Source organism: Leucoraja erinacea, chromosome 5, assembly GCF_028641065.1.
Source record: "Leucoraja erinacea ecotype New England chromosome 5, Leri_hhj_1, whole genome shotgun sequence".
Taxonomy (NCBI): domain Eukaryota; kingdom Metazoa; phylum Chordata; class Chondrichthyes; order Rajiformes; family Rajidae; genus Leucoraja; species Leucoraja erinaceus.
In genome coordinates, this window is record NC_073381.1 from 99,367,269 (window position 1) to 99,655,626 (window position 288,358).

At 46.6% G+C, this 288,358-nt stretch overlaps 2 protein-coding genes across 3 annotated transcripts; one reads left to right on the forward strand and one right to left on the reverse strand.

Annotated features, from left to right (window-relative positions):
* Positions 1-7,473: 7,473 nt before the first annotated feature.
* slc4a1ap (solute carrier family 4 member 1 adaptor protein) lies at positions 7,474-195,364 on the reverse strand. The gene is made up of 15 exons (XM_055636349.1): positions 195,269-195,364; positions 164,106-164,776; positions 152,611-152,806; positions 147,568-147,690; positions 134,400-134,460; positions 122,336-122,475; positions 104,602-104,762; positions 103,187-103,259; positions 85,651-85,840; positions 76,374-76,485; positions 57,245-57,461; positions 30,345-30,458; positions 21,945-22,015; positions 11,396-11,468; positions 7,474-9,003 (listed from the first exon to the last, which is right to left on the reverse strand). The coding sequence occupies exons 1-15, from the start codon at positions 195,312-195,314 to the stop codon at positions 8,954-8,956; spliced, it is 2,298 nt and encodes a 765-aa protein (XP_055492324.1). The 5' UTR covers positions 195,315-195,364; the 3' UTR covers positions 7,474-8,953.
* Positions 195,365-196,333: 969 nt separating this feature from the next.
* On the forward strand, positions 196,334-230,571 carry supt7l (SPT7 like, STAGA complex subunit gamma). 2 transcript variants are annotated; one of them, XM_055636358.1, is made up of 6 exons: positions 196,334-196,955; positions 214,486-215,162; positions 221,272-221,596; positions 226,961-227,201; positions 229,515-229,777; positions 229,897-230,571. In XM_055636358.1, the coding sequence occupies exons 2-6, from the start codon at positions 214,750-214,752 to the stop codon at positions 229,900-229,902; spliced, it is 1,248 nt and encodes a 415-aa protein (XP_055492333.1). In that variant the 5' UTR covers positions 196,334-196,955; positions 214,486-214,749; the 3' UTR covers positions 229,903-230,571. The 2 variants fall into 2 exon arrangements, with proteins under 2 accessions (XP_055492333.1, XP_055492332.1); XM_055636357.1 differs by having other exon boundaries at positions 229,515-230,571.
* Positions 230,572-288,358: the final 57,787 nt, after the last annotated feature.

Genomic DNA, 288,358 nt, shown 5'->3' on the forward strand with positions numbered 1-288,358 from the left:
TACAATAGGTTGAACAAAGGTGAAGATACATGGAGCTGTCAGGCAGCAACTCTACCGCTCCTCCACCGTGCCGCCCATATTCTGGTCGCCCCTTTACTGGAAGGATGTGGTGGCGTTGGAGAGGGTGCAGAGGAGGTATACCAGGGTGCTGCCTGGATTAATGGCTATTAGCTACAGGGAGAGGTTGGACAGACTTGGATTGTTTTACCTGCATCGTCGGAGGCTGAGGGGAGACCTGATAGAAGTTTATGGAATTATGGGAGACACAGATAGCGTAGACTTCCGAGGTTCACAAGGACAAAGGAGTGTATCTCTAAACTAAACTAAAACTAGCAAACTGAGCTCATACCACAAATGGACGATTGATAAAGATCACCAGAAGCTGCAGAATTCCACATCGTCCAGAAGACTCAGGGTGCCCAGATGAAAGGAGTTGCTATTTTATGGTCTATGTTTCAGCTTGAGCTGCTCATCACTGAGACAGACTAATGCCTCACAGCGCCAGAGACCCGCGTTCCATCCTGACTACGGGTGCTGTCTGTGTGTGGGGAGTTTGCACGTTCTCCCTGTGACCTATGTGGGTTTCCTCCGGGTGCTCTGGTTTTCTTCGACAACCCAAAGATGTTTGTAGATTCATTGGCCCTCTGTAAATTGCCCCCTAGTGTGTAGGGAGTGGATGAGAAAGTGGGATAATGTGGAACTAGTGTGAACAGGTGATCGATGGTCGGCGTGGACTCGGTGGGCCGAGGGGCCTATTTCCAACCTCTCCTGATAGATAATACCATCTAATGTGGGCAGCATTCTGTTAAGTAGTCATGGGCCACTCTCTCAATTCCACTTCAGCTGGGTGTGGAAACGATGGATGAGGTGAAGAATAATCTGGGCGGCACGGTGGCACAGCGGTAGAGTTGCTGCCTCACAGCGCCAGGGACCTGGGTTCCAACCTGACTATACGCAGTTTGTACGTTCTCCCCGTGACCGCGTGGGTTTTCTCCGAGATCTTTGGTTTCCTCCCACACACCCTCTAAATTTCCCCTAGTGTGTAGGATAGTGTTAGTGTGGGGAAATCGCTGGTCGTCGTGGACTCGGTGGGCTGAAGAACGTTTCCGTGCGGTATCTCTAACCTAATATCTCCATTATGGTAAAATATGTATGCAGTATCATTACCAAACGAGTGTTGGCTGCTGTATACTCTGATAATATTCAATCAGACAGAGGAGAGTGGTGCTGGTCATTTGTCTGATCGCATTTCCATAGAGTTTTCAATGACTAACGAGCTCAGTCAGAAGTAATTAATTGAACCAATCTTCTCTGCCATTGCAGTGTTGTAAAATCATTAGTTCTCCTGGGTATCAATTAAAAAAGCAAACACCATTTGTAACGTTGGAGTGTAAAGATTGCTATGATGGCTGGAGTAACTCAGCGGGTCAGGCAGCATCTTTGGAGAGAAGGAATGGGTGACGTTTCGGGGTCGAGACCCTTCTTCAGACTGAGAGTCGGGGAAAGGGAAACGAGAGACATGGAACAAATGAATGAAGAATGTGCAAAAAAGTAACGGAAACAGGCCATTGTTGGCTGTGGGCTAGCTGAAAACGAGTTACAGACAGAGACTCAACAAGACGACAATGAAACTGGTAGAACGACATGGAGGGGATGGAGAGAGAGGGAAAGCAAGGGTTACTTGAAGTTAGAGAAGTCAATATTCATACCGCTGGGGTGTAAGCTGCCAAAGCGAAATATAAGATGCTGTTCCTCCTATTTGCGTCTGGCCTAACTCTGACGATGGAGGAGGCCCACAGTGGATTGTGTTATGTAGTGCATACATGTGCACACAAATTTATTTTTATATACAGTTCAGTACAAGTATCACAATGTATAAGCACTTACATACGTCTTAGATAAGCATCTCAGATACAGTACAAGTGATGCAGCAGTACACTGAGATGTGTACAGAGTCGCCAGTTTGGGGCCATTTTCCCAGTTGATGTGAGTGCAGGGTTCCTGACCTGACCTGACCATGAAGGCCCATTGTCATGGCGACGTTGCAGGGTCGACCTGGCCAAGCGTGGTCTTGGTGTCCTCCACCGCTGCAGGGTTTTGCAGGTACATCTCAGCAGTTGATTCCTGTTTCCGAAGGGTTCAGGCGATACACAAATGCACCCAAATTACAAATGCACCTCTGCAGTCCTTCCTGCCTCGGCCGTTCCTGTGGCACTCTCAGGCATAAAGCTGCTATTGTAATAGTTGTGGGCTGGCACGGTGGCGCAGTGGTAGAGTTATAGCCTCCCAGCGCCAGAGGCCTGGGTTCCATCCTGACCACGGGTGCTGCCTGTACGGAGTTTGTACGTTTTCCTTGTGACCTGCGTGGGTTTTATCCGGGATCTCTGGTTTCCTCCCACACCCCAAAGACGTACAGGTTTGTAGGTTAATTGTGTTCGGTAAATTGTTCCTATTGGGTACATTAGTGTTAGTGTACAGGCTGATCGCTGGTCACCGTGGACTTGATGGCCAAAGGTTCTGTTTCCATGCTGTATCTCTAAAATCTAAATCTGAAGAACGATGAAAGGCTTGGCTACAGAACCCTATTAGAGTCATAGTGATACAGTGTGGAAACAGGCCCTTCGGCCCAACTTGCCAACATGTCCCAGCTACATTAGCCACACCTGCTTGCGTTTGGTCCATATCCCTCCAAACCTGTCCTATCCATGTACCGGTCTAACTGTTTCTTAAACGTTGGGATAGTCCCAGCCTCAACTATCTCCTCTGTTCCATACACCCTCCACCTCTGTGTGAAAAAGTTACCCCTCGGATTCCTATTCCTATTCCCATCTTTTCCCCTTCACCTTAGACTTATGTCCTCTGGCCCTCAATTCCCCGACTCTGGGCAAGGGACTCTGTGCATCTACCCGATCTATTCCTTTACACCTCACATTTCTCCTATTGACCACCTCTTTGGACTTTTACCATGGACTTTTTTTTAAATTGTGTTTTGCAGGGATATTTGGGTCCAAGTCCCTAACTTCCTATATAGAGTCGTAAAGAAGGTGTGTGGTCTGCTTGCTTTCACAGGTCGGGGCGTTGAGTCAGGATCTGAAGTAGGTCCAGAAACATCACCTATCCATGTTGTCCAGAGATGCTGTCTGACCCGTTGAGTTACTCCAGCACTTTGTGTCTTTCATTGAGTCATGACTGACTTTTTATTTTCACCATCTTGTACAATTTATCTTTCTGCGTGTGTTGTCTGTGATGCTGCTGTAAGCAAGATTTTCATTGTACCTGCACCTCACCGCACTTTACAATAAAGTCGATTTGACTTACACGGAATATAGACAAGCACAGCACAGGACAGGCCCTTCGGCCCGCAATGTCTGTGCCGAACAGCATTGAATCTTAGAACTCCGGACCTTGTTCTTGGAGCTCCAGTTCATTGAGCCACGTGACTATCAGAAAGAAGTTCTACAGATTCACTCTCTCATCCTATTGCCACAGGCAGTGTCCGACATAGAACTTAGATCAGTAAAGCACAAGAACAGGCCATTTGGCCCGCAATTATGCCAAGACCCTCACTTATCTACCCGCACATGATCCACATACCTCCATTCCCTGCATATACACTTGCTTTTCTCAAAGCCTTTTAAACGCCACTATCGTATCTGCCTCCACCACCACCCCAGGCAGCGCGCTCCTGGCACCCAGCACCCTGTGTAAAAAACATGCCCCGCACATCTCCATGAAACTTTTCCCCATCACACCATAATGCAATACCCTCTAATAATTGATATTTTCCATCCTGGGGAAAAGGTTCTGACTGTCTACCCTATCTTCACCTCACGTAATTTTTATATACTTCTATCAGGTCTCCCCGCAACCTCCGGCATTCCAGAGAAAACGATCCACGTCGGCCAAACCTCTCCCTGTATCTGATGCCCACTAATCCAGGCAGCATCCTGGTAAACCTCCTCTGCACCCTCTCCAAAGCCTCCACATCCTTCCTGCAATGGGGCGGTCAGATGGTCGACGGGACCGGCAATCCACCTGAAGGATCGTAGGGGCCAGTCAGTCCAAAGGCTTGTCGGATAGCAGAACCGAGAGGCAGCTGGAGACACTGGGCAAGGAGAGGAGATGGACGTCGGTTACGCGGGAACTGCTCCAGTACAGCGAGCGCGCGGGCTGACCGGACTTTGAACAATGGCGCCACAACATGGCGGCGCCCGCATGTGTAATAAATGCAAAAAGAACTTCACTGTGCGGTTGCACACGCATCAATAAAGCATCATTGAAGCAAGACACCAAATGCGGCCTAACCAAAGTCTTATAAAGCTGCATCATAACTTTGTTACTCTTATACCCGGTTGATAAAAGCAAGGATACTATATGTCTTCTTTACCACTCTCTCTACTTGAGCTGTCGCTTTCAGAGAGTTGTGGACTTAGATCCCACAAACTCTATAAGATGGAGGTATTCTATATTTCTACAACTTATATTGACCTCTTATGTGTTCGTTAGGAATAGAGTTGCCAACTGTCCCGTATTAGCCGGGACATCCCGTATATTGGGCTAAATTGGTTTGTCCCATACGGGACCGCCCTTGTCCCGTATTTGACCGCTACTACTCAGGTCGAGGGGACTGTCGGGTTGGAGCGCCGCGTCCGGCCCCGCCTCACCCGTCCCGACGTAGTGCAGCCCATGGAGTGCAGCAGCAGCGCCTCGCCCGTGGCCCTGTCGGTCAGCAACCCGGCCAGATATCCGACCTTCGGACCTTCGCTTACCGTCGACACCATGACCCCTCCTTCTCATGGCTGATCACCGGTTCTTTGCGCGCGACGGCCTGAGCCAAAACTCCTCAGCTGGCCCGCTGGCTGGGCTTTGTGTGCAGTCCAGCACCCGGGCCAACTCATCATTCACCCAGCCACGGCTGACGAATTGCCGTTGGGAATTTGTCCCTTATTTTGACCTTTTGTCCCTTATTTGGGAGTGAGAAAGTTGGCAACCCATGTTAGGAAGGTGGGGGCATTTACTTGCTTAGTGTCATTACCTATAATTTTTACAGATCCTTTTCCAGAATTGTTTTAAAAAATACACTTTCACTGATTTGTGCCTTTGGAAAGTGGTGAAATCATTGGACAAAGTCAGCATGGATTTACGAAAGGTAAATCATGTCTGACGAATCTTATAGAATTTTTCGAGGATGTAACTAGTAGCGTGGATAGGGGAGAATCAGTGGATGTGGTGTATCTGGACTTCCAGAAGGCTTTCGACAAGGTCCCACATAAGAGATTAGTATACAAACTTAAAGCACACGGCATTGGGGGTTCAGTATTGATGTGGATAGAGAACTGGCTGGCAAACAGGAAGCAAAGAGTGTGAGCAAACGGGTCCTTTTCACAATGGCAGGCAGTGACTAGTGGGGTACCGCAAGGCTCAGTGCTGGGACCCCAGCTATTTACAATATATATTAATGATCTGGATGAGGGAATTGAAGGCAATATCTCCAAGTTTGCGGATGACACGAAGCTGGGGGGCAGTGTTACCAGTGAGGAGGATGGTAGGAGACTGCAAGGTGGTGACTTGCATAGGCTGGGTGAGTGGGCAAATGTTTGGCAGATGCAGTATAATGTGGATAAGTGTGAGGTTATGCATTTTGGTGGCAAAAACAGGAAAGCAGACTATTATCTAAATGGTTGCCGACTAGGAAAAGGGGAGATGCAGCGAGACCTGGGTGTCATGGTACACCAGTCAATGAAAGTAGGCATGCAGGTGCAGCAGGCAGTGAAGAAAGCGAATGGTATGTTAGCTTTCATTGCAAAAGGATTTGAGTATAGGAGCAGAGAGGTTCTACTGCAGTTGTACAGGGTCTTGGTGAGACCACACCTGGAGTATTGCGTACAGTTTTGGTCTCCAAATCTGAGGAAGGACATTCTTGCCATAGAGGGAGTGCAGAGAAGGTTCACCAGACTAATTCCTGGGATGTCAGGACTGTCTTATGAAGAAAGACTGGATAGACTTGGTTTATACTCTCTAGAATTTAGGAGACTGAGAGGGGATCTTATAGAAACTTACAAAATTCTTAAGGGGTTGGACAGGCTAGATACAGGAAGATTGCTCCCGATGTTGGGGAAGTCCAGGACAAGGGGTCACAGCTTAAGGATAAGGGGGAAATCCTTTAAAACTGAGATGAGAAGAACTTTTTTCACACAGAGAGAGGTGAATCTCTGGAACTCTCTGCCACAGAGGGTAGTCGAGGCCAGTTCATTGGCTATATTTAAGAGGGAGTTAGATGTGGCCCTTGTGGCTAAGGGGATCAGAGGGTATGGAGAGAAGGCAGGTACGGGATACTGAGTTGGATGATCAGCCATGATCATATTGAATGGCGGTGCAGGCTCGAAGGGCCGAATGGCCTACTCCTGCCCCTAATTTCTATGTTTCTATGTTTCTATGAAACATTTTAAAACATTGCAGGGAGATAGCACTTTTTGGGAGTTTCTATACATTTGGTCTGAAGTGCTACACGCTGCAACACCACCATCAAGTGGCGACATGTAGCATAGTTGAATAAAAAGGACACAAGGTGCTGGAGTAACTTAGCGGGTCAGGCAGCGTCCCTGGAGAACATGGATAGGTGACGTTTCGTGTTGGGACCCTTCTTCAGCACAGTTTGTTTGCACTCTGTCACTATCGAAGAGAGATCGACAGGAGATGCTGCCTCATAAAGGCAGCCAGCATCATCAGAGACCCACACCACCCTGGCCACACACTCATTTCACCCCTGCCATCGGAAAGAAGGTATAGGAGCCTGAAAACTGTGACGTCCAGGTTCAGGACCAGCCTTTTCTCTGCAACCATCAGGCTATTAAACACTACAAACACCAACTAAACTTTGAACTACAAACTACCTTGGTTGCATGAGGGACTTTCAACTTTTGTTTTGTTTTGCACTAATATTGTTATTTAAAAATGTATTCAGCCTTTTTTGTTTATGATGTTATTTATTGAGCACTGTCTTTACAGAAGTGTAATGCTGCTGCAGGTAAGCATGTCATTGTTCCGTTTCAACACATGTGACAATTAAACACTCTTCTAATTTCCATGCTTCAAAATTAATTCTCTACATCTATCTGTGTACTGCGTTAAAATTCTCCTCAAAGCCCTTTAATGAGGTTTAGTTTAGTTTAGAGGTACAGCATGGAAACAGGCCCAGCGACTCCGCGCTGACCAGCCATCACCCGTTCACACACTAGTTCTATGTTATCCCACTTTCTCACCCACTCCCTACACAACAGGGGCAATTTTACAGAGAGCCAATTCACCTACAAACCTGAAGGTAGACAAAAATGTTGGAGAAACTCAGCAGGTGAGGCAGCATCAATGGAGCGAAGGGAATAGGTGACGTTTCGGGTTTGTTTCCACGCTGTATCTCTAAACTAAACTCAAAATGGTGAGCCAAGGCAACACATCAACATCAAACATGACAAAAAACTTCAAACCAAAGACATTTATTCCCAGAGTAACATAGCATTTGGAGGCTACCACAAAATCGTGGTCTCAGCCTTCGAAAAGTGACTGCACGACATGGCTGCTGTCATATACATGCATAGAAGGACGCTTTTCTGACTATGTCTCAGAAATTCCCCAAGTCCCCCCTATTTTTAGTATTGTGAGAATGGTCTGTGATATACCCCAAGAAATTCCAAGCTGGTGAGAATGTTACTCTAATATTGTACCCACAAGTTTCTATTACAGAAATAAAACACGGACAACTACTGCAGGAAGCAACAGGATGGTTGGAAGAATATGGCGCGCGTGCGAGTTCTAGATGCAAACACACTGTGGGGTCAAGGTTATTTGCTGCAGGTACCTTATCCCAAACTTCCACTGCATCAATGGAGAGCGCAGTGAGAATGCAGAGTCAGGCTCTTTCACCCGTTAGCTTTGTCAGGCCTGCAGTTGCTGCAAAGAAGGACACAAAGTGCTGGAGTAACTCAGTGGGTCAGGCGGCATCTCTGGTGAACATGGATAGGTGGCGTTTTGGGTCAGGACCCTTCTTCAGATCTGCAGAAAAGTCTGGATCAGAAACGTCACCGTTCCTGACCTTTTTGTAGTTTAGTTTAGAGATACAGAGCGGAAACAGGCCCTTCGGCCCATATTGTTCGCGCCGACCAGCGATCACCCCATACGCTAACATTACGCTATACACACACTAGGGACGTTTTACAATCTTCACTGGAGCCAATTAACCTACAAACCTGTACGTCTTTGGAGTGTGGGAGGTAACCGAAGCCCTGGTGAAAATGTACAAAGTCCGTACAGACAGCGCCCGTGGTCAGGATGGAACCCGGGTCTCTGGTGCTGTGAGGCACCAATTCTCCCACTGTGCCACCGTGCCACCCAAAGTTGAGCTACTCCAGAACTTTGCGTCCTTTTGCGCCCTGGTCAGCATCTGCAGTTCTTTGTTTCTCCATTTTATAGCTGCTGTAAATGTTTGCGAGTCTCTGTTTACTGCATGAGCGGGCAGGGAGTAAAATGGAGAGTCACCTTCTGCATCAAGCGTAAGGTTCCTGTTTTACCTCTTGCTGGATGTAAGGGGAGGGGAGGGGGTGTGTGCCTCCATGTTGTATGCAGGGATGATGGCCAGGAGGTCAACAACAGCAGCAGGAAACGCTGCCATGTGCTTGTTCCCCATTGTGTCAGGTCTTGGCTATGAGAGTCTAGGAGGCAATGACGGTGATTTACCCCCTTCTGCCCCCGAAGTGGAAACAGTGGTATTTAATCGGTGGACATTTTGCGTACAGCAGGAGCCCGTGACTGGGTGCAGGAACGCAAGCTGTAGCACTCTTATCTTTGGTATGGTGCTGGGGGAGCCACCTTGCCCCAAGTCCAACCGCGATGATGGTGGCATAGCCGCATCCTCCGCCACATCTACCCTCGCCGAGGCCAATGCGTCTTCCTCAAGCCTTCAGTAGCCGTATTTGTCATTCAGGTGTGTCCTGCCATCACCTGTCTGACCTTTGAGAGGAGAAGGAAATAAAAGTGAACAATCCAACTAAATATCAAATGCAATACAGACCATTATCTTACACAAAACGTTATACCCTTTGTCCTGTATCTGTACACTATGAACGGCTCGATAGTAATCATGTATTGTCTTTCCGCCGACTGGATAGCACACAACACAAAAGCTTTTCACTGTACCTCGGCGCACGTGGCAATAATATAAAGCAAATGAAATATAAAAGGTAGACACAAAATGTTGGAGTAACTCAGCGGGTGAGGCAGCATCTCTGGAGAGAAGGAACAGGAACTTCACCCATCCCTTCTCTCCAGAGATGCTGCCTCACCTGCTGAGTTACTCCAGCATTTTGTATCTACCTTCGATTTAAACCAGCATCTGCAGTTCTTTCTTTCTTATAAAAGGTCTCAGAGGTTATGGGGAGAAGGCAAGAGAATGGGGTTTGGAGGGAGAGATAGATCAGCCATGATTGAATGGCAGAGTAGACTTGATGGGCTGAATGGCCTAATTCTGCTCCTATCACTTTTGGCCTTATGGAAATTATGAGAGGCACAGATAGGATGCACAGTCAGAATCTTTTTCTCAGGATGGAAAAATCAACTAATACAGGGCATAGCTTTAAGGTGAAAGGGGCAAAGTTTAAAGGAGATCAGTGGGGCAAGTTTTTTTTTACACAAAGGGGGGTTGAGTGCCTGGAACGTGTGCTGTCTATGTGGAGTCTGTACGTTGTCCCTGTGAATATGTGGGTTACTTCAGGGTGCCCAAGTTTCCTCCCACATTCCAAAGATGTGCAGGTTTGTAGGTGAATTGGCTTCGGTAAATTAAATCGGTACAGGAAATTAGGGGGAAAAAAATAGTGTAGGAAGGAATTGCAGATGCTGGTTTATACCAAGGATAGACACAAAATGCTGCCCATTTGGTCCATCAAGTCTACTCCACAATTCAATCATGGCTGATCTATCTCTCCCTCTTAACCCCATTCTCCTGCCTGCTCCCCATAACCGCTGACACCCGTACTAATCAAGAATCTGTCAATCTCCGCCTTAAAAATATCCACTGACTTGGCCTCCACAGCCGTCTGTGGCAAAGAATTCCACAGATTCACCACCCACTGATAGGAATATTGCACAATTTTGAGATTTAAAAAATCGAGCCTGTAATTTATCCCATCAGATAAAGCATAAACATAACCTTAATTTGATACCTAATTCACTTTCATATCTTCAGTATTAAAAAAGCTATGGTCATTTTCATACTCAGAAATTATCATCTTGTTCCCTATTGCTTTTCCATTAACTCAACACTAAAGCTGTGATCGAGGACAGTCAATTGACATAAAAGCCCATAACTTTCTTAAAAATTAAGAGAACTGAATGAAATTTTCAGTTATTATAGATTTAACCATTCTGAAACAAATATGATACATCTTACTTGGATGGCCTGAAATTAAAGTATATAATTAGTTAATTACCTAATTAAGTAGCTAAATACAAAATTAACCGTTGTGACGGAAATAGTAATAAACACCCAGACTGCCTTGAAAATTCAAAAATGTGATATTCTCAAGATCAGAACTTTAATATTATTGTAACGTTAAAACAAATAGTAAATACCCAACAAAAAAATCATGTTCATCAGTGTCATCAAATCAATTAATCTAATTCAATTACTAGATCTAAACATCTATCTCTTTCTTAAGAAAAGGCTAAGAATAATTTTTTAAATAACCAAATTTTCCAAATAACAAGAAATCACAATATAACATGATTTTTTACAGCTCTTTGTCATGAATTTCTATGCCAAATGGAAGGAATTGAATGTTTAATTCCCATACATTTTACTCTTTTTCACTGCAGCAGGCAAGGGCCGTTTTACACAGATATTTGTTCAAAATCCAAAAACATCCACTCAAGATAATTAAAATCATTATTTTTTGCACAATCATGTCATAAGAACATCTAAATTATCTATATTTTGTGTTATTGGCTCTCTACGATCAATATTTTCAGACTAAACATCTCACTAAAACTTTACTGTGGAACCTTTCAGATATTTAGTATGGAAATATTGATCGTGGATAGACAATATGGATCGGGAATAGACATGCAGGTTTGTGGGTTAATTGGCTTGGTAAATGTAAAAAAAATTGTCCCTAGTGGGTGTAGGATTGTGTTAGAGTGCGGGGATCGCTGGTCGGCGCAGACCAGGTGGGCTGAAGGGCCTGTTTCCGCGCTGTATCTCTAAACTAAACTAAAGTAAACTAAGTTGTGTCGCCCCTTAATGATGCAGACGTCATTCATGTCAGTTCTATTTCTGAAGAACTATTCTGTCTCGATGTGACTCATGGTAACAAGATTCAAAGTCTCTCTTGCGGCTGAGGAGAGTTACCTGTAGGGGGCATCCACACACAGTAGTCAGGATCGTCGCTAGGGTAATGCTCCGGTAAGAGTTGCTGAGGTGGCTGTGGAAAGAGAAATATTATCAGATCAACAGAAATAATTGGAGTCAAAGATAACTGATCAGCATCTGTTGTATTGCAGCATCTAGCAGAAACCCCCCCCCCCCCCACTTTGCCGGAGCTGGAAATGTGACAGGAAAATAGAAAACGTTACAAATAATGATCCAGAACATCCACCATCCGAAAAGTTAAGGGTGTGTAGGAAGGAACTGCAGATGCTGGTTTACACTGAAGATAGACACAAAAAGCTGGAATAACTCAACAATATCTGGAGAAAAACGTTAACCTGCTTGTCTGAAACTTAGTTGTAAATGCCTGTTCACCAGTTCCTTTCGGAACGGCGGGTACTGATTGGGGATGATCAGCGATGATCAGCCATGATCACATTGAGTGGCAGTGCTGGCTCAAAGAGCCGAATGGCCTACTCCGGCACTTATTGGCTATTGTCTATTTTCACCTCGCGAGGAACCTGTTACGGCGTAAATAGAAAAGGCTTCATTTATTGCTTGTACATTGAAAAATATGGTTCATGCTGGTGGGCCAGTTCAGACATCAATACAGAGCAACAGGTTTGGGGGGGGAGGGGATGGGGGTAGCAGTAACATTTGTAGCCCCCGTTTAGTAGAATTAGACATTAGACATTAGAGATACAGAGTGGAAATGGCCCTTCGGCCCATCGAGTCCGCGCTGACCAGCGATCACCCCAGGCACTGGCACTATCCCACATACTAGGGGCAATTATCTGGAACACATGAGAATAAACTCTCTTGGCTTGACTTGACTCTTGATCCATTGTCCACAGTTGGTCGTGTGTTTTCTGCTGCTGGGCAGGCTATTCTCGAACCCTTTTCTCTCCTCTTCAGATGCTCCTTAAATCATTCTTTTCTGAATCAGCTTTCTACCATCTGTCTAGACGTGGCTCACTGTCAGCTCTGTTCAATAAGGCTCCTTGAGACATTTCACTGATTGAGGTGCCACAAAAAATGCAATAAAAATAGACCAAGTTGGAGAAATAAGTAGCTGGCATTTTAAATCAGCTATTTTCTAGGAGTGTTTCGGATGAAGTCATTGATGTGAATCATTAACTGTTTCCATGACCACAGTTCCTGCCTGATCTGCTATGCGTTTTTCTTTTGTTATCTTGGTTTTTCAGCATCTCCCTTTCCAAAAAACATGCAAGTTGTTATTATAGGCAGACATCATTACGTTAAAGGTCCAGTGCCTTATTTGATCAGTGCCAAGTCATTTTTAAACGTTATCAGCAAACACAGATGATATTCATATGTCATAGGAACAGAATTAGGCCATTCGGCCCATTATGTCTACTCCGCCATTCAATCATGGCTGACCTATCTTTCCCTCTCAACACCATTCTCCTGCCTTCTCCATAAACTCTGACACCCGTACTAATCAAGAATCTGCCAATCTGCACCTTAAATATATCCACTGATTTGGCCTCCACAGCTTTCCCTGGCAATTAATTCCACAGATTCACCACATTCTGACTGAAGAAATTCCTCCGCATGTTCTTTCTAAAGGTACGTCCTTTTAGTTTGAGGCTATGAGTTCTAGACCTAGACTCTCCCACTAGTGGAAACATCCTCTCCACATCCACTCTATCCAGGCCTTTCACTATTCGGTACGTTTCAATGAGGTCTCCTCTCATCATTCTAAACGCCAGCGAGTACAGGCTTAGTGTCGTCAAACGCTCACCATATGTTGACCTGATCATTCCTGAGATCATTCTTGTAAACCTCCTCTGGGCCTTCTCCAAAGCCAGCACATCCTTCCTCAGTTATGGGGCAAAAAACTGCCCACAATAAGGTCTAAAATTTCAGCCAATATTTCCCATATCTGTTATAGCAGGGCTGCCAACTCTCACGCTTTGAGCGTGAGACTCACGCCCTCAAGCAAAGTCTCACGGCCTCACACTCATCAGAAATTTCTCACGCTCAGTGGTGAGAAATTTTGTGATCAACGAAAATGTCAAAACTCGGATAAACTGCATGGTCCGCGGGTGTTGGGAGAGCAGGGGCTGCGGGAGGGATGGGAGCAGAACCAGCGGACGGAACAGATGCGGGGAGCCGGGACGGACGAGTGTTTGCCGGGGACGGCGTGTCGCTCGCTGCAGCTCTGGCCATGGAGCACTCCGGACAGTGCAAGTCCCGGGCGTCGGAGGCGTCGCGAGCTCCGCTGCCGCTGCCGCGAGAGTCTCTGAGCCGAAGGGAAAGACTCTCAAAGGAGAGGGAGGAGAGAGAGAGAGGGGGAAAGAGAAGTCAAGTGGGGGGGAGACAGAGGAGGGGGGGAGACAGAGGGGGAGGGGGGTGAGAGGGGAAGGGGAAGGGGGGGAGAGGAGTGAGAGAGAGGTGGAGAGAGAGAGAGGGGGGGGGAGGAGAGAGTGTGAGAGGGAGAGAGAGAGGTTGGAGGGGCGAGAGTGAGGTGGGGGGGGGGGGGGGGAAGAGAGAAAGGAGGGAGAGGGAAGTAGAGAGAGAGGAAGAGAGAAAGGGTAGGAGAGAATCGGAGAGAGGGGGAAGAGAGAGGGGTGGTAAAAGAGAGAGGGGGAAGAGGGGGAGAGGGGGAAAGAGAGAAATGGGGTAGAGAGATAGGGGGGCAAATAAAAAGAAAGGAAGGTTTTGCGATGTGGCCGTGATTGAATGGCGGAGCAGGTGATGGGCCGAATGGCCAATTTCTGCTCCGATTGTTTATGAACTTATGAGCTTACAAGGTGGCGCCCGCCGCACAAGGTGAAACTCGAGTTTGATGCACTCCCCTCGTTTGTCAGCCTCTCCGCTGCCGCATGTGATGATGAGAATCTGCTGCAGACCCTGTAGCAGCTCAGACAAATGTTCCACCGAAAGCGAACCAATGCCTCCTGGGGCCGCTTCCTCACAGATCAACCTGCAGCTAGCTGCCTGTGCACAACATCACAGCACCACAGCTCATTCCTCTCCAGCCAAGGCAAGGAGGATTGCTTTCTCCCTTCATCTGGCCCTTCGAACCTCCAAAACAAAAATCATCTTCAAACTCGCTTTGGAGAGCTCAATGTCTTATTGACATTCCCCTGATTTATTGAATCCAGCCATCAGGTATAGCCAGGAGTGTGCATGGAATAATCTGCAAGGCGACTGAGCAATCATCAGCCCTTTTGTTTCCTTTCAGTGTGACCCTCTTCAATTGAATAGCGTTTTATTTATGAGCAACATTTTTCATTAGGTCTCAGGTCTAGGGGTTGACTCCTGCTTATCTACCTGGCTTGGTTCCGTTCCAATCTCAGTGCAAATCAATTGAAGCTTGACACCTCACAAGCCAGACTGGTAGACGAACAAGAAATGAGATGTGCGGTTTAAAGGACATTCTTTTTTTAGGGTGGTGGGTACCTGGAACGCGCTGCTGGGTGGTGGAGGCAGATACGATAGTGGCATTTAAGGTGAAGGGGAAAAGATTTAATAGAAATCTGAGGGGTACCTTTTTCACATAAAGGGTGGTGGGTGTATGGAACAAGCTGCCAGAGGAGGTAGTTGAGGCTGGGACTATCCCAATGTTTAAGAAACAGTTAGACAGGTTCATGGATAGGACAGGTTTGGTGGGATATGGACCAAACGCAGGCAGGTGGGACTAGTGTAGCTGGGACATGTTGGCCGGTGTGGGCTGAGAGGCCTGTTTCCACACTGTATCACTCCATGACTCTAAGGGACATACGGATATGCAGGGAATGGAGCGATATGGATTGTGCAGGCAGATAAGGGTTGGGTTGGTCTTAGCATCATGCTCAACACAGACATTGTGGGCCAAAGGGCCTGTTCTTGTGCTGTTCTGTTAATTACAAAGACGTTGCCAGGACTCAAGCACCTGAGCTATTGGGAGAGGTTGAGCAGACTAGGACTTTATTCCTTGGAGCACAGGAGGATGAGGGGCAACCTTACAGAGGTGTACCAAATCATGAGAGGAATAGATCAGGTAAATGCACAAAGTAGGGGAATCGAGTGCCAGAGGACATAAGTTTAAGATGAGACGAGAAAGATTTAATAGGAACCTGAGGGGTAACATCTTTTACACAAAGGGTGGTGGGTATATAACCATATAACAATTACAGCATGGAAACAGGCCATCTCGACCCTTCTAGTCCGTGCCGAACACGTATTCTCCCCTAGTCCCATATACCTGCGCTCAGACCATAACCCTCCATTCCTTTCCCGTCCATATAACTATCCAATTTATTTTTAAATGATAAAAATGAACCTGCCTCCACCACCTTCACTGGAAGGTCATTCCACACAGCCACCACTCTCTGAGTAAAGAAGTTCCCCCTCATGTTACCCCTAAACTTCAGTCCCTTAATTCTCAAGTCATGTCCCCTTGTTTGAATCTTCCCTACTCTCAGTGGGAAAAGCTTATCCACGTCAACTCTGTCTATCCCTCTAATCATTTTAAAGACCTCTATCGTCCCCCCTTAACCTTCTGCGCTCCAAAGAATAAAGCCCTAACTTGTTCAACCTTTCTCTGTAACTTAGTTGCTGAAACCCAGGCAACATACTAGTAAATCTCCTCTGTACTCTCTCTATTTTGTTGACATCCTTCCTATAATTAGGCAACCAAAATTGTACACCATACTCCAGAATTGGCCTCACCAATGCCTTGTACAATTTTAACATTACATCCCAACTTCTATACTCGTACAAGGATTGTAACATAGTTGTATAGTAGTTTATTTAGTATATTTGTTTGTCTTGTATTATGGTGATGGGTGCTGCTTTGTTTTTTACTGTACGGCTTATATTAATTTAATATCTGCAAAAAATATTTTTGATTATTAAAAAAAAAGCTGGCTACCAAGCTGACGAAACTGGGTCTCTGAGCATCCCTCTGCAATTGGATCGTCAACTTCCTCATCCACAGACCACAGTCTGTTCGAATTGGCAGAAATACTTCTTCCTCATTAACATTCAGTATGGGAGCACCTCAAAGCTGCGTGCTCAGCCCTCTGCTCTCCTCACTCTATACCCATGACTGTGTAGCCGGACACAGTGCGAACTCCATCTTCAAGTTCGCCGACGACACCACTGTTGTTGGATGCATTATAGATGGTGATGAGTCAGAGTATAGAAGTGAGATTGACCGGTTGACTAACGACCTGCCTTTAAATATCAGTAAAAAAACAATGAACTGATTGTGGACTTTGGAAGAGGAAGGATGAGGACCCACAATCCTGTTTATATCAACGGGACGATGGTGGAGAGAGTCAAAAACCTAAAATTTCCTGGGCGTGCATATTTCCGAAGACCTTTCCTGGACCCAGCACACTGATGCAATCATAAATAAAGCACATCATCGCTTCTACATCCTGGGATGGTTACAGAGATTCAGTATGTCAAAGATGATTCTTCTGAACTTCTGCAGGCATACAGTAGAGAGCACATTGACTGGTTGCATCGAGGCCTGGTACGGCAACTTGAACACCCGGGAGCAGAAAAGACTACGGAAAGTTGTGACCACTGCCCAGTCTATCAACCGGCTTTGACCTCCCCACCATCGAAGGGATCTATCGCAGTCGCTGCCTCAAAAAGGCAGCCAACATCATCAGAGACCCTCACCATCCTGGCCACACACTCATCTCACCACTGCCATCGGGAAGAAGGTACAGGAGCCTGAAAACTGCAACGACCACGTTCAGGAACAGCTTCTTCCCCACAGCCATCAGGCTATTAAACACTACACCAATTAAGCTCTGAACTACAATAGACTATTATTTTTATTATTATTATTATTATTATTGCACTACTATTGTTTGTTTTTGAGTGTGTGTGTATGCGTGAAGACAAAGTGGGACCCGTTGGGTTCCAGTCACATGGGAGGCCTGGTCCCCCAACGCCACCCTTTCCCCAACGCAATATTCTATCACTCACTCATTACCCCAACGCAACCCATTCCCCCAATGCAATATTCCACCACTCACCCATAGCCCCTAACTGGAAGAAGGTTCTGACTATCTGTCCTATATGCCTCTCATAATTTTATCAATTTCTGTCAAGTATCCCTTCAACCTCTGACGTTCCAGAGAAAGCAATCCAAGTTGGCTCGAAGGGCCGAATGGCCTACTCCTGCACCTATTGTCTATTGTCTATCCAACCTCTCCCTGTAGCTGCAACACTCTAATCCAGGCAGTGTTCTGGTAAACCTCCTCGTGCACCCTCTCCAAAGCCTCCACATCCTTCCTGTAATGGGGCGGCCGGGAATGCACGCAATACTCCAAATGCGGCCGAACCAAAGTCTCTCATTTGTGATTATCTTTCAAATCTTTCCAGATCTGGCACCCTTAACCAATACATCTTTTGACAAGATTTTAGACATACAGCGCGGAAACAGGCCCTTCGACCCTAAGAGTTTGGCCTGACTGGCGATCACCACTACACTACCCTACATTCTAGGCATAATTTACAATTTTAATGAAACCAATTTGGGCAGCACAGTAGTCACAGCGCCAAAGACCCGGGTTTGATTCTGATTGCGGGTGCTGTCTGTATGGAGTTTGCACGTTCCTGTGACCACGTGGGTTTTCTCCGGGAGCTCCGGTTTCCTCCCACACTCCAAAGACGTGCAGGTTTATGGGTTATTCAGCTTTTTTTAAATGTTCTTTAAATTCTCCCTACTGTGCAGGATCGAACTAGTGTCGGGGGTGATTGCCGAACGTCGCGGATTCGGATGCGCCCACTAGCATTATCCTATACACACTGGGGACAATTTACACCGAAGCCAATTAACTTACAACCAGTACGTCATTGCAATGTTGGAAGAAACAGGAGCACCCGCAGAAACCCACGCGGGTCATGGGGAGAACGTATAATAACCGTACAGACAGCACCCGTGCTCAGGGTCAAACTTGGCGCTGTGAGGCAGCAACTCTACCGCTGTGCCATCATGTAGCCCTATCTGGTGGACAGCTGGTGGTAATTTGCCCGATTGTTGCGTTAGGTGGCTTCAAGACAAATTTTGCCCGATGCTATTTCTGTAAAACACCATGGAGTAAGTTGTAATTAGTTTGTAAATGCTGATTGCTGCACAAAATACTAGCAAATCTACTGCTCTTAAACTACCTCTGTGTTCAGACCTTAGAAAAAGGACGGGAGAGGGTTTATCCGCAACAAATTGCCTGTTGGGCTGTCACTTTAAGGGCTCAAACCAGCGGTCATTTACAAAGAAGATAAGTCACCTTCTGTTAAACTGCATCCAGTGCGACTCAGTTCCTTTTTTTTTTAAACTAAAAATAATTTATTCAATTATTTACAATAATATGTGCAATATGAAATAATTCAGAACAAAACCCTCCACCGTAGTACGTCAAACAAATATTCTTCAATACCATGTATAATATTAAACAACTATTCCTCCATCATTGACAAGGATGCATTCAACCCCCCGCGGTGCCCAGTGGTCCCGGAAGTCCCCCAGGGTGCCTGTGGACAGGGCGTAGTCTCTCTCTAACGCCACTTGGACGCGGACGTAACCCCGGAAAAGGGGCAGGCGGCCAGCTCGGGCAGAGCCCTCTTCTGCCTGGCGCCGTGACTCGCGGATGGCCAGCTTGGCCAGGCCCAGGAGCAACCCAGCCAGGACATCTTCAGCCCTACCCCCTCTCCCATGCACAGGGAGGTGTCCAAAGATGAGGATGGTGGGTGTGAATTGCAGCCAGAAGGCAAGGAGCAGTAGTCCCTTTAGGTATTGGAACATCGGACTCAGTTCCTTTGAGGGGAGAAAGCTGGCAAGGAAGTGCAGCCTGAAAAATGACTTCAAATCCACCTGCTTATCCTTTAAATAAGTCGAGCAGATGGGAAGAATATTTAAACAAAGATCCTTCTACTTCAAGAGTATAAACCAAAAGCCTCATGCCACAGAATCTATGTAAGTGCTAAAATCTATACAATATTATCTGGAGTTTTGTTTTCATATGGACTTTAATTACAAAATCCTTGTTCTTTGTACTTGCATCGCTGGATATAGAAAAATGCATCTTTCATATAAAAGTTGCTTGCGTTTCCACTGAACTGTGGACGATCTCAAGGTATTTGGAATTGAATTAATTATCCTGAAGTTGACTTGCAGTGCAACACCACATTGCTGGAGGTAGCAGAAGGCAAAACAGTGACGGCTGAAGGTTGCACAGCTTCCTGTTCATTTGGGCTCACATCTGAATAATTCAGGACTGCCTCCTGACTTTGAACAGGGCCGGAAGGTTTGCCTTCTTATTGTAGCCCTCTGAAGTTAAAAGAAACAGCTCAATTCATGCAGTACCAGTCATAAGAGTAGAATTAGGCCATTTGGCCCATCAAGTCTATTCTGCCATTCAATCATGACTGATCTTTCTCTCCCTCCTCACCTCATTCTCCTGCCTTCTCCCCATAAACTCTGACACCCGTATTAATTTCTTTAGTCAAAGGGTGGTGAATCTGTGGAATTCTCTGCCACAGAAGGCTGTAGAGGCCAAATCAGTGGATATTTTTAAGTCAGAGATAAATAGATCTCTATCTCTGCCTTAAAAATATTCACTGATTTGGGCTCTACAGCCTACTGTGGCAAATAATTACACAGATTCACCACCCATTGACTAAAGAAATGTCTCCTCATCTCCTTCCTGAAAGAACGTCCTTTATTTCTGAGGCCATGACCTCTAGTGCCAGACTCTCCCACTAGTGGAAACATAAATCTCTCTAGGGACTTAGATTAGTCTGAGCCTTGTGTGAACTCGGACAACCCAAAGTGATTTTCAGTTAATGGAATACTTTGGAAGCAGGTTCATGATTGTATTATTAAAAATTCAGCATCCGGTCAATGGGTCTTAAGAACGGTCACAACTAGAAACGTCACCTGTCCATGTTTTCCAGAGATGCTGCCTGACCCGCTGAGTTACTCCAGCACTTTGTGTTCTTAATGGTTGCAGTGAAAAGCTTTGTTTTGCACGCTATCCCAACAGATCAGATATACCATACAAAAATACAATCAAGTCAAATGTAGATAGATGAAAGGGAACATACAAAGTGCTGAATGTGGTTCGAGATACAGGCACCTCCCAACTTAGCCATGGGTTATATTCCATGAACCCTCACGTAAAAGATAGACTTTATGTAAGTTGGAATCACCATCCTCATCCCCCGCCCGAAATAACTCTCCAAGTCTAAAGAAGGGTTTCGACCCGAGACGTCACCATTCCATGTTCTCCAGAAGTGCCGCCTAACCCGCTGAGCACTTTGTGTCGATCACGGGGAGTATTAACTGTCTTTGTGGCGTCTGACTGATTCGGGTGCACTCTGCGGCGCACGGCCTTCTGGGTCAGCACCTCTGCCATTGCTGGCCTGAGTTCTATCTCGCTATTAGGGCACTTTCTGCGGTGCACTGCCTTCTGGGTCAGCACCTCCGCCATTGCTGGCCTGAGTTCCATCTCGCTATTAGGGCACTTTCTGCGGTGCACTGCCTTCTGGGTCACCACCTCCGCCATTGCTGGCCTCAGTTCCATCTCGCTATTAGGGCACATTCTGCGGCGCACGGCCTTCTGGCTAAACACCACCGCCATGTTCCCAATGTAACCTCGAGTGATCATACAAGTGTTGTGAAAATCACAAACGGCCAGAATTGTTCACGCAAGTGCGAGTTTACGTAAGTCGTCTATTGCCTGCGTTGGGGAGTGTCAGTACCTAAGAACAAAAAACTAACGTATAAAGAGAATGCGCTGCCAGAGAATTGGATTCATTTCCAGTGGCATGTATTATTGAGGACGAACTTGCAAAGCCCTGCTCCACACTGAAGTGTATTTTTAGATAAAGCACACAACTTAAAAGTTAATGAGAAAAGAAATGAAACACACAATTAAATGTAAAAACATGAATCGAATCGAAGGATAACCAGATGGAGAAAGAATGCAAAAGAAATGGTCGTCCTGGGCACTTGCAGGGTTTAGATAGAAGTGAAGAGGAAGGTGCACCGTGCATGTAGAAACAAGACACTGAAGATGCTAGTTTGTACCAGAGGACACACAGTGCTTGAATAACTTACCGGGTCAGGCGGCATCTCTGGTGACCATGGGCAGGTGACGTCACCTATATCATGTTCCCCAGAGATGTTGCCTGACCCACAGAGTTACTCCAGCGCTGTGTGTCCTTTTGCATTCATACCCTCCCTGATGGCACAGATTGCATTCAAATGAATATGAAGGCAATGCTTAGACAACATTGAATCATCAAATGATGTCTCTAGCTCCCGCACAGCACAACCAACGCAGCCAACGCATTAAAATTCTAAAGCAGTTATCTAGTCGTTGAACAGCAACTCTGAAAGCGGAAGGGCAAGGAAAATATATATCTAAACTCTGAAGCCCATAAGAAGCAAACAAATGAGGTGAAACGGGCCTTTAATCTTGTGAATAGTAAATGTATCAACTGGCTGGTACCACCCATACCCTGGGAAGAGGCCATAAATATAACTATAATTACTTACTTTCTTCGGACCATATATTTTCTTCTTCGTAGATTTTCTTTGACTTTCCACATCCTTGGACTGTGTAATCACTGCAAAGTAACAAAAAATAATGTATTCACGTTCAAGATTCTTTAAAACAAAATTAATCTTTTAGAACATGGAGAAGTACAGCACAGGAATCTGTGGCTCGTAATGTCTGTGTCAAACATGATGTTAAGCTAATCTCATCTGGCTGCATATGATTCAAATCCTTCCATTCCAACTCTCAGATTATACCCAATATCAATGATTTGGCCATGGGTGGCCACAGTGGCACAGCAGTAGAGTTGCTGCCTTACAGCACTTGCATCGCCGGAGACCCTGGTTCGATCCCGACAACGGGTGCCATCTGTACGGAGTTTGTACGTTCTCCCCATGACCCACGTGGGTTTTCTCCGAGATCTTCGGTTTCCTCCCACACCCCAAAGACGTACAGGTATGTAGGCTAATTGGCTTGGTGTATGTCCCTAATGTCCCTAGTGTGTGCAGGTAAATTATCGGTAATGTGTGCAGGATAGTGTTAATGTGCGGGGACCGCTGGTCGGCACGGACTCGGTGGGCCGAAGGGCCTGATTCCACACTGTATCTCTAAACTATAACTAAACTAATAATCAATTATCTTGTTGAAACAATTCCAGTGATCATACATAGAACATAGAACAGTGCAGAGCAAGAATGGGCCCTATCGCCCACAATGTTTGCACCGAACATAATGCCAAGTTAAACTAATCTCATCTTCCTGCACATGATCCACATCCCTCTATTCCCTGCACTGCCATGAGCCTATCGAAAAGTCTCTTAAACGCCACTAATCATATCATGCTTTTTTTTCAGTTATACAGCGTGGAAATAGGCCCGTCCAACTTGCCAACGCCGACCGACATGTCCCATCGACACTAAGCTGCGTTTGGCCCATATCCCTCCAAACCTGTCCTATCCATGTACCTGTCCAAATGTCTCTTAACCGTTATGATAGTACCTGCCTCAACTACCGCCTGTGGCAGCTCGTCCCATATACCCACCACTCTTCATGTAAAGAAGTTATCCCTCAGATTGCTATTAAATCTTCCCCCCCTTCATCTTAAACCCCTGTCTTGTTATTTGTGATTCCCTTACTCTGGGCAAAAGACTGCATTTACCCGATCTATTCCTCCCATGATCGTGTACATCTCTATAAGATCACCTCTCATCCTCCTGTGCTCCAAGGAATAGAGTCCGTTCCTTCAGTAAATGCAAATGAATGCAATAAAGGTGGAGATGATTAATTTGATAAGCTGTATTCTCTTTAAATAGGTTAGCTTACAAAAGGTCTGCCATGCAGAATGCTCGCAGGTTGGTGTGTGGTATGAGTAATCAGATATTAGTGTCTGAAGCAGGTTAACCTCTCCATAAAAGATAAGGTGATGTTAAACACAATAATGCTTGTTGCTAACACAGCACAAGAGCAATTTTAATCCCAACAGTCTCTCATGCTGAAAATTGAGATGACTTCAATTGTACCCATTGCGCAGTCAAAAGCTTTTTACGGAGTCAACCTGAAGCTTGCAAGGCCAGAGAGGAAATTATGTGCATTGTAAATTCAGCATTAGTGGGGAGTAATCTGATGGCAGCAGGCTGTCAGGCCATAGATTACAGCAACCAGGAGATGATTCCTGCAGGTAATTGCCTTTAAATATTTTGACATATTTCCCCTGTATTTCCTTAGAATTATTAATATTACCTCCTCACTCAGTTTTCTTGATGGATGTAGTGCAAAGACACATCTGTGAGAAACGTTGTACCTGTGGCTCACCATTCTCATGCATTTGGCAATAAACTCCACTTGACTTGCTGTTATTGTGTGCATGGAAATGTAGGTGGTGCCAGCTAGTGCTCCAACTTAAGGGCCTGTCCCACTCGGGCGAACTAATCCGCAAGTTCTGGCGAGTTTGCCCTCGCAGCATGGTCGACACGAGGTCTTACGAGGTCTTCGTAACTCTCCTTCATGCTTGAGAGTGGTCTCCGCGTACTCGAGGCCTCAGCCACGTCGTAGCGTTTTTTTCAATATGTTAAAAAATGCCCGCGAGTAAAAAAAAGGTCGCCTTGGAAAAAATCGATACTTTTTTACTCGTAGGTTTCGTCGTAGTAGGTCAGCATGTTAGTCGTAGGTAATCGAGGGTAGTCGAAGGTAGTCGTAGATAGTCTTCATCATAGTCGAAGGGAGGTCGAAGGAGGTTGTCTTCACTCTTCACTAGTCGGTGTCCAATTTTCCCTAAGTTAGTCGTAGCTAGTCATAGCTATTCGAAGCTGGTCTTCAACATAATTAAAGGAGGTCTTCTACATAGTCGATGGAGGTCTTCAACATTACATTTTTTTAACCTCTTCTAAACTCGCTGATTAGGTCGCCCAAGTGGGACAGCCCCTTTAATCTCAGATTCTCTCGTCGCCCCCATTCCAGTGAGAAATGTGGGGAATCCACTGTGGTGGATGTTTATGTTAACTTTTATGTAATTGTGTGTCTTGTTGCTTTATTTAGTACGGCTGTATGGTAATACGAATATCACTGTACCTTAATTGGTACACGTGACAATAAAAGACATTGTCACGTGTACCTGTACAAGTACGCGGACGACTCAACCATCATTGGATTCATCACCACCAACCAAGAAATTGAATACCGTGCACAGGTCAACCAAGCAGTGACCTGGAGTACAGACCATGATCTCTTACTCAATTCATCAAAAACAAAAGAACTCATCATCGACCCAAGACGCCAGCCATCCCCCAAAACTCCTGTGCTCATTAAAGGTGAATCCATCTCCATCACTGACACATTCAAACTCCTTGGAACCCACATCAGCAACAACCTCAAATGGAGGACAAACGCAGACCACATCTATGGAAAAGCCCAGCAAAGACTTTTCCATCTCCGACAGCTCAGGAAGTTGAGAGCAAGGTCTCATCTCATGCTCCGCTTCTATACAGCCATCATCGAAAGCATCCTCACTTCATCCATCACAGTCTGGTTCGGCAGTCTCGACTCACTCTCCCGGAAGAAATTACAGCGCATCATCAACAGAGCATCTAAAATTATTGGCTTACCCCTACCATCCCTTGAATCACTTTACCACAAACGGACATTACACAGAGCCCGCAAGATCATCTCTGACCCTACTCATCCTGCACACTATGCCTTTCAGCTACTGCCCTCTGGGAGGCGCTACAGGACAATTGCCTCAAAAACAAACCGCTTTAAAAACAGTTTCATTCCCACTGCAATTAACATTTTAAACTCTGTACGGTGAGGAATAAGAATAAGCATGGCCCTTATGTATTATGTAATGCGTCTGTCTGTATGTATATCTATGCTATATGTTTAATGTTTGATGAAATGTTGGAACCTGTACCGAGCTGTACTGATAACAAATTCCACCAGCCTGGCTGTGTGGTCATTAAAATACAATACAATACAATGGAACTCTTTATTTAAGTGCACAAAGCAGGGTACTAGACAGCAAAATGAAGAAAGGGAAGGAGGCACTGTGCAGGAAGGAACTGCAGATGCTGGTTTACACCGAAAATGCTGGAGTAACTCAGCGGGACAGGCTGCACCTCTGGAGAGAAGGAATAGGTGGCGTTTCGGGCCGAGACCCTTCTTCAGAAGACACTGAATATCCTTTTCCTCATGGGAATACTGTGCATAATTGATCAAGACCAGCTAGTACATAATAGACAAGAGTCTATTATGATGAGGAATTTCTTTGGCCAATGGATAGTGGACCTGTGGAATCCATTACCACAGACGGCCTTGGAGGGTATCTTTAAAGCGGAGATTGGCAGCTTCTTGATTAGTATGGGTGTCCAAGGTTACGGGAAAAAGGCAGGAGAATGGGGTTGAGAGGGATAAAATGGATCCGCCATGATCAATTGGTGGAGCAGACTCGGTGAACCGAATATCTTATGGTCTATTCAACCCTGGCATCTCATAGCTTAGACTAATCCACCCTAATGGTCACAGGCTAGCAAACCGCTTGGATTTTTCCTTCTTTTTCACTCGGGCAAATGCATATGCTGGGACATTCGACCATTAGCTCCTTCCGGCCTTTACTATCTCATTGGTGGCAGAGATATTTATATCATCATCGGTCACAGATAAGGTACAGGAAGACTGGAGAGGGTTAATGTTTCAGAAGGAACTGCAGATGCTGGTTTATACAGAAGCTAGACACAAAATGTTGAAGTAACTCAGCATCTCGGGAGAAAAGGAAGAGATGACTTTTCGGGTAGAGAAGGGTCTCGACCTGAAACATCAACTATTCCTTCTCTCCAGAGACGCTGCCTATCCCACTGAGTTACTCCAGCTTTTTGTGTCTATCTTCAGTGTAAGCCAGCATCTGCAGCTCCTTCCGAAACATTAGATATGTCTAAACGAACTTTATCAAGGCCCTTGTCAAGTCGCGTGCAGAAGTTTAAATCACATGGAATTCTAGATGAGATAGCCAACTGGATGCAAGTGGTGGTAGAGGAGTCATAGGCAGCGGAGGTTTGTTTATCAGGTTTGAGATTTGTGACCAGCAGTGTGCTCTAAGGTTCAATATTGGCTCCAAGGTTGTTCATCGTCAATAGATTTGGATGAGAATGTTGCTTCAGGTTACAACATAAGATCATGTCACCTAAGGTCACAACATATAATCCTCCAACACTTTCACCACCTCCAACAGGATCCCACTACTGGCCACATCTTCCCATCTCCGCCCCTTTGTGTTTTCCGCAGAGACCGTTCCCTCCGTAACTCCTTGGTCTACTCGTCCCTTCCTACCCTTCCCACCCTTCCTACCCCCTCCCCAGGTACTTTCCCCTGCAATCGCAGGAGGTGCAACACCTGTCCCTTTAACTCCCCTCCCTTGACTCTATCCAACTCCTTCGTTGCTTCAGCAGTATATTTGGGATCATTGTCTTGCTGTAGAATGAATTGTCGGCCAATGAGTTTTGAGGCATTTGTTTGAACTTGAGCAGGTTGGAGGTGTCTATACACTTCAGAATTCATTATTCTACCACCATCAGCAGTTCTATCAGCAATGAAGATAAGTGAGCCAGTTCCTTCAGCAGCCATACATGCCCAGGCCATAACACCCCCACCATTGTGTTTCACAGATGAGGTGGTATGCTTTGGATCTTGGGCAGTTCCTTTTCTCCTCCATACTTTGCTGCCATCACTCTGATATAAGTTAATCTTCATCTCATCTGTCCACAAGACCTTTTTCCAGAACTGTGATTGCTCTCTTAAGTACTTCTTGGCAAACTGTAACCTGGCCATCTTATTTTTGCGGCTAACCAGTGGTTTGCATCTTGCAGTGTAGCCTCTTTATTTCTGTTCATGAAGTCTTCTGCAGACAGTCGTCATTGACAAATCCACACCTGACTCCTGAAGAATGTTTCTGATCTGTCAGACGGGTGTTTGGGGATTTTTCTTTATTGTAGAGAGAATTCTTGTCATCAGCTGTGGAGGTCTTCCTTGGCCTGCCAGTCCCTTTTGCGATTAGTAAGCTCACCAGTGCTCTCTTTCTTCTTAATGATGTTCCAAACAGTTGATTTTGGTAAGCCTAAGGTTTGACTGATGTATCTAACAGTTTTATTCTTGTTTCTCAGTCTCATAATAGCTTCTTTGACTTTCATTGGCACAACTTTGGTCCTCATGTTGATAAACAGCAATAACATTTTCCAAAGGTGATGGAAAGACTGGAGGAAAGACTAGGTGCTGAGAGCTCTCTTATACCTGCATTTAATAGGCAATTAAACACACCTGAACAATTACAAACACCCGTGAAGCCATGTGTCCCAAAACATAATGGTGTCCTGAAATGGGGGGGACTATGTGTAAACACTGCTGCAATTTCTACATGGTGAAACCATAATGTATAAAAATGGCCTTTAATAAAATCTGACAATGTGCACTTTAACCACATGCGATTTTTTCTATTACAAATCTCAAATTGTAGAGTACAGAGGCAAATAAATAAATGATGGGTCTTTGTTCCAAACATTATGGAAGGCACTGTAATTCTTAAACATCACACTGTTACAACTGAGTGTTTTTGGTCGGCAATCAGATTAATCTCGCCATCCCCAACTGAAGTGGTTGTCAAGGGTAATTGCAATGCTCCATCTGTGAACCGCTGTGTTCAGTTTATTTAGTGCAAACCGGTGATCCAATCTGGAAATAACCTTGTTTGCTGAAACAATCCCGAGTCCACTTGGCAGGATAAAGCCTGGCAAGTGATAGGTGGATACGGGGGAGGGGGTGGAGGGGTGGATTGAGAGATGGGTGGGGTAGTGACGGAGAGGTAAAACGAAAGGTGTCAGATAAGGAGAGACGAGGAACGCAATGCAAAGAGAGAGAGAGGGATAAGAATGAAAGGGTAAAGGGCCTGTCCCACGATGCGAGTTCACCCAAGAGCTCTCCCGAGTTTAACAAAAAATCAAACTCGTGGTTACTGAAAACTTAAATTTTCAGTGTTGAAAAAACTTTACAAGTTTCACGAGCTTACCGCGTTTCCCGAGTACCTGCCATTAACGTTACGAGGTGCTACGAGACATCCACGAGCTCCGACATACCCGCTACGTACTTACCAAGAGTTGTTTTTTTTTTTTAGCTCGGGAGAGCTCCTGGGTGAACTTGTACAGTGGGACAGGCCCTTCAAGGAGAAGGCTAAAGATGGGGGATAACAGGCAAGTAAGGAAAGGTAGACACAAAATGCTGGAGCAATTCAACGGGACAGGCAGCATCTCCGGAGAGAAGGAATGGGTTTAAAGAAAGGTCTCGACCCGAAACCTCACCCAATCGTTCTCTCCAGAGATGTTGCCTGTCCCGCTGAGGTACTCCAGTATTTTGTATCTATCTCGGTTTAAACCAGCATCTGCAGTTCCTTCCCACACAGGGAATTGTGGGTCTCGGGGGTGGGAGGTAAGTGCAGGAAGGGGGGGAAAGGAGCAGAGCGACGGGGGGATAGTCCACCAGTCCACTGACCATTTGCCACGCTTTGCCCCGCCCCATCTCTCTTGTACAGCTTTCTCTCCCCCTACTGCTATCAGCCTGGCGAAGGGCCCGGACTAGAATGATCGTTTGCCCATTCACTGCACAAATGTCGCCTGACCCGCTGAATTCCTCCGGCACTTTGTGTTTTTAGTTTAGTTTAGTTTGGTTTAGAGATCCACCATAGAAACAGGCCGTTCATTTCACCGAGTCCACGACGACCATCTCCCTTCTCTCCTCTGAGCACTATTCCAAATGGTCCCTTTAAACTCACCAGGGTCCCTGTTCCCATCCACACTACTTCTATGTTATTCTACTTTCCCTTCTACTCTCCGCATTTCTACGGAGGGCCAATTAACCGACACACCCGCACGTTCACAAGTTATAGGAGTAGAATTAGGCCATTCGTCCCATCGAGTCTACTCCCGCATTCAATCATGGCTGATCTCTGCCTCCTAATCCTATTTTCCAGCTTTCTCCCCATAAACCTGGACACCCGTTCTACTCAGGACTTTGTCCATCTCTGTCGTAAAAATATCCATGTCTGTGGGACGTGGGAGGAATCCAGAGCACCTGGAGGAAATCAACGCGGTCACGGGGAGAACGTGCAAACTCCGCTCACAGACAGCAGCCGAGGTCAGGATCAAACCCGGTTCTCTGGCGTGTGTGAGGCAACGGCTCTGCCAGCTGCGCCATTGCACCTCTAAACAGAGGTGTCCCAAAACCTTCATCAGTCTAAGCTCGACCATTTGGTTAAACATTCATGAATTCACACATTAAATTAAGGCGTTATTTATATAATAGATTTTAAGATCCATTTAAAGTGCCATTAGCTTGATCAGAATGTGTAAGAATTTAAAATAAAATAAAATAATAAATCAAAACTGTATCAACACTGTGCCTCTTTTGCAAGACTGCTGAGCGTTTATTTTTAATCGAAAACTCTAATCTTTACATCGAGACCACGTTGGCTGGGATCTGTATAATCAATGGGGGCAGCAAACAATGACTCAAAGATTTGGAAGACGATGGGGAAAGACAATTATTGAGGTTTGCTCAACGGCACATTGACAATTTGATGGGGTAATATGGGGACGGAGGATTAGATGTACAGTTTTATGTGGTGACATCTCAACAAACTAAACAATTCCAGGCAGGGGATTCTACGAAAGCCTTGCCACTGATAAATCAGGTACGGCATATATTGACATCAAAGTAAATGTGAGGTCTACTTTAATCCACTAAACTATCACTATGCTGAGGTTGGTACAGTGTTCACTCAATCATTTTCTTTTACGCTTTGCCAACTATTGATTATCATTTGAATAGATGCAAAGAAAAGGGGCAATTATTCACGTCAGTCATACCTGGTGATAAATCCTCAGATGGAAGGTCCTTGTAGTCCTCTTGTTTCTTCAGCGATTGAGCTGTACTTCCCTCACCTTTCTCTTCTACTGGACATGGAGGGGTCAAAGCTCCGTCTGTTCAAGGAAGGGACAAAAACATGGATTAGCACACTCAAGATGTTTTCAAAGAGCAGCCTTGTTCCAATTGGTGTTTGCTCACTGAGACCAACCGCTCAGCCGGTTAATCCCGTGGTGGGAAAGTGATTTTAAACAAATTGCAAAATCGATGGCTTGATTACCTGCCGTGAAATTGTACACAATTGTCAGGCAATAACACAGCACTCGGAAGGAACACTGTGGATTAAAACCAGGTGGAATACAGAGGGAGGGAAGGTTTTGTTAAGTAAATGAATGTATAAGTTTATTCGTCAAGTATATTCACACACAAGGAATTTTCCTTGGTGCTCCGCCCGCAAGTAACACATGACATACAGTAACAGTTAGGAATGGCACATAAAACATTAAACATTAATAATAAAACATTATTGATTAAACATGTGATTTAAATAAAATACCAGAGCAAAAGGAGGCTATGAATTTTTGGTCTTTGAGTAGAGCTACTCGTGGGGAAAACTGTTTTTGTCTGGCTGTGTCGGCTTTGAGAGTCGGGAGTCGCCTTCCAGAGGGAAGTGATTCAAAGAGTTTGTGGCCAGGGTGAGAGGGGCCAGAGATGATCTTACCCACTCGCTTCCTGGCCCTTACCGTGTACAGTTCGTTAATGGAGGGAAAGTTGCTGCCAATAACCTTCTCTGCTGATCGGACGATTCGCTGCAGCCTCCAGTTGTCGTACTTGGTGGCTGAGCCAAACAAGAGCATGATGGAGAAAGTGAGGACAGGCTCTACGATGGCCGTATAGAATTGCCTGTGGGCAGAGTGTGCTTCCTTAGCTACCGCAGGAAGTACATCCTCTGTTGGGCCTGTTTGAAAACCTAAGTACTTCCAGTACTTAAGTACTAAGTACTTAAAGTACTTCCACAGGGGGATGGTGCAGTGAAATTTGGGGGGGCCGCCAAGAACTAAGGGGGACCGGGCGTGGACCGGGGGGTGGGAGACGAAGAAAGGATGAGAACTTTTTGTAACTTTGTCAGTGCCTCTGCGGCGACTCATTTGTGTACTATGTATGCAAAAATAAAGCATGTCACTGTACCTAGCTAGATACAAGTGACAACAATGAAACGTCATCATCGGCTCGGGTTAAGTGAGATGCCTAAAGGGCCTGTCCCACTTAGGCCGACTGTCACAGTTGTAGCAGGTCGGCGTAAATCCAGCGACTGGAACCCCCCCACAACAATGTCTACAGTAAGCTACAACAACCTACCACCTAGTCAACGTCAATTTACGGCAAACTACTGCCAACCCACCTACGACAACGTACAACCACACAGGTGACAGCCTCCGACAACCGAAGTCAACCTACGTCCAGCCGCGACAAGCTACGCCAAGCAACGACCCTGTCGGCGACAACTGAAGACAATTCAGTCGCTGGTACCTGTCGCCGGTTGACGTAGATAGTTGCCGATGGAATTCGCTGGTCAGCACTGGCTACAACCTACGTCACCTGGCGACAACCTACGACAGCACCTAGGTTAGGAGAAGTCAAGCTACGCTCATTGGCGTCAACCCACTGTCGGCAAAATTTTTTGAACATGTTGAAAATCCAGCGGCGACCAGAAAGACGTTATGACCCTTTGGGCGACTGAGGAGACGACTCACGACCATACAGGCGACACCCTGGTGACCATGTGGCGATAGTCTAGTCACCTGTGGTCGCCTAAAAGGGACCGGCCCTTGAAGGTTTAGTATCACGCTCACCAGATGATTTTTCTTCCCTCCTTTGAAACTCACCGAGGGACACTATTACCGAGCTCCCTTTAAACCCACTGGGGCCCATGTTTCCATACTCTTTTACAGCTCACCAGGGCTCTAGTTACCACACACTCTCGAAACATACTGTAAATTTGTTCCAATGCTACGTAATATCAAACGAAAAGTAAATCAAAAGTTTGTGCTGGGGTATTAAGAGGATTAACTTCCAAAAGACAGGGCCTGGCCCGATCAGAGGGGAGGCAATGAGTGCCATTTGGCATGGGCCTCATGCCTGTCTGCTTCAATGCGATCTTGATTTGGGTGCCGCTAAAATTAGGAGGGCCTCGGCTTGATCTTGGTTTGGGGGCCTCTAAAATTAAAATTGGCTTGGGCCTCAGTTCATCTATGAGAGGGCCTGGACAGGGCTTGTATGCGTTACCTAAAATGAGAGAATTTGTTAGGCTCTTTCAGCACTGTTTGTTCCGTACGCTGACTCATTGTGGCATTCAGATGATAAGCATTTCATGTCTACATCATTCTTTAAAAATAACTCTTGCTTTCTTTCTTCCATCCTCTTTCTTGCCTTTTTAATTATAGAAGTTGAGAATTGAACTCAACTATCTTTGCACTGACACTGTGCTGAAAGCTTTTTGTCCCTAGGGAGTTTTGGAATGAGTTGGCGCTGAAGCCCATCAAAGAAGGAAGCAAACATGATGCATTTCTGGAGTCGAAAAGAGTAGTCTTAAGAATAAGAAGTAAGCCATTTAGAACAGAGACGAGGAAACACTTTTTCTCACAGAGAGTGGTGAGTCTGTGGAATTCTCTGCCTCAGAGGGCGGTGGAGGCAGGTTCTCTGGATGCTTTCAAGAGAGCTAGATAGGGCTCTTAAAAATAGCGGAGTCAGGGGATATGGGGAGAAGGCAGGAACGGGGTACTGATTGGGGATGATCAGCCATGATCACATTGAATGGCGGTGCTGGCTCGAAGGGCCAAATGGCCTACTCCTGCACCTATTGTCTATTGTCTATTGAAAAGCCAGAGAGCTGATGAGAAGTTTGGGAGGTATGGCTGAGGAGAAAAACTGGGTATTAGGTCCAAGGGATCATTTTTTTGTTGCTTCATGAATCGGAGAAAGCAGGAACTGGTGGTGCTGGCTCGAACGTCTTACTCCAGCACGTTGCGCCTATTTTTGGCATAAACTAGCATCTGCAGTTCTTAGTTTCTATGTTTATATTAACCCTTGATAGGTCAGTAACGTTATTCAGTCCTATGAACGGGAGCTCTCTGATGGACAATGGTAGATGGAGTGAAGTTACTGCAACAACCTACCATCTTGGGACTTGAACGTTTGCTGTTATTATGGAGCTGGGACTTCTCAATAGGGCCAAGTTGGGGAATGACAAACTTTCGGCATATTGTCAGTACAAAGGTAGCCAAGTTCAATTCTGCACGAATGAAAGAGATGTGAAGGAAGGAGGGAGGGAGGGAGACGGTAGAAGTTATTTATAAAGAATCACAAATACATGAAATGCTTTTCATGCATGCTTAATGAATCAACATGAATACACAGCCGTAGAAGGAGGATAACTATTCCTTGCTTGTGCTTTACAGCAGCCTACTTTCACCTATCTTGATCTAAACGCATCCGCAAACTGGACGGACACAGTGGCACAGCGGTAGAGTTGCTGCCTTGCAGCGCCGGAGACCCGGTTTCCATCCCGTCTGCTGGTGCTGTCTGTTTGGAGTTTGTACGTTCTCCCTGTGACCTGCGTGGGTTTTCTCCGAGATCTTTGCTTTCCTCCCACACTCCAAAGACGTACAGGTTTGTAGGTTAATCGGCTTGGTATCAGTGCAAATTGTCCCTATTGTGTGTAGTGTAGTGTGTAGTGTGCGGGGGTCACTGGTCGGCGCAGACTCGATGGGCCGAATGGAGCTTGTTTCCGTGCTAAAACCTTCGAGTCGTTTCTTCCACAAGTGTTTATCCAGGTTCGCATTCATTGTTTCCATTGCCACTGCAGCCACAAGCTCAGCTCGCAAAATAAACTTTGCATACAAGTAAAGATAGCAGGATAGATTTTTTTACTTATCCCCACCATCGAAGGGATCTAACGTAAGGCGGCTGATATCAAATCAGCTACGAATATGAAATATAATATCATGGCGGCACAGTGGGGCAGCGGTAGAGTTGCTGCCTTACAGCGCCAGAGACCCGGGTTCGATCCTGAGTACGGGTGCTGTCTGTACGGAGTTTGTACGGTACATTTACCCCGTGACCTGCGTGGGTTTCCTCCGAGATCTTTGGTTTCCTCCTGCACTCCAAAAACGTGCAGATTTGTCTGTTAATTGCGTTGGTATCATTGTAAATTGTTCCTAGTGTGTAGGATGGTGCTAGTATACGGGGTGATTGCTGGACTCGTGGGCTGAAGGGCCTGTTTCTGCGCAGTATCTCTAAAGATTAGACATTTGAATTAGGAAAGCTAATTAGGTTTAGCAGAAGAGTCTGAAGAAGGGCCTCGACACAAAACCCTGCCCATTCCATCTATCCTGAGATGCTGCCTGGCCCGCTGAGTTACTCCAGCATTTTGAGTCTATCTTCGGTTTAAACCAGCATCTGCAGTTCCTTCCTACACTAGCAGGGTTTGAGAGCAGCTCCAAAGAACCGTGCAAAATTTGGCTCTTGCTGGCACCGATTTCAAATTCCAGACTGATGAATAGTTTTGCCAAGTAAAAAATAAACCTACAACTTTAAGGTTTTCTAACCATTCAGCTGTGGCCTAATGTTGTATCATTCAATATAAACAGTTAGGCTTCAGCGGATTCCTATTACTCTCCAATTGTGTTTCCACTACTGATCAAAGTCATTCCTGAACTTCCAATATCCAAAATATGTTTTATGACTACAGATATGTTTTATGAATCCTTAACCAAATATTAGGGTGGTACGGCGGTAGAATTGCTGCCTTAAGGCCCTGTCCCACTATACGAGTTTACCCAAGAGCTCTCCCGAGTTTAAAAAAAACTCGTGGTAAGTACGTAGCGGGTACGTCGGAGCTCGGGACGTCTCTTAGCGGCTCGTAACGCTAACGGCAGGTACTCGGGAAACGCGGCAAGCTCGTGAAGTTTTTTCAACATGTTGAAAAATGTCCACGAGAGCCCCGAGTACCTATGAGTGGCTATTACCATAATTCTCCGAGTTCGAATCAAGGGAAACTCGGGAGAACTCTCGTACAGTGGGGCAGGCCCTTGACAGCGCCAGGTACCCTGGTTCGTTCCTGACTAAAGGTGCTGCCTGGAAGGAGTTTGTACGTTCTTCCCGTGACCACGTGGGTTTCCTCCGGGGGCTCTGGTTTCTTCCCACACTCCAAAGATGTACAGGTTTGTAGGAAACTGGCCGGTAAAATTATAAATTGTCCTTAGTGTGTGTAGGATAGTGTTATGGGCCTGTTCCACAGGCGATTTTTTTAGGCCACTGCCAGCGACTTGGACAATGGAATTCACCGGCGACAACCTACATCACCTGATGACAACCTATGTTTTTATCACGGCGACAACCTACGCCAGCACCTACGACATAAAAAATTGCAACATGTTGAACATTTTTCGGCAGTCGCCTGTAGTTGCCTAAAGAATCGCCTAAGTGGGACAGGCCCAGAAGTGTGCAGGTGAATGATGGTGGGCTGAAGGTCCTGCTTTGGCACTGTATCTCTAAAATCTCTAATCTAAAATTGTGTCCAAATAATGACAAAAATATGGGCATATGCAGCAAGATGCTTGAAGCAGATACTCTACCACTCTCTTCACAGCCCCAGTTTATCAGTGCAGAAGTTGCTCAAGGCAGTGTCCTTGCTCTGACCATCTTCAACTATGGTATCAATGACTTTCCTTCCATCAGAAGCACAAAGGTTGAGATGTTCACCGATGATCTTGCAATGTGCAATTCCATTCGCAAGACAGATTATTGACCAACATCTACCCCAAACCTACAAACTCCCACAGCTCTCCAGACTACACTTCTTCCCGCCCTGCTTCTTGTAAAGACTCTATCCCCTACTCCCAATTCCTCCATCTATGCCGCATCTGAGCCCAGGTTTTCCATATTAGATCATCGGAGATGTCATCATTTTTAGGAAACGGGGGTTCCCCTCTTCCATTAAAGATGAGGCTCTCCTCGATATCCCACAGCTCCGCTCTTGCTCCCCCTCCCCCCATTTGTAACAAAGACAGAGTCCCCCTTGTCCTCACCTTCCACCCCATCAGCCATCGCATACAGCATATAATCCTCCAACATTTTCGCCACCTCCAATGGATCCCACTACTGGCCACATCTTCCCATCTCCACCCTTTTCTGCTTTCCACAGAGACCGTTCCCTCCGAAACTCCGTGGTCAATTCGTCCCTTCCCATCCAAACCAGCCCCCTCCCCAGGTACTTTCCCCTGCAACCGCAGGAGATGCAACACTTGTCCCTTTACCTCCCCCCTTGACTCCATCCAAGGACCCCGACAGTCTTTTCAGGTGAGGCAGAGGTTCACCTGCACCTCCTCCAACCTCATCGACTGTATCCGCTGTTCCAGTTGTCAACTTCTCTACATCGCCGAGACCAAGCACAGGCTCGGCGATCGTTTCGCTGAACACCTCCACTCAGTCCGCCTTAACTGACCCGATCTCCCGGTTGCTCAGCACTTCAACTCCCCCTCCCATTCTCAATCAGACCTTTCTGTCCTGGGCTTCCTCCATTGTCAGAGTGAGACCCAATGCAAATTGGAGGAACAGCACCTCATATTTCGCTTGGGCAGCTTACACCCCAGCGGTATGAACATTGACTTCTCTAACTTCAAATAGCCCTTGCTTTCCCTCTCTCTCTATCCCGTCCCCCTTTCCTGATCTCCAACTAGTCTCACTGTCTCCGACTACATTCTATCTCTGTCCCGCCCCCTCCCCTGACATCAGTTTGGAGAAGGGTCTCGGCCCGAAACGTCACCCATTCCTCTCCAGAGATGCTGCCTGAGTTACTCTAGCATTTTGTGTCTACCTTCACACTTCTCTACTTGTACGCAGTCAATTTTAGACAATATTCAGGCATAGTTTGGGGTGGCTCAGTGGCACGGCGGTAGAGTTGCTGCCTTACAGCGCTGAAGACCCGAGTTCAATCCTGACTACGGGTACTGTTTGTGCGGAGTTTGTACGTTCTTCCCGTGACCTGCGTGGGTTTTCTCCGTGATCTTTTCCTCCCACACTCCCAAGACGTACAGGTTTGTCGGTTAATTGGCTTGGTGTAAGTGTAAATTGGCCCTCGTGTGTACAGGGTAGTGTAAATGTGCGGGGATCGCTGGTCGGCGCGGACTCGGTGGGCCAAAGGGCCTGTTTCTGCGCTGTGTCTCTACACTAAACATCATTGAGATGTTTCCTTTGTCCTCCCAGAAGGGCATCACGGTGGCGCAGCGGTCGAGACTCTGGTTCAACCCTGACCTCGGGTGCCGTCAGCGTGGAGTTTGCACGTTCTCCCTGTGAGTTTCCTCCGGGTGCTCCGGTTTCCTCCCACATCCCAACAACATGCGGCAGGTTTGTGGGCTGATTGGCCCTCTGTAAATTACCCCTGGTGAGTAAGGAGTGGATGCGGATGTGGGGGTTACATTGAAATGTTGTGAATGGGCGATCGATGGTCTGCGCGGACTCGGTGGGCTGAAGGGCCTGGCTCCATGCTGTTTCGCTGGACACAAACGAAGTGCATGCGAGAGTTTGAGCTGCCACCTTTGCTTCCCTTGTGCATTCATCTCCATTGATGAAACCAAATGTGTAAGGGTCAACCAGCTCACATTTTGTGCACGGAACTGATGACAAATTACTTCTTGTACAGGTAATACTTCTCGTTTAGATATAACTTCTGAGGAGCTGTCACTGTAATGCAGAAACTAATTTGCACAAAACAACAGCTCATAAATGATAAATGAACGAATCAATTTTTTCGGAATTGTTTGGAAGAGGAAATTCTTGCCCAGCAGACCAGGCGAACGAGGTTCTGTTCTGATGAATAGTCACCGACTGGAAACATTAAACCTGTCTTCTCATCATAAATGCTGTCGACCCTTCCGAGTATTTTCGATACTTGCTGTTTTTGTTTAAGATTTCCAACATCGGTAATTTTTACTTTCACTCGTTTTGATTAGCTGAACTGCTTGCTCTTTTGTGAATTCTGCAGCGGTATCATTTCCATTTACCTGATGTCTGGCATGTTTTAAATGCCCAACCTGGAAATTTGCACCTGTGGCAATGCAGCACTCCTTCAGTACCCCACTAAACGCAGGCCAGACCATTACGCAAAGCAACTTCCCTTCCATTATCTCCATCTACATCTCACGTTGCATCTGCAAGGCTACCAGTATAATCAAAGACGGATCGCACCCTGGCCACTCCCTCTTCTCCCCTCCCATCAGGCAAGAGGAATAGAAGTGTGAAAATGCACACCTCCAGATTCAGGGACAATTTCTTCCCAGCTGTTATCAGACTTTACAGATACAGTGTGGAAACAGGCCCTTCGGCCCACCGAGCCCGTGCCGAACAGCAATCACCCCGTACACTAGCACTACCCTGCACATTATGGACAATTTACAATCTTACCGAAGGCCAATTAACTTAAAAACCTGTACATCTTTGGGATGTGAGAGGAAACTGGAGCACCTGGAGAAAACCCACGTGGTCACAATGAGAATGAACAAGCAGCACCCGAGGTGAGAATTGAACACTCTTCCCTGGCTCCGTCAATTCCACTGCTGTGCAACTGCGTAGCCCTAGATATTCTTCAGAGCTGCTGCCTGACCTGCTGAGTTCTCCAGCACTCTATGTGTTTTTTGTCAATCTTCATTGTTAAGGGCCTGTCCGACTGTACGAGGTTATTGCAAGAGCTCTCCCGAGTTTAAAAAAAAATCAAACTCGTGGTAAGCACGTAGAATGTACGTTGCGGGTACGTCGGAGCTCGGGACGTCTCTTAGCGGCTCGTAATGCTAACGGCAGGTACTCAGGAAACGTGGGAAGCTCATGAAGACTCGTGAAGATTTTTCAACATGAGTACCTACGAGCGGCTATTACGGTAATTCTCCGAGTTCGAATCGGGGAAACTCGGGAGAACTCTTGAATTAGCTCGTACAGTGGGACAGCCCCATTAAGATTGGTTTGCCTACCAATGGCAAGACACACCAACGTGGTATTTTTTTCTTTGGTGAGCAGACCAGAGACGATTTACAGCTTGATTTATTGCACGGAATGGCTGCTCCAGGAATAGAAAAGGCCACTTCCCCAGAGTTTAGAGGAATACAACATTTGTAGATGACATGATGGATGCTAAAGACATATTTCCCTTGGCTGAAGGTCGAGAACTAAAGAACATCATCTCTGGATAAGGAGTCAATTATTTTAAGAATGAGTCGAGGAACATTTCTTTACTCATTGTAATTTTCCATTCCAAAGGGTTGTGGATAATTGGTTAAGTACATTCAAGACCAAACGATCTTTATACAGAAAATTAAAAAAAATCTGGGGTTAAGGGTCAACTCAAAACAAATTAACAGGATAAAAAATCTTTAACAGACTTTCCAACTTGAAGGTTAGAATGCATTTTTATTTACATGTTCACACAAGTTGTTGTTCAACTTTCTGCTTTTTAACTATAACACTTTTTATTTTAACATAGAACATAGAAAGGTACTCCGTCTGAAGAAGGGTTCTGACCCAAAGTGTCACTGATTCCTTTTCTCTGGTGTCTGAAGAAGGGTTCCGACCTGAAACGTCACCTAATCCTTTTCTCCAGAGATGCTGCCTGACTGTGTTAAGGGCCTGTCCCACTTGGCAATTGTTTTGGCGACTGCCGGCATCATTGACTGATGTATCAGGTCACCGAAAAATTTGCAGCGTGACACGGCGTGATGACATATTGACGCAAGCTGTTTTTTTAAGCGTCGCAACATTTTTTTTGTCGCCGCTGAATTTTGAAATGTTCGAAATCTTTTGGCGACACTGATATGACGCTGGCGGTCGCCGAAAAAATCGCCAAGTGGGACAGGCCCTTGACTCCAGCACTTTACGTCTACAGCGGTAGAACTGCTGCCTCACAGCGCCAGAGACCCGGGGGTTTGACACTGACTACGGGTGCTGTCTGTAGGGCGTATGTACGATCTCCCCGTAACCGGCGTGGGATTTCTCCGAGATCTTCGGTTTCCTCCCACAATCCATCGAAGGGATCTATCGCAGTCGCTGCCTCAAAAAGGCTGCCAACATCATCAAGGACCCACACCATCCTGTCCACACTCATCTCTCCGCTGCCATCAGGTAGAAGGTACAGGAGCAGCTTCCATCCCCACAGCGATCAAGCTATTAAACTCGCCATCAACTCTGAACTATAAGAGCCTATTGAACTATCTGTTTATTTATGTGTATATATATATATTCTATGCTATATAGACACACTGAACTGTTCTGCATTTATGCCTACAATACTCTGTTGTGCTGCAGCAAGCAAGAATTTCATTGTCCTATCTGGGAAATATGACAATAAACTCTCTTGACTTGACTGTACAGGTTTGTAGGTTAATTGGCTTGGTATAAATGTTTTAAAAAAATGTCCCTAGTGTGTGTAGGTTAGTGTTAGTGTGCCGGGGATCGCTGGTCGGTGAGCCAAAGGGCCTGATTCCGTGCTGTATCTCGAAACTAAACTAAACTAGACTAAACTTTCACCACCACCCCTGGCAGTGCGTTCCAGGCCTCCACCACTCCATAGGAAACGTCTCTACCCTTGTGCTCCATGTTCCTTGCAAAGAATAGCAACATTCCCAAATCCTTGCGGTACCTACTTGGAATTCCTTTGTTTCACCTACAATGGTCCATGCCCCTTTTACATTGCAACTACTCGTGGTCATCCTCCATTGCCACAATGCAGGCACCTTGCGTATATGTGAGGTTATGTGACGTTATCCATTTTCGTGGCAAGAACAGGAAGGCAGATTATGAACTGAATGGTGTCAGATTAGAAAAAGGGGAGGTGCAACAAGACCTGGGTGTGCTTGTACATCAGTCACGGAAAGTAAGCATGCACGTACAGCAGGCAGCGAAGAAAGCTGATGGCATGTTGGCCTTCATTGAGAGATGATACGAATTTAGGAGCAAGGAGGTCCTGGTGCAGTTGTACAGGGCCCTGGTGAGATCACACCTGGAGTATTGTGTGCCATTTTGGTCTCCTAATTTGAGGAAAGACATTAAGGGAGTGCAGCGTAGGTTTGCCACGTTAATTCCCGGGATTGCGGGACTGACGTATGATGAAAGAGTAGGGTTGATGGGGCTTGCATTCACTGGAATTTGGAAGGATGAGAGGGCATCTTACAGAAACATACAAAATTCTTAACGGATTGGACAGGCTAGATGCAGGAAAAATGTTCCTGATGTTGGGGGAGTCCAGAACCAGGGACACAGTTTAAGAATAAGGGGTAAGGCCACTTAGGACTGAGATTAGGAAATACTTTTTCACCCAGAGAGTTGTGAATCTGCCACAGAACGTAGTGGAGGCCAATTCACTGGATGTTTTCAAGAGATAGTTACATTTAGCTCTTAGGGCTAACGGAATCAATGGACATGGGGAGAAAGCAGGAACGGGATACTGATTTTAGATGATCATCCATGATCATATTGATCGGTTCAAAAGGCCGAATGGCCTACTCCTGCACCTATTTTCTACGTTTCTACGCAGGGGTCACATTCTTGAAAAGCAGCACCCAATTCAAAAACGCGGAAACATATAAATGTAATCATTTGACAAGATTAAATTTGAGTACGTTACATCAAAACATACAGTTGACAATTAGGTTTTGGTATTAATTAAACAAGTGTGCTATTATAAAAACAGAACTGTCATCTGTCCACGTTCTCCAGAGATGCTGCCTGGCGCGATGAGCTACTTGTCCAGCACTTTGTGTTTTATTTTGTAAACTGGCATCTGCATTTGATTGCAAATACCCCTTCCAAAGTGATTAACCATTTCACAATTTCCCACGTTACTTATCCGCTTCTTGCTGAATGGTTAACTCCCATGTTTGAGATGGTTTCACACAGCCCCGGCCTAAAGTACTCCTCGCAAATTTGTGGCCTCAATCTAGCAGGATCCCCTTGTGCTGCCTTGAAACTTTTGCCCGTGTGGAGCCTTCAACTTTACAAGGAGGCGATGAGCCATTTCGGATCAATCTTCTGGATCATTCTACTATGATCAGCTCGCATTGAGAATACAAAGGCACAAAGGATTACTTTTCTCTCTGGTAAGTGCTGCTCAAATCTGCCTGCATTTCAAAAACAATTTAATGGCAGCTATTTGGGCTGAGAACAAATATTTTGTTCTCTTATTACAGAGTGTAATACATTTAAACACAATAGACAGGGTTCAGTTCCCATGGAAGCCATTAACCAGGACGCTGCATCAGAAGCAGAGAAAATTACAGATCAGAGGTATTCAGCACACTTGTACCTGCACTGATAGCATGACAAATGTTATTAACCTGCTATATGAACTTTGATTATGCAACTGGATTTTTTCCTTTTTTCTTCCAAGAATGCACAAGTTTAGATTTCCACATTAAAAATCAGACATGGAATTTTCCCAAGCCTGGTCCATAGAACGTAGATAGATACAAAGTGCTGTAGTAACTCAGTAGGTCAAACAGCATCTCTGGAGAAAAGGAATAGGTGACGTTTCGGAACGAGACCCTTCTTCAGACCGTCATTCATAGAATGTAGAACAGTACAGAGTAGGAGGTGGCCCTCCGGCCCACAATGTTTGCACTTTAAACTGATCTCACCTGCCTGTCGATGATCTATGTCCTTTTATTACATGGACTTCCATTAAAAAGCCTCTTTAGTTTAGTTTAGTATATTTAGAGATACAGTCCAGGCCCGTGCCGACCAGTGATCCCCGCACACTAGCATTATCCTATGCACACTAGGGACAATTTACAACTTTTTACCGAAGCCAATTAGCCAAAAACCTGCACGTCTTTGGAGTGTGGGAGGAAACCGGAGCACCTGGAGAAAACCCACGCGGTCACGAGGAGAAGGTACAAACTCCGCACAGACAACACCTGTAGTCAGGGTCGAACCCGGGTCTCTAGCGCTGTAAGGCAGCAGCTCTACCGCTGTGCCACTGTGCCGCCCCGCTGAAATGCCGCCATCGTATCTGCCTCCACCACCACCCCTGGCAATACCTTCCAGGCACCCACCGCTCTCGGTGTTGGCCCTGCACATCTCCATGAAACTTACCCCCTCTCATGTTAGAGCTTTAGTTTAGTTTTAGACATTTCCACCCTGAGAACAAGGTTCTGACTGTCTACCCTATCTATGCTGTCCATGTCAAAGCATTAAAATAAATTAGAAATGTATAACATTAATGTTAAGTTTCACAGTCCATTGACAGACACATACGTTTATTTTGCTGGTATAAGAAACTGCAACATTTGTAAATCTCGACAATTACAACCAATTAATACGCAATCAAAAGAAATGGATGTTAAATACAGTCAGTATGGTAAACGTATAGACATTTGGAAAGAAATAAACTATTAGTTACAACTGAGGCTGATCTGAAGCCTCAGTCAGTAACTAATCTGAACTAGTCTCCTTATCTGAAGACCGACACAAAAAGTTGAAGTAACTCAGTGGGTCAGCCAGCATCTCTGGAGAGAAGGAATAGGTGATGTTTTGGGTCGAGATCCTTCTTCACACTGAGAGTCAGAGGAAAGGGGGACAAGAGATATAGACGGTACTTAGGACAAATGAATGGAAGATATGGAGGAAGCAACAATAGTCAAGGAAATGTGGAGCCCACAATGGTCCATTGTTGGCCGCGGGATGGGCGATGACGAGTTATGGTGGTGGCCCGTCGGTAACGACGATGGCGGGCTGCGCAGTCTCAATTCTGGTGAGTTCTGACATGGCTTGCGAGTCCACTTCGTGAAGCACACACTCGAGGGCAGTGGGGGAAGATGAAGGGCATCGCTGGCGGGTTCTGGGCGCCAGCCTTCCTCCTCTCCCTGGCTTTGTTAAATTGCTCTAGTCGGCCATCCTCGAAGCTGCTGGCTGCTGTTCGCACTGCTGCTGTCGCTGGCGCAGGCTTCCAGTTGCTTGGGTGCATGACCACAATAGTGGAGATGGTCCTTGACGCGATCTTTGTAACGCTTCCTGGGACACCCGCGTTTCCTTTGTCCCTGGGAGAGCACGCGTTAGAAGCCCTGTCGAGGCATGCGGGTTTCATCCATCCTGATGACGTGCCCAGTCCACCGGAGCTGTGCTTTGATGATTCAGACAGTGAATCGGAACAGGACGACAGTAAAACTAGTACGATGACTATGGTGGGGAAACGGACAGAGTGAGAGGGCATCCCCGGAGGCCAGAGACTGGGAGGATGGTGCGCGGTGACAACAACAGACATGACGGGAGAGGAGAGAGGCCGGTTGGAGAGGAGAGAGGCCGGTGGGAGAGGAGAAGGATCCGGGGTCTGGCCATACCGCGTCCTGAAGGCCGCTGCGGGAGGCACCCGCAGGGCACAAAACTGGACGGGCGAGGAGAGTGACCTCAGTCGCTGGTCGACCAGGGGAAGGCGATGGCTGGAGGTCCGCAGCAACCTGGGGCTCATCTGGGGCCCCGCTCATAACAACTGCAGCGGGGACTGGACTTAGAAAATGGTGCCAAACATGGTTCCTAGGAAGGAACTGCAGGTGCTGGTTTACACCGAAGACAGACACAAGTTTGCTGGAGTTACTCAGCTGGACAGGCAGCATCTCTGGAGAGAAGGAATGGGTGACGTTTCCGGTCGAGACACTTCTACAGACTGAGAGTCAAGGTGGAGGGAGACACAGAGATAAGGAAGGGTATGTTGTGAAAACGAGACATCAAAGGGGATGTGGATCAAGGAAAATGGAGAATAAGTCATTGTTAGCTCGGAGAAGGTGACAACCAAACAAACAGATAAAATTTCATCAGGGGGACAGTCAGTGGTCGGAAAACTAAGACGTGGGAGGGATGGAGAGGGAAAGCAAGGGTTACTCGAAGTTAGGGAAGTCAATTCTCATACCGCTAGGGTGCAAGCTGCCCAAGCGAAATATGTACTACTGTATCCGCTGTTCCAGGCGCGCCTAGATATCAGCGAAACTAAGCTCAGGCTCGGCGATATGTTTTGCTGAACACTCCTGCTCAGTCTGCCTAAAACTACCTGATCTCCCAATTGCTAAACACTTTTTTACACAATCATGTCATAAGAACATCTAAATCATCTATATTTGTGTTATCCAAGCCGCTGAGAGTGTTCTTCTGACGCCGAAGTGCCATCAACCCAGCGAGAGAGCCTGAAACATTGGGCTGCCGTAGCAGCGACTGCGGAGGCCTCAAATAGGCCCCGACCACTGGTGAACATAGAGGAAGTGGACTGAACTTTGCTGCCTTCCCTCACAGTGGGAAACGTTGATCCCGCTGTGAGGGGATTTTTTTTAATGTTTAATGTTAAATTCCATAGTGTTATGTTTATCTTATTTGTGTGCTGCAATGGCAACTCAAATTTCACTGCACCAATTGGGGTATGTGACAATAAATATCCTTTGTCCTTTGTCCTTATTGTCTATCCATGATCAATATTTTCATACTAAATATCCACAGTATAGTTACATTTGAAACACTCTTCCATCTTCCTCTAGTCATGGGGGTCGGGGATTGGGAGGGGCCTCACAAGTGGAATAACCTTGGGCCTCTCTTCATCTAAATCCGGCACTGGGTATGGTGATACTCTACTGGACTGTTTGTAGGCAAGGAATTTCACTGGGCAGTTGCACTTCGCACTATTGAACAATTGAGACTAAAGGGCCTGTCCCACTTGGGCGTCACTTGCGTGTCATTTACGCGACATCATTTACGTGTCACGACGCGTGTATTGTGACGCGCACGTGATGTTTGCATGGTGCGCATTACGTGCGGTGGTACGTGATGACGTAGGCAGTGACGCGCGGTCGCGCACGGCGCCCCAGGATTTTGGGATGTACAAAATCTTCGCGAGCCATCTGCGTGACGTGCAAATTATGCCCAAGTGGGACAGGCCCTTAAGGCTTTGATCCAGTGGCAAGAGGAACAGAGACATACCCTGCTGCCATATAAAACCTTGTCACTTATATAAGAGAGGCATATATGGGGTAGCTTTGACATACAGTGATAAAACAAGCCCTTCTGCTCACTGAGTCCACGCCGACCATCGATCACCCGTTCTAACTAGTTCTATGTTGTTCAATTTTTCCACTCTTTACACTCTCGGGGGAATTCACAGAGGGTCAATCAACCTACAAATCCGGATGTCTTTGGGATGTGGGAGGAAAGCGGAGCACCTGGAGGAAACCCATCTTGTCACAGGGAGAAACTCCACAGACAGCACCCGAGGTCAGGATTGAACCCAGGTCTCTGGCGCTGTGAGGCAGCAGCTCTACCTGCTGCGCGACTGTGTTACCCACTGTCAAGAACCTTTATCCCAGGGCGGAAATATCATGAACTTGAGCGCTACGTATTAACGTGAGAGGGGCAAGGTTTAAAGGAGATGTGCCAGCTGAGTTGAACACGCCGGCAAGGTTGGTGGTGAAGGCAGATAAGGTGAAGGCATTGAAAAAGCAACATGGATATGCAGGGAATGGAGGAAGATGGTTCACGTGCAGGCAGATGAGACCCCTTGGACATTCTGGGTCGAAAAGGCTGTTACGGGGCTGCATTTTTCTATGTAGAAACCGGGAACTGCGGACGCTGGTTTTTTCAATGATGGACACCAAGTAAGTCGGCGGGTCAGGCAGCACCTCTGGAGAACATGGAATGGTGACGTTTCCAGTCGGAACCCTTCTTCCGAAGCCTCTATGTTCGAGGACCGTGGCCAAGTAATTGACAAAGTGGGACAAAGTGGGATGTACCGGAAGGCAAAGCCATACTCATCTCTGCTTGTCAACCACAAGCTGATAGCAATCTTAGCCCACTAAGGACATATCGGAAAAGACAGGTACACGGTGTTATTGTCACAGATGAGCTATGATCTCGATGAACGGAGGGGGATAAATATATTACTTTTGCTCCTACATTAGAGTGTGTCACCTCAGCTTTAATGACTTCACTGTCAAGATGCAAATTTATATGTATACTATCTTGCTATGATGGTTTGAGAACTGAGAAATGAAAACCTAATCAATCGAATTGGCAATCAGAACAACACAAAACTCCCTTGCAGTCATCCAGAGATTAGGTTCAGGATATAATTATTCCCCCTATCTTATTTTGTTCACAGTGTTGGTGTGAAATGTCCCTATTAGTTTGAGGCCTGGTTCATCTTCCATTGCTTAATCAAAACTGTCAGCACGTATATTTATCACTGGCAAATTGCTCTTGTCCTTACTGACAGATCTGTAAGTATTTCAGCTATTTTTCATATAACTCAAACTGATCTTTCCAGACACAGCACCAATTTGGAAAAAACAGCAGCAAAAAAATAACATTGATATAACATGCTGGTTTATACCAAAGGTAGACACGAAATGCTGGAGTAAATCAGCCTGTCACGCGGCATCTCGGGAGAAAATGGATAGGTGATGTTTCAGGGTCGGGTCTGAACAAGGATCCCGACCCAAAACGTTACCAATCTAGTTTTCTCCAGAGATGCTGCCTAACCCGCTGAGTTACTCCAGCATTTTGCGCCTATCATTTATATTAAAGCGCCATATCGCAGCCTCTGGACATCTCAGATACAAGCCAATGTGGTTTAGTTTTGGAAAGAACTGCAGATGATGGTTTAAATCGAAGGGAGACACAAAATTAGATTACTATTTAAATGGCGTCAAGTTGGGAAAAGGGGAAGTACAAGGGGATCTGGGCGTCCTTGTACATCAGTCTATGAAAGTAAGCATGCAGGTACAGCAGGCAGTGAAGAAAGTGAATGGCATGTTAGCCTTTATAACAAGAGGAATCGAATATAGGAGCAAAGAGGTCCTTCTGCAGTTGTACAGAGCCCCAGTGAGACCACACCTGGGATATTGTGTGCAGTTTTGGTCCCCTAATTTGAGGAAGGACATTCAAGCTATTGAGGGAGTGCAACATAGGTTTACAAGGTTAATTCCCGGGATGGCGGGACTGTCATATGCTGAGAGAATGGAGCAGCTGGGCATGTACACTCTGGACTTTAGAAGGATGAGAGGGTATATCATTGAAACATATAAGATTGTTAAGGGCTTGGACACGCTGGAGGCAGGAAACATGTTCCTGATGTTGGGGGAGTCCAGAACCAGGAGCCACAGTTTAAGAATAAGGAGTAAGCCATTTAGAACGGAGACGAGGAAACACGTTTTCTCACAGAGAGTGGTTTTGTCTGTGGAGTTCTCTGCCTCAGAGGGCGGTGGAGGCAGGTTCTCTGGATGCTTTCAAGAGAGAGCTAGATAGGGCTCTTAAAAATAGCGGAGTCAGGGGATATGGGGAGAAGGCAGGAACGGGGTACTGATTGGGGATGATCAGCCATGATCACATTGAATGGCGGGACTGGATCGAAGGGCCAAATGGCCTACTCCTGCACCTATTGTCTATTGTCTAAAATGCTGGAGTAACTCAGCAGGACAGGCAGCATCTCCGGAGAGAAGGAATGGGTGATGTTTCGGTTCGATGTCAGGGGAGGGGGCGGGACAGAGATAATTTTAATTTCTAGCACTTCATTTTTTTCCTTCATTTTTTTGAATTACTTTGCTGCAAGTAGTTAAATATCACACAGCACGGACTATCCCTGATTGAATTTTGCTGGCTTTACCTTGCACTGAACGTTATTCTCCTATCACGTAATCATGTATTATCTTTCTGCTGACTGGATAGCACGCTGCAAAAGCTTTTCACTGTACCTCGGTACACGTGACAATAAACTAAACTAAACTTCAGACTGGAGACTTAAGACTTCAAACCGAAGAGGGACCTCGACCTGAAACGTCACCTATTCTTTTTCTCCAGAGATGCTGCCTGTCCCCCTGAGTTACTCCAACATTTTGTGTCTATCTTCAGTGTAAACCATTATCTGTAGTTCCTTTCTGCACGATCCTTTAAAATTTGATGTAAGGCTGACTTTTAGTTATGCTGCCTGCAGAAGCATGTTGGCCAGCATAATGCAATGAATCAGGCTTGGGTACCCTGCTACAGGACAGACTCCTTTACGCTGAACGAGTGCAGAGAAGATTTAGAAGATGTTGCCAGGAATCAAGGGCTTGGGCTACAGGGAGAGATTGGTCAGAAAAGGAGAAAGATCAGGAGACAGTTCTTGCAGAGCCTCAAATATTGAATTGGAACCTAACGGGCAACACTTTCATACAGAGGGTGGTAGACAATAGACAATATACAATAGGTGCAGGATTAGACCATTCGGCCCTTCGAGCCAGCACCCCCATTCAATGTGATCATCGCCAATCAGTACCCCGTTCCTGCCTTCTCCCCATATCCCCTGACTCCACTATCTTTAAGAGCCCTATCCAGCTCTCTCTTGAAAGCATCCAGAAAACCCACTTCCACCGCCCCCTGAGGCAGAGAATTCCACAGACAGGTGGTAGGTACATGGAACAAAATGCCAGAGAAAATAATTGAGGCAGGAACAATAGCAACATTCTCTGTGTAAGAAAAACCCCCTTTAGCACCCTCTAACCTCCTTTAAAACTTCTTCTTCTTACTTTAAACCTATGCCCTCTTGCATTGGATACCCTCACTTACCATGCTAAAAAGATTCTGGATACCCTGCCTTTGCCTCTTAGATTTATACACCTCTAACTGGTCACCCCATCAGATTATTTGCTCCAAGGTTCGGGCGGCATGGTGGCGTAGCGGTAGAGTTGCTGCCTTACACTGCCAGAGACCCGGATTCGATCCTGACTACGGCGACATCTGTACGGAGTTTGTACGTTCTCCCTGTGACCACGTGGGTTTTCTCCGGGCGCTCTGGTTTCCTCCCCCACTCCAAAGACATACAGATTTGTAGATTAATTGGCTTCTGTAAATTGTAAATTGTCCCTAGAGTGTGTAGGATAGTGCTAGTCGGTGCAGACCCGGTGGGCCAATGGGCCTGTCTCTACGCTGTAAATGTAACCAGCAACTTGTCAAGTTCCTAAGAATAAATATTACCATGAACTTTTTCTGGATGATCCATAGCGAAGCAATGGCCATGAAAGCAGACTAACGCCTCTACATCCTTTGAAGGCTTAGGAAGTTCGGCATGTCCCCAACAACTCTAACCAATTTCTACAGGTGCGCATTTTATCGGGATGCATCACAGCTTGGTTTGGGAACAGTTCCATCCATGATTGCAAGAAATTGCAGAGAATTGTTGACGCAGCCCAGACCATCACACTAACCAACCTCCCTTCCATTGACTCTATCTACACTTCCCGTTGCTTTGGCAAGGCCAGCAGCATAACCAAGGACCAGTCTCATCCCCGGTCACTCCCTCTCCTCCCCTCTCCCATCAGGCAAGAGGTGCAGAAGTGTGAAAACGCACACCTCCAGATCCAGGGACAGTTTCTTCCCAGCTGTTATCAGGCAACTGAACCATTCTATCAACAACTAGAGAGCAGTCCTGAATTCCCATCTATTGAAGACCCTCAAACTATCTTTAATGGGACTATCTTGCACTAAAAGTTATGTCCGTTATCCTGTATCTGTACACCGTGGATGCCCTGATCGTAATCATGTATGGTTTTTCCGCTGACTGGTTAGCAGGCAACAAAAAATCGTTTCACTGTTACTCTTGACAATAAACTGAAGTCGAAAGTCATTGAGGCATTTGCTATTCGGTAGAAGGCTTGGATTCGAACCTTTTGCATATTCCATCCCCCCCTCCCCAGCTTGGCTCTCTGATCCCTATTCAACACTGTAAAGCAGCTTCTTACAAAATATTTTCAAGCTGAAAAATAACTAACTTACTGTGATTTTGAGCTGCTCATTATTTTTCCTAGACCGATCTAGACCAGCATTTCCCAATGCAGGATAAAAGTGCACCAGAAATACATCATGACATTTGCTAGCTCGCTGTGCAAGTTTCATTTTAGCTCCTTACGTGAGATTAAACACTTCCACTTTCTTTCTCCCTCTCTCTTTTCCAGTGAATGCACAATTGCTGTCAACTACTGTGCTCCCTGAAGATTAAAGGGCCTGTCCCACCAGCATGCGATTGCATGCGTCAAGCGCGACCAAACATGGTGGCTTAAGGCTTACGGCCTCGCGAGGCCGGTCCCACTTCCAACCGCGGAGCCGTCTGAAGTTGTGCGGGGCTGGTCCCGACATCATACTCATCGATCAGCTGGGCAGGAGGTGGGCCTACTGAATTTGGATGTCGCAAGGCATCGGGTGGTGACGTCATCATGCAACGCCACGCACTAGGCGTATGCCGTCAAGGCACTGTGTACGGTATCAAGACGCTGCGTACGGCGTCAAGACGCTGCATATGGTCTCAATGCGGCTGCGGCCGACAGGCCGTTGTCGTGCGGGATTTTCGGACAGTGGAAATTCGGACAGTAAGAAATTGTGCAGGATATAACGAACAATTTCATACAGCTGGGAACACGTAATGAGAGGGGTTCCAACAAATCATAGTTCTGTAAATCATAGCACTGAATTGGAAGCTAGGCAAGATTTTCTAAGACACTCAGCTCTATAGTGTCAATTCTATCATTGGGGTGTGATAAACGCTATGAGCAGCAGGACAAACCATTGTACAGAACACCTGGCAGGCAAGGTATTTAACAGCAGGCAACACTCGGGTTTTGGCAGGACATGTATAAAATCACCACATACAGCACGGGAAATATAGATGCCCGCAGTACCACCGATCCCATCAAAAACGGTCCAAAACATGGATTTTTCTTTCTGAGATGCTGCATGACTTGTCGAAGTCCTGCACTTCACAACAACACTGTCCTGCTGCAGGATCGCACAATTCAAGTGGACCGACGTGCAATTGTGACTTATCTAGTTCACAACAATCGGAACATTTCACAAGACTAAAACATTTCCCTCAGGTTATTGCCGAAAAGTAAATTCCCTTCCACAGGACACCAAGTGCTGGAGTAACTCCGCAGGTCAGGTAGCATCTCCTGAGAAAATGGATGGATGATATATCGGGTCAGGACCCTTCACTGAAGACATAAAAAGCTGTCATAACTCAGCGGGTCAGGCAGCATCTCTGGAGAACATAGATAGGTGATGTTTCGGGTCACTGAAGAAGGGAAACTACTGAAATGTCACCCATCCATGTTCTCCAGAGATGCTGCCTGACCCGCTGTGCTACTCCAGCACTTTGTGTCCTTTTGTGTCTGAGGTTTCTGGTTTCTACGGCAAATTCTCTTCGCAAAATGCTCGCACGTTCTGCCTGGCGAAGGAGTGGAGGAAGATTTCAGTTGCAAGACATTTCAGAATTTTGTTTGGATGGAAATTAAATGAGGTTATAACTGTTTACGCAGGAAAACAATGGGAAAAATCGGCACGACAATACCCAATGGTAAATGCTGACATAGATGCACGATCAAAAATTGGCCAATAAATAGGTTTTCCTGTAACCGAGTGTGATTATCTTACAATCTATGGACAAACGTTTAAACTAAAGCAAAAGATGCTGGAAATGCTCAACAGACCGTGTCACATCCCAGGAGAGGGAAAAACAAATAATCTTTCAAGTCCCTGACTTTATATCAGAACCTAAGGACCATTAACTTGCAACGCTTACTCTGTTTTTTTGTTTAGAGTCCCAGAGTCATACAGCACAGACATCATTAGGCAGCTGCACAAGTCATTGGAGTGCTGTGTGCATTTCTGGACAGCTAGCTGCGGAAAGGACGTCATTAAAAATTGGAAAAAGGCAGAAGAGATTCACCAGGCCGTTTCCTGGGCTGGAGGGCTTGCACTGTGGGGAGACTTTTTCGTTGGAGTGTAGCAGGCTGAGGCGTAGCCTTTCTGATGCCCACAAGATCACGGGGGACATGGATAAAGTGAACGCTGACAGTCTTTTTCCCCCCCAAGGTTGAGGGTTCTAAAACTAGAGCACACAGGCTTAAGGTCAAAGATTCAAGAGGGACATTGGAGGTAGTGTTTCCACTCAGAGGACAGTCGATATCTGGAATGAACTACCAGAGGAAGCTGTATAATTAAGACTTTTAAAAGACCTTTGGCCAGTTTTTTTAGTTTAGAGATACAGTGCCTTCGACCCAGCTAGTCCGCACCGACCAGCGATCCCCGCACACTAACACTATCCTACACACACTAGGGACAATTTACATTTCTACCAAGCCAATTAACCTACAAACCTGTACATCTTTAGAGTGTGGGAGGAAACCGAAGAAACTTAGAGAAAACCCACGTGGTCGCGGGGAGATCGTACAAACTCCGTGCAGACAGCACCCGCAGTCGGGGTCAAACCTGGGTCTCTGGCGCGGCAAGCGCTGAAAGGCAGCAACTCTACCGCTGATCCACCGTGCAGCCCTGGACAGGCAAAGTTCAGAGGGCGATGGACAAAAAATGCAGGCAAATAGAACTAGCCCAGTGTGTAAACTTGGTCGGGACGGACAAGGTGGACAGAAGGGCCTGTTTCCCTGCTGTGTAGCTCTATGGTGTGTTTATCATTACTGTAAGTATACAGTTCACTCTGTGAGCTTTGTGTGAACAAGGAATTTCATTGCGCCCTGGTGTGTCTGGGAATAAACAAATCCAATCTAATTTAATCCAATCAAGCTGAAAAGATAACTGCTTCCCTCTCCACAGACAGTGCCTCAACTGACATTTCCAACATTTTTTGGTCGTTACACAGTAAAGCAAGTCATTTTGTGCAATCTGAGTCCCGACCCAAAACTTTGCCTGTCCATTTCCCTCCCCAGACACCGTCTGACCCATTGATGTCATCCAGCAGCTCGTTTCTTTGCTCCAGATTCCAGCATCTACTGACTAGGCTGTCTCCTGTCTATTCAGTGATGGTTAATAACGTCATGCCAACCATTATTTCTCCGGCACAGTGCGATCAATGAAAGGATCGGTACATAATGCATTACTACTCTGTCATCACCATTTGTGATTAACACAGGGAATTACCGAATGTGCACCAAAATGACTGGAAGCCTTCAAAATTAGCTGAGGAATAAGGATCTTAATCGTCTCAACCAGTCTATCATGCGGGACCTTATTAAGTGCCTCACTGGACACACAACTTCTAACGCCCTGCCTCCTATCTCCTTTGTCTCCTCCCCACAAAACTCCATCAAATAAATGAGGTGGAGATACACACACACAAACACTCATTCACACACACGTACATGCCCACACACACGTGCACACACACATGCACACACGCACTCACCCACACACACACACAATCACAAGCTCATACTCACACACACACACACACACACACACACACACACACACACACACACACACACACACACACACACACACACACACACACACACACACACACACACACACACACACACACACACACACACTCACTCACACACACACACACACACACACACTCAACACACAGACACACACACACACACATGCCCACTCACTCACACACACATGTATACACTCTCTCAAACACACACCAACACACACATTTATACACACTCACACACACAAACTCACACCCACATAGAGAACACACTCACACAAACATACAAGCAGAAACATTTACACACGAACAGACACACACACTCACTCACACACACTCACACACACTCTCACACACATTCTCTCACACACACGCACACACATATTTATACATTCTCACACATATACACATCACACACACACACACTCACAAACATTCACACACACACTCACACACACAAAGCTACGCTGACTGTCCTGAATCAGTCCTTGCCTTTCCAAATTAAATAAATGATATCCCTTAGGATTTTCTCTAAAAATGTACCTATTGCTGATGCAAGGCTCATTGGCCTGCAGTTACATGGCTAATATCGTCGAGAGATTCAAGTTCCTTGCCATAAATATCACTAATGATCAGATATGGACCAACCACATTGAAGTGTGTAGGAAGGAACTGCAGATGCTGGTTTAAACCGAAGATGGACACAAAATGCTGGAATAACTCAGCAGGACATGCAGCTTTTCTGGATAGAAGGAATGGGTGATGTTTCACACTGACGTTACTCCCTGGTCAACACGTCCCTTCCCACCCAAACCACCCTCTTCCCAGGTACTTTCATCATCAACCGCAGGACCCTTTGCCTGACACCTGACCCTTTACCTCCCCCCTCGACTGCGTCCAAGGACACCAAGAGTATTTTAAGGTGAGGCAGAGGTTTACTTGCACCTCCTCCAACCTCATCTACTGTATCCGCTGTTCCAGGTGTGGACTCCTATATATCGGCGCGACCAAGCGCAGGCTCGGCAATCGTTTCACTGAACACCTCCTCTCAGTTTGCCTAGTCCTACCTGATCTCCCAGTTGCTGGACCCTTTAACTGCCCCTCCCATTCCCACACTAACCTCTTCTGTCCTGGGCCTCCTCCATTGTCAGAGTGAGGCTCAGTGCACAAATTGGAGGAACGGCACCTCATATTTCGCTCTGGCAGCTTACACCCCAGCAGTATGAACAATGACTTCTCTAACTTCAAGTAACACTTGCTTTCTCTCTCTCTCCATCCCTCCCCCTTCCCAGTTCTCTGACCAGTCTGACTGTCTCCGACTACATTTTATGTTTGCTTCATTGTTACCTTCTCCCAACAATGATGCATTTTACAATTTTCATTGATTTCATTCCCTTTGCCCTGTTTTCACACCTTACACTTCCTTATCTCTGTATCTCCCTCTCCCCTGACTCTCAGTCTGAAGAAGGATCTAACCACATTGAAGTGGCAGCCAAGAAGGCACACCAACGCCTCTACATCCTTTGAAGATCGAGGATATTTGGCACGTCTGCACAGACTCTTACAAACTTCTAGATGCATCAAAATGGGAGAGACTTGGACCAGAGGGCACAGCCTTAGAATAATATAATGTTCGCTCAGAATGGAGATGAGGAGGAATGTCTTTAGCCAGAGGGTGGTGAATCTGTGGAATGCATTGCCACAGACAGTTGTGGCGGCCAAGCCATTGGGTATTTTTAAAGTGGAGATTGATAAACTTGATTAGTAAGGGCGTCAGATTATGTGTAGAAGGAATTCACTGGAATTTAGAAAGATGAGAGGGGATCTTATAAAAACGTATAAAATTATAAAAAGGACTGGACAAGCTAGATGCAGGAAAATGTTCCCAATGTTGGGGGAAGTCCAGAACTAGGGGCCACAGTCTAAGAATAAAGGGGATGCCATTTAAAACTGAGATGAGAAAAAAACCTTTTCACTCATCGAGAGTTGTGAACTTGTGGAATTCTCTGCCACAGAGGGCAGTGGAGGCCAATTCACTGGATGAATTTAAAAGAGAGTTAGATAGAGCTCTAGGGCTAGCGGGATCAAGGGGGATGGGGAGAAGGCAGGCACATTTTTTTTGCCATGTTCTTGCATGCGACAAAGATCCAGAGGAGAGATGTAGAAGCACCATCTCTCATTTTCGTTATAATAATTCCCTCTTCTAAAAGCAGAACAACAATGACAAAAGATAAAGAAAAAACACGCAGCTACCAATGACTTGTTTGCCTATCGTCGTTACTTTTTTGCATAACTTTCATTCATTTGTTCTACATCTCTCTACATCACCATCTATATCTCTCGTTTCCCTTTCCCCTGATTCTCAGTCTGAAGAAGGGTCTCGACCCAAAACGTCGCCTATTCCTTTTCTCCAGAGATGCTGCCTGTCCTGCTGAGTTACTCCAGCTTTTCGTGTCTATCTTCGGCTTAAACCAGCATCTGCAGTTCCTTCCTACACAAAACAATGACAAACATTGTCATACTGCCACAAGGTCACATAGCCAGGGTCGTAAGGCATCAGGCAAGATCTCCACTGGCAATCCACATTCTCTCATCTCTGCAAGAAATTGCCTTTACACTCACCATCACTCTGGCTGGGACCTTTTGATGTATCGCTGAAATGAGACGGGTCTGATTTGTGTTCCAACTCTTGTTCTTGAGACCTGCCGCCAGACTTGTTCTTCTTTGAAGCTGCTTCCTCCGCCACATCCTCGTCCTCTTCCTCTTCCTCCTCAAAGGCTTGGCTCTCCTTCATGTTGAATAAACTACTGTGTGGCTCGGGGCGTTTTGGTGGCAATTTCTGAATGGAAAGAAAGAACGAGAGAATCATTTTACTGAGAAGAGTTTTCTATTGGAATAGAGATATCCGATAATAGACCCCTGTATAATGCCAGCAAATGTCCCAGACAATCAATCGTCTCAGACATCCAAATTATAATTGTGGCCTATTTAGTTTAGTTTAGAGATAGTCAAGTCAAGTCAAGAGAGTTTATTGTCATGTGTCCCAGATAGGACAATAAAATTCTTGCATTGCTGTAGCACGACAGGATATATAAATACAGATCAGATCAGTGTGTCCATATACCATAGAATATATATATATATATACGCACATCAGTAAACAGATAAAGTGCAAAGGGTGTTATAGTTCATAATTTGTTTTAAGTTGGCTGGAGTAACATGGATAGATGATGTTACCCATCCACATTCTCCTGAGATGCTGTCTGACCCGCTGAGTTACTCCAGCACTTTGTGTCTTTTAAAAAAACAAAACAGCACCTGCAGTTCCATGTTTCTACTCTATTTTTACATAATTCAATGTCCGTAGTTAGTAACTAACTTTACAACTTTATTATCTTCTGGGAGGATCACTTAATGTAAACGATAAAAATGCTGGCAATGTTTAGGTTTAAGTTTGTTATTGTTATGCGTACCGGGTTACAGTGAAAGACTTTGTTTCTGCATGCTATCCAAACAGATCAGATATATACCATACACCAGCTCGGGGCTGAGACGGCGCTCCGGTGAGGGCGGCCCGGCTCGGGGCTGAGACGGCGCTCCGGTGAGGGCGGCCCGGCTCGGGGCGGAGACGGTGCTCCGGTGGCAGAGGCGGCGTTCCGGCGGCGGCGACCTGAATCCGGGGCTCAGCCGCGGGCCAGTGGACGACATCGTCGGGAGCTCGCAGGTCACAGGCTGGTGCCTGTTTTCCGGAGCTCCCGCGGCAACAACTGCGTCCGCTGGACGAGAGGGCGGCAGCTTCGACCACACCGGGCCGCGGAGCTTGAACCGGCCCGTTCGCGGAGCTCGGTTGAACCGCGGGACTGACTACCATCGCCCGGTGGGGTAACAACATATCGCCTCAGCACAGAGGGAGAATGAGGAGGGAAGAGACAGTAACCCTGTGAACTCACTGTGGTGGATGTTAATTTGTGTTTATTGTGATTTGTTGTTTATTATTATATGTATGGCTGCAGGCAACGACATTTTGTTCAGACCGACAAAGGACAAATAAAGGATCTAATCTAATCTAAATCTAATCTAAATACAATCAAGTCAAACTCAAGTACAACAGGTAGAGCAAAGGGGAAGATACAGAGTGCAGAATATAGTTCTCAGCATTGTTGCGCACCAGTTCCACAGACAAAATGATGTCCGCAATGAGGTAGAGGTGAATCGGACAGTACCCTAGCTTATGGAAGGACTGTTCAGAAGCCTGATAACAGAGGGGAAGAAGCTGTTCCTGAGTCTGGTGGTGCGCGCTTTCAAGCTGCTGTATCTTCTGCCAGACGGGAGCGGGGAGAAAAAGGAATGACTGAGTGTGGGACAAGCCTTTGATTATGTTGGCTGCTTAATACTGCCGAGGTTAAATCCATTCCAAGTAAGTACCATTAAATCTGTCGAGTCTTAATCATGAGCTAACTGATGTAAGGTGTCGTAAACGCCGCTATTAAACAGCGGGACAGAAAGTGCTGGAGTAACTCAGCGGGTCAGGCAATATCTACATCCTGAAGAAGGGTTCCGAATTAAAACGTGAAAACTCCGTGCTCTAGCTTCAAAGATGCTGCTTGATCCGCTGAGTTACTGCAGCGTTTTGTATCCTGTGCAGGATTCCAGCATCTGCAGTTCCTCATTTCTACTATTAACCAGTACTTACTGATCAATACGTGTAGGAAGGAACTGCAGATGCTTGTTTACACTAAAGATAGGCACAAAATGCTGGAGTAACTCAGCGGGTCAGGCAGCATCTCTGTAGAGAAGGAATCGGCGACGTTTTGGGTCGAGACCCTTCTTCAGACTGAGCTTCTCGGTTCCCTCTCCCCTGACTCAGTCTGAAGAAGGGTCTCAACACGAAACATTGCCTATTCCTTTTCTCCAGGGATGTTGCCTGACCCGCTGAGTTACTCCAGCATTTTGTGTCTATCTTAAATTGTTTTAGAGTCCAATTTGGGTTTCATTAGGCTCATGAGGTGTAATGAAATATATGCAGGATTCAAGGATTTGGATCAATGGATGGAGGAAGCACATGGTGAAGAGCACAAATAACAATTTATCCAAACAAACGCAAGTAAAACACAGAAAAACTATCATCTATCGATAAAGAAACAATACAAGATAACAGATCTCAGGCCCCTCTGCGTATTCGAGTCTCCTGTCTGCACTGGCTGGCACCGACACTGACACACACCTCAGTCCAAGCTCATCTCCTCTCTCTCTCTCTCTCTCTGTCTTCTTGGTGAAGCTCTTTTCTATCCCCGAAGATGAAGCTCATGCTCTCATGGTGGAAGCATGTTTTTATATAATAATTGGTATCTCTAAGAACAACAGGTGACTATGTGTCAAACTAACAATCCTCCTTGGTACCATAACGGCGTGAGTTATGTGCCCTATCAGACACCGAGCTAGTCTCGGATGTCTCTGGGAAAGCAAAGCTGATCTCAGTGACGTTGCAGGTGTCCTCATAGGATCATGTGATAGTAGAATTAGGCCATTCGGCCCATCGTCTACACCATTCAATCATGGCTGATCTATCACTCCCCCCTAACCCCATTGTCTTGCCTTCTCCCCATTAACCCCTGACACCGTACTAATAAAGACATCCTCATGATCTACTGGTCCCTTTGAATTAGCCCAAGCATTCTTCAAGCACGTCTACTTGTTTTCCGACGCAGGGTTGGAGATGCAGTGCTGCTAATTTAGCTGCCAACTCCATTTTAGCTCACATAGTCTGTTTAACCCTTACATTAGCTCCATATGCTCATCACCCCTCTTCATTCCAACATGAACTCAAGAGTTGAATTCCAGAGCTTAAGTGACCCATTTTTCTTTACAGAGGCCAATTAACCTACAAACCTGCATGTCTTTAATTCTTAAGGGGTTGGACAGGCTAGATGCAGGAAGATTGTTCCCGATGTTAGGGAAGTCCAGGACAAGGGGTCACAGCTTAAGGATAAGGGGGAAATCCTTTAAAACCGAGATGAGAAGAACTTTTTTCACGCAGAGGGTGGTGAATCTCTGGAACTCTCTGCCACAGAGGGTAGTTGAGGCCAGTTCATTGGCTATATTTAAGAGGGCGTTAGATGTGGCCCTTGTGGCTAAGGGGATCAGGGGGTATGGAGAGAAGGCAGGTACGGGATACTGAGTTGGATGATCAGCCATGATCATATTGAATGGCGGTGCAGGCTCGAAGGGCCGAATGGCCTACTCCTGCACCTAATTTCTATGTTTCTATGTTTAAGGGCCTGTCCCACTTTCACGACCTAACTCACGACCTTTTTTACTCGTGGACGTTTTTCATCATGCTAAAAAAAAACGCCCCGACCTACTTGATGTCACAAGTACCTACGACTAGCATCACTGCCTGCTATGACCTACCTACGACCTTCTACGGCCTTGTGACGACCATGCTGTGAGTATGACTCAAGGGCAAACTCGGCAGAGGTCGTGAATTAGGTCGTGAAAGTGGGACAGGCGCTTTAGGATGTGGGAGGAAACCGGAGCACCCGGGGAACAACCCATGCGGTCACGGAGAGAACGTACAAACTCCGTACAGACAGCACCAGAGGTCAGGGATCGAACCCGGATCACTGGCTCTGTGAGGCAGTGTCTCTACCGCTTACGCCACTGTGCCAATCTACAAGCATTAGCAGATTATTTTCTTTTAAACGTTACGAAACTCTGGTAAAATTACATAGCCCATAAAGCTCCATACAACTAAGGAAGAAAAGTACCACTGCAATTGCTGTGTTCGCCATTGAAAATCTGCAACCATTTTAAATGTATAAAACACTAACACAGTCTAACACACACCAACAAGGGCAGCGCGGTGGCGCAGCATTCGAGTTGCTGCCTTACATCGCCAGAGACCCGGGTTTGATCCTGACTACGGGTGCTTGTCTGTACAGAGTTTGTACGTTCTCCCTGTGACCGGGTGGGTTTTCTCCGGCTGCACTGGATTCCTCCCACTCTCCAAAGATGTACAGTTTTGTAGGTTAGTTTGGCTTCGGTAAAAACAAATGGTAAATTGTCCCTAGTGTGGATAGTGCTAGTGTACGGGGATGGCTAGTCGTTGCAGACTCAGCGGGCTGAAGGGCCTGTTTCCGTGCTGTATCTCTAAACTAAACTAAAAAGTCATTTGTCGCATCTTCTTGCATCAAAGCACAGAAACAAATCCCTTCGGAGCTCAGGATGAAAAACAGTAGTCTAAAACCCAATTAAAGTAGAACACACACATGCCCATCTATATGACAGCAAGTTAGCTGGAGGGGAAATAAACCTTTAATTTTTCTTGATTAGCTTTAATCCAAAGTTTATAAGCGTACCTCCTACTGGTTCAGCATTACTCTGCTGCCTCCCACTGTCATGGCATCTGTGCAGTAAATGCTAATTTGTTTGAAATCACATATAGCTGTACTTAGTCTGTGGAAGGTTATTTTACAAAAGACCTTTCAGAATGAGCAGCAATTTGAGGGCTTTGATGCACCAGTTTCACGTGCATGGAAACCTAGGTTACTGGGACTTAGTTTAGTTTAGAGATACAGCGCGGCAAACAGGCTCTTTGGCCCACTGACTCCACGCCGACCAGCGAGCCCTGTGCACTAGCACTATCCCACACAGTAGGGATCATTTTCAATTTTTACCAAAATTAACCTACAAACCTGTACTTCTTTGTGGAGTGTGGGAGGAAACTGGAGCACCCGGAGAAAACCCGCGCGGTCACAGGGAGAACGTGCAAACAGTATGCGTGGCTGTGAGACAGCAGATCTGCTTCTGCTGCCACCCGAACTGGGATGTTAAAGAAAAGACACAAAGCACTGGAGTAACTAAGCGGGTCAGGTAACTTATCTCGAGAAAATGGGTAGGTGACATTTGGGTCGGGACCCTTCTTCAGACTCGTTGAGACAGGTACGATAACAACATTTCAAAGGCATTTGGACAGGAATTTGTATTGGAAAGGTTTAGAGGGATATGGGCCAAACGTAGGCAGGTGGGACTAGTGATGTTGGCATGGGCAAGTTGGGCCAAAGGGACTATTTCTGTGCTGCTATGTTCTATGACTAAGTGTGGTGGGAGATGCAAGCTGGAAAAGAGGTGGGGCGGGTCAGAGGCTGGCAAGTGATAGGTGGATACAGGTGAGTTGGACAAAGGCCAGAGACGATAAGAGGAGTGCAATGTGAAGCCGGAGGAAAGGAATTGGGTGGAAAGGGAAAAGGGGAGGGGTGGAATCGTGGGAGAATTGGATATGCTTCTGGGTGCAGCAAAGGAAGAGAGGGGGGAGAAAATGGGGTGGATGTTGTAGGATTGTTCCCCTGAATTGAAGAATACAATGTTCATACCATTGGGCTGTAAGCTACCCAAGCGGGATATAATGTGCTGTTCCTCCAGTTTGTGTTTGAGGCCTCACTCTGGCTAACACGGATGTTAGGCAAGTCTGCTAGGTGTGGTTTAAACGACAGTCGCAAAACAAACGGCTGAAGATATAATGGGTAGGAAGGAACTGCAGTTTACACTGAAGATGAATACAAAATGCTGGAGGGACTCACGGGACAGGCAGCATCTCTGGATGGAAGGAATGGGTCACAGAGATATGGAAGGGTAAGATGTGAAAATGAGACATCAAAGGGGATGCAGTTCAAGGAAAATGTAGAATAGATCATTGTTAGCTTGGGGAAGATGATACAGCAATAAAATTTAATCAGGAAGACAGTCAGACTGGTCGGAGAACTTGGATTGGTTAGGGTTCGAGAGAGAGGGAAAGCAAGGGTTCCTCAGACTTGCAAATTCCATTCTGAAACAAAATGGACAAACTTGGGAGGTGCAACATTGTGGACTGGGTGATAATACAGAATGAAAGAACAGCCATGATATCCTTAAAGATCCCTTTCCTTACAGTTTGGGAGGGATCAGATCAAATTCACCTTTGACTATCCATATTTTCACGGGGTCGGAAATTTAAGTAATAATACTGACAAATGTGAGAAAAGCATGTGGGGAAACTTTACCTGTCTTTTGTCTCCCAGATTAAAACTGAAATGTTGTGGGGTTTTCATGACACATCAATGCAAGAAAGCACACCAGCACCTCTATTTCTGTAGAAGGTTTAGGACGTTCGGCTCCATCCAAGACCGCAAGTAATTGCAGTGAATTGTGGACGCAGCCCAGACTGTCACACAAACCAACCTCCCTTCTATTGACTCCATTTATACCTCACTCTGCCTCAGCAAGGCCAGCAGCATCATCAAGGACGAGCTGCACCCTGAAGTGTGAAAACGCACACCTCCAGATTCAGAGACAGTTTCTTCCCAGCTGTTATAAGGCAACGGAATCATCCTACCACAACCAGAGAGCAGTGCTGAACTACTATCTACCTCATTGGTGACCCTCAGACTATCCTTGATCAGACTATTCTCATATTATGTATCTATACACTGTGGACGGCTCGTGTATACAGTCGCTGCCTCAAAAAGGCTTGCAGCATCATTAAGGACCCACACTATCCTGGCCACACACTCATTTCTCCGCTGCCTTCAGGTAGAAAGTACAAGAGCCTGAAATCTGCAACAACCAGGTTCAGGAATAGCTGCTTCCCCACAGCCATCAGACTATTAAACTGAACTCATACAAAATCTGAACTTTAATTAGCCTACTGCACTTTATATGCTTATTTATGTGTGTATATATATCTATATTACTAAAACTCTGTTCTTGACCGGTTTTGGCGATCTATGCTGCGATTTCCGAGAGAACGCCGCCACATACGGCCGTCATTTTTGGCCACCTCGCTCAGAGCCCCCCTCCGCCGAATATGTGCCGAGGATTTTTCCCGTCGATTAAATATGACAGAGTTACAAAATTCTCCACTCTCTCTGCTGCCCCTGCTGGCAGCAGGGGGGAGGGACTATAAAACCAGGAAGTGGTGTGCCTCAATCAGTCTCTGCAAGTGGTGTGCCTCAATCAGAGCTCTGAATGACACTGACAAATTTCTACAGCACTGTGAGTACCCTTAATTTGGTTTGAAAATGAAAATATGGTTAGAGGTAAAAAAGCACTGACTGCAAATGGTTGTTTGGGTTTGGTTTGAAGTAAAAAGGCACTTTCTCCCCCCCCCCCCCCCCCCCCCCCCCCCTCCCTCCCCCCCCCCCCCCCCCCCCCCTCTCCCCCCCCCCTCCCCTCCCTCCTCCCCCCCTCTCTCCCCTCCCTCCCTCCCCCCTCCCCCGCCCCCCTCCCCCCCTCTCCCCCTCCCCCCCCCTCCTCCTCCCTCCTCTCCCCCCTCTCCTCCCCCTCTCCCCCCTCTCCCCCCCCCTCCTCCTCCTCTCCCCCCTCTATCCTCCTCTCCCCCACTCTCTCCTCCCACCCGCCTCCTCCCCCCCCTCCGCCCCCCCCTCTCCTCCTCTCCCCCTCCCCCCCTCCCCTCCCCCTCTCCTCCTCCCCCCTCCCCTCCTCTCCCCCTACTCCAAACCCCCCCTCCCCATCCCCCTCCCCTAAACCCCCCCTCCCCTCCCAGCCCCCCCTCTCCTCCCCCCCTCTCCCTCTCCCCTCCCTCCCCCTCCTCCTCCCTCCCCTCCTCCCCCTCCCTCCCCCCCCTCTCTCCTCCCCCCTCTCCTTCTCCCTCCCTCCCCCCTCGCCTCTCTCCCCTCCCCTCTCCTCCCCCCCTCTCCTCCCCCCCTCTCCTCTCTCCCCCCCTCTCCTCTCCCTCTCTCCTCTCCCTCCCCCCTCTCCTCTGCTCTCCCCCTCCCTCCCTCTCTCCCCCTCCACCCCCCCTCTCCTCTCCCCCTCTTTCTCCCCTCTTTCCCCCTCCTACCATCCATCCCCTCCCCTAAACCCCCCTCCCCTCCACACCCCCTACCTCCTTCCCTCCACCCTCCCTCCCCCCCCTGCCCCCCCCTCTCCTCCCCCCTCCTCCCCCTCCCCCCCCCTTTCCCCTCCCTCCCTCCTCTCTCTCTCTCTCTCTCCCCCTCCTCCCCTCCATTAGCGTGAGTGCGGAGTGGGGGGGGGGGGGGGGATGGGGGGTAGTTAGTGTGTGACGCTGCAAGCCGCCCCCCCCCGCCCCCCACCCCCCCACTTTGGGGGGTCTAGTATACTATATATATAACTTGGTCTAGTATATATATATATATATATTCAATGATATATGGACACACTGATCTGTTCTGTGTTATTTATGCCTGCAATATTCTGTTGTGCTGAAAGCAAAGCAAGAATTTCATTGTCCTATCTGGGACACATGGCAATAAACTCTCTTGAATCTTGATCATAATCATGTATGGTCTTTCTGCTGACTGGATAGCATGTAACAAAAGCTTTTCACGGTACCTCGGTACACGTGACAATAAACTAAACTAAACTTAACCCCCTGCCCACTTAAAAGGGACCCCTCCTGTCACGATCACTCCGAAGACCAAGTTTTGGCAATCACATGTAAAACATACGGCTTAGCTATTGTACCTGCTAGGTTGGACTGTCACAGCAGTTACTAAAATTAAAGTTGGCATTTGGCAACTAATGTTTATGTAAGCGTTTTTGGAGCCTGCACTTAAATTAGAAGCTTCTAAAATCTTTCGAATCTTTTTTTTCTTCGGAACAGTGATGTTTGAGGACAGATTTATTCCAGGGATGTAAAATGAAGAGCGATGTCAATGATAAGCCGTTATAAGTTAAAGGAAGGAATAGAGCTCGGTAAAGATTTTTTCTCACCTAGTTAGTGGTAAAGATTTGTATAAATCATTAGTGAGAGCACGCTAACGACGCAAGTAGATTTTTGACTTTAGACATACAGTGCGGAAACAGGCCCTTCGACCCATCAAGTCCATGCTAATCAGCGATCACCCCGTACACTAACACTATACTACACACTATCCAAAAAATGTACAATTTTCTTACCGAAGCCAATTAACTTACAGTTTTGTAGGTTAACTGGCTGCAGTACAAAAACTGTACATTTTTCGGATAGTGTGAGTGGGATGTGAGAACGTATAAACTCTGTACAGACAGCACCCGTCGTCGGGATCAAACCCGGGCCTCTGGCGTTGTTAGGCAGCAACTCTACCATGTAAGTGTGTGTTAGACTGTGCCAGTGTTTCATACATTAAAATGTTGCTTGCTAATTTGCAATGGTGAGCACTGCAATTGCAGTGGTACTTTTGCAGTGGCCTACAATCACATCAACTAATCACATTACAAAAAATAGAATAAGCATGCAAACTGCTATAGCCTGCACAGCTTAGAAAGAGGGATTAGTTGGTTAGTTATTTATTAGTTGGACACACAAGGAACTACAGATGCTGGAATCTTGCGTAGAACACAAAAGGTACTCAGCGGGTCAGACAGCATCTCTGGAGAAAAGGAATAGGTGACGTTTCGAGTCGAGACCCTTCTTCAAACTCTTTTCTAGCTTCCTCCACCTCTACATCAATCAGTCTGAAGAAGGGTCTCAGCTTAAAACGTGGTCTGACGAAGGGTCTCCACCCAAAATGTCACCTATTCCTTTTCTCCAGAGATGCTGTCTGATCTGCTGAGTTACTCCAGCTTTTTGGTTTAAACCAGCATCTGCAGTTCCTTCCTACACAAGATTCCATGTAGCAGTCTAAAGTAAAGTCTAAACAAAAGTGCTGAGTAACTCAGGGGGTCAGGCAGCATGTCGAGGGAAAGGACTTGCAGCGTTGCAGGTCGGGACACATCTTCAAACTGATTATTGCAGAAAGTGAGGAAGCTAAAAAAAAATATTGCGGGTGTGAAAAGCCTGGCGATTGATTGTCTGAAGAAGGGTCCCAATCTGAAACATCACCTATCCATGTTCTCCAGGGATGCTGCCTGACTCCCAGCGCAAATTGGAGAAACAGCACCTCATATTTCACTTGGGCAGCTTACACCCCGGCGGTATGAATATTGATTTCACTAACTTCAAGTAACCCGAGCTTTCCTTCTCTCCCTCTCCATCCCTCCCCCATCCCAGTTTTCCCACCAGTCTGACAGTCCCCGATTACATTTTCTGCTTTTGTTGTCACCTTCCCCAAGCTAACAATGATCTATTCTACATTTTCCCTGACCTGCATCCCCTTTGATGTCTTGTTTTCACACCCTGCACTTCCTTATCTCTGTGTTTCCCTCTCCTCTGACTCTCAGTCTGAAGAAGGGTCGAGACCAGAAAAGTCACCCATTCCTTCTCTCCAGAGATGCTGCCTGTCCTGCTGAGTTACTCCAGCACTTTGTGTCCACCTTTAAGGAGAGGAGTTAACTAATCCTCCTTGGCAGAAAAGAGGGAATGGTGCCATTTTTCACATATGTCTTTAAACTGAGGCCCCGTCAGTGCTTTTTGGTTTGTTTAATGTGTTTCATAATGTTAATTGAAGAAAGGAACTTCCAACTTTGGTGCCTCGAATAGGGGAGCCATGGTGGCGCAGCGGTAGAGTTGCTGCCTTACAGCACTTGCAGCGCCGGAGACCCGAGTTAGATCCCGACTACTGGTGCTGTCTATACGGAGTTTGTACGTTCTCCCTGTGACCACATGGATTTTCTCTGAGATCTTCGCTTTCCTCCCACACTACAAAGACGTGCAAGTTGTGGGTTAATTGGCTTGGTATAAATGTAAATTGTCCCTAGTGTGTGCAGGATAGTGTTAGTGTGCGGGGATCGCTGGTCGGTGCGGACGTGGTGAGCTGAAGGGCCAGTTTCTGTGCTGCATCTCTAAACTAAACTAAATATATCGGGGGTGGGAGGAGGGGGGGAACCTTCCTTTGCACAAAATGCCTCATTTCCTACATTAAAAGTGACTAGACTTCAAATGTATTCCATTAGCTATAAAGTATTTTATGTAATGTCCTGAGGAGTGAGGGGCTCCATATAATTATGCTCAAGGCTCTTTGAAATTACACCATAGCAACATCCAAGTACTTTATGTTCGTACAGGCTGGGATTTAAAATGTGATTGCCTGAAAATCCAAATTCGTAGCTGTTGCTCTTTTTTTTAAAAAACAGTTGGAGTCTCAATTTATTTATTTTACAATCGCCTAAAAGCATTCATTCACGATCCAAAGGAAAAAAAAATTGAATTTTGGACGGATTTAGAACGATATAAAAATGTAAATTCTTCTTAAGATGTTTCGAACATCCTTTTATTCTTTAGAGCGATAATGTAGAGCCCATTATATTCATGGCGCAAATACACTCAAACAATGAGGTTAGAGGTTCGGTGAATGAACATTCATTTGTTACGCAAATGTTTTGGAAAGAGCTGTCGAGGGCAGAGTGTACTCTGCCTGTGTTTGGTCCAATCCCTCCAAACCTGTCTGATCCATGTACCTATCTAACTGTTTCTTAAATGTTGGGATAGACCCAGCCACAACTACCTCCTCTGGCAGCTTGTTCCATACACCCACCACCCTTTGTGAAAATGTTACCCTTCAGATTCCTATTAATTCTTTTCCCCTTCACCTTAAAATCATGTTCTCTGGTGCTCGATTTTTTTTTTTTCTTCTGAGCTTTTGTTATATTATTTATTATGATTGCATATTCTGGAGTGCTGCAGCAAGTAATAATTTCATTGTTCTATCTGGGACATATAAGAATAAAACACTCTTGACTCTGGGCAAGAGACTCTGTGCATCTACCCGATCTATTCCTCTCATGACCTTATACACCTCCATAAGATCCCCCCTCATCTTCCTGCGCTCCAAGGAATAGAGTCCCAGCCTACTCAACCTCTCCCAATTGCTCAGGCCCTCTAGTCCTGGCAACATCCTTGTAAATCTTCTCTGTGCTCTTACCAGCTTGACAACATCTTCCCTGTAAAGGTGCAAAACCCAAATCGCTGGCGCAACACAGCGGGACTGGCGGCAACTGCGGAGGGAATGGACAGGTGACGTTTCAGATCGGGACCCTTCTTCCGACTGATTGAAGTAGCGGAGATGATGTTGGAAAATAGCAGGGTCGAGGTAAAGTCTGGTGAGTGATAGGTGGATACAGCAGAGTGGTGGGGGGGGGTGAGGTGACTGACAAATGGATGGACTAAGCGATAAGGGCTAGAGGTGAAAAGGAGACAAGGTGCCGGATAAGGAGAGAAGATAAGTGAGATGGTACACACAAAATGCTGGAGTAACTCAGCGGGTCCGGCATCAACTCTGGAGAGAAGGAATGGGTGACGTTTCGGGTTGAGACCCTTCTTCTGAGTTACTCCAGCATTTTGTGTCTACCTTCAATTTAAACCAGCATCTGCAGTTCTTTCTAACACAGATGAGTGAGATGCATGTGTTTTAGACGTGATTTCAACAGAGGTGATTCTCTTTGTGATATGGTGTTCTCAGCAGTTAATTTCTGAATCATAAATCACCCTGACTGTTGAGATTAAAGTTCATCGATCATTAGAGCAGAATTAGGCCATTCGGCCCATCAGGCCTGGTCTGCCATTCAATCATATATAAGCTCTCATGATGATCGTATAAGCTCTCATGATGTCGCACACAAAGTGCTGGATCAGACAGCATCTCGGGGGGGATATTAATAGATGGCGACGGTACACATGACAATAAACTAAACTGATGTCGGGACCCTTCTTCCGACTCTGGGTGGGAACATGGGCTGAAGAGCAAGAGGGCAGCAGGAATCACAGAGGGGGAGCTATGAAGGAAGGTCTCACAGAACCCCCATTGGAGAGAGGAGGTGGAACCTCTTCAAAGTAGGACAGACACAAAATGCTGGAGTGACACAGCGGGTCAGGTAGCATCTCTGGAGAACAAGAATAGGTGACATTTCTGGGCAGAATCCTTCATCAGACTGAAAGTAGAGGTGGGGGAGAGAATAAACTGGAGGCAAGAAATGGCCAGACCGAATCAGGGCCGGCCGTTTCTCGTCTCCAATTTATTTATCTCTCCACCTCTACTTTCCGTCTGAAGAAGGGTTCCGCCCATATTTCTTCTCCAGAGATGCTGCCTGACACGTTGGGTTACACCGCCATTTTGTGTCTATCTTCGGTATAAACCAGCATGTGCTGTTCCTTCCTGCACAATTCTCCAAAGTAGGCGCACGTTGAGGAGTTTTTGCAGCACAGCTGGAATCTTGCACAAAGCACACTGTACAAGTTCGGGAGTTACTCCAGCCCTTTGTGTTTTGTGCAAGATTCCAGTATCCGCAGTTACTTGTGCCTCCTTCATAGTGTCTTTTTAGTTCAGTTTCGAGATACAGCACAGAAACAGGCCCTTCGGCCCACATAGTCCGTGCCGACCAGCGATCCCTGCACACTAATACTATCCTACACACACTAGGGACAATTTACGCTTATACTAAGCCAATTAAGCCACAAACCTGCACGTCTTTGGAGTGTGGGAGGAAACCGAAGACTTCGGAGAAAACCCACGCATGTCACGGAGAATGTACAAACTCTGTACAGACAGCACCCCCAGTCAGGATCGAACCCGGGTCCCTGGTTTGTAAGGCAGTAGCTCTACCGCTGCGCTGCTGTGTCGTTTGGTTCTAGGCTGGACATGAAATGATACCAGGCACTATCACCCTGGTTACCGGAAGGCATGGGCACATCGTGAAAAATAACTCCTCACTCAGAAATTATACTGATGCAGGGATGATTGGTATAGCGAGTGCAATGTCTAGGTGCCCTTCTTAACCGGGCACAGGTTGGCACAGTAAGGGTAGATCATGAGAAGCTCTGCCCCAGCACCACTGTCGTCGACTTTCATGAACACTGGCAGAATCTTTTAAAATGCAGTACATTTCTACAAAGCTAATGTAATGTGAAGAAATGCTTTAGATATTAAGTATTAGCTACAGGGAAACGTTGGACATACTTGGATTATTTTCTCTGGAACGCCAGATACCTGATAGAAGTATATTAAATTATGAGAGGCATAGATCGTAGATAGGGTCGAGCGTCAGAACCCTTTGTGTAAAAAAATAAATGGATGGATGGATGGATGGATGGATAGATGGATAGATGGATGGATGGATGGATAGATGGATAGATGGATAGATGGATGGATAGATGGATGGATGGATAAATATGTGTAAGAAAGAACTGCAGATGCTGATAAAAATCGAAGGTAGACACAAAATGCTGGACTAACTCAGCATCTCTGGAGAGAAGAAATGGGTGACGTTTCAGGTCGAGACCCTTCTTCAGACTGATCTTCAGTCTGAAGAAGGGTCTCAACCTGAAAAGTCGCCCATTCCTTCTCTCCAGAGATGATAGATAGATAGATAGATAGATAGGTAGATAAAAATGTAATTGCCCCTCAGATTTCTATTGAATCTTTGAACGTATGTCATCACCTTGAACCTATGTCATCTGGTTCTTGATTGTCCTACTCTGGGTAAAAGAGTCTGTGCATTTGCCCAATCTAACGCCTCATGATCTTATCTGCCTTCATCCTCCTGCGCTCCAAGGAAAAGATTCCTAGTCTGCTCAACCTCTCCCCGTAGCTCAGGCCCTTGAGTCCTTTTTGTGTGTCAAAACTAGAATATACATTTACTGTGGTCAAGGGGTGAATGGTGAATGTCCTGCGATCATTTCCAATGTGTGTCTTAAGTGGTCTTACTCCAACTTGTATCTTAATGAAGGTATGGTACTGCTCTGACAGGCATTTTAAAAACACATATATATAATCAAGAACCAGAGGACAAAGGTTTAAGGTGAGTAGGGAGTGATTTAATAGAAACCTGAGGGGCAACTCTTTCACTGGTGGGTGTATGAAACGAGCTGCCAGAGGAGGTAGTGTGGCAGACACTATAACAACATTTAAGTGACATTTGGACAGGTACATGGATGGTACAGGTTTAGAGGGATATTAGCCAAACAAGGGCAGGTGGAACCAGTGTACAAGAGGCATCTTGGACGGCATGGGCAAATTGGGCCGAAGGGCTTGTTTCCGTGCTGTATAACTATAAAATCTCACCAGCAAGCAGCCCATAAGTTCAAAGGTTATAGGAGTGGAATTAGGCCATTCGGCCCATCGTCTACTTCGCCATTCAATCATGGCTGATCTATCTCTCCCTCTCAACCACATTCCCTGCCTTCTCCCCATAACTCCTTACACCCATACTAATCAAGAATCTGTCAATCTGCACCTTAAAATCACCCTTTGACTTGCCTTAGCAGCCATCTGTGGCAATGAATTCCACAGATTCACCACACTCTGACTAAATAGATTTCTCCTCATCTCTTTTCTAAAGGTACGCTCTTTTATTCTGAGGCTGTGACCTCTGGTCCTAGACTCTCCCACCAGTGGAAACATCCTCTCCACATCCACTCTAGCCAAGTCTTTCACTATTCGGTACATTTCAATGAGGTCCCTCCTCATCCTTCTAAACTCCAGCGAGTACAGGCCCAGTGCCGCCAAACGCTCATCATAGGTTAACCCACTCATTCCTGGGATCATTCTCATATACCTCCTCTGAACCCTCACCTACGCAAGCACATCCTTCCTCAGATATGGAGCCCAAAACTGTTGACGATACTCCAAACACCGCCTGATGAAACCTCAGCATTACATCCCCGGTTTTTATATTCACAAAACACCCACTTCCTTAAGGGCCTGCCCCACTTAGGCGATTTTATGCGATTGCCGGCGATTACGACAATGGAATTCACCAAAGTCAGCACCAGCGACAACCCACGTCACCTGGCGACAACCTCCGCCATCGTGGCGCCAACCCACGTCACCTGGCGACAACCTCCGCCATCGGAGCGACACCTACGTCACCTGGCGACAACCTACAGCAGCACCTACGTCAGGAGAAGACAAGCTATGACAAGCCTAGTTGCCGGCAATCGCCTAAAAAATCGCCTAAGTGGGACAGGCCCTTTACCCATTTATAGAGAAAACAAAATCACCATTAACATAAACTCTGTCTTCCAATCCCGCAGGGCAGAGGGGTGTGAAGAAGTGGAGATTAAAAAAAGAGTTACAAAAACAAAATATACATATATATTTAAGTATATTCAAGGCTTTGATTTACCTAACTAAGATCAAACATGTGAAATTATTTCGTCTTGCGGGGAATATCTAACTAACCATTCATCTACGGCAAAAAGAGAGACTAATTAGTAGCCAACGCAAGATCCCAACAGCATCTATCAGGCGTACATCGAACATAACATATCTTAGCCTGTGGTTTTGTGTTTTTTTCAGTCTCATAAGTAATTCAAAGCTCTGCAGCTAAAAAAAAATCATTATTGCACCTAAGGTTTACTACCTCTTTTAACCATAAATAATTCAGATGATAGATTTTTGTGTTAAATAATCAAACCTCTTGTCACGCTGCATAAATATCTCATTTTACAACCAGGGTAGCCCATGGGGATTTTTAAATTCTTAAAACATATAGCGATCCAATTTATTTTTGCAAGACACTAGTTTTTAAATCACTCAGGGTGTGGAGAGCGGATGGAGGCGGAGTAGAAGGAACAATTTCCGCAAGCAAGCCAGTGGAGAAGACAATATAGGACTTTGCTGATGGAACTCTACATTCAGTAAACCCTGTTAGTGCTAAAATGAAATGCAAAAAAATAAATCCACTTGCTCTTAGAACCAAAACCTGTTTCACTGGGTTTTAGACAATAGACAATAGACGATAGGTGCAGGAGTAGGCCATTTGGCCCTTCAGCCAGCACCGACATTCAATGTGATCATGGCTGATCATCCCCAATCAGTACCCCGTTCCTGCCTTCTTGCCATATCCCCTGACTCCGCTATCTTTAAGAGCCCTATCTAGCTCTCTCTTGAAAGTATCCAGAGAACCGGCCTCCACCGCCCTCTGAGGCAGAGAATTCCACAGACTAACCACTCTCTGTGAGAAAAAGTGTTTCCTCGTCTCCGTTCTAAATGGCTTGCCCATTATTCTTAAACTGTGGCCCCTGGTTTTGGACTTCCCCAACATCGGGAACATGTTTCCTGCCGCTAGCGTGTCCTAACCCTTAACAATCTTATATATTTCAATAAGATTCCCTCTCATCCTTTTAAACTCCAGAGTGTACAAGACCAGCTGCTCCATTCTCTCAGCATATGACAGTCCCACCATCCTGGGAATTAACTTTGTAAACCTACGCTGCACTCCCTCAATAGCAAGAATGGCCTTCCTTAAATTAGGGGACCAAAACTGCACACAATACTCCAGGTGTGGTCTCACTAGGACCCTGCACAACTGCAGAAGGTAGTTTTGTAGAAACAAGCATTGGTTTACAAAAAGACACGGCATGAAGTGCTGGAGTACCTCAGTGGGGCAAGTCAGGTAGCATTCCTGGAGAACATGGATAGGAGACTGTTTATATAGTTTTTTGTTGGGCTAGGTTGCCTTCTTGTTCGGTAATGGTATTGGGTGGATTTTAGAGATACAACGTGGAAATAAGCCCTTTGGCCCACTGAGTCCATGCCAGCCAGTGAGCACCCTGTACACTAGCATTGTCCTGCAGACTTGGGAAAATTTACAATTTTACCAAAGCCACTTAACCTATAAACCTGTACACCTTTGGAGTGGGGGCAACCGGATCAAATGGAGAAAATCCACTCAGTCACAGGGAGAACATACAAACATGGTACCGACAGCACCCGTAGTCAGGATCAAACCCGGGTCTCTGGTGCTGTGAGGCAGCAACTCTACCACTGCGCCACTGTGGTGCCCCGCAAGAAACAAAGAGAATCGATACAGAATTGTGGTATAGTCTGCCATGATCAAGCTCACAGGGTCCAATTCAATCGACATTCATTTTCACAACGTCGATTGAATTGGCAGATAAGATTAGTTTATCTTCGCATCCTGTCTCAGCACAGACATTGTCGGCTGAAATGGCTGTTCCTGTGCTGTACTGTTCTATGTGCAGGAAGGAACTGCTGGCTTACACCGAAGATAAGACACAAAATGCTGGAGTAACTTAGCGGGACAGGCAGCATCTCTGGAGAACCTGAACTGGTGACGTTTCGATTGGGACCCTTCAATCTGATGAAAGATCCTGCCCTGGAACGTTACCTATCCATGTTCTCCAGGGATGCTGCCTGGCCAGCTGAGTTACTCCAGTTACTTTGTTTATATCTTCTGTACTGCTCTATGTTCTGTCTTGTGGGAAGCATGGCCTGTCCCACTTGCCGATTTTTTCGGTGACTGCCGGCATCATTGACTGACGTATCAGATCACCGAAAAATTTGCTGCGTGACGCGGCGTGATGACATATTGACACGCGTGTTTTTTCAAGTGTCGCAACATTTTTTTGTCGCCGCTGGATTTTGAAATGTTCAAAATCTTTTATCGACATTGATAAAACACGCCGGCAGTCGCCTAAAAAAATCGCCAAGTGGGACAGGCCCTTAAGAGGCTCGACCTGTTGGAATGAGTGGGCTTTTTCTTGGCTTAAGGAACACATTAGCTCCAGGGAGATGCTGAGCCCAGCAAGGCAAGAGAGATGAATTGACAAAGACAGGCTGCACTGAAGCATTATTGGGTTAAGGACTGAATTGCTACAAATGCTCCTTGCACAGTCAGACTCGTTAATTCTTTTAAATTGGCAAGGTCATCAACATTCACTGTCTCAACAGAATTTGAATGAAAATAGATAGAGACAGATGGAACGGATTAACTAGTGAATCTTCCATGGCAGTGCTTTGATTGCCTGCCATTAAAGGAAAGGTTCAGGCAGCATCTTTCCAGCTGGAGAGTTGTGAAGGGCTTTGTTCCTCCACTGAAAGAATGTTCACATTTCACTTTACTTCACTTCACTCACCCCAACTGTGCCAGTCTTCAGCTTGAACTTCTTCCCTCCCTTCATTGCCCCAAACATGGGCACGGTAATTTTCCTCGGCTTGGCCCCCGGGTCTCCAGTTTGTCCAGCAATCCTTTGAAAACAATGTTTTTTTTAATTTAAAAAAAAATCAGACATCTGCAGGGGATGTACAACGGGATTTAGGGGTCCTTGTTCATGAGTCAATGAAAGTAAGCATGCAGGTACAGCAGGCAGTGAAATAACGAATGGCATGTTGTCCGTCATAACAAGAGGAGTTGAGTATAAGAGTAAAGAGGTCCTTCTGCAGTTGTATAGGGCCCTAGTGAGACCACACCTGGAGTATTGTGTGCAGTCTTGGCCCCCAAATTTGAGGAAGGACATTCTTACTATTGAGGGAGTGCAGCGTAGGTTTACAAGGTTAATTCTCGGGATGGCGGGACTGTCATATGCTGAGAGAATGGAGCAGCTGGGCTTGTGTACTCTGGAGTTTAGAAGGATTAGAGGAGATAAGGGGTAAGCCATTTAGAATGGAGACGAGGAAACACTTCTTCACACAGAGAGTTGTGAGTGTGTACTTTCAAGAGAGAGCTAGATAGGGCTCTTGAAGATAGGGGAGTCAGGGGATATGGGGAGAAGGCAGGAACGGGGTACTGATTGTAGATGATCAGCCATGATCACATTGAATGGTGCTGCTGGCTCGAAGGGCCGAATGGCCTACTGCACCTATTGTCTCTGATAAAACACAGACACAGGGTCATACATCACTGTAACAATCAGCCTTACCCGTCCACACTGACCAGATGCCCGATCTCAGCAGAATCAAAGAACTGCGGATACTGGTTTACGCAAAAGAACACAAAGTCTGAAGACGGGTCTCAATCCGAAACGTCACCTAGTCCTTCTCCCCAAAAATGCTGTCTGGCCCGCTGAGTTACTCCAGCTTTTTGTGTCTATCTTCGGTAAACCAGCACCTGCAGTTCCTTCCTACACAAAGTGCTGGCGTTTAGTTTAGTTTTGTTTATTGTCAGGTGTACTGAGGTACAGTGAAATGATTTTTGATTGCGTGCTATCCAGTCGGCGGAAAGACTATACATGATTATAATCAAGCCGTCCACAATGTACATATTCAGGATAAAGGGAATAATGTTTAGAGCAAGATAATGCCCAGTAAAGTTTGATTAAAGATAGTCCGAGTGTCTCCAATGAGGTAGATGGTGGGTCTGGACCACTCTCTAGTCAGTAATCGGATGGTTCAGTTGCCTGATAACAGCTGGGATGAAACTGTCCCTCAGTTGAGTAACCCTGAGTAACTAGCAGGTCAGTTTGAAGAGGAGTCCCGACCGGAAATGCCACCTAACCATGTTCTCCAGAGATGCTGCCTGACCCGCTGAGTATCCTTTTGTGCTCCATTTAAGGTGGTTCGATTTGCCCATGTTTGGCCCATATCCATCTGAACTTCCAGTTCCAGCTCCTGCAAAGCCATTCTCAAACTTTTTTTTTGAATGCTCAACTGACTTCAAATTCAGGTCACCTCTGCTGTCGAACTAATCGAATTGACATGTCAAAAACCTGGCTCATGCCAATTTTTTTTTTTGTAAACATCCCAGGCATTCGAAAGATGATTGAGCAGTGGCATGTTGAAGGAAAGTCTAGGGAGAAGGTTCAAATACCTTTGGAGTTTGTTTATTCTAATTGAAAACCACAATCAGGTTGTACTCCTTAAATTGCAAGGAACTGTTGCTGGATTTTGCTCTCAAAAATTACAGTGACTAGTCTCCGCTGTGGATGAGTAAAAGCTCAGAGAGGATAGGATTATGTGGGATGTTTGTTTAGTTTAGTTTGGAGATACAGCAAGGGTAAAGGCTCTTCGCCCCATTGAGTCCACGCCGACCAGTGTTCCCCATAGACTATCCTACACACTAGGGACAATTTACAATCTTTTAACCGAAGCCAATTAACCTACAAAACTCGACATCTTTGGAGTGTGGGAGGAAACCGGAGCGCCTGGAGGAAACCCACGTGGTCACGGGGGGGACTGTACAAACTCTGTACAGACAGCACCCATGGTTAGGATTGAACCGGGGTCTCTGGCGCTGTAAGGCAGCAATGATATCGTACTGCAGCACGTGAAACAGTCTGTTAATAGCTCGGTTGGACAACAGACCAAAGAACATCCTACGCCAGTGGAACTACACCACATGCCATCACCACCTTCCGAGCCACCCGTATGACTCAGTCACCGCAAACAGCTCCCATCGCGGCGGTGATCAAGAAAGTGCAATAGCGTATTTACATTCTCAGGCATCTGAGAAAATTCATTAAGCTCACGAGGAATCTTTCGAAGATGCGCTATAGTTTTGTGTGTAGGAAGGAACTGCAGATGCTGGTTTACATCGAAGATAGACACAAAATGCTGGAGTAACAGCGGGACAGGCAGCATCTCTGGAGAGAAGGAATGGGTGATGTTTTGGGTCAAGACCCTTCTTCAGATTGAGAGTCAGGGGAGAGGGAGATACAGAGATAAAGAAGTGTAAGGTGTGAAAACGAGACATCAAAGGAGACGAAGTTCAAGGAACATGTAGAATAGATCATTGTTAGCTGACAACGAAGCATAGAGATAACATTTAATCAGGAGGCCAATCAGATTGGTCGGCAAAATAGGAAGCAGGAGGGATGGAGAGAGAGAGGGAAAGCAGGGGCTAATTTAAGTTAGAGAGGACAATATTCATACCGCTGGGGTGTAAGCTGCCCAAGCGAAGTATGAGGTGCCGTTCCTCCAATTTAGTTTAGTTTAGATATACAGTGTGGAAACAGGCCCTTTGGTCCACTGAGTCTGCGTCGACCAGCGATCACCGTGTACACTAACGGTGATAGTTTTTACCAATGGCAATCAACTTACAAACGTGCACGCTTTTGGAGTGTGGGCGGAAACCAGTGCACCCAGGGAAAACCCATGTGGTCACGGGGGAGGGGGAGGGGGGTGTAAAAACTCTGTTCAGATGGCAACCATAGTCAGGATCGAACCTGGGTCTCTGGCGTCATTGTGCGACCCTTTAAAAAGTCTAGAAAGTATTATGATGACAAGGCTGCTGGTCATCCTGGCCATTCTACCTTCTGGGAGAAGATCCAGGAGCTTCAAATCATAGACATCCAGATGATACTGGGTGGCTCCACCAGCAGTGGCTGCCTCGCCAACAGTCTGTCTGTCCTTTCTTCTTTTTGTTATTTTCAGTAGGTGTTAAAAAGTATGTTTTAGTGTTCCATGGTTTGTTTTGTGGGGTGAGGGGGGGGGACATTTTTTTAATCTCTTACCTCGACGGTCCTGCTGAGTTACATCAGCATTTTGTGTCTATCTTCAGAGTAAACCAGCATCTGCAGTTCCTTCCTGCACAGGTTCTTCACACTTGGTATTCCATAAATAAAAATGGACCCAAAATGCTGGAGCAACTCAGCGGGACAGGAAGCATCTCTGGTAAGAAGGGATGGGTGACGTTTCGGGTCGAGACCCTTCTTCAGACTGCAGACTGGAGCGTGTATGTACCACATTTCCTGAAATCAACGATCATCTCTTTGCTTTGGGAGGGGTTATTGGGAGAGGTAGTCTACTGTAACTTTAGACTTTCAGATTCAGATTCAGATTCAATTTTAATTGTCATTGTCAGTGTACAGTACAGAGACAACGAAATGCATTTAGCATCTCCCTGGAAGAGCGCATAGCAAACGATTTGAATAAATAATAAAAGTGGGGGGGGGGGGGGGGGGGGGGGGGGGGGGGGGGGGGGGGGGGGGTGGGGGGGGGGGGGGGGGGGGGGGGGGGGGGGGGGGGTGGTGATTGGCAGTCACCGAGGTATGTTGTTGAGTAGAGTGACAGCCGCCGGAAAGAAGCTGTTCCTCGACCTGCTGGTTCGGCAATGGAGAGACCTGTAGTGCCTCCCGGATGGTAGGGTAAACAGTCCATGGTTGGGGTGAGAGCAGACCTTGGCGATGCTGAGCGCCCTCCGCAGACAGCGCTTGCTTTGGACAGACTCAATGGAGGGGAGCGAGGAACCGGTGATGCGTTGGGCAATTTTCACCACCCTCTGCAATGCCTTCCGGTCGGAGACAGAGCAGTTGCCATACCATACTGTGATGCAGTTGGTAAGGATGCTCTCGATGGTGCAGCGGTAGAAGTTCACCAGGATCTGAGGAGACAGGTGGACCTTTGGAGATACAGCGTGGGTGGAAACAGGCCCTTCAGCCCGAGTCTGCGCCAACCATGTATACTAGCACTATCCTGTACACTCGGGACAATTTACAATTTTAATCAAAGCCAAATAATCTGTAAAGCTTGTCCTTCGGATGTGGGAGGAAACCGGAGTACCCGGAGAAAACCCACGCAGTTACAGGGGGAACATGCAAAACCAGGTCTCTGGTGGTGTAAGGCAGCAACTCCTCCCCTACGCCACTGTGCGGCCTCCTGCTCACTGTTCACTCTCTGAGCTTCATGTGAACAAGGAATTTCATTGCACACTGGTGCATATTACAATAAACTAATCTAATCTAATCTAAAAATAAATGACACAAATGCTGGAGTAACTCAGCGGGTCAGGCAGGCACTCTGGAGAACGTGAATAGGTGACGTTTCAGGTCAGGACCCTTCTTCAGACTGGTCTAATCTAATCTAACCACCTTCAGAATAAGCAGGAGAGAGAAATAAACACAGGTCTTGCGGGCTTTGCTGGTAACTGCGATGGCATGTACTGAGCGGGTGAGTCATGCAATCTGCCTCAGTTCTCACTCAGTTGGTTGCATTACTGTCTGAGCCAGGAGGTCATATGTTCAAGTCCAACTCCAGAGACTTGAGGAGAAAATCTATTCACATTAAAATTGTACACTTGGAGAAAACCATGCAAGTGATACATCGATCACAGACCTTATTTAGTTGTGTGTGCTGTTGGAATATAGTTGCTGCTGTCAATAATGCATTAATATCCTGTCTGGCAGCCCTGAGAGGATGAATATTTTTTGACAGGATTATTAAAAAGTCGGTTCCGATTAATGCAAGGATGTCTAGGTAGCGCTACCAATTGTTTCCCGATGAGATGTCAGCTGTCGTCAGACTTCGGCAGCGGGGGAGGCTAGGAAAACAAATCCCAATGCTTAAAACAAGCCAAAGCCCACTCATACAAAATTGGGTCTCGACCCGAAACATCACCTATCCATGTTCTCCATAGATGCTGCCTGACCCGCTGAGTTACTCCAGCACTGTGTGTGTGTATTTTGTGTATTAACAAGCATCTATAGTTCTTTGTTTCTACATCCAACATTACTTCTTTTTAAGAACTATATAGTATATATTTTACACTCCATCTCATTCCCACCTCAAGTCACCTAATTAATCACAAACTGAAGATTACATCTATACTCGCTTGCACAGCTCATTGCCACTATCTTGCATAAGGTTGGTCACACTTTTAAGCATAGATAATAAAAAGGTTCTATAATTCACATATTTCATCTGGTTTAGGAGTCTAATAGAAGGGCTTAACATTCAAATGGAAGCCAGATGACTGTGATGTGCAGAAGAGGTTTACTAGGATGCTGAAGATGGAAACAAAATGCTGGAGTAACTCAGTGGGACAGGTAGCATCTCTGGAGAGAAGGAATGGGTGACGTTTAGGGTCCACACCCTTTCTTCTCTCCAGAGATGCTGCCTGTCCTGTTGAGTTACTCCAGCATTTTTTGTCCATCTTCGGTTTTAACCAGCATCTGCAGTTCCTTCCTTCACATTTTACTGGGATGCTGCCTGGATTAGAGGGTATTAGATACAAGGATAGTCATAGCGCATGGAAACACGTCCTTCGGCCCAACTTGCTGGGTGGCCAAACATGGATTCTTTTGTCTGCGACGTCGGAGGTTGTGGGGGTGGGGGGGGGGGGAGGCCTGATAAAAGTTTCTGAAAGTGCATGGGAGACACAGATATGTTAGGCAGGGCGGAAATGTAAAAGACCAGAGAAACATAGCTTTAAGGTGAAGGCGGCAACGCTTAAAGGAGATGTATGGGGCAAATTAATTTACTCTTCTGTAAAGGGTGGTGGAGGCAGATACGGTAGTGGAATTTAAGAGGCTTTTGGATAGGTACATGGAAATGCAGGCATATGGATGTTCCTCGTATGTTGCAAAACGTACTTGGAGAATAAAGTGTGATTCTGATTCTGGATCACGTGCAGGCAGATGATATTAGTTTAACTTGGCATCAGATTTGGCACAGACATTGTTGGCCGAAAGACCCATTCTTGTATTATAATGTTCAATGCCCTATGATTAGTTTATAGATACAGCGTGGAAACAGGCCCTTCGGTCCACTGATTCTGTGCCGACCGGCGATCGTCGTACAGTGTGAATGTACAAGCCAAATTAACCTACAAACCTGTTCGTCCTTGGAATGTGGGAGGAAACCAGAACAGCCGGGGGAAACCCACGTGGTCACAGGTAGAATGCGCAAACTCCGTACAGACGGCACCCGTAGTCAGGATTGAACCCGAGCCTCTGGCGCTGAGAGGCAGTGACCCACTGGGTTGCATTCCTTGCAGCTCCACTGACCCGTGGTTTATCCTATTCTTGGTTGTGCTGTTCACAAGTTGCCCTTGGAGAACCCTGGGTGCGTCATTTTTCTCATGCATCCCAAAGGTGTGTGGTTTGATAGACAATAGACAATAGGTGCAGGAGTAGGCCATTCGGCACTTTGAGTCAGCACCGCCATTCAATATGATCATGGCTGATCATCCACATTCAGTACCCCTCCTCCCCATATCCCCAGACTCCGCTATCTTTATGAGCTCTATCTAAATAAAGGGCCTGTCCCACTTTCCCGAGTCCTCTGCCGAGTTGAAAGGACCTTAAAAAAAAAAAATCAAGATTTTTGTGATCTAGGAACTCCTCCTCCCGACTATCTTTTTACTCGTGGACTTTTTTGTCATGCTGGAAAAAAAGTCCCGACTTACCTGATGCCCCGAGTACCTACGGCTGGCATTACAAGTCGCCACGATATATCTACGGACTCCTACGGACTCGCTACAGACATTCTCCGAGTTTAATTCAAGGGGGTTTTTCCTCGTCTCTGTTCTAAATGGCCTACCCCTAATTCTTAAACTGTGGCCGCTGGTTCTGGATTCCCCCAACATTGGGAACATGGTTCCTGCCTCTAGCGTGTCCAATCTCTTAATAATCTTATATGTTTCAATAAGATATCCTCTCATCCTTCTGAATTCCAGAATATACAAGCCCAGCCGCTCCATTCTATCAACATAAGGCAGTCCCGCCATCCCCGGAATTAACCTTGTGAACCTATGCTGCACTCCCTCAATAGCAAGAATGTTCTTCCTCTAATTTGAAGACCAAAACTGCACACTATACTCCAGGTGTGTTCTCACTAGGGCCCTGTACAACTGTAAGATAACCTCTTTGCTCCTATACTCAACTCCTCTTGTTATGAAGGCCAACATGCCATTCGCTTTCTACACTGCCTGCTGTACCTGCATGCTTACTTTCAGCGACTGATGAACTAGGACCCCCAGATCCCGTTGTACTTCCCCTTTTCCCAATTTGACACCATTCAGATAATAATCTGCCTTCCTGTTTTTGCCACCAAAGTGGATAACCTCACATTTATCCACATTAAACTTCATCTACCCATTCACCCATCCTGTCCAGGTCACCCTGCTTCCTCATAGCATCCTCCTCGCAGTTCACACTGCCACCCAGCTTTGTGTCAGGTTAATTAGCCACTGATAGGTTAATTAGCCACTGTGTCTATTCACACAGTGTGCACGTGAGTGGTGAAAATCTGGTTATAAGGTTTTCACTGAATTGATTGAACGAAAACGGGCCCACCAAGTCCACGCCGACCATCCATCACCCGTTCACACTAGTTCTATGTTATCCCACTTTCTCATCCACTCCCTACACACTAGGGGAAATCTACAGAGAGCCGATTAGCCTACAACCCAGCACGTCTTTGGGACGTGGGAGAAAACCCATGTGGGGTCGACACAGTCTGCACCCGAGGTCAGGACTGAACCTGGGTCTCTGGCGCTGTGTGGCAGCGGCCCAACCGGTTCCACCCTGAGAAAAAAGTTTGCCTTCTGATCAAAGGGCATCAGACTTAAAAAAAAGTACTGACTTTCCTTCTCTGCATATGCTGCCTGACCGAAGATAGATCCAAAAAGCTGGAGTAACTCAGCGGGTCAGACAGTATCTCTGGAGAAACGGTATAGGTGACGGTTTAGGTCGAGACCCTTCACCTGTTCCTTTTCTCCAGAGATGCCACCTGTCCCGCTGAGTTACTCCAGCTTTTTGTGTCTATCTTTGGTTTCAACCAGCATCTGCAGTTCTTTCCTACACACTTTGTATGCTGCCTGGCCTGTGCGTTTCCTGCATGGTTTGTTCCTAACTCTGAAGCGCTTCTCTCCTTGTAGAATACAGAGGTGCAGGCGTTGTCAAAGTGCTTGAGAAGATGGTGAAACAAATTCCACACGGACAGCTCCCGATGCCGTGATCAAACACAGGTCTCTGGCGTTGTGAGGCGGGCACGTGGAACAAAAGATGAGCAACACATTGTTCCCATCCAATGTATTCTCATCTTCCTTTTGCCCATACCACATAGCCCATCCCGAGTGGAAGGAGTCGGACAGAGGGCCAGAAAGCAGGTCGGCTGCGGGAAGGAATGTGCTGCCTCGACGGGGGAGTGGACCGCTGAAGGCCCTGCAGCCGGCTGGGGCTCGGCTGGACCGGGCGCCGCTCCAAGAGGCCGAGCCGTGGACCGGACGCGGCCTGCAGAAGTGGAGCAGCAGCGGAGGACACCACGGCCACCCTTGGCCAGGCCAGCCCTACAACGTCACCATGACAACGGGCCTTCATGGTCAGGTCAGGAACCCTGCACTTACAACAACTAGGACTTGAAAATGGCCCCAAACTGGCGACTCTGTACACTCAGTGTACTTGTGCTACACACTTGTACTGTATCTGTGAGTCTGAAGAAGGGTCTCAACCAGAAATGTCCTTTTCTCCAGAGATGCAGTCTGACCTGCTGAGTTACTCCAGCTTTTTGTGTCTATCGTCATCCTTATCTAAGATGTATGCAAGTGCTTATGTATAGTGCTTCTTGTACTAATCTATATACAAAAATGAGGTACAAAAACTGTACCTCAGTACATGTGGCAAATAAACTACCATACCAAAGTAATATATCATACCAAATGATAGCGCTGCCTCAGTTAGCTGAGAGTTATTCACTTACTCTATTTTGAGCTCTGGTAGATCCACAGGTGTAACAATCTTTATTAGTTTCCGCAATCTTTGTTGCTCCTTTTTCAGCTCGAAAGACTCTACGTGGAGCTTTTTACGAGTGACGCTATCCATGGCTGCTCCCATTTTGATATCAGTCATGAAGGCCTCCAATGAATCTTCCCCCAAGGTCTGTGATGAATCTGTGGTAGAAGAGTAAGAACAAACAGATCCATATGATATTAAATTAACTATTTAGTTTTGAGATACAGCGTGGAAAAAGGCCCTTCGGCCGAACGAGTCCGTGCCGACCAAGGATCTCCCATTCACACGCGTTCTCAGTTACACCACCTTCGCATTCTATACACTAGGGCCAATTTTACATAGGGCAATTAACCTACAAACGTGCACATCTTTGGGATGTGGGAGGAAACCAGCCTATCATGAAAAAAACCCATGCGGTCACGGGGAGAATTTGCAAACTCCGTACAGGCAGCACCCAAGGTCAGGATCAAACTCGGATCTTTGGCACAGTGAGGCAGTAACTCTACCACTGCACCACTATGCTGCCCTTACCTGCCAAATTAATAACAACTCAAGAGTGTTTTATTGTCATCTTCCAGACAAGACAATGAAATTCTTACTTGCTGCAGCACAACAGAATATGTAAACATAGTACATAACGGGAGAAAAAACGTTCAGTGTGTCTGTATACACATGCACACATACTCATTAAATAAACAAATATAGTGCAATAATAATAATACTAATGTAGTTCAGAGCTTATTTGTTGTCGTGTTTAATAGCCTGATGGCTGTAGGGAAGAAGCTGTTCCTAAACCTGGACGTTACTGTTTTCAGGCTCCTGTACCTTCTTCCCGATGGCAGGCGTGAAATGAGCATGTGGCCAGGATGGTGTGGGTCTCTGATGATGTTGACTGCCTTTCTGAGGGAGCAATTTCGATAGATCCCTTCGATGGTGAGGAAATCAGAGCCGGTTGATAGACTGGACAGAGGTCACAACCTTTTGCAGTCTATTCCACTCCTGGACGTTCAAGTTGCCGAACCAGGCCAGGATTGTCCATCACCTACTGTCCATCAAATTGGTGTGACCAAATGATATGAACTGTACTGCTTGATATTTTAGGTTTATTTGGAACATAGAACAGCACAGAAGATAGACGCAAAATGCTGGAGTAACTCAGCGGGACAGGCAGCATCTCTGGAGAGAAGGAATGGGTGACGTTTTGGGTCAAGGGCCTTCTTCAGACTAAGAGGCAAGGAAGAGGGAGATACGGAAGGGTAATGTGTGAAAATGAGATATCAAAGGGAACGTAAATCAAGTAGACTGTAGAATAGATCATTTTGAGCTAGGGGAGGGTGACAAGGAACAGCACATAGAACATAGAACAGTACAGGGCGGGAACAGGCACTTCAGCCCACAATGTCTGAGGCGAACAATGTGCCAAGAACTAAAGAAAGGCCTCAACACAAAACATCACCGGTCCATGTTCTCCAGGAATGCTGCCTGACCAGCTGTTACTCCCGTACTTTGTGTCTTCTTCTTTGTAGGCCAGCATCTGCAGTTCCTTGTTTCTGCATGATGCCAAGAATACATATTTTCTGCCTGCTCATAATCCATATCTTTCCATTCCCTGCAAATTCATAAAAGTCTCTAAAATGCCACTATCATTGAGTGATACAGTGTAGAAATAGGCCCTTCGACCCAACTTGCCCACACTGGCCAACATGTCCCAGCTACACTGTTCCCACCTGCCTGTGTTTGGTTAATATCCCTCCAAACCTGTCCTATCCATGTACCTGTCTAACTGTTTATTAAATGTTGGGATAGTCCCAGCCTCAACTACCTCTCCTGGCAGCTTGTTCCAGACACCCATCACTCTTTGTGTAAAAAAGTTATCCCTCAGATTCCTATTAAATCTTTTCCCTTTCACCATAAACCAACGTCCTCTGATCCTTGATTCATCTACTCTGGGCAAGAGACTCTGTGCATGTACCTGAACTATTTCACTCATGGTTTTGTATACCTCTAAAGGATTATCCCTCATCCTCCTGTGCTCAAAGGAATAGAGTCCCAGCCTACTCAACCTCTCCCTGTAGCTCAGACCCTCTAGTCCTGGCAACATCCTTGTAAATCTTCTCCACACACTTTCCAGCTTGACAACATCTTTCCCATAACACGGTGCCCAGAACTGACCACAATACTCTAAATGTGGCCTCACCAACGTCTTATACAACTGCAACAGCTATTTACTTATGTTGTATAAGCAATCTACCGGTATCTTTTCCACCAGAATCTTATACTGTGGCTATAGATTCAAGACAGAAACACTACTTGATCCAATGCAGTTCATGCATCAAAAGAACGCAAACATTGCCATGTCACATGCGCAAATTCTTTGCTGTTACTCCTTCTTTTTCTTCTTCTTCTTTCGTGTCCATCTTCCATGTTTCAAATGTTGACATCTCTGTCATCGTCCGTCCTGAAAAGGACGCGAGCTTCCGGCGACAATCAGTGGGAGCCATCACTTGTTGCAATAGATGATGGCGGTGGCAGAATTAGCCCAGGATACTTCCAGTAAATCCCCAGCCCCCCCCCCCCCCCCCCCGCGAAGTAGACGCTCTTGCTATGGAGTTTCTGTCGTTAGTATTGTTTCGAGGGTGACGGGAGGGAGAGGGGAGAGAGGAGAAAGGAGAGAGGAGATTTGGCATTGAGATTTATCACCAGCTAAAATGAGAGCTTAGATAGCAAACTGCCTGGAGACTCGATCAATAAGAAGATCCACTCCAACCCCAGAGAGTACAACCAAGGGCAAATTTAAATGCTGGAGTTCTTCGCTCTGACAGAGAATACATTCAGAACTTCAGAGCAGAGAGTTAATTTGCATTTCATTGAGATGCACAATGAGGACTTTTTTATTCCGGCAGTTTTGTTTTGTCAGAATGAGTTTCGTGGCCCTTCAGAACCTCAATCAAGTCATGTAAAAATCCAAATAATTAAAGTCTGCTACATACAAACTGGAGACCTTTTCCCACCTTTTTAAATGTCTCTTCATATGCCTCTTATACAGGCCATGCTCCTTCATTACAAGACCAAAACAAAATCAATAGTTTCCTTACAATTATTTAGCTGCCAGTGTTGGAACCAGTATTCAACTGAAAACGTTTCAATTCTAATGGCGAGTTATTACAAGAGTATAACATGGGAGATAATTGATAACAGACAGTACACTTTGCACCCACCCCTCACCCCCAGTTATTCTCTGCTTGCATTATAGTGGCCAGCTTTCATGAGTCGGCCTTGAAAATGTAGTCTGAAAGACTGATTGTAATTTCTCGTCCACTACCTATACATTACAGGCAATTTTACAGCAGCTAATTGACCCACAAACCTGCAGCTTTGGGACGTGGACTGGAGAAAACCCACGCTGTCACAGGGAGGGCATGCAAACTCCACACATAGGCAGCACCCGCAGTTCAGGATCAAACCTGGGTTGTTGTTGCTGTCAGGCAGCGCTAGACCTCTGCCTTAAGGTCATAAGTGATAGGAGTAGAATAAGGCCATTCGGCCCATCAAGCTTACCCCGCCATTCAAACATGGCTGATCTATCTCTCCCTCCTAACCCCATTCTCCTGCCTTCCCTAATTTGAGGGAGGACATTCTTGCTATTGAGGGAGTGCAGCGTAGGTTTACAAGGTTAATTCCCGGGATGGCGGGACTGTCATATGCTGAGAGAATGGAGCAGCTGGGCTTGTACACTCTGGAGTTTAGAAGGATGAGAGGGTATCTCATTGAAATATATAAGATTGTTAAGGGTTTGGACACGCTAGAGGCAGGAAACATGTTCCCGATGTTGGGGGAGTCCAGAACCAGGGGCCACAGTTTAAGAATAAGGAATAAGCCATTTAGAACGGAGACGAGGAAACACTTTTTCTCACAGAGAGTGGTGAGTCTGTGGAATTCTCTGCCTCAGAGGGCGGTGGAGGCTGGTTCTCTGGATACTTTCAAGAGAGAGCTAGATAGGGCTCGTAAGAATAGCAGTCAGGGGAGATGGGGAGAAGGCAGGAACGGGGTACTGATTGGGGGTGATCAGCTATGATCACATTGAATGGCTGTTCTGGCTCGAAGGGCCGAATGGCCTATTCCTGCACCTATTGTCTATTCTCTGACGCCTGTACCACTATTTCTGCCTTAAAAATGTCCATTGACATGGCCTCTACAGCCGTCTGTGGTAATAAATTCCAGATTCAACTCTCTCTGACTAAAGAAATGTCTCTTCATCTCCTTCCTAAAAGAACGTCCTTTAATTCTAAGGCTGTGACCTCTAGTCCTAGACTCTCCCACTAGTGGAAACATCCTCTCCACATCCACTCTATCCCAGCCTTTCACTATTCTGTACGTTTCAATGAGGTCCCCCCTCATTCTTCTAAACTCTAGCGAGTACAGGCCCAGTGCCGACAAACGCTCATCATATGTTAACCCACTCATTCATGGGATAATTCTTGTAAACCTCCTCTGGACCCTCTCCAGGGCCAGCACACCCTTCCTAAGATATGGTGCCCAAGATGGCTCGCAATATTCCAAATGCGGCCTGACCAGCGCCTTATAGGGCCTCAGCATTGCATCCCTATTTTGGTATTCAAGCCCTCTTGAAATAAATATTGGCGCTGCGTTTGCCTTCTTTACCACCGATTCGACGCAGACTATTTGGCAATCCTGCACCAGCTCTCCCAAGTCTTTTTGCACCTTCGATTTCTGGATTCTCTCCCCATTTAGAGGTGCCTTTTAGCAACAGAGACCTGGGATTGATCCTGATTATGGATGCTGTCTGTGCGGAGTTTGCATACTCTCCCTGTGACCGTGTGGGTTTCCTTCGGCTGCTACGGTTTTTTCCCACATTCCAAAGAACTGACTGCTGTAAATTGCCCCTACCTGTGCGCCACAGTGCAGCCCAAGTCTATTTGAGTTTGGGTCTCTTCCTGAATCTCTCCCTCCATATTCTTGGTGATCCCTTTACACGTCAGAGATCGTAGATATTGAGGAAGCAAAACAGTCCTTAGATGATGGTCTGAAGAAGGGTCTCGACCCGAATCGTCACCCATTCCTTCTTACCAGAGATGCTGCCCGTCCTGCTGAGTTATTCCAGCATTTTGTGTCTACCTTTCATCTGAAGAGAGAACCTGAATAAAACATATGACAGGACGAATGTGTAGGAAGGAACCTTTCTGTCCTAGGTTTTCTCCATTGTCAGAGTGAGGCTAATCACAAATTGGAGGAACAGCATCTCATATTTTGCTTGGGCAGCTTACACCCCAGCGGTATGAATATTGATTTCTCTAACCAAGTAACCCCGGCATTCCCTCTCTCTCTATCGCGGTGGTGAGTGGATGGGACTCCAGTGTGAGGAGTGTGTGCATGATGGTGGATGTCGTACAGAGAATATAGAACATAGAACAGTAAAGTGCAGGAGCAGGGCAGCACAGTGGCACAGCAGTAAAGTTGCTGCCTTACAGTGCCAGAGACCTGGGTTTGATATGTCCTCCCGGTGCTCCGGTTTCCTCCCACACTCCAAAGGCATACAGGTTTGTAGGTTAATTAGCTTCTGTAAAATTGTAGATTGTCCCGAGTGTGTAGGATAGTGCCGGTGTATGGGGGTGATTGCTGGTCAGCAGGGGCTCAGTGGGCCAAAGTGCTTTTTTCAACACTAAAGTCTAAAGTAGGACAAAGGACCTTCAATCCACAATATCTGTGCTGAACATGATTCCAATTAAATAATCCTTTCTGCCTGCACATGATCCATATCCTACCATGTGCCTTTGTAAAAGCCTCTTAAATGCCACTATCGTATCTATTTTCACCACCATCCGTAATGAGTTCCAGACACTCCCCTTGTGAAAAAACTTGCCCTGCACGTCATTATTTGCTCACAATTGGATCTGTTTTGCAAGTCCTAAATTGGGTTTTCTAATTGATGTTGCCTATCAATATATCAACAGATCTTCAGATTTGCTTTTACAGCAACTATTAATCTAGCACGGCGGCTAAGGGTTAGAGCAGGGGTGGGGAACCTTTTCATGTTGGAATGCCGCATTGTTAGCTGTAATCTAATAAGGCCACATCCAAGAAACTTCAATTAAATATACTTCAAAATGTACATTATTTTGTTAAAATCCCCCTCATGACTTACTAATGTTTTAATTGTGGCTGTCAGTCGGGAAGGATTATTTTGTTGAATCTTCTTTTACTCTTTGGTATTTTAAATACGTTCATTTTAAGATTAAAATAAAAATAATAAAAAACGAACAAAAACATATTAATAAAAATAAAAGGTAGACAAAAATGCTGGGGAAACCTCAGCAGGGTGAGGCAGCATCTATGGGGCGAAGGAAATAGGCAAAGTTTCGGGTCCAGACCCTCTTCAGGTCTGAAGCTTGTCAGACTCCTCCAGATAAAGCACAGGCATTCTAGCCAGAAGGGAGAAGGGAGAATTTTTCAGACCTGAGGAAGGGTCTCGACCCGACACGTCTCCTATTTCTTTCGCTCCATAGATGCTGCCTCACCCGCTGAGTTTCTCCAGCATTTATGTCTACCTTCGATTTTCCAGCATCTGCAGTTCCTTCTTAAATAAAAATAAAAGGATTTGTTCTACAAAATTTGGATTCATTCGAAAGGCTGCACTTAATGGCCTAGAGAACCGAATGTGGCCTTAAGGCCACAGGCTCCCCACCCCTGGGTTAGAGTTACTGCCTTAGTGCCAAAGACCCGGGTTCCATCCTGACTACGGGTGCTGTTTGTACGGAGTTTGTACGTTCTCCCAGTGACCTGCGTCGTTTCCCCCCGAGATCTTTGGTTTCCACCCACACTCCAAAGATGTACAGGGTTGTAGGTTAATTGGTTTGGTGTAAATGTAAAAAATTGTCCCGAGTGTCGAATAGTGTTAATGTGTGGGGATTGCTGGTCAGTGCGGACATGGTGGGACGAAGGGCCTGTTTCCGTGCCTTATCTCTAAACTAAACTAAAGTATTCTCATGCTATTGATTTGTCCTTTTCTGCTGACTGATTATCACTGGGGCCTCAATACTAGGGATATTGACCTGCGAGAGAACAATACTGTTGAGATTTTAATGGAGGCACTATTTGTTGTATTTCCATTACCTTGATGTACTCCTACCCACTGCAGAAGCTCAGTTCAATGCTTCACTGGTGTGCTATTATCCCACATGCAAAACAGTGAAAACTTTTTTTCCGAGTTGCCAGATTTGGCACCATTTCCAAAGTCCGGTCTCCTCGTTCAGTCTTATGGAGCGGAGTCGGATCCAGGCGAGTCCCAGGATTCTGCAAGGCCTCCAGGCATCATATTAGTCTAGATTATTCAGCGAGCCATCGTCCCTCCCCTTCTGGATCGTTCATGGAACCGACGTCCCTTTCCTCGGGTCTCGGAAGTGTACAGGAAGACAGGGATGCCCACTGCCCAGTTGATGTGCCTCGACGGTGGGGTGGGCCGCTGGAGACCCTGCAGTAGCCTGGGGCTCGGCTGGACCAGGCGCCGCTCCAAGAGGCCGAGCGTGTGGACCGGACACGGCCTGCAGCGGTGGAACAGCGGCGGAGGACATCAAGGCCATGCCTGGCCAAGCCGACCCTGCAACGTCGCCATGACAACGGGCCATCATGGTCAGGTCAGGAAGGGACATGAAAATGGCCCCAAAATGGCAACTGTATACTGTACTGAAGACAGACACAAAATGCTGGAGTGACTCAGCGGGCTTTGGCTAATCTTGGTTCTGGAGTGGCGCTGTTCTTCAGAACCGGGGCGGCAAAGTGGCGCAGCGATAGAGTTGCTGCCTCACAGCGCCAGAGACCCAGGTTCAAACCTGACTACGGGTGCTGTCTGTACGGAGTTTGCGCATTCTCCCCGTGACCACGTGGGTTTTCTCCGGGTGCTCCGGTTTCCTCTCACATTCCAAAGATGTTGCAGGCTTGCCAGTTAATTGGCTTTTGTACATTGTCCCTACTGTGTGGAATAGAATTAGTGTACGAGTGATCGCTGGACAGCGTGGACATGGTGGACCGAAGGGCCTGTTTCCACACTGTATCTCTAAACTAAACTAAACTGATAGGAAGCTGTTTAGCTTGAGGAGACAGTGCTCTACACAGTTTTAGTACTACAGCAATTATTACATTCAGCCATCGTGTCATCTCTGGTTCGTTGAGTAATTGAGTTGATTACAAAAGTACCAAGAAGTGCTTTAGCAGAATGATATTCCATCCCTGCACGAAATGGTATAAAATTAAGACCTTGTTAATGTTTTACTCTGTGGAGAATGCCATTCCATCTTGTTGCACAAATGAATATTGTCAACACTTTTATCTGTGCACTGAGAACGGGTTGATTGCATTCATGTATAGTCCTTTCTTTGACAGGATAGCAGGCAAAGAAAAGCTTTTCACTGTACCTCGGTACACGTGACAATAATAAACTATGCTACATTGGCGACTCGGTGGGGCAGTGAAACTTTAGAATTCATTGCCACAGACGGTTGTGGAGGCCAAGTCAATGGGTAGTTTTTAAAGCAGAGATTGCTAGATTCTTGACTAATAAGGGTGCCAAAGGTTACACGGAGAAGGCAGGAGAATGGGGTTGAGAGGAAGAATAAAACAGCCACGATCGAATGGCGGAGCAGACTCGATGGGCTGAATGTCTTGCGACCTAAATTGGTGCTAATAGAAAAATGAGTCAACATCCAGATTTTGAAAGGTCAAACGGGGCGGCATGGTGGTGCAGCAGTGGAGTTGCTACTTCACAGCGCCAGAGACTTGGGTTCAATCCCGACCACGACTGGAGTTTGTACGTTTTCCCTGTGACCGTGTGGGTTTCCTCCCACACTCCAAAGACGTACAGGTTTGTAGGTTAATTGTCTTTGGTAAAAAAATTGTATAAATTGTCCCTAGTATGTAGGATAGTGCTAATGTATGGGGGGGGGGATCACTGGTCGGTGCGATCTCAATGGGCCTCTTTCCGTGCTGTATCTCTAAACTAAACTAAACTAAATTAAAGAGAGAGGAAGAGAGTGAACCGGTTTGCTCAACTAAATCAGCATTCAGAGTTTAGTCTTCCCCCACCATCATCTAGTATTAAACTTTGAGAATGCCACTGTGGTCCTGCCATCAGTCCGAAAAGCATCCATGCAATACAACTTTTTCAAGCTCATTTGCGTTCACATTGCTGTTGCCTATTTCAATATTGCTAAAAGACAAACAAGCTTTTCTGGAGAAGGGTATCGACCCGAAACGTCACCCATCTCTTCTATCCAGAGATACCACCTGTCCAACTGAGATACTCCAGCATTTTGTGCCTATGCTTTTCGGATGTCCATTCCTCATCAAAGATCTCGATCAAGTTTCTTCTCTGGTATTCCATGTTTGGGCCAAGCGACTGGTAATTTTTCTCCAGATTATTATTTTGCTTGAAATAATGAGATTTATTTTTATTTCCATTTTTAAATATAGGGTAGAACACTTACAATCCTTCTGTCTTATATCTGGGGAGGACTAGATGGCAGAAGTTGGCATCATGGTGGGTGCAGCGTTAGAGCTGCTGCCTCAGAGTGCCAGAGACCCGGGTTCCATCCTGACTATTGGCACTGTCTGTACAGATTTTGTATGTTTTCCCAGTGACCTGTGTGAGTTTTCTCCAGGTGCTAAAGTTTCCGACATCCGCAAAACGTACAAGTTTGAAGGTTGACACAAAATGCTGGAGTAACTCAGCGGGACAGGCAGCATCTCTGGAGAGAAGGAATGGGTGAGGTTTCGGGTCGAGACCCTTCTTCAGACTGATGTCAGGGGAGCGGGCGGGACAGAAATAGAATGTCGTCGGAGACAGTAAGACTGGTGGGAGAAATGGGAAAGGGAGGGGATGGAGAGAGAGAGGGAAAGCAAGGGCTATTTGAAGGTTAATTGGCTCCAGTAAAATTATCCCTGTGTAGGATAGTGCTAGCATATGAAGTGATTGCAGGTCGAAACGGACTCCGTGAGTCGGAGGGCCTGTTTCCGTGCTGTATCTCTAAAGTCTAAGGTAAAAGTAAATACTGCAGATGCTATAAAGGGACGTTGGGCAGAATGTCAAGCAACAATGCATTTCTTCCTGACAATTTCAATGCATCCAATGCTTATTTGCAACAGAAGGTCGATGGCCTGACGTCACCCACCCCAATGGCCTTGGGTGCGCCTTTATCTGCAGTGACTGTCGTGGATGTCAGGTCCGCCTTCCAGTCAATGCGTGGAAAGCAACGGCCATGGATGGAGCCCCTCACGATCTGCTTGCACCCGCTGGCAGGAATTGTTGCCGACATCTTTAACCTCTCATTGGCGTCGCTGGTAGAGACCCCGGTTCTAACCTGACCTCGGGTGCTGTCAGTGTGTGGAGTTTGCACGTTTTCCTTGTGACCGCGTGGGCATTATCCGGGTGCTACGGTTTAATTCCCACATCCCAAAGATGTGTGGGTCTGTAGGTTAATTGGCCCTCTGTACAATTGCTCCTCACGTGTAAAGAGTGGACGAGTGTGGGATAACATTGAACTAATGCGGACGGTTGATGAAATAATGATGGTTGGCGTGGACTCGGTGGGCTGCCAGGCCAGTTTCCACGTTGTGTCTCTAAACACTCCAATCTTGGATTCCCACCTGGTTTAAAAAGACCACTATCAATGCACCAAGAAACACACCATGAACGTGCCTTAATGACTACTGCCTGACATGTACTCATGAAGTGTAGCAAGAGACTGGTGATGGTGCACATCAACTCCCAGAGAGCCTTGGTCTACAGTTTTAGTTTTTAATTTTAGTTTAGAGATACAGCGCGGAAACAGGTCCTTTGACCCACCGAGTCCACACCGACCAGCGATCCCCGCACATTAACACTATCCTACACACACTAGGGACAATTTTACATGTATACCAAGCCGATAAACCTGTGAACCTGTACGTCTTTGGAGTGTGGGAGGAAACCGAAGATCTTGGAGAAAGCCCACGCAGCTCACGGGGAGAACGTACAAACTCTGTACAGACAGCACCCGTAGTCAGGATCGAACCCAGGTCTCTGGCGCTGTAAGGCGCTAGCTGTGCCACCGTGCCGCCCGCAATCCACTTAACGCCTCAATGCGCCCATGTGGTCATCATCCACTTAACCCTACACTCATCGCTGGAACATCTCGAGTACAGGGACACCAACGTCAGACACCTACTTATTGACTAACACTCTGCCTTCAACACCATCATTCCAACTAAACCCATCTATCAGCTAAAGACAGCACACAGTGGTGCAGCTGGTACAGCTGCTCCCTCACAGCGGCAGAGACCAGGATTTGATCCTGACCTCGGGTGTTGTCTGTGTGGAGTTTGCACGTACTTCCTGTAACGGCATGGATTTCATTTGGTCAAGGACATGCAGACTCTTGTAGGTAGATTGGCCTCAGTCAATTGCCCCTGGCGTGATGGGATAGTGAACGAGAAAGAGGGAACCAGGCACCAAACGTATTCTGTGTAAAAGGAAAATTGCCCCCTGCACATCTCCATCCGACTTTCCCTCTCTCACCTTAATTGCCCTGACCCACGGTACGAGTTCATTCCAAGAGCCCTCCCGAGTTTAAAAAAAAAATCAAACTCGTGGTAAGCACGGAGAATGAACGTAGCGGGTGCGTCGGAGCTCGGGGACGTCTCTTAGCGGCTTTTACCGCTAGCGGCAGGTACTCGGGAAGACTCGCTAACGGCAGGTAAGCACGGGAAGGCTCGTGAAGATTTTTGAACATGTTGAAAAATGTCCACGAGAGCCCCGAGTACCGACGAGTGGCCATTACCATAAATCTCCAAGTTCGAATCTGGGCAAACGCAGGAGAGCTCTTGAAATTAACTCGTACCGTGGGACAGGGCTTTAAAGCTGTGCCCTCTAACTTTAAGGTGAGAGGATGTCGTCAGGATTTCCAGAAATGTTTCACTGTGAAAGAATCAGAATTAAAACAGAATCAACTTATATGGAGGTGCCGGCCAATTTGGGCAGAGCAAGCTCCCATTAATGGAAACATCTGACCGGCGATGAGGGCGGAGTGGAGTATTCCCAAGGCATATGAAGAATTCTCTTGTTATCCCGTGAATAATGCCCACAAGATATCATAAATCACAGGCATTGACTTAATATCTTATCTGAAGGACGACACCTCTGTGAATGCAGTATTCTCCGAATACTGCAATGGAAAGCACAAATCTAGGTCTGCGTGCTCGTAATCATACAATCGATAGGAAAAGCACAACCAAGTCTCCAGCTTAGCAAACCTCAAAACGGCCACACAGCTAGCTAATAAGAGGGATGTGCGAAGCTGCAGTTTGGGAAGCCAGGCACGCTCTCGTACAATATGTAAGTGGTTACTAAGAGGCTCACTGTGAGAGTTGGATCGTCATTAGTGCAGAGACAGCAATAATGTTAAGAATTATTCAGCACCAGCTGTTTATGGAGCCCCATCTCAGTGTCAGTAACATATTTCCCTCTTAACCAACTCTACCGAGAATTGATTAACTCATTATTCATTTGCTTACAGAGTTCGGGTCCCTGGCTCTGCACAAAATGGCTGTGTCTTTTACCGATAATGTAATTCCATGAATGCAAACCGTTTGGAGACATTTGAGGGGACTGATAAGAAGCTATCAAAGTAGAATGTTTTTTTTTTAATCATCCTTAGGGAAAATCATCAGCAAGCTAACCAAGTGGAACAAAACCGATAATGTTACACAGAACCGCTTGTTAATGGCTTCAGATTTTTTTTCCTTCCAGTTTCCAGGAGATTGCTTCTTTCTGGAGTATAGTTTCATGGGTGCTGGCTGCTGTTTGGTAGCCAGATTCTAAGCACTCTTCCTGTAAGAGTCCCAACAGTGAATGGCTCCATGCTTTTTATTAAAGCAGTTCTGGGTGTGGTGTTTCGGAGAAAGAAGTGCAGTCTGAAACCGCCACAGGCAATCTTAGTTACACACTTGCTCAACATCCTATTAAGAGGCAAACTCCTGCTGATTTCGCTCCAGCCCATTCAGAATCTATGCTTGTGTTCAGATTTGCGGCTATTATTGTCACGTGCACTGAGGTAGAGTGAAAAACTTTGTTTTGTATGCTATCCAATCACATTAGATAATACAATACATAAATGACAGACAGCAAAAAGCTGGAGTAACTCAGTGGGTCAGGCAACATCTCTGGAGAAAAGGAATACGTGACATTTCGGGGCAAGGCCCTCTTCAGACTCAAGAAGAAGTGCGATGAAGAGTCTCGGCCCGAAATGTCACCAATTCCTTTTCTCCAGAAATGCTGCCTGACTCGCTGAGTTACTCCAGCTTTTTGTGTCTGTTTTTAAGCCTGCATCTGCAGTTCCTTCTTACATACTACACATAAATATATTCACGTCAAACCCATGTATACACAATAGACAATAGACAATAGGTGTAGGAGCAGGCCATTCAGCCCTTCAAGCCAGCATCGTCATTCAATGTGATCATCCCTCAATAGCAAGAATACTTAGCAAGAGAACTAATAGTGATAGTTCTCATCATTGCAAAACACCAATTCCACAGACAAAGTACAATGTCCGCAATGTGGTAGAGGTGAATCGGACAGTACGCTAGTTTAAGGAAGGTCTGTTCAGAGGCCTGATAACAGAGGGGAAGAAACGGTTCCTGAGTCTGGTGGTGTGAGCTTTCAGAAGAATCTTCTGAAATATCAGAAGATATTCCCATCTCACTCTCTCATAATCCACTTCTACAGTGATATCAGAAGTATATTAGACAATAGTGGCTATTGTCTAATATTGTCTGATTGAGGATGGCTGATCATCCCCAATCAGTACCCCATTCCTGCCTTCTCCCCATATTCCCTGACTCCGCTACCTTTAAGAGCCCTATCTAGCTCTCCCTTGAAAGTATCCAGAAATTCTCTGAGGCAGAGAATTCCACAGACTCACAACTCTTTGTGAGAAAAAATGTTTCCTCACCTCTGTTCTAAATGGCTTACCACTTATTCTTCAACAGCGGCCCATGGTTCTTGACTCCCCCAACATCGGGAAAATGTTTCCTGCCTCAAGCGTGTCCAAACCCTTGTATGTTTTAATAAGATTCCCTCTCATCCTTCTAAACTGCAGAGTGTACAAGCCCAGCCGCTCCATTCTCTCAGCATATGACAGTCCCGCCATCCCAGGAATTAACCTTGTAAACCTACGCTGCACTCCCTCAATAGCAATAATGTACTTCCTCAAATTATGGGACCAATACTGCACACAATACTCCAGGTGTGGTCTCACTAGAGCCCTATACAACTGCAGAAGGACCTCTTTGCTCCTATACTCGACTCCTCTGGTTATGAAGGCCAACATGCCATTCACTTTCTTCACTGCCTGTTCTACCCGAATGCTTACTTTCATTGACTGATGAACAAGGACCCCCAGATCCCGTTGTACTTCCCCTTTTCCCAACTTGATGCCATTTAGATTATAATCTGCCTTCCTGTTTTTGCTACCAAAGTGGATAACCTCACATTTATCCACATTAAACTTCATCTGCCATGCATCTGCCCACTCCCCCAACCTGTCCAAGTCACCCTGCATTCTCATAGCATCCTCCTCACAGTTCACACTGCCCCCCAACTTTGTGTCATCTGCAAATTTGCTAACGTTACTTTGTCCAAATCATTGATGTATATTGTAAATAGCTTAGTGGTGCTTCACAACGGCTGGGAAAGCGGATGAAGGCTGCAGCAGGAAAGTGTCTCTGGTCGTCTTGGACTCCATGCCACTGGATCCTGGCCCAGATCTGTCAAGGACCGTGTGGTGGCTGTCTGTGCACCAGTCTCCCCACGTTAAACATAGTCACGCACAGGCGTCCTCCATATAGGGAATAGCACCCTGGAGACACCCATGGTCAGCCATGACCGAAGGGGGCCTAAGAAGAATCCCAGCTCAACCACAGAGGTTCGGCACCACCTCTTGCACTACCATGGACATGTTTTCTAATTGCGTTCCTGCACTGATGTTGTGTTTTTGCAGTGTTTCTCTTTTCAATGTCTAGTATGATTTATCTATAATTTATGGTTTGTGTGTTGTCTGAGTCTGTGTGGCTGTGATGCTGCTGGAATCAAGATTCTACCTATACCTCACCATAATTAGGAAAAATAAGGTTTGGCGCAAAAATAAACAAAAACTGCATTTGCTGGAAATTTGAAAAAGAAATGTGTGACACAGTAGCACAGCGATAGAGTTGCTGCCTCACTGTGCTCGGGTACGATCCTGACTACGGGTGGTGTCTGTACGGTGTTTGTACGTTCTCCCCGTGACCTTTCCCCAGGTGCTCTGGTTTCCTTCCACACACCAAAGACATGCAGGTTTGGAGGCTAACTGGTTTCGGTAAAAATTGTCCCTCGTGTGTCGGATGGATTAGTGTACGGGGATCGCTGGTCGGCACGCCTGTTTCTGCACTGTATCTCTAAACTAAACACTAAATATTGTAAATGCACAACCCGTCTAAGTCATTGCTGGGCTCAAGAAGTTACAATAGACAATAGGTGCAGGAGTAGGCCATTCGGCCCTTCGAGCCAGCACCGCCTAGTTACCAAGGTGCGATCAAGACAACCGGTCATTTCAAGGATTTACGTTTCGAGGATTGTGGATAGTCATAAGTTCTTAAGTCATAGGAGCTGAATCAGGCCATTCGACCCCTCAAATCTACTCCGCCTTTAAATCATGGCTAATCTGTCTTTTCTTCCCTATTCTCCTGCCTTTTCCCCGTAACTTACTTTGACACCCTTACTGATCAAGTACCTGTCAATTTTTTCTTAAACCTACCCAAAGACTTGACCTCCACTACCTGTGGCAATGAATTCCACAGATGCACCTTACTTTCACCATTCATTCACTGCTTTGAAAAAGATCAGAGATCTTGCTTAAGGCTTGAAAGAGATGAAGCGATTGACAAGGGTAAAATTGTTGTGGTTCAAATCCCACTAGGCCTCATAACTGAGAAGAAAAGTCATAAGGTAATAAGTGATAGGAGCAGAATTAGGCCATTCGGCCCATTACGTGTACTCCGCCATTCAATTATGGCTGATTTATCTCTCCTAACCCCATTCTCCTACCTTCTCCCCATGACTCCTGACACCTGTACTAATCAATAATCTATCTATCTCTGCCTTAAAAATATCCACTGACTTGGCCTCCACAGCCGCCTCTGGCAAAGAATTCCACAGATTCGCCAGCCTCTGACTAAAGGCATTCCTCCTCATCTCCTTCCTAAAGGATCGTCCTTTAATTCTGAGGCTATGACCTCTGGTCCTAGACTCTCCCACAAGTGCAAAAATCCTCTCCACATCCATTCTATCCAGGCCTTTCACTATTTGGTAAGTCTGGCGGAACTCTCATTCAGAGGACAATTGGCTACCAAGCAATGTCACAAAAAATCGTGAAGCACAACAAAAAAATATAAATTCTCAATCAGAAAAACTGAAGATGCTGGACATCTATAATAAACTCAGAAAATGCTGGAAACATAGAAATAAAGAACTGCGGATGCAGCATAATACACAAAAGGACACAGAGTGCTGGAGTAATTCAGCAGGTCAGGCAGCATATCTGGAGAACATGGATAGGTGACGCTTTGGGTCTTGACCACCGAACACCTCCGCTCGGTCCGCATTAACCAACCTGACCTCCCTGTGGCTCAGCACTTCAACTCCCCCTCCCATTCCGAATCTGACCTTTTTGTCCTGGGCCTCCTCCATGGCCAGAGTGGGCACCACCAGAAATTGGAGGAGCAGCACCTCATATTCCGCTTGAGCAGTTTGCACTCTACTGGCATGAACATTGACTTCACCAATTTCCGGTAGCCCTTGCTGTCTCCTCCCCTTCTCAGCTCTCCCTTCGCCTTCTGGCTCCTCCTCTTCCTTTCTCCTTTCATCTTTCCCCCCCCCCCCCCCCCCCCCCCCCCCCCCCATCAGTCTGAAGACGGGTTTCGGCCCGAAACGTTGCCTATTTCCTTCGCTACATAGATGCTGCCTCACCCGCTGAGTTAACCAGCACTTTTGTCTACCTTCAATTTTCCAACATCTGCAGTTCCTTCGTAAACAATTTGTGACCATCGTTGGAATAAACCAGCATATTTGTTCAGCGTGGCCTCTGCCCTGTTTCCAAATTGGACGACCTTTATATTGAGGTATCACTATTGTGTTTTGTAAAAATCACAGAAATGCTTGGGTTTTGTGGCAAGCAAATAAAATCCAATATTATTTAATTCACAGCTGCAATTCATTCTCGAGACCATAAACTCCAAAGAAATAAACTTCCTTTCAAATGAACGTTAGATTTTAACTTTTATATTGAAGTTGAAATCCTGGCAGTGAAGCATTTTACTTACAATCTGAACCACCATTCTGCTAAACATCAAGGCAAGCCTGGATAAATAATACTGGGACCTTTTTGTACATTGCTCCTATTCAGAAGGATGATGCTTACCTTTGCCCCCAGATATCTTCAAATTTTCTTCAATGTCACGCAGCTTTCGTTCCAAGTCAGCTAACTTGGCAACCTTGAAAAGTAAAATTGTAACTCTTTTTACACAAAGAACTGGCTTGCTGTAGAACACAAATAGTCAAAACTAAATATCAAAACACGCATGTGGTGCAAACAATGATTTGCATCCTTAAATTTAAAGTCAAGTCTAATCATATTTTAGAATTGCAGTGGGGAAACAGGCCCTTCGGCCCACCGAGTCTGTGCGGGAGTTTGGGTGCGCGATTTCATGCGTACACACAGCCGTCTGGAGCACGTGACGGCATTTGAAGATGGACACAAAATGCTGGAGTAACTCAGTGGGACCGGCAGCATCTCTGGAGAGAAGGAATGGGTGACGTTTCAGGTCGGGACCCTTCTTCAGACCTCTCAACTTCAGAAGTTGGTCCATGAAACGTCACCCATTCCTTCTCTGAAGAGATGCTGTCTGTCCCTCTGTGTTACTCCAGCATTTTGTGTCTATCTTCGGTTTGAACCAGCATCTGCAGTTCCTTCCGACACCACCTGCCCCTCCACCTATCTTCGTATCATCCGCATCCGACTCCCAACAGGTGAAACGGGTGCCAGAGTATTGATGCCAGACCTTACATAGAAACAAGGTGCAGGAGGAGGCCCTTCGGCCCTTCAAGCCAGCACCGCCAATCATTGTGATCATGGCTGATCGTCCCCAATCAATAACCCGTGCCTGCCTTCTCCCCATATCCCTTGACTCCACTAGCCCCTAGAGCTCTATCTAACTCTCTCTTAAATCCATTCAGTGACTTGGCCTCCACTGCCCTCTGTGGCAGGGAATTCCATAAACTCACTACTCTCTGGGTGAAAACGTTTTTTCTCACCTCAGTCTTAAATGACCTCCCCTTTATTCTAAGTGTGGCCCCTGGTTCTGGACTCGCCCAACATTGGGAACATTTTTCCTGCATCTAGCTTGTCCAGTCCTTTTACAATTTTATATGTTTCTATAAGAACCCCCTCATCCTTCTAAACTCCAGTGAATACAAGCCTAGTCTTTTCAATCTATCCTCATATGACAGTCCCGCCATCCCAGGGATCAATCTCATGAACCCACGCTGCACTGCCTCAATCACAAGGATGTCCTTCCTCAAATTAGGAGACCAAAACTGTACCCAATACTCCAGATGTGGTCTCACCAGAGCCCTATACAACTGCAGAAGAACCTCTTTACTCTTATACTGAAATCCTCTTGTTATGAAGGCCAACATTCCATTAGCTTAAGTCAGAAATAATCAGCGGCCCTTTGTTGCTGTCCTGATCGAGCACATCCTTTGGTGCGCTTCTGAATTTCCACCCACATAGTCAGTGGCTGAGCACGTAATTAAGAGAAAGCATTTGAGCTTTACCAGCGAGTCATAGGTGTCCGCTTTCTCCTCAATTTTCCCAGCTTTCTTCATTCTGTTGAATCGTTTCTTTTCGATGGCTCCCGTCCGGTCTAGGAAGGTATCTTCATCGCTGTCATAGAAATCCTCAGCCTCCCAGTTTTTAGACTTGCGCTTCCGGGAAACTGGTCACAAAGAAACAAAGCGTGAGCCTCTTGCTAAAGAGTTTGGGCAGAAAATCTACACGAAACGTACACCTTTTTGTTTTTATTGTCACATGTGCAAAGTGCAAACGCAGTGTGAAATTATTTTCTTTCAAACAGTCCAGTACGGTATTGCCGTAGCTCAGCACATCCCTGATTAGCAAAGTGTATGGAAATGGTTTACTAATCCCTCTCTTCTTACTCTCTGGTCGAGTTGCTGCCTCGCAGGACCAGAGATCTGGGTTGGAGTCTGATTTCACCTGTGAGTCGTTCACCTGTGATTGAATTACACACGTGCTAAACTATTTTTGTTTTTTATTGAAGCCAATTAACATACAAACCTGCATGTTTTAGGAGTGTGGGAGAAAACCGCAGCACCCGGTTAAAACCCGTGCGGTAACCGGGAGAAACATACAAACGCCGTACAGACAGCGCCCGTAGTCAGGATTGAACCGGCATCTCTGGCACTGTAAGGCAGCAACTCTACCGCTGTGCCACCAGTAATAATGGACAGGGAGCATTTGTCAATCCTTTGAACTCGGGTATATTTGTGCACGGAGGATAAATGGAAAGCATCTAACCAGAGAACTTTGAGGTGGCGTTAATGCTAGACCTGGTTTAAAACCTTTATTGATTTGAGGAAACAATGACCAATAGAGAGCAGACTGTGGCTTCCCGTGGCTAGTGCTCAGATATTTCACGGTTAGTGCTTCATTAACCAACCTATCGCAAAAGAATTGTTACATCCGTTATCCACTGAGAGTAGGGAAGATTCAAACAAGGGGACATGACTTGAGAATTAAGGGACAGAAGTTTAGGGGTAACATGAGGGGGAACTTCTTTACTCAGAGAGTGGTGGCTGTGTGGAATGAACTTCCAGTGAAGGTGGTGGAGGCAGGTTCGTTTTTATCATTTAAAAATAAATTGGATAGTTATATGGACGGGAAAGGAATGGAGGGTTATGGTCTGAGTGCAGGTATATGGGACTAGGGGAGATTATGTGTTCGGCACGGACTAGAAGGGTCGAGATGGCCTGTTTCCGTGCTGTAATTGTTATATGGTTATTATATGGTTATATGGGTCGCACGCCTATTTTGAGTCAATAAGCTGTGATAATTATGGTGACTGTTATAGAGTCATACAGTGTGGAAACAGGCCCCTTCAGCCCAACTTTCCCACAACAGCCAACAGGTCCCAGTTACACTAGTCCCACCTGCCAGCTTTTGGTTCATATCCCTCCAAACTAGTCCTATCCATGTACCTGTCACTGTTTCTTAAACGTTGGAATAGTCCCAGCCTCAACTACCTCCTTTGGCAGCTTGTTCCATACACCCACCACCCTTTGTGTGAAAAAGTTACCCCTCAGATTCCTATTAAATTTTTTCCCCTTCACCTTGAACCTATGTCCTCTGGTCCTCGATTCCCCTACTCTGGGCAAGATTCCTCTCATGATTTTGTACATTGTTATTTCTTTGTGAACCAGTAATCGGTTTTCAGGCAACTGAACCATCCCACCAACAACTAGCGAGCGGTCCTGAGCTACTATCTATCACATTGGAGACTATCGGACTATCTTTAATCAGACTTCACATTACAGTACTTTATCTTCCACTAAACTTTATTTATCATGCATCTGTACACTGTGGATGGCTCGATTGTAATCATGTATAGTCTTTCTTCTGACTGGTTAGCACGCAATAAAAAAGCTTAAGGGCCCGTCCCACTTGGCCGTCATTTGCGCCTCATTTACGCGTCATATATAAAATAGGTCGACTCGTCGCTACGCACGATGTCGCGCGTCATCGTGTCAAATCACGCGTCATCGTGCGTCTGGTGCGCGTGACATCATTAGAATACCCTGCGGCGCGCGGCGACGCATGGCTACGCACGGTGATGTAACCATGCGTCACCGCGCAATATACGTGAGACGTCGGGACGCCAGCGTGCGACGCCAATGCGTCAGCGTACGTACGCGATAGGTCACGCAGGTGGCTCGCGAAGATTTCATGCAGCACGAAATCCTGGAGCGCCGCGCAATACTGCGCGCAACTCCACACTCATGCACGCCTCTCCATGTGCCCGTCCCGCACTACCCACACGCTACCCGTGCATCACAATGCGACGACCACATTTTTGGAGGTCGCGTAAATGGCACGCAAATGACGGCCAAGGGGGACAGGCCCTTTACAATGTACCTCAGTACACGTGACAATAAACTAAACTAAATTAAACCAAACATGCTCTATTCCTTGTCCCTTTGGACAGCTGTAACTTTATTACGATCTTGCACTCTTCCCTCCGCTGGAATCTAGGAGTAGTTCTAATTGCTTGGGCATGTTAAAGATTTCTGCTGTAGTAACTAATAAATTCATTCATGACATGTGGGTGTCAGGAACAAGGTCTACATTGATTGCCATGGTGTTAATTGTCTTTGAGAAGATGGTGGTAAACTGTTTTACTGAGCCGTTGCAATTCACATGGTGTTGTTTGGTGGGTTGCTCCGGGAATTTGATCCAGTGATGGTAAAAAGTCCTACATGCACAGAAACAGGCCCTTTGGCCCAACATGCCCCATCCACATTAGTCCCACCTGCCAGTGTTTGGCCGTATCCCTCTAAACCTTTCCTAATGCATATACCGAACCTGCACATTGATTTCAAGAGGGCTAGAATACAAAAACAGGGATGCAATGCTGAGGCTCTATAAGGCGCTGGTCAGGCCACATTTGGATAATTGTGAGCAATTTTGGGCATTTCTGAGGAAGGATGTGCTGGCTCAGGAGAGGATCCAGAGGAGGTTTACAAGAATGATCCCAGGAATGAGTGGGTTAACCTATGAGTGTTTGACGGCACTGGGCCTGCACTCGCTGGAGTTTAGAAGAATGAGGGACTTATTGAAACATACCGAATAGTGAAAGGCATGGATAGAGTGAATGTGGAGAGGATGTTTCCACTAGAGTCTAGGATTAGAGGTCATGGCTTCAGAATTAAAAGGCATTCCTTTAGGAATATGAGGAGGAATTTCTTTAGTCAGAGAGTGGTGAATATGTGGACTTTTTCCCCCTCAGAAGGCTGTGAGATCAAGTCAATGGGTATTTTTAAGGCAGAGATAAATAGATTCTTGATCAGTCAGGGGTTAGGTGGAGAAGACAGAAGAATGGGGTTAGGAGGGAGAGATAGATCAGCCATGATTGAATGGAGAAGTAGACTTGATGGGCCGAATGGGCTAATTCTGCTCCTATCATTTATGACCTACCTGACCTAGAGCAGGTTGAAGGAGCAATGATAAATTTAGAAGACATCACAGTTAAGTTGTTGTGGAGGATGGACTACACTGTAATACCTGCCCCTCCCCCACCCTATACACCCTGCTAGTTCCACTGTTCATAGGGTCAAGGAGTGATACAGTGTGGAAACAGGCCCTTTGTCCCAACTTGCTCACACCGGCCAGCAATGTCCCAGCTACTCTAGCCTCATCTGCCTATGCTTGGTCCATATCCCTCCAAACCCATCCTATATTGTCAGAGGGTGGTGAATCTGTGGAATTCATTACCACAGAGGGCTGTGGAGGACAATTCAGTGGATATTTGTAAGGCAGAGATAGAAAAATTATTGATTAGAACGGGTGTCAAGGGTTATGGGGAGAAAGCAGGTAAAATGGGATTAGGAGACTGAGATCAGCCATGATTGAATGGCGGAGTAGACTCGATGGGCCGAATGGCCTAATTCTACTTCTATAACTTGTGAACTTATGAAACTTGCCCCGCTATCGGAGGTAAATAAAAGTATAAAAGACATATATTTAGGCCGGCAGGGGTTGGCAACCTTGTTCTGCATAGGGCCAGAACCCATGTCTGTGAGCGGATGGCCAGCGGTCGGAAAAAGACCACGCTGTGCCCGCTGCTGAAGCGCCGGGCTAGACTCTGGAAAAGGCTGCACCAATCCTTGGTGTTAGTCTGCGAGGGTGGCGACATGGAAAAAGTCACCGCTCCGTGGAGGAGGCGACCTAAAGCGGTTCCTCCTTACCCACCCACACCACCCTCCACACAAGACACACCAAGAAACACTAAAACAAACATTTGGACATACTAAAAAAAAACCCAAAAAAGTAGAAATGACTAACACGCTGCTGGCAGGGCAGCCGTCTTGCAGCCACCGACCTTTGTTACTAATACATACTAACTAAATTAGTAACTAGAAATAATACATAACTTAGTAATAATACATACTAACTAGTGTGACACGGTGTTGTTTATCACATTAGTTTTCACGTGTTTTTCAATTAGTTTTCTGCAGTTCCCAGATCCCTTGCGTGCCCCAGGACTGGCTGCAGTTCCCAGGTCGCCTGCTCCTGGACTGGCTTTAGCGCCCAAGTCGAGAAAACTAATTAGGGGAAAAAAAATGACCTCTGATTTAGAAGGGCCTAAGGGGAAACCTGTTCATCCAGAGAGTGGTGAGTACATAGAATGCACTGTTAGAGAGAGTGATATATAAGGAGAATCGCTGACAGCATTGTATCTGGACCAGCACTTTAATCACCGTGACACAGAAGGCCACGGGCTAAGAGCTGGAGGACAGAATTATTACAGATGGATTCCCAATAGTGGTGTGGATGCGATGGACCGAATGACCCAGTCCCACGCTGTGTGACTCTGTGATAAGTCAAGATGGCATCAGACCGGAGGGAAATCTGGGGAAAATAGATTTATTTCCAAATAAAAGAAAACATATCTTTTGCCCTTGATCTTCTGATGGACTATCTAAGAATGGTTGCAAGTTACTGTGGTATGCATTGCTAAGGCACCTACACACTGCAGCCTTAATGCACCATTGATGGAGAATGCGACTGTTTTAGATGGAGGACCTGTTTCAATCACCTAGATACTTTGTCCTGATGATCTTTCATTTAGTTTAGACAGATTGACACAACAATTGCTAGAGTAACTTAGCGGGACAGGCAGCATCTCTGGAGAGAAGGAATGGGTGGTGTTTCGCGTCGAGACCCTTCTTCAGACTAGTTTAGTTTGGTTTAGAGGTACAGCGTGGAAGCAGGCCCTTTGGCCCATCGAGTCCGGGCCGTCTGGCAATTCCCGTATTCTAGCACTATCCTACACACAATTTACAATTCTTAACAAAGCCAATTAACCTGGAAACCTATACATTGTTGGAGTGTGGGAGGAAACCCAAGCACCTGGAGAAAGCCCACGCAGTCACAGGGAGAACGTACAAAACTCCGTACAGACAGCACCCGTAGTACTGCTGTGCCACTGGGCTACCCTTGAACTATAGAAACAGACCTGTACAGCACAGGAACAGATTCTTCTGCCCACATGGCCTGCACCCAACATGATGTCAAGATAAACTAATCTCCTCTGCCTGCACTTGATCCACATCCATGTGCCTATCCAAAGGCCTCTGAGAGACCACAAGTTATCTGCCTCCAACACCACCCTGGCAGTGCACTCTTGGCGCCCACTATTCACTGTGGAAAACAACTTACCCTGCACATCCCATAAGGTCATAAGTGATAGGAGCAGAATAAGGTCATTCGGCCCATCATGTCTACCCCGCCACTCAATCATGGCTGATCTATCTCTCCCCCCTAACCCCATTCTCCTGCCTTCTCCCCATATCCCCTGCTACCCGCACTAATCAAGAATCTATCTATCTCTGCATTAAAAATATCCATGAACTTGGCCTCCACAGCCTTCTCCTTCAAACTTTGCCCCTCCCACCTTAAAGCTCTGCCATCTAGTCTTTGGCATTTCCCCCCTGGGATAAAGGTTCTGACTGTCTATGCCTCTCATACTTCTGAACGTGGCTATTGTGAAATTTCACTCATCCAGGATTTGTACTTTTCACAAACCAAACATATTTTACACATAGTAAGGAGGTTTTGGGAAATCAGCAGGCTAGTTTCAGAACACCCAAGCCTTGATGTGGCTCTTGAAGTTTTGTAAGTGATAGGTCAAGTTAACTGTCTGGGCAATGGGACTTGCAGGATGTTGATGGTGGAGGATTTAATGCAATTATAATAGCACTGAATATCAAGAGGCATTAAACTTTTTGTCGTGGAAGATGCCAAATTGTTGCAAATTGGACTTCCCACTTCAAAGCACAACTATGAACTTTCTTCAGATCTTACTACATTCAGGCACACATGGTTACAGAGATCTCATCTTTCTTCGCAAGAGTCTGAATACAATTGCGGTCAAATGTTTTTAAAGTCACACTAAGCCAGTATCTTGGTAGACTTTAGACTTTACTTTAGAGATACAGCGTGGAAACAGGTCCTTCCGCCCACTAAGTCTGCGTCGACCAGCGATCATACCGTACACTAGCACTATCCTACACACTAGGGACAATTTACAATTTTACATAATACAATACAATACAATACAATTTATTTGTCATTTGAACCCCATTGAGGTTCAAACAAAATGTTGTTTCTGCAGTCATACACACAAAAAAGAACCAAGACACAACACAATTTACACAAACATCCATCACAGCGCTTCTCTTCCTCGCTGTGATGGAAGGCAAAGACTTATCTCTCCCCTGCACTTCCCATTCCCCTCCCAATGTCAGAGTCAAAGTCAAAGCCCCCGGTGGGCGATGGTAATTGTCCCGCGGCCATTAACACCGCGCCGGGTGATGCAAGGCCGCGCTCCGGGTCTTGTTGTTGGAGCCCCCGGCGGGCGCTAGCAAAGTCCCGCAGCCAATCCAAGCCACGCGGGGCGGTGATGTAAGGCCCCGCTCCAGGTACTCTTCAACCCCGCAACTTGGGCGGGTGAAGTCGCCTTTGTGGAAGCCCGGAAAAGCGGTCTCCCAGCAGGGACCCGCGGGCTCCCGGTGTCACCGTCCACCAGACCTGCGGTAAGCCTCCGAATCTCCGGGGTCAGGTCGCAGCCGAGCGCCACCACCCTCCACCCGCTCCGAACTCGGCCAGCTCCACGATGGTGAGTAGGTCCGCAGGCTCCACGACTGGAGCCCCAGGTCGTTCCTGCCGGAGGCCGCTCCACGGTGCTAGGTCCCAACGACAACGGAGACCCGACAGAGAAAAGGTCGGGTTCTCCGTGCAGGGGATAGATTTTAAAAAGTTTCCCCCACCCCCCCGCCCCCCACATACATACACAAAAAAAAAAGAATAAAAACTACATTCAAACGAGACAAAAAATAATAAAAAGACAGACGGACTGCAGAGGCCGCTGCGACGCGAGTCGCGCCGCCCAATGGAACAACATAAGCCAATTAACCTACAAACCTGCACATCTTTGGAGGGCGGGAGGAACCCGGGGCACCTGGAGAAAACCCACGTGGTCACAGGGCGAACGTACAACCCCGTGGTCAGGATGGAACCCAGGTCTCTGGCGCTGTGAGGCAGCAACTCTACCACTGTGCCATCCTTTGTCAAAAATGCATCAAACACGGCTCATATTGTTTTCAGGTGTAATCTCAGTGCATAATTACTTTATTTCTGAACATTTTGTGCACAATGCCAACCACATAGATTCCCTCCTCACTTAGCCGTTCACAGATGTGCAAATGGCTTACAAAAAACTGCCCTCTCATTTTCCCTTTGCTTGGGCTCCATTTCATCCTCCTCCAGTTGGTACGAGGAAACGTAAATTAATGTAGGCAGCACCATTTATGAATCATATTAGAGTCATAGAGTGATACAGTGTGGAAACAGCCCCTTCGGCCCAACTCACCCACACCGGCCAACAATGTCCCAGCTACACTAGTCCCACCTGACTGCTCTTGGTCCATATCCCTTCAAACCTGTCCTATCCATGTACCTGTTTAACTGTTTCTTAAACGATGGGATAGTCCCTGCCTCAACTACCTCATCTGGCAGCTTGTTCCACCCTTTGTGTGAAAAAGTCACCCCTCAGATTCCAATTAAATCTTTTCCCATTCACCTTGAACCTATGTCCTCTGGTCCTCGATTCCCCTACTCTGGGCAAGAGACTTTGTGCATCTACCCGATCTATTCCTCTCATGATTTGGTACACTGTTATTTCTTTGTGAACCAGTAAACCGTTTTTGGTCAACTGAATCATCCCACCAACAACTAGCGGGCGGTCCTGAGCTACATATCTATCTTATTATAAACTCTCGGACTATCTTTAATCAGACTTTACGTTACAGGACTTTATCCTGCACTAAACGTTATCTATCATGCATCTGTACGTTGTGGATGGCTCGATTGTAATCGTGTATATTCTTTCTGCTGACTGGTTAGCACACAACAAAAAAGCTTTACACTGAACCCCGGCACACATGACAATAAACTAAACTAAATTTTATCCAAACCTCCAATCCTTGTCCCTTTGGACAGCTCTTATGATCTTATACACCTTTATAAGATCACCCCTTATCCTCCTGCGCTCCATGGAATAGAGACCCAGCCTACTCAACCTCTCCCTACAGCTCATACCCTCTAGTCCTTAAGTCACTATTTAAACCTTCCACCTGTGCTGTAAAAGAAACAGGTCTCTTTGTTCAGTAGAATTATATTACAAAATCCAGGCACATATAATTTGTTCTCATGGATTTTTTTTTCGTGAATATTCATGAGAAGCAGTGTCTGAGTTAACTTTTCTAATCTTTATAAGTGCTCCAGGAAAAGGGAACTTGATACATACTTCACACAAATGGCTTAAACATAATATGTGATTAATAATCCATTTTAATTCAGTTTCAATTCATCCCCTGTGTTACTGAAGTAATGTAGAGGGTTGCTTGTGGAGGAAGGAACTGCAGATGCTGGTTCAAACTGGATAGACACAAAATGCTGGAGTAACTCAGCGGGTCAGGCAGCTTCTCCGCAGAAAAGGAACGCGTGACGTCTCGGGTCGAGACCCTTCTTCAGACCGACAATCACAGGGCAGGGAAACAAGAAATATAGACGGTGATGTAGAGATATATAGAACAAAAGAATGAAAGGTGCAAAAAAGTAACAATGACAAAGGAAACAGGGCATTGTTAGCTATTTGCTAGGTGAGAACAAAAAGCTGGTGTGACTTGAATGGGGGGAGGGACGGAGAGCGAGGGAATGCAGGGGTTACTTGAAGTGAGAGAAATCAATATTCATACCCCTGGGTTGTAAGCTGCCCAAGCGAAATATGAGATGCTGTTCCTCCATTAAAGAAGTTTGCTTTATCTTTTAGAAAATAAACAAAGTATGAAATGCTGCTCCCAACTCTGATCGTCTGGGTCCAACAAGAGTATGATATTATTAATCGGCTGACCAAGACTTTACTTTAGTAAACTTTGCAGTCTTTTCATTTCAAAAATGAATGATCTGCTTCAATGTTCCTAGTGCCGCACCAGGTCCGCGGCAGTCTCCATCTCCCTGGCCCCACATTCATCCCTGGAACATCTCGACTACAAGACGCCCATGTCAGACCTCCATTCATTGACAGAAGCTCTGCTTGCAACACCGTCATTCCAACCAGACTATCTCCAATCTCCTGGACCTTGGACTCAACGCTCACCTCGACAAGTGGAGCCTTGACTTCCTGACCCATAGACCACAATCTGCGAGGATCAGCGATGAAATCATCTCCATAATTCTCCACCCCTCAACGATGCATTCTCAGCCCCGCACTCTACCTGCTTTACACTGACGACTGTGCAGCCAAATTGTGCCCTAACTCAATTTACAAGTTTGCAGATGATACCACCATTGTGGGCTTCATCAATAGCCATTAGGTTATTTTACTTCGGAGTCACGTGAGTGACTACGTGAAGAAGGGCCGTCCGTCTGCGTGCGCGTCATTACGTCTGAAAGCAACACGCGCAACGGACTGGAGAGGCACTGCGTCCTCCCAGCCGTTGGGATAGGCGGCAGGTAAGAAAAGTTGAACCACTTACCCTGTGCTTTCTGTTCGGGCTAAGGAATTATTTGTGTTTCAGAGCCCCAAAAAATGTCGAAGAGACGGTCCGCGGGGAAACCGGCTGCCGAAGACCGCAGCATTCCCGGTAGCGGACGACGGACATTTTCGCCGACATTGCCGCCAGGGCATCAGAACCACCGGCCCGGCAGCAGACTAGACTGTTGCAGGAGGGGAAAGCACCGAGGACGACTCTCCCACATGAGCAGCTTGTGTCCCGGATAAACGGGGACAATATCAGCACGAGTCCCTTCTACAGATCGTGCCAGCAGCACCTCTGGGCCGCATATGTCTTTCCCAAAGTACATAGAAACCAGGACCATTCGGCCCTAGCCTGCACCACTCGGATCATGAGTCATCCAACTCAGGGCCTTCTCTCCATACCCCCTGAAGAGGGATAACCCCTCCCCAATCATCGGGTAAGAGTTCCAGAGGACTCTCTGTGTGAAAAAAGTCTTCCACATGGAAAGGATTTCAGCTGGACCCCTGTCCTGGACTTCCCTAACATCGAAGCTGCTCCACAATGACGTTTCTATAAATCCCCTCCGGAGAGAAAACCAGCAATCCAGTCTTCTCTCATAAGACAGTCCTGACACCCAGGAATCAGTCTGTGACCTTCTACAGTGGCAATAATGTCCGTCCTCAGCAGCCTGTACGCATACTCTGTGGTCAGACACATATGTCCTTACTCCCTTTTGCAATGGCTTTCTTTACTGCCTGGGGCATGCCTACCTCAATGACTGTACATGACGGGGCATCTACCCCCAATCGGATTCAGAGTTTGGAAGCACAAATACATACGGGGGATTACCCGGAACACTCCACAAGGGGCAGATTGGGGAGATTAGTATACTCTACAATCACATGGAAGAAACCCTGAACAGGTACCCCCCACCATCTAACTGTGCTTCCCTCAAGGTTCAAGCGGTGAACCGTAAAAATTGGGGGCAAATAGGTCCAATCATCAGGAACCAGGAACTGAAGTTCGAAAAAGTATTAAACCTGCTGGGGTCTGGAATTACTTTGTTTGCAGGAGGTGTGGAAGGAGGCCTCCTCAGTGACCGGGAACAGGATACCATGGCACTGCTATGTAATGCCTGCTTCGAAATAAACTGCATTCGGAAAGAGGCAATAAAACCAGCAATAAATTCGAAGTTTGCAGCTCTTTGCAAAGCTAGCGACATCCAGCCCGCAAACTACCTGTTTGGGGAAGACCTGTCAAGACAGGTGCGGGACCTGGATGACGAGGCAAAAACCGTGCGCCTCATAACAAGAGGTCAGGCCACACCCAGGGGTCCATCCACGAGATTCCACCCCTACAGCTCTCGGCGTTTTACACCTAGAGAGCCAGGCACTGGAGGAAGATTCACACCTGAGTCAAGGCTTTTTTTAGGGGCAGGCCCCAGCAGGCCGATAGCGAGGATGAGGAGAGAGCAACCACCAGCTCTGCTCCCCAAACTTCGCGGACGAAAACCAGCGCCACGCCGCCAGTAACACAGAGGTAAGTCAAACCAGTTCCTCAGGGAACATACCAGACAAACCTCACTTACAGGTGGGGGGAAGGTTAAAATACTTCTTAAAAGAATGGTGTTGGGTTACTAAGGATCCATTCATACTGCACAGTATAGAAGGATTCAAAATTGAGTTTAATTTGAAATCATCACCACCACCAACACATTCTAATATTCGCACATATGTCTTTTCCCAAAAAGAGACAATGAATATCCAAAAAGAAATTGAAACGTTATCTGACAATAATGTTATTGAGAGGTCATACACAGAACCTCACCAATTTAAACCCAATTTATTTCCAAAAGAGAAAAAAGATGGAGGGATCCGTATTATTTTGGATCTTATGAAACTCAATACATATGTGCAATATAAACACTTTAAAATGGACAATTTGGAACAGCAACTCAGTTGGTTTCCAAAAATGACTATATGGCATGCATCGACCTCAAAGATGCATACTATTCGGTGTCTATTCACAAAGAGTATAGGAGATATTTGAAGTTTACCTGGATGGGTCAATAATGGCAATACAAGGCTCTGCCAAATGTGTTGCCATCAGCCCCTAGTCTGTTTACCAAATTACTGAAACCAATTCTGGGGCTGTTAATCTCAAAATCACATAGTCATGGCATATTTGGATGACATTTTCATCTTTGGAGTCACCAAAGAATTGGCAGAAGCAACAGTCAAGGCAACCAAAACCCTGTTTGAAAAACTTGGGTTCCAAATCCATCCAGTTAAATCAAAATTAACTCCTACCAAGATAATTGATTGCCTAGGATTTACTATCAATACAGTAACCATGTTAGTGATTTTGCCTGAAGGCAAACAACAAGACTTGAGGAAAGCCTGCAATGATCTGATAGAAAAATACAAACCAACTATCAGACAAACAGCAAGTGTAATTAGCAAATTGGTAGCTGCTTTTCCTGCAGTACGCTACGGACCTTTGCATTACCAGCATTTACAGCGGGCAAAGGAACGAGCATTGAAATTGCATGCAGGTCAGTTGGGCAAATCTATGCGGTTACCAGCTGAAGCCATTATTGAACTACAATGGTGGATAGCAAACATAAGACTCAGCTCAAGAAAAATCTTACTTGAGAGCCCATCATTGTTTCTCCAAACCGACGGACGCAAGCGGTTTAGGATGGGGAGCCACAAACACAGTCAGGAGCTGTGGAGGCAGATGGAATGAGCAAGAGTCTACTATACTCCAACTATATGGAATCAATTACCTAGAATTGTTGGGGGCACAATATGGGCTCAAGTCTCTCTGTAACAACATGCAACATGTGCATGTTCAAATTCAGATTGATAACACTACTGCGGTAGCATATATCAATCACATGGGTGGTGTAAAATCTGTATCCTGTGACAGAATATCTAACCTCATTTGGCACTGGTGTATCGAGAGGGATATTTGGGTCACGACAGTATATCTGCCAGGAAGATATAACACAGTGGCAGATGCAAGGTCACGAATGTTTAATGATAATATAGAATGGATGTTGAATCGTACGGTGTTCAATGAAATAACTATACGATTTGGCACTCCAGATTTGGATCTGTTTGCATCTAGATCAAACCATCAATTACCCAGATATGTGTCCTGGGAGCCGGACCCAGGAGCAGAGTCAATGGATGCGTTTCTCTAAACTGGGGAGGAATGTATATTTATGCTTTCCCACCATTCTTACTCATAAACCGATGCTTGACTAAAATCAAGCAAGACAAAGCCACAGGCATTTTTAGTAGTACCAGATTGGCCTACACAAACAAGCCTGGTTCCCGAAAATATTGGGGATCATAGTCCAGCCATTAATGGTTGTACCTAAGAGGAGAGATCTCCTAGTAAACCCAGTTTCAGGGAGCAACCATCCACTTTCTGACCGGATTAATTTGTTGGTTTGCCGATTCTGAGGAGGCCATTTCAAGATATTGGACTATCCGAACGAACTGTGGATGTCATCACAAAGGCATGGAGGGACAGTACCAAAAAACAGTACGCCACTCATATTAAGAAGTGGGAAGCTCTCTGCCATGCAAACGATATAACATACACCACAGTTCGGATAACGGATGTCTTGGATTACCTATCAGCCCTGTACTATGACTATAAATTAAGTTATAGCGCAATCAACAGTGCCAGATGTGCACTATCCTCCTATCTGACACTGGAGGCAGGGCACGGGCCGATAGGAACGCACCCCTTCGTAATAAAATTCATGAAGGGAATTTACAATTTGATATCCCCAAGGCCTAGGTACACAGACACATGGGATGTGAGCATGGTACTGACCTTACTTTGTCAGTAGGGACAGCCAATGGCCTTATCTTTGTCTAAACTAACATTGAAAGTGGTTATGCTGATGGCGCTAATAACAGCCCAAAGAGTCCAGACACTACAAAAACTACGACTGGACCACATGACCAGCAATACGAATAACATAGCATTCGTTGTTAAGGACCTGATCAAACAGAGCAGGCCAGGAATGCCAGGGATGAAGATCCAGTTCCTGGCATATCCAGAGGACCAACGATTGTGTGTGCTAACACATTTACACCACTACCTGAGAGTCACGGAGAACCTCAGAGGCTCAGAACAATCGGTCCTCATCAGCCACAAGAAACCACACTGAAAGGTGTCAACACAAACTATCTCCCCAGATGGTTAAAGGAGATAATGGTGGTAGCGGGAATAAATACTCATACCTTTAAATCTCACTCCACCAGGGCTGCATCTACGCCGGCAGCAAGAACGATGGACGTGCCCCTTGATGACATCCTAGCAGGTGCAGGATGGGTGAACGAAAGAACGTTCCAGCGGTTTTATAACAAACCCATTATCGGACCAGGGGTATTTGCTCGTGCCATCTTAAGTTCTGTTACCTAGTTTTCCCACAGGTTCGGAGGGGAAGCTAATAAAACATTTATTTTTCTTTATTTTAAAGCGTCTTTACTAACTACATTATGTCTGAATGCTTTAATAATACTCTCATCCATGGTCAATCCATTCAGTGTGTGACGCCTGGATTCGTAACCGGCGTAAAATCACAGCTTTGAAATCTTCACGTAGTCACTCACGTGACTCCGAAGTAAAATAGTAAGATTAAACGTGAACTTACCAGTTTGAAGTTTGATCTTGATTTTATGAGGAGTTACGATGAGCGATTACGTGCCCACCGCTTCCACCCTCATATTATCAAGGTCATATGGAAGTTCTAGTTTTTTACAATCTAACTAATCTCGGGTCTTCTTTTTTATCTGTGATTTAACACCGCTGCTTTGAAGATTGACGCGCACGGACGGCCCTTCTTCATGTAATCGCTCATCGTAACTCCTCATAAAATCAAGATCAAACTTCAAACTGGTAAGTTCTCGTTTAACCTTACTATTAAACACCACCAAATAAGCCCTCAACCACATAGACTTGGGGCAACACTTTTATTGTTTGTTACATACACATATATGTATGCATGAATGGATCACTGTTCTAATTAGGAATAGCAGAAGACGGATTTAAGAATATTTCATGTGTATATATATATATATATATCTATATTACTAAAAGTCTGATCTGGACCGCTTTTGGCCCACTGTGCTGCGATTTCCGAGAGAACGCCGCCACCTACGGCCGTCATTTTTGGCCACCTCGATCAGAGCTCACGTCTGTCTTCCTGGACCAGAGTATTTTTCCCATCGATGAAAAATCAGAGAGAAATTAAGGTTTTTTAAAAATTCGCCTTTCTCTCTGCTGCCCCTGCTGGAGGGAGGGAGAGGGACTATAAAACCAGGAAGTGGTGGGCCTCAATCAGTCTCTGCAAGGTGGAGGGCACTCTGAGCTCTGAATGACACTGGACAAATGTCTACACAACTGTCAGTAAGTACCCTTAATGTGGTTTGAAAATGAAAATATGGTTAGTTTGAAGTAAAAAAGCACTGCCTGCAAATGGTTGTTGGGTGGGTTTGGGTTGAAATAAAAAGGCACTCTCTCTCTCTCTCTCCCCTCCTCTCTCTCTCCACATCTCTCTCCCTATCCCTCTCTCTCTCTCTCTCTCCCCCCCGTCTCTCTCTCTTTCCCTCACTCTCCCCCCTTCTCTCTCTCCCCATCCCCCCCTCTCCTCTCCTCTCTCCCCCCTCTCCCCCCCCCCCCCCACACCCCCCCCTCTCCCCCCCCACCCCCTCTCCTCTCCTCTCCCCCCCCTCTCTCCTCTCCCCCCCCTCTCCTCTCCCCCCCTCTCCCCATCCCCTCTCCTCTCCCCCCACCCCCTCTCCTCTCCCCCCACTCCTCTCCCCCCAGACCAGAATCTCTGCCTGTGGGCTTCAGAAGCCGTGGTCTCTGGTAGGAAATGGCCGGTTCGGAGGCTCTGGGCCGCTGAGAGTGTTCTTCCGTTCAAAGGCCTGCAACATCGGGCCTGTAGTGATGACTGCGGAGGCCTCAATAGGCGCAGACCACAAGTGAACAGAGGAAAAGGACTGAACTTTGTTGCCTTCCCTCACAGTGGGAAACGTTGATTCCGCTGTGGGGATGTTTTTTATGTTTTATGTTAAATTCTAAAGTGTTGTGTTTATCTTATTTGTGAGCTGCATTGTAACTCATATTTCACTGCACCAATTGGTGTATGTGACAATAAATGTCCTTTGTCCTTTAGGCTTGATAAATGCATGAATTGGCCAGTACAATACTGGACTTTGTATTAAGAATAAAACAGTCAAGAATGACAGTGAATCTGTACAAATCTTAGTTAACCCACAATGTGTAGTTTTGTTAAGGGGTGCGCATTGAAGGGTTGATTAATCCCCCCTCCCCTTCCCCCTCATCATCACCCGTTCCCTTTCTTTCCCCCTCCCCATCAATAGTCCTAACCAATTCACACCTCTACAATCCTCTACCCTTCACAATTTAGTTTAGTTTAGTTTTTTAGTTTTAGTTTAGAGATACAGCGCGGAAACAGGCCCTTTGGCCCACCGGGTCAGCGCCGACCAGCGATCACCGCACATTAACAACATCCTACACTCACTAGAGACAATTTTTACATTTAGTACTCGAGGCATCAGGTAAGTCGGGACGTTTATTCCAGCCTGATAAAAAATGTCCACGAGTAAAAAAATAGTCAGGAGGAGAAAAATGTCAACATTTAATGCCCCGAGTACCGACAGCTGGCATAACGAGCCGCTACGATATATCTACGGACTCCTACGGACTCGTTACGAACATTCTGCAAGTTTGAATCAAGGTAAAAACTCGGGAGAATTCGTGAATAACTCGAGAAAAATCGTGAATAACTCGGGAAAGAGGGACAGGCCCTTTATACTGTTTTTTTAAAGCTTTTCATGAAAAGAATGCATCTTTTGAGTGGGAGTGGTGACGAGAAGTCCTCACTTCAAGATGCGAGTCGGGGCATGGAATACTTTGCCATAATGATTAATTGAAGCAGAAACCATTGCGTCTTTAAACAGAAAAGTGAATAAATACTTGAAGCAAAGTGTGTGAGAATGAGTTCTGGGACTAGTTTCAAATTGTTCAAGCAAAGAACTGGCACTAATGGCCTCCACACGCACTATAAAGTTCTACATTCCTGAGCATTAGCGGTTGAACTGATTACCTAGTCAATGTAAGGGTGGAGATTGTTCAGTTTAAATCTTTCAGCTATGTTGGCAAGGATGCCTGCCCTAATAACTTATATACAATCCATCTCAATTCTGTTTCAATTCATTTTATGCTTGCCCCTTTGGCAATTCATTCAGTCCTAATTGAATCTGAAACGTTGCCTACTTTGGAGATAAATCAAGCAGTTAAGAAGGCAAACTGATTTAATTTTTGATGCACTTTCAGAATCAATCACTGGATTGACTGATGTGAGTTCCCAGTTACAAAGCTCTCCTCAAAGTTTTCTCTTTGGTTTGGAGGGAAATGGACACCATCGTGGGAGGAGACCTAGAGTGACAAAGTGCTGGAGTAACTCGGCATATCGGGCAGCCTGACTTGCTGAGTTACTCCACCACTTTGAGTGTGTCAAGAATCCAGCATCAGCAGTTCATTTGTCCATTTGTCCGGTTTAAAGGAGTATCCGAACCACCAGTTGCTGGAAAATCAATGGCGGATCTATATTTTCAAACACAATATCTTGGGTGGTACCAACCTGCCTCCATTCGCAGGACGCCTCGGGCGTCCAAGATCTTGCAGGCCTCCAGTGAACACTGAACCATGGCCTCTTTCTTCTTGCCAGTGTGCGTCACCTCTGCAACGAGCTCTTTTCCTAGCGCGTCAATCACTGGTAGCCTAAACAAGAGGGAGCTTTTTAATACAGTACAACATATATCACAGACTCCACCTCCCATCACCCCACTCACCAACAACAACACCACAATCACATCTGTGGAGTCTTTTCAGTTCCTGGGCCGTCATCTCCAGTGACCTTAAGTGGGGTCTACCATCGACTCCACAGTCAAAAATGCACAATAGACGATGTACTTCCTGCGGCAGCTGAGGAAGGACAATCTGCCACAGGCAATGATGGTCCGATTCTATACGGCCATCTTAGAGTCTGTCCTCACCTTGTCCATCATGGTCTGGTTTGGCTCAGCCATCAAGCACGACACCTGGATGCTGCAGCGAATCGTCCGATCAGCTGAAAAGGTTATTTACTGCAACCTTCCCTCCATTGACGAACTGCACATTGCAAGGGCCAGGAAGCGAGAGGGTAAGGTCATCTCTGACCCCTCTCACCCTGGCCAAAAACTCTTTGAATCACTTCCCTCTGGAAGGCGACTCTGGACTGTCAATGCTGCCACAGCCAGACATAAAAACAGCTTTTTTCCACGAGTAGTAGCTCTACTCAATAACCAAGAATCTGTAGCCTCGTTTTGCTCTGTTATTTTGTTTAATTCACATGTTTAATCAATGATGCTTTATTATTAATGTTTAATGTTTCATGTGTCATTCCTAACTGTCACTGTATGTCATGTTGTCACTTGCGGGCAGAGCACCAAGGCAAATTCCTTGTATGTGAATACTTGGCCAATAAACTTATTCATTCATTCTTATTCATTCACATGCATCAATTAAAACAAAATGACAAAAATGAAAATGAGTTGAAAATACACACAGACACACCCTTACAGCGCAGCGGTAGAGTTGCTGCCTCACAGCGCCAGAAGCCCTGGTTCGATCCTGACTATGGGTGCTGTCTGAACAGAGTTTTGTACGTTCTCCCTGTGACTGGGCGGGTTTTCTCCGAAATCTTCGGTTTCCTCCCACACTCCAAAGACGTACAGGGTTTTAGGGTAATTTGTTTGGTAGAAATGTAAATTGTCCCTAGTGTATGTAGCATAGTGTAAGTGTGTGAGAATGGCTGGTCAGTGCAGATTCAGTGGGCCGAAGGGCCTATTTCTCAAAACTAAACAACTTTATTCGTGGCAAATGAAGTTAAAAAATATCCGGAACTGCACCCGTCTCTTCCAGATGTCAATCTAGAAAAAGTTTTATGTGAACTGGCAGTGTGGCACGGCTGTAGATTTGCTGCCTCGCAGCTGCCCCACAGAGACCCGGGTTCGATCCTAACTCCAGTTGCTGTCTGTACGGAGTTCGTATGTCTCCCTGTGTTGGCGTGTTTTCCCCGGGTGCTGCGGTTTCTTCCCACACTCCAATGACGCACAGGTTTGCAGGCTAATTGTCTTCTGTAAATTGTCCTGAGTGTGTAGGACAGAACAAGTGTACGGGGTGATCGTTGGTTGGCGTGGATTCATTATGGGTCGGATGGCTTGTTTCCACGCTGTATCTCTAAGCCAAACTAATACAATTGTGCAGGGTAATATGTCATTCACCTTGTGCTGCCTCTTTTAAAAATGCCATCCAATAATCTTACTCTGCTGCACTTTCCACACAGTGACCAACCTTATTCTCCTCAAAAGTATACATTACATTTTCTCTTCAGCATCCATAGTCCTGGTCAGACAGCGCACTGTTAATATAAAATATTTTCAGTTGCGTTTTTTTTCTACAGGTTGACTTTGCACTTTAGACTTTAGAAATACAACGAGGAAACAGGCTCTTCGGGCCACCGAGTCCGTGCCGACCAGTGATCTACTAGCACTATCCTACACACTAGGAACAATTTTCAATGTTACCACTCTTTAGAGTGTGAGAAGAAGCTGGAGTACCCAGAGAAAACTTCACCACCGGGTGGTGCCCATAATGGTCGCCTCGCCAGCAGTCTGTCTCTGTTTTTATTATTTTAAGTATGTCTTGAATGTTTGTTTTAATGTCTCGGTATGTTTTATGTGAGGGGTGGGGGGGGGATCAGGGGAAACTTTTTCCAGTCACGTACCTTGACGGAGATGCGATTTTTCTCCGTGTCGCATTTCCAGCCCCCCCCCCCTGTGGCCTACAACGTGGAACGGTGCGGCCTTTACTGGAGACCGGCCCGGAGCTTCAAGCTGCGTGTGTGGCGCGGACTTACCATCGCGGAGCCTGGAATCTTACGCCGAGGATCAGTGTTGGAGTTCCGACTGCGGGGCCTGGGGATTTTAACACCGTGAAGCAGCGGTCTCTGTTAAGAAGCTGCCGACTCAGGAGCTTCATTCGAGCGTTCCGATCCGTCCCGATGCCGGAGTTTCCATCATCCCGACGAGAGGGCTTGGACATCGGACCATCGGCAACAGCCCCGTTCAAAGGCCCCGACCACGGGTGAACAAAGGAGGAAGATGACTGAATTTTATTCCCTTCCATCAGTGGAGAATGTGGATTCCGCTGTGGTGGATGTTTATGTTAAACTTTAGTTTAAGTGCTGTGTGTATTTTTGTTTTTTACTTAGTATGGCTGTATGGTAACTCAAATTTCACTGTACCTTAATTGGTACATGTGACAATTAAATTTAATCTTGAATCCTCACGCGGACCAGGTCTCAAGGTTTAAAGGTCAGTTTATCGTCACATGTACCAATTAAGGTACAGTGAAACTTGAGTTACCATACAGCCATACTAAGTGAAAAGCAACAAGACACATTCACATAAAATAAAAGTTAACATAAACATCCACCACAGCGGCTCCCCACGTACCTCACAGTGATAATAAACAATAGACAATAGATAATAGGTGCAGGAGTAGGCCATTCGGCCCTTCGAGCCAGCACCACCATTCAATGTGATCTTGGCTGATCAACCCCAATCAGTACCCCGTTCCTGCCTTCTCCCCATGTCCCCTGACTCCTCTATCTTTAAGAGCCCTATCTAGCTCACTCTTGAAAGCATCCAGAGAACCGGCCTCCACCGCCCTCTGAGGCAGGCAATTCCACAGACTCACCACTCTCTGTGAAAAAAAGTGTTTCCTCGTCTCCGTTCTAAATGTCTTGTTTCCGTTCTAAATGGCACGTGATGGAACGTAATAAAGTCCAATCTTCTTCCTCTTTATTCTCCCGCGGTCTGGGCTGTTGAACCATCCGCAGCCAAGGCCATCAAAGCTCCCACAGCCGGCGATCTGAAGCCCTTGCGCCGGGATGATCGAAAATCCCACGTCGGGACGGTTGAAACTCTCTGCGGCTTGGAGTTCCCAAATCGGACTCTAACCAGGGACCGCGGGCTCCACGATGTTAAAATCCGCAGGCCCGCAGTTGGAGCTCTCCATAATCGATCCCAGGCAAAGGGACCGCAAGCTCCACGATGGTTGAAGCGCCGAGTCGGTCACCATGAAAAGCCGCGCCACTCCACGATGTTAGGCCACAGTGGGGACGGAGATACAATACTGAGAAAAATCGCATCTCCGTCGAGGTAAGAGATTGAAAAAAGCTTTCCCCAACCCCCCTACCCCCACATAAAACAAACCAAGGAACACTAAAACATACTCTTTAACATGTACTTAAAATAACAAAAACAGAGGGAAGGACAGACAGACTGTTGGTGAGGCAGCCACTAGTTGGCGCCACCCGGTGAACATACAAACTCCGTAAAGACAGCACCTGTAGTCAGGATCAAACCCAGGTCTCTGGCACTGTAAGGCAGCAACTCTACCGCTGCACCAGCGTGCCACCCCATTGGCATCATGTTCTGCACAGATATTGTGGGCTGAAGGGCCACAGTCCTGTACTGTACTGTGTTGTTTTCATGGTGATGCAAGAAAATGCAGATGGTGGATAGGTGATATTCCAGGTTGGGTCTGAAGAAGAGATCCCTATCTATATTTTATATTTTACTTCAGCACGGTGTGTACTTTTCTGTACTTTTTTTAAGTTTTGCAAATCATCTTAAATCTGCATCCTACAATTGGTTTAGTTTGGCTCAGAGACACAGTCTGGAAACAGGACCTTCGGCCCACCGGGTCCGCACCGAACACCAATTCCCGCACATTAACACTATCCTACACACACAAGGAGTAAGTTGCACTTATTCCATGCCAATTAACCTACAAACCTGTGCGTCTTTGGAGTGTGGGAGGAAACCAAAGATCCTGGAGGTCACGGGGAGAACGTACAAACTCCGTACAGACAGCACCCGTAGTCGGGATTGAACCAGGGTCTCCGGCATTGCAAGCGCTGTGAGGCAGCAACTCTACCGCTGTGCCATCGTGCTGCCCAACACAGGGAACGATACCAACATTTATTTTCCATCTCTGCCTTCTTATCCAGTTCCAACGCAAGCATCAACGGGTGCCACAGCTGCACAGTTAGTAGAGATGCCGTCATACAGCTCCAGCAACTGTGCAATCCTGACCTCCTGTGCTGCCAGTGCAGAGTTTGCAGTTTCCCTGCGACCACACGGTTTTCCTTTGGGTGCTACATTTTTGGCCCGCAGTGCAAAATGTGTAGATCAGTAGGTTAATTAGTCACATTATATTGTCCATAGTGAGTGAGAGAGTGGTAGAATCTGGGTGAGAATACAAAAAATTGATTTAATGTGGTGGTGGCCCGTCGGTACAGACAATGGCGGGTTGTGCAGTCTCAATTCTGGTGAGTTCTGACATGGCTCACGAGTCCAATTCATGAACACTATTCTAAGTTTGCGGATGACACTAAGCTGGGGGGCAGTGTTAGCTGTGAGGAGGATGCTAGGAGACTGCAAAGTGACTTGGATAGGCTGGGTGAGTGGGCAAATGTTTGGCAGATGCAGTATAATGTGGATAAATGTGAGGTTATCCATTTTGGTGGCAAAAACGGGAAAGCAGACTATTATCTAAATGGTGGCCGATTGGGAAAGGGGGAGATGCAGCGAGACCTGGGTGTCATGGTACACCAGTCATTGAAGGTAGGCATGCAGGTGCAGCAGGCAGTAAAGAAAGCGAATGGTATGTTAGCTTTCATTGCAAAAGGATTTGAGTATAGGAGCAGGGAGGTTCTACTGCAGTTGTACAGGGTCTTGGTGAGACCACACCTGGAGTATTGCGTACAGTTTTGGTCTCCAAATCTGAGGAAGCACATTATTGCCATAGAGGGAGTGCAGAGAAGGTTCACCAGACTGATTCCTGGGATGTCAGGACTGTCTTATGAAGAAAGACTGGATAGACTTGGTCTATACTCTCTAGAATTTAGGAGATTGACAGGGGATCTTATAGAAACTTACAAAATTCTTAAGGGGTTGGACAGGCTAGATGCAGGAAGATTGTTCCCGATGTTGGGGAAGTCCAGGACAAGGGGTCACAACTTAAGGATAAGGGGGAAATCCTTTAAAAACCGAGATGAGAAGAACTTTTTTCACACAGAGAGTGGTGAATCTCTGGAACTCTCTGCCACAGAGGGTAGTTGAGGCCAGTTCATTGGCTATATTTAAGAGGGAGTTAGATGTGGCCCTTGTGGCTAAGGGGATCAGGGGGTATGGAGAGAAGGCAGGTACGGGATACTGAGTTGGATGATCAGCCATGATCATATTGAATGGCGGTGCAGGCTTGAAGGGCCGAATGGCCTACTCCTGCACCTAATTTCTATGTTTCTATGTGAACAGCACACTTGTAGAGAAGCGGGCTGCACAAAAACCTGTGGGTGAGTGAGTTTAAGGTGATGAAGCTGTTTGTTGCTCTGTAACAACCCCACCATCTCGGCTGCAGAAGTCAGAGTCCAGGGGTACGAAAATTCATCACGGCTGGAGACTTCTTGGCTGCAGTGGATGGCCATGTCGTCTTTAGTGCTCTGACGGGCCCTTCGCATTCCACAGCGCGTCGCTGCGTCACCTTTCCAGCCGTTGGTTCTTAAAAATCTCTTCCACCTGGTCTGCCAAAGCAGGCTTTCCATGAAGGATGCGCATGTCCCACAGGTTGCACTGGACTACACAGTACCAGTTGCATGGCTAACTCAGTAGCTCAGAGCTTCCGTGGATTTTGAGGAACCGCAGCGAAGAGAAGCAGGAAAAAGCACTGATTGGCTCTAGCCGGTGTGGGAGGAACGTTAGAAGTGAGTCAGAGGGGGAAACCATTAAAAAGAGTGGCAAAACACAGACATACTTAAATCAGAGCTTCTGTGGATTTTAATGAATTGTTGAATTCCCTGCAACAGAGGGCAGTAGAGGCCAAATCACTGCATGGATTTAACAGAGAGTTAGATAGAGCTCTAGGGGCTAGTGGAATCAAGGGATATGGCGAGAAGGCAGGCACGGGTTATTGATTGGGGACGATCAGCCATGATTGCAATGAATGGCGGTGCTGGCTCGAAGGGCCGAATGGTCTCCTCCTGCACCTATTTTCTATGTTTCTATGTTTCTAAAGTGTAAATGGGTGCTCTGCATGGACTTGGTGGGCTGAAGGGTCTGTTTCAATGCTGTATGTGTATTGTGGTAAAACTTTTCCAACGGTGGCAGTCATTTCAACAGCTGAGGCTCAAGAGCTGCTGTTCAAAGGTTCAACCTCTTTCTTAATGTTGCAATCTATTATATTCCTCTGCGAGCAAAGCCAATTCCACAAGCACTTTTAAACAATCTTCTCAAAATGTTTTACCACCTTTAAAAACTGGGGTACATGTCATCAGGTTTCTCTTTTCATATAACCCATCCAAAATTCGACTCAGTGTTTCATATCCTTCTTCTCACTTTCCCTTCAAATAAATTTAATGTGAATAATACATTTTGCAGCCTGTCTATTTTTACCAACCATTAGACTTTAGATATGCAGCGTGGAAACAGGCCCTTCGGTCCACCGTGTCTGCGCCGACCAGCGATCTCTCCGTACACTAACACTATCCTACACAATCGGGACAATTTACAATTATTACCTAAGCCAATTAACCTACAAACCTGCATGTCTCTGGAGAGTAGGAGGAAACCGGAGCACGTGGTCACAGGGAGAAAGTAGAAACTCCGTACAGACAGCACCCATAGTCAAGATGGAAGCTGGGTCTCTGGCACTGTCAGGCAGAAACTCTACCACTATGCCGCCCTGAACCTTCGCCCTTCTGTATTCTCCTTCTGTCTCCTCCCATTATTTACTATCATTAATTTTTTTTTAAACATTGAAACGTCACCTATCCCTTTTCTCCAGAGTTGCTGTCTGACTGGCTGAGTTACTCCAGCTTTTTGTGTCCAACCTTCAGGTAAAGGCTAGTAGACAGCCACTGCTAATCTTACGACATAAATAGCAACCAAAGGCCATCTCTAACAAGAGTAGAATCACCTCCAGCTCCTCCTGATTTAGCTTTTATTTTATGACATTCAATTTTCGTTCTCGCAAGTTTTTTCACTCCCTAAGGTATTCAAGTCAGACATCGCCCCCGAGAAATAAGCCTTACTATTTCAAACAGAGATCAGGAACCACGGTGCATGTCACTCTATGGCATAGAATGCAATTCTGATTGTGCCAAGAGTTCCAACGGCCGAGAGCATCATTTATCCCAATTTCTAATAAGATCTTGTCGGATGTACGATCTAGCGAGTTTATTAAGGATGTAACAACCCATGAGAGGGAACAGTCTGTCAAGCTTTCATCCTACATATCGTTTTCAACAAAGGAAATTTGTCTCAGATCAGCAACTTGGAAGTAAACTGCAAGCACATAAGGGAATTATTAGGACATGGAGGAAAGGGAGATGGGGTAGGATTGAGAGCAGGCGAAAAGAACAGGTCCCTATTCTAACACATTAAGTAGGTGATGTTGTAGACAGTGAAGATGTGCGAGGAATAGCTAATGGCGTTTTATGCAGGTAAGTGCAAGGTATCTATGAGAATGTCGCCAGGACTCGAGGGCCTTAACTGAGCCGATTTTTTCGACGACTGTCACAGTCCTAGCAGGTTACTGAAAAAGCGGAGAAGACAATGTCTACGACAACCGACCACCTAGTCAACGTCAAGCTATGTCCAGCTACCAGCGACCCATTGGGACATCCACCTACGACAACCAAAGTCAACCTACATCCACACACGACAAGCTACGACAAGCAACGACCCTGTCGGCGAAAACTGGACAATGCAGTCGCCGGTACCTGTCGCCGGTTGACGTAGGTTGTCACCAATGGAATTCACCGAGGTCACCACCTGGCGACAATCAACGCCACCTGGCGTCATCCTGGCAACAACCTACGACAGGATAAGACTGGCAACGTCAAGCCCACTGTCGCCGAAAGGTTTTGAACATTTCAAAATCCAGTGGCGACAAGAAAAAAGTTACGACACTTGAGGAGACAACTCACGACAATACAGGCGTCACCCCGCCTGTGGCGACCACCTATTTTCCAGCTGTCGCCGAAAAAAATCGCCTAAATGGGACAGGCACTTTAATAATTGAGAAAGGTTGGGCAGGCTAGGACTTTATTCCTTGGAGAGCAGGAGGCTGAGGGGTAAACTTATAGAGCTGTATACATTCCGAGGGGAATAGATAGGGTGAATGCACAGAGTATTTTACCCAACATAGAGCAATCAAGGACCAAAGGAGGTTACACAAAAAAGCTGGAGAAACTCAGCGGGTGCAGCAGCATCTATAGAGCGAAGGAAATAGGCAACGTTTCGGGCCGAAACCCTGAAGAAGGGTTTCGGCCCGAAACGTTGCCTATTTCCTTCGCTCCATAGATGCTGCTGCACCCGCTGAGTTTCTCCAGCTTTTTTGTGTAACCTTCGATTCTCCAGCATCTGCAGTTCCCTCTTAAACACAAGGACCAAAGGATATTGGTTCAAGGTGAGAGAAAAATATTTAATAGGAAGCTATGTGGAAACTCAGATGGTGGAGGGTATATGGAATGGGGTGCCAGAGGAGGTACTTGAGGCAGGTACTATAACAACTTTACTTTACCTTACTTTAGAAAAACAGCGTGGAAACAGGCCCTTTGGCCCACTACGTGCGTGCCGACCAGCAATTCACACTAACACGATCCTACATAGTCGGGCAATTTTCAATTTATACCGAAGCAAATTAACCTAGAAACCTGCATGTCGCTGGAGTGTGGGAGGAAAGCGGAGCACGTGGAGAAAACCCACGTGGCCACAGGGAGTAATCTCCGTACCGACAGCACCTATAGTCAGGATCGAACCTAGGTCTCTGGCGCTGTGAGGCAGCAACTCGACCGCTGCGCCACTGTGCCGCCCACATTGGATGGGTGCCACACTTGGACGCGTACATGGACAGGAAAGATTTAGGGTGAAGGCTTGAATAGAGTGGGCGTGGAGGGGATGTTTCCACTAGGGCTAGAGGTCGCAGCCTCAAAATTGAAGGACGTTCTTTTAGGAAACAGATGAGGAGTAATTTATTTAGTCAGAGGGTGGTGAATCTGTGGATTTCTTTGCCACAGAGGGCTGTGGAGACTAAGTCAGTGGATATTTTTAAGGCAGAGATAGATAGATAGTACGGTGTCAGAGGTTATGGGGAGAAGGCAGGAGAATGGGGTTATTAAACATAGAAACATATAAAATAGGTGCAGGAGTAGGCCATTCAGCCCTTCGAGCCTGCACCGCCATTCAATATGATCATGGCTGATCATCCAACTCAATATCCTGTACCTGCCTTCTCTCCATACCCCCTGATCCCTTTAGCCCCAAGGGCCACATCTAACTCCCTCTTAAATATAGCCAATGAACTGGCCTCAACTACCTTCTGTGGCAGATAATTCCAGAGATTCACCACTCTCTGTGCGAAAAATGTTTTCCTCATCTCGGTCCTAAAAGATTTCCCCCTTATCCTTAAACTGTGACCACTTGTTCTGGACTTCCCCAACATCGGGAACAATCTTCCTGCATCTAGCCTGTCCAACCCCTTAAGAAGAGATAGATCAGCATAATTGAATGGCGGAATAGACTTGATGGGCTGAATGGCCTAATTCTGCTCCTATTCCTTATGACCTTATGTGGCTCAAAGGTGACCAAATGGGAGTAGCTTAAATGGGACATCTTGGTTGGCACGAATGAGTTGGGCTGAAGGGCCTGTTTCCATGCTGTCTGGCTGTGACTAATTCTGATCCTGCCTTTTAATGCCATCAGAATATGTGAGATTCCCCATTGAACATTCCTTCGAGGCACATTTTTTGAAAAATGAGTGCTCTGGTATTTTCCAAATGCGATGAAGCTAACTGCCGTTCCAAGTGCTGATCTGACAATTATTAGATCCAGATTCATGTCCAAGCCTCTGACATATAGCTTCAATTACAAACAGAAACCACTTAGCCCAAGTTTTGAATAAAATTAAGCTGTCGACCAAGAGCATTTACTAAATACTCGGTCATTTTTCACTGTGTGCATGTTGAAAACATCTTTAATGGCAGGATTATGTTGCAGCATTAACTTTTGTTCTATTTTTGTTCCTATTCTGGACTCTTTCAAAATTAAAGTTAATAAAGAAATCCCTCGTTCTGAATCCCTAGGCAACAATTTATTGTACTTTGAAAATTACTGATGGAAAGACTTGCTAGGTAGAGACGAAATAGTCATAGTCATACAGTGTGGAAACAGGCCCTTTGGCCCAACTTGCTCATGCTGATCAACAGGTCCCATCTACACCAGTCCCACCTGTCTGCATTTGGCACATATCCCTCTAAACCTATCCTATCAATGAACCTGTCTCAATGTTTCTTAAATTGGCTAGACACATGCACAGTTAAAATCATGTAGGCCTAGTTCATGAAATTTATTGGGATTTGCCATGTCTGGTGGGGAATGGAGTCCGATTAAAACAAAAGAAAAATGCTTTGATGTTCCTCCAAACCGGGTTCTGCAATTGATCTCAGCACCTCTGTGATAAGAGCAAAGATGCTCAAGTTAAGAAAAGTGGAATAGAACTTAAAACCTGTGCTGAACATGATGCCAAGACCAACTCTTATGTTCCTGCACATAATCCATATCTCTCCATATCCAAGTGCCTCTCCAAAAGTCTCCTAAATTGTGAATGAATAAAGGCTTATGAATTTAACGATATTTCATGGAAACAGGCCCCTTGGCCCACCGAGTCCACGCAGAATCATCGCTCACCTGTTCGTGCTAGATCTATGTCATTCCACTTTCTCCTCCACTATGGGAGGCCAATAACCTGCAAAGCCGCACGTCTTTGGGACATGAGAAGAAGCTGGAGCGCCAAGAGGAAGTCCACCTGGTCATAGGGAGGACGAGCAAACTCCACACACACACCGACAGTACCTGAGGTTAGGATTGAACCCGGGTCTCTGGCGCTGTGAGCCAGCAGCTGTACCACCTCCCCCCCCAGGTCTTCTTGTAATTACTACTCATTGTGATTACCGCAGTAAAGTCACGCTTCATTGACTTGCCTATTACTTGGGGCAAGGATGACAAAAACATCACATGATGACAGGTAGACAAAAATGCTGGAGAAGCTCAGCTGGTGAGGCCGCATCTATGGAGCGAAGGAAATAGGCAGCGTTTCGGGTCGAAACTCTTCTTCAGACTGATGTGAGAGTGGGGTGGGGCAGGAAGAAGAAAGGGAGAGGTGGAGCCAGAGGGCTGAGGGAGAGCTGAGAAGGGGACTACCTGAAATTAGAAAAGTCAATGTCCATACTGCTGGGATGCAAACTGCCCAAGCGAAATATGCGGTGCTGCTCCTCCAATTTACGGTGGTCCTCACTCTGGCCATGGAGGAGGCCCAGGACAGAAAGGTCGGATTCGGAATGGGAGGGGGAGATGAAGTGCTGAGCCACCGGGAGATCAGGTTAGTTATTGCGAACCAAGCGGAGGTGTTGGCAGACCAGATTCAAGTACCGAACAGTCCTGAACCAGCGAAGATTATTCTACTAGTTATCGTAAGGAATTTAAACAACCAGGAGTTCAAAGCATTCAATTTTAATGCTGTTAACGGCCAAGTACCTGACTCTGCAGACCCAAGTCCCCGAGCCTTGTTCGTCATACTCGTATTCCAGCTCCTCGCCTGCAAGGAAAGGAAGTTATTGTTGTGGAGTTTGCAATAGCAATTCAGCAATAGAGCTGCATAAGGCACATCACAGAACAGTGGTTAACGCTTTACTTTTATTCTCCGAAATGACTCTCAGGGCACCTCAATGAAGTGCAGCAACCATGTAAATTTTAAACCTGGTTGCTGCAATTCGACACGCCGCCTTATCCCCCAGACCGATTACACCTTCCATTCCCCATCAGGACGGCCTTAGCACCCACCCAATGAGGTGACGGGCAGAGGGGAGGGGGATGGTCGGCAGATGGTAGGACAAAACTCAGATATCTCTGGAGGATGATGGAACAGGGTCTCTGTCTTCCATCCTGTCTGCCTATTGATAGCCCCCTCCTTACCTGTGTCCACCTATCATTTGCCAGGCTTTTTCCTGCCCCTCCTCTCTTACAGTTTTCTTTTCTTTCCCCCCCCACCCCCCCCACCATAACCAGTCTGAAGAGCGGTACCAACCCAAAACGTCACCTATCCATGTTCTCCAGGGATGTTGCCTGAGCGACTGAATTACTTCAGCACTTTGTGCCTCTTTGACAAATGTATACTTGCCTTCATTGATTAGAGCATTGGGTACAAAAATCAGGATGTCAAATTCCTTGTATGTATACATACTTAAATTTAAAAAAAAATGTTTTTAAGATACAGCGCGGATGCAGGCCCTTCGGCCCACCATGTCCGCGCCGACCAGCGATCCCCGCACATTAACACCATCCTACACACACTAGGGACAATTTTCACATTTACACCAAGCCAATTAACTTACAAACCTGTACGACTTTGGAGTGTGGGAGGAAACCGAAGATCTTGGAGAAAACACACGCAGGTCACAGGGAGAACGTACAAACTCTGCACAGACAGCACCCGTAGTCAGGATCGAATCCGGGTCTCCGACGCTGCATTCCGTGTAAGGCAGCAACTCTACCGCTGCGACACCGTGACCGCCCTTACTTGGCTCATAAAATGTATTCAATTCAATTCAATTTAATGCTTCAGCTTTATCGGACTTGGATTAGGCTACATTTGGAGTATCGGCTGTAGTGTTAATCACCCCATTATAGAAAGGGTGTGGAGGCTTTGAACAGGGTGCAGAAGTGGTTCACCACAATTTTCAAGACAGACACAAAGTGCTGGAGTAACTCAGCGGGTCAGGCAGCATCTCTGGGGAAAAAGGATGGTTGACGTTTCGGGTTAGGACCCTTCTTCACACTGCTGTCTGGATTTTATTGTATTACTCATGGAAAGTTGAGCGAACGGGTTATTTTCCCTGGAACATATGAGGTTGAGAGGAAACCTGAAAGAATTATATAAAATGATGAGATTCATGGACAGGGTAGACAGTCAGAACCTTTTCCCTACGGTAAAAACGTCAAAGACTAGAGTACATAGAGGTGAGAGGGGCAAAGTTTAAAGATGTGCAGGGCAAGTTTTGTTTTGAACAGAGACTGATGGATGCCTGGAACGAGCAGTCAGGGGTGGAGGCAGATAGAATAGGCTATTAGATAAGAACATGGGTAATGGAGGGATATGGAGGCGGAGAGGAGTTTAATTTGGCTTTGTGATTGGCACATACTGTGTACAGGAGATACACAAAAATGCTGGAGAAACTCAGCGGGTGCAGCAGCATCTATGGAGCGAAGGAAATAGGCGACGTTTTGGGCCGAAACCCTTCTTCAGACAGGGAGAGACAGAAGAGCCTGTTCCTGTGCTGTACCATCGATGTTACCAATAAATGACCTCAGGCTTTAAACCTCCAATTGTCCAAGGGCAATCAGCCATTTTGATTTTGGGGACAGGGAGAGATTACTAGCAAATTTACTGGGCACTAATTTGTCCCAGATCTAACCATCTAACCAGGACGGCACGTTGGCGCAGCGGTAGAGTTGCTGCCTTACAGCTCCAGAGACCCAGGTTCGATCCTGACTGCGGGTGCTGTCTGTAAGGAGTTTGTACGTTCTTCCCTTGGCCTGTGTGGGTTTTCTCCGAGATCTTCTGTTTTCTCCCACACTCCAAAGATGTCCAGGTTTGCAGGATAATTGGCTCGGCATTAGTGTAAATTGTCCCTAGTGTGTGTGATACAGCACTAGTGTGCCACGATCACTGGTCGGTGCGGACTCTGTATATTTAAACTAAACTAAACCAAACACTGCTGGCAAAGTTTTCACTTATCAGCAATATGTATTCATTTTCCCCTGCAGCTTTACGCATTTTCCTAAACTCAATTTTTCAGCTACGCTTTGTATCAGCTCCACTGACTTCAGCATTCTTGTCTGCATTCCTTTATCTATTCTTTCCTCCGAGCCATGGAATGCTTCCTAGAATAAAGGCACAACATGAATGCAGAGTGTTATCGCATTGGTAAAAGAGGAATTAATAGGGCACTGAGGGAATCGCCTTGCTCAACTTAATAAACCATCCTTAGACCACTGAGGGCCACTTAAAATTTCAAAAGGTAAACAGGCATCAGTTTAATGCTCCCATCAATAAGTCAATCTCTGCTGGAGTACATGTAGGAAGGGACTGAAGATGCTGGTTTAAACCAAAGGTAGACACAAACAGCTGGAGTAACTCAGCGGGACAGGCAGCAGCTCTGGGGGGCAGGGATGGGTGACGTTTTGGGTCGAGACCCAGAGATGCTGCCTGTCCCGCCAGGTGACTCCAGCATTTTGTGCCGACCTGCTGGTGTACCACTGAATTGCATAGCTGAGTCATTCAAACCCACTGCCATCTCATTTAGGATTGGAAATATACCCAAAGGAGACAGCTGGGTAAAAGCAAGAGAGTGGAACTTTTCACAAAATGTTGCAAACGATGACAATCGCTCAAGAAACAGAAGGCACGGAATGCACAATGCTAATGACTAACAGAGTCTGATCAAAAGCAGCTCCAATTGTTCGTGTGTTACACAACGCACCAGAGAGCACGAGTATTTCCAAAACCCAGCAGCCCGCGTCCACCATCCTACAGTAAGAACTCCCCAGGAACCGCGCCTGCCAAGCGGGGCACCCGGGAATAGGGAACTATATCGTGCTTCGGTGATAATAGTGTGTGTCTGTTTTTCAGCTGAATCAAAAATAATAGATAATGTTCTCTCCACGAGCTTCCAAACCCTGCCCGCAATTCCCGGTAGGACTTGTGGAATGAAGACAAGTCCCATCTTCCCGTTCCTGCGTAGCTTATTTTCTGACTCTCGCTGCAGGTGTTAAGGTAGCTGGCAAAACAAGCTGGCGATCTAATGTGCAGAAGGAAGCTGAAGACACACTGGTCAACCTGAGGAGCACCTTCAGCCACAGACTGGTCCCACCAAGATGCAGCACAGATCGCCACAGGACATCCTTCTTCCCTGTGGCTATCAATGGCTATCCCAGGAGAGAAATGGGTTTGCTAACAGTGGAAAGTTCACGATTGGGGACTTGCAAACATTGTTGTGGGGGGGGGAGGGGGGAGGGGAGTCAGCCTTCACCACGACCGAAGGGGGATGAGTTGTATAGTTTGATAGCCACAGGGAAGGAGGATCTCCTGTGGCGTTATGTGTTGCGCCTTGGTGGAACCAGTCTGTTGCAGAAGGTGCTCCTCAGGTTGACCAGTGTGCCATGGAGGGGGTGAGTTGTATTGTCCAGGATGCTCCGCAGTTTGAGGAGCATCCTCCCCTCCATGACCACCTCCAATGACTCTTTGGACACAATATGCTGGAGTAACTCAACGGGTCAGGCAGCATTGCTGGAGAAATAAAAGAAGGACGGGTGATGTTTCGGGTCGAGACCCTTCTGTATCGGGAAAGACCTAGTGAGTGTTGGATTACTTAATCCATTGGTCAGGTTGTACATATTTATAATGCCAACCAGCAGCTACTTGGGGATTTTCAAAATGCCACTGCAGTTTTGGAAAATATTGCTTAAATATCAAAAGGGAGGAGAAATTGTTTTTCTCCACTGAAACACTTCCGCACAGATCGATGGAAACTTCTCTTGAGCATGGCAGTAATTCTTTTAATCAGATAAGCACAGAACTGCCCGCAGGACAGTTTTAAATTAAATCGCAGAGAAATATTTTACACTTAACCCAGACTACTGGGCAATTTGTTTCTTTCCTTATAATCCCTGCTGCAGCTTTGGTTAGATATTACCCTCAGGCGACTGGAGTGTGTTGGGATCAATGCGATCCACAATGGAGAAACTCTCTCCATCGCCATATCTTGCACATGTGTGTCTGCACGTAATATTGGGGAGAATATTGTCCAAAATCATGAGGAATAAACTGGGAAGACGCACAAAGTCTCCTGCCTAGAGTAAGGGAGAATCGAGAACCAGAGGACATGGGTTTAAGGTGTGGGGGGTGAAAGATTTAATAGGAACCTGAGGGGTAACCTTTTTTTTGCACACAGGGTGGTGAGTGTATGGAACGAGCTGTCGGAGGAGGAAGCTGAGGAGGGGTATATCGCAATGTTGAACTATCATTTAGACAGGTAAATGGAGAGGAGAGATTTAGAGGGATTTGGGCCAAACGCAGACAGGTTGGGACAAAGGCTTGTTTCCTCGCTATATGATTCTATTACTCTGTGACTATAGCTGTAGCATTAGTATGTACGGCAACCTTTCCAGAGCTTCAAAATCAAAGAGCTGCCCAACTCTCCAGACACAGGATATCAATCCCAGGTCTATAGTATAGCAGTATATAGTTCTGTGTCCTTCTGGTGAAACATCTGAGACATGCTGTCCCATTTCCTGTCGTAAACTGTTCCTTAGCCACTCTTTGCAATAAGGTAAATTATATGTTAAATTCGAGGAGTTTCCATCTGTGCATTCTCACCTTTCGGCAAGTCAAGCTGCTACCTCATCAGGATCCTTTAAGCCTATTATGTGCGTTATTCATACGTCCTGTGACCGCTGGGGTTTTCACCGGCTGCTCCCACACTCCAACGACGTACAGGTTTGAGGCTTTGGTAACATTGTAAATTGTCCCTACTGTGTAGGATAGTGCTGGTGTATGGGATGATTGCTGGTCTGCATGGACTCGGTGGGCAGAAGGGCCTGTTGCCACGCTGTACCTCTAAAGTTTAAAGTGTTACAAACTAGCTAGACAGCTTTATTAGGTAGAAGGAAATAGACGACTGTTGATAAGGTGGGATGCAAAAAGCATAAACAGGAGCACAGATCTGCGAGTGAAATTGCTTCATGCTGCCCTGTAATTTTATGGGTGTTGGAACAATGTAGGTCAGATCTGTAACTTCAGGACAAGCACCTTGGGGAAAGTGAAGAATTCTTATCTAGTAGTTAGCTTCCCATTTTATCATGGGGAACACAGAATGGGCCTGGAGTTTTAGTTTTAAGGGCCTGTCCCACTTAGGCTATTTTTTAGGCGACTAGGCTGTCACCACATGGTCGCCGGGGTGTCGCCTGTATGGTCGTGAGTCGTCTCCTCAGTCGCCCAAAGAGTCGTAGCTTCTTTCTGGTCGCTGCTGGATTTTCAACATGTTTAAAAATTTTCGGCGACAGTGGGTTTGATGCCAAAGAGCATAGCTTGACTTCTCCTGACGTTGGTGCTGTCGTAGGTTATTGCCAGGTGACGTAGGTTGTCGCCGGTGCTGACTTCCGTGAATTCCATTGGCGACTACCGGCGTCAACCGGCGACAGGTACCGGCGACTGAATTGTCTTCAGTTGTCCCCAGTTGTCGTAGCTTGTCGTAGGTGGATGTAGGTTGACCGGTTGTCGTAGGTTGTCGCCTGAATGGTCTTAGGTTGTCGTAGGTGGACGTTCTAATGGCTCGCCGTAACTTGACGTCCACTTGGTGGTAGGTTGTTGTAGCTTGTCGTAGATATTGTTGTAGGGGGTCCAGTGGCCGTTTTTTCAGCGACCTGCTATGACTATGACAGTTGCTGGAAGTCGCCTAAAAATTTGCCTAAGTGGGACAGGCCCTTGTCTGAAGATACAGCGTGGAAAAGGCCCGCTACATCCACGTCGACCTGTGATTGTCCGTTCACACTAGTTCTATGTTATCCCACTTTCTCAGCCACTCCCCACACAATGAGAGGTAATTTACAGAGGGCCAATTAACCTACAAACCCGCACGTCGTTGGGATGTGTGCAGAAAGGGGAGTACCCGGAGTAAACGCACATGGTCACAGGGAGAACGTGCAAACTCCACACGTCAGGATTGAACCTGGGTCACTGTTGCTGTGAGGCAGCAGCTTTATCCCGAGTGATAGGAGTAAGGGAAAAAGCCAACTGATACTGTAACAAATAAATATTTCGCTCATTGCAATACTAAACCATACACTATTTGACTAAGGTTGGCCAAAGCCATGGTGTGGTCCAAAAGAAGTTCATGTCAGTTTCTGAATCATATACAAAACATCAACTAAACTAAAACTAGGAAAAGCAAACAAGCTACTGGAGGAACTCAGAGGGTTGAGCCGTATTTGTGGAAGGGGAATGGACAGTCGATGTTTCAGGATGGGACTTTTCACCCACACTGAAAGAGTGCGGCCACAGTGGCACAGCGGTAGAGTTGCTGCCTTACTCGGTGACCCGGGTTCAAATCCTGACAACGGGTGCTGTCTGTACGGAGTTTGAACGTTCTCCCCGTGACCCCGTGGGTTTTCTCCGAGATCTTCGCTTTCCTCCCATACTCCAAAGACGGACAGGTTTATAGGTTAATTGGCTTGGTGTATGTGCAAATTGTCCCTAATGTGTGTAGGATTGTGTTAATGTGCGGGGAACGCTGGTTGGTGCGGACTCGGTGGGCCAAAGGGCCTGTTTCCGCGCTGCATCTCTAGAAGGAAAAAAAATAGAGGAGAGATAGCCAGTGTAAAGGGGTGAGGGAGGGTGGGGGCAAGAGCTGGCAAGCTGAAGGTGAGTCCAGGTGAGTAGTTGTTACTTGGCAGATGTAGTCGGGTGGGGGTCGGAAAGATGGAAACGGCGGCAGAGACTAGGAGGTGGAAGGTGGAGGCAAATGGATGCAGATGATGGGATCGGATAGGAAAGGAAGGAGAAGCATGGAACCAAATTAAGGAGGTAGGTGGGCAGATGGGAAGCATTAGCAAGAGGAGACCCAGTGGGCGTGCGAGATTGACACAGTTGAAAGCACCGGTTTATTTCTATGGCTGCGTATTCTTTCTACTTAACCAGTGGGAACATAGTGACAGAAAAGTGAAGGATACACAAGGCCATGACAATTTACACCGTGATTCTGTACCAAAACTATATGTCAGATGCTTAGATTTGGATGCAAGTGCTTCTTCCCCTCAGGCTTCCGAACGTTTCTTCCATAAACCAGGGTACTGTCCGATTCACCTCTACCCCATTGTGGACATTGGACTTTGTGTCTGGAACTGGTGCGATATAATGCTGAGGACTATATTCTGCACTCTCTACCAAGTTCACAAGTTATAGGAGAATTAGGCCGTTCGGCCCATCAAGTCTAATCCGCCATTCAATCATTGCTGATCTCTGCCTCCCAATCCCATTCTCCTGCCTTCTCCCCATAACCCTTGATTCCCTTTCTAATCAAGAATTTGTCTATCTATGCTTTAAATAATATCCACTGACTTGGTCTCCACAGCCCTCTGTGGCAATGAAATTCCACAGATTAACTACCCTCTGACTAAAGAAGTTCCTCCTCACCCCTCCTCACCTCCTTTTTAAAAGTGTTCCCTTTATTTTTGAGGCTATGACCTTTGGTCCTAGACTCTCCATCCCAAAACATCCTTTCCACATCCACTCTATCTATGCCTTTCATTATTCTGTAAGTTTCAGTGCGATCCCCCCTCAACCTTCTAAACTCCAGCGAGTACAGGCCCAGTGCTGCCAAGCACTCATCATATGCTAACCCTTTGCTCTACCTCTTGTGGTAGAGTTTGACTTGATTTTTAGTACAATAGTGATTTTATTTGTGATTGCCATTGATGAACTAACTGTACACTGCAAGGGCCAGGAAGCGAGCGGGCAAGATCATCTCTGACCCCTCTCACCCTGGCCACAAGCTCTTCGAATCACTTCCCTCTGGAAAGCGACTCCAGACTGTCAAAGCTGCCACAGTCAGACATAAAAACAGTTTTTATCCATGCTCTACTCAACAGCCAAAAATCTGTAGCCTCCCTTTGATCTGGTATTTTGTTGGTTCACATGCTTGATCAATGGTGTTTTATCATTAACGTTTTATTATTATTATTAATGTTCAGTGTTTTCTGAGTCATTCGCAACTGTCACTGTATGTCATGTTATTACTTGTGGGCGGAGCACCAAGGCAAATTCCTTGTATGTGAATACTTGGCCAATAAACTTACCTACAATATACATAATCTGTTTGGAAAGCGTGCAAAACAAAGCCTTTCACTGTACTTCAGCACACATGACAATAACAAACCTAAACCCAAACCAAGTAGTAATGGCATACTAGAGAATAGAGGGCTTCTCCACTGGGAAGTCAAGTCTGAAGTCTCAGCCTCTAAAAGGTAGTACATTCCCACAGATCCGTTAGGGTGTCTGATAAACAAGAAAAACAATTAAAAATGCAGAAGCTGTGAACTGAAATAAAACAAAACGCTGGAAGGATTCAGCCTGAGGCAGCAAAGAAACGGGTTAATGTTCAACTCGAAAAAACCTCTGTCAAAACGGTGATAGAAAGATAGCAAACAGCACACTGTTGGAGGAACTCAGCGGGTCAAGCAACATTTATCAGGGGAGGATTGAGGTGAGGAATTATCAACATTTCTGGTCGTGACCCTGTTGATCAGGACTGATCAATTCCCCCACCGCCCTCACAGATGCTGCTTGACCAGCTGAGTTTCTCCAAGTTCTTGAAGAAGGGTCCCGACCTGAAACGTCACCTATCCTTGTTCTCCAGAGATGCTGCCTAACCCACTGAGTTACTTCTGTGTTTTGTGTCTATCTTTGGTATAAACCAGTATCTGCAGTTTCTTTGCCACAGAAGGCTGTGGAGGCCAACTCAATGGATATTTGTTGCGTAACTGACAGCAAAAGTGAGACAGGCCCAAGACCCTGGCGCGAAGCAACGTCTCACCTCCAACAGCAGCAGAAGCAGGCAAACGATCGCCGAGCACGGCCTGGGGCTCACGGCCGTTGAGGTCCGGATCCGCCCCACTTCTACTCCCAGAGCGTGGCCAAGAAAATTGAAGATAGACACAAAATGCAGGGATAACTCAGCGGGACCGATAGCATCTCTGGAGAGAAGCAATGGGTGACATTTCGGGTCAAGGCCCTTCTTTCAGACTGAAGAAGCGTCTCGACACGAAACATCATCCATTGCTTCTCTCCAGAGATGCTGCCGGTCCCGCTGAGTTACTCCAGCTTTGTGTCCATCTTCAAATGACGTCACCCGCTCCAGACGACTGTGCGGGCGCATGAAATCGCGCGTGACCTTCACGGGACCGTCGCGACTCAACGCGACCACGAGGTCGCATAATTAGCGTGCCAAGGACACGCAAGTGGGACAGGAGCTTCATTACGTACTGGCTAAGAGTAATAGCAAGGGTCAGCAACCTTGTTCTGTATAGGGACCGGGATGCATGTCTGTGAGCAGATGGCAGGCCACATCTATCACGTGTACACATGGATCGTGCCCCTTCGAGGTCGGCACTCATATTCGCTCATCCCCGGCCTATTGACAACCCCGATCCTGACCAAAGATCATAGAGTGGATCTTTGATCCCGACAAAGAAGCCCAGACACAAAAGGTGCTTGGCCGTGCCGGCGGCTTTGCGCAGGATGCGGTACAGCCAGAGCTCGGCGCTGCTCACCGCTGTTCTGCCGCTCCCCGCTGCTTGGCAGCTACGCCATTGCGATCACCAGCGCAGGTCTCCTTGCTTCCTTCCGTCTGTACTACTGTAGATGGGACATGTTAGCCAGTGTGGGCAAATTGGGCTTAAAGGCCTGTTTCCACGCATATGACTCCATAGCAAATGCGAGAATTCTGAAATGAAAATAGAAAATTGCACAAACACTCAGAAGGTCAGGCATCATCTGCAGAACGACGATCAGTTACCATTTCAAGGTCAGAGCATCCAACGAAGGGTCTTGGACCTGAAACGTCGACCTTGTTTCTCTTTCCAGAGATGCTGATTGACCTGGTGAATACTCCCAGTTATTGCATTGATTAAAAAACAAGCTTGTTGTTATTCATTGGATCCTCTATTTGCACAATGTTTGCCATTCTTTACAAGACAAGACAAGTCATTTATTTGTCACATGTACCAATTGGTACAGTGAAATGTGTGGTCACCGTACAGCCATACGAGTAAAAAAAGAGCACAGCACACGATAATCTTTAACATAGACATCTCCACACAGCGGAATCAAAGTTTCCCACTGTGAGGGACAGTCATCCTCCTCTGTTCTTCACCCGTGGTCGGGGGGCTCCCGAACCCTTCGCTGTCGCCGCTATGAGCGGCCTGATGTTCAGGCCCTCTCGCCGGGATGATGGAACTCCGACATCAGAACGGGAGAACAACCTCAGCGGTTTGGACATCCGAATCAGCCACTTCCTACCGGAGTCCGCGGCTCCCGAAGTCCACAAGCCGCGCTGGGCGGAGATTCACGCTGGCGGCCCTCGGCAAAAGGTCTGAGGACTCCACGATGTTGAAGTCAGCGCCGCCCACGCTGGACGCTCTCCAAACCCCAGCTCCGCGATGTTGAAGCAGCAGGCCCAACACTACGGAGCTTCAAACGGCGATCCAGGTAAGGCATCGCCCGCTCCGCGGTGAATCCAGTGCTGCGCCGCCGCTGAGGCTTTGGCCGATCCCCGGCAGGAAAGACTGGGAAACGGTTTCCCCCCTTACCCTACCCCCCCTTCCCTCACATAGAAAAACTAAAGAAACCTCCAAAACATACTTTTAAAACAGACTAAAAATTTAAAAAAATAGAAAAACAGACAGACTGTAGGCAGAGGCTGCCATCAATGCGGCGCCCCTAGTGGATAGATTATAACTGTCCCTGCAAACCAAATAAAGTTTGTATTGTGCTCTTGTTGGGAAACCATTCAAACTTTTTTCCACTTAACCACTATCAAAAGGGCACGATCCACTCTCTTTTCAAGAATAGGTCAATCGACACTGGTCAGGTTTCCTAAGATAATCTTTTAGCAATATAGATGCTGATTAACTTCCAGTATACTCCCATATTGGTGCCACTGCATTTCATTTCAATTTTTCTGATGAATTTATGTGACATTTGACAAAAAAATGCAAGACAAAAAAATAGTTCAATAAAGCTCATCATTCATATCGCAGGTAGACAAAAATGCTGGAGAAACTCAGCCGGTTCGGCAGCATCTATGGAGCGAAGGAAATAGGCAACGTTTCGGGCCGAAACCCTTCTTCAGACTGAAGTCTGTCAGTCTGAAGAAGGGGTTCGGCCCGAAACGTTGCCTATTTCCTTCACTCCATAGATGCTGCCGCACCCGCTGAGTTTCTCCAGCACTTCTGTCTAGCTTCGATTTTCCAGCATCTGCAGTTCCTTCTTAATCATTCATATCGCAATTCATTTACCTCACTAAATTCTGAATGGCCCTTTGAGTTGTGAGGGAAATTAAACTATTTTGCATTTGGTTTGAAATTTGAACAAAACCATAAATATACACAGCAAGAACTGTATCTTACCCTGATAAATTGTATTTATTTACAATAATAAATGTCACAAAAACATGTTAAAGATGCATTATTTGTGTAGTAATAAAATAACTTAAATGCTTCACAGATTGAAAATGAAACATTTATGTTTTATGTGTAATGACCATAAGACATGGGAGTGGAATTGGGTCATTTGGCCTATTGAGTCCACTCTGCCATTTGACTAGAGCTGACCAATCTTTCCCTATCAACCTTATTCTCCTTCCTTCGCCCCGAAACCTTTGACGCCCTTATTGATCAAAAACCTATCAATCTCCATTTTAAAAATACCCAATGACTTGGCCTCCGCCGCCGTCTGTAGCAATGAATTCCACAGATTCACCACCCTCCGCCTAAAGAAGTTCCTCTTCATCTCCATTCTAGGAAAGTAATCTATGTATAATTTACATTTTAGTGTGGTGGTGTCTTAGTCTATGTGCATGTCCTGCTGCTGTAAGCGGGACTGTCATTGTACCTGTATATCACCGTACTTGTGCATAGGACTCGACTTGATTTGACTTGACTTAAAGGAGTTAAAGTACATAGATTTAGGCAGGGAATTTCAGAGGTTGAGTTCACAACAGATGGAAACATGGCAGACAATAATGGAGCAATGAAAATGGGGGAACTTGCAGAGATCCTGAATTATGGTAACATGAATAATCTGCATAGTTATAAGACTGGAGGAGGTTGCAGAGAGCAGCAACTGCCTCACAACGCCAGTGACCGGGGTTTGATCCTGACTACGGGTGCTGTTCGTAGTGAGTTTGTGCATTCTCCCCGAGACCTTGTGTGTTTACCCTGGGTGCTCCGGTTTCCTCCTACATTCCAAAGAAGTGTAGCTTTGTAGGCTAATTGGTTTCCATAGATTGTTCCCAGTGTGTAGGAAAGAACTAATGTACGGGTGATCGATGGTCGGCGTGGTCTTGGACGGCGAAGGGCCTGTTTCCATGCTGTATCTCTAAACTAAACTAAAAGATGAATCGGAGCCAAATTGTGTACAAGGACGAGATATTGGAAAAGCTGGCAAGTGAAATAAATAGGGTGCGAACAAAAAGAATGAGAATAAAACCAGACATTCAAGAAAATTAGTTTGAAGAAAAGAATATTGACTTCTGCTCTCGATTTTTACCATTGCATGCTTCTTAACAGTTTGTTGGGGGGGGGGGGGGGGGGGGGGGGGGGTGGCGAGAAACACAAGTCAGTTGTGCACCACCACAATTGAATGTCTAATAGAACAATGTGTGGGTTAAAGAATGAAGGCTTATTGATTTGAGAAGAATGGAAAGCCTCAGAACCGTACCTCAGCAAGGATCCATGCCCTCCAGCGAGACAGGAAGAAACTAAATATGGAAACTGAGACTAGATGCCACTAAAGCGATGTCATCTCTTTGAAAGTGTTGCTTTTTCTGGTAGCAAAATTATATATATTTTTTAAACAGACGTCACCAACCTTCTCTGTCAAAGAAGCCCTGAAGTGCTTTCTTGGGGTCTTTGATGTAAAATGCTTCTCGGTCTTCCTGAAATTCAATGGAATAAGGGTTCTCTTCACTTTCATCCTCCACAGCATCCTCCACTGTTGAAATATTTAAAAAAACAATCACTGATCTGGCAGGCACCATCTACCTACTTTATATGATAATTCGCTGAATAGCAAATTCTTAGTGCTTTGGGAGATGGAGTCAACTATCGGGTGATCTTTAAACAAAGCCATCAACAGTAAATGGAAGAGAGGCACAAAATCTGGAGTAGGTGTGCGCTTGTGGGAATTTGGGCGGTGGGGTAGGGGAGGGGGATGCAGGAATGTCGAGCAAATGTGGGAGACAGGGAAAGACTAAGATGATAGCTTTTTAATTAAATTTCCAATTCAGTTTGAAGATGAGACTAACTCATCAGTTGGCCTATTTTTAATTTGAGACAAGTTTTTTTCTCTCTGAGGCATTATTTTGTTTCACTTGTTTTCGTTATTTATTAAAAGTGTGTTGGGAAGTGAATGGAAAGTGGCCCGTTTATGAACACTCCAGCTGCTTTACAGACATGCAGTTAACTGAAGCATTTAGAACTCGTTACGTTGATGATACTCCACAGTGTAACAAACTCAATTTTTGAGAAAACCTTAGATCTCGTAACCTTATTCACAATTATCGGGTTTTACCGCTGAACAGGCAAATCTAAGACCAGCTGATTACAAACTCGATTAAAACTCGAGTAACTCAGCGGCATCATCTGTTGAGGGAATAGCATTCGCAGTTCTTCGTGACCACAGACTAGTGTGCCCAAACTTGTAAGGAGGAGGCAGTGGGAAGGAGTTCCTCATCAAAATCCTTCTGGGTCAAAAGACCCCGATTCTGGACACAAAAGGAACTGCAGAACCTGGAATCCTGATCAAAATACCAAGTGCTGGAGTAACTCAGCGGGTCCGGCGGCATCCGTGGAGAATATAGATAGGCAACGTTTCAGGTCAGGACCCTTCCTCGGAAGCCACTTCAAATGTCCTGACCCAAACCGTTGTCTGCCAATTCCCTCCATAGATGCTGCCTCACCCGCTGAGTTAAGGGCCTGTCCCACGAGCATGCGACCTGCATGCGGCAAGCGCGACCAAACCGGAGGCGGGGGCCGCGGGGAGGTCGAGTGATCCCCGTACAGGGCCGGTCCAACCAGCATGTGCCTGCATGCGGTGAGCGTGACCAAACCGGAAGCGGGGGTCGCTTGGAGGTCGAGTATGTGACGTGAAGTTCGAGCGAAGTCCGCGGGAAGTTCGCGCGTGACGTATGGTGTCGAGACGCTGGTTATGGCATCGAGACGGTGCGTACAGCCTCAATGTGGCTGCGGGCCGGCAGGTCGGTGCCGTGCAGAATTTTTGAACATGTTCAGTTTTTCCGGAGCCCCGCGCGGTGTCGGGACCAGCTCCGCACAACTACATACAGCTCCGGCGATCGAAGTGGGACTGGCCCCGCGAGGCCTTAGGATTCAATCGACCACGTTAGGTCGCGCTTGCCGCATGGAGTCGCATGCTCGTGGGACAGGCCCTTTACTCTAGAGTTACTCTTGTATTTTGATCAAGATTCCAACATCTGCAGTTCCTTTTGATTATAGTGTGTCCAGAGTCAGGGGCTTATTTAACAGACAGATTTACAGTGCATTCAGAAAGTATTCAGACCCCTTCATTTTTTCCACATTTTGTTACGTTACAGCCTTATTCTAAAATCGATTGTTCATTTTTTTTATCATCAATCTACACACAATACCCCATAATAAAAAAAGCGAAAACAGGCGTTTAGAAATGTTTGCAAAGTAATTAAAAATAAACAACTGAAATATCACATTTACATAAGTATTCAGACCCTTTACTCAGTACTATGTTGAGTCACCTTTGGCAGCGATTACAGCCTCAAATCTACTTGGGTATGATGCTACAAGCTTGGCACACCTGTATTTGGGTAATTTCCCCCATTCTTCTCTGCAGATCCTCTCAAGCTCTGTGAGGTTGGATGGGGAGTGTCGATGCACAGCTATTTTCAGATCCCTCCAGAGATGTTTGATCGGTTTCAAGTCCGGGTTCTGGCTGGGCCACTCAAGGACATTCACAGAATTGTCACGAAGCCACTCCTGCGTTGTCTTGGCTGTGTGCCTAGGGTCATTGTCCTACTGGAAGGTGAATCTCCGCCCCAGCTTGAGGTCCAGAATGATATGGAGCAGGTTTTCATCAAGGATCTCTCTGTACTTTGCTCCATTCATCTTTCCTTTGATTCTGACTAGTCTCCCAGTTACTGCCGCTGAAAAACATCCGCACAGCATGATGCTGCCACCACCATGTTTCACCATAGGTATGGTATTGGCCAGGTGATGAGCGGTGCCTGGTTTCCTCCAGACGTGACGCTTGGCATTCAGGCCAAAGAATTCAATCTTGGTTTCATCAGACCAGAGAATCTTGTTCATCATGCCTTTTGGCAAACTCCAAGCGAGCTGTCATGTGCCTTTTACTGAGGAGTGGCTTCCGTCTGGCCACTCTACCATAAAGGCCTGATTGGTGGAGTGCTGCAGATATTGTTATCTTTCTGAAATGTTCTCCCATCTCCACAGAGGAACTCTGGAGCTCAGTCAGAGTGACCATCGGGTTCTTGGTCACCTCCCTGACCAAGGCCCTTCTCCCCAGATTGCTCAGTTTGGCCGGGCGGCCAGCTCTATGAAGAGTCCTGGTGGTTCCAAAATTCTTCCATTTAAGAATGACGGAGTCCACTGTGCTCTTCGGGACCTGCAATGTTGCAGAAATTGTTTTATACCCTTCCCCAGATCTGTGTCTCGACACAATCCTATCTCGGAGGTCTATGGACAATTCCTTCATCTTCATGGCTTGATTTTTGCTCTGACATGCACTGTCAACTGTGGGACCTTATATAGACAGGTGTGGGCCTTTCCAAATCATGTCCAATCAATTTAATTTACCACTGGTGGACTCCAATCAAGTTGTAGAAACATCTCAAGGACAATCAATAGAAATAGGATGCACCTAAGCTCAATTTTGAGTGTCATAGCAAAGGGTCTGAATACTTATGTAAATGTGAAATTTCAGTTATTTCTTTTTAAGTACTTTGGAAACATTTCTAAACCTGTTTTCGCTTTTTTTTAAATGGGGTATTATGTGTAGATTGATGGTAAAAAAACAAATGTAATCCATTTTAGAATAAGGCTATAACGTAACAAAATGTGGAAAAAGTGAAGGGGTCCGAATACTTTCTGAATGCACTGAAGATGAACAACTTCTTCTCATTCTCTTACAGCCACCTCTTTTCAACTTTGTTAAACCAGGCATTCCTCTAGTCTAGACACTAAATGCTGGAGCAACGCAGCAGTTACTTGATGCTGAAGAAGGGTCTCGACCAGAAACGTCACCCATCCCTTCTATCCAGAGATGCTGCCTGTCCTGCTGAGTTCACTCCAGCATTTTGTGTCGATCTCCGGTTTAAATCAGCATCTGCAGTTCATTCCTACAACAATTCCTTTGGTCTATCCACCCTTCCTAAGAGCCAAATGTTAATGAGAAACAAACAGCCCGTTTTAAATAGAGACACAAGAGACTACAGATGTTGGAATCAACACCATATTTTAATGGTGGGAAGATGGAAATGCAAGGAACTGCAGATGCTGGAATCTTACACAGGACACAAAGTGTCAGAGTAACTTAGCAGGTCAGGTATAATCACTGGAGGACATTGATAGGCAACACTTTGAGTCAAGAGCCTTCTTCAGATTTCGATTCTGAAGCAGTGTCTCAACCCAAAATGTCGCCATGTCCTCCAGGTATGCTGCCTGACGCACTAAATTACTCCAAGACTTTGTATTGAATGGCAGGAATGTAGAGATTAATTAAACTTTTCAATTCCAAATCTTTGAACATTCAATCAAGCTGTTCCAAGCGCTGGGAAGTGATTGAAAGTTTCGAAAGGTATGCTGTTTCGTTTCGTGAAAGACAGCCATGAAATTAGGTTGTGGCACATTGGTAAAGTTTCTGCCTCAGAGACCCGGGTTCAATCCTGACTACCGGTGCTGTCTGTATGGAGTTTGTACGTTCTCCCTGTGACTTTGTTGGTATCCTCCCACACTCCAAAGACGTACAGGTTTGTGGGTTAATTGGCTTCGGTAAAAATTGTAAGTTTTCCCTAGCGTGTAGGATAGTGCTAGTGTACGGGGTGATTGCTAGTCAGCATGGACTGAGTGGGCGGTAGGGCCTGTTTCCACGCTGTATCTCTAAATTAAAATCTAAACTAAAGTAAAGTAGATTACAACTGATCTAAATCTTCACATCACTTATTAGGAAAGGTTTAGAGTGACATGGGCAAAACGCGGCCAAATTAGACAAACTTAGATGGGCATCTTGGTTAGCATGGATGAGTTGGGCTTTGGGTCGTTTCCATGCTTTAGTTTAATTTAGATTAGAGATACAGCGTGGAAACAGGCCCCTTGGTCCACTGAGTCCACACGAACCAGCGACCCCCCTGTACACTAGCAGTGTCCTACACACACGAGGGACAATTTACAAAAAAACAATCATCCTACAAACCTGCACGTCTTTGGAATGTGGGAGGCCGGAGCACCCGGAGAAAACTCACGCGGGGACAGAGAGAACGTACAAATTCCATACAGACAGCACCCGTAGTCAGGATCAAATCTGGGTCTCCGGTGCTGTAAGGCAGCAACTCTACCACCAAGCCACTATTCCTTTGTTAGGAAAGATTTAGAGGGACATGAACAAAACGTGGCCAAATAGGACTGGCTTCGACTTCGACTGGCTTCGATGGGCATCTAGGTCAGCATGGACGAGTTGGACTGATGGGCCTGTTTTCATGCTCTATAAAGGAGACTGAAACGTCACCCATTCCTTCTCTCCAGAGATGCTGCCTGTCCCACTGAGTTACTTCAGCATTTTGTGTCTATCTTCCATGCTCTATAACTCTACTTGACGTGATGACCCTACGAGGCTGATGACCGCACCTACCTATTCCCCATGTGCACCCAGACGCAGCTTTGGCCACAGGCTTCTTTGGCTGCTCTACTGACACAGACTTGGCATTATCGTCCTCGTCTGAGTCTTCCCCGAGCATCCTTTTCTCCAAGCGCTCGTGCTGCCGGTTCATTTGCTTCAGCTCGGTCACAGTAAATTCAGATTCTGCCTCTGCGTCCTCTTCTGGCCCCTGCATTCGTAGATGTTTCGCAAATTAAAAAAAATAGCGTTAGGTCACATTGGCCCACATTAACAGTTTAAAAACGTTTTTTTAGAGAAACAGCACGGAAACAGGCCCTTCGGACCACCGAGTCTGCGACGACCAGCGATCCCCGTACACTCGCACTATCCTACACACTAGAGACAATTTATCATTTTTACCAAAACCAATGAATCTACAAACCTGCACGTCTTTGGAGTATGGGAGGAAACAAGAGCACCCAGGGAAAGCCCACGCGGTCACGGGGAGAACGTATAAACTCTGTACAGACAGCACCCATAGTAAGGAGCAAACACAGGTGTCGGACACTTCAGGGCAGCAACTGTACTGCTGCGCCACCGTGCAGCTCTATTAACAAATTCAATGATAAAACAATCACTATATACTCCGGTTTAGTAGTTAATGTTCTGATGTTGGCACTGGAATATAGAAATCTATTTATTATATTACTAAAACTCTGTTCTTGTTCGGTTTCGGCTTTCTGTGCTGCGGTTTCCGAGAGTATGCCGCCACCTACGGCCGCCATTTTTGGCCACCTCGCTCAGAGCCCCCCTCCGCCGCGTGTGTGCCAAGGATTTTTTCCGTCAAATGAAAATTGACCGAGATATTAATGTTTTTACAACATTCCCCATTCTCTCTGCTGCCCCTGCTGGAGGGAGGGGGAGGGACTATAAAACCTCCCCCCCTCTCCTCTCCCCCCTCTCCTCTCGCCCCCCTCCCTCTCCTCTCCCCCCTCCCCCCTCCTCCTCTCTCCCTCCCTCCCCCCCCCTCTCCTCCCCCCCTCTCCTCCCCCCCTTCATAGCTACTGTGAAGGTTGAAAATTAATGATCATTTATAATATTTTAGTTTCTTTTGGTGAACAGAAGAGAAGGAGAACACTCAATCATTTAATTTTCAGTAGATTTTATGAAGTCATTTGTCATTACTGTTTCCCAACCAGCCTGGTTAAAGCAGCAAATAGTGGAATAAATGCACCAGAGGTAAATCAGCATCCTAAAGGGCCAGTCCCATTTTCACGACCTAATTCACGACCTCTGCCAAGTTTGCCCTTGACTCATACTCGCAGCATGGTCGTCATGAGGTCGTAGGAGGTCGTAGGTAGGTCGTAGCAGGTCGTGATGCTAGTCGTAGGTACTCGTGGCATCAAGTAGGTTGCGCCATTTTTTCCAGCCTGATGAAAAATGTCCACGAGTAAAAAAGGTCGTGAATTAGGTCGTGAAAGTGGGACAGGCCCTTTAAAGAGAGTAAAACTGCCGGTGTAGCGCTTCAGCAAAGGCCAGATCATTTCTTCATCAGCATTAGGCAGAAACAAGGAACTGCAGATGCTGTAACACAAAGGATGCAATGTGCTGGAGTAACACAGCGGGTCTGGCAGCATCGCTGGAGGACATGGATAGGTGTCGTTTCAGGTTGGAACCTTTCTTCAGACTGAAAGATAGAGAAGGCCAGAACAATAGTGTGTGTGACGCTGCATGCCGCCTCCCCCCTCACAACCACACGTTGGGGGAACAGACCCAACGGGTCTGCACTTGGTCTAGTGTTTAATAGTAAGATTAAACGAGTACTTACCCGTACGAAGTTTGATCAGTATTTTATGAGGAGTTACGGTGAGGGATTAAGTGAAGACCCCAGCTCCAGTGCGCATGCGGCATACTTCGAAGCAGCGGTGTGAAATCACAGAATAGACACAATATTTGAAGTAAGATAGTAAAGATCACGAGACATCAGTTTACTAGTTTGATCTGTATAATGAGGGTGGGAGCGGCGGGCACTTAATCCCTCACCGTAACTCCTCATAAAATACTGATCAAACTTCGTACTGGTAAGTACTCGTTTAATCTTACTATTTTACTTCGGAGTCACGTGAGTGATTCCGTGAAGACTTCAAAGGTCTGTGATTTCAAACCGTGTAACAGTTTTTATTTCACTCACTGCCGAAGTTTATGAGGGAGGAAGTGTTATCGTAATCACCAGTTGATCTGCTTTCAAAAGAAACAGAAAGGTATTTGTTAACAATAACAACATAAAAGAGCTCCTCTGAGCTTAAATTAATATTGCAGTTTGTAATATTCTCCTGCAATTAAATCAGGTTTATCAACGGTTTATAATAAAAAATGTTCTGAACGCCGTTTCCTTGACCATTCTGTTGTATTGAAAATGTGGTCAACCGGAACGTCCATTCGTTCAGCCGCTGATACCAATGCTGCCCTAGTGGAATGGGATTAAATGTATTATTATCTATTCCGGCAGCTTTCAGTACCTGTTTGAGCCACCTGGAGTGGTTTGGCTCGTACCCCGTCTTGGGTTACTGTGGTTGACCCATAGGCTTTCATCTCCCTCTAAGATTGTGGGTTGTGTCTATATATAGTAGTAGATGGGTCACCACACTCAACCTGGACTCTGGTGGGTAGGCCCGGAATCCCACCAGTGAATAGGGCGTTCCTGGTCCATATAGCCATATAACGACTACAGCACGGAAAACACAGGCGATCTCGACCCTACTAGTTCGTGCCGAACTCATAATCTCGCGTAGTCCCATATACCTGCGAGTTAGATTTTACCAGACCTAAATATGAACGTGATGCGTCTGGGGTAATCACCATGTTATCCAGTCTAGTTTATGGAGTGACCGGAATCTAGAGCGTGTACGAGAGCCATAAGCATGAGCGTTTTTTAAAACATAGATTAAGCAAGCTGAGGGATCTGGCTGGTGCCATTCTCTGAGATATGTCAATATCACACCAATATCCCATACATGGGTATATACCTGGGTGTTTGGGGCTTATATCATAGTTGCCCTTCATAAGTTTACCTTCAGTGGATGGGATCCCATGCTCTGTTGACATGCTGTTTTAGATAAGCAGATAAGGCGCTCCATGCTGTATTTACGGCACTGTAACTTACTTTTTAGTCATGGTGTAGATGTTCCAGGAACTTCAATACGTCAGTGGTTGAATAGTTCGGGATGTTGTCCCTGCGTCGTGGCAGTATTTTACCCATGTTAACTTTTAGTGACTGTTTGCAGGGATGCCGGCATGGTGGTAATGGTTCCTTTGGATAATCCCAGTCCCTGGTAAGGTCTATTCAAAACCTGCACCCAGGAGTTTGATGTTCCCCTGGCATGGGTGGCTTGTGCCTGATACTGGGTTGAGTCAGCAACCATGGTCCACTAGGGAAATCCATAGGTGACTCGCCCACCGTGTCGTAATGAACTGGGAACCATGGCTGTGTAGGCCGGTCGGGCACGATCAATATCTCGGAGACAGATCCCATCTGTATTGTAAAGTGCCCGTCTGATGAGGCAGAAGGGAGGAAGGCAAAGCAAAATTCCCCCTTCCAGCGTGTAGGCATCTATCGCTGCTGCCTCTAACCTGGTTCCTCAGTCACATACATAGGTTACTGGTGATTCCGTCTTGTGCAACCAATTGATATCTGGCTTTCAAACTGCTTAATAACTTTAGCAGATATTTTGGGTTTGACATCTATTCAATGTAATCATAAATTTTACCCCGTGACATGGTGTCTCCCACTGTGTTCTAGCTTCCTAGGACATAGGCAGCTGATAGTTAAAATGTCTTTTGACACACCATTGCCAGATTTGTTTGACCAATTTGTTGCACAATAATGATTATTATGCTCCCCATATGGTTGATATAAGCCACCACCATAGTATTATCAATCCGTAACCACATATGTACGTGCTGCATTTGAAATGGATATGCTTTTTAGCCCAATAGGCGATCACCAATCCCAAGAAGTTGATGCCCGGTATGTGTAGTAACGATGTTTGTGACTTGGTCCATCTGTTACCTGTGCTGGATATGGAGTTTAGTTGCTCCCCAGCCTAAAGTACTGGCATTGGTTTTTAAAATAACCAAGTTGGGATTGGTGATGATAATAGGGCTGAAAACTATGCCAAATATATGTCTGCCCACCACCTTAATTGTGATATAGCTTCAGTGGGTACATTCATGATTTGATTATAGTGACCCAAGTACCTTGGCAAAGTAACAGTCATATGGACGGAATTATTATTGAAGCCCAGATAATCCTTGGTAGTAACGCTTCAATTCTGGTTTATCTGGGCGTGGGATGAACCTCAGCTTTAGGGAGCTGTTTCGTAGCTAGAACTGCTCCACAGCTAATTCCTTTGTTTCCCCTAATATGAGGATATCATCCAATATGTGCCATGATTATGCTTGTTTTCTTAATATTTTCATGGCCATTTATAATAGTTTAGGGCTGAGGTTTAGACCATATGAAATGCTATATGCTCCCATGGTTGCCCTAACCGGGATATCCATGATCCAGGTAAATATTTTTAGGTATCTATAATGATCCTAGTGTATGGGTATAAGATAGTTAGCATCTTCCATATCAATGCTCCCCATAGGTATCCTTGGGAGATCAGATGTCTGGCAGTGACAAAACCCCGTCTCCATCTTAAAGTGGATATACTCAACAGATTTATTTAGTGATATTAGATCAATGATGATGCTACATTCACCATCTTTTATAGTTTTGGTGAATATATTCGATACAAATTCCAATGGTTCATTTTTACTCCCATGATCCGTTTAGTAATGAGCCTTTTTAGTTCAGCTTGCCTTCTCACTTCTCTTTTCTTAGAGGGAGAAAATGCCCTTTGGGCGCATTGCTGAACTGGCGGTAATATGCCCAATTTGAATTTGTTTTTATCCTCTAATACTGTTGAGTATATTTTAGTTATTTGTGACAGCATCCCATGCTTTATCCACAAGTGTAAATGACCCCCCCCCCCATGCAGTTAGTAGAACACCCTTGTTTTAGTGTAAACTGGGAGGAACCAGACTACCTACCTCCATGCTTGTTGTTTTTCATGAAGGCGTAGTTTGCTGGTATGCTGGTGCTGTCGGTGGGGCGGCGCATCTTCCCACGGCTCCGCTCTGGGCCCCGTCTAAAAAGAACTATGGGGGATGTGAAGCGGTCACCAGGCTTTCACCAGTCCTTGTTTGATATCGCTGGTGGATGCCGAGGGGTGCTGCCAGCTGGGTGTTGGATGCGATGTCCTGCTCATCCCATAGCCTGCCTTCATGAGGCGCACAGGTTTAGCTGCCTCTCTTCCCGCAGCAGCGGTTTGCATAGCCCCATATATTCGGGGTTGCGGGCAGGTCTATATGCACCATTGTTCAGTCGAGTATCCCAAATATGGGAACATCTTAGGCGTCAGCACCCTGGTAGTGCAAAGGGATAGTCCTTATCCTGGGAGAATATAATCCGTGGAAAAGGCGAGCAAAGGTGGTAACATCTTGACCTTCTGTAGAATTCGCTGCTTGTCTGCGAGTCTACTAGACCCAGCTGCCTGCGGATTTGCCTCTGGAAAGGCCTGCTCCTGCAGGGCTTTTGTTGGGAAGATGGTCGCGTGGAGGAGCCATGTAGTGGCCCACGACACCCAGTAGCTCTTCCTGATCCTGCTCCCCTGCATACTGCTGTTCTCGTCCGCCTGCCCAGCGCTTAAGCCAGCCCAGCCCTGGCCTCCTTAGCTAGCCTCTAAAAAGGGAGCAAAAGGGTGCGCTAAATTGGAGGACGCATAGCTCAAACTCCGCTGTTGCATCAATCCCTCGACAAGGGAGATGGCTAGTGCAATAGCACTGGGGTAGGAGTCAGCTCCCTTGGCATTCAACCAGTGCCCCTTTTCTCCTGGAGGTAAATTCCATGACCTCCTCTGGCTTGGGGAGACAGATACTCTTATTCTTGCTGTCTTCAACCTGTGCCAGTTTTGGAGGAAGTTGGCTCCTGTAGAACCTGTAAATTGGTAAGATTTTCCCCTTACCTGCATGTAGAGGCTGCCTGCCGTTTTCCAGGCGGCATTGTGGCGGTTCCCGGGCGGCGATTCTCCTAGTCAGGAGTCTGCAGGGCTGCCGGTCGGGTTTTTAAATTTCCCGCCGGTCCGCTGCTGTTACCTTGCTGCTGTTACCTTAAATTTCCTTGCAGCGGTCCGCAACGTTTGCGGTCCGGGTAGCGCCTTTTCCCCGTCCACTGTCGGCTCCACGCTGGAGTCGAAACGGGGCCGCTCACCATGCCTCACTTTGCTCCCCCTGGAGCAAAAAACACAAGGCCCAATTAAGGTAAGTACTTACCTTTCGTCCCTGGATGCGGGAGCGCCCGACTCCCGCTGGCCACGTTCTGCACGCTGTGCGATTATGCCGCATGCGCACTGGAGCTGGGGTCTTCACGGAATCACTCACGTGACTCCGAAGTAAAATGTAATCTACAAGCTACACAAAATTAAGGCACGATCAAAAAACAACAAGCAAGGTGCTCCCAAATTCCTGACCTGCCACCAAAAAGATCCCAGGAAGAGATGGACAATCAGTGTTGGTATAACTGTAGGTTGCAGAATTAAGGCGATTTGCAAAACATAAAGAAGTACAGATCTGTAGATCCCACTGTAAATTTGCTGTTAACTGCCTTAGAACGTAGAACAAAGACCCTTCTGAAGGGCCCACACACAAAACAAGGGTCTCGACCCGAAATCTATTCATTTTCTCCAGAGATGCTGTCTGACCTGCTGAGTTACTCCAGCTTTTTACATCATGAGTCAAGAGCGTTTTATTGTCATATGTCCCAGATGGGACAATGAAATTCTTACTTGCTGCAGTCTATCTTTGGTTTAAAGCAGCATCTGCAGTCCCTTCCTACACATCACCTATCCATGTTCTCCAGAGATGCTGCCTGACCCACTGAGTTGCTCCAGCACTGTGTCCTTTCCTGCATCAGCATTACTTTCTTTTCTCTCTCCTTATAATTTCTCTCTCCTTATAATTTTCAGAATGCCCACTTACTCCAAAGAAAAAGAATGGCCACAGTGGTGCAGCGGTAGAGTTGCTGCCTTGCAGCTAATGCAGCGCCGGAGACCCGCGTTCGATTCTGACTACGGGCGCTGTCTGTACGGAGTTTGTACGTTCTCCCCGTGATCTGAGTGGGTTTTCTCCGAGATCTTCGGTTTTCTCCCACACTCCAAAGACGTACAGGCTTGTAGGTTAATTGGCTTGGTAAATGTAAAAATTGTCCCTAGTGGGTGAAGGATAGTGTTAATGTGCAGGGATCACTGGTCGACACCGACCAGGTGGGCCGAAGGGCCTGTTTCCATGCTGTATCTCTAAACTAAACTAAACCAAATAATGACATAATAAAATGTTATACAAAAGCCACAGGGGGATTTAAAGAGAGGAGGGGGAAGTGATTGAGTGGCACCCAACCAGCCAACCTTGCAGTTTGCACCAGTTAATTTGCACCAGTCAGATCCCTGACCTCCACCTCCGCTACATTGACGATTGCTTTGGTGCTACCTCCTGCACCCACACACAACTGCCTGATTTCATCAGCTAATTCTAATGCTAAGGTAATTCTATTCTATTCACCACTAACTTCCATCCGGCACTCAAATACACCTGGACCATTTCCGACCCTTCCCTACCATTCCTTGACCTCACTATCTCCATCTCAGGTGATAGACTTCTGACCAACATCCACTATAAACCCACTGACCCACGGCTACCTAGACTACTCTTCTTCCTACCCTGCTTCCTGTAAGGACTCCATCCCCTACTCCCAATTCCTCCGTCTATGCCGCATCTGCTCCCAGGATGAGGTGTTCCACACCAGGGCATCAGAAATGTCCTCATTCTCCAGGGAACGTGGGTTCCCATCCCATACTATAGACAAGGCTCGCACCAGGGTCTCTTCCATACCCCGTAACACTGCTCTCTCTCATCCCCCCACTCGCAACAAGGGCAGAGTCCCCCTGGTCCTCACCTTTCACCCCACTAGCCGTCACATACAACAAATAGTCCTCCGTCAGTTTTGCCACCTCCAACGTGACCCCACCACTCGCCACATCTTCCCATCTCCCCCCCCCCCATCTGCCTTCCGCAAAGACCGCTCCCTCCGTAACCTTGTCAATTCTTCCCTTCCCTCCCGCACCACCCCTTCCCCGGGCACTTTCCCTTGCAACCGCAAGAGATGCTACACTTGTCACTTTACCTCCCCACGGACCCAAGCAGTCGTTCCAGGTGCGACAGAGGTTCACCTGCATCTCCTCCAACCTCATCTATTGCATCCACTGCTCTAGATGTCAGCTGATCTACATTGGCGATCGTTTTGCCGAACACCTCCGCTCGGTCCGCATTAACCAACCCGACCTCCCGGTGGCTCAGCAATTCAACTCCCCCTCCCATTCTGTATCCGACCTCTCTGTCCTGGGCCTCCTCCACATCCAGTGAGCAACACCGTAAATTGGAGGGACAGCACCTCATATTCCGCTTGGGGAGTCTGCATCCTGGTGGCATGAACATTGAATTCTCACAATTCTGTTAGCCCTTGCTGTCTCCTCCCCTTCCTAGCTCTCCCTCAGCCCTCAGGCTCCTCCTCCTCCTCCTTTTTCCTTTCTTCTCCCCGCCTTCCCCCACTCCCCATCAGTCTGAAGAAGGGTTTCGGCCTGAAACATTGCCTATTTCCTTCGCTACATAGATGCTGCTGCACCCGCTGAGTTTCTCCAGCATTTTTGTCTACCTACTGAGAATACTGACCTGTGTGCCCTTTATGTATTTTTATACTGCCTTTTGCAACTGTGTGCCTTTTGCAACTGTAAAAAAAGATGAAAATATCTAAAATTGATTGTCCACACTCTCCCCCCTTCTCTCTCACAGTCTCTCACCTGTTTTCAGCAGAATTTCTGGCAGTTTCTGAGCTGCCAGCCTACAAGACGAGTTGCTGAGCTGCCAGGCCTGAGTGACTGAGCTGCCAGCCCAAGAATCCATTCGGCCCACAATGTCCATACTAGCCCACTGGAAACCAGTCCCTTCGGCCCACAATACCCATGATAGTACTCCAGAAAGCCCCGCCCACTTTTCCCACACTGGCCAGCAATCTTGGAATTGGTGGAGAGGTGGAACATTGTGTTGGGGGACCAGCCCTCCCGTGTGAAGCTGGGACCCAACGGGTCCCACTTAGTCTAGTACATGCTATTTGTCAGTTTGAAAAAGGCTCCAGACCTGAAATGTCACCTATCCATGTTGTAAGAGATGCTGCCTGTGTTACTCCAGCACTATGTGTCTTATATGGCTTACATTCTGGTCTTGTGTATTGTCTGGGCAGAATGGTGGAACATGTTGGTCCAGCAGAAATCTATCTACTCCCTGCCCCTCTTCTATAAAGCAAGTTGCCCGTGTGCACAAAATGTAGACAAAATAGGTGAAATAACTGATGAAAATCTGCTCTCGTACCTGAATCTAGCAGTCACTGGTCTATAGAATAAGCCATGTAAATATATGCTGCAGTAAACATTTCTTGTTATATATTTTTCTCACCACTGCTAACAAGATTCAATGTCTTCTCTGCACCTGGTTGTCTTAATATTCTGAGCACACTTTTCCAGATGCAATCAAGCCTAACATGGCAGGGAGATTCTGTGCTAATCTTGATTCTGTCAGAATGTTGTACCTGGAGCTTCCTAACAAGGGTGATGTACAGATGAATGTAGCCGTGTCAATCCTGGCTGAGCAAGATTTTATCAATACATGCCCTTCACTGGAGCTAAATTTATTGGTAAACTACTGAGGACGACACGGAGCAGGGCAGCATTGCGCAGTGTGAAGAAGATAGTGATAAATTGCACACGATATAAACAAGCTGGTGAACAAACAGTCACCGTTGAGACAGGACAGAAAGTAATAAGAGATGAGGCATTCTGAAAGATAGAGTGAGCAGGGCAAAATAGAACAAAGCATGTTGTTCACAAAGGAGGGCAGGAACAGAGGAACAGAGGGACCAAAGTTTAGTTAGTTTACTTTAAAGATACAGCGTGGAAACAAGTCGACCAGCAATCCCCCGCACATTAACGCTTGGTATAAGTGTAGATTAAGGCTTGGTATAAGTGTAAATTGTCCCTAATAGGATACTACACACACTAGGGACAATTTACACTTACACCAAGCCAATTAACCTACAAACCTGTACATCTTTGGAGTGTGGGAGGAAACCGAAGTTCACAGAGAAAAACCCATGCAGGTCACCGACAGCACCCGTAGTCGGGATTGAACCCGGGTCTCTGAAGCTACAAGCGCAGTAAAGGGCCTGTCCCACTTTCCCGAGTTATTCACAAATTCTCCAAGTTATTCACAAATTCTCCCAAGTTTTCCCCTTGATTCAAACTCGCAGAATGTTCGTAACGAGTCCGTAGGAGTCCGTGGATATATTCTAGAGGCTCGTTACGCCAGCCGTAGGTACTCGGGGCTATTTTTTTACTCGTGGACATTTTTTATCAGGCTGGAAAAAACGTCCCGACTTACCTGATGCCCTGTGGAGGCCAAGTCAATGGATATTTTTAAGGCGTAGATAGATAGATTCTTGATTAGTACTATGGGCTATGGGGAGAAGGCAGGATGATGGGGTTGAGAAAGATGGATCAGCTATGATTAAATGATGGAGTAGACTTATAACCATATAACCATATAACAATTACAGCACAGAAACAGGCCATCTCGACCCTTCTAGTCCGTGCCGAACACGTATTCTCCCCTAGTCCCATATACCTGCGCTCAGACCATAACCCTCCATTCCTTTCCCGTCCATATAACTAACCAATTTATTTTTAAATGATAATAACGAACCTGCCTCCACCACCTTCACTGGAAGCTCATTCCACACAGCCACCACTCTCTGAGTAAAGAAGTTCCCCCTCATGTTACCCCTAAACTTCTGTCCCTTAATTCTCAAGTCATGTCCCCTTGTTTGAATCTTCCCTACTCTCAGTGGGAAAAGCTTATCCACGTCAACTCTGTCTATCCCTCTCATCATTTTAAAGACCTCTATCAAGTACCCCCTTAACCTTCTGCGCTCCAAAGAATAAAGCCCTAACTTATTCAACCTTTCTCTGTAACTTAGTTGCTGAAACCCAGGGAACATTCTAGTAAATCTCCTCTGTACTCTCTCTATTTTGTTGACATCCTTCCTATAATTAGGCGACCAAAATTGTACACCATACTCCAGAATTGTCCTCACCAATGCCTTGTACAATTTTAACATTACATCCCAACTTCTATACTCAATGCTCTGATTTATAAAGGCCAGCACCCCAAAAAATTGATGGGCCAAACGGCCTAATTCTTCTCCTATCGCTTATGTACGGAGAAGCTAGGGTGTAGAACTAAAGAGTTGCTCTGGGAGAAGCTAGGGTGGACACAATGGCCTCGCTTGGCGTGTGACCATTGAATGATTGCATACTTGCCTGTAAAATCAGGAGTCTGGTGCTCCCTCCAAACTTAATAACATGGCCAACTTTCAGCCGGTGGTAGCTGTTTGGCTCCACTTTCTCTTTGTTCACCACCGTTCCGTGCGTGCTGCCCAGGTCGTAAACGTAGAAGCCGGCGCCACTTTCCCCATCGGCCGCTGGCCTGTGCTGCACCACGGCGTGGTAGCGTGAAATGGAGGGGTGCTCGAGCGCGATGTCGCAGGTAGGAAGCCTCCCAACGACGTAAAAGCTCTTCCGATTCAGACTGATCACCGAGGCTATGCCTCCATTCTTGAGGACTTCAAAGCTGTAGGGGGCTTCTGCTAAACCTCCCCATGGCGGCTCCTCATAGGGGAGCGGAGGACAGGGCTTGTACTTATCAGACGGTAACTTGGGAATGGACCTGGGCTTAGTCAATGGCAATGTGGGAGGCTGACTTTCAACGAGCGTCTGATCTTCTGTGCACTTTTCTTCAGACTTGGACCTGGTTTCTTGCTCGTGTGCTGCAAAGTCTTCTACAGCCGCTGCCTCTTCCCCTCCAGTAGATTTAACACTTTTGGCTGTTTCTGTGCTGGATGATGAAGGGCTCGAGTGGATAGTCTTCTCCTTCTTCTGCAATGGAGCCAAAGGGAGCAAGGGCTTCTTAAAACCATCACTGTTTAATGCATCTGCAACCAAACAAATAAAGAGTGTAACATTACGACGCATGATTCTATGACATTGAGATAAATATTTGATGTAACAGCGGTATAGCGTTACGGAGAAAATGTATTGAAGCGGCTTCAGGTTTGCATTAGAACATAGAACAGGGACAGGCCCTTCGGCCCACAATGTTTGTGCCGAGCATGATGCCAGGTTAAACTGATCTGGTCTCCCGGTACATGATTCACATCCCTCTATTCCTTGCACTTCCATGTGTCTATCCAAAAGATATTTTAATGCAACTCACGTACAGTATTGTTCCAACAACAGTACAATCATATCGGGCTCAATTTTGATTTTTTTTTAACATTTCTTACTGTTTAACAATTCCACAGGACAGAATCAATATTAACTGCCACAACGGAGCTAAAGCCGGTATTTATATCCCAGCATTATCATGATCAGAGAATTTAGATCAAACACCATTGTTTGTCTGAAGCTTCAAAAATATTTTTTTCTCAACTTTGTGGGTGTAAATATATTTATTCTTGGCTGGTCGAGCTGCTGCCTCAAAGCTCCAGATACCCAGGTTCGATCCTGACTATGGGAGCAGTCTGTACGGAGTTTGTACATTCTCCCCGTGACCTGCGGGTGATCGATTGATGGGTCTTTTTCAATGCTGTATCTTTGAATCAATCAATGAGAGGTTAAATCTAAGTAAGCATGCAGGTACAGCAGGCAGTGAAGAAAGCGAATGGCATGTTTGCCTTCGTAACAAGAGGAGTTGAGTACAGGAGCAAAGAGGGTCCTTCTGCGGTTGTACAGGGCCCTGGTGAGCCAACCCCTGGAGTATTGTGTGCAGTTTTGAATTTGAGGAAGGACATTTTTGCTATTGAGAAAGTGCAGCGTAGGTTCACGAGGTTAAATCCCAGGATGGCGGGACTGTCATATGTTGAAAGAATGGAGCGTCTGGCTTTGTATACACTGGAATTTAGAAGGATGAGAGGGAATCTTATTAAAACATATGATTAATAAGAGATTAGACACGCTAGAGACATGTTCCCGATGTTGGGAGAGTCCAGAATCAGGGGCCACAGTTTAAAAATAATGGGTTGGCCATTTAGAAGGGAGATGAGGAAAAACATTTTCACCCAGAGTTGTGAATGTGGAATTCTCTGCCTCAGAAGGCCAATTCTCTGGATGCTTTCAAGAGAGAGATAGAGCTATTAAAGATAGTGCAGTCAAGGAATAAGGGGAGAAGGCAGGAATGGGGTACTGAGTGTGGATGATCAGCCATGATCACAATGAATGACGGTGCTGGCTCGAAGGGCCTACTCCTACACCTATTGTCTATTATCTACCTGCCTCTAGCTGCCATTGAAGTGGTGTAGTGAGCTATATTATTGAACTGTGAAAACCATGTGAACAAAGAGTGGAATTCTGAGATTACACTTAACAAACACAAAATGAACTGCAATATTTCAGTCAGTATACTGTGTTACCTGGAGAAGAATTTATGATTGATGTTATACCCATGCACCAGTGTCTCCCCATTTGTTTTACCTATTCAAGTAATTATCTCAATCTCTCCAACATTAGTTCAAATTTAATTTAAAATACAATACAACTTGGAAACAGGCCCTTCGTCCCAGCTAGTCTCCTCGTAGAGTGGATGAGAAAGTCCCCTGCCAACATGAACAGGTGATCGATGGCCAGCATATACTTGGTGGGCCAAAGGACCCATTTCCATGCTGTACTTCTAAACTCATTTCCTCCCCAAATGCTGCCTGACCCGCTGAGTTCTTCCAGCACTTTGTGTTTTGCTCAGGATGCCAGTATGTGCAACTTCTTGCATCCTCAATTTTGCATAACGTTCTTCTTAATAAAAATCAACAAGACCCCCAACTCTAAAGAACACACAGTGCTGGAGTAACGCAGCAGGTGAGGCAGCATCTCTGGAGAATATGGATCGGTGACTTTTTAGGTCGGGACTCTATCAGATCTCTCTTCCGCCTCAGAGAAAACAATCCTGAGGTTTGCCGAACCTCACCATTGCAGCTGTGCCAGTTCCTAATAACTCTCACTTCCCCGATCTTAAAAATATTCATCTCTCTCAGCACCGTAAACATATCTGGTATGGATATGGGAGAAGGCAGGAGAATGGGGCTGCGAGGAAAAAATAGATTAGCCGTGATGGAAAGGTGGAGCAAATTCGATGAGCCGAAAGGCCTAATCCTGCTCCTGTATACTATAGTCTCCTTGATCTGACCTCCACCACCCTCTTAAGCAAAGAATTCCAGTGATTCACTGCCCTCTGAGAAAGAATTTCTTCACACACCAGTTTTGGATGATCGCCCCTTTGTCTTGTAACTATGTCCCCTTGTTTATGATTCTCCCACTCGTGTAAACATCTCAACAGCTATACCTTCCTTTTTTCTGGAGCCTCAGAGGCTGAAGGGAGACCTATAGATAGAAGCATACAAAAGGTCTGAAGAACATCCCTGACCCAAAACGTCCCCTATCCATGTTCTCTGCCTGACTTGTGCAGGAAGAAACCGTGGATGCTGGTTTAAACCGAAGGTAGGCACAAAGTGCTGGACTAATACAGCGGGCCAGGCAGCATCTCTGGAGAGAAGGAATAGGTGACGTTTCAGGTCTTCTTCAGACTGGAGAGTCAGGGGAAAGGGAAACAAGAGATATAGACGGTGATGTAGAGAGATATAGAACAAATGACTTACTGAGTTACTCCAGAACTTGTGTGTCCTTTTGTATGTTAACCAGCATCTGCAGTTCCACGTTTCTGCATATACCCGCAACTCTTGTCAGCTTTTAAAATGAGCGTTGCTGGAACAATTCCTTTTTGAATATGATTTGCATCCTAGTTTTTCAAACTGAGCTCTGCAACCCAGCACTACAGGAATCGGAGAATGTGAAAATCAGGGGGGGGGGGGGGGGGTGCAGATTTGACGCACAGATCAACCGTTACCTTATTGCAGAATGGAGAAGGCTCGGGGGGGGGGGGGGGGGGGGGTGGTGGGGGGGGGGGGGGGGGGGGTGGATAAATTAATTTCCTGACACAAAAAGCTGGAGTAACTCAGCAGGTCAGACAGCATCTTCAGTCTGAAGAAGGGTCTCGACCCGAAACGTCACCTATTCCTTTTCTCTAGAGATGCTGCCTGACCCTCTGAGTTACTCCAGCTTTTTGTGTCTATCTTCGGTTTAAACAAGCATCTGCAGTTCCTCCCTGCACATTAATTTCCTGACACTCACCCATGTATTATGTGACCAGTCAAGAATACTGGTATTTTAGTTGTTAGTGTTTTTATTTCAATTGCACGATAATGTAATTATTAAAATGTATTGTTTTGGAAAGCAGGCAATAGAAGCTCAGATGTGTGGGAAGACCTCCTTCAATTGCCCAAGCTGTCAAAGAGGACCGTTAGATAGGTTTTGAAAACAACTGATCTGGAAACCATTGATTATTAGCATTGAAGCAAATCCAGAGAAATATGCAGAACACAGCAGGTGGGTAGCATCATGCAGTCATGAGAGAAATACTGTCGGCATAATGCACTCAACTTGTTCTGAAACTTAGGGCACAGATTCAATTTTATAGTTACTTTATAGAAATGACATTATTGGATGTATGGAAACTTACTCTGAAAAGGATCAGTGACAAAGGACTGGATAGTGCTTGATCTGACCCTCTATCTACACTCATCAACACCGCTGTGCGAGCTCAGTAGTCATGTTGAAAAATCTTCACGCGTCTTCCCGTGCTTACCTGCCGTTAGCGAGTCTTCCCGAGTACCTGCCGTTAGCGTTACTAGCCTCTAAGAGACATCCCCGAGCTACGACGTACCCGCTACGTTCATTCTCTGTGCTTACCACGAGTTTGATTTTATTAAAACTCGGGAGAGCTCTTGGAATGAACTCGTACCGTGGGACAGGGCTATTACCAATGATCTTGAAGTGTCAGAACACAAAGTGCTGGAGGAACTCAGCGGGTCAGGCAGCATCTCTTGGGAGGCTGACGTTTCAAGTCAGGATTCTTCATCAGACTCATCCGTAAAGTGTCCGGAAGTGGCGGTGCTGCCTTGCAGCTGCGGCTCGCCTGCAGTCCGTCTGTTTTTTGTTGTTTTCTTTTGTCCTGTTTTAGTTACATTTTAGTTCATTAGGTTGTGTATGTGTGGGGGGCGGGTGGAAGAAACACGGTTTTGGTCTCTTCCTTTGGGGGGATGCGACTTTTTCATGTCGTATCCCCTCTCTCCGTCTGCGCTGAGGCCTAATGGCAGAGCTGGCAGAGCTAGCCAGGACTTACCAGCGCGAGGTTGGCCGACTTCAGGGTTGTGGCGGCGTTCTGGCGACGGCCCGGCTTTCGGGGTGTGGCGGCTTTCCGGTGGCGACGGCCCGGTTTTCGGGGCTGTGGTGGCATTCCGGCGTTCTGGCGGTGACCTGAATTCGGGGGCTCGGCCGCGGGCCCAGTGGACGACATCGTCGGGAGCTCACAGGTCACAGGTTGGTGACCTATTTTTCCGGAGCTCCCGCAACAACAGCTGCGCCCGCTGGACTGGAGGGCAGCAGCTTCGGCAGCTTCGCCCACCCCGGGCCGCGGAGTTTGAACTGGTCTGTTCACGAAGCTCGGATTCAGCCGCGGGACTGACTTACCATCACCCGGCGGGGTCACAACAACGGAAGCCTGGATCGCCTCAACGCAGATGGAGAACAAGGAGGGCAGAGACAGTGACTTTAAGACTTTTGCCTTCCATCACAGTGAGGAGGTGCCTGGTGAACTCACTGTGGTGGATGTTAAATTTGTGTTCATTGTGTGTTTTTGTTATTTTATTATATGTATGACTGCAAGGCACGAAATTTCGTTCAGACTGAAAGGTCTGAATGACAATAAAGGATAATTCAATTCAATTCAGTGACACTGCCCGACCTGCTGAGTTACTCCAGCACTTTGCGTTCAAGATTGCAGCACCCGCAGTTCCTTGTGCCTACCTTGGTGGTGTTAGTTCTGCAATCATCCCTCAAGTGGAATAGATAAGGTAGATGCACAGAATATTTTACCCAGAGTTGGGGAAATCAAGAACCACGGGTCATGGGTTTAAAGTGAGAGGGGAAAGATTTAAGAGGGGCAAATGCATTTTTAATCAATTAATCTATCTATTAATACAAACACTCACAAACACACAGTGGTTAGTAAATGCAACAAGCTGCCAGAGTAGGTAGTTGAGGCAGATATTAGAACAACATTTAAAAGACATTTGGACAGGTACATGGATAGGAGTGATTTTTAGAGAGGTTTGTTGGTCGTCATGGGGAAGTTAGGCTGAAGGGCCTGTTTCCGTGCTGTATGACCATAATAATAATAATAATAATACATTTTATTTTCGGGCGCCTTTCAAATCTCAAGGACACCTTACAAAGATTAACAGAAGAGAAAAAAACATATAGTCAGAAAAAAATATAGTAAGGACATCATCAATATACAAATTAAAGATAGAAATCGCTCCAAAGACACAAAATCAAAAAACAAAATCAAAAAACAATGTGAAAAGAGAGCGGCAGCTAAAGCGCGCCAGCGTCCACTCTCTCTTCCGACGGCCATCTTGGACACAGACTAACATAGTAACTACACACAGAAAAATCATCTCCCCACAATGGTTACCACTGTGGGGGAAGGCACAAAGTCCAGTCCCCAACCCCAGTTCTCCCAGAAGTCAGGCCTATTTGAGGCCACCGCTATTGCCTCTACAGAGGCCCGATGTTACTGGCCGTTCTAGCCGGGTGGTGTTGCCCCGGCGTCGGGAGAGTCCTCACAGCGGCTGGGCCACCTGGAACGGCCGCTCCCTAGCAGGGGATTGTCGGCTTCCGAAGCCGACAGGGACGCACCGGGTTGGAGCTCCCAGGCTCCCGATGTTAAAGACGGCGCCGCCCGCTCCGCTCCGCAGACCCGCAGCCCGGAGGTGTTGATCTCGGCAGTCACAGCTCACCGGAGCTCCAACGCGTTGATCCAGCGCAGCGACCCAGGCAAGGCATCGCCCGCTCCGCTCCGCGATAGCGCCCCAGCGCTGTGCCGCCAACGAAGCCGAGGTGCTGGGTGGTCCCCGCCAGGAAACGGCGCTCCAAGCCCGCTGGTAGGCCATGAGGACGGGTCGACGGGCAGCCCGAAGAAAAAGCTGCCTCACCGACCAGGTAGGGGCCTAGAAGTAAGATTACCTCCTTCCCCCCACATTAAGAAGTCCATTTCTCCTACAAACGACAAACAACTTACTAAATACTGGGAAAAAAAATTGGATTAAACGGACGGCTGCTGGTTAGCAGCCGTTCCCCAAGATGGCTCCTCCTCCTGACAATTACAGGTAGATGGTGGCATGACAAGTAGATGGGGCTGGAAGCCGCAACTAGACCTCTACAAGATGTATCCTGAGGCCCTGCCACCAACATCACCTTGATCGCATTGAGGCTGATTTTCATTGTTTTTAAATGTCCCATTGCGAATAATTAATCGGACACATTTAAAAGCAAATGAAATTGAGTCAGATAATTAGAAAACAAGTAAATAAATAAATAAAAGAGCTGCACTTTTTCTAACCAATTTTATTTAGGATTAAAACATGTTTATATGTTATCCAACATTTTAAAGAACTTTGAACAGTACAGCATACAAACAGGCCATTCAGCCCACAATATCTGTGCCAAACATAATGCCAAATCCCTTAATCCCTTTTCATGAAGTGATATAGTCATACAGCATGGAAACATACCCTTCAGCCCAACTTGCCCAGACCGACCAACATGTCCCATCTACATTAGTCTGACCTGCTTGCGTTTAAACCTGTCCTTATCATGGGTACAAAACCATGAAAGGAATAGATTGGGTAGATGCACAGAGTTTCCTGCCCAGAGTAGGGGCATTGAGAACCTGAGGACATAGGTTTAGAGTGATTTTTTTTTAGTTTAGAGATACAGCACGGAAACAGGCCCTTCAGCCCACCGGGTCCTTGCCGACCAGCGATCTCAGCACATTAACACAATCCTATACCCACTAGGGACAATTTTTACTTTTTTTTTTTACCAAGCCAATTAACCTACAAACCTGTCCGTCTTTGGAGTGTGGGAGGAAACCGAAGATCTTGGAGAAAACCCACGCAGGTCACGGGGAGAACGTACAAAGTCCGTACAGGCAGCACCCATAGTCGGGATCGAACCACACTAACAGTGGTGGGTGTATGGGATGATCTGTCGGAGGAGGTAGTTGAGGCTGGTACTTTCGCAACATTTAACAAACTTTTAGACATGTATATGGATAGGACGAGTTTAGAGGGAAATAGGCCAAATGCAGACAGGTGGGACTAGTGTACACAGGACATGTTAGTTAAAGTAGACAAGTTGGACCGAAGGACCTGTTTCCACCCTGTATGACTTTATCCATGTACTTCTCTAAATGCTCCTTCTGCTTCCACAAGATCCATATCCTTCCATTCTCTGCATATTCATGTGCCTATCTAAAACAGTCCAGATTGGCGTTGGAGGCTCCTGCCTTCAGTGGAAGGTTCAGGCTGATCTATCTGGCAGAACATTCCAGATGTTCTGCTCCTGTTCAATGGCCTCTTTCTGTGCTATAGTTCCACTGATGATACAGGATGCAAATATCCATAGCAACAGCATCATGATTGCCAGCTTGGAGCCAAGAAGAGGAGGAGAAGGAGTATAATCCAGAATGCACGCCACCTCTTATCTCATCTCAAGAATCCACGGCAGGCTAGGCCGACCCCCTGCAAAAACAACCCAGTGCCACCGCCAGGACAACCGGCCTTCAAGGCCAAGATAACACTTGATATTTTTAAGAACTTGATACTTAAAGGCGGCATGGTGGTGCAGCGGTAGAGTTGCTGCCTTACAGCGGCAGAGACCCAGGTTCAATCCTGACTACAGGTGCTGTCTGTACGGAGTTTGTACATTCTCCCCGTGCCCGCGTGGGTTGTCTGCGGGTGCTCCAGTTTCCTCCCACACTCCAAAGATGTACAGGTTTGTAGTTTAATTGGCTTTGGATAAAGATCATAAATTGCCCCTAGTGTGCAGGATAGTTCTAGTGTAGAAGAATCGCTGGTCAGCATGGGCTTGGTTGGCCGAAGGGCCTGTTCCCGCGCTATATCTCTGAACTAAACTAAACAAATTAAACTTGAAAGCTACAAATAGGTACCAGAAACGTAATGTTTAAGAAGGAACTGCAGATGCTGGAAAATATAAGGTGGACAAAAATGCTGGAGAAACTCAGCGGGTGAGACAGCTTCTATAGATGCTGCCTCACCCGCTGAGTTTCTCCAGCATTTTTGTCTACCGGAAATGTAATGACTCTTTGTGTTTAAGAAGGAACTGCAGATGCTGGAAAATCGACATGTTGAAAAATTTGTGCCGACCATAATGAGGCCGCGACTAGTTCCCATAATGCGGGGAATCCTCACGACCATGAAGGCGACTCCCCAGCAACCACCCGCGAACATGTGGCGACTATGTTGCGACTGCATCGTCTCCTGCACTTGCCTAAAAAGTAGCCTAAGTGGGACAGGCCCATTACACTTGACCTCAACTTTCTCTGACTTTCTTACACTTGGCTGGATTGAACTCCATTTCCATTCCATCTCTTGAGCTCTGAGATCAGAACTAATTGTTAAACATTAATTAATTTTTCTATGCATTGTATGGAAACCAAAAGGGGATGGGAAATAAGATTACAGGTCCACCACCGATTTTCCGGTAACTGATGATCCGGATCCTTCTGTAATCCGGACAAAATCCCACCATCCCCCCCGATCTCGATCTAATTGGGACTTCCACACCGATCGGCGGATCATATATATGCTGTCTGTGGCCGGGCAATGGAACCCCGGCCCGGCCGGAACCGATAGATCCATTCGCAAAGCCAATTCCCGAAGCCAATCGGCGGGTTTAATTTTGCCGCCAGGGCTCTGGGACTCTGGCCCGGCCGGAGCCCGCAGATCCATTCTAATAAGCGACTCTCCACAGCCGACTTTGCGGCCCGGTATCTCAGCCGCCCCAAGGCCGTGACCTCTGTTGGTCCAGCAAAACGGATAATCCAGAAAGGGTCTGGAACCAAGGGTGCTGGAATATCAGTGGTGGACCTGCATTAGGTATTTCCAGCAGTTTGCATTTACACTGTAGATCACGGGTTCCCAACCTGGGTAAATTTACCCAGGGGGTAAATGTGGTGATTCTGGATTTGTTTAAAACAGTATTTAAAAATGTCCCCTTTGTTGGTTGCTTTATTATAGTAGAAGTGTCAACTCAAATTACTGAATAAAACAGGGTGGGGGGAATATACTTTCGAAAAGTTGCCAGGGATAGATGGGATGAAAAAGGTTGGGAACCCCTGCACCCCAGTGGCCTGAACATTGACTTCTCCAATTTCCGGTAGCCCTTGCTGCCTCCTCCCCTTCTCAGCTCTCCCTCAGCCCTCTGGCTCCTACTCTTCCTTTCTTATTCCCGCCCCCCCCACCCTGCATCAGTCTGAAGAAGGGTTTCGGCCCAAAACGTTGCCTATTCCCTTCGCTGCCGCACCCGCTGAGTTTCTCCAGCATTTTTGTCTACCCTGCTTTAGATTACCTGTTAGTGTTTTTTTTCTTTTGATGGAGGACATATTATGGAGGCAATTTATCCTTCAAGATAAGATGTGTGATGTTCTATGATTTTTAATAGGAAAATGAAAATGCAAATTTTTCCCATTCAGGGTTAAAAAAAAATCCTTCAATTAGCGCTTTTTGCTTCAAAGTGCGCCCTTGTTTTATAATCTCCTAGTTTCTGGATCACTTCATTATTAACAATGTGAAGACTTTGATTTAAATTTACTTATGCTGGATGTTCAGAAAGTTAAAACTTGCTCATTATGTGTAAGCTGTCAGTAGTTTAGCTTGCAATACTTAAAATGTGACAGGTGGACAGCTAGCTCATGGGCTTTATATTCAGGCATAGTTTGAAACACCTTCCACATTTTGGATTAATTTTGAAAGGGAAGAACTGCTTTCTCAGACTTGTAGTATAATTATAACTAGCAGAACAATATCACATCAAGAGTTTGGTTCTGTCCTGCAGATAGACAATAGACAATAGGTGCTGGAGTAGGCCATTCGGCCCCTCGAGCTAGCACCGCCAGTCAATGTGATCATGGCTGATCATCCCCAATCAGTACCCCATTCCTGCCTTCTCCTCATATCCCCGACTCTGCTATCTTTAAGAGCCCTATCTATCTCTTTCTTGAAAGTATCGGATTCCACCGCCCTCTGGGGCACCCGCTGGGTTTCTCCAACATTTTTGTCTACCCTGCTTTAGATGTTCACCTGTTACTTTTTTACCAAAGTAGATGGCTAATAACCTTCAAGGGAAATGGCAGAGTGATTAAATGACTGGATTATCAGGGTTCTGGACCTTTATCTCGAGATATATTTGAATCCCACCATAGCAGATGGAGAGAATTCCACAGACTCACAACTCTCTGTGTGAAAAAGTGTTTCCTCGTCTCCGTTCTAAATGGCTTACCCCTTATTCTTAAACTGTGGCCCCTGGTTCTGGACTCCCCCAACATCGGGAACTTAAAATGTTGGAGTAACTCAATGGGACCGGCAGCATCTCTGGATACAAGGAATGGGTGACGTTTCGGGTCGAGACCCTTCTTCAGACTCCTGCAGCAGCTTATTTTTCCCAAACACCCTGTTTTTCCATAGAGTCATACAGCACGCAAGCAGGCCCTTCAGCCCAACTTGCCCCTTGCTGCCCCATCGTCATAAGTCCCACCTTCCCGTGTTTTGCCCGTATCCTTCTAAACCTTTCGTCAAGTCATACAGTGTGAAAACAGACCCTTCGGCCCAACTCGCCCACACCGGCAAACATGTCCCACCTGCCCGCATTTGGTCCATGCACCAGTTCAAATGCTATTTAAATTTTGATGTTCTGTCATTGGCATTGAAGATGTTGGTGTTCTGTGACTGGTAATCAAAATGTTAATGGTGAACCTTGTCCTGTCAGCCTTTGAAAGACCTACTTAACCACTTCTGAATTATGCTACTGAAAGCCTATTGAAGATTCAGATCAGAACAAATGACCTTCATTTTAGCTGAACTACAATTGCGCTCTCTCCATTTTAGCTATCCATGGTATGGATTTTATATGGGATTTCAGGGATAAAGGATGGGATATATTATCTTTTAAATGTTGAGCACTAATCTCAACAAAATTAATTTTCGGAAATCTGACATCAGTGCAAAGATCTGAAAGTCAGGGCGCTGAGCTGTTTACTTTCCTTTATAACAATAAACGTTAAGGCATAAAAAATGATTAGTGACTGAAATAAAATTCTCATTTAATTGACGGATCCAACAGTATAAGTCACTGGACTGTCAATCAGTTTCCTGGGCTATTGATTTGAAGACGATCATAGCAGCTGGGGAATTTAAATTGAACTAATTAAATAAGCTATGAATAAAAAGCTATTATCAGTAAAGGTTACCGTGAAACCATTGGAAATTCATAAGAACCAAAGTAGATGGCTAATAAACTTCAAGGAAAATGGCAGAGTGATTAAATTACTAGACCATCAGGGTTCTGGACCTTTATCTCAAGATATATTTGAATCCCACTGTAGCAGTATTTAAATAAATTTCAAATTTAAGCAAAAGCCAGAATAGGTAATGGAACTAGAGATTGTCATTTAAAAGCCACCTCATTTGAATAATGTCGGGTAAGAAATCGGGAAAGAAATCCTGCCATTATGTCTTCTTCCCGCCTTCCCCCCCCCCCACCCTGCATCAGTCTGAAGAAGGGTTTTAGCCCGAAACGCCGCCTATTTCCTTCGCTCCATAGATGCTGCCGCACCCGCAAAGTTTCTCCAGCACTTCTGTCTACCTGCCATTATAACAGTCCGGCTTTTACACAAATTCAGACCCAGCAATGTTCTTGACTCAGTTCAGTTCTTGTTGAATTAGAGATGGACAATAAGTGCCGATACTGCCTGGAATGACCACTTCCTTTGTTGAACCCAGGTCTTTCTAGTGTAATTTAGTTTAGAGCACGGAAACAGGCCCTTCGGCCCACCGGGTCCACGCCGACCAGCAATCCCCGCACATTAACACCATCCTACACCCACCAGGGACAATTTTTATATTTACCAAGTCAATTAACCAACATACCTGTATGCCTTTGGAGTGTGGGAGGAAAAAGAAGATAACCATATAACAATTACAGCATGGAAACAGGCCATCTCTGCCTTTCTAGTCCGTGCCGAACACTGACTCTCACCTAGTCCCATCTACCTGCACTCAGACCATAACCCTCCATTCCTTTCCCATCCAGATTCAGATTCAGATTCTAATTGTCATTGTCAGTCACCGAGGTACGTTGCTCCACATACCTATCCAATTTATTTTTAAATGATAAAATCGAACCTGCCTCCACCACTTATACTGGAAGCTCATTCCACACAGCTACCACTCTCTGAGTAAAGAAGTTCCCCCTCATGTTACCCCTAAACGTTTGTCCCTTAATTCTCAAATCATGTCCTCTTGTTTGAATCTTCCCTAATCTCAATGGAAAAAGCTTATCCACGTCAACTCTGTCTATCCCTCTCATCATTTTAAAGACCTCTATCAAGTCCCCCCTTAACCTTCTGTGCTCCAAAGAATAAAGACCTAACTTGTTCAACCTTTCCCTATAACTTAGGTGCTGAAACCCAGGCAACATTCTGGTAAATCTCCTCTGTACTCTCTCTATTTTGTTGACATCTTTCCTATAATTTGGCGACCAAAATTGTACACCATACTCCAGAATTGGCCTCACCAATGCCTTGTACAATTTTAACATTACATCCTAACTTCTATACTCAATGCTCTGATTTATAAAGGCCAGCACACCAAATGCTTTCTTTACCACCCTATCTACATGAGATTCCACCTTCAGGGAACTATGCACAGTTATTCCTAGATCCCTCTGTTCAACTGCATTCCTCAATTCGCTACCATTTACCATGTACATCCTATTTTGATTTGTCCTGCCAAGATGTAGCACCTCACACTTATCAGCATTAAACTCCATCTGCTATCTTTCGGCCCACTCTTCCAAATGGCCTAAATCTCTCTGTAGACTTTGAAAATCTACTTCATTATCCACAACACCCCCTATCATAGTATCAACTGCATACTTACTAATCCAATTTATCACACCATCATCCAGATCATTGATGTATATGACAAACAACAGTGGACCCAACACAGATCCCTGAGGCACCCCACTAGTCACTGGCCTCCAACCTGACAAACAGTTATCCACCATTAGTCTCTGGTATCTCCCATTCAGCCACTGTTGAATCCATCTTGCTATTCCACTATTAATACTCATCAATTGAACCTTCTTAACTAACCTTCCATGTGGAACCTTGTCAAAGGCCTTACTGAAGTCCATATAGACAACATCCACCGCTTTACCCTCATCAATGTCCTGAGTAACCTCTTCAAAAAATTCAAGAAGATTAGTCAAACATGATCTTCCAGGCACAAATCTATGTTGACTGTTCCTAATCAGACCCTGTTTATCCAGATGATTATGTATATTATCTCTAAGTATCCTTTCCATTAATTTGCCCACCACTGACGTCAAACTAACAGATCTATAATTGCTAGGTTTACTCCTAGAACCCTTTTTAAACAATGGAATAACTTGTGCAGTATGCCAATCCTCCGGCACCATTCGCGTTTCTAATGACATTTGAAATATTTCTGTCATAGCCCCTGCTATTTCTACACTAATTTCCCTCAATGTCCTTGGGAATATCCTGTCAGCACCTGGAGACTTATCCACTTTTATATTTTCCAAAAGTGTCAGTACTTCCTCTTCTTTGATCCTCATTGTTTCCATAGCTACTCTACTTGTTTCCCTTACCTCACATAATTCAATATCCTTCTCCTTGGTGAATACCGAAGAAAATAAACTGTTCAATATCTCCCCCATCTCCTTTGGCTCTGCAGATAGCTGTCCACTCTGAATCTCTAATAGACCAATTTTATCCCTTGTTATCCTTTTGCTATTAATATAGCTGTAGAAACCCTTTGGATCTACTTTCACCTTAGTTGCCAAAGCAACCTCATATCTTCTTTTAGCTTTTCTAATTTATTTCTTAAGATTCTCTTTACATTCTTTATACTCCTCAAGCACCTCATTTACTCCATGCTGCCTATAATTATTGTAGATCTCTCTCTTTTTCCAAACCAAGTGTCCAATTTCCCTTGAAAACCATGGCTCTTTCCAATTATTACTCTTTCCTTTCAACCGAACAGGGACATAAAGATGTTCACGAAGGAACTGCAGATGCTGGAAGATCGAAGGTACACAAAAATGCTGGAGAAACCCAGAAGGGTTTCGGCCCGAAACGTCGCCTATTTCCTTCGGTCCATAGATGCTGCTGCACCCGCCGACATAAGTAGGGACATGAGTAGGGACATAAAGCTTCTGTACTCTTAAAATGTCACCTTTAAATGTCCTCCATTTCTCTTGTACATCCTTCCCATAAAACAAAATGTCCCAATTCACTCCTTTTAAATCATTTCGCATCTCCTCAAAGTTAGCCTTTCTCCAATCAAAAATCTCAACCCTTGGTCCAGTTCTGACCTATTCCATAACTATATTGAAACTAATGGTATTGTGATCATTGGACCCGAAGTGCTCCCCAACACAAGCCTCCGCCACCTGACATGTCTCATTTCCTAACAGGAGGTCCAGCACTGCCCCTTCTCTAGTAGGTACCTCTATGTATTGCTGCAAAAAACTATCCTGCACACATTTTACAAACTCCAAACCATCCAGCCCATTTACAGAATGTGTTTCCCAGTCTATGTGTGGAAAACTGAAATCTCTCACAATCACTACCTTGTGCTTACCACTAATATCTGCTATATCCCTACAATTCTCGCTCCCCATTTGGCGGTCTATAATACACCCCTATAAGTGTTGCTACACCTTTCCCATTTCTCAGTTCCACCCAAATAGCCTCCATAGGCGAGCCCTCTAATCTATCCTGCCAAAGCACTGCTGTAATATCTTCCCTGACAAGCAATGCAACACCTCCACCTCTTGCCCCTCCAATTCTATCACACCTGAAGCAACAAAATCCTGGAATAAATAGTTTCCAATCACAGCCCTCCTGCAACCATGTTTCACTAATCGCCACTACATCATACTTCCAGGTGTCAATCCAGGCTCTAAGCTCATCCACCTTTCTTAAAATATACACATTTAAGAAGCCCACCACCTCTTATTCTCTGTTTATTATCTTTTTCTTCTTTCTCCCCTACATGTTGGGTCTGAGTGCTTCCCTTCTCTGCCTCCTGCCTCACACACTGTCTACTAGCGTTCTCTATTTGAGTCGACCCGACCCCCTTTAAGTTCTAGTTTAAAGTCTCCCCAGTAGCCTTTGCAAATCTCCCCGCCAGGATATTGGTCCCCCTCGGGTTCAAGTGCAACCCGTCCTTTTTGTACAGGTCACACCTTCCCCAAAAGAAGTCCCAATGATCCAGAAACTTGAATCCCTGCCCTCCGCACCATTCCCTCAGCCACGCATTTATCCTCCACCTCGCTCCATTCCTACTCTCACTGTCAGGTGGCACAGGCAGTAATCCTGAGATGATTACTTTTGCAGTCCTTCTCCTTAACTCTCTTCCTAACTTCCCTAAATTCTCCTTTCAGGACCTCTTCTTCTTTTCTACCTATGTCATTGGTACCTGTATGTACCACAACCTCAGGCTTCTCTCTCTCCCATTTCAGGATATCTTGGACACGTTCAGATCTCGGTGAAAACCTACACAGGTCACAGGGAGAGAACGTACAAACTCCGTACAGACAGCACCCATTGTCGGGATTGGACCTGGGTCTCCGGCGCTGCATTCGCTGTAAGGCAGCAACTCCACCGCATAGCCACCTTGACCGCTCTATACAGAAGATAAATCAACCTACAAACCCACACGTCGATGGGATGTGGGGGGAAACCGAGGCACCCGAAGGAAACGCAGGCGGTCACAGGGAGAACGTGAAAACTCCACACAGACAACTCCCCGAGGTCAGGATCAAACCCGGGGATCTGAAATTGGAACAACCAATGCTTGTTCAAAGATATCTGAAAACAAAAGCACATTATATTAACATAGCCATGTAATTAGTTGATCACACCCATTTGTAACACAGCCATAATACGAAAGCTTCTACAGGTGCACAGTAGAGAGCATGCTGAACCGGTTGGTTCGGCAACTTGAGCGCCAAGGAGCGGAAAAGACTACAAAAAAGTAGTAAACACTGCCCAGTCCATCATCGGCTCTGACCTCCCTTCCATCGAAGGGATCCATCGCAGTCACTGCCTCAAAAAGGCTGGCAGTATCATCAAGGACCCACACCATCCTGGCCACACACTCATTTCACCGCTACCTTCAGGTAGAAGGTACAGGAGCCTGAAGACTGCAACAACCAGGTTCAGGAATAGCTACTTCCCCACAGCCATTAGGCTATTAAACTGGCTCGGACAAAATTCTGAACATTAATAGCACATTATCTGTTATTTGCACTTCATCAGTTTATTTATTCATGTGTGTATATATTTATATAATGGTATATGGACACACTGATCTGTTTTGTAATCAATGCCTACTATGTTCTGTTGTGCTGAAGCAAAGCTAGAATTTCATTGTCCTATCAGGGACACATGACAATAAACTCTCTTGAATCTTGAATCTTGAAAGCCATTTAATTTTTGAACTCGAGCAAAATCACAACAGCAGATTCAACTGAAATGGGGGGTTTTCGTAGATTCTCAGATCAGACCATGGTTTCCAAGGCATCTGTGACTTTGATGGCAAATGATATGTTGCTCTGCCTCGAGGAATATTCCCACTTCTCTTCTTGCTGCATCCACCAAGCAAGCTTCTTCAAGCAGGTTTTGCATTCATCACAGTGACCGACTACTGTTATCATTCAATACGCATTGTCTAATGAGACGGGAGCAGATTGAACCACGCTGTCTGACTTTAGAGACATATACAGCACAGAAACAGGTCCTTCGGCCCACCGAGTCCGCGCCATCCACCGATCATCCAGTGCACTAGCACGATCATGAACACACTGGGGACAATTTACAATTTTACTGAAGCCAATTAACCTACAAACCTATAGGTCGCTGGAATGTGGGAGGGAACCGGAGCACCCAGAGAAAACCTACGTGATCACAGGGAGAATGTACAATCTTCGAATAGACAGCGCCCATAGTCAGGATCGAACCTGGGTCTCTGGCGATGCCACAACATTTACAGGAAACAGACTACTGACCGACATCTACTACAAATCTACTGACTTCCATAGCTATCTTGGCAACACTTCTTCCCACCCTGCTTCCTGTAAAGACTCTATCCCCTACTCCCAATTCCTCCGTCTACACTGCATCTGCGCCCAGGATGAGGTGTTCCATACCCGGGCGTCGGAGATGTCCTCATTCTTTAGGAAACTGGGGTTCCCTTCTACCATTATAAATGAGGCTCTCACTAGGGACCCGCAGCTCCACTCTTACTCCCCCTCTCCCTATTTGTAACAAGGACAGAGTCCCCCTTGTCCTCACCTTCCACCCCATCAGCCGTCGCATACAGCATATAATCCTCCAACATTTTCGCCACTCCAACAGGATCGCACTACTGGCCATATCGTCCCAGCTCCACTCCTTTGTGCTTTCCGCGGACAGTTCCTTCCGAAATCCCTGGTCAACTCGGCCCTTCCCATCCAAACCACCCCCTCCACAGGTACTTTCCCCTGCAACCGCAGGAGATGCAACACCTGTCCCTTTACCTTCCACCTCAACTCTATCCAAGGACCCAAACAGTCTTTCCAGGTGAGGCAGAGGTTCACTTGCACCACCTCCAACCTCATCTACTGTATCTGTTGTTTCAGGTGTCAACCTCGACATCGGCGAGACCAAGCGCAGGCTCGGCGATCATTTCACTGAACACCTCCACTCAGTCCGTCTTAACCTACCTGATCTCCCGGTGACTCAACACTTCAACTCCCCCTCCCATTCCCAATCTGACCTTTCTGTCCTGGGCCTCCTCCATTGTCAGAGTGAGGCCCAGCGCAAATTGGAGGAACAGCAACTCATATTTCGCTTGGGTCGTTTACACCCCAGCGGTATGAACATTGACTTCTCTAACCTCAGATAGCCCTTGCTTTCCCTCTCTCCATCCCCATCCCCTTCCCAGTTCCCCCTCTAGTCTTTCTGTCTACAAATACATTCTATGTTTGTCCCGCCCCCTCCCCTGACATCAGTCTGGAGAAGGGTCTCGACCCGAAACGTCGCCCATTCCTTCTCTCCAGAGATGCTGCCTCACCCGCTGAGTTACTCCAGCATTTTGTGTCTACCTCCGATGTAAACCAGCAACTGCAGTTTTTTCTTACACGATACACTCCATGCCAGCTTCACACTCAGATAATATCCTATCTTTCCAAAGCAACAACTTTCTACTTCCATAACCAATCATCTCATGACACAGGAACGTAATAGTTATTTTTTCAGTTTTTAACCTATGTCTACGAAGCACATGAATAGGATTAAACTAATTTCATTCAGCAGTGAAATTTACTAGAAACAAATAAAAATCCAACAGTACTGATCAAATTATGGCATGGCTCATATTAATTCATTAGTAACATATTCATATATATTAAAGAGCAACATCCAAATGTCAGCAAATATGATTAATCATGGTTTAAACAGGCAGAAGATAAGATATAAGAAGATAATTAGGGCATTCGGTCCATCGAGGTGCTGTTCCTTGGGCAGTTCAACTACTAGAGATGATGAGGTGCTGTTCCATGGGTAATCCAACATTGAATACTCTTATTTCAGGTAATCCACAACCACTTTGTCCCTTTCTCTCTCTCCTCCCATTTACCTGGCCCTCTCTCACACTCTCATCTCTCACACCTCATGTCCCAGAGCCCTCTATCATCCTGTTTCTTTTACCTGCCCTACGCAACACTTCACCCAGTCGATTCCCTCCATCCCCCCAATATCCAGCTGCTCACTCCCCCCTCCTTTTCAAGCAACACCCTCATTCCGTCCCATTCTTCACTCTCCGTTCCTATCAGATTCCAGAATCTGAAGGGCCTCAACCCAAAACGTCACCAATGCATTTTCTCCAGAGATGCTGTCTGACCCATTGAGATACTCCGGCACTTTGTGTCCTTTTGTGTACGAACCAGCATCTGTAGTTCTTGGTTTCTCTAGCCTTTTGTTCGGCATTTATCATCTCCCAGTCTTTGTTGCCATCTCTCTCCTTATCTCCCCCACCTGCTGAAATGAAGGGTTTCCATCCACAATGTCAACTGTCCACATCCCTCCACAAGTGCTGCCTGACCAAAATTAATTCCTCCCGCAAATAAACTTTCCACTGTACCTCGGTGTACGTGATAATGATCGAAATTGCACTCTTTTTTTGGTAGATTACCAGCTTATTTCCCTCATATAGAGATATATAGGGGGGGGGGGGTACACAGTAAATTACTAGGAAAGTTTGGTGATCTTTTATAACTTTGTCAGCACTAAAACGTGGCGACACTTGTGCAATGCCTAGCTGAGGTCTACTGTATGATTTACCAGGATGTACGCAAAATAAAGCCTTTCACTGTACCCAGGTACATGTGACAATAAAGTATCGTGAAGTCATTGACTGAATTAGACAGAAATACATATCGCGTCACTGCATTGCCTTCTTGATCCACACCACCACCCACAAAGTCACACTCAGAAGACCTGAAAACATATTGGTCGGCGTTTCAATGAAGAAGCAAGGAAATGCCACAAACAATGCAATATTATTCTGAAGATCCTACTGCATGCTCGATATCTGTGGCATTATTTGTAGAACTCCCCCAAAGTCTGATGCAATTTATCAGAGGTTACGGGGAGAAGGCAGGAGATTGGGGTTATGGGGGAGAGATATATCAGCCACGATTGAATAGCGGCGTAGACTTGATGGGCCGAATAGCCTAATTGTACTCCTATCAATTATGATCTTATTCTCTCAAGATGTATCTCCAAACAAAAATGAACGTACTTCTACGACATGCGCCGAAAAAATCTACAAACTTTTAGAATGGATACGAGGAGGAATTTCTTTGCCAGAGTGTGATGAATCTGTGGAATTCCATGGAGGCCAAGTCATTGGGTATTTTAAAAGCAGAGATGAACAGATTCTTGATTAGTAAAGGTACAATGGTTCTGGGGAGAAGGCAGGAGACTAGGGTAGAGAAGGAAAAATAGATCAGCCTTGAATGACTGGCAGAGCAGAGTTAATTGAGTTTAGTTTCTTTTAGTTTAGAGATACAGCATGGAAACAGGAGAATGGGCTTGAGAGGGAAGAAGAGATCAATGACTGGCAGAGCAGAGTAGGGTTTTTTTAAGTTCAGAGATCCAGTGAGGAAACAGGCCCTTCGGCCCACCGAGTCAGCGCGGCCCGTACACTAACACTATCCTACACACACTAGTGATAATTTACAGTTTTATCAAGCCAATTAACCTACAAACCTGTACGTCTTTGGAGTGTGGGAGGAAATCGGAGCACCCGGAGAAAACCCACGCAGGTCACGGGGAGAACGTACAAACTCCATACAGACGTCACCCACAGTCTGGATCGAACCCGCGTCTCTGGTGTTGTGAGGGAGAAACTCTACCGCTGCGCCTTTGTGCTGCCCCAATGGGCAAAATGGCCTAATTCTGCTCCTATGCCCTATGATGTTCTGATCTAGGCTGCCCCACTGTCAGACCTGGACCACTTTTTGAATGGGGTCACCTTCAGATGGCACTATTTCAAACAGCAAGATCCGAAAGCAGCTTCATGTTTGGAAACAAAGAAAGATGGTCATGGGTTACTTGCACAATTGGAAACCGATGAACAGTGGCATAGAGCAAGTAGCAAACTGGGGCCCTTACAGTGTGCTACACACATGAGTAATCTAGATGTCAATGCAGGATGCACCATTAGTTAAGATAGTAAAAAGCCCAGTCGAAACTCGAATGATATTGATGAGATGGCAAGAAAGGAAAACCAATGTCAGACGGAACTTAATCCTGAAAAATATGAGGCGAAGCTTTTCAGGAAGACTAATAAGACACGGATATACGCAATGAATGGTCCCGGGTTAACGCCTATATGGTCGTGAGTAATCTCCTCGTGAGTAGTCTCCTCAGGTCGCCTAAAGAGTCGTAACGTTTTTCTTGTCGCTGCTGGATTTTGAAATGTTCAAAACTTTTTGGTGACTGTGGGCTTGACGTAGCTTGTCTTCTTCTGTCGTAGGTGCAGACGTAGGTTGTAGCCAGGTGACGTTGGTTGGCGCCGGGTGCTGACTTTGGTGAATTCCATTGGCAACTACCTACGTCAACCTACGTCAACCGACGACAGTACCGGCGACTGAATTGTCTTCAGTTTTTTTCAGTTGTCGACGACAGGGTCGTTGCTTGTTCCGCTGAGTTACTCAAGCATTTTGTGTCTATCTAAAGGTACCAGCTAAAAGCTGCAACATGCAATCCTTACAAGATACAAGATACATTTATTTGTCACATGTGCCAGTTGGCACAGTGAAATGTGATCACCATACAGCCATACAATAAAATAAAGAACACAACACACGATAGAGTTCAACATAAAACATCCCCACACAGCAGAATCTAAAGTTTCCCACTGTGAGGGAAGGCACCAAAGTCAGTCATCCTTGATATTCACCCGTGGTCGGGGCCTCCGGAGCCCTCCGCAGTCGCCGCTACTGGCATACCGTCACTCAGGCCCGCTCGCCGGGATGTTGGAACTCCGACATCGGGACTGGAGGCCAACCTCAGCGGCTTGGACCTCCGAATCGGCCGCTTCCTACCACAGTCCGCAGCTCCCGACACCCCCAGGCCGCGCCGTGCGGAGATTCACGCTGGCGGCCCTCGACAAAGTGCCCCAGGACTCCGCAATGTTGTAGTCAGCGCCGCTCGCTCAGGGAGCTCCGCAAACCACAGCTCCTCGATGTTGGAGCAGCAGGCCCAACGCTCCGGAGCTCCAAAGGGCGATCCAAGTTTACTCTCAGAAAATCACTCTCAGAGCAGTTTACTCTCAGAAAATTACCCTAAGGTGAGATGAAAAGCAAGCTCACAGAGATGGAAATGGGGCATATCCCTTTATAAGGCGGAGTGAAGTAGACGCTACGTTTTTGGTGGACAGAAGGCCATGTCTGTGCTTGAGGTCAGAAGACTTGATGATGTGAAGACCCTGCTGTGGCTGGTTAAGGAAGTCATCTTTAGTTTATCATAAGGTCATAAGGGATAGGAGTAGAATTAGGCCATTCGGACCAATAAAGTCTATTCCGCCATTCAACCATGGCTGATCTATCTCTCCCTCCTAACCCCATTCTCCTGCCTTCTCCCCATTACCTCTGACACCTGTACTAATCAAAATTCCATCTATCTCTGCCTTAAGAATATCCACTGACTTGTCCTCCACAGCCTTCTGTGGCAAAGAATTCCACAGATTCACCACCCACTGACTAAAGAAATGTCTCCTCGTATCCTTCCTAAAAGAACGTCCTTTAATTCTGAGGCCATGATCTCTAGTCCTAGACTCTCCCACTTTAGTTTAGTTTAGTTCAGTTTATTGCCACGTGTACCGAGGTACAGTGAAAAGCTTTCGTTGCATGCTAACCAGTGAGCGGAAAGACAATACATGATTACAATCGAGCCATTCAGTGTACAGATACATGATAAGGGATTAACGTGAATAATGTTCAGTGTAAGATAAAGTCTAGTAAAATCCGATCAAAGACAGTTCCGAGGGTCTCCAATGAGGTAGATAGTAGTTCTGGACAACTGTGGTTGTGGTAGGATGATTCAGTTGCCTGATAACTGGCCTCAGCAAATCTCGATTTTAGATGGCATCTGATAAAGGATATAATATGCCTGTGCAGGTTCCTTGAGGAGGTAATTCCTGACATGTAGTCTTGATTTGCCTCAGAGGTAATGGGGACAGTGGAGTAGAAGAGTCCTAGTAGAGGACCACCCATGCATTGAAAACAAACAGCACAGAGATGCAGTCAGGTGCGTTGAATTTACTGTCAACCTACAAAGACAATAGGTGCAGGAGTAGGTCATTTGGCCCTTCAAGCCAGCTGTGATCATGGCTGATCATCCACAATCAGTACCCCGTTCCAGCCTTCTCCCCATATCCCTTGACTCCGCTATCTTTAAGAGCTCTATGTAACTCTCTCTTGAAAGCATCCGGGGAATTTACCTCCACTGCCTTCTGTGGCAGAGAATTCCACAAATTCACAACCCTCTGGGAGAAAATGTTTTTCCTCACCTCCGTTCGAAATGGCCTATCCCTTATTCTTAAACTGTGCCCCCTGGTTCTGGACTCCCCTCGACATCGGGAACATGTTTCCTGCCTCTAACGGGTCCAATCCCTTAATAATCTTACATGTTTCAATAAGATCCCCTCTTATTCTAAATTCCAGTGTATACAAGCCCAGCCGCTCTATTCTAGCAACATATGACAGTCCCGCCAAACCGGGCAGTTACCAGCAATATACGGGTCACCTCCTTGTCAACTGAAGGCACTGTGATCAGCAGGCATATTTACACTGTTGTCAGCTGGTCAGTTACAAGGCAAAGTCTGGGTCTGGAGAAGGGCCCTGACCTAAAGCGTCACCTGTCCATTTTCTCCAGGGATGCTGACCCTCCGAGTCATTCACGCATTTTATGTCTATCTTCATTTGCAGGGCAAGATATATACTGTGATTATCTTGAGAGCTTTCCCTTTAAGAACTGGTAGACATAAGGAACTGCAGATGCTGGATGAGAACAAAAGACACGGAGAATGAAAGACACTCTGTGTTTTACATTGGAAACCGGTGTAAGGAACAGAAGTAGGGATTCTACAATTAAGAGACAATTCAAAGGTTGGATCAAAGCATGAAGATTCTATGGACACGAGATTGGGGTAGAACGGTGGTAGAGTTGCTGCCTTACAACACCAGAGACCCAGGTTCGATGTTCTGCACTCTCTATCTTTCCCTTTGCTTTATCTATCGTACTTGAGTTTGACGATTGTATTTTGCATGGTATTGTCTGATGATATAGTCCAACAACACAAGGTGCTGGACTATCTCAGCGGGTCAGGCAGCATCTCTGGAGAACATGGATAGATGACGTGCTGCAATAACTCAGCGGGTCAGGCAGCATCTCTGGAGATAAGGAATAGATGACGTTTCGGTTAGAGTAAACTGCTCTATGTTCGATTCAAACCAGCAGCTGCAGTTCATCCCCCCCCCTCAACTCTCAAGCTCTGTGCTGAACAACTGTCACCAGTCTACACAGTCATTTTCAACCAGTCCCTGCAAACCTGTAGTCCATGCCTGCTTCAAAGTCTCCACAATTGTTCCTGTACCCAAAAAGCTAAGGATTACTGGTCTTAATGATTACGGGCCTGTCGTTCTGACCTCTGTAATCATGAAGATGCAGCCAACTTAGGCCTGCACTTCATCCTGCAGCACCTAGACCACCAGGGGACCTATGCAGTACTTTTTTTGTTGATTTTAGCTCTGCGTTCAACACCATTGTGCCAGAGCTACTACACTCCAAACTCTTCCAGTTGACTGTGCCTGAACCCCTCTGTCAGTGCATCAGCAACTTCCTGACGGACAGGAAGCAGCATGTGAGGCTGGGAAAGCACATCTTGGACCCGCTGACCCTCAGCATAGGAGCACCGCAAGGCTGCGTACTCTCCCCACTCCTCTACACACCAATGACTGCACCTCCACAAACACCTCTGTCAAGCTTCTCAAGTTTGCGGACGACACAACCCTGATTGGACTGATCCAGGATGGGGAGGAATCTGCCTACAAACAGGAAAGTGACACAGCTGGCGTCCTGGTGCCATTGCAACAACCTCAAGCTCAGTGCTCTTAAGACAGTGGATTGATTGGAAACTTTAGGAGAGCTCCCCCATCCCTCCTCTCACTCATCATAAACATCACCACAGTCACATCTGTGGTGTCATTTAAGTTCCTTGGATTCATCATGTTCAGGGACCTTAAATGGGAGGCTACCATCTGCAAGAAGCTGAACCATTTCGCCGCTTGCTGCAGGTCCCATGGGAACCGCAATTCTAGCTCGGCATCTAATCTGCACCTGCTGCAACAAGACCAAACATTTTCAGACTCCCAGGACCAGCTTGAAGCTGCCCACGAGGACGATTCAATTAGCTCATATGAAGAGTCTACTGTTCACACTCTCCTTCACACAGCTGGTAAGCTTTTGGATCCCTCTGTGTCCATGCAAATTAACAACAAGCCTGTGCAGTCCAAATTGGATCCGGGGCACGCATGAATGTCATGTCCCTGAAGGTTCTACAACAAGATAAGAAATAATGAGACCTTGACTAGAGACAGCTCTACCTTACATGCTTATGGGGGGGAGGTCCTCCAACCTCTTGGAAGAACTAGCTTTAAAAGTGTATTGGAAAATACCACAAGAAATCGGAATTTTTATATCCTAAGATCGGACTCTGTGACATTACTGGGCATCCATGCGTGCCAGGACCTTGGGCTGGTCTCTTTCGATCACTCCGTTCACAAGTTACTTATATCTGAGGATCGGATTCGAAACTACCCTGACCTCTTCAACGACAAGCTGGGCAAGCTTCCTGTGACTTATAAAATCGCCATTGACCCCACCATTGACCCAGCTGTCCACCGTCCCCAGTGTATGCCACATACACGCGTGATAGAATCGAGACTGAACTTAGAAATATGGTTTCCATGGGTCTGCTGGCTGAGGTCAGTGACCCCACAGACTGGGTCTCCACCATGGTTGTCACGCAAAAGAAAGACAAAGATGAGCTGCGGGTGTGCATTAATCCAAGAGACCTAAACACTGCCATCAAGTGCCCACATTATCCGATGAGAACTGCTGAAGACGTTGTGGCCTAAATCGGTCGCGCAACAGTGATTTCCATGCTAGACGCAAAAAGCTCGTTCTGGCAGATACCTCTAGATAACTTGTCCTCGAACCTCACCACGTTTGGCACACCATTTGGCAGGTTCAAATTTCTCTGAATGACATTTGGTATAAATTCGGCTAGCGAAGTTTTTCAGAGAACCATGGAACAGTTGTTCACAGGCTTCCCATGTGCCATCATTGTAGATGACACCCTGGTGTATGGCAAAGACATAGTGGAGCACGACCACAATCTCAAGCAGACTCTGGACAGGGCACGTGAGATTAACCTAAAGTTCAACCCCAACAAGTGCAAGTTCCGCGTTCCAGAGGTCACCTATGTCGGACACGTATTCACTCGCAACGGTCTGAAGCCAGACCCGAAGAAAGTTGCAGCTATCCTCAAAATGCCTGCCCCTGTTAACGTACACAGCCTCCAATGATTTCTGGGTATTGTGAACTATCTGGGAAAGTTCATACCCTATCTCAGTGAACTCAGTTCACCACTGAGGCTGCACTAAATGGACCTGGTACCAGCAACACCAACAGGCATTTGACATTTTAAAACTGCAGCTGGCCAGCGATCCTACCTTGACATATTGAGGCGACCTGTCACAACAACCTTTCTCTCCACGGGGAAGGATGTAGATTGGTTATTGCATGTGAACCAATCAGAGTAGTGTTGTACCACTAACTCCACCTTACTATATACTTTATATTAACATCCATTTCCTATGTTACGTTAGTTATACCAGCGGTAGCAATGAGCTAACAACCTGCTGTACCGCTCTATTGCACCATGTGATTAAAGATGATTTAAACTCCAGACCTGTGTCTGTTAAGACATTTACAGACTCCACAGTCAAAAAGGCCCAACAGAGGATGTACTTCCTGCGGCAGCTGAGAAAACGCAATCTGCCACAGGCAATGATGGTCCAATTCTATACGGCCATCATAGAGTCTGCCTTCACCTTCTCCAACATGGTCTGGTTTGGCTCAACCACCGAGCACGACATTCGCAGGCTGCAGCGAATCATCTGATCAGCTGAGAAGGTTATTGGCTGCAACCTTCCCCCCATTGACGAACTGTACACTGCAAGGGCCAGGAAGCGAGCAGGTAAGATAATCTCTGACCCCTCTCACCCTAGCCACAAACTCTTTGAATCACTTCCCTCTGGAAGGCGACTCCGGACTGTCAAAGCCGCCACAGCTAGACATAAAAACAGTTTTTTTTCCACGAGCTGTAGTTCTACTCAACAGCCAAAAGTCTGTAGCCTCCTTTTGCTCTGGTATTTTATTTCATTCTTCACATGTTTAAATTATAATGTTCTATTTTTAATTGTCTACTGTATATCGTGTTGTTACATGCGAGCAAAGCACCAAGGCAAATTCCTTGTATGTATACATACTCGGCTAATAAAATGTATTCAATTCAATTCAATTCAAGATAGATGATGTTTTGGGTCGAGACACTTCAGACTGATCGGGGGGGAGGGGAGCAGAAAGGAGGGGCAGGACAAAGCCTGGCGGGGAATAGGTTGATAAGGGTGAGGAGGATTTTTTGATACGCAAATGTTTGGCAAAAGTCAGAGATGAAAACAGAGAACAGGTAAGACCAAGGGAGAATTGAATGTTCATATCATTGGGGTGTAAGCTCCCCAAGCGAATACGAGGTGCTGTCCCTCCAGATTGCGTGTGGCCTCACTCTGGCAATGGAGGAGGCCCAGGATAGAAAGATCAGTGTGGGAATCAGAAGATGAGTTAAAATAGTTAGCAACCGGGAGATCCAGCAGGCCTTGGCGGGTCAAGCACAAGTATTTGGCAAAACATTCGCGTAGTCTACGCTTGGTCCTGCCGATGTACAGAAGGCCACACTGGGAACACTGGATGTAGTAGAGGAGATTAGAGGAGGTGTACGTGAACCTCTTTTTCTCGTGAAAGGACTCCTGGGGTGCCAGGATGGGTTTGATGGAAGAGGCATAAGGGACAGCCAATACATTTCCTATGGTTGCAGGGGAAAGTAGCAAGGGCCGGAGTGGTTTAGGTGGAAAGGGGTGAGTGCACCATGGAATTGTAGGGGGAGCAGGCCCTGCGGAAGGTGGAAAGGGGTGGAGGTGGGAAGATGTGACTGGTGGTGGGATCAAGTTTAAGGTGATGGAAGTGTCAGAGGATGATGGTTTTGATGTGGATGCTGGTGGGGTGAAAGGTGAGGACCAGGGGAACTAGCATTGGGGGGAGGGGAAGCAAGAGCAGAGCTACAGCACACAGTGGAAACTCAGGTGAGGGATCCATCTATGACAGTAGTGGGGAAAATCATATTTACTAAAGAACGAGGGGATATTGGACATCTAGAATGGAAAGTCTCATATTGGGATGAGATGCCATGGAGACGGAGAAATTGAAAGTAGGCGATAGCGTCGTTGCAAGAGGCAGGGCAGGAGGTAGTGTAGTGCAGATAACTGTGGGAGATTTGTAGTAGACCTCAGTTCATAGCCTGTGATAGGGAAAGAGAGATCAAGAAAGTGGAGAGGTGTCAGAGATAATCTGTGAATTTGAGGACAAGGTGGAAGTTGGTGGTAAAGTTATTGAAATCAACGAGTTCTGCATGGGTGTAGGGGGCAGTCGTCAATGTAGTGGAGAAAGAGTTGGTGGATGATGTCAGTGTATGTTTCAAACAAGGACTGTTCGATGTAACAGACAAAATGGCAGGCATAGCTGGGGCCCCCGCCAGTGCCCATGGCTTCAACTTTGACTTGGAGAAAGAGAGGGGTGATGAAAGAAAAGTTATTAAAGGCGAGGACAGGTTCCACCAGACGGAGGAGAATGTTGGTAGAGGGAACTTGGTTGGGTCTCTGTTCAAGGAGGAACCAGAGGGCTTGAGACCTCGAGGGAGAAGAGGCGCCACACAAATGCAAGGTTTAAAGTGAATGTTTCTGGATGTTTACGTTTTGGCTATAGTCAAGGGGAAGGTGTGAGGAGATGTCAGAGAACAGGCGCCTGGCTTTAGCGTAGAACAGGCTACATCAATATATTTTTTGTATATCTTTAATTCATTTTGTTCGGTATCTCTCGTTTGCCTTTCCCCTGACTCTCAGTCTGAAGGGGGGTCTTGACCCGAAACGTCACCTATTCCTTTTCTCCAGAGATGCTGCCTGACCTGCTGAGTTACTCCAGTGCCTATGTTCGGCTTAAACCAGCATCCGCAGTTCCTTCCTACCAACTACAGCAGCATCTCCCTTGTCAGAAGGCTTAATACCAATGTTGGGATTGTTGCTGAGTGAGCAGAGGGCCATGTGTTCAGAGGCAGTGAGATTGGAGTGGGTCAGGGGAGTGGAGAAGTCAATATAGTTGATGTCACGCTGGCAGTCGGAAATAAAAAGGCTCAGAGGGAGTAGGGGGGCTGAAATCCACAGGGAGGAGGAATGTTGGGGATGAAAATTGTCGTCACTGGGTGGCAAGGACTCCTTACCAGAGAAAAATGCCCGGAGCTTTTCAATGTACCTCGATACACGTATCAATAATAAAGCTAAACCCTGTTATTTTGCCGCTCTTTTTTAGTTTTTTTAATGTAATTTAGTTTATTATTGTCACGTGTGTATCGAGGTGCAGTGAAAAGCTTTTGTTTGCGTGCTATCCTGTCAAAGAAAATACCATACATGATTACAATCAAGCCATCCACAGATATAGGGTTCAACAGACAGTGCAGATATAACATCCGATAAAGATAATTCAAAGGTTTGCAATCAGGTAGGTGGTCGGTCAGGACCGCACTCTAGCTGATTAAAGGGCTATTTAGTATAGATTAGTTTGAGATGCAGCAGGCAAACAGGCACTTTGGCCCACCGAGTCCTCGCCAACCAGCGATCACCCTGCACATTAGTTCCACATTATCCCACTTTCTCCAGCATTTAGTTTCACAGAGGGGAGAGGGGGGAAAGGTAGGAGGAGGGGGGAGGAGGATGGAGGGATGGAGGGGAGAGGATGGAGGGAGAGATGGAGGAAAGAGGGAGGAGAGAAGAGGGAGGAGAGAAGAGGGAGGAGAGAGAGAGGGAGGAGAGAAGAGGGAGAGAAGAGGGAGAGGATGGGGAGGGGGAGGGGGAGGGAGGGAGGGTAGGGGGGTAGGGAGAGGTAGGGGGAGGGGAGGGGGGGGGGTGTGGAGGGGGGGGGGGGAGGAGAGAGGAGAGGGGGTAAAGGGGAGGACAGGGAAGAGGGGGAGAGGATGGAGGAAAAAGAGGGAGAGTGATGGGGGGGGGGAGGGGAGAGGTAGGGGGGGGGGGGAGGGAGGAGAGAGAGGGAGGGGGGAAGAGAAAGGGGGAGGGTACAGGGAAGGGAGGGGAGAGTAGAAAGGAGAGGGGATGTGAGGCGAGGAGGAGAGTGAGGGCCGCCAGCCGCCTGTGATGAGAGCGAGTGAGTGAGGGAGTGTGAGTGAGTGTTGTCGCTGTGAGCTCCTCACCTGGCGCTGGCGCTGGCGATGCGGCCTGGGCTCGAGCCTCCGCCATGGCAACGCGTCCGGCTCCAACCGCCTTCCCCACCCGCCCCCGGCCCCCGGCCCCGCGACAAAGGTTCCGCGCTGAGATGTGGGCGATTTTATTGTTTGCACTGGATGATTTTTGTTGTTTCTTTTTAACAACGAGACTCCCTCCAGGTTCCCGGCGATGCCCGAGTCCCCCCCTCCCTTTTGCAGGTGTTTAAAGCGATGCCCCAGCGGTGACTTTCACCCGGGAGGAACTTCTCCCTCACGACCGGCTTATTGTCGCCGAGCGGGACTCGAACCCGCGACCGTCGCAGCCCCGGGACAGCGAGGCTGGTGGTGGCGAGGGTGAGGGAGGGGTTGGCTGTATTGTGCAGCAAAGATCCGCTATAAGATCTTCGTTGTGCTGGGCGGCGGCGGGAGGAGAGAGAGAGAGAGAGAGGGATGGAGTTTCCGGGGGAGGAAGAAAAGGGGAGAACCGCTGGGCCCGGGCCGGCGTCATCAGGGGCGGCCTAGAGGAGGAGGAGAGAGAAGGAGAGGAGGAGAGGAGAGAGGAGGGAGAGGAGAGAGGAGAGGGAGGGGAGAAAGAGGAGAGGAGGAGGAGAAGAGAGGGAGAGGGAGAGGAGGAGGAGGAGAGGAGGAGAGGAGGGGGAGAAGAGGAGAGTGGCGAGAAAGAGGGGAGGAGGAGGGGAGAAAGAGGGAGAAGAAAAGAGGAGGGAGAGGAGAAAGAGGGAGAGGGAGAGGAGGAGGAGAGGAGAGGAGAGGTAGGGGAGAAAGAGGGAGGGGCGAGAAAGAGGGAGGAGAAGAGAAGAAAGAGGGAGAGGAGAAAGAGTAGGAAAGAGGGAGGGGAGAAAGAGGGAGAAGAGGAGAAAGAGGGAGGGGAGAAGAAAGGGAGGGAGAAGAGGAGAAAGAGGGAGAAGAGGAGAGGGAGAGAGGAGAAAGAGGGAGAGAGAAGAAAGAGGTAGAGGAGAAAGAGGGAGGGAGAAGAAAGAGAGGAGAGAAAGAGGGAGAGGAGAGGAGAAGGGTGGAAAGGGAGGAGGAAAAGAGGGAGGAGGGGGGAAGAATAGAGAGGGAAGAGAACAGGGAGAGTAGGATAGAGGGGAGAGAAGGACGGAGAGGAAAATAGAAGTGGAAAAGGAGGGGGAGAGAAGAGAGGTAGTGGAAAGGGAGGAGAAAGAGTGAGAGGGTGTGAGAGTAGGAGAAAGAGGGAGTGAGAAGAGAGAGAGAGAGTGAGTGAAAGGGAGGAGAGTGAAATAAATTGAGGGAGAGAGGGAAGAGTGAGAGGAGAAAGAGTTAGGGAGGAGTGAGTGAGTGAGCAGAGGAAGAAGAGTAGGAAAGAGAGAGAGGAGAGTGAAAGAAAGAGGGAGGGGAGTGAGCGAGGGAATGACAGACGTTTGAGGGAGGAGACAGATAGGGGGAGGGAATTGCTAAGAAAGGAGAGGGAGCAGGGGCAAATGAGGATGGTGAGCAGGTGAAGGTTGTGATGGTGTGAGAGGGAGGAGGGCAAGGGAGTGAAAAGGAGGGCCACGAGTGCGAGGCGGAGGGAAAAGGAGTGAGGCCTACACCACGAGTGGAGAAGGAATAAAGGCAGTGAGAAAGTTTGTGAAAAGTGGTGTGCCTGAGGCGAAGAGGAGCAATGCGATTGCAATCAAACCCCGCTTAGAGTGAGGTAAGGAGCACATCGACCCTGATATCTTAGCAGACTAGTTCATAAAATAATGGTGAGGAAAATTGGTCCATTTGTCTGTCTGTGAAGTGATTACTATTTAATTAGAATAGAGAAGTATGTGATGCAAATTTTCATTGTTTCCATAGTGTTTTATATCGAACTAATGACTTTTGATGTAATATAGAAAATAGAGACGTAATTTGGACAGTAATCTTAAACAACATTATAATAGTGAACCGCAGATGCCGGGTTTTAAAAAAAAAAAAAAAGCGGCCCTGACCTCACACCTACCTCACACCAAAAATAGCGGAGTCAGGGTAGGCAGGAACGGGGTACTGATTGGGGATGATCAGCCATGATCACATTGAATGGCGGTGCTGGCTCGAAGGTCCGAATGGCCTACTTGTGCATCTATTGCCTATGGTCTATTGAACTATATTTAATCAGACTTTATCTTGCACTAATTGTTGTATCCTTTACCTGTACACTATGGCGACTTGATTGTAATCATTGATACAGGTGTCCGAGGTTATGAGGAGAAGGCAGGAGAATGGGGTTAGGAGGGAGATATTGATCAGCTATGATTGAATGGCGGAGTAGACTTGATGGGCCGAATGGCCTAATTCTGCTACTATCTCTTATGATCATTAATAGTCATTGACTAGATAGGACGCTACAAAAAAAACCTCGGTACACATGACAATAATAAACTAAACTGGAGGAACTCAACAAGTCAGGCAGTGTATCTGGAGAACATGGATGTGTGAAGTTTCGGGTCGGGACCCTTCTTCGGACTGAAGAAGGATCCCAACTTGAAACATTGCCCATCCATGTTCTGCAGAGATGCTGCCTGACCTGCTGAGTTACTCTTGCACTTTGTGTCTTTTTTTTGCAATAGTAACCTGATTTTAATCATTTTGATTGAAGAAATATTTGTCAAGTGCATCAGGACTAGATACAATGATCTTCTCTAAAATATAGGCTCCAAATCTTCTAGATCCAATCGAGATAGAAAATGGAGACTTGATTTAATGTCCCAGCTAAAAGACAAAAAAACAATGACTTCCTCAGTACTACACTGAAGGACCTGTTTACACTGAAGTCACTTGCATCCTCACCCAAAACATCGTCTGTCCAAGTCTACCAGATATGCTGCCTGATCTGCTGAGAATTTCCAGCACTTTGTGTATGCTTTTTTTGGTAAACCAGCATCTTGGCGGTGACATTTCAGGTCGAGACCTTTCTTCTGACTGAGAGTCAGCGGACTCAATCATTTTCCCCTGACTCTCAGTCTGAACAAGGGTCCAGTCCCGAAACATCACCTATTCTTTTTCATTAGAGATGCTGTCTGTTCCGCTGAGTTACTCCAGCGTTTTGTGTCTATCTTCAGTTTAAACAAGCATCTGCAGGTCCTTCCTACATGATAAGGGAATAACTTTTAGTGTAAGGTTAGGCCAGCAAAGTCTGATCTAGAATACTCCGAGGATGTGGATAGCAGTTCAGCACTGCTCTCTGGTTGTGGTAGGATGATTCAGTTGCCTGATAACAGCTGGGAAGAAACTGTCCCTGAATCTGGAGGTGTGCGTTTTCACACTTCTGTACCTTTTGCCAGAGGGGAGAAGAGGGAGTGGCCAGGTGTGACTTGTCCTTGATTATGCTGCTGGCCTTGCCGAGGCAGTGTGAAGCATAAATGGAGTCTGCCTAAACCTACCTGATCTCTCAGTTGCACAGCACTTTAAGTCCCTCTCCCATTCCCAATCTGACCTTTCTGTCCTGGGCCTCCTCCATTGTCAGAGCAAATTGGAGGAACAGCAACTCATATTTTGCTTGGGTACCTTACACCTCAGCAGTATGAGCATTGACTTCTCTAACTTCAAGTAACCCTTGCTTTCCCTCTCTCTCCATCCCCTCCCCCTTCCCAGTTAGATATAGATATATAGATATGCCATTTATTGTCACTATACATGTACAGTGAAACTGAAAGCTGCTCGTACTCAGTGCATACATACAATTTAGCACAAAAAACAAGAAACAGAAAAAAAAAAACAGAAGGGAGATGGAGGGGGGGGGGGGGGGGGGGGGGGGGGGGGGACATATATACATATATCATATATACATATATACAGATGGAAGTCCGTGTTGGGCGGTGTAGTCAGTGCATGTGTGAATTTGAATTTATGGTAGATATAATTCTCGGAAAGCAACTATTCCTGAGTGTTTGTCCTGGATTTGATGCACCTATAGCGCCTTCCAGAGGGCAGCAGGTCGAACAGTCCAAACGCAGGATGGGAGCTGTCTTTGATGATCTTCTTTGCCCTGCTAAGGCAGCGGGAGGTGTAGTTCTCCCACAGTCTTACTGTCTCCGGCTACACTTTATCTCTGTACCGCCCACACAGTCTGAAGAAGGGGCTTGACCCAAAATTTCACCCACTCCTTCTCCAGAGATGTTCCTGTCCCGCCGAGTTGCTCCAGCATTTTGTGTCTACCTTCAATAGAAGGGAGGTTGGTTTATGTGATGTCCACTATTCACTGTAATCTCTTGTGGTCTTGGATGTAGCTGTGATGAATCCTGATAAAATGCTTTCTATGGTGCATCTATAGAAGTTGGTGAGAGTTGTTGGGAAATTGCCGAACCTCCTAAGCCTTCTATGGAAGGAGGGGTGTCGGTGTGCTTTCTTGGGCGTTACTTCAATATGGGTGGTCCAGGAGAAGTTGTTGGTGATATTTACTCCAAGGAATTTGAAGCTTTCAACCACCTCTAGTTCGGCGCCATCAATGCTAACTGGGGTATGTGGACCGTTTCGCATCCTGAAGTCGACCACTATATCCTCTGTCTTGCTGACATTGAGAGAAAGGTTGTTGTCTCGACACGAGTTTCTCAATCTCCTTCCTGTACTCCATCTCATCATTCATTATTTGATATATCCCCACAATACAGGTGTCATGTGAGGATTTGAAATTAGATTTGTACATGACTGCACAGTCGTGGGTGTACAAGGCGTAAAGAAGGGGCTGAGAACAGAATGGCACCATTTGGCGCCGCCGTTTTGTGGCCGCTGTTTCGGAGGAGGAGATAATTTAAATGTGCCATCCATCCGCATACCACACTTCCAAATCTTGTAAGAAAACAATCCAGCTGTGTCTTCCAAAAATTAAAATTCGATCATCTTCCTGACCACTATCACATATTAAAAAGTTTTCCCTTTGACCATTGTTCGTGATATAATATCTGTACTCATCGGGGATCACTAACTCACGAACACTAATGCCCCTGGCCCTCTAAGGAAACCTGAACGGAAACCTCTGGAGACTTTGCGCCCCGCCCAAGGTTTCCGTGAGGTTCCCGGAGGTTTTTGTCAGTCTACCTACCTGCAACCACCTGCAACCTCCAGGAACCGCACGGAAACCTTGGGTGGGGCGCAAAGTCTCCAGAGGTTTCCGTTCAGGTTTCCTAAGTGGGACAGGGGCATAACGGGATTTGGAGGAGCAAAGTCAATTTGCTTTTGTTTTCTTCTTACTCTTTTTTTTTAAATTGCCTCTGCATTTGGAAGTGCTGCTTGAGCTGCTTGAGAAATATTTTCTACGCAAGCATTTATAATTGATGATGGTTGTTCTAAAGTTTCTCCAGCATGACGCTTTACACGTATAAATTGTAGCCACTTCGACACTTACTGCTGAAGCACCATGAGAATGCATGTTCATTTCTTTAACCACTTCATTGTTTTTAGTATGAATACGACCTTTGCACTCGTCCTTGTGCTCACACCTCCAAAACATTAACAAAGGGTCTTTTTTACTATACTTATCAAACACATATAGATATCCATTGTGTGTACATTTTGGTCTGTTTCTCTTGCTCAAAATATTTTGTCTGCCATTTCTGTTAGGTGTTTTACTACAACTAACTATAAAGTTTGTAAGACAAGCAGTATAACAGCTATCCAATATTAAGATAAATTAACTGATTACTGTTGTCTAAACAACGAATTAGGAAGAACTAGGTGATAAGTATATAACAGCTTTCCAAAATTTAGATGAATTAGCAAAAGATAGGTGCCGAAACGGTGGCACCGAAACAGTGACGCTGGAACAGCAGCGCCGAAAAGTACCCGACCTGCTAAGAACACATCCTTGCGGAGCACCAGTAATGAGGATTATCGTGGAGGATGATTTGTCCCCAATCCTCACTGATTGGGGTCTGTTGGTCAGGAAGTCGAGGATCCAGTTGCAGAGATGAGTGCTGACACCAAGTCCCGTGGGTTTGGTGATAAGCTTCACGGTGTTAACGGCAGAGTTTATGAATAGGAGTTCGACTTGGGTTACCACTCGCATGGATAAAAGGAAAAGGCCATGGAAACGAATGCTGTCAAGAAAAAGCAGCACATGTCTGATGGGATTAATGTTCACCATCTGGCACAATTCCAATTGTAACAATACTTTGTATTCTTAAGAGGAACCAGCTATCTTACCCATTCTGTCAAACTACACATCTCTTATGTATCTCTTGAATATTTTATAGTTCCATATGTAGTCCATGTGCCAGGTGTCTCTTGGGGTCTTTCACTGCCTGCTTGTTCTTTGGTTCCTGCTGACGAATGTGATCTGGTGCATTTGTGCCGCACTCTCTTAGCTCCTTCCCATGAATGGTGCAGACTCACAAGGTCTTGAAGATCTTTCTCTCATCATTTCATACACTTCCATTGATTCTCCCCTCATCCTAGAACCTGGTTGGGGCAGCACGGCGGTGCAGCGGCAGAGTTGCTGCCTTACAGCGGCAGAGACCCAGGTTTGATCCTGACCCCAGATGCTGTCTATACTGAGTTTGTACGTTCTCTCTGTGACCACATCGGTTTCTTCCAGGGGCTCCGGTTACTCCCACATCCCAAAGACGTGTGCGTTTGTAGATTAGTTGGCTTCTGTAAAGTGTCCCTCGTGTGTAGGATAGAACTAGTACAGATGATCGCTAGTCGGCTTGGTCTCAGTGGGCTGAAGGGCTTGTTTCCATGCTGTATCTCTAAAACTAAACCTAAAACTTACCTCCAACTTTCCAAAGAAAACAATACACACCTATCCAACCTCTCCCTATAGCTAAAACCCTCTAATCCAGGCACCATTTGGCTACCTCTGCACCCTCTCCAAAGCCTCATCTCTCCAGTAATGGGGTGACCAGAACACTATACAATACTCCAAATATGGCCATACGATATCTCCTACAGAGATGCATCATGACTTCCTGACACTTGCACTCAATGCCCCTAGCAAAGAAGACAAAGACCAGTATAGCTGGGACATGTTGGTCGGTGTGGGCAAGTTGGGCCGAAGCGTTTATTTCCATACTGTATCACTCTATGACTCTTAAGTCCCCAAAGTGAATTTGTGATCAAAGATGTTTAAGAAGGAACTGCAGATGCTGGAAAATCGAAGGAAGACAAAAAATGCTGGAGAAACTCAGCGGGTGAGGCAGCATCTTTGGAGCAAAGGAAATAGGTGACCTTTTGGGTCGAGACACTTCTTCAGACTCTGATCAAAGGTGGTGTGCAGATTTAATTGATCCTGAACTGTAAAATACACTGTTAATGCAAAATGACTTTAGTATTCCACTTTAATTTAGTTTATTTTACAGTGAAAAAAATTGTTGTTGCATGTTTGTCAGTCAGTGGAAAGTGTACATGATTACAATCGAGATGTCAATGGTGTACTGATACAAAATTAAGCGAATAACACATAGTGTAAGATTTGTGTCTATCTTTGGTATAAATCAGCATCTGCAGTTCCTTGTTTCTATTTGTCACGCTACAATGTAACTGTATTTTGGACTCTGTATCTTCCCCATTGCTCTATCTATTGTACTTGAGTTTGGCTCGCATTAAAGTATAGTATTATGAGTAGGAAGGGACTGCAGATGCTGTTTTAAACTGAAGGTAGACACAAAAAAGCTGGAGTAACTCAGAAGGAATGGGTGATGTTTCGGGTTGAGACGCTTCTTCAGACCCTCCTTCTGAAGAAGGGTGTCGACCCAAAAAGTCACCGATTCCTTCTCTCCAGAGATGCTGCCTGTCCCGCTGAGTTACTGCAGCATTTTGTGTCTATCGATGTATGGTATTACCTGATTTGATTGGATAGCATGCAAAACAAAGCTTTTCACTATGGGGGGGGAGGAAAGCCATGATCAAAGTGAATGGCGGTGCTGGCTCGTAGGGCCGAATGGCCTACTCCTGCACCTATTCTCCTTTGGAACAGAAAGAACGGGGAGCAATTTCACACATTCAAAACATTGAACAAAACTAACATCGTCAAAGTAGGCTGAATGTCGTGTGCTTTATGATTCTGAAATAGGTAGGTTATGTTAGGTTTGTTATTGTCACATGTACTGAGGTTAAAAGCTTTGTTCTGCATGCTATCCAAGCAGATCAGATATACCATACATGGTACAATCAAGTACAAACTCAAGTACAATAGATATAGAGTGATACACAGAGTGCAGAATGTAATTCTCAGCATTGTAGCACGTTGTAAATGAATCGGTTCCATAGGCAAAGTCCAATGTCCACAATGGGGTGGAAATGAATCGAACAGTACCCTAGTTTTTGGGCCGGCAGAGAGGCGTAGCGGTAGAGTTAGAGTTTTACAGCGTCAGAGTTTTGGGTTCCATCTTAACTACAGGTGCTGTTTGTACAGAGTTTGTACGTTCTCCCTGTGACCATTGGATTTTCTCCGGGTTGCCTCGCACACTCTAAAGACCTGTAAATTTATACGTAATTTACTTTTGTAAATTGTCCCTAGTATGTAGGATAGAACTAGTGTACGGGTGATAGACACAAAAATGCTGGAATAACTGCTAGTGTACAGGCAGCATCTCTGGATAGAAGGAATGGGTGACGTTTTGGGTCGCGACCCTTTCAGACTGAGAGTCTGGGGAGGGAGGGAGCCACAGAGAGAAAGAATGTCAAGGAACATGAAGAATAGATCATTGTTTGCTCAGGGAAGGTGACAACAAAGCATGCAGAGATAAAAATGTAATCAAGAGGACAGTCTGACTGGTCGGAGAACTAGGATGGAGGAGGGATGGAGAGAGAGGGTTACTTAAAGTTATGTGGTTGAAGTGACATATCCAAGTATGAGGTTAAAAACTGTGTCCATCCCGCTGGGATGTAAGCTGCCCAAACGAAATATTATGGGCTGTTCCTCCAATTTGCACTGGGCCTCACTCTGACAGTGGGGGAGGGCCAGGACAGAAAGGTCAGTGTGGGAATGGGAGGGGGAGTTAGTGTTGAGCAACCAGGTAGGTTTAGACGGACTCCATTTCTGTGGCACGGACTCAGTGGGCTGAAGGCTGTGATAGGTGACTAAACCTGACAGCAGGAGGCAATTGAGTAATCGCAGTGGACACGGTTATTAACCTCATACTTGGACACGTTGCTTCAACTGCATGTTCTGGTCAACCTCTCTAATCTTGTCGGTCACTCTCACCAGCCCGCTCCCCACACGGGGCTGCTGTGGATTGAACCAACAATGTTCTAGACGTGTCGATCGGAACAGGTGGCGTTTCGTAGTTTAGTCATAATTCCTTATGTCTTCAAAGGCAATCTGCTCCGTGACACTTGTTAAACCAAGATGTCAAAATCGTGCCTGCGTTTCCAACGGTGTAGAAGATTAGCATTTAATTCTCAAACGTGGTCTTTTATGCCAAGAATTCAAGTCGGGAGAATCGCAGATTGACTGTGAGGGGATTAGTTTTTGATCACCTGGTAGCATGTGTATTGAACTGCATCAGTCCCATATCTTCAAAGCCCTAGCTTTAATTCACTTGCACTTGAAAACGTTCTCTCCAGGGTATCAGTATTTGTGATTTTGTTTTGTTCGTCAGTGCGTCATTATATGAACATTGTATAGCGGCACCGAACGCGGAGAACAAACAGTTGCTTTATTCAGACATTACATGGTTGCTGTACATGCAAGTTTGGTCCTCTAACATATTGTCATTGATGCTGCTGCTGAGTGAGGGTGTTGTCTTGAGCTCAGCTACCTGTCGACTCACGATCCCCAGGTGAGATCTGCTGATGTAGCAGGACACTCCCCTTACCCCATGACGTCACGTGACAGCCCTCGTAACCACTGACGAGGGTTCGACCTTAAGTGGTCTGGCCATCAGCTGACGCCACAATTCTCTAATTTCAAGTAACTCCTGCATTCCTTCACCCCCTTCCCCTCTCACCCTTGTCATCCTGCCAGTTCCACCATTGGCATCCCTGTCTCCCTCTCGTTAGCACACCCTCCCCAGCCAACAATGGACCATCATGGACTCCACCCTTCCTGATGTCATCTGTTGCTGGCCCTGATTTGTACATGGATAGGACAGGTTTGGAGTGTTATGGACCAAGCGCAGGCAGGTGGGACTAGGGTAGCTGGGAAATTGTTAGCCAGTGTGGGCAAATTGGGCCAAAGAGCCTGTTTCCACCCTGTTTCGCTCTATGACTCCCACATTCCAACGATGCACAGGTTTGAGGTTAATTGGCTTGGTATAAGTATAAATTGTGTAGGATAGTGTTGGTGTGTGGGGATCGCTGGTTGGTATGTACTCGGTGGGCCGAAGGGCCTGTTTCTGCACTGTAGCTCTATACTAAATTGAACTTATGTAATAGAAAGAATTGCAGATGTAGGTTTAAATCGAAGGTAGACGCAAAATGCTGGATTAACTCAGCGGGTAAGGCAACATCTCTGGAGAAAGGGAATGGGTGACGTTTCGGGTCAAGACCCTTCTTCAGACTGATGTTGGGGAGGGGGCGGGACAAAGATAGAATGTAGGCAGAGACAGTAAGACTAGTGGGAGAACTGGGAAGAGGAAAGGAGGAAAGGGATGGAGAGAGAAAGCAAGGGCTATTTGAAGTTAGAGAAGTCAATGTTCATACCGCTGGGATGTAAACTACCCAAGCAAAACATGAGGTGCCAGAAAAGGAATGGGAGGGGGAATTGAAGTGCTGGGCCACCGGGAGATCAGGTAGGTTAAGATGGACTGAGCGAAGGTGTTCAGTGAAACAATCACCGAGCCTGCGCTTGGTCTCGCCGACGTAGAGAAGGATACAGTAGATGAGGTTAGAGGTGCAAATGAATCTCTGCCTCACCTGGAAAGACTGTTGCATGGAATAGTCCTTGGATGGAGTCGAGGGGGGAGGGAGGTAAAGGGAGAGGTGTTGTATTTCCTGCGGTTGCAGGGGAAAGTACCTGGGGAGGGGGTGGTTTGGATGGGAAGGGACGAGTTGACCAGGGAGTTTCAGAGGGAACGGTCTCTGCGGAAAGCAGAAAGGGGTGGAGATGGGAAGATGTGGCCAGTAGTAGGATCCCGTTGGATGTGGCGAAAATATTTGAGGATTATGTGCTGTATGCGACGGATGGTGAGGTGGAAGGTGAGGACAAGGAAGGACTCTGTCCTTGTTACAAATGGGGGGAGGGGGAGCAATAGCGGAGTTGTGGGGTATCAAGGAGACCCTAGTGAGAGCCTTATCTATAATGGAAGAGGGGAACCCGCTTTTCCTAAAGAATGAGGACATCTCCGATGCCCTAGTATGAAACCTCATCCTGGGTGCAGAAGCAGCGGAGACTGAGGAATTGGGAGTAGGGGATAGACTAATGTGAAATTGTTCTTCTAGTTATCATAATACTGCAAGTCTGAGAAAGCAGTTCTCCCTATCAGAAATAATTCTGTGTTGTATGACTCTACCACATTGACTGGGAGGTATCATGAGCATGCCAATAATTGTGGTAGGTCAGGGTCTTGGTGTGGCCACCAATGTTGGTTAGCGCCAACATTTGTAGGAGCAGGGTGTGTGGCGGTGTTTTAGTTTAGATATGGGTGGAGGTCTGTTATAAACACTGGATGCCTCGGGGAAAATATTGTCTCTCTGTTTACAGTTGCTCTCAATGTAACATGGGACGTATTCCACATTAAATCTATAATCAGATTGTTAAAATAGTCCTCCTGGATGTCTTTAAACCGCGGGCCCATTACTCAAAATCTGTGCCCTCTAATGTTAGACATCTTCTCTGTGTGGAAATGTTTCCACCATATTCCCTATTCAACCCACTCTGTATTTTATATGTGTTTAAGAAGGAACTGCAGATGCTGGAAAATCGAAGGTACACAAAAATGCTGGAGAAACTCAGCGGTTGCAGCAGCATCTATGGAGTGAAGGAAATAGGCAACGTTTCGGGCCAAAACCCTTCTTCAATCTGAAGAAGGGTTTTGGCCCAAAACGTTGCCTATTTCCTTCGCTCCATAGATGCTGCTGCACCTGCTGAGTTTCTCCAGCATTTTTGTGTACCTGTATTTTATATATCTCTGTCTGCCCCCACGCAGTCTCCTCTTTTGTAATGGTGGACATTCAAGCCTGCCCAGTCTCTCCCCAGGAAATAATCTATCCCAGTAAACATCCAGGTGAATCTCCTCTGTATCCTCTCTTGTTCCTCTGCTGTAGACATTCACTGACCTTGCGCGTGCAAGAAATTGGATCACCCTCCTACAGCCTGCTCCACCATTCAACATGATAGCTGATTTGATCTTGGCCTCGACTCCACTTTGCTGCAGGCTGTTCTCCAAAGCCTTTTATTCCTACATAGATTCCGACTGCAGTCCAAAATCTATACCAGCCTTGACAGCCTCACAATTGTCTCGGGTAGAGAATGCCAGTTATTCCTAGCAATTGGGGTGGCACGGTGGTGCAGCGGTAGAGCTACTGCCTTCCAGCGCCAGAGACCAGGGTTCGATCCTGAGTACGTGTGCTGTCTGTACAGAGTTTGTACGTTCTCCCCATGACCTTTGTGGGTTTTCTCCAAGATGTTTGGTTTCCTCCTACACTCCAAAGACATACAGGTTTGTAGGTTAATTGGCTTTGGTATAGATGTGAAATTGTCCCTAACGTGTGTTGGGTTGTGTTGTGTTAATGTGCGGGGATTGCTGGTCGGTGTGGACTCGGTGGGCCGAAGGGCCTGTTTCTGCGCTGTGTCTCTAAAATGAACTAAACCAAATTGGCAAATAATTTCTTCTCCATCTGTTTCTTCACCTGGCTCCTTATTCCAAAACTATGTGTCCTCTTTTAGCTTCAGCCTTTATAAACCCGCTCAGAATTTTAGATTTAAAATTGTGTTTGCAGCATCTCCTTTCAGTTTAATGTTTTTCAATATCCATAGTCTTTTGTTTAATTTTTAGTTATTATGGGGCATTGAGTATGAGTCAGGAAATCATGCGGCAGATCAATGATGGGCCTGTCCCACTTAGACTATTTTTAGGCGACTGCCGGCGATTGTCATAGTCGTAGAACGTCGCCGAAAAACCGGCGACTGGACCCCACTTCGACATAAAATTTGAAATCATTACTTTAACAAAAAAAAAACGAATCCAGCATCGGCGACAGCTTACGTTAACCTGGCAACAATCTACGACAGCACCTACGTCAGGAGAAGTCAAGCTACGCTCATTGGCGTCAAACCCACTGTCGTCAAAAAATTTTCAACATGTTGAAAATCCAGCAATGACCTGAAAGACGCTACGACTCTTTGGTCGACTGAAGAGACTACTCACGACCATACAGGCGACACCCTGGCAACCAGGTGGTGACAGCCCAGACGCCCGTAGACGCCTAAAAAATCGCCGAAGTGGGACAGGCCCACTATGGAGTATTGCATACAGTTGCCACATCATTCGAAGGATATGGAAGCTTTGCAGAGCGTGCAGAAGAGGTTCACCAGAATGCTAGAATTGTGAGGCATGGATAAGATAGACAGTCAGAACCTATTTCCTAGGCTTGAAATGTCAAAGATTGGAGTTTTAAGATGAGAGGGGCAACGTTTAAAGCAAAGATGATTGAAAGGGTGTATGCGGGACAAGTGCTGGGCGACAGGGAATGCTCTGCAAGGCGTGGTGGTGGAGGCAGATATGATATTGGTGTTCAAGAGGATTTTGGTTAAGCACATTGATATGCAGGGAGTGTGGGGATATGGATCCCGTGCGGGCAGAGATTAGTTTAACTGTGGAATTATTTGCCACAGAAGCTGTGGACGCCAAGTCAGTGGATATTTTTAATGCAGAGATAGATAGATTCTTGATTAGTATGGGTGTTGGAGGTTATGGGGAGAAGGGAGGAGAATGGGGTTAGGAGGGAGGGATAGATCAGCCATGATTGAATGGCGGAGTAGACTTGATGGGGCCCAATGGCCCAATTGTACTCCTATTCCTTATGAACTTGGCATCAGGGCATGGGGGTGGAAGATTGCAACCTTCACGTGGTCCACCCTGTTTCGACGAATGCAATCAACCTGGCGTGCACAATCAAATAAAATCAAATAGAACAAGTTGTCCTACAACTTTAGGCTGTGCACGCCATACGCAAGAAGAAGAAGAAGAAGAAGATCAGGGCATGAATGTTGTGGGCCAAAGGGCCTGTTCTTTTGCTGTACTTTCCTATCTACTATGTTGTAAGAAGACTGGGAGGCTGTAAGAGTGCAAGAAGCACAGAGAGGCTTGCTATGAGAGCAGTAATTCAGTCCGAAAGTACCAAATATTCACTTTACTGTAGCGACACAGTGTTAGCACGTGATATTCTTGGATAACGATTGGACAAATGAAGGGGGGCGCCGAATTGTGAACGTCTTGGATTTTGTATTAAATATCACGTACTCTGGGGAACACCAGACTCCTTGGGCGTTAGAGGCTGTGGACCAGAGTAAGTCCCCTGGGGTGACAATTGAATAAACTTGTACAAATTTGTCTTTGTATATTTATTAAACCAGAACGAGGGTAAAATAATCCAGTTCAACACTTCATAAGTTAAAAATGGTTGCTCTTTCAGGAACAGTGATCAAGAGTCAGCCCTGCCTATCATTTTGTTTACACTCCTGTGAAGTTATATTCTCCAAACTTGGGTGATCACAAAAATAAAAAAGCAGTAAAAACCTGTATTTTTGTAATACCATTCGTGGCTTCAGTCCATTCCAAGGGTGATTTAATGCTGATGTTACTTTTATACTGAAGATAGATGCTGGAGTAACTCAGAACTGGAGTAACTCAAAATGCTGGAGTAACTCAGCGGGACAGGCAGCATCTCTGGATAAATGGAATGGGTGATGTTGAGACCCTTCTTCAGACCTCGAATGGGTTGAGAGCCTTCTTCAGACCTCGATCTGAAACGTCACCCCCTTCCTTCTCCCCAGAGATGCTGCCTGTCCCGCTGAGTTACTCCGGCATTTTGTGCCTATCTTTGGTGTAAACCAGCATCTGCAGTTCCTTCCTACGCATACTTTTATACTGCTGTCATTATTATGAATAACATATCCTGGTGTTAATTTGCACTTGGCAATAAATACCGAGCTATTTACTGTTGCAAAGAACGGTGCAGCTCAGGAACAGGCCCTTCGGCCCACAATGTCAGTGCTGACCATTATGCCAACTGAAATTAATCACCTCTGCCTGCACGTGATCCACATAGTCAATTGCTTAATTGTCTGGTACATCGAAAAAGGATCAATGGAATTCAGCAGCATAACAGCTCTGTAAACACACGACTCATAGATAATACAATAAACAAAAGAAACTTCAATAAAAGAAACATAGAAACATAGAAATTAGGTGCAGGAGTAGGCCATTCGGCCCTTCGAGCCTGCACCGCCATTCAATATGATCATGGCTGATCATCCAACTCAGTATCCCGTACCTGCCTTACCCTCTGATCCCCTTAGCCACAAGGGCCACATCTAATTCCCTCCTAAATATAGCCAATGAACTGGCCTCAACTACCCTCTGTGGCAGAGAGTTCCAGAGATTCACCACTCTCTGTGTGAAAAAAGTTTTTCTCTTCTCGGTTTTAAAGGATTTCCCCCTTATCCTTAAGCTGTGACCCCTTGTCCTGGACTTCCCCAACATCGGGAGCAACCTTCCTGCATCCAGATCTGTCCAACCCCTTAAGAATTCTGTAAGTTTCTATAAGATCTCCTCTCAATCTCCTAAATTCTAGAGAGTATAAACCAAGTCTATCCAGTCTTTCTTCATAAGATAGTCCTGACATCCCATGAATCAGTCTGGTGAACCTTCTCTGCACTCCCTCTATGGCAATGTCTTTCCTCAGATTTGGAGACCAAAACTGTACGCAATACCCCAGGTGTGATCTCACCAAGACCCTGTACAACTGCAGTAGAACCTCCCTGCTCCTATACTCAAATCCTTTTGCTATGAAAGCTAACATACCATTTGCTTTCTTCACTGCCTGCTGCACCTGCATGCCTACTTTCAATGACTGGTGTACCATGACACCCAGGTCTCGCTGCATCTCCCCTTTTCCTAATCGGCCACCATTTAGATAATAGCCTGCTTTCCTGTTTTTGCCACCAAAATGGATTACCTCACATTTATCCACATTATACTGCATCTGCCAAACATTTGCCCACTCACCCAGCCTATCCAAGTCACCTTTACAGTCTCCTAGCATCCTCCTCACAGCTAACACTGCCCCCCAGCTTAGTGTCATCCGCAAACTTGGAGATATTGCCTTCAAGTCCCTCATCCAGATCATTAATATATATTGTAAATAGCTGGGGTCCCAGCACTGAGCCTTGCGGTACCCCACTAGTCACTGCCTGCCATTGTGAAAAGGACCCGTTTACTCCTACTCTTTGCGAGCAATATTCGTATAAAACAAAAGCCCAACGTCCTAGAGCTACCAAGGCAGTTTGTAGTTCAAAGTTTAGTTGGTGTCTCTGGTGCTAAGGGGCCTGATGGTTGTTGGAAAGAAGCTGTTCCTGAAACTGGAGGTCATGGGTTTCAGACTGATGGCAGGATTGAAATGAGAGTGCGGCCAGGGTGGTGTGGGACATGGAAACATAGAGGATAGGAGCAGGAGTAGGCCATTTGGTCCTTCAAGCCAGTACTGCCTTTCAATATGACCATGGCTGATCATCCAAAATCAGTACCCCGTTCCTGCTTTCTCCCCATTTCCCTTGATTCTGTTAGCCCTAAGAGCTAAATCTAACTCTCTATTGAATACATCTCTTGATGATACTGGCTCCCTTTCTGAAGCAGCCTCCTATAGATCTCTTTCATGTTGGCAGCATGTTCCAGGCAGGCACCCATAACTCTCTGGTGAAAATACTTGCTCCGCTCATCTCCTTTAGATTTTAACGGTTCTGACTGTCTACCCTGTCTATGTCTAAAGCGTGATTAGTAAGTTGACAGATGAGCTAAAGTAGTTGGTATCGTAGATAGCAGATGGTTATGAAAAATTACAGCCGGATCTTGATCGTCTGGGCAAGTGGGATGAGGAGTGGAGTTTAATGCAGAAGTATGAGGTGTTGTAATTTGGGAAGTCAAACCAGGGCAGGACCTTCACAGTGAACGATGGGGTCCTGGGGAGTGTTGAAGAGCAGGTGAATCTAGTCGTGCAGGTACATAGTTCTGTGAGAGTGGAGTCACAGGTAGGTAGGGAGGTAAACAAGGCCATTGGCACATTCATCAGTCAGGGTATTGAGATGGAAGTTCGGACATTATGTGACAATAGACAATAGGTGCAGGAGTAGACCCTTTGATGTAAGCATGCAGGTATAGCAGGCAGTGAAGAAAGCGAATGGCATGTTGGCCTTCATAACAAGAGGAGTTGAGTATAGGAGCAAAGAGGTCCTCCTGCAGTTGTACAGGGCCCTGGTGAGACCACACCTGGTGTATTGTGTGCAGTTTTGGTCTCCAAACTTGAGGAAGGACATTCTTGCTATTGAGGGAGTACAGCATAGGTTCACATGGTTAATTCCCGGGATGGTGGGACTGTCATATGCTGAGAGAATGGAGCGACTGTGCTTGTATACTCTGGAGTTTAGAAGGATGAGAGGGAATCTTATTGAACATATAAGATTATTAAGGGTTTGGACACACTAGAGGCAGGAAATAAGTTCCCGATGTTGGGGGAGTCCAGAATCAGTGGTCACAGTTTAAGAATAAGGGGTAAGTCATTTCGAACGGAGATGAGGAAACACTTTTTCACACAAAGTTGTGAGTCTGGAATTCTCTGCCTCAGAGGGTGGTAGAGGCCGGTTCTCTGGATATTTTCAAGATAGCCAGGTACATGAATAGGAAAGATTTTGAGGGATATGGGGGAAAAGTGGGGAAATGGGATTAGTTTTGATGGGGAATCTTGGTCAGTATGAATGTTGGGCTGAAGGACCTGTTTCCGTGCTGTATGACTCTTGACTCTCATAAATTATATTTACTTCCATCAGGTCTCCCCTTAGTCTCTGAGCATCGGGAAAAAACAATCCAAGTTTGTCTAACCTTCATTTATTGCTAATACACTCTAATCCAAGCAGCATTCTGTTCAACCTCTTCTCCACCCTCTACATCCTTCCCACACTGGGGTGACCAGAACTTCATAATACTTCTGATATGGTGTAACCAAAGTGCTATAAAGCTGTAACATGACTTAGTTTAGTTGGTGTTACAGTGGGGAAACGGGCCCTTCAGCCCACCGAGTCCGCACCGACCAGCGATTCCCGCACACGAACACTATCCTACACACACTGGGGACAATTTACATATATATACCAAGCCAATTAATCTACATATCCTTACGTCTTTGGAGCGTAGGAGGAAACCAATGTTCTTGGAGAAAAGTCACGGGGAGAACGTACAAACTTCGTACAGACAGTACCCATAGCCAGGGTCAAACCAGGTCTCTGGCACTGCAATCGCTATAAGGCAGCAACTCTACTGTTGTGCCGCCTGACGTCTTGTATTCAATTCCCCAGACACCGAAGGCAAGCAAACCATACGCCCTCCACTACCAACTTGTGCTGCTTGTTTCATGGAGCTCTGGACTTGAATGCCAAGATCTTTGAGTACAACAATGCGGTTGTTTGAGAGATCAAAGTGCCATCCGAAGAGGTGCCACTGGATATTTTTGCTGCTACCTGTTACCTTAATTTTAAGATCTCCTTTGAAAGATGCAGTTCTCCCTCCATGCATGTCTGGAATCACATGCTGTTGTGTCGGGAGTGGGATACAGCCCCGTAATGGCATATCAGACCCCCACTTACCTCCCCCCCCCCCCACCCCCACCATTTTGAAAAAGGGTCCCAACCAAAAACATCACCTATCCATGTTCTCCTGAGATGCTGACTGACCTGCTGAGTAACCCCTGCACTTTGTGCCTTTTTGTTCAAGAAGGAATTGCAGATGCTGGAAAATCAAAGGTAGACAAAAGTGCTGGAGAAACTCAGCGGGTGCGGCAGCATCTATGGAGCGAAGGAAATAGGCAACGTTTCGGGCTGAAATCCTTCTTCAAGAAGGGTTTCGGCCTGAAACGTTGCCTATTTCCTTCGCTCCATTGATGCTGCCTCCCCCGCTGAGTTTCTCCAGCACTTTTGTCTACTTTTGTGTCTTTTTGTTTTGTAGACCAGCACCTCCCTTGTGTCTCCACTGTGGTATCCTGATTTCTGTGCATTTTTCTCAGCCTCTAAGTTGCTGGAAGCCTTGAAATAATCTTCCCTTTCCTCTCCACAGATTTCGCCTGGGATATTTCGGCAGCTGTCAACGGAGAGTGATCCATTAGCCTGCATTTTTCAATTTTTTTTTTTTTTTTTTTTGTGAAAGACTCACTGGTTTATTGATTAACCTCCCTTCCTTGGCTCCAGAAGATTTGTCTGGACAAATCTCAAGCGGCAGTGGTCAACCGATACGCTGCGAGCATTCAGGCTCTGCTTTGTTGAAAGGTGCGACGTTGCCCCACCCCCCCCCCCCCCCCGTTGTGTCGGACTGTGAGCAAAGATGATTAAATACTGGGGCGAGATACCGGTGTCCTCCTCCCAGCCCGGCCGCAGCTCCTTCGACCTGCTGCAGCGGGAGTTCCGAACGGTGGAGATTCAAGACCCTCCCCTGCACCAGCCGTCTGCCGAGCGGCCCCGTCCGACCACCATGCTGGACGTGCCGTCCGAGCCCTGCGGCCTAACCCTGCACACTATCCAGCTGATACAGTACAACCGCAGGCTGCGCAGCCTGGTGGCAGCTGCCCAGGGACAGGGACAGCCCCAGGCCGACGGGCTGAAGGCCGAGGAGCCAGAGCCCCTGCCGCCGCCCCCCACCTCCCCGCTGCTGCCCGAGGAGCTGCTGCCCCTCGACAGCAAGACGCCAAAGTTCCCCTTCCAGCTGAGGCACAGTGACCCAGAGAGCGACTTCTACAGGTGAGTTCTGAAAGACCGACAGAAGGTCTGCTTGTGTAAGAAAGAACTGCAGATGCTGGATAAAATCGATGGTGGACACCAAATGCTGGAGTAACTCTGTGGGACAGGCAGCATCTCTGGAGAGAAGGAATGGACGACGTTTTGGGTTGAGACCCTTCTTCAGACTGATGTCAGGGGAGTTGGCGGGACAGAGCTAGAATGTAGTCGGAGACAGTAAGACTGGTGGGAGAACTGGGAATGGGGAGGGGATGGAGAGAGAGGGAAAGCAAGAGCTACTTGGTTAGAGAGGTCAATGTTCATACTGCTGGGGTGTAAGTTGCCCAAGCAAAACGACCCAAAATGGCGCCCATTCCTTCCCTCCATAGATGCTGCCTCGCCTGCTGAGAAGACCTGCTTATTAGCTTAGGCTAGCTCAGTTTAGCTCGGCTTAGCTCAGTGTACTGAGATACAGTGGAAAGCTTTTTTGTTGCCTGCTCTCCTGTCAGCGGGAAGACTATACATGATTACATTCTAGCCGTCCACACTGTACATATACAGGATAATAGGAATAACGCTTAGTACAAGGTAACGTCCAGCAAAGTCTGATTAATGATAGTCTGAGGGTCTCCAATGAGGTAGATGGTCAGTCGGGACCGCTCTCTAGTTGGTGAGAGGACGGTTCAGTTGCCTGATAACAGCTGGGAAGAAACGGTCCCTGAATCTGGAAAAAGACAAAAATTCTGGAGAAACTCAGCGGGTGTGGCAGCATCTACGGAGCGAAGAAATAGGTGACGTTTCGGGTCAAGACCCTTCTTCAGATTGATGTCCGGGGGGGCGGGAAGAAAAAAATGGAAGAGGTGGAGACAGTAGGCTTGTGGGAGAGCTGGGGAGGGGAAAGAAGGAGAAAGCAGGGACTACCTGAAATTGGAGAAGTCAATGTTCATACCGCTGGGTTGTAAACTACCCAAGCTAAATATGAGGTGCTGTTCCTCCAATTTGCGCTGGGCCTCACTCTGGCAATCGCAGAGGCCCAGGACAGAAAGGTCGGATTCGGAATGGGAGGGGGAGTTGAAGTGCTGAGCCACCGGGAGATCAGGTTGGTTATTGTGAAACGAGCGGAGGTGTTGGGCGAAGTGATCGGCAAGCCTACGCTTGGTCTCACCGATGTAGAGAAGTTGACACCTAGAACAGCGGATGCAATAGATGAGGTTGGAGAAGGTGCAGGTGAACCTCTGCCGCACCTGGAAAGACTGTTTGGGTACCATTTGCTTTCTTTACTGCCTGCTGCACCTGCATGCCTACCTTCAATGACTGGTGTACCATGACACCCAGGTCTCGCTGCATCTCCCCCTTTCCCAATCGGCCACCATTTAGATAATAGTCTGCTTTCCTGTTTTTGCCACCAAAATGGATAACCTCACATTTATCCACATTATACTGCATCTGCCAAACATTTGCCCACTCACCCAGCCTATCCAAGTCACCCTGCAGTCTCCTAGCATCCTCCTCACAGCTAACACTGCCCCCCAGCTTAGTGTCATCCGCAAACTTGGAGATATTGCCTTCAATTCCCTCATCCAGATCATTAATATATATTGTAAATAGCTGGGGTCCCAGTACTGAGCCTTGGGGTACCCCACTAGTCACTGCCTGCCATTGTGAAAAGGACCCGTTTACTCCTACTCTTTGCTTCCTGTTTGCCAGCCAGTTCTCTATCCACATCAATACTGAACCCCAATGCCTTGTGCTTTAAGTTTGTATACTAATCTCTTATGTGGGACCTTGTCGAAAGCCTTCTGGAAGTCCAGATACACCACATCCACTGGTTCTCCCCTATCCACGCTACTAGTTACATCCTCGAAAAATTCTATAAGATTCGTCAGACATGATTTACCTTTCGTAAATCCATGCTGACTTTGTCCAATGATTTCACCACTTTCCAAATGTGCTGCTATCCCATCTTTAATAACTGACTCTAGCAGTTTCCCCACTACCGATGTTAGACTAACTGTTCTGTAATTCCCCATTTTCTCTCTCCCTCCCTTCTTAAAAAGTGAGGTTACGTTTGCTACCCGCCAATCTTCAGGAACTACTCCAGAATCTAAAGAGTTTTGAAAGATTATTACTAATGCATCCACTATTTCTGGAGCTACTTCCTTAAGTACTCTGGGATGCAGCCTATCTGGCCCTGGGGATTTATCGGCCTTTAATCCATTCAATTTACCCAACACCACTTCCCGGCTAACCTGGATTTCACTCAATTCCTCCAACTCCTTTGACCCGCGGTCCCCTGCTATTTCCGGCAAATTATTTATGTCTTCCTTAGTGAAGACGGAACCAAAGTAGTTATTCAATTGGTCCGCCATATCCTTGTTGGAGCCATTTAGAGTGTACAGATACATGAGAAGGGAATAACGTTTCTTGCAAGGTAAAGCCAGCAAAGTCTGATCAAGGATAGTCCGAGGGTCACCAAAGAGGTAGATCGTAGTTCAACACTGCTCTCTGGTTGTGGTAGGATGATTCAGTTGCTTGATTACAGCTGAGACAAAACTGTCCCTAAATCTAGAGGTGTGCATTTTCACATCTCCATGACCTTTGCCTGATGGGAACGGGGAGAAGAGGGAGTGGACAGTGTGCGACTCGTCCTTGATTATGCTGCTGGCCTTGCCGAGGCAGCGTGAGGTATAATTGGAGTCAATTGGAAGAGAGGTTGGTTTGTGTGATGGTCTGGGCTGCGTCCACAATTCGCTATGATTTCTTGCGGTCTTGGATGGAGCTGTTCCCAAACCAACCTATGATGCATCCCGATGAAATGCTTTCTGTGGTGCATCTGTAGAAGTTGGTGAGAGTTGTTGGGACCATGCCAAACCTCCTAAGCTTTCTAAGGAAGTAGAGGCGTCGGTGTGCTCTCTTGGCCATTACTACAATATGGGTGGTTCAGGAGAAGTTGTTGGTGATATTTACTCCTAGAAATTTCTCTACTTCGGCACCGTCAATGCAAACGGGTATGTGTACCGCTTCACTTCATGAGGTTGATCACTATCTCATTTGTCTTGCTGATATTAAGAGAAACGTTGACAAAAAAAACTGAAGAAACTCATCGGGTGCGGCAGCATCTATGGAGCGAAGGAAATAGGCAACGTTTCAGGTCGAGACCCTTCTTCAGACTGATGTGAGGGTGGGGTGGGGGGGGGAAGAAGAAAGGAAGAGGCGGATACAGTGGGCTGAGGGAGAGCTGAGAAGGGGAGGAGAAAGCAGGGACTACATGAAATTAGAGAAGTCAATGTTCATACCACTGGGCTGTAAACTGCCCAAGTGAAATATGAGGTGCTGCTCCTCCAATTTACCTCTCTCACCTGGAAAGAATGCTAGGGTCCTTGAACGGATTCAAGGGGGAAGGTAAAGCGACAAGAGTAGCATTTCCTGCGGTTGCAAGGGAAAGTGCCAGGAGAGGGGGTGGTTTGGGTGGGAAGGGACGAATTCACCAGGGAGTCAAAGAATGGTTGCTGTCTCGACCACGAGACACGAGGTTCTGGAGTTGAGAAGGATGAGAGGGCATCTTATTGAAACATACAAGGTTATTAAAGGTTTGGACACGGTAGAGGCAGGAAACATGTTCCCAATGTTGGGGGAGTCCAGAACCAGGGGCCACAGTTTACGCATAAGGGGTAAGCCATTTAGAATGGAGATGAGGAAAAATCTTTTTCACCCAGAGGGTTATGAATCTGTGGAATTCTCTGCCTCAGAAGGTAGTGGAGGCTAATTCTCTGTATGCTTTCAAGAGTTGGATAGAGCTCTTCAAGATAGCAAAGTCAAGGAAAATGGGGAAAAGGCAGGAAATGGGTACTGATTGTGGATGATCAGCCATGATCACAATGAATGGTAGTGCTGTCTTGAAGGGCCGAATGGCCTACTCCTGCACCTATTGTCTATTCCCGATCTCATTTCACACTAATTCTACGTTATCTCACTTTCGCAACCACTCAATGGATACCAGGCGCAATTTAAAGAAGCCAATTACAATTAACCTAGAAACCCACAGGTCTTTGGAATGCAGGAGGAAGCTGGAGCACCCGGAGGAAACCCACGCGGTCACAGGGAGAATGGACAGCAGCCAAGGTCAGGATTGAACTCGAGTCTTTGGTACTGAGTCGGCAGCTCTAACCCTGCGCCACTGTGTTTTAAGTGCTGCCCAGACTTTTATTTGTCACTTTGATGTTGCACTGCTTTACACTTTTGGCACTTCAGGCCTCTCATTCAAACATCTATGCTGAAGGTCACTCGACCATTTCTTTGTTCTTCATCCTGCAGATTTTCACCAAGTCACGATGCCCTGTGTATCCTTTATCAGGATATTCACTTTAGGCGAGGCTGCTCAAGAATAGAGCTTTTGTCTTGCAGCTTAGGGACGAAACAGACAGCATGGAACATTGAGGGCAGCACAGTGGCGCAGTTGTTAGAGCTGCTGCATCACAGCGCCAGACACCTGGGTTCGACCCTGACCTCTTGTGTGTGGAGTTTACACGTTCTACATGTGACTGCATGAGTTTCATCCGGGTGTTCCAGTTTCCTGCCACATCCCAAAGACATGGAGGTTGTAGGTTAATTGGCCCTCTTTAAATTTCCTGTACCGTGTAGGGAGTGGATGGGAAAGTGGCATAACACGATACTAGTGTGAATGCAGGTTCGATGGTTGGCGTGGACTCGACGGGCTGCAATTCCTGCTTCCATACCGTGTCTTTCAATTAATCAATTTGTTATTAAACTAGAATGGAGACTTGTTAGACCAGCAGGAGGTTTTTCAGCTACTCGTACCAGTTCTGCTTTACAACTGGATTTCTGATCTTTATCGTAGCTTCCCATTTACCCTTGACACCTTTTTCAACAAAGAAAATGCCCATTTCACTTTTCAAATCCTAATTAAGCTGCACTAGATGGTTCTTTAAGTGAGGCAGATCCGTATTTAGGTTTATTATTGTCACGCGCACCAAAGTACAGTGCAAAACTTTGTTCTGCATGTTATCCAAACAGATCAGATAATGCAATACATTATCACAATCATGTCAAATTCAAGTACCGTAGGTAGAGCGAAGGGAAGATACAGAGTGCAGAATATAGTTCTCAGCATTGTAGCATATCGGTTCCAGACAACTTAACTTCCTAGTCGATTTGGCTGTAAGGGAGACAAACGCAATGCCAGCAGTTAGTTCAAGAAGACTAGAATACAAAAACAGGGATGTAATGCTGAGGCTCTATAAAGGGCTGGTCAGGACACGTTTGTAGTACTTTGAGCAATTTTGAGCCCCATTACTGAGGATGAACTGGCTCGAGAAGGTCCACAGGAGGTTTACAAGAATGATCCCAGGAACAAGTGGTTTAACATATGGTGAGCATATGACGGCTCTGGGCCTGTACTCACTGGAGTTTAGAAGGATGCGGGGGGGGACCTCATCGAAACTTACCGAATAGTGAAAGGCCTGGATAGAGTTGATGTGGAGAGGATGTTTCCACTGGTGGGAGAGCCTAGGACTAGAGGTCTTAGCCTCAGAATTAAAGGACGTTCCTTTAGCAAGGAAATGAGGAGGAATTTTCTTTTGTCAGAGGCTGGTGAATCTGGAATTCATTGTCACAGAAGGCTGTGGAGGCCAAGTCAATGGATATTTTTAAGGCAGAGATTGTTAGATTTTTGATTCGTACGGGTGTCAGGCGTTATGGGGAGAAGGCAGGAGAATGGGGTTAGTAGGGAGAGATAGATCAGCCATGATTGTATGGCGGAGTAGACTTGATAGGCCTAATTCTACTCTTATCACTTATGAACATGAACAAAGTCCAATGTCCGCAGTGGGGTAGAGGTGAATGGGACAGTCACGTTCAGAAGCCTGATAACACAGGGGAAGAAGCTGTTCCTGAGTCTGGTGATGCGCGCTTTCAAGCTTTTATCATCAGCCCAACGGGAGCAGGGAAAAGATGGAATGGGTTGGGGTAGGAAAGTTGGCAGAGGTTGGGCTGTCAAGGGCATTATGCAGTGAACACAAGGTGCTGGAGTAACTCGCTCAGTCGGGCACCATCTCTGGAGGACATTGGAAAGGCAACTTTTCAGGTGGGGGACTAACTCAGCTTGTGTTTGCAGGGGGAAAGGCGAGCCGGTGACGGAACTGAGCTGGACATCCTGCCGGCAGCTCCTGTACCAGTCGGTGGCCACGGTCTTGGCCCACGCGGGGTTCGAGTGCGCCCACGAGAGCGTGCTGGAGACGCTGACGGACGTGGCCAGCGAGTACTACTACAAGTTCACGCGGCTCCTGCGCTCGGCCGCCGACAGGGAGGCGCGGGTGGGCCGCACCCCCTTCCAGGACGTGATGGAGCAGGTGTTCCACGAGATGGGCATCGGCAGCGTGCTGTCCCTCCAGAGCTTCTGGCAGCACCGCATCAAGGACTACCACAGCTACATGCTCCAGGTGGGCTCTGCAAACTATCCAAGCACATAGAAACATTGAAAATAGTCGTCATAATCATTGATAATAATACACTGTATTGTCATTGTAAATACACAACAAAATATCAGGCGCACTGCCCGAGCGGAGCTCCAACGTATCAGATAAATAATTACGACGTTGAAGAAGGAACTGCAGATGCTGAAAAATCGAAGGTAGACAAAAATGCTGGAGAAACTCAGCGGGTGCGGCAGTATCTATGGAGCGAAGGAAATAGGTAACGTTTCGGGCCGAAACCCTTCTTCAGACTCAGTGAGTCTGAAGAAGGGTTTCGGCCCAAAACGTTACCTATTTCCTTCGCTCCATAGATGCTGCCGCACCCGCTGTTTCTCCAGCATTTTTGTCTACCTTAAATAATCACGACAATGGAAACAGCAAAAACGGCAAGAAAAACGTCGTCAGAATGTGCAACATTTCACAGTATAGTGTTATAGCAATATAAAATATTGGCTTATGGGGAGTGGGGGGGGGGGGGGTGTTCAGTGCAGAGTTCAGAGTGGTGATGGCCTTGGGGTAGACACTGGATGTTAATCTTGTGGTGTGTGATTTGATGGACCTGTAACCCTTTCCTGAGGGCAGAAGGGCAAACAAGGGATGTGCGGGGTGAGGCGAGTCCTTTAGGATGCGTGATGCCTTTCGCAGGCAACGAGAGCTATAGATCTCTTCCAGGGTAGGCAGGTGTGTGTTGGTGATCTTCTGGGCTGTGTTGATGACTCTCTGCAGAGCCGCCTTGACAGCCGCAGAACTGTTGCCACACCACACCAGGATGCCATGTGTCCTAGAAGTGGTGCAGAAGTAGGCCATTCAGCCTTTCGAGCCAGCACCACCATTCAATATGATCATGGCTGATTGTCCAAAATCAGTACCCCGTTCCTGCTTTCTCCCCATATCCCTTGATTCCATTAGCCCTAAGAGCTAAATCTAACTCTCTCCTGAAAACATTCAGTGAATAGGCCTCCACTACCTCCTGTGGCAGAGAATTCCACGATCAGTATGTCACTGCGGTAGAATAACCACACAATAGTCATTACCACCCCACAATGTGTTACTTCACCAGTACTACATAGTGTGGGAAGGAACTACAGATGCTGGTTGACACCGAAGATAGACACAAAATGCTGTAGTAACTCAGTGGGACAGGCAGCATCTCTGAAGAGAAGGAATTGGTGATGTTTTGGGTGGACACCTTTCTTCAGACTGATATCAGGAAGATGCATAGTTAAGGAAGTGGGACGTGTGAAAAAAGGACAATTGGAATGCGGTTCTTCTTCCTATCGAGTTCACACACAAGATTAGAAGTTGTTCAGCCAGAGCTGTACACACTTCTCGGCATCTGCACAATGGTGTTTTGTGCGTGGTGGTGGAAAGATTGGTGGAAACTGGGCCGCAACGTGAACGCTCTTTCCTTGACCCCGGAATGCGGGTGAAGGACTCTGTAGAATAGATCATTGTTAGCTGGGAGAAGGTAACAAAGGAAACAGATCAAATGTAGCCGGAGACAGTAAGACTGGTCGGGGAACTGGGAATGGGGAGGGATGGAGAGACAGGGAAAGCAAGGGTTACTTGAAATTAGGGAAGTCAATGTTCATGACGCTGGGGTGTAAGCTGCCCAAGCGAAATATGAGGTGCTGTTCCTCCAATTTGTGCTGGGCCTCACTCTGACAATGGAGGAGGCCCAGGACAGAAAGGTCAGTGTGAGAATGGGAGGGGGGGTTAAAGTGTTTAGCAACCGGCAGATCAGGTCGGAATAGTCGGTCTGAGAGGAGGTGTTCAGCGAATCGATCGCCGAGCCTGCGCTTGGTCTCGCCAATATATAGGAGTCCACACCTGGAACAGCAGATTCAGTAGACGAGGTTAGAGGAGGTGCAAGTCAACCCCTGCCTCAGTACGAGGCCCACAGTGTGTCACTCCATTAGTACAGCCTCACGTTGTGTTATTCCATCAGTACTACCCACAGTGTGTCATTCCATCCGCACTTCTCACAGTGTGTCATTCCATCAGTACTACCCACAGTGCCTCATTCCATCAGTACTACCCAGTGTGTCATTCCATCAGTACTACCCACAGTGTGTCATTCCATCAGTACTCCCCCAGATAATACAATACATTAATACAGTCGTGGACTAGATGGGCTGAAAATCCTACTTCCAAACTGTATCTTTTAATCAATCAATTTGTTATTAAACTAGAATGGAGACTTGTTAGACCAGCAGGAGGTTTTTCAGCTACTCCCATTCTGCTTTACAACTGGATTTCTGATCTTTATCATAGCTTCCCATTTATCCCTTGACACCTCTCCCAACAAAGGAAATGTCCCTTTCACTTTTCAAAACTTAATTAAGATGGTTCTTTTGGTGAGGGTGATCCTTGTTTATGTTTATTATTGTCACGTGTGCAAAAGTACAGTGCAAAACTTTGTTCTGCATGTTATCCAAACAGATCAGATAATGCTATCAAGTCAGAACTCAAGTACAACAGGTAGAGCAAAGGGGAAGATACAGAGTGCAGAGTGTAGTTCTCAACATTGTAGCGCACCAGTTCCAGGGGGCCAGAGTCCAATGTCCGCAATGAGGTAGAGGTGAATCGGACAACACCCTAGCTTATGGAAGGACCATTCCAGAAACCTGATAACAGAGGACATGAAGCTGTTCCCGGGTCTGGTGAAGTGCACTTTCAAGCTTCTGTATCTTCTGCCCGATGGAAGCGTTGAGAAGAAAGAGTGGCCGAGGTGGTAAAGGTAGGGTAGTCTTGGACATTATGCAGAGAACACAAAGTGCTGAAGTAACTCATCGAGTCAGGCACCATCTCTGGAGGACATGGCTAGGTGACGTTTTGGGTCCAGGACCCTGCCCTGGGAGTGTCGGAGACACACCGGTGATCTTATAGAGGTGTCTATACTTAACTTTAGACTTTAGAGATACAACACGGAATCGGGCCCTTCAGCCCACTGAGTCCACGCCGACCAACGATCACCCGTACACTAGCACTATCCCACATGCTCTAGGTGGGTACATCCAAGCATCTCGAATCCCCCAGACCCACCCACCAGTGCGGCAAACCAACGTTAATGAGCCAGTACCGTGACAACGCTTTCCATAAAGATGTGTGATCCATAAGGAGAGATTGAGGAAGATGGGAATTATATTTGGCAAAGTCTCGAGGACTGAGAGGTGATCCCCATTGAATGGTATTTAATGAGATTCTGAAAGGCTTCGATAAAGAAGACATCAAGGGATGGTGATACCGATAGTGGTGGAATAAGGGGCTTCTCAGTTAGGATGCCAACACAAATTGAAGGAACAGCCCCTCATATTTTCGCTTAGCTTACAGCCCAGCGGTATGAATATTGAAGGTAGATACAAAATGCTGGAATAACTCAGCGGGTGAGGCAGCATCTCTGGAGAGAAGGAATGGGTGATCTTTCGGGTCGAGACCCTTCTTTCAGATTGATGTCAGGGGAGAGGGTGAGACAAAGATAGAATGTAGGCGAAGACAGTAGGTCTGGTGGGAGAACTGGGTAGGGGATGGAGAGAGAGGGAAAGCAAGGGCTACCTGAAGTTAGAGAAGTCAATGTTCATACCGTTGGGGTGTAAACTACCCAAGCAAAATATGAGGTGCTGTTCCTCCAATTTGCGCTGGGCCTCACTGTGGCAATGGAGGAGGCCCAGGACAGAAAGGTCGGTGTGGAAATGGGAGGGGGAGTTGAAGGTATGAATATTGACTTTTCTAACTTCGTAACCTTTGGTTTCCCTCTCTCTCCATCTCTCGCCATTCCTAGTTCTCCATCCAGTCTGACTGTCTTCCTGATTGAATTTTATCTTTGTATGCTTTGTTGTCACTTCCCCCAACTAACAATGATCTACATTTAACTTGGCCATCAACCCCTTTGATGTCTCGTTTTTACACCTTAACCTTCCATATCTCTGTGTCTCCCTTTTCGTTGACTGCCTGAAGAAGGGTCTCGACACGAAATCGCCCATTCCTTCTATCCAGAGATGCTGCCTGTCCCACTGGGTTACTGCAGCATTTTGTGTTTATTCCAGTAATTTGGTTTTATCTTTGGAGTTCAGTTTGCTTAGTTGCAAGTTAATTTAGGTATGAAAGGCAAAGGTCACTTTAACACAAGCCGGTTTTGAGGCTTATGTTCATATCATAGGAGCAGAATTAGGCTAATTCAGACCATTGAGTTACTCTGACATTCAATCATGGCTGATCTATCTTTCCCTCTCTACCCCATTCTCCCGCCTTCTCCCCATAACTGGACACCTTCACTAATCAAGAATCTGCCAATCTCCGCTTTAAAAATAACCAGTGACACGGCCTCCACTGCCGTCGGTGGCAGTGAATTCCTCAGATTCGCCACCCGCTGACTAAAGAAATTCCTCCTCCTCATTCCTAAAGGAATGCCCTTTTTTTCCTGAGGCTTTGCATGGACTCTCACTGGTAAATGTCCTCTCCACGTCCACCCTATCCAGGCCTTTCAGTGTTCGGCAGTTTCAATGAGGAGCCCCCTCATCCTTCAGAACTCCAGCGAGTACAAACTGTCCAGTACCGTCAAACACTCATCATGTTAACATCATGCATTGGATGTTAAAATAGTATAGGTTGGCGTGGTCTTATTGATGGTAAAGTATAATTGTGGGGTGTTATGTTGTCCAATTCTATTTCGTACGTTATTCTACGTTTGAGTTAAAGATTACCGTTAATTAATCATGTTATTTCTCTGTAGGATGCTTGGCGAAATGAGCAAACATCCTTTAGTTTAGATTAGTTTAATTTACTTTAGTTTAGAGAGACAGCGTGGACCAGGCCCATGAGTACGTGCCGACCAGGGATCCCCGAACATTAACACTATCGTACACATTAGTGACAATACGTCATTTTACAAGAGGCCAATTAACCTACAAACCTGCATGTCTTTGGAGACTGTGACTCTAAGGGTGCCTGTTTGGGGATACAGTACGGAAACAGGCCCTTGGGCCCACCAGGGTACGCGTCGACCAGCGATCCCCGCACATTAACACTATCCTACACCCAGCAGGGACAATTTTTACATTTACACCAAGCTAATTAACCTACAAACCTGTACGTCTTTGGAGTGTGGGAGGAAACCGAAGATCTTGGAAAAAACTCATGGGGAGAACGTACAAACTCCGTACAGACAGCACCCGTAAGCGGGATGGAACCCGGGCCTCTGGCTCTGCATTCGCTGTAAGGCAGCAACTATGCCGCTGCGCCACTGTGACTGCCCAAAGTGGGTGGGATAATTCTTTGATTCTATCTTGACCCTTTCTAGTTTCACACATACTCTGTACATCATGCCGACAGGTGAGCAAGCAACTGGCTGAAGAGTATGAGAAACTGGTCAGTCCGGAGAAAGCCTCTGCCGAGGACACCAAACCATTGAAGATAAAGGAGGAACCGCTGAGCGACATTGCTTTCCCCGTCAACGAAGAGAACGAAGCTGATCTTCCCACAGGCGAGCAGGCCTTGCAGCTTGGAGTTCTGGCACAGGCTCATGAACGCTATGCCGCCACACTCGAGGTTGATGCGTCTCCTCAGACATCAGGTGAAGGCACATTGCACCATCAACATTTCTCTCTGCTCAAGTTTGGATGGAGTGGATGTGGAGAGGTTGTTTCCACCCGTGGGAGTGTCTAGGTCCAGAGATCATAGCCTCAGAATTCAAGGACATTCTTTGTGGAAGGAAATGAGGAGGAATTTCCTTAGCAAAGGGGAAGATACAGAGTGCAGAATATAGTTCTCAGCATTGTAGCGCACCAGTTCCACAGACAAAGTCCAATGTCCACAATGGGGTAGAGGTGAATCGGACTGTACCCTAGCTCATGGAAGGACCGTTCAGAAGCCTAATAACAGAGGGGAAGAAGCTGTTCCTGAGTCTGGTGGTGTGTGCTTTCAAGCTTCTGTACCTTCTGCCAGACATGAGGGGGGAGAAGAAGAGTACAAAGCAGCAGAGAAACCATCCTGTGGAAGGAGAGAGAGCTGTTTGTCTGAAGCCAAGGGTGCCAATGACTTCCCCGTTCAAAACATGCTGCTGCTTTCACAAAACATGTTGCTGCCAAATCCAGCCAGTAGTATTTAACTACTTGTCCTCTGGGCAAGCACATCTCTCCCCCTCCCTTAAAGGATATTGGAGCAGCTGGGCTTGCACACTCTGGAGTTGCGAAGGATGAGAGGAGATCTCATTGAAACATATAAGATTGTTAAGGGTTTGGACACGCTAGAGGCAGGAAACATGTTCCCAATGTTGGGGGAGTCCAGAACCAGGGGCCACCATTTAAGAATAAGGGGTAAGCCATTTAGAACGGAGATGAGTCTGTGGAACACAGAGAGTTATGAGTCTGTGGAATTCTCTGCCTCAGAGGGCAGTGGAGGCCGTTTCTCTGGATGCTTTCAAGAGAGAGTGAGATAGGGCTCTTAAAAAGAGCAGAGTCAGGGTATATGGGGAGAAGGCAGGAACGGGGTACTGATTGAGGATGATCAGCCATGATCACATTGAATGGTGGTGCTGGCTTGAAGGGCCGGATGGTCTACTCCTGCACCTATTGTCTATTGTCTATATTGTTTGCAACCCAGTGAGGATAACAGTATGGTGTTCAGCGTGAAATTTAGCCGGCATTTAATTACTTTGTCGAAAAATGTGGCAGTTCAATTTGTGAACATGGAACAGGGCCTCTTGTATAGCAGTTTTAATTTTAGTTGGTTGAAGGATTATAAATTCATAAGCCATAGGAGCAGAATTAGGCTATCCGGCCCATCTAGTCTTCTCTGCCATCCAACCATGGCCGATCTGTCTTTCCAACGCAACCCTATTTCCTGCCTTCTCCCATAACCTTTGACACCCTTACTGATCAAGACCATGTCTATCTCCGCTTTAAAAATACCCAAAGACGTAGCCTCCAAAACCGTCTGTTACAACAAACTTCACAGATTCACCACTCTCTCTCTGACTAAAGAAGTTCCTGCTCATCTACATTCTAAAGGTATATCCTTTTATTCTGAGGCTGTGCCCTCTGGTCCTAAACTTTCTCACAAGTGGAAACATCCTCTCTGCATCCACTCTGTTTCATTATACGATTCCCCCTCATCCTTCTAAACTCCAGCGAGTACAGGCCCAGTGCCGTCAAACGCTCATCATATGCTAACCTACTCATTCCTGAGATCATTCTCGTAAATCCCCTCTGGATCCTCTCCAGAGCCAGCACATCCTTATGGTGCCCAAAACTGCTGACACTACCCCAAATCTGGTCTGACCTCAGTCTTATAAAGCCTCAACAACATTAAATTTCTGCTTTTATATTCTAAAAGGGCCTGTCTCTGCGCTGCACTACTTTAGAGATGCAGCGTGGAAACAGGCCCTTCGGCCCACCGAGTCCACGCTGACCAGAGATCACTCCGCACACTAGCACTATCCTACACACGAGGGACAAATTACAATTTTACCAAAGCCATTGAACCTATAAACATTTTGAAAGTGGGGAGAAAACCTGAGCACCCGGAGAAAACCCTCGCTGTCACGGGGAGAACGTACAAACTTCATTAAGACAGCGCCCGTAGTCAGGATTGAACCTGGGTCTCTAGCGCAGTGATGCCACAACTCTACCACTGTGCCACCCTCTACTCTAGAATGGATTTTTTATCTACTATTGCAGATGTGACATAACATTATAATAATGTTTCTAATGAACCCAATTCAAAGGGACTGTAGAAAACGTGGCCCTTGTCAATGAAAAACAAAGACAGAGGTCCAGGCACATTGTAAGCTGGGGGGGGAAGGGGGTGAACCAAACGCCACACGATTGTGATTTCCACATGGCTGGAGACTGTTTTGATGGCGGCTTTGCTCCTTCTTTCCCCCCAGGCCCCGAGGTCAGCAGCTCTCCTCTGTGGAACCTGACCCAAGTTAAGATGGAGCCCCAGGAGAGCGAGGAAGGCAGCGGCCCCCCCCACGGCGTTTTGGGCAACGACGTGTTCGAGGAGCCGATGTCGGCCATGAGTGACTCTGGCATCCCGCAGACCCCCAACACCACCGGCTCAGACGGCAGCTACATCTCCCACTCGCCCGACAGCCTCATGGCCTCTTCCCCCGTCTTTAATCAGCGACCGAAGAAAAGGCAAAGGAAGGTGTGAATACTAACCAACCACCCCGTGCTCCATTTTTATAGTCCTTACTGCTTTGTTCTTTTTTTTTTTTTTTCTCCCCCTCTCTTTAATAATGTTAATACGACACATTCTCTCATCAGAATTGAGATGTCACCACTTGCCGTTTGCCGATGGATTCTAACAAGAATCAAAGCAAGAATCAAGGCACTGCTTCACCAGCTGGTGGTTCCTTTGAGTTTATTGAACTTGCCGAGGAAGACAAAGACACACAGGAGGGAGAATGTGGAAACGGATTGTGGAAACGCCTTCTCTGAGAAGGAGACGAGCCTCTCGGGTGAGACCAACGTTCAGAGCTGGTGTTCCCTGGCATCGACGGTCGGACACATCCGCTGCCTACAATTTATAATTTTCTTCAGGCCGACTGCTTCATAAATGATCATTGGCCCTATAGTGAAATGCTTGAGCAGCGATTTGTGGCTTTCTTTCACCGTGGACACTACGGTAGGCTGACAATTATCACAAAGCTCAGAGCGCTTAAATCAGGAGCCAGATCAAAAACCCGTGTGGCTTTTGAATGGGGTCTGGGTTTAGGCTATGATTTTTAAACAAAATAATGATGTTGCAATTACGCAGAACGCTCATTAGCCTGTCTTCATTTGTCCATGCTTCAAGGTTTCACGGAACAGTCTGTATCTGAAATGTCAAACTGCTGACACCTGCACTGAACATTAGTACCGTTCTTCATTCTTCTTGCTTATCATTCATCCTTATTTGAACTCCAGCCCACTGTTCCTGCCTGCTCATCATTTACACAGTGAAGCGCTATTTCCTGGGGGCAGCTTAGCTGGCAAAGGTCTCTTTTTTTAAAGTTCCTCAGGCAAGTCTGGTAGAAAAAATAAATAGCGCCAGACACCAGGGGCTGGAGTAACTCAACGGGTCAGAGAGCATCTCTTGAGAACACGGGGAGGTTACATTTGAAGTCTGAAGGGTCCTGACCCAAAACATTGCATATCCATGTTGTGCAGAAATGCTGGTTGACCCGCTGAGTTACTCCAGCACGTTGTGCTTTACGCAGGATTCTAGCATCTGCAGTTCCTTTTGTCTCGGTCAAAAAGGAATAGTTTAGCGCTGCCTTTTATTCTATCAGAATAAATTCAATCGTTTCAAATTTGTTCTTTTAGAGTACTGCTTGCAACCATTTTGTGAACATTATACTTAAGATTGAATTCTTGATTAAGCGACTACACCATGTTTGTAACTTCATCACATTAAATGTAAACACCAGGAACTGCAGGTGCTGGTTTACAAAGAAAAAAGACACAAAATACTGGAGTGACTCAGCGGTTCAGGCAGCATCTCTGGAGAACATGAATAGGCAATGTTTCAGGTTGGGACCCTTCTTGATTGCAGTTGAGGGGAGAAAGCTGGAAGAGAGGTGGAACAGGGCAAAGCCTGGTGAATGATAGGTGGATTCCGGGGGGGGGGGACACAAAGCTGGTGTGACAGCGGGTCAGGCAGCATCTCTGGAGAAAAGGAATAGGTGATGTTTTAGGTCAAGACCGTTCATCAGACAGAGTCAGGGGAGAGAGAGAGAGAGAGAGGTCAGATATAGACGGTACATAGAACAAATGAATGAAAGATATGCAAAAAGCAATGATGATCAAGGAAAGGTGGAGCCCACAATGCTCCATTGTTGGCTGTGGGGAAGGTGATAAAGAGTGATACAGTGGAACTCAGCAGGACGACAATGAAGGTAGTATGACGACTCGGTGGGGGAGGGACGGAGAGAGAGGGGATGCAAGTGTTACTTGAAGATGGGGAAATCAATATTTATACCACTGGGTTGAAAGCAGGGTGGGGATGGGGGTGGGGTTTGCTTGGCCGACTGGTGGACAAAGGTCAGAGACAAAAGGGCAGTAGACTGTGAGATGAGGAGAGACGAGGAGTGAAATGTGAAGCTGGAGGAAGGGATGTAGTTGAAAGGGGACCAGTGATTCTTTCCCACCTCCCCCACACACCTCTCAACGCAAGACATTTGGGTGGCAAGCAAATAAAGATAGCAGGTAACGATTGACTAAGACAGCTGAGGAGTGAAGGCATTCGAATGGCAGCAGTGGCTTTGCAGGGTCTGGCCATGTGCTATCATCCTTCATCTGTATTCACCAGCATTGATGCTTGCGTTTGCTGTGGGCTTTCTGAGGGGCAGGGTTAAACTGGATCTGAAAGAGGTGGCTGTTCTTTGCTGACTAGGTACAGACAAGGTATGTTTTATGTAAGTGCAATTGTGGATGCTGTTAATGGTATTAAAGAACGATTTGATCAATAATTGAAAGCATTTTTTTTGTTTCGTTTATTCTTGCTTGTCATTTATCCTTACTTGAACTCCCATCTCGACTGCTCCTGCCGGCTCATCATTTACAAAGTGAAGCACTACTGATCCTCATGCAAGTCTTGAAGCAGCAAGAAATAGTGTAGAATACAATATGCTGGAGTAACTCAACAGGTCAAAGCAGCATCTCTGGAGAACATGGATATACAATATTTGAAGTCTGATGGAGGGTCCCGATCCAAAACATCGCCTATCCTTAAGACTTGAGAGATACAGCGTGGAAACAGGCCCTTTGGTCCACGCTGACCAGCGGTCACCTTAAGCTAACAATCTTGATTAGGCGACTACGCAATATTTATAACTTCATCATTAAATGTAGACACGAGGAACTGCAAATGCGGGTTTACAAAAAAATACACAAAGTGCTGGAGTAACTCAGTGGGTCAGGCAGCATCTCTGGAGGACATGGATCAGTCAGTAAAAGAGTCCTGACCTGAAGTCCATATAGTTCAGATTAGTTTAGTTTAGAGATACACCGCAGAAACAGGCCCTTTGGCCCACCGAGTCCACGTTGACCAGCGATTCCCACACATTAACACTATCCTGCACACACTAGGAACGATTTACAATTATACAAAGCCAATTAATCTACAAACCTGAACGCCTTTGGAGTGTGGGAGGAAACCGAAGATCCCAGAAATAAACTCACGCAGGTCATGGGGAGAAGGTACAAACTAGGTACTGACGGAACGCGTAGGCAGGATCGACCCCAGGTCTCTGCCGCTGTAAGGCAGTACCTCTACAGCTGCACCACTGTGCTGCCCATTATAATTACCAGAGCAGCTTGCAATCTTTTTCTATATGAGCTGGAAATGGAAGCTCCAAAGGTGGATACAATTTTAAAAGACATTTGGACAGATATACGGTAGAGTTTAGATGGAAGATAGACACAAATGGCTGGAGTAACTCAGCGGGACAGGCAGCATCTCTGGAGAGAAGGAATGGGCGACGTTTCGGGTTGATTCCCTTCTTCAGACTGATTTCAGGGGAGTGTGTGGGGCAGAGATAGAATGTAGTCGGAGACAGTAAGACTAGTGGGAGAACTGGGAAGGGGGAGGGGATGGAGAGAGGGAAAGCAAGGGCTATTTGAAGTTAGAGAAGTCAATGTTCATACCGCTGGGGTTTAAGCTGCCCAAGTGAAATATGAGGTGCTGTTCCTCCAATTTGCGCTGGGCCGCACTCTGACAGTGGAGGAGGCCCAGGACAGAAAGGTCAGTGTGGGAATGGGAGGGGGAGTTAAAGTGCTCAGCAACCGGGAGATCAGGTCGGTTAAGGCGGACTGAGCGGAGGTGTTCAGCAAAACAATTGCCGAGCCTGAGCTTGGTCTCGCCGATTACCGGAGTTGACATGCCATGCAGTTCTATGACTGTGGAAAGACAGAACACTTCACAGTTACCAAGCAGGGATGATTATGAATTTCAAGTAAGAATTGCATTCTTCAGTTTCATATGACAATAAAATACTCTTAATTAAGGCTTTGGGTAATAAAAAAAACCTGTGATAAACTAAGGTAGACAAAAATGCTGGAGAAACCCAGCGGGTGAGGCAGCATCTATGGAGCGAAGGAAATAGGCAACGTTTTGGGTTGAGACCCTTCTTCCAGATAAACAGTGTAGTTCCCTTTTTCTTCCTCATTTAGTTTAGAGATACAGTGGGGAAACGCTTTTCAGCCCAGCGAGTCTGCGCGGGCCATCGATCACCTGTGCACGAGTTCTGTCCTGCACACACTAGGGAGAACTTACAGAAGCCAATTAATGTACAAACCCGCATGTCTTTGGAATGTGGGAGGAAACCGGAGTTTATAGGTCATAGGAGCAGATTCAGGCCACTGGGCACATCAAGTTTACTCCGCCATTCCAGCATTGCTGATTTGTCCCCTCAATCCCATTGGAAACATAGACAAATAGGTGCAGGAGTAGGCCATTTGGCCCTTTGAGACCACTGCCATTCAAATGATCATGGCTGATCATATAAAATCAGTTCCTGATTTTTTCCCCATATCCCTTGATTCCTTTAGCCCTAAGACCTAAATCTAACCCTCTTGAAAACATCTTGTGAATTGGCCTCCACTGTCAGCTGTGGCAGAGAATTCCACAGATTCACAACTGGGTGATTTTTTTTTTTCCTCATCTCTGTCCTAAATGGCCTACCCTTTATTCTTAAACTGTGACCCTTGGTTCTGGATTCCCCCAACATGGGGAACATTTTTCCTGCATCTAGCTTGTCCAATCCCTTAAGAATTTTGTATGTTTCTATAAGATCCCCTCTCATCCTAAATTCCAGTGGATACAAGCCCAGTCGACCCACTCTTTCATCATATGTCAGTCACGGCAATTAACCTGGTGAACCTACAATTTTCCTGCCTTCTCCCCGTAACCTTTGACGCCCTTACTAATCAAGAAAAGTCTGAAGAAGGGTTTCGGCCCGAAACATTGCCTATTTCCTTCACTCCATAGATGCCGCTGAGTTTCTCCAGCACTTTTGTCTACCTTCGATTTTCCAGCATCTGCAGTTCCTTCTTAAACAAGAATCTGTCAAGTCTTCTTTAAAAAAAACCCTATAATGTCTCCTTTCCCTCTCGTCTTTGATCCACTCATCTGCAAGTCAACCCCACTCACCTGTATCCACCTATCACTCGCCAGGTTTTGTCCTGCCCCTGCCTCTCTTTTCCCCCACCTTTCTCCTCTCCACTACAATCAGTCTGAAGAAGGATCCCAACCGCAAACATCACCTATTTGGAAGCGGGTTTGTACATTAATTGGAACCGGAAGTGGCGGCGCTGGTGAACGGCTGCGGCTCGCCTGCAGTCCGTTTGTCTTGACTTTTTTGTGTTGTTTTTTTTTCGCTTGGTCTAGTTAAGTTTTTGGTTTTTAGGTTATGTTTAAGTGGGGGGGGGGGGGTGAAACGGGGCTTGCTGTCTCTCGCTTCGGGGGAATGCGACTTTTTTGTCGTATCCCCCTTCTCTGCCTCCATCTGCGCTGAGGCCTAATGGGGGAGCTCGCGACCTCGAGACTCCGGAGGCAGCAAGTCAGGACTCGCCCTGGGCTCGCTCCCATGAGGGCGGCCCAGCTCGGGGCTGGAACGGCGTTCCCGTGAGGGGCTGTGGCGCTCCCGTGATGGTGGCCTGACGAGGGGCTGAGATTCTCCCGTGAGGGGCTGTGGCGCTCCCGTCGGAGCGGCCCAGCTCGTAGGGTGGAACGGCACTCCCGTCGGAGCGGCCCAGCTCGAGGGAGGAATGGCACTCACGTGAGGGCGATCCGGCTCGGGGCTGGAACGGTGCTCCGGTGGCTGGGACGGCGTTCTGGCGGCGGTGACCTGAGTCCGGGGTTCAGCCGCGGGCCAGCGGCTGGGTCCACTGGACTGGAGGGCGGCAGCTTCGACCGCACCGGGCCGCGGTGTTTGAGCCGGCCCGTTCGCGGGGTTCAGTGAGCCGCGGGATGTTTGTGCCATCGCCCGGTGGGGTATTGCCTCAGCGCAGAGGGAGAAGAGGAGGGAAGAGACTGCAGCCCTAAGATTTTTGCCTCCACCACAGTGAGGAGGTGCTTGGAGGATACACTGAGGTGGATGTTAATTTGTGTTTAGTGTTGTTTATTATTGTATTATTGTATGTATGACTGCAGGCACAAAATTTCGTTCAGACCGTAAGGTCTGAATGACAATAAAGGTATTCAATTCAATTCAATTGTGTTGTCCGGAGATGCTGCCTGACCCACTGTGACACCCCAGCACTTTGTGTTTTGCTCATGATTTCGTAACATCCTAGTTGCAACTAGAATAGCGACAATGAGATGAATCATCGAAGAAAATTAAAAGAGCAGCCCCTTAAAAAATGGAACCATTGATCTAATCTGATTAACAAACCAAGGAGAAATCAATATTTGCAGTCATGTAATATGCTTATTAAAGAGATAATCTTACATTTAGCGCATCCAGCGATCTGCTTGCAGTTTAAAAATGCCTATTTTAAGCAGGTCCATTGGGTTCTGAAGAGTAATTACACTTGACTCTTTGAAGTCACAACTTAAATAATGTGGTGAATCAATTTTTGAAAGCACCAAATTTCCATTTAGTCGCATTTATATATGTTGCAAAATTCAAATAATGGATAATCCTGATTATTTAATGTGATAGAAAATCACTAAATTATTAGCAGGAGGCCATAATTGTGATGGATTTTCTTCAATATTTACATGGGCATAAGGAAAATGTTAAAATTATATATTATCCGGACAGTTGGTTATTTATCGCGCCTCAATATTTCGAGTATTAATAATTTTCTGTCTGGTTATTATCCATCTGCTTAATTTGGGGCTGAATGGTATGGTTTTTGGTGAATCCCCCAGTAGGTCATGGGGCAGCACGATGGCGCAGCGGTAGAGTTACTCCCTTACAGCGCTTGCAGCGCCAGAGACCAACTGGTTCAAGAGTTAAGAGTCAAGAGTGTTTTATTGTCATATGTCCCGGATGGGACAATTAAATTCTTACTTGCTGCAGCACAACAGAATATGTGAATATGTAAACATAGTACATAACGGGGGAAGAGAAACAAAAAGTTTAACAAATAACAAATATTAGGGCAATAATAATATAGTCTTTTGCAGTTCAGAGCTCAGCATATATTAAATGTCGTGTTTAATAGCCTGATGGCTGCAGGGAAGAAGCTGTTCCTGAACCTGGACGTTACAGTTTTCAGGCTCCTGTACCGTCTTCCTGATGGCAGTGGTGAAATGAGTGTGTGGCCTGGATGGTGTAGGTCTTTGATGATGTTGGCTGCTTTTTTCAGGCAGTGACTACGATAGATGCCTTCGACGATGGGGAGGTCAAAGCCAGTGATGGACTGGGCAGGGGTCACAACTTTTTGCTGTCTTTTCCGCTCCTGGACGTTCAAGTTGCCGAGCCAAGACACGATGCAACCAGTCAGTATGCTCTCTACTGCGCACCTGTAGAAGTTCAAGGGAATCATCTTTGACATGCCGAATCTCCGTAATCTTCTCAGGAAGTAGAGGCGTTGATGTGCTTTCTTTATAATTGCATCAGTGTGCTGGGTCCAGGAAAGATCTTCGGAAATATGCACGCCCAGGAATTTGAAGTATTTGACCCTCTCCACCATCGTCCCATTGATGTGAACGGGATTGTGGGTCCTCATCCTTCCTCTACCAAAGTCCACAATCAGTTCCTTGGTCTGACTACATGCGCTGTCTGTGCAGAGTTTGTACGTTCTCCCCGTGACCTGTGTGGATTTTCTCCGGGATCTTCGGTTTCCTCCCACACTCCAACGACGTGCAGGTTTGTAGGTTAAATGGCTTGGTATAAAAGTAAATTGTCCCTAGTGTGGGTGTGTAGAATTGTGTTAATGTGCGGGGGCTGGTGCAGACTCGGTGGGCCGAAGGGCCTCTTTCCGCGCTGTAGAACTAAACTAAACCAAAAAGTCAGTTTGCGGTGAATGGAGGAGAAAACACAGACATTTTTTGCAATAGAAAATCATTTTTCCTCATTGCCTCCTGAAGCATTTTGCAGTGAAACCATTAATGTCTGTCAGGTTTTCATCAACAGGCAACTACATCTCAAGATCTCCACCAACTCTGGCCATTACCACCCATTAACTGGGTTTATATTGCCAGAAGCTGGTGACCTTAATCAAGATGAAGGGGAAGCAACATGCCCTTCCCTTTTCTCCCCACACACTCCTCTCCCTTTCCCCTCCTTTCCTTCCCTGTGCCCTACCTGGACTCACACCTATTTCCCTCCTCCATATCCCCCCTCTCCGTACTTTTGGCACGGCCGTGCAGCGGTAGAGTTGCTGCCTTACAGCGCCAGAGACCTGAGTTCGATCCTGACTGCGAGAGCTGTCTGTATGGCGTTTGTACGTTCTCCCCGTGACCTGCATGGGGTTTCTCCAGGTTCTCTCTACCCGATACGTCACCTATTCCTTCTCTCCAGAGATGCTGCCTGACCCGCTGAGTTACTCCGGCTTTTTGTGTCTGATCTTCGGCATAAACCAGCATCTGCAGTTCCTTCCTACACGGAACGCGAGTTCATTGTTAGTGAGTTGTAAGCTTGAGTTGAATAATCCAGATATGAAAAGACATTAAATGACAGTGAAAGGTTTGTAATGAATCAGATTAGTCTGCATTTTAGAAGTAAAAGAGATAATCAGAAGCATATTGGCTGAATAAGTGGAGTTTGGTCCAAATTAGCATCAGAAAGATTGAACAAATCAGAAGTGATTCATTAGGGGTGATATTCATGACATTATCATCAGTTCGTAAGTGTAGGGAGCAGAAGTAGGCCATTTGGCCCATCAAGTCTACTCTGCCATTCAATCATGGCTGATCTATCTCTCCCTCCTAACCCCATTCTGCCTTCTCTCCGTAACCCCTGACACCCGTACTAATCAAGAATCTATCTATCTCTCTCTGCCTTAATTATATCCACTGACTTGGCCTCCACAGCCATCTGTGACAAAGAATTCCACAGATTCACCACCCCACTGACTATAAAGAAATTCCTCCTCATCTCCTTCCTAAAAGAACAATCCTTTAATTCTGAGGCTAAGACCTCTAGTCTTATGCCCCTGTCCCACTTAGGAAACCTGAACGGAAACCTCTGGAGACTTTGCGCCCCACCCAAGGTTCCCGTGCGGTTCCCGGAGGTTGCAGGTGGTTGCCGGAGGTTGCAGGTAGTGGAAGCAGGTAGGGAGACTGACAAAAACCTCCGGGAACCTCCGGGAACCGCACGGAAACCTTGGGTGGGGCGCAAAGTCTCCAGAGGTTTCTGTTCAGGTTTCCTTAGTGGGACAGGGGCATTAGACTCTTGCACTCATGGTGGGGTTTATCATATCTAAATTTATCGCTTTCTTCCCAACCGCTCAGACCAGAAGGAGGCCACTCAGCTGAAAGGGATATTTGATTCAGTCACGGAGTCATACAGCACGGTGGCGCAGGGGTAGAGTTGCCGCCTCACAGCTCCTGCGACCCAAGTTCAATCCTGACTACGGGTGCTGTCTGTACAGAGTTTGTACGTTCTCCCCGTGACCTGTATGGGTTTGTTCCAAGACCTCTGGTTTCCTCCCACACTCTAAAGATGTACAGGTTTGTAGATTAATTGGCTTGGTATAATTTTAAAATAGAAACATTGTCCCCAGTGTCCGTAGGAATGTGTTAGTGTGCTGATTGGTGTGGATTTGGTAGGCTGTAGGGCCTATTTCCGTGCTGTATCTCTAAACTAAACTAAAGCGGCTGTCCCACTTGGGCGATCTAATCTGCGAGTTCTGGCGAGTTTGCACTCGACTCGTACTTGCAGCGTGGTCGACACGAGGTCGTAGGAGGTCTTCGTAACTCTCCTTCATGCTCGAGAGTGGTCTCCGTGTACTCGAGGCCTCAGCTAGGTCGTGGAGTTTTTTTCAACATGTTGAAAAATGCCCGTGAGTAAAAAAAAAGGTCGCCATGGAAAAAAATCGATACTTTTTTTACTCGTAGGTTTAGTCATAGTAGGTCGGCATGTTAGTCGTACTAATCGAGGGTAGTCGAAGATAGTCGTAGATAGTCTTAATCATAGTCGAAGGAAATCAATTTCACTCTCCACCATTCGGTGTCTAATTTTCCCAATGTTAGTCATAGCTAGTCGAAGCTGGTCTTCAACATAGTCGAAGGAGGTTGAAGGAAGTCTTCAACATGTCATTTTTTCAAACTCTTCTAAACTCACCAATTAGGTCGCCCAAGTGGGACAGCCCCTTAAACATAACTAAAAGCACGGAAATACGCCATTTTGCCCAGGGCATCAATGCCGACTATAATGCCATATCTAAGCTACCCCTTATGCCTAACGTTGGCCCGAATTCCTCTAAATCTTTCCAATCCAATATACCTTTCCAAGTGTCTTTTGAATGTTGTTATTGTACCTGCCTCATCTACCTCCCCTTATGACATGTTTTCCTATTAGTTCCGATCTTTTCCCCTCTCCCCTTGAACCTATGCACACTTGTTCTCGATACTGCCTCTTTTATAAACAGTTCTATCCATGTGCTGGATTAAAAACATCTTATTGACTTGCTTAAAAAATTCCACCTCCTCTTTCACAAAAAGGCGATCCCAGTTAACACTTGGGAGAGCTGAAAGACCCTTTTACCCTATTTGTTTTAAATCTCTGTGATTAGCTCGTGTCTCGCCTTCTTTATCTTCCACTAACTTTTAGGAGGCCTGTAATATACTCCAGCAAAATGATTCCTCCCCCTCACATCCTCTCCAGACTCCCAATTCGTTTCTGAGCTCCATCCGACACCAGACAGGCCCCTCACTGTCCATCTTCAAATCCAGTGTTAAAACACATTTGTACTCCCTGGCTTTGACCATGCCTGAGACTTTGCTTCTGTTTTTATTGTTTTTAATGTTTCTTTACTTTACATGTCTTTTCCTACTATTTCTTTTGATTGTTATTATTGGTGTGTATTAACTTTTTTGTCAATGACTAGTGATGTACAGCACTTTGTTGCAACTATGATTGTTTTTAAAGTGCTCTATAAATAAAATTATTATTATTATTATTATTAACCATATGTCCTCATTGGAAGAATAGTTTAGGATATCTTCACTCCTACAAGATACAAGATACTTTTATTTGTCACATGTACCAGTTGGCACAGTGAAATGACATAACCATACAGCCATACAATAAAAATAAACGAAAAAACAACACACGATAAGAGTTAAACATAAAACATCCCCACACAGCAGAATGAAAGTTTCCCACTGTGTGGGAAGGCACCAAAGTCAGTCTCTTCCTCTAATGTTCCCCAATGTTCACCCATGGCCGGGGCCTCCCCGAGCCCTCCGCAGTCGCTGCTACGACGTTCAGGCCTGCTCTACGGGGTGATGTAAGTCTGGCGTAGGGGCTGGGGGACCTCCTCAGCGGCCTGGACATCAGTCCTTGCTGCAGTAATAGACTCATAGTCACACAGCACGGAAGCAGGCCCTTCAGCCCAACTTGCCCATGCCGATCAAGATGCCCCATCAACGCTAGTCCTATCAGCCCCCGTTTGGCCCAATAGACCAAACAGTGCAAAAATTAAAAATCAATGGCCCCCAGGTCTAAGTAGTTCAGAGCTTATTTAGAAGTTGTAGTGTTTAATAGCCTAGTGCCTGTAGGGAAGAAGCTGCTCCTGAACCTCGATGTGAGATAGCAGGGTCAATGCAAAAATAGGTGCTTGATGCTCTAGTTGTGCTAAAGGGCCTGTTTACGTGTTACATTCTTCCCTGGCTTCATGATTTAAATACAGCTCTTGGTGCGGCACGGTGGCGCAGCGGTAAAGTTGCTGCCTCACAGCGCCAGAGACACGGGTTCCTGACTACGGGTGCCGTCTGTACGGAATTTGTACTTTCTCCCCGTGACCTGTGTGGGTTTTCTCCGGGTGCTCCGGTTTCCACCCACACTCCAAAGACGTGCAGGTTTGTCGGTTAATTAGCTTCGGTAAAATAGTAAGTTGTCCCTAGTGTGTGTTGGGGAGCGTTAGTGTGCGGGGATCGCTGGTCGGCATGAACCCAATGGGTCGAAGGGCCTGTTTCCATGCCGTATCTCTAAATTAAACTAAACTGATGCTCTCATTTCTGGTACCATCTCTTTTTGTAATTTGAATCCAGCATCTCCCCACTATTGAGACACCACGAGTACCTTCTTCCTTATTGAAGACTGACGTAAAGTACTGAATCAGCACATTTCCGCTCCACAAATTGATTCCCCTTTTTGATTTGAGTGATTATATACAGTACACCATCGTTATAATGGGACATAGGTGGGGGGAGGGAGGGATGGTGTCTATTAGTCGATTGTGAGCTATAACCGAATATTAATTGAAACGAAGAACTGTAGATGAGTTGTTAATACACAAGAGGCCACAAGGAGTAACTGAGTGGGTCAGGCAGCATCTCTGGAGAACATGGATAGGTGACGTCGGGACCCTTCTTCAGACTGATTCAGTCTGCTGCGTTACTCCAGCACTTTGTGACGTTTCACCTTAAATCTAGGCGCTGATGCCGCTGGTCTGCACCAGCGAGCCCTTCCTCACTGGTTACTGTCCGGTGCGGTGACAAGGCTGTTGTTGTAGCTCACGTTGCAGCCCCTGGGGGCAGCGCTTTCTTCAGGCCTCTGCCAAGGACAATACGCACCCGGTCACCATGGGACTCCCTCCCCTCTCATCTGCTGCCGCTTCCAAAGTGGAGTATGTCGGCGACTCTGGGGGAGAAGGTGGAGGAGAAGGTGATAGTGGTCGAACGGGGAACGGACAAAGCGATGGGCCTGGCGGAAGTGAAGCGGCAGCTGGTGGGAGTTCGTACACCTCACGGTGTACGAACGTGCCCTGTCGGTGGAGGCGGCCCGAAGAAAGCGCCGTCACCAGGGGCTACAACGTGAGCCACAACAACAGAAGTATCCACAGGACCATGCGATGGGTGAAGGGGGCTCGCTGGTGCACTTTGCGAGTCAGGGGTGGGGTCTGAAGCCGGGGGTGACATCGGCAGGTCCGTCCGTTATAACCAAAATCCGTTATAAAGGAAGACAGACACAAAATGCTGGAGTAACTCAGCGGGACAGGCAGCATCTCTGGAGAGAAGGAATAGGTGACGTTTCGGGTTTCGGGTCGAGACCCTTCTTCAGTCAGAAGTGGGGGGGGGGGGGACTTTTTTTTCAATCTCTTTCCTTGCCGGAGATGCAATTGTTTTCCGGGTCGCATTTCCGGTCGCTCTGCGGCCTAATATCATGGAGCTGGCGGCCTTGCTCGGGACTGACGTTGTGCCCCACCGCGGCTGCGTGGACTTCCCCTTGGAGTCGATACCTTGCATCGCTCCAATCCCGGCCCGCAGACTTTAACATCAAGGAGCTCGCAGTCTCGGGTAGAGACCGCAGATTTCGGGAGCTCCAATGACACAGAAGGTTTGATAAGCCCCGACCCAGGATCTCATAGCTGATATCCCTCCGATGCAGGGCTTGATCGCCCCGATGCGGAGGCCTGCCGCCGGCTGCGGGAGTAAGATCGCCCCGTCAATGGAAGGCTAGAGGCCCCCGACCACAGGTGGACAAAGAAGGGAAGAGATTGAACTAATCTAGGCTGGATTACTGTAACACGCTCTATTTTGGTGTTGCTCGTTCTTCACTGGCTCGTCTCCAGTTGGTTCAGAATGCTGCTGCTCGCCTTTTAACAGGGACTCGAAAGAGGGAGCACATATCGCCAATTCTGGCCTCCCTACACTGGCTCCCGGTGCTCTTTCGAGTTCATTTTAAGATACTGTTATTTGTTTTTAAATCTCTGAATGGGCTCGCCCCGCCTTACCTCTCTGAGCTGCTCCACCCATACGCTCCTGCCCGGTCCCTCAGGTCAGCTGGTCAGCTGCTCCTGGAGGTACCGAGGTCTAGTCGGAGGCTCAGAGGGGATAGAGCCTTCTCTGTTGCTGCTCCGGCACTCTGGAACACCCTGCCGTTGCACATCAGACAGGCCCCCTCACTGTCCATCTTCAAATCCAGTGTTAAAACACATTTGTACTCCCTGGCTTTTGACCATGCCTGAGGCTTTGCTTCTGTTTGTGGTGTTTTTGATGTTTCTTTATTTTACTTGTCTTTTCCTACTATTTCTTTTGATTGTTATTTTTGGTGTGTATTAACTTTTTTGTCAATGAATAGTGATGTACAGCACTTTGTTGCAGCTATGTTTGTTTTTAAAGTGCTCTATAAATAAAATTATTATTATTATTATTATTATAATTTTTCGCCTTCCATCACAGTTAGGAATGTGGAGGAGTCACTGTGGTGGATGTTCATGTTAAAATATATTTTGTGTGTTCTGTTGCTTTTTATTGGTATGACTGTATGGCAAATCAAATTCCTCATATGTTGCAAAACATACTTGTCGAATAAAGTATTATTGTATTGTATCTTTTTGATTTTGTTTCATGCATTGGCTTAAAAAAAACTTAACTGGACCCGAATTAAAATTCCTTGGATCATTACTATATTCGCTCAGATAGGTAGACAGAGTGTTCAGAGTGTGTACCTGCACCACACAGGCAGCTGGCTGATACATATGTTCCCAGCCAAGCGGTGGCCTCGCCATATGGGCACTGTGTTGTAGTTATGCAGTACAAGAAAGTGTGTAGGATGGAAGTGCAGATGCTGGTTTAAGCCGGCGATAGACACAAAATGCTGGCGTAACTCAGTAGGACAGGCAGCATCTCTGGAGAGAAGGGATGGGCTGAAGACTGGAAACGTCGCCCATTCCTTCTCCCCAGAGATGCTGCCTGTCCCGCTGAGTTGCTCCAGCACTTTGTGTCTATCTTCGCAGTACAAGTGAGCTGTGCTCAGAATTTGCTGCTGTTCACAGTTGTGCACAAGGTCGAAGAGCAATCTCCGAGACCATGCTTCTTGCCGAAGAAGGTACATGAGCCTGAAAACTGTAACGTCCAGGTTCAGGAGCAGCTTCTTCCCTACAGCCATCAGGCTATTAAATACTACAATCTTCAAATAGGCTCCGAATTATCTAGACTTGGAGACAGTATATCTGACTTGGCACTGCTATTGTTTATTTATTTGTCAATGTTTTTATATATGTGTATACAAGTTAGGAGGTCATGTTACAGTTGTTTAAGACATTGGTGAGGCCGCAATTAGAGTATTGTGTTCAGTTCTGGGCGCCATGTTATAGGAAAGATATTGTTAAGTTGAAGACGCAGAGCACAATTTTGCCGAGGATGTTGCCGGGACTTGAGGGTGTGAGCTATAGGGAGAGGTTGAGCAGGCTAGGATTCCATGGAGCGCAGGAGGGTGAGGGGAGATCTTATAGAGGTGTACAAAATCATGAGAGGAATAGATCGGGTAGATGCACAGAGTCTCTTGCCCAGAGTAGGGGAATCGAGTACCAGGGAACATAGGTTTAAGGTGAAGGGGGAAAGGTTTTTATAGGAATCTGAGGTGTAACTTTTTCACACAAAAGGGTGGTGGGTGTATAGAACAAGCTGCCAGGTAATTGAAGTTGTGACTATCACAACATTTGAGAAGCAATTAGACGGGTACATGGATAGGACAGGTTTGGAGGGATATGGGCCAAATGCAGGCAAGTGGGACTAGTGTAGATGGGACATGTTGGTCTGTGTGGGCAACTTGGGCCGAAGGGCCTGTTCCCACACTGTATCACTCTATAACTGTGTATACTGAACTTTTTTGTTGTTCTATGGGTTTTATAGAGTACTATGTCTGCTGTGCTGAACTATCTACCTCATTGGTGACCCTCGGACTATCCTTGATGAGACATTACTGGCTTTACCTTGCACTAAACGTTATTCCCTTATCATGTATCTGTACACTGTAAATAGCTCGATTGTAATCATGTATTGTCTTTCTGCTGACTGGATGGCACGCAACAAAAGCTTTTCACTGTACCTCTGTACATGTGACAATAAACTACACTGAGAACTGAGGGCGGTCACGGTGGTGCAGCGGTAGAGTTGCTGCCTTACAGCGAATGCAGCGCCGGAGACCCCGGTTCGATCCCGACTACGGGTGCTGTCTGTACGGACTTTCTCCCCGTGACCTGCGTGGGTATTCTCCGAGATTTCCAGTTTGCTCCCACACTCCAAAGACGTACAGGTTTGTAGGTTAATTGGCTTGGTAAATGTAAAAAATGTAGTCACTGTAATCACTGGATGGAGCTAAGAGGGAGTTAGATAGAGCTTTCGGGGCTAGTGGAATCAAGGGATATGGGCAGGCACGGGTTATTGATTGGGGCCGATCAGCCATGATCACAATGAATGGCGGTGCTGGCTCGAAGGGCCGAATGGCCTCCTCCTGCACCTATTTTCTATGTTTCTATGTTTCTAATTGTCCCTAGTGGGTGTAGGATAGTGTTAATGTGCGGGGATCGCTGGTTGACGCGGACCTGGTGGGCCGAAGGGCCCGTTTCCTCGCTGGGTCTGAACAACTAAACAAGAACTGCTGCAAGTAAGAATGTCATTGTTCCGTTTTGACCCCTATGACAATAAAACAATCTTGATTCTTGACTCTCGAACTTCGGGAGGATGAATCAGTGACTCGGCAAGGCTCCTTTGAGTCCACGTGACGGGTCAGATGTGGTTGCAAGCCGCAGGAAGCTTATAGAGAAGCAAGAGTGTGGCTACTAATTATGCTGACGCCACTGCTTGTCAGGGAACACATGTATCAGGCAGATTACTGTGGTGCAAGGAGACAAACCATCCATCTATCTATCTGAGTTATTCATTGTTCTTTATTTCTCCTCATCTTCGTCCAAATCTCTCATTTCCATTATCCTTAACCAGTCTGAAGAAGATGTCTCGACCTGAAACGTCACCCATTCCTTCTCTCGAGATGCTGCCTGTTCTGCCAGGTTAAGCCCCTATCCCACTTTCACAATCTAATTCACGACCTCTGCCGAGTTTGCCCTTGACTCATACTCGCAGCATGGTCGCCATGAGGTCGTAGGAGGGCGTAGATAGGTCATAGCAGGACGTAATGCTAATCGTAGGTCCTCGAGGCATCAAGTAGGTTGCGGCGTTTTTTCCAGCCTGATAAAAAATGTTCACGAGTAAAAAAGGTCGGCATGGAAAAAATCAATATTTGTTACTCATAGGTAGGTCGTGATGCTATTCGTAGGTGGTCTGAGGCAGTCAAAGGTAATAACTCCGGGGTCCTGCACACACTAGGGACAATTTACAATTATACCAAGCCAATTGGCCTACAAACCGGTGCATCTTTGGAGTGTGGGAGGAAACCGGAGATCCCGGAGAAAACTCACAGGGAGAACGTACAAACTCCATACAGACAGCACCTGTAGTCGGGATCGAACCCAAGTCTCTGGCGCTGTGTGGCAGCAACTCTACCGCTGCGCCACCGTGCCGCACGTAATGATGATCATATGAATGACTGCATTAATCGCCATGTGAATCAGATTAATGATCCAAGGAATTTTATCCGGGACCAGTTAAGTCAACTCTTAAGCCAATACATGAAACAGATTCAAAAAGATTATAGTAACGACCTCTATTCCCTGCACTGCCATCATGCGCCCGTCTAAAAGTTTCTGTTTTATTTATTTATTTATATATTTATTAGAAGTACAATAAGCTATAGTAGTACACACCACATATATCGTATTACATTTGTTGTACACCTTTATTTTTTGAGCTTTAAGAAAGATAGAAATAAAGGAAGTAAGGAAAGTGAGAAAGAGTCGTGATAGTGAGGGAAAGTGTTGGAAAAAAAAGCCCATTAGAAATAGTTAGAGAAGAAAGTTAAGAAATAGACCCTAGAAATGAAAGAAAGAAAAACAATTGCTCGATTATAAAAAAACACGCACAAAGGGATATACCAACTTCATATTTTTCATCCCCCATTACCAGATCCTGGCACCATTTATTTTTTAAATTACTAAAAGTTTCTTAAACGCCATTATCGTATCTGCCTCCACTCCTGCTGATGTGCACCAGGCTTCCAACCACTCTCTGTGTTACAAAACCTTGTTCCACACATCTCCATTAAACTTTTCCCCTTTTACCTTACGGCTCTGGTCATTTCCACCCTCTGATGAAAGGTTCCAACTATCTACCCTATCTATGCCTCATAATTTTATAGACATCTACTGTATCTAGCCTCCCCTCAACGTCCAAGTTTAGTCAGCCTCCCCCTCTATCTAAATTCCTCCAAACCAGGCAGCATGGTTGAAGCTGCATTGTGCACCCTCTCTGAAGCCCCCACATCTTTCCTGTAATGGGCTGCCCAGAACTGCATGCAAAACAGAACAGCCAAACCAACTGCATTATGAGCTGCATCATGACTTCCCGACTCTTCGATATTCAATGCCCCTAGCAATGAAAGCAAGCATACCATATGCCTTCTTTACAAACCTATCTATGTGCTGCCACCTTCAGTGAGCTGTGAAACCATGGACTCCAAGTTCCCTCTGCACATCAATGCTGTTAAGGGTCTTGCCACTAAAGATCCTAGCCTAAATAATGGTGTTAAGGGTCCTCCCTACACAACAGGGGCATTTTACAGAGGGCCAATTAACCTACAAACCCGCACGTCTTTTGGATGTGTGAGGAAGCCGGAGCATCCGGAGGAAACCCACGCAGGTCACAGGGAGAACGTGCAAACTCCACACCGACAGCACCCGAGGACAGGACCGAACCCGGTTCCCAACATCTCTGAAGAACGTGGAGAGGTGACGTTTGAAATCCGAAGAAGGGTCCCGACCCGACATATCACCTGTCCGTAGACAAAAGTGCTGGAGAAGCTCAGCGGGTGAAGCAGCATCTATGGAGCGAAGGAAATAGGCAACGTTTCGGGCCAAAACCCTTCTTCAGACTGATATCACCTGTCCATATCCTCCAGAGACACTGTCTGACCCGGGTGAGTTGCTCCAGCTCTTTTACAGCTTCTAATTTCCTGCTAATGAAGACGGAGATGGCGGAGATGGCCGGTGTTATGTTCATATTGTGCAGGATGATGCTGCAGTGTGGCTTTGGATAGGGGACTGTCATTACTCCCTAAAGATCCCTGGAGGAACACGACGTGTTGTAGCAAGGAGCATGGCAGAGGACTGGGCAGCAAGCCAGCGGACCAGATGTGGCCTTGTTAAGACACGTTATCAGTGGCTGTGTTATTTAACCGCTAGGGCTGACAGCAGTTGCCCGCTGCTATGCTCTGCGGTATACAGCTTCAACTCAAGTCACAAAAAGCTGGGACAGGCGGCATCTCTGGAGATAAGGAATGGATGACGTTTCAGGTCGAGACCTTTCTTCAGACTGGTTTCAGAGGAGAGGGTGGGACAAAGATCGAATGTAGTCGGAGACATTGAGACTGGTGGGAGAACTGGGAAGGGGTAGTGGCTGGAGAGAGAGGGAAAGCAAGGGCTATTTGAAGTTAGAGAAGTCAATGTTCGTACCGCTGGGGTGTAAGCTGCCTGAGTGAAATATGAGGTGCTGTTCCTCCAATTTGCGCTGAGCCTCACTCTGACAATGGAGGAGGCCCAGGACAGAAAGGTCAGATTGGGAATGGGAGGGGGAGTTGAAGTGCTGGGCCACCGGGAGATCGGGTCGGTTAAGGCGGACTGAGTGGAGGTGTTCTGTGAAACGATCGCCGAGCCTGCGCTTGGTCTCGCTGATGTACAGTTGACACCTGGAACAGCGGATACAGTAGATGAGGTTGGAGGAGGTGCAAGTGAACCTCTGCCTCACCTGGAAAGACTGTTTGGGTCCTTGGATGGAGTCGAGGATGGAGGTAAAGGGACAGGTGTTGCATCTCCTGCGGTTGCAGGGGAAAGTACCCGGGGAGGGGGTGGTTTGGATGGGAAGGGACGAGTTGACCAGGGAGTTTCGGAAGGAGCGGTCTCTGCGGAAAGCAGAAAAGGGTGGAGATGGGAAGATGTGGCCGGTAGTGGGATCCCGTTGGAGGTGGCGAAAATGTTGGAGGATTATATGCTGTATGCGACGGATGATGAGGTGGAAGGTGAGGACAAGGGGGACTCTGTCCTTGTAACAAATGGGGGGAGGGGGAGCAAGAGCGGAGCTGCGGGATATCGAGCTCCACCACCCCCTCCCCCATTTGTAACAAAGACACAGATGCTTCCTGTCCCGCATTTTGTGCCTACCTGGGGAGGGGGTGGTTTGGGTGGGAAGGGATGAGTTGACCAGGGAGTTGCGGGGGGAGCGGTCTCTGTGGAATGCGGAAAGGGGTGGAAATGGGAAAATATGGTTAGTGCTGAGATCCCGTTGGAGGTGGCGAATATTTCGGAGGATTATGTGTCGTATGCGACGGCTGATGGGGTGAAAGGTAGTAATGACTACAACTCAGTCACTGCAGCCGACTGGTCTTAAGCAATATATTATCTCTCCAGGCAGCATGTAGCAGGAGCAGCCAGCACTGGCTGCTGTTAATCCTTGTCACCAGCTAATATCAGAGAGATATTTCCACACAAAAGGGGGTGGGTGTATGGAACAAGCTGCCAGAGGAGGTAGTTGAGGCTGGGACTATCACGTCAGTGACACTGGTGCAGCGGTAGAGTTGCTGCCTTACAGCAAATGCAGGTTCGGAGAAACGGGTTCGAATCCTGACTACGGGTGCTGTCTGTACGGAGTTTGTACGTTCTCCCCATGACCTGCGTGGGTTTTCTCTGAGATCTTCGGTATCCTCCCACACTCCTAAGGCGTACAGGTTTGTAGGTTAATAGGCTTGGTATAAAATGTGAAAAATGTCCCTAGTGTGTGTAGGATGGTGCTAATGTGCGGGGATCGCTGGTCGGTGCGGACCCGGTGGACCGAAGGGGTGTTTCCGTGCTGTATCTCTAAACTCTAAACTAAGTTAGACCGGTACATGGATAGGACAGGGTTGGAGGGATGTGGACCAAACGCAGGCAGGTGGGACTAGTGTAGCTGGGACATTGTTGGCCGGTGGAGGCAAGTCGGGCCGATGGGTCTGTTTCCACACTGTATCACTCTATGACTATGAGATCAAAGGAAGAGTGGGAAATGTAGTCTTTATTGACGAGGTGGCACGGTGGCACAGCGGGTAGAGCCGCTGTCTCACAGCTCCAAGGGACCCGGGCTCCATCCTGACTGCGGGCGCTGCCTGCGTGTGTGGCGTTTGCACGTTCTCCCTGTGACCGCGTGGAATTCCTCCGGGGGGGGGGTCTCCGATTTCCTCCCACATCCCAGAGGTGCACGGGTTTGTGGGTTAATTGGCCCTCCCTTCATTGCCCCGGCCTCCTGCAGCTGACCTTGAAGGCACTGGAGACAAGCAGGTGCCCGGGTTTACGGGGAGAAGGCAGGAAGGAGAATGGGGTTAGGAGGGAGAGATAGATCAGCCGTGATTGAATGGCGGAGCAGACTTAAGATAGACAAAAAGAAACTCAGCGGGACACGCAGTATATCTGGAGAGAAGGAATGGGTGACGTTTCGGGTCGAGACCCTTCTTCAGAGTAGACTTGATGGGCCGAATGGCCTAATTCTACTTCTGTCCCTTATGACTTAATACCCTGGTCTCTCCCTTACTGGCCCACTCCTCACTTCTGTCGTACCAGCGGCTCCCACCTCCAGTCCCCACCCCACCTCCCACCTCCAGTCTTCAGGGCTGAGCACGGCGGCTTCTGGGCCCCCCCCCTCCAGGCAGTGGCCTGCTGGGACCTTTTCACTGCACCAAGCCAGGCCCGCATGATGCCACGAGTGATTCCCATCTACCTTCACCTGACCCATATCTCTCCATCGCCTGCATATCCATGTGTCTGCCCAAAAACCTCTTAAATGCCACTATCGTACCTGCCGTCACCACCAGCCCTGGCAGATCATTCCAGGCACCCACCCCCTTGTCAGCGGTGGGTGCAGCCCCTCCACTAACCTCACCAAAGGAGCAAGATCCCAGCAGGCATCTCAAACACCACCTCCCCCCAACCGCCCACACCTCACTCCTGCACCTCGTACCTAGTATGAGACAAACACACAACGCTGGAGTAACTCAGCGGGACAGGCAGCATCGCTGGAGAGAAGGAATGGGTGATGTTTCGGGTCGAGACCCTTCTACCTTCATACCTCATACCTAGTGGCTTCATTCACCACCTCTCTGCCCCGCCCCGCCCCGCCAACCCAACGCAGGTACACGTATCCCAGTAGTTCAGCCTAAACCTACCTGATCTCCCGGTGGCTCAACACTTTACTCCACCCTCCCATTCCCACATTGGCCTTTCTGTCCAGGGCCTCCTCCATTGTCAGGGTGAGGCCCAGTGCAAATTGGAGGCACAGCACCTCATATTTCACTTGGGCAGTTTGCAACCCCAGCGGTTTGAACATTGACTTCTCTAACTTCAGGTAACCCTTGCTTTTCCTCTCTCTCCTTCCCCTCCCCCTTCCCAGTTCTCCCACTAGTCTGACTGTCCTCATTAACATATTATCTGTTTGCCCTGTCGTCACCTTCTCCCAGCGGACATTTTCCTTGATCTGCATTCCCTTTTCCATGGTTTCACACCTCACACTTCCTTATCTCTGTATCTCCCTCTCCACCGACATCAGTCTGAAGAAGGGTCTCGACCCGAAAGGTCGCCCTTCCTTCTCTCCAGAGATGCTGCCTCACCTACTGAGTTACTCCAGCATTTTGTGTCTATCTTCGCTGTAAACCAGTGTCTGCAGTTCCTTTCCTACACACACAGGAAGTCATATTGCAGCTCTACAGAGCTTCGGTTCGGCTGCATTTGGAGCTTTGAAGGGTGTGGAGGCTTTGGAGAGGATGCAGAGTAGGTTGCAGTCTGGATTCGAGGGTTTCAGCTACAGGGAGCGCTTGGACAGGCTCAGATTGTTTTCTCTGGAGCATCCGAGGCTGAGGGGAGACCTGATAGAAGTTTATAAAACTATAAGAGCCCCAGGTAGGGTGCACAGCCAGACCATTATCCCAGGCTGGAAATATCAAAGAGAAGAGGGCACATCCTTAGGATGAGAAGAAGGGAGCAGCGGTAGAGTCGCTGCCTCACAGCGCCAGAGACCCGGGTTCAATCCTGACTATGGATGCTGTCTGTACAGAGTTTGCACACTCTCCGTATGACTGGGTGGGTTTTCTACGGGTGCTCCGGTTTCCTTCCACTCTCCAAAGACGTACATTTTAAATTGTCCCTAGAGTGTAGGATAGCACTAGTGTACGGGGTGATTGTTGGTCGGCGCGGACTCAGTGGGCCGAAGGGCTTGTTGCCAATTTACAGAAGCCAATTCATCTACAAACCTGCATGTCTTTGGAATGTGGGAGGAAACCGGATCATCCGGAGAAAAACCCACGCGGACTCTAAAGTGTAAAGTCTAAAGTTTAAAACAAGGAAGAATCCAGGCATGAAACTTCGCCTGCCCATCACCTCATAAGGTCATAAAATTATAGGAGCAGAATTAGGCCATTCAGCCCATCAAGTCTACTCCGCCATTCAATCGTGGCTGATCTATCTCTCCCTCCTAACCCCATTCTCCTGCCTTCTCCCCATAACCCCTGACACCCACAGCCTCCACAGATGCTGCCTGGTCAGCTTCTCTCCCTCCAGCACCTTTTGTGTGTTGCCAATAATGGCCTTTGGAGCCTTAAAGCGTAACACATTGCACGATGCAGATAATGGAGATGTGAGCAGTTTAACTCAAACTGAATTGAAACCCGCAGGGCAGTAGAATTTCCCACACCAATACAGAGACTAATGCCTCGGCAACCCTAAGTGCAGACTGCTTTGGGATAGCCTTAGGTCTCTGGAATAGCAAGTACCTTCTTTCACCTGTAGTAAGACTGAAGGTAATGGGCCTGTCCCACTTAGGCGACTTTTTAGGCGACTGCAGGAGACCATATGGTCGCCACATGTTCGCAGGTGGTTGCCGGGGAGTCGCCTTCATGGTCGCGAGGAGTTCCCGCAGGCTGGGAACTAGTCGCGGCCTCATTATGGTCCCGACATGTTGAAAAATTATCGGCGACTAGAATGAAGCCGCCATGGAGAGTGGCGAGAATTCCCGTGCCGTAGGTGGGTCGCCAGGAGGTCGAAGGTTCTCGTAGGTTGTAGCCGGTGCTGATCGGTGAATTTCATTGGCTCGTTGGGGAAAAAAAACGTAAGCAGTTGTTTTCAGAACCAAGGATAACCGACCAGTAATGTTGAATGTCCGCCGAGTTTCACAGTCGTGTATCTCTGGCTTCTTAAAAGTTGTCTCCACTCCTGCTCCTCCCCCCCTCTCCCCCCTGTTTTAAAGGACTTACGTCACCCTTCCCGTACACTGTGCTTTTACGGTCTTAATTACAGCGCCAACCTTCCTGTTCATCGCGGTGTGTGTCTGTATCACCTTGGCTTTGCACCGTGTGAATTTCACTCAGACAGCGCTCCCCCCATTTGCCCTGTCCTGCATAACGGGTTGGTGAAGGAAGCGGTGTGTGTGTGGTGTGTGTGTGTGTGTGTGTGTGTGTGTGTGTGTGTGTGTGTGTGTGTGTGTGTGTGTGTGTGTGTGTGTGTGTGTGTGTGTGTGTGTGTGTGTGTGTGTGTGTGTGTGTGTGTGTGTGTGTGTGTGTGTCTTCCACTTTGACAGTCTCCAGTTGCCGATTTTTCAGGCGACTGCCGGCAACTGGACAGTCGCCTGAAAAATTGCCTAAGTGGGACAGACCCTTAAGGGAAGCATTTTTCATTGAATACCGAACATATGGACCACATCCCTCTCGAGCGCAATTAATACGGTGTCAGTTGTCTCTTTATACAGAGATTGATCTGCCTTGTTAGGAATGAGATTGAAGATTAAATGCAGCACTACAAAGGGTAGTTAGTTAGTTTATTTATTGTCACATGCACAGAGACACAATGAAAAGCTTGTTTGTCATGCTTTAACAGTGCCTCACTGAGACCGCACCGACCAGCGATCCCCGCACACTGACACTACCCTACACACGAGGGATAATTCATAATTAAACCCAAGCCAATTAACTTGCAAACCTGTACGTCTTTGGAGTGTGGGAGGAAACGGAAGGACCCGGAGGAAACCCACGCAGGTCACGGAGAGAACGTACAAACTCCGTACAGACAGCGCCCATAGTCAGGATCGAACTGGGGTCTCTGGCGCTGTGGCACGGGTTCAATCCTGACCACGGGGATTGTCAGTGTGTAGAGTTTGTACGTTCTCCCCGTGACCTGCGTGGGTTTTCTCCGGGTACTCCGGTTTCCTCCCACGCCTAAAAGATGGCAGAGCTACTGCCTCTCGCGCCTGAGACCTGGGTTTGATCCTGACTACGGGTGCTGTCTGTACGGAGTTTGTACGTTCTCCCCATGACCTGTGTGGATTTTCTCCGGGTGCTCCGGTTTCCTCCCACACTCTAAAGACGTACAGGTTTGTAGGCTAAATGTTTAGAAAGGAACTGCAGATACTGGTTTAAACCGAAGAAAGACACAAAATTCTGGTTTAAACCAAAGAGAGACCCAAAATGTCTGAAGAAGGGTCTCGACCCGAAACGTCACCCATTCCTTCTCTCCAGAGATGCTGCCTGTCCCGCTGAGTTACTCCAGTATTTTGTCTATCTTAGGTTTGTCGGCTAATAGATTTCAATAAAACTGTAAAATTTTCCCTAGTGTGTGTAGGATAGTGCTAGTGTATAGGGATCGCTGGTCGGCAGGTTCTCGGTGGGCCGAAGGGCCTGTTTCTGCACTGCATCTCTACATTAAACTTAACAACTAAATTTCACTGAGATTAGTTAAGCACACAGCTAATCTATATTCTCAAATTAGGCCTTGAGGGCTGCAAGTGAAGAATGACGAGGTATTAGACCCCCCAGAGAGGATGTGTCTTGGGGCAATGGGACCACTGCAGGCCTGCATGATCTATCCATCTTTGTAGGTTATATTTCTAGCTATGCATTCAGTTGCCATTTGCACATCTCCCTGCAGTATAAACCAGCCCCACTTGTTATGTGCGTCCCATCCCCAGGATACATGCTATCTTGCCTGATCGCCCACAATCCTGACTCGACATTTGTGTAATCCATCCTGAGAGCCCTGATATTTAAGGGAGGGAAGATTTGAAGCAGAAGTCCCGTCGGGGAAGGAACCAGTTTCTTGTGTAACTGTAACTTTGTCTGCACCGTGGGTGGCCGCTATTTGCATGCCGTGACGATGCAAGCAAAGAATTTTAACTGTGTCTTGTCACATGTGAGAATAAAGTATCCCATTCTATTCCTCCCACATCCCAAAGACATGTGGCTTTGTAGTTTGATCTTTGGCTCGGGATGTTCGGCATGTCCCCAACAACTCTCACCAACTTCTACAGATGCGCCGTAGAAAGCATTTTATCGGGATGCATCACAGTTCGGTTTGGGAACAGCTCCATCCAAGACCGCAAGAAATTGTAGTGAATTGTGGACAGTTGCAGCCCAGACCATCACACAAACCAATCTCCCTTCCATTGACTTCATCTACACCTCACGCTGCCTCGGCAAGGCCAGCAGCATCATCAAGGATGAGACGCACCCTGGCCACTCCCTCTTCTCCCCTCTCCCATCGGGCAAAAGGTACAGAAGTGTGAAAACGCACACACCTCCAGATTCCGGGACAGTTTCTTCCCAGCTGTTATCAGGTAACTGAATCATCCTACCACAACCAGAGAGCAGTGCTGAACTACTATCTACCTCACTGGTGACCCTCGGACTATCCTTGATCGGACTTTGCTGGCTTTACCTTGCACTAAACGTTATTCCCTTATCATGTATCTGTACACTGTAAATGGATCAATTGTAATCATGTATTGTCTTTCTGCTGACTGGATAGCACGCAACAAAAGCTTTTCACTGTACCTCAGTACATGTGACAATAAACTAAACTGAACTCCTGGTCCCGACCAGAAACGTCACCTATCCATGTTTTCCCAGATGTTAAAACAAACAAACTGGAGATTCTGGTTTATACCAAAGATAGACACAATGTGTTGGAGTAACCCAGCGGGTCATGCAGCATCTCTGGAGAACATGGATAGGTGACGTTTCTGGTTGATTCCCTTCATCAGACCTGAAGGGTCTCAACCAGAAATGTCACTTATCCCTATTCTCCGGAGATGCTGCCTGTCCGGCTGAGTCACTCCAGCACTTTTGTGTCCTTTAGTGTCTTAGACAGCAACTGCAGTTCTTTCTTTCCACATATTATTTGGAAAACGCACATCTGTGATGAGAGGATCTGAAGATGGGTCTCGACCCGAAACGTCGCCTAAACCTTCTCTCCAGAGATGCTGCCTGTCCCGCTGAGCTACTCCAGCACTTTGTGTCTATCTTCGATTTAAAGTTCCTTCCTATGTACATCTTTCCCATCTTCTGTTTGAACTCAAGTGTGAAAAGGTGGCAAGAGGCTTTTCAGCAAATGGCTAATGCTGGTCAACAAAACACAAGCTCGGCAAGTGAAGGGATGGTTCTGATTAATTGCAATGGAGGAATTAAATCCTGTTCACCTGTTCTGGAGAATATAACCCTCTCCCTGTTCACAGCTGAGACATTCCAGTATTACTATTGATCTGCAGATTTCTTGAGTCAGACCGTATTCTTCATTTCCACTGTTTAATCCTTTCTGTTGGTACATCTCATAAAGTACTTAATTAGCAGCGGTAGGAATGAATAGAAAGACCTTTCACTTTCCTGTGCTGAAGACAGCATGTAAATCTGATTTGCAACCGACTGCAATACTCCAGTGAAAAGTTTTAAAGTTGGAAAAGTCTTTGGAATTCCCCATATTATTTTGGAGAATGTACATCTTTTTATAGATTGTAGAGTCATAGAGAGTTACATGGGATATACAATAATACAATACAATACAATAATACTTTATTAGCCAAGTATGTTTTGCAACATATGAGGAAATTCATTTGCCAAGTCAGTCATACAAAATAAAAAGCAACAGAACACACAAAATACATTTTAACATAAACAATAGACAATAGGTGTAGGGGTAGGCCATTCAGCCCTTCGAGGCAGTGCTGCCATTCAATCTAATCATGGCTGATCATCCACAATCAATACCCCGTTCCTGCCTTCTCCCCATATCACTTGACTTCACTATCTTTAAGAGCTCTAAGAGCTCTCTCTAACTCGACCACAGTGTGTAGGTATCCACCAGAGTGACTCCCCCACATTCCTCACTGTGATGGAAGGCGAAAAAAAGTTCAATCTCTTCCCTTCTTTGTTCTCCCACGGTCGGGGGACTCGAGCCTTCTGTTGACGGGACGATCTTACTCCCGTAGCTGGTGGTCGCGCCCTACACGTCGGGGTGATCAAGCTTCTGCATAGGGGGTATCTCAGCTTCCCCGTGCTGAGCGATCTGGCCCCGGGTCGGGGCTGGTCGAACCTTCTGCGTCATTTGGAGCTTCCCGACATCTACGGTCTCTACCCGAGACTGCGAGCTCCTCGATGGTAAAGTCCGCAGGCCATGGTCAGAATGATCCCAGGCAAGGGATCGGCTCCGATGGTAAGTCCACGGCTCCACGGTGGGGCTCAAAGTCAGTACCGAGCAAGGCCTCCAGCTCCATCGATGTTAGGCCGCAGAGCAACCGGAGATACGACCCAGAAAACAGTCGCATCTCCGGCAAGGTAAGAGACTGAAAAAAAAGTTTCCCCCTCCCCCCACATAAAACAACAGAGAACATTTAAACAAACCTTTAAAACACACTAAAAACAACAATAAAAACGGACAGATTGTTGGCGAGGCTGCCAATCATGCGGTGTCCCTGGTGGTCAGTGTGGTAACAGGCCCTTCAGCTCACAATATCTGTGCCGAACATGATGCCGTTAGACTAAACTCCTCTGCCTGCACGTGATCCATATCCCTCCATTCCTTGCATTTCCATGCGCATATCCAAAAGCCTCTTAAATGCCACTATTGTATCTGCCTTCACCACCACCACTGGCAGCACGTTCCACGTAGCCGCCACCCTCTGTTAAAAGATTTACCCCGCGCATCTATATAATTAAAAGTCTCATCTTGACCACTTCCTGTCTGCACTGTATATTGATTTTAGAAAAAAACGCTACCCTGTATTGCTGTGGTTTTTGGCCATCTTACTCACAGTCCTCCTCCGCTGAGCCAGTCCTGAGGATTTTTCCCATCGATGTTAAGTAAAAATGTTATGAGTGTTTAAAAAACCTTGAGCAGCATATTGGTCCTCTTGCCTGTCAATCACCACGATTAAGGTAACGCCCCTTCTGGGGCGGGGGGCAGGACTATAAAACTCCGGATCCCTGGATGTGAGTCAATCACTCTGAAAGATTGCGAGGGAGAGGCCACACCTATGATTCTGCTGAACTGTGAGTCTACTGAACTGTGAGTACTCTTTATTTGGTTTATGTGGTTATGTGCTTTATGTGGTTATGTGCTTTATTATGTGCATAATAGACCCTTTATGTGCTTGTAATAAATGGTTTGTTAGCCAGCAATGTGCTTGCAATGAATGATGATGTGTTAAACTTTAATTAGCCAGTAATGTGGGAATAACCGTGCATAGTTTCTTGAAGGTGGAATCTCATATAGATAGGGTGGTAAAGAAAGCTTTTGGTATGCTAGCCTTTATAAATCAGAGCATTGAGTATAGAAGCTGGGATGTAATGTTAAAATTGTACAAGGCATTGGTGAGACCAAATTTGGAGTATGGTGTACAATTTTGGTCACCCAATTATAGGAAGGATGTCAACAAAATAGAGAGAGTACAGAGGAGATTTACTAGAATGTTGCCTGGGTTTCAACAACTAAGTTACAGAGAAAGGTTGATAAGTTAGGTCTTTATTCTCATTAGCGCAGAAGGTTAAGGGGGGACTTGATAGAGGTCTTTAAAATGATGAGAGGGACAGACAGAGTTGATGTGGACAAGCTTTTCCCTTTGAGAATAGGGAAGATTCAAACAAGAGGACATGACTTCAGAATTAAGGGACAGAAGTTTAGGGGTAACATGAGGGGGAACTTCTTTACTCAGAGAGTGGTAGCGGTGTGGAATGAGCTTCCAGTGGAAGTGGTGGAGGCAGGTTCGTTGGTATCATTTAAAAATAAATTGGATAGGCATACGGATGAGAAGGGAATGGAGGGTTATGGTATGAGTGCAGGCAGGTGGGACTAAGGGAAAATAATTGTTCGGCACGGACTTGTAGGGCCGAGATGGCCTATTTCCGTGCTGTAATTGTTATATGGTTATATGGTTATGTGCTTGCTATAAATGATTTGTTAGCCAGTAATGTGCTTGCAATGAATGATGATTTGTTAACCCTTAATGTGCTTGTAATAAATGATTTGTTAGTCCTTAATGAAATGAAATGAGTTGTCACCGAAAATTTGCGGGTGCCGATGTTTGACGCGGCGTGATGACGTTTGTTGTGGCGGTGGTGCGGGTGATGATGTATTGTTGCGGCGATGGTGCGGGTGATGATGTATTGATGTGGCGGTGGTGCGGGTGATGATGTATTGTTGCGGCGCTGGCGCGGGTGATGATGTATTGTTGTGGCGGTGACGCGGGTGATGATGGATTGATGCGGCGGTGGCGCGGGTGATGATGGATTGATGCGGCGGTGGCGCGGGTGATGATGTATTGTTGCGGCGGTGTTTTTTCAAGTGTCGCAACATTTTGTTTGTTGCAGCTGGATTTTGAAATGTTCAAAATCTTTTGGTGACACTGATATGACGCCGGCAGTCACCAAAAAAAATCGCCAAGTGGGACAGGCCCTTAAGAGAAATGGGTGGACTAATGGCAGATAGATCTGAGCAAGTGTGCACTTTGGGAGGTTGAATGTAAGGGGAAAATATACAATTAATGGCATGACCCTTGATGTTCTTATGGACCAGGTCCATAACTCCTTGTAAGTGGCACCACAAATAGATAAAGTGGTAAAGAAGGCATACGGTATATAGACACAAAATGCTGGGGTAACTCAGCGGGATTGGCAGCATCTCTGGAGAGAAGGAATAGATTCCTTCCCTCCAGAGATGCTGCCTGTCCCGCTGAGTTACTCCAGCATTTTGTGTGTATTTTTTATTTAAACCAGCATCTGCAGTTTCTTCCTTTAACAAGGCATATGGTATGTTTGCCTTCATCAGGGCATTGAGTATGAGGAAGTGATGTTGCAGTTTTATAGGACTTTGGTTTGGCTGCATTTGGAGTATTGCGTGCAGTTATGGTTGCCCCATTACAGGAAGGATGTGGGGGCTTTGGATAGGGTGCAGAGGAGGTTTAATCCAGGATGCTGCCTGGATTAGAGGGGTATTAGGTACAGGGAGAGGTTGGGCAGTTGGATTGTTTTCTCTGGAACGCCTGAGGTTGAGGGGAGACTTAATAGAAGTATATTAAAATATGAGAAACACAGATGCGGTAGACAGTCAGAACCTTTTTTCCAAGTATTGAGATATCAACAACCGGAGGGCATACCTTTAGTGTGAGAGGGGCAAAAGTTCTAGGAGATGTGCGGGGCTGTTTTTTTTACACAAAGGGTGGTGGGTATCTGGGACACTCTGCGGAGGATGATGGTGGAGGCAGATACAATGGTGTCCTTTTAGAGACTTTTGCACAGGCTCATGCATATGCAGGGAATGGAGGGATGTGGATCACATGCAGGCAAATAAGAGTTGTTCTTGGCATCATTTTCGGCACAGACCTTGTGGGCCAATAGACAATAGACAATAGACAATAGGTGCAGGAGTAGGCCATTCGGCCCTTCGAGCCAGCACCGCCAATCAATGTGATCATGGCTGATCATCCACAATGTTCCCTGTTCCTGCCTTCTCCCCACATCCCCTGACTCCGCTATCTTTAAGAGCCCTATCTAGCTCGCTCTTGAAAGTATCCAGAGAACCGGCCTCCATAGACTCACAATAGAATTCCATAGACTGACAACTCCCTCTGTGAGAAAAAGTGTTTCCTTGTCTCCGTTCTAAATGGCTTACCCCTTATTCTTAAACTGTGGCCCCTGGTTCTGGATTCCCCCAACATCGGGAACATGTTTCCTGCCTCCAGCGTGTCCAAACCCTTAACAATCTTATATGTTTCAATAAGATTCCCTCTCATCCTTCTAAACTCCAGAGTGTACAAGCCCAGCCGCTCCATTCTCTCAGCATATGACAGTCCAGCCATCCCGGGAATTAACCTGCTGAACTTATGCTGCATTCCTGAAGGGCTTGTTCCTGTGCTGTACTGATCCATGTTCCATGTTCCACGTTCTACGCTGTGGAGCACTTGTCTGCCAGTTTGCATCTGGCTGAGCGTCTTTGGTCAATTCACTTAATCCTGAATAAACATCTAAAGAGTACCACAGGCACTGGTAATGGTGCTTAACAATGATCCTGTCTTAAGCTCAACATATGCTTGTGAAATGCAATGAGATGATTTATTTATCAGCACTGCCTGTTCAACCTTAGAAGGGAAAGTTAATGAGGATAGGTAGTTGGCATACGCGCTTCGAACCTCAACGCCAGCTGATCCCAGCGCACTTCTCTCACATTCTAGGGTCTGTCAGTAAACTTCCAACATGGCGGAGTGGTAGAGTTGCTGCCTTACAGCGCTTGCAGCGCCAGGGACCCGGGTTCGATCCCGACTACGGGTGCTGTCTGTACAGAGTTTGTACATTCTCCTCGTGACCGCGTGGGTTTTCTCCGACAGTCTAAAGATGTACAGGTTTGTAGGGTGTTTGGCTTGGTATAAATGTAAATTTTCCCTAGTGCAAGTAGGATAGTGTTAATGTGCGGGAATCACTGGTCGGCGCAGACTAGGTGGGCTGAAGGGCCTGTTTCCGCGGTGTATCTCTAAACTAAACTAAATTAAACTGCTGACTTCAGTTTAGATCAGTTTAGTTTATTGTCACGTGTACCGAGGTACAGCGAAAAGCTTTTGTTGTGTGCTAACCAGTCAGTGGAAAGACAATACATGATTACAATCGAGCCATTTACAGTGTACAGACACATTATAAAGGGAATAACGTTTAGTGCAAGGTAAAGCATGGAGACTTCATGCTGACAGGCTGATGTAAAGCTTATAGACTTTAGTGGAGCTCCCCCTCCCCTACCCCCACTCACCATCAACAACACCACAGTCCCAACAGAGGATGTACTTCCTGCGGCAGCTGAGGAAGCACAATCTGCCACAGGCAATGATGGTCCAGTTCTATACTGCCATTATAGAGTCTGTCCTCACCTTCTCCATCATGGTCTGGTTTGGCTCAGCCACCAAGCACGACACCCGGAGGCTGCAGCGAATCGTCCGATCAGTTGAGAAGGTTGTTGGCTGCAACCTTCCCCCCATTGGCGAACTGTACACTGCAAGGGCCAGGAAGCGAGTGGGCAAGATCATCTCTGACCCCTCTCACCCTTTAAATTATAATGTTTTTTTCTTAATTGTCTACTGTATATCGTGTTGTTACATGCGAGCAAAGCACCAAGGCAAATTCCTTGTATGGATACATACTCGGCTAATAAAACTTATTCAATTCCATTCAATTCAAAGTGCTGGAGTAACTCAGCGGGTCAGACAGCACCTCTGGAGAACATGGATCTGTGACGTTTCTCAGAGTGCTGGAGTAACTCAGCGGGTCAGACATGATCTGTGGAGAACATGGATGGGTGACGTTTCACAGAGTGCTGGAGTAACTCAGCGGGTCAGGCAGCACCTCTGGAGAACATGGATAGGTGACGCTTCGGGTCGGGACCCTTCTTCAGACTGATTGTAGGGGCAGGAAAGAAAGCTGGAAGGGAGGAGGGGCAGGACAAAGCGTGGCAGGTAACAGGTGGATACAGGTGAGGGGGGGTTTCTGAGAAGCAGGCGGTTGAACAAGACTTAGGGTGAAGAAACAGAAGGTGGTAGACAAATGGATTGAAGAGTTGCGAATTGTGAATCTAGAGGAGTGGAGGAACAGGTGTGAGCCCAGGTGGGGCAAAGGGGAGGAGGTATGAGGGAAGAAAGGGGAGGGGGGGTTGTCGGAGATTACCTAAAATCAGAGAATTCAATGTTCATACGGCTGGGGTGTAAGCTGCCCAAGTGGAATATGAGGTGCTGTTCCTCCAGTTTGCGTGTGACCTCACCCTGGCAATGGAGGTGGCCCAGGACAGGGTGGTCAACGTGGGATTGACACAAAACACAAGTACATGCTTCCTTGAAGGTCGAGTCGCTGGTAGATAAGGTGGTCAAAAAGGCTTTTGGCACTTTGGCCTTCATCAGTCAGAGTATTGAGTATAGAGGTTGGGAGGTCATGTTGCAGTTGTATAAGATGTTCGTGAAACCGCATTTAGAATATTGTGTTCAGTTCTGGGTACCATGTTATAGGAAAGATATTGCAAGCTTGAAAGGGTTCAGAAAAAATTTACAAGGATGTTGCCAGGACAAGAGGGTGTGAGCTATAGGGAGAGGTTGAGTAGGCTGGGTCTCTATTCCATTGAGCGCAGGAGGATGAGGGGTGATCTTATAGAGACGTACAAAATCTTGAGAGGAATAGGTCGTGTAGATGCACAGTCTTTTACCCAGAGTAGAGGAATCGAGGATCAGAGGACATAGGTTTAAGGTGAAGGGGAAAAGAGTTAATAGGAATCCGAGGGGTAACTTTTTCACACAGAGAGTGGTGGGTGTATGGAACAAACTGCCCAGAGGAGGTAGTTGAGGCTGGGACTATCCCATCGTTTAAGAAACAGTTAGACAGGTACATGGATAGGACAGGTTTGGAGGGATATGGACCAAACGCAGTCAGGGTGGACTAGTGTAGCTGGGACATTGTTGGCCGGTGTGGGCAAGTTGGGCCGAACGGCCTGTTTCCACACTGTATCACTCTATGACTGAAATGCAGGAGTAACTCAGCGGGACGGGCAACATCTCCGGAGAGAAGGAACGGGCGACATTTCGGGGTCAAGACCGTTCTTCAGGTCAATGTGGGAATGGGGAGGGGCGTTAAGATGGTCGGCAGGCCTTGGCGGAGTGAGCGCAAGTGTTCAGTGAAACCGTCGGCGAGTCTACGCTTGAGATAAAAGATTCCTCGGTGGAACTGATGTTCTTTCCAATTTGCCAACAAAATTGGACCTAACTAGGCCATTTAACTCAAGTTCAAGTTCATGTTCAAGTTCACATGCACCAATTAAGGGACAGTGATATTTGATTTACCATACAGCCATACAAGTAAAAAGAACACAATACACAATAAAATTCCCAAAGCCTCATATCCCCATGTAGTCACCAAATTATATTTAAAGTTTTATAGTTGGTTATGAGGAATTAGGATAAATACAGTCCCCTGCACCTCTTTTAAGCTTTGCCCCTCTCACCTTAAAGCTATACTCTCTAGTATTTGATATTTTCCATCCTGGGAAAAAGGTTCTGACTGTCTACCCTATCTATGCCTCTCATATTTTAATATGCCTATCAGGTTTCCCCTCAACCTCTGGTGTTCCAGAGATAACAATCCAAGTCTGTCTAACCTTTCCCTGTAGCTAATACCTTCTAATCCAGGCAACGTTCTAGTAAACCTCTCCTGCACCCTCTCCAAAGCCTCCACATACTTCCTGTAATGGGGTGAACAGAACTACACATAATACTCCAGCTCCTTCTCTTAGGTTAGTGTTGTGTAGTGTTCAAGACACTGATGGTTGGTGAAGTGGAGCTGTTCTTGAACCTGGTGGTCATAGTTTCCGGATTCCTGCATCGTCTTCCCAATGTTAGAATCTCCCGGGGATGAATGGGTTAACTTATGATCAGCGTTCGACGGCACTGGGCCTGCACTCGCTGGAGTTTAGAAGGATGAGGGCGGGACCTCATTGAAACTTACCGAATCATGAAAGGTCTGGATATAGTGGCTGTGAAGAGGATGTTTCCACTAGTGGGAGAGACCAGGACCAGAGGGCACAGCCTTGGAATAAATTAATATACCTTTAGAATGAAGATGAGGAGAAATGTCTTTAGTCAGAGGGAGGTGAATCTGGAATTCAATGCCACAGACACCTGTGGAGTCCAAGTCAATGGGTATTTTTAAGGTGGAGTTTGCCAGATTCTTGATTAGTACGGGGTGTCAGGGGTAATGGGGAGAAGGCAGGAGAATAGAAACTAGGTGCAGGAGGAGGCCATTCAGCCCTTCGAGCCAGCACCGCCATTCATTGTGATCATGGCTGATCGTCCCCAATCAATAACCCGTGCCTGCCTTCTCCCCATATCCCTTGATTCCACTAGCCCCTAGAGCTCTATCTAACTCTCTCTTAAATCCATCCAGTGATTTGGCCTCCACTGCCTTATGTGGCAGGGAATTCCATAAATAGGGGTGAGAGGGAAAGATAGATCAGCCATGATTGAATGGCGGAGCAGACTCGATGGATCAAATGGCCTAATCCTGCTCTCATGACTTCTGAGCTGGTGAAATGAAAGTGGCCAGGGTGGTGAGGTCTTTGATGACACAGGCTGCCTTTTTGAGGCAGTTCCTCCTGCAGACCCCCCTCGATGGAGCCTTGTGTTGGGTTACTGCTTGTCTGATAAGCATTTCGGCAATCACATGCAGACTGGTCGTACCTGCAGTATATCTCAATGTATTCAATTAAAGAGCATTGATTGCTGGATATTGCCCTAATGTATGCTCACTGTCTGTTGTATTAGCACAGTCAATCATTGCATCGATTCATAACAAACAAAGTTCCCTGAGGGGACATCTACCTGTCGTCAGATTTCCAAATGTTTTCAGCAGGTATTGGTTACCGGAACATTATTTTTGTTGCTGTCTTGCTACTGCACGAAGAACAATGGGTTTTCTCTTGAGTGTGTCTTCTCGTTGAGGCGGGGGCTGTAGGGGCTTGGGCAGGTTGGCTGGGCAGTCACCTAAATGTCACCTAAATGATGTCCAAGTGGGACAGGCCCTTTAGTGTGCAGGGATCGCTGGTCGGTACTGTAAAGAAGAGTCATAATACACTGTGTCTTTACTACTGTTTATTCATGATACACATACGTTGCTGCCCTAGCTGTCCGTGGTCTGTCACCGGAACTAGAGAGAGGGATCAATGGGTGGGAAGGTTGTGATGTGGGGAGTGGTTAGTAATGGTGAGGTCACTATGTTAAAGGTACATGCACATGTCATCTACAGGTACGGACTCGATGGGCCAAAGGGCCTGTTCGCCCGCTTTATCTCTAAACTAAACATAGACTGGACTTTGAAAATGGAGCTAAAACATTTATTTATTTTTATTTATTTAGAAACATAGAAATTAGGTGCAAGAGTAGGCCATTCGGCCCTTCGAGCCTGCACCGCCATTCAATATGATCATGGCTGATCATCCAACTCAGTATCCCGTACCTGCCTTCTCTCCATACCCCCAGATCCCCTTAGCCACAAGGACCACATCTAACTCCCTCTTAAATATAGCCAATGAACTGGCCTCAACTACCCTCTGTGGCAGAGAGTTCCAGAGATTCACCACTCTCTGTGTGAAAAAAAGAACCTCTCTGCTCCTATACTCAAATCCTTTTGCAATGAAAGCTAACATACCATTTGCTTTCTTTACTGCCTGCTGCACCTGCATGCCTACCTTCAATGACTGGTGTACCATGACACCCAGGTCTCGCTGCATCTCCCCTTTTCCCAATTGGCCACCATTTAGATAATAGTCTGCTTTCCTGTTTTTGCCACCAAAATGGATAACCTCACATTTATCCACATTATACTGCATCTGCCAAACATTTGCCCACTCACCCAGCCTATCCAAGTCACCCTGCAGTCTCCTAGCATCCTCCTCACAGCTAACACTGCCCCCCAGCTTAGTTTTCGACATTATTTGTTTATTTGTTCCGAACAAGTAAAGACATAAATAGGAATAAATAACAACAACAAAATCGAAACAGTCAAACAATTGGACATTCCAGGCAATATTTGCAAAGCAATGAAAAGCATAAAGCAAAATTTAAATGTCCAACACTTTTTCTTTACAAGCTCGAAAAGGAGTGAGAAGAAGAATAACTTATTTAATCTCACCCCTTCTCCCTAAATCCTTCTTCCATATTTAATAATTAATTAATTGATAATAATAATACCCTAGACAATTTTTAGAGATGCATACAGACATATATATATACATACAACTGATATACACATACAAGTAATATGTATGGTAACCAAAAAAATAAATTAATAATAAATAAAATAATAAATAAACATTAACCCCTGTTTGTCAACCATCCCCTTCATCCCTGTACCTTGCGAAAAAAAGTTTTTTGTATGTCATTTTGAACTGGTTCATGTTTGGACATTGCTTTAACTCCACATTCAAACTGTTCCACAATCCTACTCCACAGACCGAAATACAAAAAGTTTTTCTGGTCGTGCGGACTCTTTGTACCTTAAAATTTAATATTCTTCTTAAATTATAACCCCCCACTCGCTCATTGAATAATTTTTGTATATTTCCAGGTAAGTTTTTATTTTTGGCCCTAAACATTATCTGTGCTGTTTTAAATGCAACCAAATCTTCTAATTTTAATCATTTTGACTGTAAGAATAATGGATTAGTGTGACCCAGATACCTGACATTGTGTATTGCTCTTTTTTGCAGAATAGTTAATGAATGTAGCGAACTTTTATAGTTATTGCCCCTGACTTCTGCACAGTAATTTAAATAGGGTAAGATTAGTGAACAGTAGAGAATGCGGAGTGATTTGTGATCCAGAACCTGCTTAACTTTGTGTAATACAGAAATGCTTTTTGACAGTTTGGATTGTGCATGTTTAATGTGTGATTTCCAGCTGATTCTATCATCCATTATAACCCCAAGAAATTTATTTTCATGAACTCGTTCAATTTAAACCCCATTTATCTTTATATTTGCTTGTGTAATTGCTCTGCAATTACCGAATAACATTATTTTGGTTTTGCTCAAGTGTAATGATATTTTGTTCCTGTCAAACCATGTTTTCAGTTTGCCCATTGCTTTTGTTATTTTCTCCAGTAGTTGTTTTAAATTTTCCCCAGAACAAAAAATATTTGTGTCGTCTGCAAACAAGACCAGCCTCAAGTCATTGGACACATTACAAATGTTGTTTATGTACATGACTAGACCAAGTGCAGACCCGTTGGGTCTGTTCCCCGTGCGGTTGTGGGGGGGGGGGGGGGGGGGGGGGGGGGGGGGGGGCGGCATGCAGCACTCACGCTAATGGAGGGGAGAGAGAGAGAGAGAGAGAGAGAGAGAGTGAGAGAGAGAGAGAGAGAGAGAGAGGGGGAGAGAGAGAGAGAGAGAGAGAGTGGAGAGGGAGAGAGAGAGAGAGAGGAGAGAGAGAGGGAAGTGAGAGAGAGAGAGAGAAAGAGAGGAGAGAGAGGGGGGGGGGAGAGAGGGGGGGAGAGGGGGGGGAGGGGGGAGGGGGGGAGAAGGGGGGAGAGGAGACGTGGGGAGAGGAGAGGAGAGGGGGGAGGAGATGACGGGGAGAGGAGAGGGGGAGGAGAGGAAAGGGGGTGGTGGAGAGAGGGGGGAGAGGAGAGGAGAGGGGGGGGAGGAGAGGGGGGGAGATGAGAGGGGGAGAGGAGAGGAGGGGGAGAGAGGAGAGGGGGGGGGGGGAGGAGAGGGGGGGAGAGGAGAGGGGAGGAGAGGAATTAAGAGGGGAGGAGAGGAAAAATGAGGGGAGGGGAGGAATTAAGATTGGAGTAGAGGGGAGGAGAGGGGAGGGGAGGAGAGGAGGGGGAGAGGAGAGGGGGAGAGGAGAGGGGGGGAAGAGGAGGGGGGGGAAGAGGAGAGGGGGGGAAGAGGAGAGGGGGGAAGAGGAGAGGGGGGAGAGGAGAGAGGGGGGGGAGAGGAGAGGGGGGGGAGAGGAGAGGGAGGGGGGGGGGGGGGGGGAGGAGAGGGTAGGGGGGGGGGGGGGGGGAGGAGAGGGGGGGGGGGGGAGAGGGGGGGGGGGGGGAGTGGAGAGGGGAGGGGGGGGGAGAGGAGAGAGAGTGCCTTTTTACTTCAACCCAAACCCAAACAACCATTTGCAGGCAGTGCTTTTTTACCTCTAACCATATTTTCATTTTCAAACCAAATTAAGGGTACTCACATGGGGAATGTTGTAAAAACATTAATATCTCTGTCAATTTTCATCGACGGGAAAAATCCTCGGCACACACGCGGCGGAGGGGGGCTCTGAGCTAGGTGGCCAAAAATGACGGCCGTAGGTGGCGGCGTACTCTCGGAAACCGCAGCACAGAAAGCCGAAATTGGTCAAGAACAGAGTATTAGTAATATAGATGAATAGTTTTGGACCCAACACTGACCCCTGGGGGACACCACAAGCAATGTCCAAACATGTAGAACTGTAGCTACCCAGCTTCACAAACTGTTGCCTGTTACTTAAATAGCTTTTTATCCAATCCAGTACTAGACTTCTGATGCCATACCTTTCTAATTTTTTTAATAAAATATCATGATTAATCAAATGCTTTCTTTATATCAATAAATATCCCACCTGCATATAGTTTATTGTCAATAGCATTTGTGATATCTTCAATTGATTCTATTATTGCAAGTGATGTTGATCAGCCATGATCATATTGAATGGCGGTGCAGGCTCGAAGGGCCGAATGGTCTACTCCTGCACCTAATTTCTATGTTTCTATGTTTCTATGTTTGATCTGAATCCATATTGACTTTCAGTGATTAATTTATGCTTTTCTACAAATATGTCTAGTCTATTGTTGAACATTTTTTCTAGTATTTTGGAGAATTGAGGGAGTAAAGAAACAGGTCTATAGTTTGTGAAATGACGCTTGTTCCCAGTTTTGTATATTGGTATGACTTTTGCTATTTTCAATTTGATTGGAAAAGTACCGGTTTGGAAAGATAAATTGCAGATGAATGTTAAAGGTTTGGAAATCCCCTCAATGACCATCTTAACTAACGACATGTCAATGTCGTTGAAATCAGTAGACATTTTGTTTTTATATGTTTTAACAATGTCCAACAGTTCTTTTTCATCTACTGCCATAAGAAACATAGAGCAGGGATTTCTCTCCAATAAATTTGCAGGAGTTTCTCCAGATGTCCCTGGATCAGGGATTTGTTTAACCAGGTCTGATCCAACATTTACAAAAAAATTATTAAAGCTATTAGCTACATCCTCCATATTATAATTTTCATTGTCCTTATCAATAAAATACTTCGGGTAGTTTGTTTTCCCTGGGCCATTTCTGATAATACTATTAAGTATGCTCCATATTCTTTTTAATGTTGTTTTTGTTATCATCTAATTTTTTCTTATAATAATCTTTCTTGCTTGTTCTTATAATATAAGTTAACTTATTTTTGTAATTTTTATATTTATTTTCTGTATCTTTAGTTCTCTGTCTTATGAAATCTCTGTATAGTGCATTTTTTTTGTTGCAGGCATTTTGTAATCCCTTTGTAATCCATGGACATTTAGTATTTATTGATTATCTGTTATATTCTTTGATTGGACAGTTATTATCATATAGTGACTTAAACATAGTAATAAATGATTCATAAGCACTGTCAATGTCTCTTTTTTGGTATATTATGTCCCAGTTTTGTGCCAATAAGTCCTTTTTTAGTGCATTGATAGCTTGCTCCAATCTCACTCGCCTATATTCTGTTAGTTTGTATGGTTTGTTGTTCCTGTGAATGTAATCATAAACTATGAAAACTGGCAAGTGGTCACTTATATCGCTGATTAATAATCCACTTACTGTTTTGTTTTCAATGTCATTGTTGAATATATTGTCAATGAGTGTAGCACAATGGGAAGTAATTCTACTGGGTCTGGTGATTTTGGGAAATAGACTCATACTGTACATTGACAAAGTCTTCTGTAAGGTTTTGTGTTGGTGAGGATTTAGTAGGTCGATATTGAAATCTCCACATAAAAAAACTGATTTGCTACTTGTTATTGAAAACATACTCTCCATCCAGCCCCTGAAGATTTCAATACTTGACCCCGGTGCCCTATATATGCAGCTAATGATGACATTTTTATTTCTACCGTTGTATATTTCTATAGTTATGCATTCCTGCAGATTGTCAACCACAGTTGTCATATTATCTAATACCCTATAGTTCAGAGTTGTATCCACATATAGTGCTACCCCTCCTCCACCCTTATTTTTTCTGTTAATGTAATTAAGGTCGTATCCATCCAGCTCGAAGTCGATTCCTTTTTCCTGGTTGATCCATGTTTCAGATATTGCAATAACGTTCAATTCAATTCAATTCAATTTTAATTGTCATTGTCAGTGTACAGTACAGAGACAACAAAATGCATTTAGCATCTCCCTGGAAGAGCGACACAGCAAATGATTTGAATAAATAATAATAAGAAGCTGTTCCTCGACCTGCTGGTTCGGCAACGGAGAGACCTGTGGCGCCTCCTGGATGGTAGGAGGCGAATGTTGAATGGTTGTGTAAATTTGTGTATATACTCTTTGATGTTATTGAAATTCGCATAGAGGCTCCTGCTGTTGAAGTGGATAATCAATAATTTGCCTTTTGATTTAATGTTCTGATTATACTGTTCATCAGTGTAGTAGCAGCAGATATTATTGTCGTTAGAGTTGGAGTAAAAATTATTGTCCGGGTCTATATCATGTTCCAAATCCTGTAGATTGTGATCGGTGTATTCAAATGGTTGTAGCTCCAGTTGTTTCTGCTCGCTTATTATTTTAGTTACTTGGCTGATGTTTCCAGATGTGAATGAGTGAGTTCCTTCAGTGTGTGTCATGGTTGTGTGTGTAGATGAATTTTACCTCGCAATCCAGTTTGCTGATCATTGGTATTTGTCCAGGTCTGCAATGTCTCTGATGCCCAGCACTTTGGCTTCCTCTGGTGTTCCGTTTAATTTGATAAAGATTTTGCAGTTTGCAGCCCAGGTGTTTTGTATTTTTTTCTGTTTCTTGAGGTGTCGTGCTTGTCGGGCTATGTCAGCGTTGCGTTTTGTTAGATGTTCGTTCATGAATACGTTTGTTCCCTTCAGATGTCTTCCTTGTTTTAGCAGACTAACTTTGTTTTTCCTATTGACAAACCTTATTATGATGGCTGGTTTGTCATCGCTATTATTATCATCGCTGGATTTTCTCCTGGGCAGGGGGTGACAAGCCTCGATGTTGTTGCAGTCCAGGTGTATTCCCTTGGACTGCAGGAAGGCCGCCACCTGTTGCTCCGTGGAGCTAGTATCCATTCCACCGGGCTCCCCCCCGTTGTCGTCAGTCACCGCCCGCGCGTATGACTGGGGCTTTACATGGCACCTCTTGCATGCGGGAACTATAGACTATGTCTGAACACTAGCTAATTGGGGATGGGCTTTGGTATGGGAATACTACAGGACCACCACGACATCAAGCTACCACTAGGCTGAAAGTCTACAAAGCTGCGGTACTCTCCAACTTGCTGTGTGGATGTGAAACATGGACTTTGTACAGGAAGCACATCGCACTGCTTGAGGCGTTCCACATGCACACTCTGCGATCCACCGTGGGCATTCTCTGGCAAGACAGGGAGACCAACGTGGAAGTGCTTGGACTGGTCTGGTTTCACGAGCATCGAAGCAATGATGATATAGGCCCAGCTTCCATGGACAGGCCATGTGATCCAGGTGGATGAATCTCACATGCCTCGTCAACTCCGGTATGGAATTCTGTCACAGGGTCAAAGGAACCCAGGGAAACGCCCAAACAACCGGTTCAAAGACTGAATCAAGGGTCACCTCCAGCACGCAGGCCTAGCCCCAAACAAACTGGAAACCCGTGCCAACAACAGGACTGGCTGGTGTACAACCACTAGTACGGCGGTCAGCAGTTTCGAAGACAATCGCCGAAGCTGACTTGTTAGTGCCAGAGACAGGAGGAAGGTTGCAGCCCTAAACCCTCCCACAGTGGCCTTCACATGCGTCCACTGCTCCTGTATGTGTGGCTCACACATCGGACTCGTGAGGCCCACTCCATCCCACAACACATGAGACTGCACAATTGTGCTATCAGCGTCTACCAGGGGCCACCACCAACTGTACTGGGCTGGAAGGTTGAACCATTGACTCATGCATTTGAGATAATGTGGGATAACATAGAACTAGTGTGAGTGGGTGATCGATTCGGCATGGACTCGGTGGGCCATGCAGCCTGTTTCATAATCATAATCATAATCATATTTAATTAGCCAAGTATCTTTTGCAACATACGAGGAATTTGATTTGCCACACAGTCATACCAATAAAATGCAACAGAACACACAAAATAAATTTTAACATAAACATCCACGACAGTGACTCCTCCACATTCCTCACTGTGATGGAAGGCGAAAAAAAGTTCAATCTCTTCCCTTCTTTGTTCTCCAGCGGTCAGGGGCCTCGAGCCTTCCGTTGACGGGACGATCTTGCTCCCGTAGCCGGCAGCATTTGGGCCTCCTCGTCGGGGCGATTGAGCTCCTGCATTGGGGGGAATCTCAGCTCCCCCACGCTGGGCGTTCGACCCAGGGTCGGGGCTAGTCAAACGTCGTGTGGCTTTTGGAGCTTCCCGACGTCGGTCTCAACCCGAGACTGCGAGCTCCTCGATGGTGAAATCCGCAGGTTGGAGCGTCGATCCCAGGCAAGGGATCAGCAGGCTCCCTTGTGATTACACACCACATCCCTGATCTAAAGTAAACGACATCCGCTATTTGATGGAGTTGAGCGGACTTCTGGGGAAAGTGGGAAGAAAGTACAGGAGTCTCAAAACCGTGACCACCTGGTTCAAGACCCGCATCTTCCAAACAACAAAGGGTGCAGAGAAGATTTACGAGGATGTTGCCTGAGCTACAGGGAGAAAGGTTGGGTAGCCCAGGACTTTATTCCTTAGTGCCCGGGAAGTTGAGGGGCGATCTTATAGAGGTGTATAAAATCATGAGAGGAATAGATAGGGTGATGCACAGAATAAGGGAATCCGGAACAAGAAGCCATTGGTTTAAGGTGAGAGGGGAAAGATTTAATAGGATACTTAAGGACAACTTTATTTTCATTCAGAAAATGGTTGTCGGTACATGGAGCGAACTGCCGGAGGCGTTCAGTTCAGTTCAGTTTAGTTTAGTTTATTGTCACGTGTACCGAGCGAGGTACAGTGAAAAGCTTTTGTTGCGTGCTATCCAGTCAGCAGAGAGACAATACATGATTACAATCGAGCTATTTACACTGTACAGATACATGATAAAAATAGTTCAGGCAGACACAAAATGCTGGAGTAACTCAGCGGGACAGGCAGCATCTCTGGAGAGAAGGAATGGGCGACGTTTCGGGTCGAGACTCTTCTTCAGACTAATGTCAGGGGAGAGGATGGGACAGAGATAGAATGTAGTCAGAGACAGTGAGACTAGTGGGAGAACTGGGAAGGGGAAGGGGATGGAGAGAGAAAGAAAGCAAGGGCTACCTGAAGTTAGAGAAGTCAATGTTCATACCGCTGGGGTGTAAGCTGCCCAAGCGAAATATGAGTTGCTGCTCCTCCAATTTGCGCTGGGCCTCACTCTGACAATGGAGGAGGCCCAGGACAGAAAGGTCAGATTGGGAATGGGAGGGGGAGTTGAAGTGTTGAGCAACCGGGAGATCAGGTAGGTTAAGACGGACTGAGCGGAGGTGTTCAGTGAACCGATCGCCGAGCCTCCGCTTGGTCTCGCCGATGTAGAGAAGTTGACACCTGGAACAGCGGATAAAGTAGATGAGGTTGGAGGTGGTGCAGGTGAACCTCTGCCTCACCGGGAAAGACCGCTTGGGTAGGTACACTAACAACATTAAAAACAAGTCGGAAAAGTGTCTAGGAACTTCCTTCCCAACAGTATTGGAATACATCCACCCAAAATAACGAGAAGGTTTAATAAGCAGCTCACCAAAAATCTTCACAATCCTGCTCCATCACTTCCCTCTATCGAAAGCATATACATGAGCTTCTGTGTCAACAAGGCAGCATCTATCATCAGGGATTCACACCGTCCGGGCCAGGCCCTCATCTCACTGCTACCATCGTGCAGGAGGTACAGAAGCCTGAAGTCCCACACCACCAGGTATGGGATCAGCTACTCTCCAACATGGGAGGCACAATGGCACAGCGGTAGAGTTGACAGGTAGCGTCTCTGGATAGAAGGAATAAGACCCTTTGTGTAAAAGTCACCCCTTCCTTCTATCCGGAAACGTCGCCCGTTCCTTCTATCAAGAAATGCATTTTGTGTCAAGCTTCGGTGTAAACTAGCATCTGCAGTTCCTTCCTACACAGTAGTAGAGTTGCTGCCTCACAGTGCTGGAGACCCGACTCCGATCCTGACCCCGGGTGCTGTCTGTACGTCCACAAGTCTTCCCAGATTCTCGCAGAGTTGCATTTGAGTTGCATTACAGACGCAAAGGTTGTATCAACCTGTCCCCGAACAGCAATTAATTCTCTTGGCTCAACTTTCTGCCCTGTTTCTCACAGGGCATTGGTCAGGCTGCATTTGGGCTGCTGTGTACAGTTACGACCGCTTCACTACAGGAAGGAGGGGAGGATTTGGAGAGAATGCAGAGGATGTCGACCAGAATGCTTCCTGGATTAGAGAGTGTTAGTTACTGGAGAGGTCAGACAAACTCATGATTACAAAATCATGAGAGGAATAAACAATAGACAATAGACAATAGGTGCAGGGGTAGGCCATTCGGCCCTTCAAACCAGCACCACCATTCAATACGATCATCCCCAATCAGTACCCCGTTCCTGCCTACTCTCCATATCCCTTGACTCCGCTATCTTTAAGAGCTCTATCTAACTCTCTCTTGAAACCATCCAGAGAATCGGTCTCCACTGCCTTCTGAGGCAGAGAATTCCACAGGTTCACAACTCTCTGGGTGAAAAGGTATTTCCTCATCTCCATTCTGCTAGCTCGAAGGGCCGAATGGCATACTCCTGCACCTATCGATCGGGTAGATGCACAGAGTCTCTTGCCCAGAGTGGGTGAATCGAGGAACAGAGGACGTAGGTTTAAGGTGAAGGGAAAAAGATTTAATAGGGATCTGAGGGGCAACATTTTCACACAAAGGATGGTGGGTGTCTGGAACAAGCTGCCAGAGGAGGTAGTTGAGGCTGGGACTATCCCAATGTCTAAGAAACAGTTAGACAGGTACATGGATAGGACAGGTTTGGAGGGATATGGACCAAGCGCAGGCGTGTGGGACTAGTGTAGCTGGGACATGTTGGCCGGTGTGGGCAAGTTGAGATGAAGGGCCTGTTTGTCACTCTATGACTCTAAGTTGGATTGTTTTCTCTGGAAAGCCAAAGAGTGTGGGGAAACCTGATAGAAGTATGCCAAATGACAAGAAGCACAGACAGGGTAGACAATCAGACCTTTCTCCCAGTGTGTAAACTTAAAAAACTAGAGAGCATAGCGTTAAGATGAGAGGATCAAAGTTTAACAGAAGTGTGCGGGCCTGCTTTTTACACAGAGGGTGGTGGGTGCCTGGAACGCGCTGTCAGGGCTGGTGGTGAAGGCAGATACGATTGGGCGTTTAAGAGACTTTTCGATGGGCACGTGTTTAGTTTAGAGACACAGCGCGGAAACAGGCCCTTCGGCCCACCGAGTCCACGCCGACAAGCGATCCCCGCACATTAATGCTTCCCACACACACTAGGGAGAGTGGTAGCGGTGTGGAATGAGCTTCCAGTGGAAGTGGTGAAGGCAGGTTCGTTGGTATCATTTAAAAATAAATTGGATAGGTATATGGATGGGAAAGGAATGGAGGGTTATGGTCTGAGTGCAGGTAGATGGGACTAGGGGAAAATAAGTGTTCGGCACGGACTTGTAGGGCCGAGATGGCCTGTTTCCGTGCTGTAATTGTTATATGTTATATATATGTTAGGGATAATTTTTATATTTACACCAATTAACCTACAAACCTGTACGTCTTTGGAGTGTGGGAGGAAACCGAAGATCTCGGAGAAAACCCACATGGAGAACGTGCAAACTCCGCACAGACAGCACCCGTAGCTGGGATTGAACCCGGGTCTCTGGCGCTGTGAGGCAGGGAATAGAGGGGTGTGGATCACGTGCAGGCAGATGAGATTAGTTTAGCTTGGCAACACGTTAGGCAGGGACATTGTGGGACTCGGGGCCTGTTCCTGTGCTGCACTGCTCTATGCTCCATGCCTCTCACTCTGACGGGTGGACTAGGTGAAGAAAGAAGGATGGCTGGAGGAGTAACTGAAGGGTTATGATGCTGAGCTGAGGTCTGAGCAGACCAGAGCAATTGCGGACTCAGTCAGGCAGGTTAATAATTCAGGATGGTAACAAGTTAAATTAATCAGCGGAAGTAAGTGAGTATAATCTAATTACTATTATAGATAAGTGGCTTCAGGGTGGCCACAGCTGAGAACTAAATACTCAAGGGCATTTAACATTGAGGAAGGACAGTCAAATAGAAACAGATAGCTATGGTGTACGTATATAATGGTTACTGTGACTTTAAGAACTGAGTATGAGAATGGAAGGTAGACAAAAATGCTGGAGTAACTCAGCGGGACAGGCAGCATCTATGGAGCGAAGGAATAGGCGACGTTTCGGGTGGAGACCCTTCTTCAGATCCTTTCATCACAGATGTGCCTTTTCCAAATAATATGTGGAAAGAAAGAACTGCAGTTGCTGTCTAAGACACTAAAGGACACAAAAGTGCTGGAGTAACTCAGCGGGTCAGGCAGCATCTCTGGCGAACATGGATAAGTGACGTTTCTGGTTGAGACCCTTCAGGTCTTTCAACCAGAAACGTTACCTATCCATGTTCTCCAGAGATGCTGCCTGACCTGCTGGGTAGTCCTTGCTTTAGATAGTCCTTGCTTTCTCCTTCCTTCTCCTCCCCCTTCCCAGCTCTCCCACAAGCCTACTTTCCCCACCTCCCCCCTCCACCGACCAGTCTGAAGAAGGGTCTCAACCCGAAACATCACCTATTCCTTCGCTCCATAGATGCTGCCTCACCCGCTGAGTTTCTCCAGCATCTTTGTCTACCTTCGATTTTTCCAGCATCTGCAGTTCCTTCTTAAGTACTAGAATGGTATGATTTGTGTCATATGGTGTTTTCTATATCTTATCAGTCTTGTGAATATGTGTGTGTATGCGCAGTGTAAAGACGACCGCACTGGCAACAGTGTGTACTGAAAACCTGCGCTTGTTTCTATCTACATGCGGATGCCGTAATATCTTGCAATAGCGGTGTAGTGCTATTAATAAAAGTAGAGATCTTGTTAAGAGGGAGGACACGAAAAGCTGGAGTAACTCAGCGGGACAGGCAGCATCTCTGGAGAGAAGGAACGGGTGACGTTTCGGGTCGAGACCCTTCTTCAGACTGATGTCAGGGAGATACATAGTTAAGGAAGTGTAAGGTGTGAAAACGGGACAAAGGGAATGGAGATCAAGGAAAATGTAGAACAGTGTTTGGTTTGCTTGCCTTCATTGCTGGGAGCATTGAGTAACAGAATGTCCCACATTCCAAAGACGTGCAGGTGCGTGGGACAATTGGCATCTGCAAACAGGGCGGCACGTTGGCGCAGCGGTAGAGTTGCGGCCTTACAGCGCCAGAGACCCTGTTTGATCCTGACTACAGGTGGGTCTGTAGGGAGTTTCTACGTTCTCCCCGTGACTGAGTGGCTTTTCCTCAGAAGCTCAGGTTTCCTGCTTTGTGTGAAAAAGTTACCCGTCAGATTAAATCTTCTCCCCTTTCACCTTAAACCTCCACCCTCTGGTTCTCGATTCACCTAACCCGGGCAAGAGACTCTGTGCATCTTCCTGATCTATTCTTCTCATGATTTTGTACAGCTCTATATGATCCCCCCTCATCCTCCTGAGCCCCAGGGAATAGAGCCCTAACCTACACAACCTCTCCCTGTAGCTCACATCCTCTAGTCCTGGCAACATGCTCGTAAAATGTTCTATATTCTGTATGATACATTTCCACAAATTGTAAAATGCTAGCGGTTCCAGCTCCGATCGCATAAACACTCTGCAAATGACATCTTGCCAACAAAAAAATGACCCACGTATGCCTAATCTCTCTATCCTGCCAGCGAGCCAGTCTATCTGATTCCAAGCCAATATGTTCTCTTGTTTCCCATCGCATCCACAAGCCTGCCTTGAATACAGTCAGTTGCTGGCTAAACCTCCACTGTTCTTTCGGGTAGAGAATTTCAGAGATCCATCTTGGATCATCAGCCTCTAATGTTGGTTTAGTTCTGTTTATTATTGTTATGTTTGCTGAGGTACAGTTTTGATTTAGTTTAGTTTAGTTCAGAGATACAGCGTGGAAACAGGCCCTTCGGCCCACCGAGTCCGCGCCGACCAGCGATCCCCACACACTAACACTATCCTACACACACAAGGGACAATTTACAATTACATCAAGCCAATTAACCTACAAACTGGTATGTCTTTGGAGTGTGGGAGGAAACCGAAGATCTCGGAGAAAACCCTCGCAGGTCACGGGGAGAATGTGCAGACAGCACTTGTGGTTGGGATTTGGCCCGGGTCTCTGGCGCTGTAAGGCAGCAACTCTACCGCTGCGCCACCGTGCCGCTCTTAGCGTGAACGCAGTCCCCACGACCACAGATTGTGTATTCGGAAACTCCAAGCCGCCGAGTGTGGTCTTCCGTTCCGACGTTGGAGTTTAGAGAGGGCCTGAAAATCAGGCTTCCGGGGAGGCGACTGCGGAGGGCTCAAAGGCCCCGACCAAGGGTGAACAATCAGTAAGAGGACTGAACTTTATTGCCTTCCCTCACATTGGGAAACATTGATTCTGCTGTGTGGGGATGTTTATGTTAAACTCTATTGTGTGTTGTGTTCTTTTTATTCGTATGGATGTATGGTGACTCGAATCTCACTGGACCAAGTGGTGCACGTGACAATAAATGTGAACTTGAACTTGAACTTGAGTATCCTACATTTGTGGACATGGCAGGGGTCAGCAGACCCACAGTGCAGTGGGAAGCTGAAGGTTGGAAAAAGTAGCTGCTGTTATCACTGACTCGCCTCTGCCAGGTTAGAACCTCTGGTTCATGCAAAACGCTATACATGATCACAAGGTCATGAGGTCATAAGGGATAGGAGCAGAATTACGCCTTCGGCCCATCATTTCCATTCTGCCATTCAATCATAGCTGATCTAGCTCTCTCCTCCTAACCCCATTCTCCTGCCTCCTCCCCATAACGCCTGACATCCTTACTAATCGAGAATCTATCTATCTCTGCCTTAAAAAAAAATCTACTAGCGGCCTCCACAGCCGTCTGTGGCAGATAATTCCACAGATTCACCACCTTCTGGCTAAAGAAATTCCTCGTCCACTCCTTCCTATAGGAACAAACTTTAATTCTGAGGCCACCTCGGTTCTAGACTGTCCCACTAGTGCAGGGGGTCGGCAACCTGCGGCCCACGGGCCGAATCCGGCCCACAACCCGAAATCATCCGGCCCGCAGGAGTTTATTTTTTTCACTTAGTATTCGTGACCTGGGAACTGTAGCCATTCCTGGGGAACGCGAGATCTGGGAACTGCAGAAAACTCATTGAAAAACACGTGAAAACCAATGCAAAAAACAACACCAAGTGTCACACTAGTTTGTATGTAATATTAGTATGTATTATTACTAATTTATGTATTACTGGACCAAGTGCAGACCCGTTGGGTCTGTTTCCCCAACAGCGTTTGCGTGGGGGGGGGGGGGCTGAGGCATCACACTCACATTAACCACCCCCCAAATCCACAGGTGGGGGGATGGGGGGGGGTGAGAAGAGGGGAGGGAGGGGAGAGGAGGAGGAGGAAATGGGACAGATTTGGGAGAGAGAGGATGGCGGGGTAGGGGATGAGAGAGGGGGATGGGGAGAGAGATGTGGGGGAGGGGGGTGGGATGGGGAGGGAGGGGAGGAGGGAGGGAGGGGGAGAGGGGTGGGGGGGGAGAGAGGTGAAAGATTGCGGAGGCAGAGTGGAGGGGGAAGGGGGAGTCGTGTGAAGAGTGGGGAGGGAGGAGGGGGGGTAGGGGGAGTGATGGAAGAGGGACAGAGGGGTAGGAGGAAGGGGGTGGGGTAGAGAGGGAAGGCGGGTGGGGGAGAGAGGGATGGGTGGGAGAGGGAGAGGGGTGAGGAGAGGGAAACATAGAAATTAAGTGCAGTAGTAGGCCATTCGGCCCTTCGAGCCTGCACCACCATTCAATATGATCATGGCTGATCATCCAACTCGGTATTCTGTACCTGCCTTCTCTCCATACCCCCTGATCCCTTTAGCCACAAGGGCCACATCTAACTCCCTCTTAAATATAGCCAATGAACTGGCCTCAACTACCTTCTGTGGCAGAGAATTTCAGAGATTCACCACTCTCTGTGTGAAAAATGTTTTTCTCATCTCTGTCCTAAAGGATTTCCCCCTTATCTTTAAACTGTGACCCCTTGTTCTGGACTTCCCCAACATCGGGAACAATCTTCCTGCATCTAGCCTATCCAACCCTTTAAGAATTTTGTAAGTTTCTATAAGATCTGCCCTCAATCTTCTAAATTCTAGCGAGTACAAGCCGAGTCTATCTAGTCTTTCTTCATATGAAAGTCCTGACATCCCAGGAATCAGTCTGGTGAACCTTCTCTGTACTCCCTCTATGGCAAGAATGTCTTTGAGCATTGGGCATTGTGACATCACACGATGGAACGTTCACCATGGGCTGGGGCTCCTGCAAAGGCATATGTAAATGAATCCATTCCGATTGGACATCTGTGAGCATCAGGCATTGTGACATCACACGATGGAACGTTCACCAGGGGCTGGGGCTGGGGCTGCTTCTATGGGTGAGAAGCCAGTTTATTTTTGAAATATTGGGGGGTGGGGGGAGGATTTGATTAAAAACGTGTACTTAAACACGACGAAATGTAATGAGGAGCGGATACTTAGAAAGAAAAGTGAAATCTCTACCGAAATGGAAAAGATGTCGGCGATTCTGCGTCTGGTTTCGGAGTTGCAGGGAATCAAAGGAAGAAAGGCAGTCGGCAGCCGTCCATGTAAATGGATCCATTCCGATTGGACATCTGCGAGCATTGGGCATTGTGATTGGACATCTGCGAGCATTGGGCATTGTGACATCACACGATGGAAACAAATCAAAAGGCAGAAAGGCAGCCGGACGGCAGCCGGTCGGGTGGCACGAGAGTTTTATATATTAATAGATAGATTAGTATGTATTATTACTAATTTATGTATTATTAGTATGTATTATTACTAATGTATGTATTATTAGTATGTATTATTACTAATTTATGTATTATTAGTATGTATTATTACTAATTACTAATTTAGTTAGTATGTATTATTATTACCTCCATTTATTAACTATGGTGATTGATGTGGCCCGCCATCCACTCACAGACATAGGTCCTGGATACAGAAGGTTGCTGACCCCTGCACTAGTGCAAACATCCTCTCCACATCCACTCTATCCAAACCTTTTACTATTCGCTACGTCTCAATGAGGTCCCCCCCCCCCCAATTACATGATTACAATCATGATTATAATCTCCATACCTGATTCTTCTCCCATTCATTCATTTTCCCAAATTTTCCAGGTTAAAGCATTCCGGACATACAACTCCCTCTGCAAGAAATACTGATGTTCCTCAGTTTTCAATGATCATTCTCTAATCTTGTCAAAGGCCTGTTTCTGATCTGTACGAGGATGTTGCCAGGACTAGAGGGTGTGATCTATAGGGAGAGGTTGAGTAGGCTGGGTCTCTATTCCTTGGAGCGCAGGGGGATGAGGAGTAATCTTATAGAGGTGTACAAAATCATGAGAGGAATAGATCAGGTAGAAGCACAGAGTCTTTTATCCAGAGTAGGGGAATCGAGGACCAGAGGACATGGGTTTAAGGTGAAGGGGAGAAGATTTAATAGAAATTTGAGGGGCAACCTTTTTCACACAGAGGGTGGTGGATGTATGGAATGAGCTGCCAGAGGAGGTAGTTGAGGCAGGTACAGGTGTCAGAGGTTATGGGGAGAAGGCAGGAAATGGGGTTAGGAGGGCGAGATAGATCATTCATGAATGGCAGAGCAGACTTGATGGGCAGAATGGCCTAATGACTTATGACTATCTTAACGTTTAAGAAACAGTTGGGCAGGTACATGGATAGGACAGGTTTGGAAGGATATGGGGCAAACGCGGGCAGATGGGACTAGTGTAGCTGGGACATGTTGGCCAGTGTGGGCAAGTTGGGCCGAAGGGCCTGTTTTCACACATATCTCTCTATGACTATGACTCCATCCCACGACTCACAAACGTCGACAAGGGTGTAAGTTGCTCCTTCGAGAGATCAAGAGCCAAGGGACGGGAACACATTTGAAGGAGAAAGTGTCGACCTACAATAGAACGGGAAAACAAAATGTTAATGGCTATTCATGTTACCGAGATTAAAACCCAGTGGAGTGAACCCAGGAATAGATTGCTAGTTATTCATTTCATTTCTTATCGAGTCCCTGCGGAACCATTCGAACAATCGGCAGAGAAATTAAAAGCTGACGAGCAGGTGGAACCAAATGTATCATTGTGAGAGAGCTGGAGTCTGCTGTGCTTATTCATATCATCATTGGAAGAACTGCTAGATTGCTGTGAAGGAGGATAATCCAACATGCAGCCAGAGGAAGCTATAGAAATGGATACAATTATTAGTTTTGTTTAGTTTTAGAGATACTGGCCCATCGGCCCATCGAGTCCGCACCGACCAGTGATCCCCGCACACTAACATTACCCCTACGCGCACACACTAATGACAATTTTCTACATCAGTGAGACCAAGAGAAGGCTTGGCGATCGTTTTGCCGAACACCTCCACTTGATCTCCCTGTGGCTCAGCACTTCAACTCCCCCTCCCATTCTGAATCCGACCTTTCTGTCCTGGACCTCCTCCATGGCCAGAGTGAGCACCACCGGAAACTGGAGGAGCAGCACCTCATATTCAGCTTGGGCAGTCTGCACCCCGGTGGCTTGAACATTGACTTCACCAATTTCTGGTAGCCCTTGCTGTCTCCTCCCCTTCTCAGCTCTTCCTCAGCCCTCTGGCTCCTCCCCTTCCTTTCTTCTTCCCACCCCCCCCCACCCTGCATCAGTCTGAAGAAGGGTTTCGGCCCGAAACGTTGCCTATTTCGTTCCATATTGGTGCAATGGTCCAGAGAGGCAGAGAATTCCACAGATTCACAACTCTCTGAGGTGAAAAATGTTTTCCTCATCTCCGTTCTAGATGGCCTACCCCTTATTCTAAAATGGTACGTGCTTTCTGTACCTTCTGCCCGATGGGAGCAAGGGGAAGAAATAATGACCTAGGGAAGGTGCGATTAATACTTTGATAATGTTGTCTGCTTTCCCAAGGCAGCGTGAATTGTAGATGGAGTCAATGGTGAGGAAGGTGGACAAAAATGCTGGAGAAACTCAGCGGGTGAGGCAGCATATATGGAGCAAAGGAAATAGGCAACGTTTCGGGTCGAAACCCTTCTTTCAAACTGATGTGAGGGTGGGGGGTGGGTGGGGGTGGGGGGTGGGGGGGGGAGGGTGGAAGAAAGGAAGAGGTGGAGCCAGATGGCTGAGGGAGAGCTGAGAAGGGAAGGAGAAAGTAAGGACTGCCTGAAATTGGAGAAGTCAATGTTCATACCGCTGGGGTGCAAACTGCCCAAGCGAAATATGAGGTGCTGCTCCTCCAATTTACGGTGGTCCTCACTCTGGCCATGGAGGAGGCCCAGGACAGAAAGGTCAGATTCAGAATGGGAGGGGGAGTTGAAGTGCCTGGCCATCGGGAGATCAGGTTGGTTACTGCGAACCGAGCGGAGGTGTTGGGCGAAGCGATCGCCAAGCCTACGCTTGGTCTCACCGATGTAGAGCAGTTGACATCTAGAAGAGCGGATGCAATAGATGAGGTTGGAGGAGGTGCAGGTGAACCTCTGTCGCACCTGGAAAGATTGCTTGGGTCCTTGAATAGAGTCAAGGGGGAGGTGAAGCGCCAAGTGTAGCATTTTTTGCGGTTGCAAGGGAAAGTGCCTGGAGAGGGGGTGGTTCGAGTGGGAAGGGATGAAGGGACGAAAGGACGAAGGGACGAAGGTGAGGAAGTCTGATCTTCGTGACGGAATGGGCTACATCCAAAACAATCTGCCATTTCTTGTTTTGTTTCAAAATTGTAGTTTCCTGAAAGGTTTCAGTGCTAATCCCAGGCGGGCTTTACACGTGATGATGTCAAGAATCAAGAGAGTTTTATTGTCATGTGTCCTAGATAGAACAATGAAATTCTTACTTGCTGCAGCACAGCAGAATTTGTAAATATAGTACACTGTAAACAAATAATAAATGAGAAAAATAAATTGCACTGAAGGTAGACACAAAATGCTGGAGTAACTCAGCGGGACAGGCAACATCTCTGGAGAGAAGGAATGGGTGACGTTTCAGGTCAAGACCCTTCTTCAGACTGGTTAGGGATAAGGGAAACGAGAGATATAGACGATGACGTGGAGAGATAAAAAATAATGAATGACAGATATGCTAAAAAAGTAACAATGATAAAGGAAACAGGCCGTTGTTAGCTGTGTGTTTGGTGAAAACGAGAAGCTGGTGTGACTTAGGTGGGGGAGGGATAGAGAGAGGGAATGCCGGGTTTACTTGAAGTTAGACATATCATTATTCATACATACATGTGGTGTAAGCTGCCCAAGCAAAATATGAAATGCTGTTCCTCCAATTTGTGTTTGGCCTCACTCTGACAATGGAGGAGACCTAGGACAGAAAGGTCAGTGTGAGAATGGGAAGGAATTCTCTAATTGCCGAGGCCTTCCGGGTCCTTCGATCAGGAGGTAAACAAGGTTTGAAGAAGGGTCTTGTCCCAAAACGCCACCCATTCCTTCCCCGCCAAGATTCTGCCTGTCCCGCTGAGTTGCTCCAGCATTTTGTGTCTATCTTCGGTTTAAACCAGCCTCTGCAGTATGTTCCTAGGCATAAGCAGCACATTTATTAGCTTGACCCTCACAGGAAGCTGATCTGCACGCAGCCTCGGGCAAGGCAGCGGGAAGCTTTGCACCTTGCAGAAAATAAATTGGCAGTGCAGTGGCTTGTGGAGGATTAGACTGCTGGCGAGCTACCTGGCAGGCTTCCCAGCAAATCTTCCCCGTGCACAGTTCAGGCCTGATGTAATTCCATCACATCTCGGCTAACGTGATGAGCAGTCCAATTCTCCAGGTTAAGTTGATGATATTGTAACTGTGAAAGGAGATGACAGGCTGCCCAGCGGGCATGCTGATAAATCCGACTCACGCAAGCAAAGTAAACAGCCAGGCATCGAGGGTGTCGCCAGGGCCGTAGACACACAGATGCTGGAATCTTGCGTGGAGCCACAAAGTGCCGGGGTAACTTTGCCGCTGTCGTACCAGGTGGCACGGGTGGTGGAGCAGCGGTAGAGTTGCTGCCTTTACAGCGGTTGCAGCGCCAGAGACCCTGGTTCGATCCCCACCACGGGTGCTGCCTGTACGGAATTTGTACGCTCTCCCTGTGACCACGTGGGTTTTCTCCGGATGCCCCGGTTTCCTCCCACTCTCCAAAGACGTGCAGGTTTGTAAGTTAATTGGCTTGGCTTGGTACTCACCCAGAGAGTTGTGAATCTGTGGAATTCTCTGCCACAGAAGGCAGTATCTTTGTTCAAGAGAGAGTTACGTATAGCTCTTAGGGCTAACGGAATCAAGAGATATGGGGAGAAAGCAGGAGCTGGGCAGTGATTCTGGATGATCAATGAAAATCTAGCTTGCAGCAGCGTCACATGCTCACGGACTCAGACCCCCAACACACAAAAACATTAAAAAAGTCCCAAAGTGCTGGACTCAGTGGCGCAGGCAGCAACTCTGGAGGACATGGATAGGCGATATTTAGGATTGGGGCCCTTCTTCAGATTTACCCAAAACGTCTTCTATCCATGTCGTGATATGGAAGCAGACCATTCCTCCCAAGTTCGCCATGCTGATGGCCCTTCTATGCCGGGATCCATTTGCCTGCATTTGGTCCATATCCTGTTAAACCTTTCCTCGCCATTTATCTGTCCATGTCCTAATTTGAGGAAGGACATTCTTGCTATTGAGGGAGTGCAGCGTAGGTTTACAAGGTTAATTCCCGGGTTGGCGGGACTGTCATATGCTGAGAGAATGGAGTGGCTGGGCTTGTACACTCTGGAGTTTAGAAGGATGAGAGGGAATCTCAATGAAACATAAGATTGTTAAGGGCTTGGACACGCTAGAGGCAGGAAACGTGTTCCTGATGTTGGGGGAGTCCAGAACCAGGGGCCACAGTTTAAGAATAAGGAGTAAGCCGTTTAGAACCGAGATGAGGAAACACTTTTTCCCACAGAGAGTTGTGAGTCTGTGGAATTCTCTGCCTCAGAGGGCGGTGGAGAAAGGTTCTCTGGATGCTTTCAAGAGAGAGCTAGATAGGGCTCTTAAAAGTAGCGGAGTCTGGGGATATGGGAAGAAGGTGCTGGCTCAAGGGCCGAATGGCCTCCTGCACCTATTGTCTATCGTCTATTGTGTCTTTTAAATGTTCTGATGGTACCTGCCACAAAGACCAGGTGTACAAACAGAAAGCAATCAGCAGGAGAGAGTTTAGCATGTAAAATGATGAGAGACATGGATAGGGTGGACAGTCAGAACCATTCTTCCCAGGATGCAAATGTCAAAGATTAGAGGTCATGGCTTTAAGTTGAAAGAGACAATGTTTTAAAGAGACATGTGTGTGTAAAGTACTTATGA

Coding starts and splice junctions, on each gene's coding strand:
- slc4a1ap (XM_055636349.1), bottom strand. CDS start 195,314: ATGGCGGAGGCTCGAGCCCAGGCCGCATCGCCAGCGCCAGCGCCAG. Junction 164,777..195,268: donor ATCGCCAGCGCCAGCGCCAG/GTGAGGAGCTCA, acceptor GTTTGGTTGCAG/ATGCATTAAACAGTGATGGT. Junction 57,462..76,373: donor TGAAGACTGGCACAGTTGGG/GTGAGTGAAGTG, acceptor CTTTCCATTCAG/AAATTGCCACCAAAACGCCC.
- supt7l (XM_055636357.1), top strand. CDS start 214,750: ATGATTAAATACTGGGGCGAGATACCGGTGTCCTCCTCCCAGCCCGGC. Junction 215,163..221,271: donor CCAGAGAGCGACTTCTACAG/GTGAGTTCTGAA, acceptor TTGTGTTTGCAG/GGGGAAAGGCGAGCCGGTGA. Junction 227,202..229,514: donor TGCGTCTCCTCAGACATCAG/GTGAAGGCACAT, acceptor CTTTCCCCCCAG/GCCCCGAGGTCAGCAGCTCT.